The sequence below is a fragment of the Pan paniscus genome, chromosome 15 (genome assembly GCF_029289425.2).
Source record: "Pan paniscus chromosome 15, NHGRI_mPanPan1-v2.0_pri, whole genome shotgun sequence".
In the NCBI taxonomy this organism is placed as follows: Eukaryota; Metazoa; Chordata; class Mammalia; order Primates; family Hominidae; genus Pan; species Pan paniscus.
In genome coordinates, this window is record NC_073264.2 from 92671158 (window position 1) to 92893148 (window position 221991).

General features: G+C 40.2%; 1 protein-coding gene, 1 non-coding gene and 2 pseudogenes across 3 annotated transcripts; all 4 read right to left on the minus strand.

Annotated features, from left to right (window-relative positions):
* Positions 1-55754: 55754 nt before the first annotated feature.
* On the minus strand, positions 55755-210129 carry CATSPERB (cation channel sperm associated auxiliary subunit beta). 2 transcript variants are annotated; one of them, XM_003832770.5, is made up of 27 exons: positions 209493-210129; positions 206968-207046; positions 202648-202736; positions 200614-200754; positions 196990-197050; positions 185756-185851; positions 182175-182324; positions 171030-171125; positions 170772-170890; positions 169172-169204; positions 161527-161593; positions 151845-151891; positions 150510-150659; positions 147470-147628; positions 137510-137654; positions 121367-121521; positions 118692-118846; positions 102208-102395; positions 98981-99310; positions 94966-95105; positions 87893-88090; positions 85710-85820; positions 69204-69314; positions 66832-66967; positions 65275-65375; positions 64489-64563; positions 55755-58452 (listed from the first exon to the last, which is right to left on the minus strand). In XM_003832770.5, exons 2-27 carry the CDS (start codon positions 207044-207046, stop codon positions 58234-58236), a joined length of 3351 nt encoding a protein of 1116 aa, XP_003832818.2. In that variant the 5' UTR covers positions 209493-210129; the 3' UTR covers positions 55755-58233. The 2 variants fall into 2 exon arrangements, with proteins under 2 accessions (XP_003832818.2, XP_054953926.1); XM_055097951.1 differs by lacking the exon at positions 169172-169204 and having other exon boundaries at positions 209493-209764.
* Positions 79613-80833, minus strand: LOC103784036 (DNA-directed RNA polymerase III subunit RPC7-like; annotated as a pseudogene).
* LOC100974891 (homeobox protein NANOG-like) lies at positions 81802-82722 on the minus strand (annotated as a pseudogene).
* On the minus strand, positions 192519-192734 carry LOC112437130 (small nucleolar RNA U3). Its single transcript, XR_003025786.1, has one exon. It is a non-coding gene; the product is annotated as a small nucleolar RNA U3 (small nucleolar RNA).
* Positions 210130-221991: the final 11862 nt, after the last annotated feature.

The window sequence follows — 221991 nt, forward strand, 5'->3', positions numbered from 1 at the left end:
CTGAAAAACAAGCACAAAATTAGTTGTGTAAAAAAAAAAGACTACGGCCACTGTTAGAAAAAGACTCAGTCATTGCTATAGACTGAATGTTTTTGTCCCCCAAATTTCATATGTTGCAACCCTGACTCCAAAGCTGCTGGTATTTGGAGATGGGGCCTTGGGAGATCATTAGGTCATAAGGGTGGGGCCCATGTGATGGGATGAGTGACCTTATAAGAAATGTGAGGGTTTTTCCTCTCTCTGTTCTCCGCCATGTGAGGATACAATGAGAAGACCATGCACAAACCAGGAAGTAGCCCTCACCAGACACCAGATCTGCTGCTTGATCTTGGACTTTCCAGCCTCCAGAACTGTGAGCCACTCAGTATATGGAGTTTCGTGACAGCAGCTTGAGCACACTAAGACAGTCATAGTCTGGGTAACTGCTTGGATTCAGCTTTCCTCAGAGTTCATAAATGCCCCTTCTGGAGAATTCAGTGGGCAAAGCTGTGAGTGAGTCCTGGGAAACAAAGACTTCCCCTTCTGGAGCATCTGCAGGTTCCCCTTCTGAAGCATCTTCAGGTTCCCCTTCTGGAGCATCTGCAGGTTCCCCTTCTGGAGCAACTACAGGTTCCCCTTCTGAAGCATCTGCAGGTTCCCATTCTGGAGCATCTGCAGGTTCCCCTTCTGGAGCATCTGCAGGTTCCCCTTCTGGAGCATCTGCAGGGCTGAGCATGGGGAAGGGAGAGGTCAGGGGAGTGACCACTTTCTATTTTCTACTTTCAGGAGATGTTCTCAACTCTTCTTTCCAACTCAACTATTAATGTCTTTTTCTTTTTTTTAGAAACAGAGTCTCACTCTGTTGCCTAGGCTAGGGTTTAGTAGCATGATCATAACTCACTGTAACCTTGAACTCCTGGGCTCCAGTGATCCTCCTGCCTCAGCCTCCAGAGTAGCTAGGACCACAGGCCTGTACCACCACACCTGGCTAATTTTATTTTTTTTTAATTTTTGTAGAAATGAGGTCTTGCTATGTTGCCCAGGCTGGACTCAAACACCTGGTCTCAAGTGATCCTCCCACCTTGGCTTCCCACCTTGTATAGAACCACTACACCAAACTGAATTTTTCATTTTTTAAATTATACTTTTATTTTCCAAGATCCCTCTTTTGTTCTCTGAATCAATCTTTCTTTCTTTCTCTTTCTTTCTTTCGTTTCTTTCTCTTTCTTTCCCTTTCTTCTTTCTTCCTTCCTTTCGTCTTTCTTGTCTTTCTGTCTTTCTTTCTCTTTCTTTTTTTTTGAGACAGAGTTTCACTCTGTCGGCCAGGCTGGAGTGCAGTGGCACAATCTTGGCTCACTGCAACCTCTGCCACCCGAGTTCAAGCACTTCTCCTGCCTCAGCCTCCCAAGTAGCTGGGATTACAGGTGCCTGCCATTGCATCCGACTAATTTTTGTATTTTTAGTAAAGACAGGGTTTCACCATCTTGGCCAGGCTGGTTTTGAACTCCTGATCTTGTGATCCACCTGCCTCAGCCTCCCAAAGTGCTGGGATTACAGGCGTAAGCCACCACGTCCAGCCTGTTTCTTTCTTAAAGTATTTCATTTTTGTTTTATGGATACCACATCTTCTGTCTCTGAGGATATTGGCAGGTTTTTATAAATTTTCTTTTTTTTTTTTTTGAGACAGGATCTTGCTCTGTTGCCCAGGCTGGAGTGTAGTGGTTTGATCATAGTTCACTGCAGTCTCAAACTCCTGGGCTTAAGTGATCCTTCTACCTCAACCTTCTGAGTAGCTAGGACTACAGGCATGCACCACCACACCTTGCTAATTTTTAATTTTTTTTTTTTTTTTGTAGAGACAGGGTCTCACTTTTTTGCCTAGGCTGTTCTCAAACTCCTGGTCTCAAGCAATTCTCCCGCCTTGTCCTCCCAAAGTGCTCGAATTGCAGGTGTGAGCCACTATACCCAACCAAGTTTTTCATTTTTTAAATTATGCCTTTTAATTTCTAAGATCTCTCTTCTGTTCTGTGAACATTTCTTTCTTAAAACATTCCATTTTTGTTTTATGAGTACCACATCATCTGTCCCTGAGGATACTGATTTCTTTTTTAGAAATTTTCTTTTTTCTTTTTTTTTTTTTTTTGAGACAGGGTCCTGCTCTGTTGCCCAGGCTGGAGTGTAGTGGCACAATCATAGCTCACTGCAGCCTTGACCTATGGGCTCAAGTGCTCCTCTCACCTCAGCCTCCTGAGTAGCTAGGACTACAGGTGTGCACCACCACACCCTGCTACTTTTTAAATTTTTTTTTTTTTTTTGAGACAGAGTCTTGCTCTTGTTGTCTAGGCTGGACTGCAATGGTGTGATCTCGGGTCACTGCAACCTCTGCCTCTGGGGTTCAAGTGATTCTCCTGCCTCAGCCTCCCGGGTAGCTGGGATTACAGGCACCTGCCACCACGCTCGGCTAATTTTGTATTTTTAGTAGAGATGGGGTTTCTCCATGTTGATCAGGCTGGTCTCGAACTCCTGACCTCAGGTGATCCGCCTGCCTCGGCCTCCCAAAGTGCTGGGATTACAGGCATGAGCCACCGCACCCAGCCAATTTTTAAATTTTTTTTTATAGAGACAAGGTCTTGCTTTGTTGTCCAGGCTGGTCTTGAACTCCTGGTCTCCAGCACTTCTCCCATCTTGGCCTCCCAAAGTGCTGGGATTACAGGTGGGAGCCACTACACTCAGCCAGAAATTTTTCCTAAGAATAGTCTCTGTTTCCTCCAAGTTACTTTTCTACTTGTTTGTTGTTTGGCATCTGTCTTTCATGTTATGGACTTTTCTCAAATATCTGATGATCCTTGGCTGCCTACTCATGTTTAAGAACAGGGCACTTAGAAGCCATTTGGAAGCTACGTGAATAAGTTAGATTTATCAACTGTGGATGCATTGATCTGGCTGGACAATTTTGCTGGGAAACCCAATGATTTAACATCTTTAAAACATTTTCCTCTATGATCAAATTCTGCAGAGAAGAGTATGCCAACTGCCTGCATAGGAGGGGCAAAAGGCTTCTCATCAGCCCCAAGATTTAATGGGAAAACTTTCACTTAATTACCTTTTAAAAAATTAGTCCTTCTTCATACTCTCAGGCTCACCTTACTCTTATTCTAGGCACCACTGCAGTGACCAGTGCTGTATGGGCACTCATCAGATTCACACAGATGCACCTTGACAGCCTCACCACAGTCCTGTGTCACATGCTTCTCACCTCCCTCCCCAGGGCTCCTCTAATACTGTAGGGGGCAATGCTGTGAGAACCTGCTCTTTGTCCATGAAAGCATAACCCATAAGTGCAGGAGAATTAACACTCCATCAGGTCAACTTTGGATTTAGGAACATTTGAACTAATGGACAGATGCTATCCCTTTCTCTCCACCAGACCAATGCTTCCGAGGGCTCAAGCAATCATCTACCCATGGCAGTGACTGTTTTTGCTAACACCTCCCTCAACTGGCTCCTCCTCCTGGTCTGCGTTGTATTCTTTTTTTTTTTTTTTTTTGAGATGGAGCCTCACTCTGTTACCCAGGGTTGGAGTGCAATGGTGTGATCTTAGTTGACTGCAACCTCCATCTCCCGGGTTCAAGCAATTCTCATGTCTCAGCCTCCCGAGTAGCTGGGATTACAGGCCTGCACCACCACACCCGGCTAATTTTTGTATTTTTAGTGGAGATGGGGTTTCACCATGTTGGCCAGGCTAATCTCGAACTTCTGACCTCAGGTGATCCACCCATCTCAGCCTCCCAAAGTGTTGGGATTACAGGCGTGAGCCACCACGCCCAGCTCTTCCTTGCTTTTCTCCATAGGATCACACTCCCCAACAGAAAACTCATTCTCAAGACTGTCTCAGCCTCTGCTTTCTGGGATCCTTCAGGTAAGACACCCTAACGTCAGCCATACTTGATGTCCTCCAGCCTATGGCTTCCATGTGTGTGCTTCTCAAGCAAACTCATCCAAATGGACTGCATCCAGGTGAAAAAGGCTTTCAGGATCACATCTGAGGCTGAGCCTTACACTAGGCACAGGCCTGTCTGCCAGAACCTCACTCAAATCTTAATGCTCAACAGAGGTTCTGGAAGACACGGACTGTCTCTTGTTCACTGTTGGATGAGTAATGCCTCCTGATTCATTCAGATATCAGCTGAATGAATGAGTGAATCCATTTGCTAGGGAAAATGCTAGAAATGACCAAATGCTAATAATGACCAAACGCATTAGTCATTGTTCCTCCCCTAGTTTATCTTGAGAGTCTGAATATTTCTGCCCAGGTCAATACTCTACTTGTGCCATTATTTTCCTCATGGTAGATCAAAAAGGGCTACTGTGTTAGGCCGTTCTTGCATTGCTGTAAAGGAATACCTGAGACTGGGTAATTTATAAAGAAAAGAGGTTTAATCGGCTCACAGCTTTGCAGGCTGTACAAGCATGGTGCTGGCATTTCTGCTTGACTTCTGGGGAGGCCTCAGGAAGCTTTTACTCACGGTAGATTTTACTCGTGGCAAAAGATGAAGTGGGAAAAAACACATCACATGGCAAGAGCCAGAGCAAGAGAGAGGGTTGGGGAGGTGCCACACACTTTTTTTTTTTTTTTTCCAGGCAGGTTCTCACTCTGTCTTCCAGGCTGGAGTGCAGTGGTGAAATCTCAGCTCACTGCAACCTCCACCTCCTGGGTTCAAGCGATCCTCCAGCCTCAGCCTCCTGAGTAGCTGGGATTATAGGTGCGCAGTACCATGCCCAGCTAATTTTTGTATTTTTTGTAGAGATGGGGTTTCACCATGTTGCCCAGGTTGGTCTCAAACTCCTGAGCTCAAAGCGATCTGCCTGCCTTGGCCTCCCAAAGTGCTGGGATTACAGGTGTGAGCCATCACGCCTGGCTGCCACACAGTTTTAAACAATCAGATCTCATGTGAACTGAGTGAGCACTCAGTCATCACCAAGGGAATGGTGCTGAGCCATTCATGAGGGATTCATCCCCATGATCCAAACACCTCCCACCAGACCCCATCTCTAACACTGGGGATTATATTTCAACAAGAGATTTGGATGGAGCATCCAAACTATATCGCATAGCTCCCCCATGTCTGCTTGGATTTCTGGGGGCCAAAAAGAAGCCTATACTTTTTTCTTTTTTAGCCATGTTGTCCTATGTGTACTAATAGCTGGGAAAACTAAATGCCATTTGGTCTGTACCAAATTCCCATCAATACCAGGAGAGACTATAAAACTGACAGATTGGGAACAAGAGGGTTCACAGCATGGATCCGGGATCCTATATCACACCTGGGATCATCTCATCATGATTAGATGATTAGCTCTCATCATGATTTTTTAACTTCCCACACTACACCAACCTAAAGGGCTACCTTCTTTAAGACATGTTGGGGTAAGAGCTGGAACACTTAATATGTTGCAGTGGGCTCTAGGTGAGAAATGATCAGGCTGAAAGCCTGTTTAGTTTTCCTTTCTCTGGGTTGCCTGGGCTCTTTCCCTGGGCCTCCTCTCCTCGGCTTCTCCTCTTGACTATGACTTTTTGCACTCTCTTGCTCAGCTCTGGTGTTTCTTCATGGCCTCCCAAGATCAGTCTTGGCTGAGAATCTGCCTCTTGGACCATGAATTCTCTCCTTTCCCATGCTAACCGTGTAAGCCTCTGCTCTCAGCTTTAATCGGTCAGGGCCTGGGAAAATAATGCTGACCTTTAACTGCTGCTCAGAGAAAGCACAGTGTTCCCATTTCAGTGGTTGAAGGAGGGTCCTGTTTTCATTCTTTATCATCATCTCTCCCTTCATATTTTTCTTTGATCCAACTTCAAATAGAAATTTTCAACCTGAGAAAGTTGATTGGAAAAGAAAAAGAAATAATATTATAAGCCCAAGTTAAACTAAACTAAACAAAAATTTCAAGGCCACCCATGTTAGGAAAAAAAAATGATACCACTGATTTTTCGTACAACAAAATACATGTGCAGTCCCTGTAAGACTGTGTGGTAAGATCTGATCTATACTTGACAAATCAAATCTTGGAACCAGAGTCAGACATTTAAGATCTAGACTGTGCTCAAAAATCCATTTCAGACCAGGTGTGGTGGCTCATGCCTGTAATCCCAGCACTTTGTGAGGGTGAGGTGGGAGAATCACTTGAGGTCTCGAGTTTGAGACGAGCCTGGACAACAGAAGGAGACCCCATCTCTACAAAAAATAAAAATAAAAATAAAAAAATTAGTTGAGCATAATAGCACAAGCTTGTAGTCCCAGCTACTCAGGAGACTAAGTCAGGTGGATTGCTTGAGCCCAGGAGTTTGAGGCTGCAGTGAGCTATGATCATGTCACTGCACTCTGGCCTGGGTGACAGAGAAAGACCATGTCTCAAAAAATAAAAAATAAATACATTTCATATAGTCATTGTAGCTGTTAAGAAAAGAGTTTTATAATATGTAAGGAGCATATCAGCAGAAGTTTTTTAAAAAACACATAGCATTTAGATCTCATCCATTCCATCCATGGAAAATGTACCACTACTGCCATTACTTTGAGATTGGAATCAATTGCCCAAGCAAAGATACATTCCAGTTACTATTACTCTGTAACAAATTCTCTCTAAACTTAGTGGTTTAAAGTAGGCATTTTATTTTGCTCCCAATTTTGTGAGTCAGGTATTGGGGAAGGGTTTTGCTGGGCAGTTCTCATTTGAGGCCTCTCATGTAGTTGCAATCAGATGTCAGCTGTGCTGCTGTCATCCAAAGGCTCAACTGGGCTGTGAATGTCTACGATGAAACACTGACATGGCTTGCAGGGAATACTGGCTGTTGGCTGGGAGCTCAGCCAGGCCTGTCTGCCAGAACAGGTATGCATGGCCTTTTTGAGAGGGGAGTTAGACTTCTACATGGTGGCTGCTTTCCCTACAGAAAGCATTCCAAGAGAACCAGGCAGAAGTTGCATGGTCTTTTCTGACCTAGCCTCCAATGTCACACAGCATCATTTATGCTTTATTTTATTGGGTACAAACAAGTCACCAAAGCCAGCCCAGATTTAACAGGAGGGAATAGAGACTTCACTTCTGATGGGACAAATGTGAAAGAACTTGATAACAAGTTTAAAAATCACCTTAGATGATGTTAACCCATAGAGTTATAAGGAAAGAGATTGCATTGACAGCCAATAATACAAAATAAATTTCAGAGAGGTTGAGGTAGGGTGTAGATTAAAAGAATCAGTTCATCTCAATTCCTTATTAATTTTTTTTTTAAAGTAGACACACGGTCTTGCTCTGTTGCCCAGGCTGGAGTGCAGTGGCATGATCATAGCTCAGGAGTCTTGAACTCCTGGGCTAAAGTGACCCTCTTGCCTCAGCCTCTCAGCTCAGCCTTCTGAGCAACGGGTACCACAGGCATGCACCACTACACCCAGCTAATTTGTGTGTGTGTGTGTGTGTGTGTGTGTGTGTGTGTGTGTGTGTGTGTATAGAGACAGGGTTTCACCCTGTTGGCCAGGCTGGTCTTGAACTCCTGGATTCAAGCAATCCTCCCACCTCAGCCTCCCAAAGTGTTGGGATTACAGGTGTGAGCCACCATGCCCAGCCCCTTATCTCACTTCCTAACAGACCCCAGAAAGATACTGGTCTGGTTTGGAGGATAACTGGGATCCCCACACAATGTTCTGCTTTCTTCTCTCTGATGCAGACATATTTGCCCACATTGGGAGTGGCAGTCGGGGGTCATGGTTATAGGCAGCCCTATACCTCACCCTTCTAAATTTGATGTTCAGGAGTTAAAAGCATTTCTCACCCTGTGACAATCTGAAAAATCCAGGCAGTGTATTTGAGTGGCCTGGCTTTTCTCTAAGTATTACCCTAACCACTGTGGCTGGGGGTAAGGTATAGAATGTTTGCATCATTTAAGGATAAGCATATTCTTCTCAAACACAGAGTTAGAAAGATTATTTGAAATGACAAAAATTAAGTCACAATCATACATTTGATTTGATTTGATTTGATTTCTTTTTTTTTTTTTTTTTTTTGAGACGCAGTGGAGTCTCGCTCGCTCTGTCGCCCAGGCTGGAGTGCAGTGGTGCGATCTCGGCTCACTGCAAGCTCCGCCTCCCGGGTTCGCACCATTCTCCTGCCTCAGCCTCCTGAGTAGCTGGGACTAGAGGTGCCCGCCACCACACTGGGATAATTTTTTGTATTTTTTAGTAGAGACGGCGTTTCACCATGTTAGCCAGGATGGTCTCAATCTCCTGACCTTGCGATCCACCCGCCTCGGCCTCCCAAAGTGCTGGGATTACAGGCATGAGCCACCGCACCTGGCCCATTTGATTTGATTTTAAAATAGCTAAATAAAAATTTTTAATATTTACATATTAACACCATCATCCTTGGCTTCCTATTCTACCTGTATTGGTTTTCAAAAGGTGGAAAAAGAAATTGAGAGTAATGAATGTATGAATGCGTTTGTACATTCAGAAAATACTTATAAGTTATTTCCTTTTTGCCAAAAGATAGATAGTCTGAAAAGATGATCTATCACAAAGGACACCCTGAAAATAAGAAGCCCTTTGTGATCTGGACGTCAAAGATATTAATCTGGGTACATTTCAGGATTGGGGGGTCTGTAGGGTGCACACATAAAAGAAAATGCAGATTTAACATGACCTAAAAGGGATCTGTTCTATTCAGATGAGAGCAGGGAAGATGCACACGAGCTTTTACTCCTGACAGCCTTCTCAAAACTTAGGCAGATATGAATTTTATTTTATTTTATGATTATTTTTTGAGACAGAGTCTCACTCTGTTGCCCAGGCTGGAGTGCAGTGGTGTGCTCTCGGCTCACTGCAACCTCTGCCTCTCGGGTTCAAGCGATTCTTCTGCCTCAGCCTCCCAAGTAGCTGGGATTACAGGTGCACGTCATCACACCTGGCTAATTTTTGTATTTTTAGTAGAGACAGGGTTTCGCCATGTTGGCCAGGCAGTCTGGTCTCGAACTCCTGACCTCAGGTAATCCACCTGCCTCGGCTTCCCAAAGTGCTGGGATTACAGGTGTGAGCCATCACACCTGGCCTTTATTTTAAAAGAGAAATCTCTATTTGTATTGCAAATTTTGATATTAGACACAACTCAGAATTCTTAAGAAAAAATCTAAGAAAGAACAAAGTCAAAGCTATGTTAGAAATGTTATTTTTCTCATTTTATAGAAGAGTTTCAGCAAACATCCAAATCAAAAGACACTGAGGGGCTGGATGTGGTGGCTCATGCCTATAATCCCAACACTTTGGGAGGCCAAGGTGGGACGATCACTTGAGCCCAGGAGTTTGAGACCAGACTAGGTAACATAGAAATCATCTGTACAAAAAAAATTTTTTTTAAAAGACACCGAGAACATAAATGTCAACTCTCAGTGTCTAATTTGGCAGTCCTTCAGCATAGCTGTAAATGAATTTCAGTTTTCTCTTACTTATGGTTAATTTCTTATGAACTAAATCCTTATATATTTTATATTTAAAAGACTTACTGTGTGTAAGAGCTGAATTTAGCACTGTCTTGTTGGGTTGGACTGGGCCCTCCAAAATGCAGACATCAAGATGGAATTAAACATGCAAGGATTTTATTAAGGGAAATGCTTGTGTGAAAGGAAATAGGGAGAGAGCCAGAATGGCTGGGAGAGGCATCACTTGGTGATGCAAGTGTGACCCTGAGTGAAGGAAAGAGAGAGAGAAGGCTGAGCACAGTCATCCTAGAGAGCATTGCAAGGAAGATTTGGCAAGTTTTTTTTTTTTTTGAGATGGAGTCTTGCTCTGTCACCTATCAGGCACGATCTTGGCTCACTGCAACCTCCGCCTTCTGGGTTCAAGCAATTCTCCTGCCTCAGCCTCTCAGGTAGCTGGGATTACAGGCGCAAGACATCACGCCTGGCTAATTTTTGTATTTTTAGTAGAGACGGGGTTTAGCCATGTTGCCCAGGCTGGTCTTGAACTGGCCTCAAGTGATCTGCCCACCTCGGCCTCCCAAAGTGCTGGGATTACAGGTGTGAGCCACTGCGCTCGGCCTCGGCAAAGTTGATAAGGGAGTCCCTGAGCCAAAGTCAGCCTGCAAAGGAGGCCATGCCTCCCGGGAATGTGTCTGCCTTGGTGTCCTGCTGCATCCAGTCCCTAGCGGGAGCAGCCTATGAGCAGTAGCACCGTACCCAAGCATACTGATGAATTTCAGAGCACAGCAGCTGGGGCCTTTGGTCAATTATGTTCCAAAAAAGAAGTCTATGAGGCATGTTCTCATGGCCACCATGTTTGCCATCACTGGAGTAGTATGCAGCACTACAGTTTTTCAGACACCAAGAAATAGGAAGCAGGAAGCAGGAAGGGGGTGTCCAGTTGCAAGCACTCAGCCCTGAGGGAAATGTAGAAGATCGAAAAGGCATGTGTATGCTGCAATTCCCTGTGGATAATGCCAGTGCCCAATCCATCCTTCTCTTCCCATCCTTTTCACATTGAATCTTGGGGACCCTGAGGAGACTTCCCCTACCTAAGCAGGCAGCTGTCGGAACCTTCTCTGCAGAACTTTTTTTTTTTTTTTTTTTTGAGAAAGAGCCTCACTCTGTGGCCTAGGCTGGAGTGCAGTGGTGGGATCTTGGCTCACTGCAACCTCCACCTCCCGGATTCAAGCAATTCTCACGTCTCAGCCTCCTGAGTAGCTGAAACTCCAAGTGCTCACCATCACACCTGGCTTTTTTTTTTTTTTTTTTTTGGCCTTTTTAGTAGAGCTAGGGGTTCGCCATGTTGGCCAGGCTAGTCTTGAACTCCTGACCTCAGGTGATCCACCTGCCTCGGCCTCCCAAATTGCTGGGATTACAGGTGTGAGCCATGGCACCCGACCCTCTGCAGAATCTGATCACAAAGGAAAAAAAGATTTAAAGACACTAAATCATTGAGTTTCTTAGCAAAATGGTCAAGGCAAATCAATATTCACACAGTTTCCAAATAGCTTTTCAGTGCCCCATTCCTAAACATGAGTAGACAGCTAAGGATCATCAGACATTTGAGAAAAGTCCACGGCATGGAAACAGATGGGAAACACCACATAAGCAGGAAACGGCAACCTAGAGGAAATGGAGACTATCTTTAGAAAAGAAAACTGCTACAAACCTATCAATGTTCTCTGAGACAGAAGATGTGGCACCCATGAAACCAAATGGAGGGTTTTATAAAGAAAGGAACATTCAGAGAACAAAAGAGAGGTCTTGGAAATTAGAAGTATAGTAACAAAAATGAAAAATTCAACAGATGGTATGAAACAGAAGCTGAGAATAGCTCCTGAAAGTAGAGCAAGAGGACGTATATAGGAGGAAAGTGATAAGAAAATCAGAGAAGCTTACAGGTAGAACAAAGCCAGAATATTAGGAGTTACAGGGAGAACAGAGACAATAGAAGGAAGACAATTATTAATCACATGATTCAAAAAGATTTCTCAGAATTGAGGGATGTGAACTTGTACACAGAAAGGTCCACCACAGTGTCCAGAGCCCATGACATGGATATAGAACAAAAACAAAGCCCACCAGGCCAGATGTGGTGGCTCATGCCTGTAATCCCAGCACTTTGGGAGGCCGAGGCGGGTGGATCACTTGAGGTCAGGAGTTTGAGACCAGCCTGGCCAACATGGTGAAACCTCGTCTCTACCAAAAATAGAAAAAAATTAGCGGGCACAGTGGCATATGCCTGTAGTCCCAGCTCCTCTGGAGGCTGAAGCAGGAGAATCACTTGAACTCAGGAGGCAGAGGTTGCACTGAGCCAAGATCGCGCCACTGCACTCCAGCCTGCGTGACTGACTGGAGTGAGACTCCATCTCCAAAAAAAACAAACAAACAAACAATGAAACAAAACACAAAGCCCACCAGTATGAAATGTCATAACACTAGGGACAATGGAAAGATATTTAAATCTTTCCTTACAGAAGAATCAGACAAAATAATGGCACTGGGCTTCTCAATGGTAATACTGCAAGCTAAGGGACAAAGGAGCAATGCTTTTGAAATTTTGAGGAGAAGTGGTTTCAAGTAGAGAATTATATACGCAGCCAAACTATTAATCCAGTGGGAAGTAAATAAAGACATTTGCATACACGAACAATCTCAAAACACTGGCCACCCGTCTACTTTTTCTTTGAAAGTTACTGGAGGAAGTGCTCCACTAAAATAAGGTATTATATTAATAAAGTAGAATATATGAGAGCCGGGAAACAGAAGATCCATTAGAGGGAGACAAAATAGTGAACAGTGCATAGAGAACTAAGTGAAAACAAGGACATGTATTAACACCAAGAACAAGAAAATGTTATCAGGGAAGAAAAAGAAATGTGGCTGTACCGTGAATGTGGCTAACATTTCCATAATAACACCAACAGTGAATCTGACTCAACTATTCTATTTTTTGAGATGGAATCTCACTCTGTCACCCAGGCTGGAGTGCAGTGAGTGGCGTGATCTCGACTCACTGCAACCTCCGCCTCCCGGGTTCAAACAATTCTCTTGCCTCAGTCTCCTGAGTAGCTGGTATTACAGGCAAGTGCCACCACGCCCGGCTAATTGTTTTTGCGTTTTTAGTAGAGACAGGGTTTCACTATGTTGCCCAGGCTGATCTCGAACTCCTGGGCTCAAGTGATCTGCCCGCCTCAGCCTCCCAAAGTGCTGGGATTACAGGGATAAGCCACCACGCCTGGCTTAAGCTATTTTATTTTACTTTATTTTAATTTTTAGAGACCAAGTCTTGCTCTGTCACCCAGGCTGGAGTACAGTGGCATGATCATAGCTCACTATAGTCTTGAACTCTTGGCTCAAGCTATTGCATGAGATCCTCCCACCTCAAGCCTCCCACTGACTAAACTCTTCATAAAACTTTCATGTGGGAGGATGAGAAGAGTCAGTGTTTATGTATGGCGGTGATAGTAGGGCTTAGAAAAGACCTAAATCCTCGTCTTTCATAGTGGAATATTAATAGATTATACTTTTTTTTTTAACCTTTAAGTTCAGGGGACATGTGCAGATTTGTTACACAGGTAAAGCTGGGGGTTTATTGTACAGATTGTTTCGTCACCCAGGTATTAAGCCTGGCACCCATTAGTTATCTTTCCTGATCCCCTCCCTCTTCCCATCCTCCATCCTCTGACAGACCGTTTTTCCCCTCTAGGCGTCCACGTGTTCTCATCATTTGGCTCCCACTTATAAGTGAGACCATGAGGTATTTGGTTTTCTGTTCCTGCTTTAGTTTGCTAAGGATAATGGCCTCCAGCTCCATCCATGTCGCTGCAAAAGACATGATCTCATTCATTTTTATGGCTGCATAGTATTCCATAGTGTATATGTACCACATTTTCTTTATCCAGTGTACCATTGATGGATATTTAGGTCGATTCCATGTCTTTGCTATTGTGAATAGTGCTGCAATGAACATACACATACCTGTGTCTTTATGATAGAACAATTTACTTATAACTTAAAAAAAAATGGCAGTATAAGTCCAGGCATCGTGGCTCATGCCTGTAATCCCAGCACTTTGTGAAGCTGCGGTGGGTAGATCAATTGAGCCCAGGAGTTTGAGACTAGCCTAGGTAATGTGGCAAGACCCGGCTCTAAAAAAAAAAAAAAAAAAAAAATTAGCCAGGCGTGGTGGCATGTGCCTGTAGTCCTAGCTACTTGGGAAGCCCAGGAGATTGAGGCTGCAGTGAGCCAAGATCGCACCACTTCACTCCAGCCTGGGCAAGAGAGTGAGACCCTGTCTCAAAAAAAAAAAAAATAGCAGTGTAAGCAGGTTATTTAGAGATTCCGAGGCAAATGTCCAAATAAACAGTTAAAACAATTTTATGTGGTTGCCTCTGAAGAAAGGGAAATGGAAGAGGGATATGTACAGGGAACTGTTAGATTTTATAATAATTTAGGATTATTTGACTTTCTGAAGTATGTGCAGGGATACATTTAATGAAAATGATAGCAAAATGAGAAACTTAAAAACAGAAAGCTAGGACTAGTTCAGGTTGATGAATGATTTTTAAAAGCTTATAGACATCTGGAATTACCCATAAAGTTATTTACTAAATGTTTATTTGGTTGCTTGGTTATTCAATGGGCATTAGTGTAAGAAATCTTGCTTTCAAGTTTATTGACAGCATAAGTAAGTACTTAATCTTCACTTTTTAATATTTACTTAACAGTATCCAAAGCATATGGTGCAAGTTGCTCAACTTATGGATTCCAGCAGCTATTGTGCAACATATAACTACATCAATGGCAATGATATCTATTTGTTTAAAAACCCGTTGGGTAAGTACAAAAATTAGCTGGGCATAGTGGCATTCACCTGTAGTCCCAGCTACTCGGGAAGCCAAGGTGGGAGGATCACTTGAGCCCGGAAGGTTGAGGCTGCATTGAGCCAAGATCGCGCCACTGCACTCCAGCCTGGGTGACAGAGCAAGGTTCTGTCTTTTGTTTGTTTTTGTTTTTGTTTTTTGAGACAGAGGCTCACTCTGTTATCCAGGCTGGAGTGCAATGGCATGGTCTCAGCTCACTGCAACCTCTGCCTCCCGGGTTAAAGCAATCCTCCTGCCTCAGCCTCCTGAGTAGCTTGGACTACAGGCACGTGCCACCATGCCCAGCGAATTTTTGTATTTTTAGTAGAGATGGGGTTTCACTATGTTGGCCAGGCTGGTCTCGAACTCCTGACCTTGTGATCTTCCTGCCTCAGCCTCCCAAAGTGTTGGGATTACAGGCGTGAGCCACTGTGCCCGGCCAAGTCTCTGTCTTAATAAAACAAACAAACAAACAACCCCCTACCCCACCACCAATAAAAACCACTGGGTAGATTTAAACTACTCTGCTAAAGATAAACTTTCCCCCTGAAAATTATAAAAGAATTCACTATCCTGAAAAAATGGCTACGATAAATGGGATAAAAAGATGTTTTAATCAGTGAGAATAGTGGAGCATATATTTAACCATCTGTATCATACCAACCATATTTTGATTATGGGTATAATTATCTAATTCCTTTTTGAGCTAGGAAGACTTTTGAAACATAGAGAGCAACGTAGTGGTTCTATCCATGAAATGAAAATGGGATTTTATGTAACGCCTTTAATATTATTTGAGCTGAGACCTGGGATGTTTGATGAACTCTGTCAGAACATGTAATAATCTTGGAGGATAAGAATGGCATTTGGGGCCGGGCGCGGTGGCTCACGCCTGTAATCCCAGCACTTTGGGAGGCTGAGGCAGGCGGATCACCTGAGGTCGGGAGTTTGAGACCAGCCTGACCAACATGGTGAAACCCCGTCTCTACTAAAAATACCAAAAATTAGCTGGGCGTAGTGGCGCGTGCCTGTAATCCCAGCTACTCAGGAGGCTGAGACAGGAGAATCACTTGAACCCAGGAGTCAGAGGTTGCAGTGAGCTGAGATTGCGCCATTACCCTCCAGCCTGGGCAACAAGAGTGAAACTCTGTCAAAAAAAAGAATGGCATTTGGCAAGATGAGACTTTGGTTCCTAACTGCTCTAGGACCTAGGCTGGCTTGAGGTTCAGAGTGCCGGTTACTCTCCATTTGACTGTCCCCATTTCCCCTGCAACATCCATTCTTTGCTCTTCTCTGCCCTACTCTGTGACCTGAAGTCTGATCCCCATGGAGTGTTTCATCCAGGCTCTCTTGCTCTCTGGCTTCTCACTTCTGGTTGAGCTCAGCCAGTAAGAGGAATGGCACAAGATGGGAGGGGAATATGGGTGGAGAAAGTAGTTGCAGTACAGTTGTTCTTGGTATCTGTGGGGGATTGGTTCCAGCACCCCCCAACCATGGATGCTCAAGTCCCTTATACAGTTAAGTCCTCCCCTAGCATCATCAATAGGTTCATGGAAACTGTGACTTTAAGTGAAAAGATGAATAAAGGAACTCATTAACCATAGGCTAATTGATAGAAACAAGAGCTAAGTTCCTATGGCATATTTCTGCTTATAAAAATATCACCAAACTTCTAAATAAAGACCCAAAACCTTTCTAATATTAAACACTGAAATAGACCGGGCATAGTGGCTCATGCCTGTAATCCCAGTACTTTGGGAGGCCGAGGTTGGAGGATTACTTGAGGCCAGGAGTTCGAGACCAGCCTGGTCAACACAGTGAGACCTTGTCTCTACCAAATATTCAATAAATAAAATATTGAAATAAATGTGAGTGATACATACATTTAAGAAAGATTAATAAAATCAAGCAAGATAATTATTTACCCAACGATTCCATTTCAGGGTTGCAGGTGGCCAGAGCCTATCCTGGCAGCTCAGGGCACAGGTGGGAACTAACCCTAGGCAGGACAGAGTTCCATTGCAGGGCTCTCTCTGTCTCTCTCTCTCACACACGCACACACACACACACACTCACTCACACTAGGACAATGTATTTATTTGTTGTAGAGATAGGGTCTTGCTCTGTTGCTCAGGCTGGAGTTCAGTGGTGCAATCATGGCTCACTGAATCCTCAAACTCCTGGGTTCAAGCAATCCTCCTACCTCAGCCTCCTGAGTAGCTGGGACTACAGGTGTGTGCCATCATGCCCTGTTAATTTTTAATTTTTTTGTAGAGATGGGGTCTCACTTTGTTGCCCAGACTGGTCTTGAACCCCTGGACTCAAGTGATCCTCCTGCCTGGACCTCCCAAAGTGCTGGGATTACAAGTGTGAGCCACTGCACCTGGCAACACTGGGACAATGTGGACACACCAATTCCCCTAATGTGCACAGCTTTGGAATGTGGAAGAAAACTGGAGTCCCTGAGAAAACCCACGCAGATGTAGGGAGAATGTGCTGACACCACACAGACTGCAGCTCTGGCCAGGAATCGATTTTTTCTCATCAATATTATAACAAAATGATGTCGAATGAAATGATGTTCTTCAAGGATCTGCTGTATAAAATCATTAGTATTTGCATATTACCTACACATATCTGCCCATATACTTTAAGTCATCTCTAAATTACTTGTAATTCCTAATACTACATAACTGCTATGTAAATAGTTATACTGTATTGTTTAGGGAATAATGACAGGAAAAAAAGTCTACATGTTTAGTAAAGATGCAGCCATCCATTTTTTTCTTCATCTTTTAAAAAATATCTTCAATCTGTGGTTAGTTGAATCCATGGATGCAAACCCCATAAATATGGAGGGTTGACTTTATTTTTTGTCTCTCTTTGCTTCCAGGCCTCAGTGCTGTCAGGGACTGTCTTCCAGGACAAGTGCTTTGATATAGCTGATCTACAGGGTTCCCTAGTTGTATTTATCTGTTCTCACATTGCTATAAAAGAATACCTGGGACTGGGTAATTTATAAAGAAAAGAGGTTTAATTGGCTCAGAGTTCCACAGGCTATACAGGAAGCATGATGCTGGCATCTGCTTGGCTTCTGGGCAGGCCTTGAGAAATTTACAATCATGGCAGAAGTAAAGGAGGAGCAGGCACATCTTACATGGCAAAGCAGTAGCAAGACAGAGCGAGAGAGGAGGTGCCACAAAACCAGATCTTGGGAGAACTCACTATTGAGAGAACAGCACCAAGAGGATGGCGCTAAACCATCATGAAGAACCAGCTCCCATGATCAAATTGCCTCCTACCAGGCCCCACTTCCAACATTGGGGATTACAACTGGACATGGGATTTGGGTGGGGACACAGATCTAAACCACACCATTCTGCCCTCAGCCCTTCCCAAATCTCATGTCCTTCTCACATTGCAAAATACAATCATCCCTTCTCAACAGTCCCCCAGTCTTAACTCATTTCAGCATTAACTCAAAAGTCCAAAGTCCAAAGTCTCATCTGAGACAAGGCTAGTCCCACTTATGAGCCTGTAAAATAAAAAAACAAGTTAGTTACTCTTAAGATACAATGGGGGTATTGGCATTGGGTAAATACTCCCATTCCAAAAGGAAGAAATTAGCCAAAAGAAAGAGGCTACAGACCCCACACAAGTTTGAAACCCAGAAGGGCAGTCATTACATCTTAAAGCTCCCAAATAATCTCCTTTGACTCCATGTCCCACATCCAGGCCACACTGATGCCTTTCTGCCTGTGTGACTTTGCAGTGTTCAGCCCCCAGTGACTGCTCTCACAGACTGGTGTTGAATGTCTGCAGCTTTTCCAGGCACACGGTGCAAACTGTTGGTGGATCTACTATTCTGGGGTCTGGAGGAGGGTGGCCCACTTCTCACAGCTCCACTAGGCAGTGCCCCAGTGAGGACTCTGTGTGGGAGCTCCAACCCCACATTTCACCTCTACACTGCCCTAGTAGAGGCTCCCCGTGAGGGCTCTGTCCCTGAAGCAGGCTTCTGCCTGGACATCTAGGCTTTTCCATACATCCTCTGAAATCTAGGCAGAGACTCCCAAGCCTCAACTCTTTCACTCTGTGCACCTGCAGGCCTAACACCATGTGGAAGCCACCAAGGCTTATGGCTTGCACCATCTGAAGCAGAGGCCTGAGTTCTGGGCCCCTTTGAGCCATGGCTGGAGCTGGAGTGGCCAGGATGCAGGGAGCAGTGTTCAGAGGCTGTGCAGGGCAGTGGAGCCCTGGGCCTGTCCCACAAAACCATTCTTCCCTTCTAGGACTCTGGGCCTATAATAGGAGGGGCTGCTGTGAAGGTCTCTGAAATGCCTTCAAGGGCTTCTCCCCATTGTCTTGTCTATTAGCACTTGGCTCCTTTTTACTTATGCACACTTCTTCAGCCTGCTTGAATTTTTCCCTGGAAAAATGGGCCTTCTTTTCTACCACATGAGCAGGCTGCAAATGGTTCCAAACATTTACGCTTTGCTTCCCTTTTAAATACAAGTTCCAACTATAGGACATTTCTTTGTTCATGTATATGTGATAGGTTGTTAGAAGCAGCCAGGCCACATCTTGAACATTTTGCTGCTTAGAAATTTCTTCTGCCAGATACCCTAAATCATCACTCTCATGTTCAAAGTTCCACAGATCCCTAGGGCAGGAGCACAAGGCAGCCAAGTTCTTTGCTAAGGCATAGCAAAAGTGATCTTTGCTCCAATTCCCAATAAGTTCCTCATTTCCATCTGAGATCTCCTCAGCCTGGACTTCACTGTCCATATCACTATCAGTATTTTGGTCACAACCATTTAACCAGTCTGTAGGAAGTTCCACACTTTCTCTCATCTTCCTATCTTCTTCTGAGCCCTCCAAACTATTCCAGTCTCTGCCCATTACCCAGTTCCCCAGTCACTTTCACATTTTTAGGTATCAGTATAGCAATGCCCCACTCCTAGTACCAATTTGCTGTATTAGGCTGTTCTCACATTGCCATAAATAAATACCTCAGGCAGGGCACTGTGGTTCATGCCTGTAATCCCAGCACTTTGGGAGGCTGAGGCGGGCAGATCATTTGAGGTCAGGAATTTGAGATCAGCTTGGCCAACATGGTGAAGACCTGTCTCTACTAAAAATACAAAAATAAAAATTAGCTGGGTGTGGGTATATGCATCTGTAATTCAAGCTACTCAGGAGGCTGAGGCACAAGAATCACTGAACCCAGGAGGCGGAGGTTGCAGTGAGCAACATTGCACCACTGCACTCCAGTCTGGGTGACAGAGTGAGACTCTTGTCTCCAAAAAAAAAAAAAAAAAAAAAGAAATACCTCAGGCTGGGTAATTTATAAAGAAAAGAGGTTTAATTGGCTCATGATTCTGCAGGCTGTACAAGAAGCATGACACTGGCATCTGCTTGGCTTCTGGGGATGCCTCAGGAAACTTACAATCATGGCAGAAGGTGAAGAGGGAGCAGGCATGTCTTACATGGAAGAGCAGAAGAGAGAAGAAGCGAGGAGGTGCCACACGTTTTCAAACAGCCAGCTCTCAGGAGAATTCACTCAGTATCATGAGAATAGCACCAAGTGGATGGCGCTAAGCCATCAGGAGTAACCCACCTCCATGATCCAATCACCTCCCACCAGGCCCCACCTCCAGCAATGCGGATTACAACTGAACATGAGATTTGGGTGGGGACGCAGATCCAAACCATATCATTAGTGGAGTGAGATGTTGCTGGAAAAGTTGGCAGGGACCAAGTCCTGAAGGACTCTCTTTGTTTTGGATTTTATTCTGGAGAGTGTAGGGATTCATGAAAGGATTTTAAGTAAGGGGATGTGATGACCGGGTTTATGTTTTGTAAAGATCACTCTGCAAGCATTGTGGAGGAAGGATGGGAGGAAGAAAATGTCAAAGTTGGGGAGTCCATTTACAAATTAACTGTCCCAGACCAGGCATGAAATGACAAATATTGAGTTAAATAAATTCCAGTGTATACAGAGAGAAAGGAATGGATTTCAAGCACCACTGCCCTTCTCATACTGAAAGGTATCAGTGGAGGCCTAATGAGGTGCAGGAACTCTCACCCCAACACAGTAGAGACATGGAGCACCCCAGCTTGGTGTCAAAGGAGGCTGAGTGGGAATCTGGACCTTTATCCACATTTGGCAGTAACAAGGCAGCAGTGCTCCCTTCTCCTGCTGGAGTAGTGTCACACACCCATAAGAAAACCAGCCAAAAAAAGGTTAAGATATAGAGTCTCATAACACAATACTCAAATATCTCAGATTCCATTGAAAATGAGTGCCATGTCAAGAGCTAGTAAATCTCAAACTGAATGAAAAAAAAAATACAATCAACAGATGCAAACACCAAGATGACAGAGATGTTAGAACTATTTGAAAAAGATAAAAATGCTTCAGTGAAAAATTATGAACATGCTTGAAGTAAGTGAAAAAATTGAAAGTCTCAGCAAAGAAATAGAAGAATGAAATATAAATTTTTAGAAATTAAAAATACAATAAGTAAAATAAAATATCCAGCAGATGAGCTTAATTTGCTGAGGTGACAGAGGAATGAATCAGATAATTTGAAGATAGAACAATAGAAATTGAGCAATAGAGAAAAATAGACTTAAAAGGAATGAACAGAGCTTCAGGGACCTGTGGGTCTATAATGAAAGGTCTAACATTCATGTAATTGAAGATCCAAAGAAAAAGAGAAAGAAGGGACTTCCTTGTAAAAGTACTCAAATAATAATACCAGAAAAATTCCCAAATATGGTAAAATACATAAACCTACAGATTTAAGATGCTGAGTGTATTCCAAACAGGATAAACCCAGAGAAATCTACAACATTAACATAGTCAATCTTCTGAAAACAAAAGACAAAGAAAAAATATTAAAAGCAGAGCAAGAGAAACAACACCTTAAGTATAAGGGAAAAAAGTATAAATGTCAGTTAATTTCTCCTCAGAAATCACAAAGGCCAGAAGGAAATGGCGAAACAGTTTTCATGTGCTAGAAGACTATCAACCCAGAATTTTATACCCAGAGAAAATATCCTTCATGAATAAAGAAGCCACAGCATTCTCAGATGAAGAAAACTATGAGAATTTGTTGGCAGACCACCCTAAGAGAATGACTAAGTGAAGTCCTCTAAGCAGAAAGGAAACAATAAAAGAAGGAATCTTGGAATATCAGAAAAGGAAAACATGGAAGTCAAAATACAGGTGAATACAGAACACTTTCCAAAACTCCTACTGAGTTTTCTAGATTATATTTAGTAGTTGAAGCAAAAATTATAACACTGTCTGGTATTGTTCTAAATGTATAAGGAGAAAGTAGTTAACATAAATAAATCTGGGAGGATAAAGGGAGGTAAAGAAAGGTAAAGCTTCTATACTTGAACTGGTAAAATGACACTTGTAACTATGATAAAATTTTGTATATATGTGTGCTTGTATATACACATATAATTTCATATTATATATAACTATATTCTATAAATTCATATTTTATAAAATTATACAATAAAATATGTTATATTAGAAAACATTTATTATGTATCTAAATTATAACACATTATTTAAATAATAAAATATGTTATATTTTATATTTCTGTAAAATGTAAAATTATATAAATATAAATTTATAATTATATAAAGTATATTTATATAATATACTATAGATTAAATATTTATAATTCAATATTTATAATTTAATTATAGACTAAATATTTTATATACTATAGATTAAATATTTATAATTCAATATTTATAATTTAACTATAGACTATATATTTTATAATATATTATAGATTAAATATTTTATGTTTCTAAAATAGTTTTTTTTTGAGACAAGGTCTCATTCTGTTGCCCAGGCTGGAGTGCAGTGGTGCGATCTTGGCTCACTGCAACCTCCACCTCCCAGACTCAAGCGATTTTCCTATCTTAGCCTCCCAAATAACTGATATAGTTTACCACAAGGTAAACTATAAGGTATTACCACAAGGATCCCTCCTCTTGCTCCTTTATGGCCACACCCATTTCCCTCCAGCTGCACACCTCCCACCTCCTTAACCTGTGGTAACCACTAATCTGTTCTCCATTTTTAAACCTTCTTTTTGGCTGCTTTGTGTGTGTGTATGTGTGTGTGTGTGACACTACCCCAGCAGTAGAAGGGGGCACTGCCTTGTGACTAACAGATGGGGTAAAGGTCAGCCTCCTCTGACACCAAGGTAGGGTGCTCTGTATCTCTACTGTGTAGGGGTGAGAGTTCCAGCACCCCACTAGGCCTCCACTGACACCACCACGCTCAGCTAAATTTTGAATTTTTTATAGAAATGGGGTTTTGTCATGTTACCCAGGCTGGTCTCAAACTCCAGGGCTCAAGTGATCCTTGAGCCTTGGCATCCCATAGTGCTGGGACTATAGGCATGAGCCACAGTATCAATATCCTGACTGTGATATTGTACTATATATAGTTTTACAATACAATATTGTATTATTATGTTATATTGCATTATATTATAAAATGGTATTGTAATAATATAATATAATATAATATAATATTTCATGCCCAGCCGAGAACCCAGAAATATTTTTTTAACTTCATTTACATATATGTACATTTTTTATAGAGACAAGGTCTCACTATGTTGCCCAGACTGGTCATGAACTCATGGGCTCAAGGTATCTTCTCGTCTCAGCCTGCCAAAGTGCTAGGATTACAAGTGTGAGCCACCACGTCTTGCTGAGAACCCAAAAATAGAGCCACACAAATATCCCCAACACATATTTTACAAAAGTGCAAAAACAATTCAATGAAGGAAAGCTAGCCTTTTGAACAAATGGTCCTGGAATATTTGGACACCCATAGGCACAAACACTAACAATAATGAACTTGGACCTAAATCTCACACCTTATAAAGAATTAACCCGGCCTGGTGCAGTGGCTCACGCCTGTAATCCCAACACTTTGGGAGGCCGAGGCGGGTGGATCACTTGAGGTCAGGAGTTCAAGACCAGCCTGACCAATATGATGTAACTCCGTCTCTACTAAAAATGCAAACATTAGCCAGGCGTGGTGGCAGGTGCCTGTAATCCCAGCTACTCGGGAGGCTGAGACAGGAGAATCACTTGAACCCGGGAGGTGGAGGTTGCAGTGTGCCAAGATCGCATCATTGCTCTCCAGCCTGGGCAACAAGAGTGAAACTCCATCTCAAAAAAAAAGAAAGAAAGAAAGAAAAAAAAGAAAGAAGGAAGGAAGGAGGGGAAGGAAGGGGAAAAAAAAGAAAGAAAAAATAAAGATTAATCCAAATGGATAATGGATGTAAATGTAACACGTAAAACTATAAAATTTTAGCAAGAATTCTAGCAGAAATTCATTCTTCGGGACCTAGGAGTAGGAAAAGAATCATCGGACTTGACATTAAATGCACGATTCATAAAAGGAAAACCTGGCAAATTGGACTTTATCAAAATTAAAAACTTCCTCTGTGATAGATGCTGTTAATAGGATGAAAAGATGAGCTACATACCAGGTGAATATATTTGCAAACCATATACCTGATAAAGAATTTCTTTCTTTCTTTTTTTTTGATGCAGAGTCTCGCTCTGTTGCCCAGGTTGGAGTGCGGTGGCACCATCCAGGCTCCCTGCACCCTCTGCCTCCTGGGTTCAAGCAATTCTCCAGCCTCCGCCTCCCAAGTAGCTGGGATTACTGGCACACACCACCACACCCATCTAATTTTTGTAGTTTTAGTAGAGACGGGGTTCACTGTGTTGGCCAGGCTGGTCTCGAACTCCTGGCCTTAAGCAATCCACCTCCCTTGGCCTCCCAAAGTGCTGGGATTACAGGTATAAGCCACTGTACCTGGCCAGTATTTCTTTTCCATTCCTTGCCTTTTTCTTGCTTCCTTCCTTCCTTCCTTCCTTCCTTTCTCCCTCCCTCCCTCCTTCCCTCCCTTCTTTCTCTCTTTCTTTTCCATCCCTTGCTCTCTCCTTTTTCTTTCTCTTTCTTTTTTCTTTCTTTCCTCTATTCCTTCCTTCCTTCCTCCCTCCCTCCCTTCTTCCCTCCCTTCTTTCTCTCTTTCTTTTCCATCCCTCACTCTCATTTTTCTTTTTTTTCTTTTCTCCTTTCCTTTTCTTTCTTTTTCTCTTTCCTTCCTTCCTTCCCTCTTTCTTTCCTTCTTTCTTTCTTTCTTTCTTTTTCTTTCTTTCCTCTATTCCTTCCTTCCTTCCTTTCCTCCTCTCTCTTTCTTTCTTTCAACAGAGTTTTACTCTGTTACCCAGGCTGGAGTGCAGTGGTGCCATCACAGCTCACTGCAGCCTTGACATCCTGGGCTCAGGTGATTCTCCCACCTCAGCTTCTGAGGTAGCTAGGACTACAGGCAAGCATCACCACACCCAGCTAATTAAAAAAATTTTTTTTCTTTTTTTTTTGGTAGCAACAGGGTCTCCCTATGTTGCCCAGGCTGGTCTCCAACTCTTGGGCTCAAGTGATCCTCACACCTTGGTTCCCCAAAGTGCTGGAATTAGAGGCATGAGCCACTGCTCCCAGCCCCAGATTTTTTTCTTAAATATATGAAGCAGGCTCAAAAATCTATAGTAAGAAACCCACACACAATCCAATTAGAAAATGGCCAAAGACATGAACAGACATTTCACCAAAGAGGATATACAGATGGCAAATGCACACATGAAAAGATATTCAGCATCATTAGCCATTAAGGAAATGCAAATTCAGTTCACAATGACATATCACTACGCACCTAACAGTGGCTAAAATAAAAAACCTTGACAACACCACATACTGTGGAGGATGCAGAGAAACAGGTTTACTCATATATCACTGGGAGAAAACAGCTTGTCAGTTTCTTAAAAAAACTGAATCTGGATATGACCCAGCAATTTTACTCCTGGGCATTTATCCCAGATAAATAAAAAGTTACATTCACAAAAAAACCTGTACATAGATGTTTATAACAGTTTCTTAGTAATAGCCAAAACCTGCAAACAACCCTGATGTTCTGTTATGGATGAATGGTTAAACAATGTATGTCCACACCATGGAATACGATCTGCTATGGCTTAAATGTTTGTCCCTCTCCAAAATTCATGTTGAAGCTTAATCCCCAATGCAATCGCTTTAAGAGGTGAAGCCTTTAGGAGGTGATTAGTCAAGAGGGCTTTGCCCTCATGAATAGGATTAGTGCCTTTATAAAAGGGATTGAGGGAGTCTGATCCTTTTTGGCTTTTGCCCTTCTGTCATGTGAGGACCCAAGCATTCAACCCTTCTGCCATGTGAAAATACAGCAGTGAGAAGGAGCCATGTTGGAAGCAGAGAGAAGCCCTTACCAGACCCAAATCTGCTAGTGCCTTAATTTTGGACTTCCCAGTCTCGAGAACTGTGAGCAATACATTTCTATTATTTATAAATTACCTAGGCTAAGGTATTTTGTTATAGCAGCAGGAATGGATGGAGACAGTATTTAACAATCAAAAGGAATAAACTGCTGATGAACACAGCAACCTGGATGGATATCCAGAAATTTATGCTGAGTGAAAAAAAGCCAATCCCAAAAGGTTGCATATTTTGTGATTCTATATAAAACGTTCTTGAAATAATAAAATTATAAAAAGGAGCCCGGCTTGGTGGCTCACACCTATAATCCCAGCACTTTGGGAGGGCGAGGCGGGCAGATTGCTTGAGCCTAGGAGTTCAAGACCAGCCTGGGCAACATGGCAAAACCCCGTCTCCACAAAATATACGGGTGGCATGCCTGTAGTCCTAGTTACTTGGGGGGCTGAGGTGGGAGGATGGTGTGAGCCTGAGAGGTCAAGGCTGCAGTGAGCCGAGATTGCGCCACTGCAGTCCAGCCTGGATGATAAAGACCCTCTCTCAAAAAAAAAAAATTATAGAAATGGAGAACAGATTACTGGTTACCAGAGGTTAAGGAGGTGAGAGTTATGGAGTGGCAGGGAAGTGGGTATGGCCATAAAGCAGCAAGAGGAGGGTAGTGGAAATGCTCTGTATCTTGACTGTATCAGTGTCAATATCCTGACTGTGATATAGAACTATATATAGTTTTACAATATAATACTGTATTATGATATAATACAGTATTATATTGTGTCATTATATTATATTGCATTATATTATAAAATTGTATTGTAATATAATGTTCCTTCCTTGGAGGAAACTGGATAAAAAGTACATGGGATCTCTTTATATTATTTCTTACAACTGCATGTACATCTATAATTATCTCAAAATAAAATTTTGGCCATGTGTGGTGGCTCATGTCTGTGGGAGGATCAGTTGAAGCCAGGAGTTCGAGACCAGCCTGGGCAATGTAGCAAGACCCCATCTCTAGAAAAATAAATGAATAAACAAAACAATTTTAATGAAAATATTATAAAGCAAACAACCGTGTAAACACCTGCCAATTAAGAAAAAAGAACTTGCCCAGGGCTGGTCGTGGTGGCTTATTCCTGTAATCCCAGCACTTTGGGAGGCTGAGGCAGGAGAATTGCTTAAGCCTGGGAGTTTCAGACCAGCTTGGGCAACAGAGTAAGACCCTGTCTCTACATAAAATAAAATAAACGTAAAACAAAATAAAGTAAAATAGATAAATAAAGTAAAATAAAAATAAAATAAAATAAAATAATAGCTAGGCTAGGTTTATGCCTGTGGTCCCAGCTTCTCAGGAGGCTGAGGTGGGAGGACAGCTTGAGCCCAGGAAGTCAAGGCTGCAGTGAGCTGTGATCACACCACTGCACCCCAGCTTGGGTGACAAAGCAAGACCCTGCCTCAAAAACAAAAACAAAACAAAACTTGGCCAGCACTTCAGAAAAACAAAAAACAAAAAAAACTTGGCCAGCACTTCAGAAGCTGCTACATGTCTCTTCCTATTCAAAATTACTTCCCCTAAATGTAACCACTATTTTGACTTTTTTTGTTTGCTTGTTTGAAACAGGGTTTTACTCTGTCACCCAGGCTGGAGCCCAGTGGTGCAGTGGCGATTATGGCTTACTGCAGCCTCAACTTTCTGGGCTCAAGCAATCCTCCCACCTCAGCCTCCTGAGTAGCTGGGACTACAGGCATGCACCACCACGCCTGGCTAATTTTATTGTTTTTTAGAGATGCGGTCTCACCCTGTTACCCAGGCTGGTCTGGAACCCCTGGACTCCAGCAATCCACCTGCCTCAGACTCCCAAAGTGCTGGGATTATAGGCATGAACCGCTGTGCCTGGCCCTTTTCTGAATTTTCATGGCAATAACTTTCTTGCTTTTGTTTATAGTCTTACCACTATCTCAAAAAAAAAAAAAAAGAACCTCTGTTCTATACACTCTTTTTTTTGTTTGTTTTTGAGATGGAGTCTCGCTCTGCCACCCAGGCTGGAGTGCAGTGGTGTGATCTCAGCTTACTGCAAGCTCCACCTCCTGGGTTCATGCCATTCTCCTGCCTCAGCCTCCCGAGTAACTGGGACTACAGGCACACGCCATAGTCCCTGGCTAATTTTTTGTATTTTTAGTAGAGACGGGGTTTCACCGTGTTAGCCAGGATGGTCTCGATCTCCTGACCTTGTGATCCGCCCGCCTTGGCCTCCCAAAGTGCTGGGATTACAGGCATGAGCCACCGTGCCTGGCCTGTTCTATACACTTTGAAGATGAAATGTTTTCCTCTAAAACTGCTTCAGTTACATCCCCAACCAGGTTTGATATGAAGTATTTTCCTTATCATTCTGTTAACAATGTTCTATAAGATCACTATGATTTCATTTTTGACTCCCACACGTAGGGAGTAGCTTTTATGTTGTTGTTTGGTTATTGATTTCTAGTTTAACTGCAGTGCGGTGAGGGAACAAATCTAAATCATTACCATCCTTTGAAATTTGCTGAGACTACTTCACAGGCAGTATATGGTCAATTTTTAAGGAGTTGTCAGAGTGAAAACTCAGTGGCAGTGTTTGTCATATTAAAAATATAGAAGCTACAGTTGTTCAGATGACTAAATTGGAACTTTTCTCCTGCATGTGTCTATATGTCAAATTGTCAGCATGACAAAAGTGACTGATGTGGCCGGGTGCCGGTGGCTCACGCCTGTAATCCCAGCACTTTGGGAGGCCGAGGTGGGTGGATCACTTGAGGTCAGGAGATCAAGACCAGCCTGTCAACATGGCGAAACCCCGTTTGTACTAAAAATACAAAAATTAGCCAGTCATGGTAGTGCAAGCCTGTAATCCTGGCTACTTGGGATGCTGAGGCAGCAGAATCGCTTGAACCCAAGAGGTGGAGGTTACAGTGAGCTGAGATCATGCCACTGTACTCCAGCCTGGGCAACAGAGCAAGACTCCATCTCAAAAAAAAAAAAAAAAAAGACCGATGTTATTTTTGTATTTTTAAAAACCAATTTGTTGTATATAAAATTTCACAGATTGTGCAGATCACTTTTAAACTCACATAGGTCGGTGTCTTTACAGTGGTAAACTATGAAATGTCAGCGTTCAGCCAGATGGTATGATGGAGCAGCAGAAGTCAGAATTCAGTGAGGGGACACTGAAGGAACAGATAATGCTCCTGCTTTGCCTTGAAGTGTCATCAATTTGTAATTTCAGGGTTAACTGCAGAAGTGTCTGTAAGTACATTTTATATTAAGGACAGACCAAAAACCAACACATCAAAGCTTCAAAAACTTTGGGAAAGGGTGAGATTAAGAACAAGCACATTTGGCTTATAGTAAATGAACTGATTTTTACTAACTGCTTTTGTCCATATAAAATGCTGATATTTACTGGAAACCTAGCCACCTTCATAATTATGATAAAAGTGCCAGGTTATAATCCAGAAGATAATATGCAGGCAATAGCAGATATCTCTGACAAAGTATGTCTCAAAAGTGATTATACACACACACACACACACACACACACACACACACACACGTATATATTTTTATTTATTTTTTGAGACAGGGTCTTGCTGTGTTGCCCAGGCTGGAGAGCAGTGCCATAATCTCAGCTCACTGCAACCTCCACCTCCTGAGTTTAAGTGATTCTCGTGCCTCAGCCTCCTGAGTAGCCGGGATTACAGGCATGCGCCACCACGCCCAGCTGACTTGTGTTTTTAGTAGAGATGGGGCTTCACCATGTTGTCCAGGCTGGTCTGGAACTCCCGACCTCAAGTGATCCACCTACCTCGGCCTCCCAAAGTGCTGACATTACAGGCATGCGCCACCGTGCCTGAGTGCATTTATTTTTTAAACATTAGAGGCAGGGTCTTGCTATGTTGCCCAGGCTGATTTTGAACTCCTGGGCTCAAGTGATCCTCCTTTCTCAGCCTTCCAGGTAGCTGGGACTACAGTACAAATTTAATTAATTAATTAATTAATTATTTGTATAGAGTCGAGGTCTCTCTATGTTGCCCAGGCTGCTCTTGAACTCCTGGGCTCAAGGGACCCTCCTACCTTGGTCTCCAAAAGTGCTGGGATTGCAGGTGTGAGCCACTGTGCCCTGCCTACAGTACAAATTTTAAATGGTTGTATCTTCCTGGTTAATTGACCTTTTATTATTATAAAGTGACTATCATTATCTCTGGTATTGGTTTTTGCCCTAAAGTCAATTTTATCTGATATCATTATGGTCAAACCAACTATCCTATTGCTAATATTTGCTTAGTACTGTATATCTACTTAGAACTCTACAGGACATTCTTTTTCTTGTTTAATACATTTGGAGTTACCCACTTATTGTTACCTATTTTACCTTTATTTTTTTTCTCCCAACTCAGACCCTTCATATGGGATCATTTTCCTTTTGCCAGAAATGCTTCTTTTATAATTTCCTATAGTGGATTTTGATCCTGGCAAACTCTCTTAGCTTTTATTTGTCTAAAAATATTTCTATTTTTCTCTCATTCTTAATAGACATTTTTTTAATTGACATAGAATTCTAGGTTGATGGTTATTTTTAAAAAAATACATTAACAATATTTTTCCATTGTCTTCTGCCTTACATTGTTCTACTGAAGAAATCGATGTCAATGTAATGGTTGCTACTTTGAGGATAATATATTTTATTTAATCTGGCTTTTTAAAAACTGTTTTTATTTATATTTGTTTTTCTTTAGCTTCACTATTTCACTTTTTATTTATATTTCTTAGGTTTTCTTCTTTTTCTTTTCTTTCTTTCTTTCTTTTTTTTGTTTGTTTAGAGACAAGGTCTCACTCTGTTGCTTAGGCTGGAGTGCAGTGGCTCAATCATAGCTCATTGCAGTCTTGAATTTCTGGGCTCAGGCAATTCTCCTGCCTTAGCCTCCTGGGTAGCTAGGATGGCAGGTGTGTGTCATCATGCCTGGCTAATATTTAAAAATATTTTATGTAGAGATGGGGTCTCACTATGTTGCCCAGGCTGGTCTTGAACTTTTGTCCTCAACAGATCATCTTGCCTCAGCCTCCCAAAGTGTGATTACAGGCATGAGCCATCACACCCAGCCTACATAACTAATACACATTATTTACTTGAATCTTATTTCTTCCTAGTAGTGTTTTGATTATACTAAACCCATTAGAATCTTGGTGCACCCCTGCTATCCCTACAACTTAAGTTAATAGAACATCTGGGAATGAAATGCAAGGTTTTAATTTTACTACAACTGCTTTTCATGTTTAAAACAATTGTGATACAAAGCATTCAGGTGATGACATCCATGTAACCAAGGTGAGTGAAGCTGAACCCTGGGAAAGAGTCATAATTGAACTACATGTAATGGCAACTAAAGAGAAAGTTCAATACAAAAAAACGGACTCTAGGGATATCTTTAGGTCTACTTATAATGAAAAAGATAAGGTCCTTCTGTTTTTAGGAAAGAGGGTTGCTTAACATTGGAGTGCTAAACTACTATGAGAACAAATAGAATACTGATTAAATAGAATTTGAGTACTAATTATTGATTAACTTCTAAGATACAAAAGAATCCTGCTTTTATAAATATCATTTTATAAATACCATTTGTTAAACAATATCAACATGTCATTTAGCAGTCTAAATTTTATGGCAATATTATGTAAGCATTAATCCATTGAATGATTTAAATGAGAAACTCAATAAACGTACAGTGAACAAGTATTTTCCGTTGTCATCCTGTCCAGGCACAGTGGCTCACCCCTGTAATCTCAGCACTTTGGGAGGCCACAGCAGGAGGATCTCTTGAGCTCAAGAGTTCAAGACCAGCCTGGGCAACATAGGGAGACTTTGTCTCTACAAAAAAATTTTTAAAAAGTTGTCATCCTTTTAGTAGCCTGTCTATGAATGATAAGAATTTATATTCAGTAACTGTTTCAATATGTGACACAGCAGGAAGGCTGCCATCTGCAAGACAGGAAGAGAGAACTCACCAGAAACCAAATCAGCTGGCATCTTGATTTGGACTTCCCTGCCTCCAGAACTGTTAGCAATAAATGTTGATTGTTTAAGCTACCCAGTGTATGGTATTTAGTTATGGCAGCCCAAGGAGACCAATATGTGTGAAAATTTTCATATTTAACTGAAGATTTAACTGTTAACTTGAGAATATTTTACTTAAGGAAAAGAAAAAAGAAAAACAAAGAACAAAAAACAAACAACTCCCCAGAGAGACTCTATGGAAATGTTGCAGCTTCTAAAAAGGAGTTTAATTCACATATACAGTATATGGGATTCTTTATAAGATTATCATATTTCAATTTATCTGTGGATATGATGGCTCATAGGTTAGTCTGTGTTTAAAGGGTTTTCCATAATAAAACATATTTTCATTTTTATACCAACAAGAATAATTTCACATCCTGTAGGTCTCCAGTTAAAAAATGATTGTTATTTTCTTATATTACAATTTTTATCAATGAGTCTAACAATATGTAGGAAGCACTCTAAGAATAAAAATAAACACAATCATAGATGGTTAGAGTGGAAGCAAACCCCAGAAGTCATGAAACCCAGGCCTCTAACTTTACTGATGAGGAAAATGAAGTTCAGAGAGGCTTAGGGCTTGCTTATGGTTCTCATAGCTGGCAAGAAAAAAGATGAAGCTTAAAAGTGGGGCTCTGGGCCCCTAGTTCAATGTCTTTTCTACCACACTAAGCTGCCTCATCAACAAGGTTTACAGCTTTTCCTCTTCAAATGACCAAGACAATACTTTAAAAGAAGCCATTTCATTAAGAGTACATTATAGTATATACATATTATAATACCTTTAGGAGGGTTAAATATATTTTGTTAAGTTTTTAAAAGCCATACTTTGTTACTGATTGTTAATATAGTAAATTAATAGAGCAGATGTCAAATCTTTATTTTAAAAGTTTAAAAAAACACTTTTGTATCATCCACATGCAGTTTAGCAACAGATATACATTTTTAAGCAAATTTTAGATACAATATGACAATTTTACCATCGACCAAATGTTTGACATTGGGATTCTACTTGTACTAGATAAGTTAGAAACTTCAGAAATATCCCAGGATATACAATATGTAATTGAAAATAAACTTACAGGACTCCAAGCATGGAATAGTACTTGGGTAGCCTTTACTTTATCTTCTGTCTTTATAACAGAGATTGACAACTAATGGAATACATGCTTAAAAGACTCACAAGCCAGGTGCGGTGGCTCACGTCTGTAATCCCAGCACTTTGGGAGGCTGAGGCGGGCAGATCATGAGGTCAGGAGATTGAGACCATCCTGGCTAACACGGTGAAACCCCATCTTTACTAAAAATACAAAAAAATTAGCCAGGCGTGGTGGCGTGCGCCTGTTGCCCCAGCTACTCAGGAGGCTGAGGCAGGAGAATGGAGTGAACCTGGGAGGCGGAGCTTGCAGTGAGCCCAGATCGTGCCACTGCACTCCAGCCTGGGCGACAGAGCGAGACTCCGTCTCAAAAAAAACAAACAACAACAACAACAACAACAACAACAAAAGACTCACAAGCTAACAATCTACATGGCATGGCCAGTGCTGTTGCAGGCCAAATTGTCAAGTGTCCAAGTTATTCTTCATCCCTTTCAAAATTTCTCCATCTTGTTTCTCAGTCTCTTTCTTAAATCTTGTCATATATATCCTTCGGTCACATCCAATTACCAAACAAAGAGAGATTACATGTGCACTATGTCTCCCACATAAAAATAAGTAAGACTGCATGAAAATTGGGCATGTTATCTCTGAAATGTCAGCAACAATTTCTGTAGAGAGAATTGGGTAAACCATTCAGAATACATTGAGGACCCTTCTGTATTATAGATTGCCAGCTCAATGGAAATATCTCTGCCTATCCTCCCAATTTTTTAAGTGGGCAGTTAGTCAAAATGCATACCTGCTTTTGTCTCTCACTCCATCCAGAGCTCAGGGTTAGGTCTTCACTGCCCTGTGTCCTCTACTCCAGGAGGTCTAGGTGATTCTGCCACAGCCTCAGCCTCCACCGCTCTGCAAACTGCTGGTTTTGGAAGATTCATAGCTAAGACTCCAGGGCACCCCTGAAGCCAAGAAATGGTGTCACTATCTCCAAGCCAGACCTGATCACCTGTCTGTAGTAAGAGAAAGAGCCCTGCAATGTGAAGAGACATGAGACAGTAGCCAAATACTCAGCCAAGGACCAAGATGGCCGACTCGAAGCAGCTGCGGTTGGAGGCTCCCACTGAGATGAACGAAAACAGTGAATGAATCCTACACTGGCAACTAAGGTATCCAGAATCTCTCATTGGGAATGACTAGGTGGTTGGCATGATCCACAGAAAGCGAGGAAAGGTAGGGTTGAGTGACAGCCCACCCGGGAGCCACATGGAGCAAGAGCAGCTCCCACCCCCAGCCAGGGGAGGCGGTGAGTGATTGTGCTACCTTGCCTGGGAAACCATGCTTTTCCCACAGATCTGTGCAACCCACAGATCAGGAGATCCCCTTGTGAGCCCACACCACCAGAGCCTTGGGTTGCAAGTACAGAGCTGCGTAGGTTCTTGTCAGCCGCTAAGATTACCAAGTTCCCAGGGGAAGGGGCAGCTGGCATTACTGCAGCTCCAGTCTGCTGTTTTCCCCTGCTGGTGCCGGGGAGACTGGGCGGTTTGGACCCAGGGGCAATTCCCCACAGCGCAGCACAGTGGCTGTGGAAGATCGTGGCCAGACTGCCTCTTTAGGCCAGACCTGGACCCATATCTTCTCACTGGGCAGGGCCTCCCTGTGGGAGCTTCAGCAATTCCAGCCAGGGTTTTATGGACAGAACTTTGATCTCCCTGGGATGGAACCCCTGGGGGGAGGGGCAGCCACAGTCTCTGCAGATCAGCAGACTTAGTCTTTCCCCCTGCTGGCTCTGTGGAATCTGGGCAGTCTGGGAGTGGGATAACCCCCAGCACTGTGCACCCTCTCTGCTAAGTGGCAGCTAGAGTGCTTGGTTAAGCAAGTCCCTGATCTCTTGCTTTCTGACTAGGTGAGACCTGCCCCCCATCCCAGCAGGGGTCATCAGACATTATACAGGAGCGTTTCTGCTAGCATCAGGTGAGTGCCCCTCTGGGACAGAGATCCCAGAGGAAGGAACAGGCATCCATCTTTGCTGTTCTGCAGCCTCCACTGGTGACACATCCAGGGGTGGGAAGAACCCAGAGGAATAAGGTCTAGAGTGGACCCCCAGCAAACTGCAGCAGCCCTGTGGAAGAGGGACCTGACTGTTAAAATAAAAATGAACAAAGCAACAACAACAGCATCAACAAAAATGTCCCCACAAAAACTCCATCCAAAGGTCAGCAGCGTCAAAGACCAAAGCCAGATAAAATCAGGAAGATGAGAAAGAATCAATACAAAAATGCTGAAAACTCAAAAAGCCAGAAAGCCTCTTCTCCTCCAAATGATTGCAACACCTCTCCAGCAATGGCACAGAGCTGGCCTGAGGCTGAGATGGATGAACTGACAGAAGTAGCCTTCAGAAGGTAGGTAATAACAAACTTTGCTGAGCTAAAGAAGCATGTTCTAACCCAATGCAAAGAAGCTAAGAACTATGAGAAAACATTACAGTAGCTGTTAACCAGAAGAACCAGTTTAGAGAGGAACATAAATGACCAGATGGAGCTGAAAAACACAATACAAGAACTTCACAATGCAACCGCAAGTATCAATAGCCAAAGAGACCAAGCAGAAGAAAGAATTTCAGAGCTTGAAGACTGTGTTGCTGAAATAAGACAAGCAGACAAGATTAGAGGGGGAAAAAAATGAAAAGGAATGACCAAAACCTCTGAGAACTATGAGATTATGTAGAAAGACTGAACCTACGACTGATTGGGGCACCTGAAAGAGATGGGGAGAACAGAACCAAGTTGGAAAACATACTTCAGGATATTATCCAGGAGCACTTCCCCAACCTAACAAGGCAGGCCAACATTGAAATTCAGGAAATCCAGAGAACCCCAGTAAGATACTCCATGAGAAGATCAACCCAAGACACATAATTATCAGATTCTCCAAGGTCAAAATGAAAGAAGAAAGGTCAGGTCTCCTACAAAGGGAACTCCATGAGAATAACAGTGGACTTCTCAGCAGAAACCCTACAAGCCAGAAGAAATTGGGGGCCAATATTCAACACTCTTAAATAAAAAAATTTCCAATCCAGAATCTCATATCTGGCGAAACTAAACTTCATTAGTGAAGGAGAAATAAAATCCTTTTCAGACAAGCAAATGCTGAGGAAATTTGTCACTGCCAAGACTGCCTTGCAAGAGCTCCTGAAGGAAGCACTAAATATGGAAAGGGAAAAAATGTTACCAGCCACTACAAAAACACACTGAAGTACACAGACCAGTGACACTAAGAAGCAACTACCTCAACAAGTCTGGAACATAACCAGCTAGCATCATGATGACAGGATCAAATTCACACATAACAATGTTAACCTTAAGTGGAAATTGGCTAAATGCCCCAATTAAAAGACACAGAATGGCAAGCTGGATAAAGTAAAGAGTCAAGCCACATCAGTGTGCTATATTCAAGAGACCCATCTTATGTGCAAAGACACACATAGGTTCAAAATAAAGTGATGGCGGAAAATCTACCAAGCACATGGACAGCAGAAAAAAGCAGGGGTTACAATCCTAGTTTCTGACAAAACCAACTTTAAACCAACAAAGATCAAAAAAGACAAAGAAGGGCATTACATAATGGTAAAGGGTTCAATTCAACAAGAAGACCTAACTATTCTAAATATATATGCACCCAGTACAAGAGCACCCAGATTCATAAAACAAGTTCTTAGAGACCTACAAAGAGACTTAGACTCCCAAACAATAATAGTGGGAGAGTTTAACACCCAACTGTCAATATTAGACAGATCATCAAGACAGAAAATTAACAAGGATATTCAGGACTTGAACTCAGCTCTGGCTTAAGTGGACCTGATAGATATCTACAAAACTCTCCACCCCCAAACAATCGAATATAAATTCTTCTTGATGTCACATGGCATAATTCCAATCACATAATTGGAAGTAAAACACTCCTCAGCAAATGCAAAATAACTGAAATCATAACAAAAAGTCTCTTAGACCGCAGTGCCATCAAATTAGAACTCAAGACTAAGAAACTCACTCAGAACCACACAAATACACGGAAATTGAACAACCTGCTCCTGAACGACTCCCAGGTAAATTATGAAATTAAAGCAGAAATCAAGACGTTATTTGAAACCAATGAGAATGAAGAGACAATGTACCAAAATTTCTGAGATGTAGCTAAAGCAGTGTTAGGAGGGAAATTTATAGCACTAAAGGCCCACATAAAGAAGCTGGAAAGATCTGAAATCAACATCTTAATGTCACAACTAAAAGAACTAGAGAACCAAGATCAAACAAACCCCAAATCTAGCAGAAGACAAGCAATAACCAAGATCAGAGCAGAACTGAAGGAGACAGAAACAGAAAGAACCCTTTAAAAAAATCAACAACTCCAGGAGCTGGTTTTTTGAAAAAATTAATAAAATAGACTGCTAGCTAGACTTATAAAGAATAAAAGAGAGAAGAATCAAATAGACACAATAAAAAATGACAAAGGGGATATCACCACTGACCCCACAGAAATACAAACAATACTATACGAATACAAAAATACTATAAACACCTCTATGCAAATAAACTAGAAAATCTAGAAGAAAAGGATAGATTCCTGAACACATACACCCTCCCAAGACTAAGCCAGGAAGAAGTTGAATCCCTGAATAGACCAATAACAAGTTCTGAAATTGAGGCAGTAATAAATAGCCTACAGACCAAAAAAAGCCCAGGATCAGACAGATTTATAGCTGAATTCTACCAGAGATATAGAGAGGAGCTGGGACCCTTCTGAAAATATTTCAAACAATTGAAAAGAAGGAACTCCTCCCTAACTCATTTTATTAGGCCAGCATCATCCTGATACCAAAACCTGGCAGAGATACAATAAAAAAAAGAAAACTTCAGGCCAATATCCATGATGAACATCGATGCAAAAACTCTCAATAAAATACTGGCAAACTGAATCCAGCAGCACATCAAAAAGCTTATCCACCACAATCAAGTTGGCTTCATCCTTGGGATGCAAGGCTGGTTCAACATATGCAAATCAATAAACATAATTCATCACATAAATAGAACTAAAGACAAAAACCACATGACCATCTCATTAGATGAAAAAAGGCCTTTGATAAAATTCAACATCCCTTCATGTTAAAAAGTCTCAATAAACTAGGTAGTGATGGAACACACATAAAAATAATGAGAGCCATTTATGAAAAACCCATAGCCAATATCATACTGAACGGGCAAAAGCTGGTAGTATTCCGCTTGAAAACTGGCACAAGACAAGGATGCCCCATCTTACCACTCTTATTCAAGATAGTATTGGAAGCTCTGGCCAGGGCAATCCGGCAAGAGAAAGAAATAAAGGATATTAGAATAGGAAGAAAGGAAGTCAAACTGTCTCTGTTTGCAGATTTTATATCTAGAAAACCCCATTGTCTCAGCCCAAAAGCTTTTTTTTTTTTTTTGGAGGCAGAGTCTTGCCCTGTCACCCAGGCTGGAGTACAATGGCATGATCTTGGCTCACTGCAACCTCTGCCTCCTGGGTTCAAGCGATTCTTGTTCCTCAGTCTCCCAAGTAGCTGGGACTACAGGTGTGTGCCACCACACCCAGCTAATTTTTGTATTTTTAGTAGAGACAGGGTTTCGCCATGTTGGCCAGGCTGGTCTTGAACCCCTAACCTCAGGTGATCCACCTGCCTCAGCCTCCCCAAATGCTGGGATTACTGGCATGGGCCACTACACCTGGCCACAAGCTTCTTAAGCAACTTCAGCAAAGTCTCAGAATACAAAATCAATGTGCAAAATTCACAAGCATTCCTATACACCAACAACAGATAAGCAGAGAGCCAAATCATGAATGAACTCCCATTTACAACTGGTACAAAGAGAATAAAATACCTAGGAATACAGCTAACAAGAGAAGTGAAGGACCTCTTCAAGGAGAGTTACAAAACACTGCTCAAGGAAATCAGAGAGGACACAAACAAATGGAAAAACATTCCATGCTCAAGGATAGGAAGAATCAATATCATGAAAATGGCCTTACTGTCCAAAGTAATTTATAGATTCAATGCTAGTCCCATTAAGCTACCATTGACATTCTTCACAGAATTAGAAAAAACTACTTTAAAATTCATATGGAGCCAAATAAGAGCCCGTATAGCTAAGACAATCCTAAGCAAAAAGAACGAAGCTGGAAGCATCACACTAACAGACATCTAACCACACTACAAGGCTACAGTAACCAAAACAGCATGGTGCTGGTACAAAAACAGACACATAGACCAATGGAACAGAATAGAGAACTCAGAAATAAGACTGCACATCTGCAACCATCTGATCATTGACAAACCTGACCAAAAAAAGCAATGGGAAAAGGATTCTCTATTTAATAAATGGTGCTGGGAGAACTGGCTAGCCATATGCAGAAAATTGAAACCAGACCCCTTCCTTACACCTTATACAAAAATTAACTCAAGATGGATTGAAGACTTAAATGTAAAGCCCAAAACTGTAAAAACCCTAGAAGAAAATCTTGACAATACCATTCAGGACATAGGCCTGGTCAAAGATTTCATGATGAAAATGTCAAAAGCAATTGCAACAAAAGCAGAAATTGACAAATAGGATCTAATTAAACTAAAGAGCTTCTGCACAGCAAAAGAAACTATCATCAGAGTGAACAGACAGCACACAGAATGGGAGAAAGTTTTTGCAATCTATCCATCTGAAGAAAGTCTAATATCCAGAATCTACAAGGAACTTAAACAAATATACAAGAACCAGAACAAACAACCCTATTAAAAAGTGGGCAAAGGATACGAACAGACACTTTTCAAAAGAAGACATTTACGTGGCCAACAAACATATGAAAAAAGCTCAACATCACTGATCATTAGAGAAATGCAAATCAAAACTACAATGAATATCATCTCATGCCAGTTAGAATAGCAATTATTAAAAACTCAAGAAACAACAGATGCTGGTGAGGCTGTGGAGAAATAGGACTGCTTTTACACTGCTGGTGGGAATGTAAGTTAGTTCAACCATTGTGGAAGACAGTGTGGTGATTCCTCAAAGATCTAGAACCACAAATACCAGTTGACCTAGCAATCCCATTACTGGGTATGTACCCAAAGGAATATAAATTATTCTATTATAAAGATACATATACACATATGTTTATTGCAGCACTATTCACAATAGCAAAGACACGGAATCAACCTAAATGCCCATCAGTGATAGACTGGATAAAGAAAATGTGGTACATATACACCATGAAATGCTACACAGCCATAAAAAGGAACGAGATGTGATCACATCCTTCGCAGGGACACAGATGGAGCTGGAAGCCATTATCCTCAGCAAACTAATGCAGGAACAGAAAACCAAACACCACATGTTCTCCCTTATAAGTGGGAGCTGAACAATGTTGCCATTGCTTTTGGTGTTTTAGTCATGAAGTCCTTGCCCATGTCTGTGTCCTGAATGGTATTGCCTAGGTTTTCTTCTACAGTTTTTATGGTTTTAGGTCTAACATTTAAGTCTTTAATCCATCTTGAATTAATTTTTGTATAAGGTGTAAGAAAGGGATCCAGTTTCAGCTTTCTACATATGGCTAGCCAGTTTTCCCAACACCATTTATTAAATAGGGAATCCTTTCCCCATTTCTTGTTTTTGTCAGGTTTGTCAAAGATCAGATGGTTGCCTATGTGTGGTGTTATTTCTGAGACCTCTGTTCTGTTCCATTGGTCTATATATCTGTTTTGGTACCAGTACCTTGCTGTTTTGGTTACTATAGCTTTGTAGTATAGTTTGAAGGCAGGTAGCATTATGCCTCCAGCTTTGTTCTTTTTGCTTAGGATTGTCTTGGCAATGTGGGCTCTTTTTTGGTTCCATAAGAACTTTAAAGTAGTTTTTTCCAATTCTGTGAAGAAAGTCATTGGTAGCTTGATGGGGATGGCATTGAATCTATAAATTACCTTGGGCAGTATGGCCATTTTCACAATATTGATTCTTCCTATCCATCAGCATGGAATGTTCTTCCATTTGTTTATGTCCTCTTTTATTTCCTTGAGCAGTGGTTTGTAGTTCTCCTTGAAGAGGTCCTTCACATCCCTTGTAAGTTGGATTCCTAGGTATTTTTTTCTCTTTGTAGCAATTGTGAATGGGAGTTCACTCATGATTTGGCTCTCTATTTGTCTGTTATTGCTGTATATGAATGCTTGTGATATTTTCCACATTGATTTTGTATCCTGAAATGACTGAAGTTGCTTATCAGCTTAAGGAGATTTTTTTTTTTTTTTTTTTTTTTTTTTTGAGACAGAGTCTCACTCTGTCGCCCAGGCTGGAGTGCAGTGGCGCAATCTCAGCTCACTGCAAGCTCCGCCTCCCAGGTTCACGCCATTCTCCTGCCTCAGCCTCCCAAATAGCTGGGACTACAGGCGCCTGCCACCATGCCCAGCTAGTTTTTTGTACTTTTAGTGGAGACAGTGTTTCACCATGTTAGCTAGGATGGTCTCGATCTCCTGACCTCATGATCCACCTCGGCCTTCCAAAGTGCTGGGATTACAGGCGTAAGCCACCGCGCCCAGCCAGCTTAAGGAGATTTTGGCCTGAGATGATTGGGTTTTCTAAATATACAATCATGTCATCTGCAAACAGGGACAATTTGACTTCCTCTTTTCCTAATTGAATACGCTTTATTTCTTTCTCTTGCCTGATTGCTCTGGCCAGAACTTCCAACACTATGTTGAATAGGAGTGGTGAGAGAGGGCATCTTTGTCTTGAGCCGGTTTTCAAAGGGAATGCTTCCAGTTTTTGCCCATTCGGTATGATATTGGCTGTGGGTTTGTCATAAATAGCTCTTACTATTTTGAGATACGTTCCATCAATACCTAGTTTATTGAAAGTTTTTAGCATGAGGGCTGTTGAATTTTGTTGAAGGCCTTTTCTTCATCTATTGAGATAATCGTGGTTTTTGTTGTTGGTTCTGTTTATGTAATGGATTACATTGATTGATTTGTGTATGTTGAACCAGCCTTGCATCCCAGGGATGAAGCCAACTTGATCGTGGTGGATAAGCTTTTTGATATGCTGCTGGATTCAGTTTGCCAGTATTTTATTGAGGATTTTTGCATCAATTTTCATCAGGGATATTGGCCTGAAATTTTCTTTTTTTTTTTTTTTTTTTTTTTGAGATGGAGTCTTGCTCTGTTGCCCAGGCTGGAGTGCAGTGGCACCATCTCCGCTCACTGCAAGCTCTGCCTCCCGGGTTCACCCCATTGTCCTGCCTCGGCCTCCTGAGTAGCTGGGACTACAGGCGCCCGCCACCATGCCTGGCTAATTTTTTTTTTGTATTTTTAGTAGAGACAGGTTTTCACCATGTTAGCCAGGATGGTCTCGATTTCCTGACCTCATGATCCACCTGCCTCAGCCTCCCAGAGTACTGGGATTACAGGCGTGAGCCACTGCACCCGGCTGAAATTTTTTTTGTTGTGTCTGCCAGGTTTTGGTATCAGGATGCTGCTGGCCTCATAAAATGTGTTAGGGAGGATTCCCTCTTTTTCTATTGTTTCAACTGAGGGGCGGTTGCAGTGAACCGAGATCACACCATTGCACTCCAGCCCGGATGACAGAGTGAGACTCTGTCTCAAAAAAACAAAACAAAACAAAAAACAAAACATGACTACCATGCATAATGAGAATTGACTGCATTTAGTGTACATTTTTTAAAAGATGAAATGAAGGGGAAATTATCTTCTGTTTTCCGTGTTGAAATACTTGAGTGCATCATTAGGAGCTATATGTTTATCTTATTCACAATAATCTTATGAATCTTAGTTTTCTTTTTATTTTTCTCCAGCTTTATTGAGTTGTAATTGACAAATAAAGTTGTGTCAGTTTAAGGTGTACAATATGTTGTGAAATGATGACCACAATCAAGTAAGTTAACATGTCTATCACTTCACCTAGTTATGGGTATTCTGAGTTTTGGTTTTCGTGGCGAGAACATTTAGCTACTAAGATTTTAATTATGCCTTAATATATTATCAATACTTTCAAAATAATAGGAAAAAAGGGGCCTCTTTGTAATATTTCTGAACTAAAAACAATGCCTCGGGAGTGCAAGTTACAAACTCAAATGCCTGCAGGGCCAAGCAGTAATTTAGCACTGTCAGTCAGGTGTTTTGGAATCACCCCTTTGTGAAAGTTTCATTACCGGGCACTGCAATTTTCAGTGTTTGCAACTAAATTGGAATGATTTGTTAGAGTGTTTGGGCCGGATAGAGTAGTAGGCCTATCAGTTTATGGCCTCTACTCTAGAATTTTGCCACTGCATATAACGTTGGCTTTTTTCTTTTTTTTTGAGACGGAGTCTCACTCTGTTGCCCAAGCTGGAGTGCAATGGTGCGATCTTGGCTCACTACAACCTCCGCCTCCTGGGTTCAAGCAATTCTTGTGCCTCAGCCTCCCAAGTAGCTGGGAATACAGGCACATGCCACCACACCCAGCTAATTTTTGTATATTTTGTAGAGACGGGGTTTCGTCATGTTGCCCAGGCTGGTCTCGAACTCCTGGGCTCAAGTGATCCTCCAGCCTCTGCCTCCTAATGTGCTAGGATTACAGGTGTGAGCCACCACGCCCAACCTCATGCTGACTTTTTAACATAGTTTTCTTCTCATTATCTTTTTTTTTTTTTTTTTTTTGAGACAGTGTCTCAATCTGTCACCCAGGCTGGAGTACAGTGGCGTGATCTCGGCTCAGTGCATCCCCCGCCTCCCGGGCTCAAGCAATTCTCCCGCCTCAGCCTCCTGAGTAGCTGGGATTACAGGCATGTGCCACCACGACGCCTGGCAAATTTTTGTATTTTTAGTTGAGACGGGGTTTCACCATGTTGGCCAGGCTGGTCTCGAACTCCTGACCTCAGGTGATCCACCCATCTCGGCCTCCCAAAGTGCTGGGATTACAGGTGTGAGTCATAGCACCTGGCCAGTAGTCGTGTTTCATAAGGTCACTGCGACCACTGAATTTGCTCACAGGAGAAATACAGGGTTAGAATCCTGAGAGCCTCTGTCCCAATATTTTTGTAAACTGATCAATACGTAGCCTTGTTTTATATGTGGTTCTGTTTAAAGACACTTATTTAATACATGTTTTTCATTCATTAACTCTTGTTTTACATGTAGTTCTGTTTAAAGACATCTTGGTTAATATATATTGTTCATTCATGAACTCCTGGCCAACAGCACTCTCACACCCAAATGAAGCTTATCTCACACACATATTTTCTCTGTAAGGCACATTGCAACTTTCTTGTACTTGAAACACTAGATCGCCTTTCAAGCACCATGCTTGGGGGCCATTTCACAGGCAAAATCACCACCCAAACGCACAAAATAGGAACAATGTGGCACTAAATAGATTTTGTAAAGAACATTTGTTTGCAGTGGGAGAGTTGAAACAAGAAGGCAGCGTTGTCACCTTGTTTCAACTCAGCTGGGAATGTGCCAGGGGGGCAACTCAAATTTTTGCCACTCTTGAGCATATGTTTGTCCATGAATGACCAGGAAAGTGACCCAAGTTTTGTTTTTGAGATAGGATCCTGCTGTGTTGCCCAGACTGGAGTGCTGCAGTGAGAGCATGGCTCAAGATAAAACTTGAATGGGTAAGGAATTGCTTCCTACAGATGAGCAAAGAAAGTGGTTACTTTTTTCTTTTTTTGAGACAGGGTCTTACTCTGTCACCCAGACCGGAGTGCAGTGGAGCCATCATGGCTTACTGCAGCCCTGACCTCATGAGCTCAAGTGATCCTCCTGTGTCCTGAATTTATTCCTTCCAGTGGGTTCTTGGTCTGGCTCATTTCAAGAATGAAGCTGCGGACCCTTGCCGTGAGTGTTACAGCTCTTAAAGATGGTGTGTTGGCTGGGCGCGGTGGCTTACGCTTGTAATCCCAGCACTTTGGGAGGCCAAGGCAGGCAGATCATGAGATCAGGAGATTGAGACCATCCTGGCTAACATGGTGAAACCCCGTCTCTACTAAAAATACAAAAAATTAGCCAGGTGTGCTGGCGGGCTCCTGTAGTCCCAGCTACTCGGGAGGCTGAGGCAGGAGAATGGCGTGAACCTGGAAGGCAGAGCTTGCAGTGAGCTGAGATCGTGCCAGTACACTCCAGTCTGGGTGACAGAGCAAGACTCCATCTCAAAAAAAAAAAAAAAAAAAAAAAAAAAAATGCTGTATCCAGAGTTTGTTCCTCCAGATGTTCAAATGTATCCAGAGTTTCTTCCTTCCAGCAGGTTCTTGGTCTCACTGACTTCAGGAGTGAAGCCACGGACCTTTGTGGAGAGTGTTATAGCTCTTAATGATCATGCAGACCCAAAGAGTGGGCAGCAGCAAGATTTGTTGTGAAGAGCAAAAGAACAAAGCTTCCACAGCATGGAAAGGTACCCAAGCGGGTTGCCGCCGCCACTGCTGGCTCAAGTGGCCACCCTTTATTCCCTTATTTGGCTGGGCCCACATCCTGCTGATTGGTCCATTTTACAGAGCTCTGATTGGTCCATTTTACAGAGTGCTGATTGGTGCGTTTACAAACCTTTAGCTAGACACAGAGTGCTGATTGGTGCATTTTTACAGAGTGCTGATTGGTGCGATTACATACCTTTAGCTAGACACAGACTGCTGATTGGTGCATTTACAATCCTCTAGCTAGACAGAAAAGTTCTCCAAGTCCCCACCTGACCCAGGAAGTCCAGCTGGCTTCACCCCTCACTCCTACCTCAGCCTCTGGAGAAGCTGGGATTACAGGTGTGCAGTACCATGCCTGGCTAATTTTTGTAGAGTTGGGGTTTTACAACATTGGTGATATTACAGTTATGCTTTGATGTATTCACACAATAGAATGTGAAGGATAGTTTTCTTTAAGTCAACAGAATAATAAATTTTCTCATTCTGTCTGCTCAGCCATACATAGGCACAGCTTAGTCTTTACATAGACAAGACCCCCGTATATGAAAAACTTAAAGACAGTGCCTTCCTCTGCTTGCTTTCTGAGGATGCCCTACTCTGTAAAGAAGTAGCTTTCAATAAAATATCTCCTTCTCACCCTTCCAGTGCGAGATCCAAGAACCCTCTCTGGGGGTCTGGATGGAGACCGCCTTTTCCAGTAACATTTTCACCTTCTCTTTAATAGAGCGACTGAACACAGGTGTTCTTCTAGGTAGAATCACCTTTCCAGGATGTCTTGGGCCCTTTACGGGTAACTCAACATAAAATCAGATCTACGGGTGCTCGGGGATCTGGAGCCATGGAGGTGGCTCCTCACAGCTCCACTAACAGAGCCTGCAGGAGACCTGGGGTTGGCTGATGGCCACCCTCTGCACCCTGCAGCATTCATTGGAGACAATGCCCTCTGCAGGCCATTCCCAACCAAGGACTGAACCCTGCAAGGGACTTAGACCCTGGCCATTCCTGCTGGACACGAGACTCCTCTCATGTCTACTCGTTGACCAAGACTTTATTAGGAGTTTTTTAGGGTTCCTCTGCTGCTCTTGCTCCCTTTTGCCTCTATCCTCCCTCTTGTACATCTAATTCCATCTTGGCAGCTGCTTCTCAGATGACCCAGGCTACAACAGGACCCTAAATTCAGCTTTTAGATTTACAAGAAAATCTATAAATTCCTACAGTTAATTCCCTGGACCCCAGAACTTCAGGGCGATTAGCATAGAGGAGTGCATGAGCAGATAGGCTTGGATCGTCTGCTAACTGTGGGCTGTATGATTCAAGACTCATCAGAAGTTACCAACTGTCTAAACAGAACTTCTTCACTGATAATAATTCCTATATTAATAACATTTTCTCCTTTTGGTGTCTTCCTAAATCATTACCACAGAACCACTTACTTGTTTTTACAGTGGTCTACGGATCAAACATTTTCCCTTACAGGAATTTACAAAAAAGTTCAACCTGTTCCTTCCTTCCTTCCTTTCTTCCTTCCTCTTCTTCCTCCTCCTTTTCTTTCTCTTTCTTTTTCTTTTTTCTTTCTTTCTTGCTCGCTTTCTTTCCTTCTTTTCCTCTTTTTTTCTTCTTTCTCTCTCCCTTCTCTTTTTCTTTTTCCTTCTTTCTTTTCACCTTCCTTCCTTTCTTTTTCTTTCTTTCTTTCCCATAATACTTGCTGTCATTTAGAATCCCCAACCTGGCATTTTTAATTTCATGGTTGCATTAAAAAAAATTTTTTTTAAATATTTTCATCTTTCTTTGGCTCCCTGGTCAGAGGAAAGAATGAACAAGGTTGAATTTTGGACATCAAATTCTGTTTTTTTCTTGGTTGACTCTGTTGCAGATAAATAGATTTGAGATATCTGTTCCTCATTCATGCAACAGTTGCTTGATAACTACTATATGTAGGGAACTAGTTGCTGAAAGAAAGGACCAGATGAAAAAGAAATATATAGGAATTTCTGAGAAGGAAAGGGAGGATTACATTAAATACAATAGCTGTTAGTCTGTTCAAAATGCTCAAAATATCTTAGACTGGGTGGCTTATAAACAACAGGAACTTATTTCTCACAGTTCTGGAGGCTGGGAAGTCCAAGATCAAGTTGCCAGCAGGTTTGGAATCTTGTGAGGGCCACTTCCTTCATTAAATGGATGTCTTGTCTTTGTAGCCTCATTTGGTGGAATGGGCAAACAAGAGGTTAGTGACTTTCCTCAGGCCCCCTTTACAAGAGCACTAATCCCATTCTGGAGGGTGGGGCCCTGTGACCTAATCACCTCCCAAAGGCTCCACCTCTTAATCCTATCACAGGGGATTAGGTTTTAACATATGAATGGTGCGGGGGGTGGGGGTGAGGGACACAGACATTCAGACCATAGCACTAACGTGCCTTGGTTATATTTCAACTCCATATAAAAAACCAGACACTTCCAAAATTGAGGCTGTGGCATATAAAGGTGACAATTCCATCTTTGTAAACAAAAACAACTAATTTCTGAACCTGCTACTCATTTTAGATAGATCAATCTGTGTCAGTAGGGTAATATTTTTCTTTTAAATCCCAAAAGAAAAAACATGCCCTTTATTGTAATATAATATAATTAAAGCAGAACAGAATTCACCAGAAGGAATCAGTATCATTAGATACTTCATTGTAACAGTAGCTTCTGAGATTTATGAATGGCATGATGATAAATCAGAAAGTGAGCGCTGGCTCCCTCTCTTTTTTAAAGTTCATTATTTTTATTTTTATTTCTTTTTGAGACAGGATCTCACTCTGTCATGCAGGCTGGAGTGCAGTGGTGAGATTGTGGCTCACTGCAGTCTTGACCTCCCAGGCTCATGCAATCCTCCTGCCCTCGTCTCCCAAGTAGCTGGGACTGCAGGTGCACATCACCATACCTGGCTAATTTTTTAATTTTTTTGTAGAGATGGGATCTGGCTTTGTTGCCCAGGCTGTTCTTGAACTCCTGGCCTCAAATGCTCCTCTTGCCTGGGCCTCGCAAAGTACTGGGATTACAGACTTGAGCCACTGCTAACTCTGGCTCTCTTTTATTCAATCCTAGGAAACTTTCATGAGATATAGCTAATTACAATCACTTACGCAGAGACAGAATCTATCATAATAGATGCTTCTATAAATAGTTCTAAATTGAGGACCAAAGAGGGGAAAGAGCATTAAAGAGAGAAGGACCAACCACAGTCTGACCCAAAAATATTTTTCCAAGAGAAGAACCTAAGCCATGGTCAGATAAGTTATCTGATTATTTTTCTCCATTGTGATACTTATAATATCATTTAAAATTATTATCAGTTTCTTTGCTACAAGCCTAACTGCAAAATTATTTAGAATAGTTAAGTGATAAGCACATAGTATAGGAAGGGCTCATTAAATGTTTGTGGTATCTTCTTTACCTTTAAAGATAAATGCTTGAATTAAAAGGATAAGCATGAATTTGACCTTCTTTATTTTTGCTGTAAATTTACAACATAGGAAAAGCATGTGAGTATGAATGATACTAAAGTATTTATAATAAAGCTTAATAATTTTCTGTTCTTTAATCTACATATGATCATGCATAATAATGAATTTCTTTAGGTGTGGAGGGCAGAGAATAGAGAAGCAACCTAGGAAATTTATAGAGGCTGTTAAAGAAGACATCAACACAATCAATGCGTAGATAATATTATTCAAATACATCATCAAAGGAAACTTGTCTGAGTTTCAAAAAAAAAATCTAAAGATACACAAAGTGCTCCCTGGATTCTAAGTGACACCTGCTAAAAATAATTTTAATTACAAGGGTAAAGGGAAAAAAAAACTATCAGTATCTGGCAAAAACATGAGTTATTCTCAAAGGAAAGAAATCATTTCTTTCTCATTTTTTCTAGGACAAGAAAAATATCTTTTTAAACCCATATTCTTAACAAAGCAGTTCATATGAAATATCTTTTTGTTTTTGGTGACCACTATGAAAACAAGCAAATGAAGAGAAAACCTGAACTTGCTAATGGTGTAAACCTTTAACATGTAGGGACTCTGTGCAAAGATTATTTTAACTAAACAAATCAACATAAAGGCCATTATTGCCAGCTAACGTGTTCAGTAATTGCAAGCATCTTTAAGAAAATTCACATTGAACAAAACCAGGAGGGTTTTCTTTTGATTTTTGCTTTTTAAAAAAAATTTTTTTTTTCTGAGACGGAGTCTCACTGTGTCACCCAGGCTGGAGTGCAGTGGCGTGATCTTGGCTCACTGCAAGCTCCGCCTCCCAGGCTCATGCCATTCTCCTGCTTCAGCCTCCCGAGTAGCTGGGACTACAGGCACCTGCCACCACGCCTGGCTAATTTTTTGTATTTTTAGCAGAGACGGGGTTTGACCATGTTAGCCAGGATGGTCTCGATCTCCTGACCTCGTGATCCGCCCACCTTGGCCTCCCAAAGTGCTGGGATTACAGGCGTGAGCCACCATGCCGAGCCTTTTTTTTTTTTTTTTTTTTAATTAGAAAAGACCCACATATGGCCAGACATGGTGACTCGTACCTATAATCCCAGCACTTTGGGAGGCCAAGGTGGGCAGATCACCTGAGGTCAGGAGTTCAAGACCAGCATAACCAACATGGTGAAACCCTGTCTCTACAAAAATACAAAAATTAGCTTGGCATGATGGTGGGTGCCTGTAATCCCAGCTATTTGGGAGGCTGAGGTGGGAGAATCCCTTGAACCTGGGAGGTGGAGGTTGCAGTGAGCCGAGATCGTGTCATTCCACTCCAATCTGGGCCACAGAGTGAGACTCCGTCTCAAAAAACAAAACAAAACAAAACAAACAACCTATATTCAAATGCAAAGGAAAGAGGGAAAGACTTTTAAAAAGAAAAAAAAAGACCTACATATAATAAATTACGAATGTCATATGGCAGCAAGCTCTTCATGTTACTTTCCTTTCCATTTAGACCCAGTTAATGTATCTATATTACGTATGTTTAATGTGTATGGACACACACACACACACACACACACACCATAAAAGATTAAGAAATATGCCTAAATTTTAAGTGGTATGATTTAAATTTTTTTCATACTTTTATTTTCTAAATTTTCCAGTTATTACTCTTAGAAAGTTAGAAAGTTAGAGACCAAAAAAACCAATTCCCTTATAATTATATATATATATATATATAATGATTCCCCAAAGCCTCTTATTTTGAGTTCTTTCTTTGTATTCATTTTCAAGCAATATTTATTGAGTGTCTAGTCTGTGCCTGAAATGTATTTTATATGAACTTCTCTTATAACAAGATGTTCTTATGTCTTATTTATATTCTCATAGTCTCCCCTGAACCTGATTATAAACAGCATTTTTCTTTTTCTTGTTTTTTCTTTTTCAATCATTTGTTGAATATCAACCATGTGTTGGTCACTCTTTTAGGAAGGCATTAAAAAGAAATGTGACAGAAAATTAGCACTGTCCCTATTGCAGGGGAGAGATAAGCATGTAAATACCAAAACCGGGCCAAGAAGCTTGATATAGAAATGTGCACCATGCTACCCCACTCAAAGGAGAGAAAGAACTAACTATCAGAGAGAGCTGGGGAGAAACTTTTCTACGGAGGTGACATTTCAACTAGGCCTTGAATGACAGGTCAAATGATCTTAGATGAAAAGGGAGGAGGGGGCTGGTGAGGAGGAAGAGGCTGGCAGGGGAGGAGGAGGCTGGCAGAAGAGGGGGAGACTGGCAGGGAAGAGGGGGTTGGCAGGACAGAAGGTTGGCAGGGAGGAGGAAGCTGACAGGAGAGGAGGAGGTTGGCAGGGAGAAAGAGGCTGGCAGGAAGGAGGAGGTTGGCAGGAGAGGAGGAGGCTGGCAGGAAGGAGGAGGCTTGCAGGGAGGAGGAGGCTGGCAGGAGAGGAGGCGGCCGATGGGGGAGGAGGAGGCTGGCAGAGAGAAAGAGGCTGGGCAGGGAGGAGGAGGTTGGCAGGGAGGAGGAGGCTTGCAGGTGAGGAGGCTGGCAGGCAAGCGCTTCGGGCGACCGTGGGTGGTGGGCGGGTTTTCCCCTCAGGCAGGTGCAGGTCCTAAGGGGGCGGGCCCCGTTGGGTGCTCATGACGCAAAGGTCCCTAGGATTTGCTCCTCACAGCGGGAGCGCCCTCGAGAGGAACCGCGTCTGCGCCTCCCGAGACGGACCACTCGGGCGCCTCCGCCCCGCGCCCTGCCTGGGGGGCCGCCCCGCGCGGTGAGCTCAGCGTGGAGGCGGCAGCGCGCTCGCCCTTCCGCGCCCTCCCAGCGCGGTCTCTCCTCGTCCGCGCGCCCCGCTCCCCAGGCGTTTCTGGGATGCTGGTTAGCCGGTCACTTACGTGTTTCAAAGCGGGTGACAGCCGCCGCTCGGGTGTACTGTTCGCTCTCTCCCGCCAGGATCCGAGTTCTTCCCCGACAACTCGTGGGAGTGCCCGCTCCAGCGTGGTTTCTCCTTCTCCAGGAACGGCCCCAGTGAGCAGAAGAGCTGGGTCTGGATTGCATGGCTCTGTCTCCCAGCCGTGGTTGACTAATTTAGGGACACCCATGACTCTGGACTCCTGCAGCCAGCCAGACGCCTGTCTTTGGATTTTTGACTTGGATGAGAGTCCTGTAGCTGGAGGTTGTGGTTGAGAGGGGAGTTTAGTCACATGATGGCAGTGCCTAGAGAGATCTGGGCAGGAGGTTCTGCTGCTGTGGCCCTGGAGGGCCTCGGTGATGCTGTGCTTAGAGGCCCCTGAGGGTGATGTGAGATGGGGAGGGGGCTGAGGGATGTAGGTAGTCAGTGACTGCTGAAAGAAGAGGAATGTTAGCATTTCTGGGTTAGGTGGTTGCTTCTGATGGCACTGAGACAGGCAAATCCCCAAATTACTGATCTAGACAAAATGGTCTGGGTCAGAACGATTTTGTGACTCTTCTGAATGAAGCTCTCATTGCCCGTGGCCAAACGCTGAGATGAAAATGCAGTTCAGAACCGATTTTGTGGATTTCTTAAGTCGAATACCAGTTGAGCTCACAGCTCAAGCAGATTTCTTTGATGAACATCAAAGTTGCAGATTGTGTTTCCAAAGATGACTACAACAATCCCCCCCAAACGACAGGATTTTTTGCAATGTCCCCTTGCCAGTCAAAAGAGGGGGAGTCTACTTCTCCTTCCTTTCAACCTGGGCTGTCCCTGCAACCACCTTGATAGTAGAATGAGGCAGAGGTGACATTCCGGGGGCAGCCAAGACCAGGCATTAAGGAGACTCCAGCAGCTCCCGTTTTTGTGTTCTGGTGGAAGCACATCGCCATGGAAGTCTCCTTACCGCTGAGGCAGGAGAATAGGGTCTGGAGGCAGGGAACTTAAGCCCAATTCATGCCGACTTCCTAAAGCTGAATCAAGGGAAAACACCAAGGTCTGGGGGCAGGACTCTGAGGCCAATTCACGATAATTTCCCAAAGCTGGACCAAAAGGGGAGCACCTGTGTCTGGGGCAGGGAACCAAAGGACAATTAACGCCAACTTCCTAAAGCTAAACCAAAAGAGAAAACCCCAGCTCCCCATGCCCAGTAACAAAGGATCAAAGGCCACTCTCCCTACAGCCCTCCCGCTTCCACCACGGCTCACATGGAAAGGGAGAGTGCCCTGGATTGGCCGCGGGCCGAGCAGGGGCCATGCCTTCATCTGCCTAGGGCGCTAATTCACCCCAGCCTGTAATTAGCCACGGACCAAATCCTTCATCCAGATCAGGGGTAACCGATAGGAATCTCCAAAGGAGGGCTTAAAACCCAGAAAACTTTGTAACTGGGCCCTTAAGCTGTGTGCTTGGGCCCACTCCCACCCTGTGGAGTGCTTTCTTGCTTTAATAAATATCTGCTTTCATTGCTTCCTTCCTGTATTTCATTCCTTTGTTACTTTGTGCATTTCGTTCAAGCAATGACTCACTCTGTCACCCAGGCTGGAGTGCAGGGGCATGATCACGGCTTACTGCAGCCTCAACTTCCTGGGCTCCAGTGATCCTCCCACCCCAGCCTCCCGATTAGCTGGAACTATGGGTGTACACCACCACGCCTGGCTAATTTTTTTTTTTTTTTGTGGCTTATTATTTTTTTTTTGGTAGTTTATTTATTTTTTATTTTTTTGGTGGTGGTGGCGGGGGGCAGGTCTCACTATGTTGCCCAGGCTGGTCTCGAATGCCTGGCCTCAAGTGATCCTCCTGCCTTGGCCTCCCAAAGTTTTGGGATTACAGGTGTTTGCCACCAAGCCTGGCTGGCCACATGATTTGATTTGGGTCATAAACTACAAGCAGATGTGTTGTACAGCTGCCCAAGTGGCCCCTGCTCTTTGGCCTGTGTCCTAGAATGAGAGACATATGGAGCCACCACAGCTGATCGGCTGAACAGTGGGCAAGAAATGTTTATTGTTATAAGCAAATGAGAGTGAGATCTGAGGGTTGTTACTGCTATAAAAACTGAGTAATAAGCCTGGCCAACCAAGTATCACCTGAATTCTTCCTACAGTGAAATCTTTGCCATTTCCTAATGTGCTTCCCTTGCAGCTGAAACCTCAAAATCCTTCCTGTGTTCCACTGTTTGTCAAGTGGTAGATTCTAAATCAAAATAAACTGAAAGGTGTTAGGCATCAGAATAGAAAAGAGCTACATTGTAGAATTGCAGTTTATAGAAATGTGTTCACTGTATTGCCTAAAGTCTGGGGAAATTTTTACAGGCCAAGTTTGTAAGAATTCCTGGAGCCCAGGAAGTTGAGGCTGCAGTAAGCTGTGATCATGCCCCTGCACTCCAGTCTGGGCGACAGAGTGAGACATTGCATTGAACAAAATGCACAAAGTAACAAAGAAATGAAATACGGGAAGGAAGCAATGAAAGCAGATATTTATTAAAGCAAGAAAGCACTCCACAGGGTGGGAGTGGGCCCAAGCACACAGTTTGTAACTGGCCCAAGCCCGGTTACAAAGTTTTCTGAGTTTTACACAGAAACTCTCTGCACTGTCTTCACAACTTTTCTGTAAATCTTAAACTATTCTAACATTTTAAAAAGTTTATTAAGAGAAAAAACCCAGGCTTTAGATTCTGGAGCCTATACTTTTAACCACTGTGCTATACTCTTATCTCTAGACCCCCGGTCCAAGGGAAGCTCGGAGGAGTTGACAAACACTCATTTCCTAGGTCCCCAGAATGGCCCTCATTCCTGCCCATGACAAAAACTGATTGTTTAGACTTTGCTTTGTTTATCTGACATTCTGTAGTGTTTGTTCAATGCATCTCCCTTGTTATTTTAATTAGACAAAAATCTATTACTTACGACCTAAAAACATCAGCAGGGGCAGCAGCATCAATTACAGCCAACACTAAACACACTCACTGTAAATGGGTCCTGTTCTAAACATTTTACACGTATTCATTCATTTGATCCTCCTGAGAACGCTGTTAGTGATAGGGATAGGAGGCAGAGAAGTTCTAGGCAGAAAAGGGCAGAGTCCCTGGAGAAGCCCCACCCTCAAGCTTGGAACCACGGCCCAAAGTGAGATTCCTGTTTTCCCGCTCAAATATTGCCTTTTCCAAAACCACACATGGCCTGCCACACCCCCAATCCTGTACCCATTAAAAACCCCTTACCCTACTGGCAGAGAGCAGAGAAGGGGAGAAGAGGAGAAGCAGCTGGACGTTGGAGACTGTGGTCTGATGTCAGAGACAAGCAGCTTGACTTCAGAGGGAGCGTTTTGAGAGGTGACAATGTGCTGGTGGCCCCCACTCGCTCTCAGCACCTCCTCGGCCTTGGCATCCGCTCTGGCCACGCTTGAGGAGCCCTTCAGCCCGCTGCTACACTGTGGGAGCCCCTCTCTGGGCTGGCCAAGGCTGGAGCCGGCTCCCTCTGCTTGAGGGGAAGTGTGGAGGGAGAAGCGCGGGTGGGAACCGGGGTTGGGCGGGAACCAGGGCTGTGCAAGGTGCTCACGGGCCAGCGCGAGTTCCAGGTAGGCATGGGCTTAGCGGGTCCCGCACTCGGAGCGGCTGGCCTGGGGCAGTGAGAGGCTTAGCACCCGGGCCAGCAGCTGCGGAGGGGGTGCCGGGTCCTCCAGCACTGCCAGCCCACCCGCGCCACGCTTGAATTCTCGCAGGGCCTCAGCCGCCTCCTGGCAGGGCAGGGCTCAGGACCTGCATCCTGCCATGACCAAGCCCCGCACCCCCACCCCCATGGTGGGCTCCGGCACAGCCCGAGCCTCCCTGAGGGGCACCATTCTGTGCTCCATGGCGCCCGGTCCCATGGACCACCCAAGGGCTGAGGAGTGCAGGCCAGCAGTGCAGGACTGGCGGGCAGCTCCGCCCACGGCCCTGGCGTGGGATCCACTAGGCGAAGCCAGCTGGGCTCCTGAGTCGGGTGGGGACTTGGAGAACTTTTATGTCTAGCCACAGGATTGTATATGCACCAATCAGCACTCTGTGTCTAGTTCGGGGTTCCTGCATGCACCAATCACCACTCTGTATCTAGCTAATCTGGTGGGGACTTGGAGAACCTTTATGTCTAGCTAAAGGATTGTAAATACACCAATCAGCACTCTGTGTCTAGCTCAAGGTTTGTAAACGCACCAATCAGCACCCTGTGTCTAGCTCAAGGTTTGTAAACACACCAATCAGTGCTCTGTGTCTAGTTAATCTAGTGGGGACTTGGAGAACTTTTACGTCTAGCTAGAGGATTGTAAATACGCAAATCAGCACTCTGTGTCTAGCTCCAGGATTGTAAACGCACCAATCAGCACCCTGTAAAAACGGACCAATCAGCTCTCTGTAAAATGGACCAATCAGCTCTCTGTAAAATGGGCCAATCAGCAAGATGTGGGTGGGGTGAGCTAAGGAAATAAAAGCAGGGTGTCCAAGCCAACAGTGGCAAGCCATTCTGGTATCCTTCCGTGGTGTGTAAGCTTTGTTCTTTTGGGGTTCACAAAAAATCTTGCTGCTGCTCACTCTTTGGGTCCAACACTGCCTTTGTGAACTGTAACACTCACGGTGAAGGTCTGCAGCTTCACTCCTGAAACCAGTGAGACTGTAACCCAGCGAGAGGGACGAACAACTCCAGATGGAAGGAACAAACAACTCCCGACGCGCTGCCTTTAAGAGCTGTAACACTGACTGCAAAGGTCTGCAGCTTCACTTCTGAAGCCAGTGAGACCATGAACCCACCAGAAGGAAGAAATTCTGGACACGTCCGAACATCAGAATGAAAAAACTGTGGACACACCATCTTTAAGAACTGTAACACGGCGAGGGTCCGCGGTTTCATTCTTGAAGTCAGCGAGACCAAGAACCCACCATTTCTGGACACAGTTTGACGGTGTTGCTTCAGAGAGGAGTCTGGCCAGGGATGACCAGACTCCAGGGGAAGATCACCTTTGTGCTCCAGCCCCCTTCCAACTCCCCTTCCTGCCGAGAGCCACTTCCATCAGCAATAAAATCCTCCACATTCACCACCCTTCAATTTGTTCATGCAAACTGATTTTTCCTGGAAACTGAACAAGAGCTTGTGTACCAGGGGTATGGACACTAAAGGCTGTCACACTGACCCTCTGCCCTCGCTGGCAAAGAGCAACTGCCTCCCACAAAAAGGCAGAGAGCCCACTGAGCTGTTTAACACCTAAGCCATCCGGGGACAGCAGAGTTAAAAGAGCACTGTACCACATGCCCTCTGGGGCTTTGGGGATCGTGGATACTCCTCCCTACACGCTGCCTTGGGGCCTACATGGAGTTTTGCTCCTGCTGCCACCCAAAAGTGCTCACTCTGGCTCCTACACCCGCTCACCTGCATGCTCCCCCTCTCATGAGGGGTTGAGAGCTGCAGGTTGAATAAGCGAGGCATCCCTGTCACGAGGCCTGTTAAGGGGTCAAGGAAAATTTCCTGTTTCATTAGGTAGGTGTTACTGTCTTCCCATTTTACAGGTGAAGCAACTCATGCACGAATAAATTAACTTCCCAAGGTTACTTATCTAGTAAATGGCAAACCCAGGAGATCTGGCTCTGGAGTCTGATTCTCTTGCCCACCTGCTGCACTGCCCTCTCTAAGGAATTTCAATGATAGATCTCAGACCTGGATTGGATGCCTTCATTTCCTTATGTTGTCAAAACTGTGCTCCCCTTCTGAGCTTTTCCAGGGAGCATGAGGCTCTGATCTCTGAATGTTATGGTCATCTTCTGACTATCTGGGGACATTTACTTTGAGAGCACACAGAGATATAGCTTTTGGAATTCTCCATGCTGCATGTAGGTTTATAAACCAATACCCTGCTCAGACACCGCGTTCTTCTAACACTCTAATGATGGGGTCACATTTCCCTCTTTAGGTACTACAATCTGGTTTTGAAGTTGCCCAAAGAAACTTGAATGGCTTCCTCTTTCATTCCCACAAGGCTCTGAAAACACTTCTGCTGATCCGCTGTCTTCACTCCTATCTCACCCTGGCATAACTGCACTCTACTCAAACTCTATCTGGAAGGAGCAGAGCTCAGGGGTTCTGACCCCACAGAATGGGCTCCAGGCACTAAGAGCTGAACAACACAGAACACCTGTTCCATGTCGAGTTGGTTATCATTTTATACTTTTCTAAAAACCTCAAGGAAGATCTTCAACATAAGCCCTGGCATAAGACATTCTCTATGTATTCAAAATAAGAAAAGGAAATGGTGAATATATTGACAAGTAGCAATTTGAATTATAATGACAATTCTGTAGGATTTTATGTAGCTTGCATATTTAACATTTAAGTATATTGTTCTAGGAATTGTCTGATAAAACTAGAAAATAAAGAGAAATTATGATCACCATGTGTTCACTCTTCAGACTTTGATCTATGAATCAGCTCACTGAGAGAGATACTTGAAAACTTCTCTTGGTTTCTTCTAATCCATCTTTGGAATGTCCTCCACGGATGGATGCCTTGCAGTTGAAACATAAATGCTATAAAAATTAATCCCCCTAGCACTACCGCTGTTGCCACGGCAATAAGCGTGTGTCCTGGGAATGGCAATGGTGCCTCATCAACATAAATCTGCAACAGAAAAAGCAAAGTCTTTAAGCTTTCTGAATTTAGCAATGCAAAACACTGAAAATTTAATGTTCCCCACAATTAATCGGAGAGCAAAACGCTGCCCAGAGTTACAAAGACATTCAGCATCCACAAAGCTTGGAAACAGTCTCTTGACAATTGAACAAGTAACAATTTGCCTACAATAAATAGGGGCTAAGAAGTCCATGTATTATCCTATGCCTTTACCCTGTCTTTAATGGTGGAAGGAGGCAGATAAAATGCTTATACAGCAGAACATTCTCTGTTCAGTCACAGAGGAATGGGCAAAGAGCTCTGGGAATGTGGAGGAGGGAATGCCTACCTGCCTAGGGCAGTCAGGGAATGCGCTTTCTGAGCTGGATCATGACGAATAAGTAGGTTCACAGAAGAGAACGAGATAAAGGAACATTCCAGGTAGAGGCATATGTCTGTGCTCTTTCAAGTTACCACCTCTTTAGAAAATCCTCTTTGTAGGTGCTACCAGTATAGGTAACTTTTTATGTATTCAAAATGTTTTCTCTGCGTGAATAGCTAATTAACAGAAGCAAGTAAATTCCTGGAGGACAGATAGGATTATTGACAGAGAAGGGACAGTGATGTCTTTTTCTCTGAGATGTGAGGCAAGGGTGGGGTCGTTGTATGTTAAATATAGAAGTGGGGCATAAAGAGAGTAGGGGGTTCAAGCCCAGGCTTATGTTTCCTTTGTGAAGCAGGAAGCCAGATCGTCTTTTGTGGGAGAAGAACGTGCTGATGAATGGAACTAGGACAGTAGGGAATGTGGGAAAGTGCAAAGGACAAGAAAAAGGATGACGGGCTGCTTTAAGGTCTAGCTCAAATTAAAGGTACCACCATCCTCCCAGTGACCCAAGGAGGTAGCTGATTTCTTAGAAACAGTCCCTCCATGCTATACATTCTCTAAAATTCCCCTCACATTCATTCTTTCCATTCTTTCAGTACTGCTACTGTAGTAGCCTCCTTCCCAGCCCACCAGTCCGTGTTGACATCCTAACATTGCCAGATTTATCTTTGTATAAAACACCAGTCTGTGTATAAACACCCTTTTCCAAAAATGTTCAATAGCTTTTCATTGTTGACAGGAATGTTGACAGGAATGTTGACAGGAGTGTTCTAAAGCTTTCACTCTGACATTCAAAGCCTTCCGCAATTGGACCCTAACCTACCTGGCTTTCTTCTAAATAACCTTATATTCCAGCCAAATGGATTTGAGCCATTCAAAAAGCAAACTTTATGCTTTTGATAGTGACAGGAGGCAGTCAAATGCCTAGGCAGATAGGGGTGGGTCGCCGGTGAAACCTGACCTTCAAGCTGAAGGCAGTCCCAGGTAAATCCACATACCGAATTCAGAACCTGTCTTCCTGTTTGGCGTGCTTTCCTCTGACTGATCCCACCCTTCAACTGTTTTACATATACCTACCCTTCCTAATTGGTTTTCTACACTGCTGTGCCCACCTTTGAGTGGTACCTTTGCTTTAGCCTTTCTTTGCTTACTCGTAAGCCAGTCAGCACACTCTCCCCTATTCTGAGCCCATAAAGGCCCCACTCAGCCACACTGGCAAAGAAACCACCTGACTGCAGGGGTGAGGGACCACACCCTACGTCCCCTGTCTGCTGAGAGCTGTTCCATCACTCAATAAAATTATTCTCTGCCCTCCTCACTCTTCAATTGTTAGTGTTTCCTCATTATACTTGGATGCAGGACAAGAACATGGGTACACACTACAACACAGGTGGGACAAGTGGGCAGGGTGCCTCCAGTGGCAGGCTCAGGGCTGAGCAAGGCCCAGGTGGAGGATGTCACCAGCTGTGGAGGTCCCCGGTTGGCAAAGTGGCCAAGAAAAGTCCTGCATCACTTTCCCTTATCTGTACCAGGTCTCTCCATCCAGAATGCCTTCCTTATTCATTTCTGCCTAATGAAATTTCAGTCACTCCACCAGATGATGTAAAAATTTCACTTGTGGCTGGGCACGGTGGCTCATGCCTGTAATCCCAGCACTTTGGGAGGCCAAGGCGGACAGATCACGAGGTCAGGAGATTGAGACCATCCTGGCTAACATGGTGAAACCCCGTCTCTACCTAAAATACAAAAAATTTAGCCAGGCATGGTGGCGGGTGCCTGTAGTCCCAGCTACTTGGGAGGCTGAGGCAGGAGAATGGCATGAACCCGGGAGGCGAAACTTGCAGTGAGCCGAGATCGTGCCACGGCACTCCAGCCTGGGCAACAGAGCGTGACTCCATCTCAAAAAAAAAAAAATTTCACTTGCTTATTTAAACCATTTATTGTATTTCTAAGATTAGAAACGTCTATCACCTCTGAATTCTGTATTCTCCACCTAAATTGCTACCTCTAAAGTTCTGAAAAACACTTTTTCTTCAAATGTTTCCCTTCTAGTCTTCTTCAACCATCCAAATATTCCACACCATTTCTAAAAAACGTTAGACCTCAGAATTATGAGTCTGTTTTAGATACAATGTCTATTTACTCCTAAAATACTTTGTGTTTTTAAGCACAAAAATTCACTTAAATAACCAGAGTGCAATGATCAAAGTCAAGAAATTAACATTAAGACAATACTATTCTGTAATTACAGATCTTACTCCTTTTTTTTTTTCTTCAGTTATCCCCATAATATATTTTGAGTGAAAGAAAATCCAAGCTTATGGGTTGTGTTTCATTGTTTCAGGATTCTCCTTTCTCCTCCCCTTTCTTTTCTTGACGGAGCTTCACTATGTTACCAGGCTGGAGTGCAGTGGTTATTCACTGGCATGTTAATACTGGACTGAGGCCTCAAACCCCTGGCCTCAGAGGATCCTCCCTCGGCCTCCCAAATAGCTGGAGTTACAGTCATGTGTCACCAGGTCTGGCTATTTCAGGGTACTTTCTTTTTTTTCCTTTTTTTTTGAGACAGAGTCTCACTCTGTCACCCAGGCTGGATGAAGTGCAGTGGTGCGGTCTTGGCTCACTGCAATCTCTGCCTCCTGGGTTCAAGCAATTCTCTTGCCTCAGCCTCCTGAGTAACTAGGATTACAGGCATGCACTACCACACCTGGCTAATTTTTGTATGTTTAGTAGAGATGATGTTTCACTGTGTTGGCCAGGCTGGTCTCGAACTCCTGACCTCAAGTGATCCACCCATGTCGGCCTCCCAAAGTGCTGGGATTACAGGCATGAGCCACCATGCCCAGCCTATTTCAGGGTACTTTCAAAAGCAGGTTCCAACAGTCCCAAGAACCTTTATACACTTTCTCTATATTTTCTTAACAATTCTTTTCCTTTATTAATGGTGCAGTTATGCCTATCTTTTATCCATTTTTGTTCTTCCTCCATTCCCGAAGCTTCAAGGTTCCTGCTGTTATCACTTTTCTTCTGTTTGAATAACTTCTTTAAGCATTTTCAAAAGAGAAGTTCTCCTGACAATGGATTCTCTTAGTTTTCTCTCATTTGAGAAAGTCTTGATTTTTTATTCCTGAAAGATATTTTCAGTGGATAGAGAATTCTGGATTGACAATCCTTCCTCCCCACTCAACCCTCACCCCTAACACTTTAAAGATGTTGTATAACTTTCTTTTGCCTCTGTGGTTTCTGTTGAGAAATCAGCAGTCATTCAAACTGTACCCTTGTATATACAGTGTTGTTTTTCTCTGACCACTTTTAATATTTTATCATCTTGATTTTTGGTAGTTTGATTATGATGTGTTCAGGCATGGTTTTCTCTATCTTTATCTTGTTTAGGGCTCATTAAGCTTCTTGAATATGTAAACTTATGTCTTCACCAAACTTGAGGCTTTTCAGTCTTTATTTCTTTCCTTTCTTCTTCTTCTTTTTATTTTTATTTTTTTTTGAGACAGGGTCTCATTCTGTCACCCAGACTGGAGTGCAGTGGCATGATCTCAGCTCACTGCAGCCTCGACCTCCCAGGCTGAAGCAACCCTCCCACCTTGGCCTCCAGAGTAGCTGGAACTACAGGTGCGTGCCTCCATGCCTGGCTAATTTTTTTGTATTTATAGAGACAGGGCCTTGCCATGTTGCTCAGTTGGTCTTAAATTCCTGAGCTCAAGCGATCCACCCACCTTGGTCTCCCAAAGTGCTGGGATTTTTTCCCCCATACCAGTCTTTTTCTCCTCTCCTTCATGGACACTGATAACATAAATGTTAGACCTTCTGATACTGTCACACAGATCCCTGAGGCAAGATCTTCTTCTTCTTAAAATACTTTTTCTTCAGGTTGGGTTTCCACTGATTTGCTTTCAAGTTCACTGATTTTTTCCCTGTTCCATATCCATTCAGCAATTGAGTCCTTTTGGTAGTTTTAAAACTTAAATATTATAGTTTTTAGCTCTAAAATTTCCATTTTGTCCTTTTTAAGTAGCTTCTAGATCTCTGCTTATAATTGATCATTTTCTACTTATTTCAAAAGTGTTTACCTGTACTGCATGGAGCATGGTTATAATAGCTAGTTTAGAATATTTGATAATTGCATTTGTGGTCCTTTGTTGATGTCTTTTCTCTTCAGAATTGATTATATTGTCTTGGTTGTTGATATGGTGAATAATATCAGATTGTATCCTGGTGAATAATGGTGAGTAATATCAGATTGTATCCTGGTAAATATGGTGAATAATATTGGATTGCATCCTGGACATTTTTGATGTTATGTTGGGAGATTCTGGTTCTTGTTTAAAAGTCATCTGGAAAATGCTGATTATTTATTTGTTTGTTTTTAGCAGTCAATCACACTGGTTGAGTTCAGGTCACAAGTTATGCCTCACCTTCTGTGGGTGGTGGTTTCAATGTCAGTTCAGTTTTCCAAGCTGTTGCTATGCTATTTGTGTCTTCCTGGTTGGTACTTGTGCCACTCAGGAGCTGCTCTGAAACTAGAGGATGTTTACTTTGTAGTTTCATTTCAAAGGCTTTGCTATCTTCTTTAGGTGTGCCCTGGTCATATGCAGCTTCTTCCTGGTGCTAGTTTATATAAAGAATCAGGACTCCCTTTCTCCAGCCCTCTTCTCATAGAGATGTCCCCCCATGCTTTCCACTCTTAGAGGTCCTTTCCCTTGTTCTCTGGAAAGAAAGTGGAGCTTCTGTGAGAATTTTAGACCTCTGTGCTATTGTGCTGTTCCCCACAACCAGGGCTGCTCTTGGGCCAAAGAGATGAGAAAAGAGAGAAAAAAATAACAAGGATTTTCCTTCACACTCCTCATGTGACAGATGCTTCTTTTCCTAGTTTCTTTATCTAGTGGGTTGAATTTTTCTCTCAGGGTTTTAGATGTTTGCACTGCTGCAATGGCCACCCACCACTGTAGTAGTGCAGAGCCATTATTGGAGCTGGCCTTAGAGCTGGGTCGGAACAGGAGAGAGAGAGAGAGAGAGGGGAGAGAGAGAGAGAGAGAGAGAGAATGTTAATGTAACATCAGCATTTGACAATGACTCATTAATTGATTTTTATCAAATCCTTATTTCTTCCCATGCCTCACAGGCAGCACATGTCATTATATGAGTAAGCAAAAATGAGTTGTTGCTTTCATGGGATGATTTGGGAAAGACTGATTCTGGTTTTCAATTCCTTTGGATCTTGAAAGCCTTTGAAATATTTAAGACAATGATTACAGTTCAAACAGCCAAAAGGAGGATAATCAGACTAGAAACTAAAAAGTTACAGAAATGTGTTCTTTGGAGAAGTAGAGGTGAGAGGAAGAGCATTAAAAGTCAGAAAACTGGGCTCAACAAGGAAGGTGGAGAAGGAACAAAAACAAAGACAGCCACATATTATTATATGTATTATTAAAATTCTGGCAGCATCAATCAGTCCTGGCACCCATCATGCACCCTGGCTTTGTCACTACTGACAGTGTCAATGCTACCCTTCAGGATCCCCTGTCTTTAAGCCTTGTCCGTCACACAAATTCTGCCAATTTTTTCTCTTCGGTGTCTCTTGAATTGGTTTTGTCATGTTTTTTCCCCAGCCATCACCCCTCTGATGCCGAGTGCATCCATTTTACCTGAAATTCTTCAATTAAGTTACAAAAAGTTACTCCTGAAATGACGGTCACTCTAAAGTGGAAAAGTTCAGAGCCCTGTGGAAAAAAGCACACCCAGTCGTTAGCAGCATCAACATGTACATTCCTTTAAGTATTAATAAAAATATACCCTGGGGCCACTGTCCCTATAGATGCTGCATGAAAAGATTCCCATCCTCTTCCTAAGGCTCTCGGACATACACATCATGCATCAAAATAAAAAGATGGATTGAAGTGGAGGGATTCAATAGCTGATCCTTTTTTTTTTTTTTTTTTTTTTTTTTTTTTTTTTTTTTAGAATGAGGAGACAAAAACTAAAAACTAAACCTGGCCTTGATAAGTACTTTGGGCTAATCCTCGTATTTGTGGCTTCAATATGTTCCCTAATTCTGATTGGTTTTCACAATTATCTGTATTATACCAACTTCATGTATTTTTATGGGCAGCTGGAACCAGAAGATGTGCTCGTCCATATCCAGGTGAATAATACTGAGCCCATTTCTTCCCTTTCACTTTCGGAAACACTCTTTCTTCTCCACTTTGCTAGATAATATGGCTTGCCTATCTGCTCAAAACTTTGGAAATAATAACACCAAGGGAAATGGAGAAAAAAATAAACCCTCTTCATATACTTTAAAGGTATATACTTTAAAGATGTTATTCCCACCATTCCTGGTTACCTATACTTTAGAATTAAAACCAATCTTAGTTTAGACATACATGTTTTATCTAAACTCAACACAGTAAAAACAACAATGCCATCATTACCTTTATGCTTAAGTTGAGACCTGAAGGATTATACACTGCAGCACCAAGAATTGGTTCTAGTAATTGTTTCATTCTTTTAATATTTTCTGGCACAGTGTGTTCTAAAAATACATAAAACATATTTTAAGCACACTTATTTTCTCATTTTGTATTAGGTTGGTGCAAAAGTAATTGCTGTTTTTGCCATTACTTTTAATTTACTATTACTATTTCATTTACAATTACTAATATAAAATTTGTCATGCACATTAAGGTACAATGAAAGATTTCACTCCATAACATGACCAAGTTATCCCATACTTTTAGTTCTGCTTGACTTTGTAGACGATGTATTTAGGGGAGTTAGGCCCAATATCTCACATTGCTTTCAAGGGCATCCTCAAGAAGTTCAAGACTTCTGATCAGCTTCACGCTGACCTTTTCCTTCCAGCCCCATGCTCAGGATCAGTCCTGACCTGCACGTGCTTCGTGTTTTTGGCAGTAAGGTCATCTCAGGACCTCCTTAGTGATAGGTAAACGATTTATAATAAGGTGGCAGTAAAGTTTTACAATGGGATTACTTGACTATTTTCCTGCCTTTCTTGTCATCCTTTCTAAAACTAGATAGGTAGTGTAGGGGTTAGACGTTGCCGTGGTATAAAGGTACACAGAATCTAAAGGAAAAGAAACAGCTGTGATTGTAATTTCCAATTTCCATAGTGTAAATACTCTCACCCTGACTAATTTCAAGCTACAAATGGTTTAACATCTAGCTTGTAAAATGTTTAAATATTTAATGATCAGGACTCTAAAACTGGTAAGAACAGTTTCCAGCACACCACAGAAAATGGGGATGTCAGTTAATGCAAAATATTTAGTAGCTTTATTTTGCTCGATTTTTCATTTCAAAAATGCATATATGTTGGCCAGAGTAAGACTCACTGAATACCAAATGCCTGGATATTTAGTAACATATTAATGGCCGACCAAAATTTCTGTTTAGTTAATTATTTCTATCTACCTACGTATCTCCTTAGAGTATTCATATGTGAACACAAAATGTGCAACAAAAAGTTACATATTTGAGGTAAAGTGAATAGGGGTAAACATCTTATTTAAACTATTTCTGCATCTTTTCAATTATTTTACCATAAAACCTTTAAGAAACCTTTAAGAAACTCGTATAATTAGAAGACAGATCCTAAAGATTATCTGGCCACACCTTTTACAACCTCCTCTGTCACACTGAATGGGCAGAGAAAGGAGATGCCAGACCACCATGCAGCACAAATTCAGTCAGTCATTGTTGTTATTGATCCACAAAATGACCTTCAATTTTTTTTTGCAGTGTAAATTATTCAAAAATGCTTTTACCCTAGAATCCAGGCCACTGGGAGTGATGATGAAATAAGTAGGAAACAATAGAAGTAAACAGCAATATGCCAACTGATCCAAATCCATTTGCAAGAACTCCTGGCTCTCTTTTGTGTGAACAGGCTTTGAAAACCATTGATCTTTGTAAACCAGTAACAATATTACTTATCAGATAAAATAATTACAGATGAAAGCAAACCCTACTCAGTTTCCAGTTGTGCCTCATGTTCACTTCAGTCACAGTAACCAGATATGGAGATTGCAATGGGACACGTCCATCCTCGTTGATAATTTCCAAAGAAACTGGATATTGTGTAATTGGAAACTTAAAGCGAGGAACCTAAAATACAAATTCCAAGAATGAATGTGAACTTGGAAAAGTCAATAGTCACTTCATTTCCTGGTAAAAAACGAAAAGATATATTGCCAATAGTTTGGCTGTTCAATGAAATGGGCTCCTGAGGGGTTTCTGCCTTTTCAGTCATGAAAATGTCTTAGAGCAGAATCAATGTGAACTCCAAAGGCAGTATATACATTGTGGTAACAAAACCCATCACTTCTATAGGCCCTTTTCACAGGAATTTACTATGATGTCACTCAAACTTTTTTTGGCTAAATCATATCCCAGGAGGCCGTGCATAGATCGCTCACCCTCCTTTTGCCACTCTTTCAGCCAGTCAGTCTTGCAGGCACAATCTGTAAACTTGGGCTCTGGCGTCAGAGCTCAAAGCCAGCCCCAATGCATGTTAATAATGCGATCTTTGACAAATTGCCTGACTTCTCTGTGGCTCGAATTAAATGAGATAAATCACGGAGAAGGCTTAGAGTAGCATTTAGTAGATAGTAAGTGCTCATGAAACATTATTTTGGTTCAGCAAGGGGGTATATAAAAACAGCCCTCATAATTTACAGAATGCTGGCTAGACACAATGGCTCATGCTTATAATCCCAGCACTTTGGGAGGCCGAGGCAGGCGGATCACTTGAAGTCAGGAGTTTGAGACCAGTCTGGCCAACATGGTGAAACCCCATCTCTACTGAAAATACAAAAATTAGCTGGGCATAGTGGTGGGCGCCTATAGTCCCAGCTACTTGAGAGGCTGAGGCAGGAGAATCACTTAAATCCAGGAGGCGGAGGTTGTGGTGAGCTGAGATGATGCCATTACACTCCGACCTGGGTGACAGAGCGAGACTTGGTCTCAAAAAAAGTAAAAACGAAAATAAAATAATTATAATTTACAGAATGCTGACTCTACACCAACATATTGTGTATATATATATATATATATAATATATATCATATATAGTCTCTAGATGTCTTTTTTGTTGTTTTTTGTTTGTTTGTTTTGTTTTTTTGAGATAGAGTCTTGCTCTGTCACCCAGGCTGGAGTGCAGTGACTATCTCAGCTCACTGCAGGCTCCACCTCCCGGGTTCACGCCATTCTCCTGCCTCAGCCTTCCCAGTAGCTGGGACTACAGGCGCCCACCACCACACCCGGCTAATTTTTTTGTATTTTTAGTAGAGACAGGGTTTCACCGTGTTAGCCAGGATGGTCTCGATCTCCTGACCTCATGATCCGCCCGCCTCGGCCTCCCAAAGTGCTGGAATTACAGGCATGAGCCACCGAGCCCGGCCTCTAGATGTCTTACATATGTATAGTCTGTGTAATAACAGTTTCTCAATATACAGTGTCACAAGGACTTTGAAATTGATCTGTTTGAAAGACATACCAACTGCATATTTGTTTTTTTCTTTTTTTTGAGACGGAATCTTGCTCTGTCATCCAGGCTGGAGTGCAGTGGTGCGATCTCTGCTTACTGCAACCTCTGCCTCCCAGGTTTAAGCAATGCTGTCTCAGCCTCCTGAGTAGCTGGGACTACAGGTGCAAGCCACCATGCCCGGCTGATTTTTGTATTTTTAGTAGAGATTGGGTTTCACCATATTGGTCAGACTGGTTTCGAACTCCTGACCTCAGGTGATCCACCAGCGTTGGCCTCCCAAAGTGCTGGGATTACAGGTGTGAGCCACCGCACCCGGCCCCAACTGCGTATTTGACTCTTCTAATGCAAATTTTGATACTAACAGAATAAAATATTATTTGACACAGAAGCCTTCTCTTAACCAACATATTACACCGTCTTTCATTTGTGACTGTCAGCAGGCTGAGCTTGATTACAATGACTTTGCCTTCTACATTCCAAGAACCTGATACTAGATACTCAAAGTTATTTTAAATGAATTAATATTTACCATAACCTGGTATATGTTTTACAGACTACAAGTTGCTTTTGTATACATAGGGGTGTGTGTGGGTGTGGGTGTGTGTGCATCTTTATACAAATGCTGTGGAATGGACAAGGTAGTGCAGGTATTATTGTTTTATTTTACCGATGAGGTTCATTAACTTGCAAGGTACATTTAAATCCGGATCTTTCTAGCTCGGTGTCATATTTAGCTCTGCATCATAATAAGACATTATTTCTATGTCTTAGTTTTCATGTTTAACCTAAAGGCACATTTCAAAATCTTGTTTATAAGAAAGTATCCTGTATTCAGGTAATTAGAAATGATCTTACTTTTTCCCTGCAATCCGAGAAAGCAACAGCATGTGAAAACTTCTGATCCTTTGTGCAGTTACACTCCTCCCGAGTGGAAACATTAGCACACTGTTTGAATTTACCGGTTTTCTGCAAATAGAAGTAACAGATGTTGACTTGTCTTTCTGCGTTGTGGGATTTCTACAAACTGATAAATATCTAATAAATATTTATTCCCTGAAGAAGTGAAATTCCTGAGAAGTTAAAAGGGGAAAGCAATTCATTAATAATAAAGTAAGAATAGAAGTACAGTATTTCTGAATTTTAGTTGCCCCCTTGCTTGGTAATTTGAACCCAAGTATTACTCAGCTGCTTGCCGTTCACCTCGTGCAGTTGCATGGGACCTAGAAAGCCTGTGTCATTCTGAATTCTGCATCCCAGGACTACCAAACTAACTGCTCTTGGCCCCTGCCATTGCAGGGATCCAGACGGAAACATAAAATGAGTGGCCTTGATAACGTGGGGCTGCACACTCTCCAAACCTACTATTTCATACTTGTCTTTCTTCATAGCATATGTTGATATTTTAAATCTCCACTATATCTGCCCATTTGTCATTCATTTATACTTGATCTCTCTTGCCATTCACTTATTTTATTATTATTATTATTATTATTATTATTATTTTTAGAGATAGTGTCTTGCTGTGTTGCCCAGGCTTTAGTGCAGGGGCTCAATCATAGCTCACTGCAATCTTGAACTCCTGGACTCAAGCAATCCTCCCATCTCATCCTCCCTAGTATTATAGTTGGGACTACAGGCACACACCACCACACTTGGCTGATTGAAAAAAAAATTTTTTGGTAGAGAGTCTATCCTGACTATGCAGTAGAAAAGAAAAACCCATTTTCTGGGGAGAAATTCAAGCCAGTTGCAGAAATTTGCAAGTAGCAAGGAGCCTACTGTTAATCCTCAAGACTATGGTGAAAATGTCTCCAGACCATGTCAGAGACCTTCATGGCAGCCCCTCCCATCAAAGGCCCAGAGGCCCAGGAGGAAAAAGTGGTTTTGTTGGCCGGGCACAGGGTCCCCATGCTGTGTGTAGCCTAGGGACTTGGTGCCCTGTGTCCCAGCTGCTCCAGCTGTGCCTGAAAGGGGCCAATGCACAGCTCAGGCTGTGGCTTCAGAGGGTGGAGTTCCCAAGCCTTGACAGCTTCCACGTGGTGTTGAGCCTGTGGGTGCACAAAAGTCAAGAACTGAGGTTTGGGAACCTCTGCCTAGATTTCAGATGTATGGAAACACCTGGATGCCCAGGCAAAAGTTTTCTGCAGGGGTGGGGCCTTTATGGAGAACCTCTGCTAGGGCAGTGCAGAAGGGAAATGTGGGGTGGGAGCTCCCACACAGAGTCCCTACTGGGGCACTGCCTAGTGGAGCTATGAGAAGAGGGCCACTGTCCTCCAGATCCCAGAATGGTAAATCCACTGACAGCTTGCACCTGGTGCCTGGAAAAGCTGCAGACACTCAACATCAGCCCAGGAAAGCAGCCAGGAGGGAGGCTGTACCCTGCAAAGCCACAGGGGTGGAGCTGCCCAAAACCATGGGAACCCACCTCTTGCATCAGCATGACCTGGAGTCAAAGGAGATCATTTTAGAGTTTTAAAATTTGACTGCCCTGCTGGATTTTGGACCTGCATGGATCCTATAACCCCTTGGTTTTGGCAAATGTCTCCCGTTTGGAATGGCTGTATTTACCCAATACCTGTAACCCTATTGTATCTAGAAAGTAACTAGTTTCTTTTTGATTTTACAGGCTCATAGGTGGAAGGGACTTGCCTTGTCTCACATGAGACTTTGTAATGTGGACTTTTGGGTTAATGCTGAAATGAGTTAAGACTTTAGGGAAGTGTTGGGAAGGGATGATTGGTTTTAAAATGTGAGGACATGAGATCTGGAGGGGCCAGGGGCAGAATGATATGGTTTGGCTGTGTTCCCATTCAAATCTCAACTTGAATTGCATCTTCCAGAATTCCCGCATGTTGTGGAAGGGACCCAGGGGGAAGTCATTGAATCACGGGGGCTGGTCTTTCCCATGCTATTCTCGTGATAGTGAATAAGTCTCACAAGATCTGATGGGTTTATCAGGAGTTTCCACTTTTGCTTTCTCCTCATTTTCTCTTGCTGCTGCCATGTAAGAAGTGCCTTTTGCATTATTCACAATAGCAAAGGCTTGGAACCAACCTAAATGTTCAACAGCAATAGACTGGATTAAGAAAATGTGGCACATATACACCATGGAATACTATGCAGCCATAAAAAATGATGAGTTCATGTCCTTTGCAGGGACATGGATGAAACTGGAAACCATCATTCTCAGCAAACTATCACAAGGACAAAAAACCAAACACCTCATGTTCTCACTCAAATGTGGGAATTGAACAATGAGAACACATGGACACAGGAAGGGGAACATCACACACCAGGGACTGTTGTGGGGTGGGGGGATGGGGGAGGGATAGCATTAGGAGATATACCTAATGCTAAATGATGAGTTAATGGGTGCAGCACACCAACATGGCACATGTATACATATGTGACAAACCTGCATGTTGTGCACATGTACCCTAAAACTTAAAGTATAATAATAATAAAAAAAAAAAAAGAAGTGCCTTTTGAACTCTGCCATGATTCTGAGGCCTCCCCAGCCATGTGGAACTGTAAGTCCAATTAAACCTCTTTCTTTTGTAAATTGTAAACTCTTTTGTAAATTGCCCAGTCTCAGGTATGTCTTTATCAGCAGTGTGAAAATGGACTAATACAATGGGGAGGTCCCAAAAGCTCATTTTTAGCAGGTTGTGAAACCTCATGTCTTGTGAAGAGAAAATAGAGGGGAGGAAGGGAGAAAAAATAAAAAATAAAAAAAAGAACAGTCCTGGAAAAATCAATATAGGCCACATTACTCTGAAGTCCATACATTAGTAGGCAGGTATGAAAGTGGCTTATGTATGTAAATAGGTTGTAGTTATTTTCTCCTGAAGTTTAAGTTGTCTGGCTTCAGTTTGCAGGGTTTTAAGAAAGCACAGCTTAGTTTTCAGTGACTCCAAATAAAGACAAAAGGGGGTAAAAAAGAAGGAAAAAAATTGAAAAAATTATTTTGAAGACTTGTAGTCAAGAAAAATTAGAATTCAGTCCAAACTATAGAAAAACATAAAAATTGAAAAAAATATTAGGCAAGACTAGGATCTATCAACAGGTCTACTGTAGCTTTGAAACATAATTTTTCTCTCTCCAGTTTCCCATTTTTACTAAAGACAAATCACAGTATGACTGGTATGCTTTATTATACTTGGCCTAATATTCATATACAGTGTAGAAGAATAATTATTTTTTACATAGGCTTTTAAATTGACTTTGATAGAACTTTGTTCTATAGGAGGAATCTCAGATAAGGTTTATTTATTTATTTATTTTTAATTAATTTATTTTTATTTTAATTTTTTTAGTAGAGATGGGGTTTTACCATGTTAGCCAGGATGGTCTCAATCTCCTGACCTCGTGGTCTGCCCATCTCGGCCTCCCAAGGTGCTGGGATTACAGGCGTGAGCCACCGCACCCAGCCCAGATAATACTTTTTTAAAGCCGAGCCCAACCATGGATTTGTGCCGTCAAATATCTATGAGTTGTGTGAATTTCCTCTCCTCTTGAGGATCCAAGATAAACCTGGGGCTTCTGTGCCTGTCAGAAAATGACATTCTTTACTAAGCACAGGTCAGAAACCCTGTACAGGGACTGTGTACACAAAATACGAGGCCAGTTTCCCAAGGGCTTTATTGGCTCCATAAGTCAAGTTTGCTTCCTTAAAGAAAAGCACATCATTCCAGTCAAAGCCTTGGTAAAATAACCAATTCCTCCAATTGTGTCCTATTGCAAAAGAAAACAGATTCTTACTGCACTTATGCAAATAACTATATTGCTATAAATTAAGAATAGTCACAAATAGTTTCCAAATTCTAGAGAAATCAGGTAGAGGGAAACAAATACGTTCCAAATTTTGTTCACAGGGGTATACTTTACTCAATTATTAAAAGCTGTAAATAGCTTAAAAGAATTGTTTTCTTAACTCTGAAAAACAAAACAAAGTATCAGCAACATTTTAAGCAAAAAGTCAAAAAGATTACTTCCGTTTTCTATTGGTTCAGTTAATTCAGTTAACTCCTATTCTGTTTGATAGTCATGAACATTTCAGCTCTCCATGAGAGTTCTGAAAGTTCCTTTATTCCAATGTCACAATTTCCAAAGTTATCAGAAAACCTGCATTTAAGTGCACCTGTTAGAGTCCGATAGCTAATTATAAATCCACCCCCTCTTTGTTTTTGAGACAGAGTCTTACTCTGTCACCCAGGCTGGAGTGCAGTGGCATGATCTCGGCTCACTACAAGCTCCGCCTCCCGGGTTCATGCCATTCTCCTTCCTCAGCCTCCTGAGTAGCTGGGACTACAGGCGCCTGCCACCACGCCCGGCTAATTTTTTGTATTTTTAGTAGAGGTGGGGTTTCACCTTGTTAGCCAGGATGGTCTCAATCTCCTGACCTTGTGATCCGCCCACCTTGGCCTCCCAAAGTGCTGGGATTACAGGCGTGAACCACCATGCCTGGCCTATAAATCCACCTTTTAAAGAGCATTTAAAACAAGGCAAAACAAGACAATTGTCTGTGGATGAAAAAAAGTTTTAAGGCAGCCATAGTTAAAAGACACAATTGACAAGGAAATTTGTTACCTCTGTGGCACAGGATAATTTTAACATAACAATTATGATTATTACTGATAATGTACACTAAGTTATATCAGAATTACAGGAGTTTCCTATACATTTGGAAGAAAGATATGTACACAAATATAGCCCAAAGAAAACCAAACACCATTTCATATTTGACAATGCTTCCTGTATAATTTTTATACCAAAATAAGCCAAGTTATGTCATTTTTGGACTTAAGGAATCTAATGTCTTAAAGGACTAATTAGGTTAGAAAAAGACATAATTTTTTTTTTTTTTTGAGACAGAGTCTCACACTGTCGCCCAGGCTGGAGTGTAGTGACACCATCTCGGCTCACTGCAAGCTCCACCTCCTGGGTTCATGCCATTCTCCTGCCTCAGCCTCCTGAGTAGCTGGGACTACAGGCACCCACCACCACGCCCAGCTAATTTTTTTTTTTTTTTTTTGTATTTTTAGTAGAGACAGGGTTTCACCATGTCAGCCAGGATGGTCTCGATCTGACCTCGTGATCTGCCTGCCTCAGCCTCCCAAAGTGCTGGGATTACAGGCGTGAACCATAGCACCTGGCCAAAAAGATATAATTTATAATTTGATTTTGGAAAGTTTGTCAAATATAAAAGCTTTAAAACACTTGATATTACAAAATAGGATTACAGGTCATTGTAAAGTCATTTATTTAACCAAAGTGATAATTCCAGCATTCCAAAAAAAGTGAAAACCTTCATTATTTGAGTTGAGACTTAATTTTCTAAACAAGAAACCCTAAGAAAAACAGCCCGAAGCCAATTACATTTGTTTTTCAAAATTTTGTAAACAATCTATAAAATTTAATCTTGATTATAAAATATAACTTCCATAAGCCTTTTATAACCTTTATTAAGAAGTTCTTTAATGCTTCAAGAAAACCTTGTTAATCTGACATAGGGATCCATATACTGGTTTTGCATCAGTGTGCCTTTGACATTAATAATTAATTTATAGAGAAACTGAACTTATTTTATCTTTCAGAATTGGCCCTCACAATCTCATGTGCCCACCTCTTCCGCAATAGTCCCCGGGCCTTGAGGAGTTGGATGGCTTTAATTTCTTGCCCTGTGTCTCAGGAATTCAGTTTGTTTTAATTGGCATCTTCTATGGGGCCTGAAGATGAGGCTTTAATTGCTGTCAGTGTTTAAGATTTAGCAGGACTTGGTGTCCTTTTTAGACCCAGGAGTTAAAGCCCTGTAACTCAATGTTACAAGCACTTTAAAAGCACATACAGGAAGATAAATGGATGCAATAACATTAAAAAATTTTTTATCTCAGTTTTTTTTCCCTAAGCAAACCAAAATTTAATAATAATATGACAACTTGATTATATAAAAGTTTTTGTTTTTTTTAAAATATATAAATCCTCTTATTGTGACTTACACTGACTATTCATGACATGGCCAGACTTTCTGATTTGTTCTGAAATTCCCTCCTTTTTAAACAACCAGTTATTTTATTTTAGGACTAAATTTACCACAGAAGATTCTTTCTTATATAAAATTATTTCTTTTTAAGCTTTTTTACCTAAAAAAAAACCTCTTTATTTTTATAACTTTTTTTACATCTTTTTTTATTCCTGGCTCCTTTTACCTTGTTTTATATATAACCTTTAAATAAGCTTTGAATTAGACAAAACTTGTTCACTTTTTTTTTTAAAAGGACACATTTTTCTTTCTTTAGCAAGAATGTTTTTCTACAATATATATTTATTGCAAAATACTCAATGAGATATCTATTATTTAATTTAATATAACTTTATATCCTAAATTATGACCAGTTTGTCTACAAGTATTTATCCCATTACATTTACCTAATTGTTTTAATTATTTACCTAGATTATTTATGAAAACTGTGATAGTCATGATTTAAAGTTATGAAACTGCCATTGCAACATTATAACTGAGACAGTCAGGAAAGATTTGACTGGCCGGGCGTGGTGGCTCACACCTGTAATCCCAGCACTTTGGGAGGCCAAGGCAGGTGGATCACAAGGTCAGGAGATCGAGACCATCCTGGCTAACATGGTGAAACCCCATCTCTACTAAAAATACAAAAAATTAGCCAGGCGTGGTGGCGGGCACTTGTAGTCCCAGCTACTTGGGAGGCTGAGGCAGGAGAATGGCGTGAACCTGGGAGGTGGAGCTTGCAGTAAGCCGAGATCGCACCACTGCACTCCAGCCTGGGCAATAGAGCAAGACTCCGTCTCAAAAAAAAAAAAAAAAAAAAAGGAAAAAGATTTGACCTAACTGATTCCATACTGCTCTTAACCTGTAAGCTGTCCTTGTTCATTCCTGGGCATAGGATGAACTAACTCTGGAAGGAACTTGGTTTATAGTTTAGCTTTTAAACAAAGATAACAATCCTTTCCCAAAACAAACCTCCTTATTGTCTGTGGATCAGACTGACCAAATTTTGGGATATCAGGGATTCATTGGAGGGGTGCTCTCAGACCTCAGCAAATTGTCATATTGGTTTGATCCATAAAGTTAGCTCATGCTGGTACCAGGCACTGATAAGAGATTTGTCAAAGGTCAGGGGCATCTCCACTCAGAATCCCTTCGTGGTTACCAAAATGTGAACCTAGAAAATCTGAGACAGGTCTCAGTTAATTTAGAAAGTTTATTTTGCCGGCCGGGCGCGGTGGCTCACGCTGTAATCCCAGCACTTTGGGAGGCCGAGGCGGGCGGATCACGAAGTCAGGAGATTGAGACCATCTTGGCTAACACGGTGAAACCCCGTCTCTACTAAAAATACAAAAAATTAGCTGGGTGTGGTGGCGGGCGCCTGTAGTCCCAGCTACTTGGGAGGCTGAGGCAGGAGAATGGCATGAACCTGGGAAGTGGAGCTTGCAGTGAGCTGAGATCGTGCCACTGCACTCCAGCCTGGGCGACAGAGCAAAAAAAAAAAAAAAAGAAAGTTTATTTTTATTTTGCCAAGGTTGAGGATGCACCCGTGACACAGCCGCAGGAAGTCCTCACAACATCGGCCCAAGGTGGTCAGGGCAAAGCTTGGTTTTATACGTTTAGGAGACATGAGACGTCAATCAATATATGTAAGAAGTACATTGGTTCAGTCTGGAAGGGGAGGACAACTTGAAGCAAAGGCACCAAGACTCAAGTGGGGAGGGAGCTTCCAGGTCACAGAAAGGTGATACACAAATGGTTACATTCTTTTGAGTTTCTGATTAGCCTTTCCAAAGGAGGCAAACCAGATATGAATCTATCTCAGTGAGCAAAGGAGTGACTTTGAATAGAAAAGGAGGCAGGTTTGCCCTAAGCAGTTCCCAGCTTGAGTTTTCCTTAGTGATATTGGGGGCCCAAGATATTTTCCTTTGACACCACTGAATGGATACAGCACATTTTGTTTATCCATTCATCAGTTAATGCGCATCTGATTGTTTCCACTTTCTGGCTCTTATGAATAATGATGCTGCTATGAAGTTTTTGTCTGAACATATGTTTTCAATTCTTTTGGATATATCTAGGAGTGAAATGGCTGGCTCATACAGTAATTCTATGTTTAACTTTTTGAAGAAGCACCAAACTGATACCCATAACAGCTGCACCATTTTGCATTCCTGCCAGCAATGCATGAAAGTTCCAGATTCTCCACATTCTCGCTAACAATTATTTTCATTAAAAAAGCAATTATTATATAGCTATTCTAATGACTGTGAAGGGATATCTCAAGTGATTTTGATTTGTATATCTCTAATGACTAAGACATTGAGTATCTTTTCACGGGCTTGTTGGCTGTTTATATATCTTCTGTATTAGTCCATTCTCATACTGCTATAAAGAAATACCTGAGACTGGGTAATTTATAAAGAAAAGAGTTTGGGTTTGTTTGTTTTTGTTCTGTAAGAATTTAATGTGTAAACATACAGAAAAGTAAGCATTATAGCAACCAAACAGTTTTGCTCACGATAGCAATTTTAAAGACACTTCAACACATACTTTTATGTAAGAGGCTAATTCTGCAAAATAACATTCACTTTCCTATGGAATAATTTCACAGTCTCAGATTTTAAGCCAGAAAAATGAGATTCACGCTGGTAAAGCAACCTGCAAATCCTGCATGTTCTCACAAATAGTATACTTTAACATGGTAAAAAGATCTTCCAAAGAGAGGAAAGAAGGCTCTTAAAGGGGATGGCTGGTGCCTCCCAGAGTAAATCCTTGCCCCAAGGGGCTGCCCTGCTATCTGCAAGACTAAAATGGTCATCACAAATTCAAAGCTAAAAAAAAGAAATAACTTTACCTTCGGTGTATTTGCCTGTTTCAAGTGGTTATCTGCAGATTTATGATAAGTCGGTAAACAGAACAATATTGATAAGATTTCTGAGAACTAAATGGTATTTGTCTCTGGTACTAAGGAGTTGAGAGAATACAACACCTATGTTTATTATCAGCTGCAAATGACAACTTTATGTGAGGTTTCTACTCTAAGGCTTACTTTATTCATGTATTCCATTTAGAATCTTAAAATTTTTTGATACTTCCTTTAAACAAGAAGTAATTCACAAATGATTAACATAGCACTAAACTAATAAAATAGGTCCTCACACCCATCTTGAATTACTAAAGAAAGTATTGCCATTGAAAGTGATCTTTTTCCTGAGAAAGTTATGTTGCAAAATGGCACAAGACAATACACATTTTCTCTAATTTTCCACAGGAATACAAGATAGGAAAATCAGATTACAATATATTTTGTGAGGAAAACATGTTTCTTAAAATTGTGTTTTCAGCTACTCCCCAAACCACACATTTTTAGAGGGTGAGAGCCAAATGTAAATTAAGAAGTGATCTTTATGGCAAGAGAATGAATATGTATGGTAAATTTTGGTTGGTGTTTACACAATTTTTGTAGGAAATTGTTAACGAGTGGAGAAACTAAGGCACAGAAACAACCAAGCTCAGGTTCAAGGTTGAGTTTAATAGTACAGGTAGAAATAGAATCTAGGGATCTGATTCTTACATTAGAGGATAATAATATCCTCCTAAAGGGGAAAAATAAAATTTTTTTGGTAGATCACATTGATAAATCATTTTTGAAATACATAATATGAATTTCCTTGAAGATCTTTGGCATTTGTGAGAGTATTTGTAGGTTGAGGTTTTTAGGTACTTTTTCCCCCAAAATATATAAAGTTAGGGGAGCTGGCTTTAAACAACAAAAAAATTAATTTCAAAATGACCTGAGTTCATTTTGCATTTTTATATAAATCAATAGTACAGCTTGCATAAATAAAAGGCCACCACACTTCACTTCATAGAGTTCACACACATGCATTCTACAGTGATATTTATATGACCAGAACTTATTTCACACTTACATAAAGTATAAAATTAAATGTGTTAGTCAAATTTTTCATAAGCCCAACTACTTGAAGATGTCAAAGTTATTACAGTGGGATGATTAATTCATATATCATACAGTATTAGGTTAGTCCCAAATTCAAGTATTTATAATATTCACCTCATGTGAAAGTTTCTTTGTACTGGCTAAGCTGTGAGCTGTGAAATTTATATTGCTTAGCTTGGTATTTTTCCCTGTGTGTATGTTTTCCATCACAAAACCTCTACCTCACAATTCTGTACTTGTAAGAGGTCAGGTAGGTTTATGTAGTCATAATGCAGTAGTCTAGAACATACCATGTAAAAATAAAAAATAAAATTATTTTCAAGTTTCTTTGTTTTTAAAGTGCTCCATGTGCTGTATTATATCAACTTTCAAATTCTAGAAATCCATTATGAGTAGCAATAGTCTTAGAAAAGATCAGCAGTTAAGCAAGAATGTATGTATACATAGATTAAGAGAGCAAAAATTATTTAGGCACATTCATATTCAAATAATACAAAAAAATCCACGAGAGTACATAAGAGAGATGGCAGAAGGGTTTAGAAGGAATGTCAGAGTGTCAGGGACTAATTTGTAAGGTAACTAGAATGTAAACTCAAAGTGGTTTTGAATATTTTGGTAACAAATATTTGTACAAAAAAAAAAACAAAAATAAAAATACTTATTCCTTATCAGAAATAAAATATAAAACAAATCTGTCCAAATGTTCAGAAGCTGCATCATAAAAACATTTTTTGAAAAATTTCATGCCTACTAGGTTGCTTCATCCATGTTGTCATCACTGTCTGCACCAAAATCATCTCCATCTTCAAAGTATGAATTAATGTAGTCATTTCCCTCTTCTTGCTCTTCTTCATCATATCCCTCCTGTTCCGCAGCATCATTGTCATCATCATCATCACCTTCTCTACTTTTCTCTTTGCTTCCTTCTTTCTCTTCTTTTCTCATCTGATTTTTCATCATCACCTTCTCTACTTTTCTCTTTGCTTCCTTCTTTCTCTTCTTTTCTCATCTGATTTTTCATCATCACCTCTCTTTTCCAATTCCTCAATTTTTTTAAACACATCTGCAGTATTAGTGAGTGATGTGCCTTTGCCTGTGTCTTTTGCCTTTTTGGGTTTTGGGCCTGCTTTTTTACATTTATTTCTTGGCATCATCTCTCTTGGAAGTCTTCTCCAATCTGGTATCCACTCTTCCTTGTATACCTTCACGTATCTTTTACTATACCTTTCGATATCTTGTCTTTCTTCATGAGGGTGTTTCAATAAAATAGGGCATTCTTTTCATTGTTTCTCTCAACTCCTGTTTCAAAGCCAGCATATATTATTCACCTTCTCCTGTCTTCAGTGGCACTGGTTTATAATCTGTATCAGGAAATAGTGGGGGTGGTTTCAACACTACATCAGGTAACTTTTTACCTTTGCTAAATCCAACAGCCTCAATATTAAAGGTATAAGCAGCACATCCTCATCCTTTATTCCCAGCCATCAGAACTAGTTATACCAGATGAGTGGGCAAATTCTGCTCCCTAAGTCTCAAAGTGTGGGCAAAACTCTGCAGCTGAAATGCCGGCCAGCAAGGAAGGGGTGCAGGCAGAGGACCCCACCACTCTAGAGCCTGAGAAGCACGCACTGCCCTCAGAAGAGAGGTTTAATTGGCTCACAGTTCCACAGGCTGCACAGGAAGCATGGCAGCATCAGCTTCTGGGGATGCCTCAAGGAACTTACAATCATGGCAGAAGGTAAAAGGGAGTGAGGCAGGAAGAGAGGGAGGAGGAGCAGGAGGTGGAGAGAGAAGGGGGAGTTGCTACAGACTTTTAAACACCAGATCTCATGAGAACTCTATCACGAGAACAGCACTAGCGGGATGGTGCTAAACCATTCGTGAGAGACTGCCCCCATCATACATGAGGCCTCACCTCCAACACTAGGGATTACAATTCGACATGAGATTTGGTGGGGACACAGATCCAAACCATATCACCTTGTCTGGAGAAATGTCTATTCAAGAACTTCATCTATTTTTTTTTTTTTTTTTGTCTCTCTCTCTCCTCTCTCTCTCCCTCCCTCCCTCCCTCTCTGTCTGTCTCTCTCTCTCTCTCTCTTCTTTCTTTCTTTCTTTTATGGAGTCTCACTCTGTCACCCAGGCTGGACTGTAATGGTGCAATCTCAGCTCACTGCAATCTCCACTTCCTGAGCTCCAGTGATTCTCCAGCCTCAGCCTCCAGAGTAGCTGGGACTACAGGCACACGCCTGTCTTTTCTCCAGGAAGATCCAACAGGAAAAAAGAAAGTAATCTCTCTGATTAGACTCCAACCATACCCCACCCTCCATCAAATTGACTGGATAGGCATAATGGAAACCAGAACATGTGGTTTCCAAACAAGAAAAATCCTATGAGGGATGGGAGGAGGGGAGAGGAAGGATTCAGCCAGTGCCCAGACTGAAATTGATTAATGTCAATTGCACTCTTCTTCACACATCTTCAGGTTGCATGTTCGTGGAGTAGTTTAGGAATAAATCTACAGCTTGTGGAGTACTAAAATACCTAGTGGTCTGCTGTATTACATTATGGCCTTCCCCAGCAGCTTCCAAGGCAGCCTCCAAGTCACTGGCAGGAGAATTTGGCTGGAACTGCATGCAGGACTGCAGAGATTCCTCTCCATAGTTATAGAAGGGACTGTTCCAGGCCTGATTGTTCCAGGACTGGGTGCACAAGGTCTGAGTGTTCCAGGAGTGGTTGCTCCAGGGCTGGATGTTCTGGGTCTGGTTGCTCCAGGTTGAATTGTTCCAGGTCTGGTTGCTCCACACTGGAAAGTTCCCAGTCGGGTTCACCAGGCATCCCCAGTGGTAGGAAGAGTAGAGGCTGGGGTAGGTAGGTGCTGAGGCCTTCTGAGTCACACCATTGCTGTTCTTTGGCCAGTTGTTTTCCTGCCACCTCTTAGATTTCATTCTCTGGTTCTGGAACCACGTCTTAACCTGTTTGTAGCTGAGGTTCAGGATGTTGGAAAGTTCTTGCATCTGCTGGAGGCTGAAGTATTTCTGTCCCTGAAATCTATCATTGAGTACAAACAGCTGTGTGGAAGAGAACACAGTTCTGGTCTTCTGTTTCTTGAATGGGACCTTGTCTTCCTTTTTTCTGGCACTCTTCTCTGCAGAAGTGGGTTGTTTGCCTTTGGGAGGGGTGGAAGAATCAGGGCTGTCCTAAATAAGCAGATCCACGGAGGAAGGAAGAGGAGAGACAGTCTCCATGTGAGGCATCTCAGCAGAAGACATTTGCAAGGATGGATAGTTTTCTTCAGGCCCACAGATCACAGGTGTAAGTGAAGAGTCTTTACAGATGGATGCTTTGGAGCAAGGCAGGCTTTGTGAACAAGCTGGAGCCACACTCATGTTATTATTGGGGAAGAGGAGGAAAAAATTTAAGAGCTGGACTGGAAAAAAGGTTAAGGTGGCTTTAAGACTTTTTTCTGGAAGATCTTAGAGAAATATGACCTCCAGAAGCGAAAGTATCAAGAAGTTGGGATGAAGTGAGTCGCCGCCACAGTAACCATCATGTTACTTTCTTGCTTAAAACCCTAGATGGCTCTTGATTTCTCTTAGGATAAAATTTGAAATCATTTCCACGGCCGAGGAGATCCTGTAGCATTAGGGCCTGCTGTCTCCAAACTCTCTCGCTGGCTCATTATGTTCCAGGCTGAATGGTCTTTAAGTTTGTCAGAGACACTGAGCCTTTCCCCATCGCCACTCTTTGTATCTGGTGTTGCCACAGCCTGGAATGCTGTTTGACTCCCTTTCCCCTCCTCTCTGTTACCACTCTCTCCTCCTTTGTTTGGTTAACCCCTATCCATCTTTCAGTCTTGACTCAGAAGCATTTCCTCTGGGATGTCTCTCCTGACTCACTCATACTCTGTTTTGTGTCTGATCTACTACTGGCCTATCTTAAACTCTTTAAAATGCAGATTTCAGCTGGGCGCTGTGGCTCACGCCTGTAATCCCAGCACTTTGGGAGGCCGAGGTGGGCGGATCCCTTGAGGTCAGGAGTTCGAGACCAGCCTGGCCAACATGGTGAAACCCCGTCTCTACTAAAAATACAAAAATTAGCTGGGTGTGGTGGTGGGTGCCTGTAATCCCAGCTGCTTGGGAGGCTGAGGCAGGAGAATCACTTGAACCCAGGATGTGGAGGTTGCAGTGAGCCAAGATCGCGCCACTGTACTCCAGCCTGGGTGACAGAGCAAGACTCCGTCTCAAACAAACAAACAAACAAATAAAATGCAGATTTCAGGATGGTACCTCATAGTTTCTGATGCAGTAGCTATGAGATTCAGAAAGATGCATCGTAGAAATATTTTTGGGGTGGGTGCAGTGGCTCATGCCTATAATCTCAGCACTTTGAGAAGCCGAGGTGAATGGACCACATGAGGTCAGGAGTTTGAGACCAGCCTGGTCAACATGGCAAAACCCCGTCTCTACTAAAAATGCAAACATTGGCTGTGCGTGGTGGCGCACGCCTGTAATCCCAGCTACTCAGGGGCCTGAGGCAGGAGAATCGCTTGAACCCCTGAGGCGGAGGTTGCAGTGAGCTGAGATCACGCCACTGCACTCCAGCCTGCATGACAGAGCGAGACTCTGTCTCAAAACTAAACAAAACAAAAAATATTTTCGAATAATTCTGGTTCAGGATATGCAGGGCCGTACTGTTCAGAAGCCCTGCACTCGATGACGCTATTTAATTTGTATGTCTTTTTGCTTAAGATATACAAATTCTCACCTATTAGAGTCCATGAAGCTATCATGCTTATCTTGTGCATTGCTCTATCTTCAGAAAATGTCTGGATAGTGCCTGATAACACTGGAAATGCTGAAATTAACACTTGTTGGATGCATAAAAGATGGGGTAGTAATCATTAGGTGTACATACATTCCCTATTTAACTCACAAGAAAATCCTGGTGAAAAAACCTGGGAAATCAAGGATTTCCATGTAAACGTAGTAAAGTCATATTTCAGTAGAGGAGGTGGTTCTAGTGACACATCAAGGTTTGTGTTTGGGAGAAACTGGACGTGGAGAAGAACTCAGTATCATAGTTAATCATTGCCTGGAGCAGAGCTTCTTAACCTGAAACCCAAGATTTCACAAGAAGTCTGTTCACTTCCTAATTGTGTGTGTGTGGGCGGGGGGGGGGGGGTGAATGTGTATTAATATGTTTCACAGTTTTAAAGCATTCTCTAAGTCTGTCACTGTTCTGGGCACTGGGGATATAGTAGAGAAGAAATAGATAAAAACCTCTACCTTATGAGCTTACCTTCTCATGGGGTCAGAAAGACGAGAAATAAAATAAGTGAGTAAAATAGGTAAAACCGTAGTAAGCGATATGGAGAAAAATAAGGCAGGGAAGGAGGGGAGACAGTGGAGATGGGGGTTATGATTCTAAATACAGTGGTCAGAGAAGGGCTTACTGTGATGGTGACTTGAGGAAAAGCACCTGAAGAGTCAGCCATGTGGTATCAGGCAGAAAAGCATTCCACACAGATGGATTTTCTGCAACTGTGAAGGCCACGGGGTGGAAATATGCCCAGCATATTGGGGAAACAGCAAAGAGGCCAGCATGGCTAGAGCAGATCAAGCTGGGAAAATCAGGTCAGACATAATGTCAAATCCAAAGTCCAAGGAGGACTTTATAAACCATTGCAAGAATTTGGTTTTCACTCTGAATGAGATTGGAAGACAGTGGAGAGTTTTGAGCTAAAGAAACACCAATTTTATGTATTCGGGTATGTGCACATGGGTATGAATGAATATGACTGTCTGTGCCTGTGTATGGGCAGGTGGGTGCATTTTTCTGGAGAGATTCCACAGGTGTCCATGTGGTCTCCTTGAGAAGCTGCCCCACGCTGCACTTTTCCTCTGAACCTAACGGTGCCTCCCTTGTCTCCCTCCCTCCCTCCCTCCACCTTTAGAGAGGCAGGGTGCTGCTGGGAGTTGGTTATTTTCTAGGCAGAATCTTAGCAGGAGTTTAAATGTGCCTGCATTGGAGCAGGCAGTTTTCTTCCCTCTTGGACATCATTCCGTTCACAGAGCTGAAGAGCTGGGGGCTCCTTTCATTCGAGAAAAGATGCTCTCACCCCATCAATGAAATCCAAATGGGAACCAGGGAGAGTCAAGGGGGAAAGAGTCCATTTGGACTTCTTGGCTCCAAAACTGTATTCAGGAATAACTGTAAGAGGAGGGGCTAAAGTAGAAGGAGGAGGAACAGAGTAGTAATCATGATAATAACAGCTTCACCTTCTCATTTAACACTTACAGCTATATATATAATTTTACTGAATGATTTCCTGAATTCAAATAAGTGCTAGATTATTTGTAAAAAAGTTATTTACCTTTGACATGTGAAACAGGTTTCTTGGTATGGGTTTGCTAGGATCTGCATGATAAAAATTATCTGTGAGTGGAATAGCAATTCCCATATTAGATGGAGGCCTGTAGTTTATCTGCAAGTGATTAAACAAAGAAAATGTACAATTCATTATTATGAAGTCTTTAATTTATAGATCTTGACTTTCTAGAAAACCAATCAAGGCAAAAATTCAATTTTTAGCTACAGGTATTAAAGTAAATTTATCTCCCCCAACTTTTCTACCCCTCATTTTCTGGAATTTCAACAATTTTAACCAATGGTAATATAACTTGTAAATAAGTGAAAAAACTGCCATAAAGTCAATGCAATAAAGTTTAAACACTTTATCAAAGAGTCTTAGTGATGTATCATAGTTAGTAAATAATTTTTCAAGTTTGGTTATTTGCTTTTTGTCACAAAGAAAATTATAAGTAATAAGTTAGTTGACAAAGAGCAACATTTTATATTTAAAAAGAGTCACAAATTCTGACAAGGCAAAAGTTAAAATTATTACATTGAAATGGGTAGATATATAGTTGACCCCTGAACAACACAGGGGTTAGGGGTGCAGACCTCCTGCACAGTCAAAAATTCACATATAACTTTTGACTACCCCAAAACTTAACCATTAATAGCCTACTGTTGACTGGAAGCCTTACTGGTAATATAAAATCGATTAATATATATTTTGTATGTAATATGTATTATATGCTGTATTCTTACAATAAAGTGAGCTAGAGAAAAAATGAAAATGGATTTATAGTACTATTCTGTATTTATGGATACTGTAACTTTACATCATCTGTTTACAAGGTGAATTGTCTGTCTGAAATCCAGGGAAACTGCAGCTGAAGAACCTCAATCTACAGTGTGCTTCAAGAAATTCACCTTTTTTTTTTTGTAATGTCATGACTTTTCTCTGCCTCTTGGGAGTACTTCCAGCACCACTTCATATGGAACCCATGGTGTTATTTAAGGTTTACAGTATTACACTATGAAAAGTACATTAGAGCCACAAGAGGTCACTTTTTATTGTGATTTGCAATTTACTGGCTAGGTGAACTGCTCACATGCAGATGAATAGCCTCTCAGGGCATTTTAAAGGAATACTGGCAACATTTGAGTTCACCCAAGTAGCACCAGAAGGTGGCTACAAAATTATTACAGCAGTACAGTGTGTACTACAGCTGATTTTATGCAGTTATGATTTAATACTGTATCTTTACATTTGCTTACATTTCTCTGGCTCTATGTACTATCTGTGTTTGTGTGTGTAAGTTTTGATAAATTTTAACTTTTTATAATGGATTTGTGTATAGTTTATGATAGCAAATGATAAAATAGACTAGTATCTATATATATTTTATGCATTCATGACATATCCAACTTTTTATTAATTTTTTAGATATTTCTTTTTAAAATTTATGTATTTATTTTTGAGACAGAATCATGCTCTGTGCTCTGTTGCTCAGGCTGGAGTGCAGTGGCACCATCTCCGCTCACTGCAACCCCTGCCTCCCAGGCTCAGCCTCCCGAGTAGCTGGGATTACAGGCGCGTGCCACTGTGCCGGGCTAATTTTTGTATTTTTTGTAGAGATGGGGTTTCTCCATGTTGGTCAGGTTGGTCTTGATACTCTGACCTCAAGTGATCTGCCCGCCTTGGCCTCCCAAAGTGCTGGGATTACAGGCGTGAGCCACCATGCCTGGCTGATTTTTTCTGCATTTCTAAGCTATGAGGTTTGTCTGTGAATTTTTTCAATTGTCACAAAATTCCAAAAGAAGTCCAATATATTTCTTGAAAAAAATCCGCATGTAAGTGGACCTATGCAGTTCAAACCTATTGTTCAAAGGCTAATTGTATCAGCTTAGGATAAGACAATGTAAGGGAAAATAGTTGAATATATCACAAAAGCCAAAGATCACACCAACATATAAAGCGTAAAATGATAATAATAATGACACTAAGTTACCAGGAAAAATAATTATTTCAGAAAGCTTTTACAGCTTAGAAATCATCACATCCTCAAAATGACATGAGGATTAAAAAATAACTGTGAAGTGTTTTGAGCCACTCACAAAAGAAATGCTGAAACTGAATGGGTAGGCAACCACACAAAAGTCACATAGCATTGCTTCTTAAACCAATATACTTAGTTTTTTTTTTACCGGCAAAGTTTTGATGAGGTTAAAACCCTGACTGTCTTTATGAACTCCACTAATCCAGTCTTCAAATGGGATAAATTTGCTAGGAATGTGATGCATAGATCTGAGATAACTACAGCTGCTTTTCAGTGTTGGCACCATTGTCGTAACAAAGCACTCAGTAGAGGCTGTCCACATAATAAATGCCAGTGAAGTTGAACCCTGGAAATAACCAAATAAATGAAGGTTATTTAAAGTAACTGTTATGGACTGAACTGTGTCCAACCAAAAATCACATGTTGAAACCCCAACCTCCAGTATCTCAAAATGTGGCTGTATTTGGAGATAGGGCCTTTAAGGAGGTAATTAAGGTAAAATGAGGTCATTTGGGTGGGCCCCAATCCAATGTCACTGGTGTCATCTTATAAGAAGAGGAGATTAGGATATAGACAACACAGAAACTGAGGGGCAACCATATGAGGACACAGCAAGAAGATGGCCATATACAAGCCAAGTAGAGGGGCTGCAGAGGAAACCAACCCTGCTGATATCTTGCTCTTGAACTTGTAGCCACTAGAACTGTAAGAAAATAAATTTCCATTGTTTGAGTCACCAAGCCACCAAGTCAGTGGTATTTTGTTGTGGCATCCATAGCAAACTAATATAGTGAAGAATATAGAAAACTAAAAAATATAGAAAAAGAAAAGAAATAGAAAAAGACATGACAGAAGTAGAAAAATATTTGACCGTAAAGATCTGTTTGAGAATAAATCATAATAGAAAACATATTCTTTTCCAGGAAGAAATATATTCCAATCTAATTGGTTTGGGGAAGCATTTGGAAATAAGCTAGGATCAAGAACCTGAGGACTGGCTGGGCACGGTGGCTCACGCCTGTAATCCCAGCACTTTGGGAGGCTGAGGTGGGTGGATCACCTGAGGTCAGGAGTCCAGCCTGGCCAACATGGTGAAACCCCACCTCTACTAAAAGTACAAAAATCAGCCAGATGTGGTGGCATATGCCTGTAGTCCCAGCTGCTTGGGAGGCTGAGGCAGGAGAATTGCTTGAGCCCGGGAGGTGAAGGTTGCAGTGAGCCAAGATACCACCACTGCACTCCAGACTGGGTGACAGAGCTAGCCGTCTCAAAAAACAAACAAACAAACAAAAAAACCAAAACCAAAACCAAAAACAAAAACAAAAAAAGAAACATGAGGACTATAGTTAATAATACTGTATTATATTCAGTACTTGAGTATTTTTGCTGAATTAGCAGATTATAGCTGCTTTTACCACATTAGGGGAAAGTGGATGCCTATGTGAGGTATTTATTCCACAATGGTAATCATTTTACTACATATATGTATCTTACAACAACACATTGTATTCCTTAAATATACACAACAAAATTTATTTTAAAATATTTTTTAAAGACTTATTAAATAAATACCACAGTTACATCCAACTCATATCATTGAGGCTTCCCCATTCACTGATGAGCACCTGAATATTTGGTTTGATGATATAAATAAAATAACTTTGATTGTTTACTGTTTACTCTTTCTTTCTTTCTTTTTTTAAGAGATGAGATCACGCTCTGTCACCCAGGCTGGAGTACAGTGGCACTATTATAGCTTACTTCAGGCTTGAACTCCTGGGCTCAAGCGATCCTCTCACCTCAGCTTCCTGAGTAGCTAGGACTACAGATGTGTGCCACCACACCTAGCTTTTGAAATCTGAAATTTACTCTTAGCAATTTTGAAATGTACAATACTCTATTATTAACTATATTCACCATGCTGTGCAAATAACTAAAAATTTTTTTTTTAATTTTTATAGAGATGGGGTCTCGCTGTGTTGACTAGGCTGGTCTCGAACTCCTGGCCTCAAGTGATCCATCTGCTTTGGCCTCCCAAAGTGTTGGGAACAGAGGTATGAGCCACCATACTTAGCCTGATTGGTGTACATTTTGAAAATAAAATTCACTTAGTAATCACTGTATTTCATAAAGATAGATTTTTATCTAGATTTTTGCTAGATTTTAAAAATATATGCACAGTAAATGTACTTGATCTTTGAACAATATTAAACAGCAGTACAATTCAATAAATTCTATTTACAATTCTGAAGTATTTTTGGAACTTTAAAAATGTAGAAATACTAATAACCGTAGTGATATAGTAGGTTCTGGTAGTGGTCATTTTGTCCTGTCCCCATACTCTGTAGCCATTAAGAATAACGTATTTTTATTACTTTTGTCAAACACATTGACACTGAATTTAAGCAGAGTTCCACTATTAAAGGAAATACAGAGGTCTAATGGCAAAAGTTAAGATACAAGGAAGCAAACAGAAAAATCTGGAATGTTGGAAATTCTATAGTACAACTGACCCAATTTCTACAATTCAATGGCAGGGGAAGAAAATGGAGTAGTAGCTGCCTTCAAATAAAAGACTTAAAAGATAAACAACCATATACTGTGTGAATCTTGTTTTATCTCAGTTCAAACAAACTGACTATAATATTTTTTAGAAAATTAGGGAAATTTGATTATGAACTACATTTTATACAATATTAAAAAGTATTTTAAAAAATTTTAGGGATGATAATGGCTGTTGTCATTATGTGGGAGATAATATACATTTTTTTAGAGATGTATATTGAAGTATGTAGGCATGAAATCACATGCCTGATGTTTGTTTTAAAATACCTCAGAATACAAACAAGACAAATTAAATAGGGATGATAAAACAAAAGTAGCACAATCTTGACTATTGTTTAATTTAGGTAATGGATATATGGAAGTTCTACTTTTGTCTATATCTTAAAGTTTTCATGATAAAAACATTTTAGAATATGTAAGAAAAATATTGACTTGAAAGGATTAGAACATACAGTTAAATGGAATGAGCACGTCTAAAAGTGTATATACCATGTGTCCTAATTTTAGGGAAAAAAAGAAAATATTGTAAGTTAATAGTTATTGAGCATTTTCTGGGTGCCAGGCATTGTTTTAGATATGCTATTTGTAGTATTGTTAGAGTAGGCAGAAGTGAGCAGGAAGAAGAGCCTCTGGGAAAGGAATCCTTGGAGATGCTGCCCACTGATTGCAGGCGCTGCCCACTGATTGTCAGCACTGCCAACTGACAGCAAAGAAAAAAAAACAACGGCTACAATGGCAACTTCTGGCCTCATGGACTGGGCTTATCAGGCTTATCAGGCCCTAGCTGGAGATGACTGTGGTAGGGACTCTATCTGATCACAAGCACCACACTCCTCCAAAATCTCACCCTAGAGTAGCCTTTTGCTCATTATAATACTAAAAAGCACACCCTGGGTGGAGAATTTAAATGCTAATGAGAAATGTGATGTGTGTACTAGCATGTGCAACTACAGCGCATGCACCCAAGGGACCACTTGAAACATGCTTGCAAGTAACACCCCCTCATGGTCCTTCATGAATAATCATGTAAGATTCTCATGAAGAAGGTTTCACCAACGTTAGTTGGAGCTGCATCATTCTCTTGAGCAGCCAGCTCTGAGCGTATTGTTGCTTTAAATAAACTCTCTTGCCGCACGTCTCTTGGCTGAATTTTTTCCTCCAAGAAGACAAGAACTGAGGACCCCGCACCCCTCCTGGTAACACTATCACATTTAATTCTCAAAACAACCATGTGAAGTAGGTATATTGTCACCTCCATTTTACAGATGAGGGATCTTAGCCACAATAAAGTAACTTTCCCAAGGTCACACAATACCAGAAGTGAGAGCCAATCCAGGTAGTCTTCTCTAGGGCTCACACTTTTATCCTCTGTTCTGAACCTCTACACTGCCTTTTTAAATACCCAAAATGTTAAAAGTGCTTAGTCATCCTTAAAAGATACGGCTAGGTGCAGTGACTCAGGCTTGTAATCCTAGCACTTTGGGAGGCCTAGGTGGGTGGATCGCTTGAGCCCAGGGCTTTGAGACCAGCCTGGGCAACATGGTAAAACCCCATCTCTACTAAAAACACAAAAATTAGCCAGGAATGGTGGGCCTGTAGTCCCAGCTACCAGGGAGACTGAGGTGGGAGGACTGCTTGAGCCCAGGAGCCCAGTACCTTGAGACCAGCCTGGGCAACATGGTAAAACTCCATCTTTACTAAAAACACAAAAATTAGCCAGGCATGGTGGGCCTGTAGTCCCAGCTACTAGGGAGACTGAGGTGGGAGGACTGCTTGAGCACAGGAGGTCAAGGCTGCAGTGAGCTGTGATCACACCACTGCACTTCAGCCTGGGCATCAGAGAGAGACCCTGTCTCAAAAATAACCAAAACAAAACAAAAGATAGATAGAATTAAGCATATTTTTTCCTTCTCTTTCATAACTTACATTATAAATTTGCTATAATTATGAATATAATGTGGAATAATTAAATCAATCTAGTTAACATAGCCATCACCTTGAATACTTAATCATTTTGTGGTGAGAACATTTAGAATTTACTCTCTTAGCAATTCTGAAACATACAATACTATATTATTAACTATATTCACCATACTGTGCAATAGAACTAACAAAAACCCATATTCTTCCTGTCTGAGATCTTGTACCCCAGGGGTCCCCAACCCCCGGGCTGAGGACCAGTACCAGTCTGTGGACTGTTAGGAACCTGGCCTTACGGCAGGACAGCAGGAGGTGAGTGGCAGACAAGCATGTATTACTGCCTGAGCTCCACCTCCTGTCACATCAGCGGCAGCATTAGATTCTCATAGGAGCTCGACCCCTATTGTGAACTGCACATGCGAGGGATCCAGGTTGCACATTCCTTATGAGAATCTAATGCCTGATGATCTGAAGTGGAACAGTTTCATCCTGAAACCATGCCCCCGCATCCCATTCCATGGAAAAACTGTCCTCCATGAAACTGGTTCCTGGTGCCAAAAAGGTTGGAGACCACTGTTGTACCCCTTGACCATCCTTCTTACCTCCACCTCGGTAACCACCATTTTGTTCTCTGCTTCTATGAGTTCAATTTTTTAGATTTCACATACAAGTGAGGATGTGTGGTATTTATCTTTCTGTGCGCCTGGCTTATTTCACTTAGCATAATGTTCCAATTCCATCATTTTGTTGCAAATCACAGACTTTCCTTCTTTTAAAAGGCTGAGTAGTATTACATTGTGTATATATTCCTGTACCATATTTCTTTATCCGTTCATCTCTTAATGAACTTTTAGGTTGACCCGGTAACTTGGCTATCCTGAATAGTGCTGCAGTAAACACTGGTACACAGACATCTTTTTGACAAACGGATTTGAAATATTTTGGGTAAATACCTAGATGTGAAATTGCTAGATCATACCATAATTCTATTTTTAGTTTTTTGAGGATCATACATAACGTTTTCCTTTTTTTTTTTTTTTTGAGATGGAATCTCTCTCTGTTGCCCAGGCTGGAGTGCAGTGGTGTGATCTCGGCTCACTGCAACCTCCACCTCCCGTGGTCAAGCGATTCTCCTGCCTCAGCCTCCCGAGTAGCTGGGATTACAGGTGCATGCCACCATGCCTGGCTAATCTTTTGTATTTTTAGTAGAGATGGGGTTTCACTGTGTTAGCCAGGATGGTCTTGATCTCCCAACCTCAGGTGATCCGCCCGCCTTGGCCTCCCAAAGTGCTGGGATTGCAGGCGTGAGCCACCGCGCCTGGCTGTATACCATTTTCCATAATGACTCTACTAATTTACATTCCCAGCAACCGTGTACAAGTGTTCCCTTTTCTCCACATTCTCACCAAAACTTATCTTTCATCTTTCATCACTTTGTACCTCATAAATTTATACAATTATACACTGTTGATTTACAATAATAAAAAAAGGAAAAATGCTGAAGAGCACATTTATTCCGTATCTGTCTCTAGTCCTTTCCAGTGATTTTTTGTGGTTCTCATTTACTGAATAAAGTAATGCTAACAAAGGGTTCATGCCCTGGTAATTGTACACTGCTAAAAAAAAAATGACTTGTAAATTTATAATTTGAAAAATGTTTGTTTTTCCTGAAGAATTGAGATATTTCTTCCTCTTAGATGCTAGGAGTTTAGTAAGCTACATGTGTTTTATTTTTCACCATTTAGTTTTCATTTAGTAGCTCATCTTTATTCTATCACAATTTCAATAAGTCTATCATACTAAGTACATATTAAGAACATGGTATAAATAATAAGCCTTTATTTCAACTAATGAATTTCTTATTATTTAAAGTATTCCTTTTTTTTTTTTTTTTTTTTTTGAGACAGAGTTTCACTCTTGTTGCCCAGGCTGGAGTGCAATGGCACGATCTCGGTTCACTGCAACCTCTGCCTCCCAGGTTCAAGTGATTCTCCTGCCTCAGCCTCTCGAGTAGCTGGGATTACAGGCAAGGGCCACCATGCCTGGCTAATTTTTTTGTATTTTTAGTAGAGACGGTGTTTCTCCATGTTTGTCAGGCTGGTCTTGAACTGCCGACCTCAGGTGATCCACCCGCCTTGGCCTCCCAAAGTACTGGGATTACAGGCGTGAGCCACCACACCCAGCCCATATTCCCTATGTTTAAGCAGTTGAAGAAATGTAATTAACCGTATACACATATAAAGCGATAAAAAGGAGTCCAAGTTAAACAACAACAAAAAAAGAAATGGCCTCAATTGCTACTGTTTCTTGTTACCTTTTTCTTTAATTTTTAATGTGATATTTGCAAAAATTATAAATTGAACATATTAAATTGCCAAGATTTCACTGTGTTTTGGTCTGCAAAAGGGTAATTTCATACAGCTCAACTTAATATTTTTGTGGTAAAAAAATATGATTCTGAAATGTGCAGTTACCTTTAGTTGCATCTCAATTTTTCTTTTGTTAAGTTTGATAAATAAATAAGTAATTACTAAAAATATTATGTAGGACATAGATCTATTTTTATAAAATTATTACAACGCTTTCTTCAATGTATTTATCCTTGTATCCCTATACTCTTATGTGTATATTTATAAACAGAGATGTTTAAAATGATGCTCATTAAATATTAATAATAGTCGTTTTAGAAAATTTTTTCATCAGTAAGAAATGTTTTGTAAATGAAGAAAATCCTACCTGATGTAAAAGTTTGCTAGCTGCAGAAATTGTTACTACATAACTGTCAGTATCATCAAAAGTGACTTCAGCTGTAACTTCCAACAAATTAGGGTTTCCAACAAACACAGTCAGTAGTGGTATTTCAAGCATTCGAAAACCTATGGAAACAAGGTTAACAGTTAATATTAGATAATGAAAACTGTAAACTCAATTGAATAATGATTGGCTAATCAGATTTTAGAACATCAACTGAATCTATTCTGAAGGTTGTACAATGACTGCACATACAGTTAGCAATTTATATAGAGTCAACTTTAATAGTTCTGTTACAGGAAATGGGTCCTGATCCAGACCCCAAGAGAGGGTTCTTGAATCTCACACAAGAAAGAATTCAGGGTGAGTCCATAGAGTAAAGAGAAAGCAAGTTTATTAAGAAAGTAGAGGAATAAAAGAATGGCTACTCCATAGATAGAGCTGGTGGTTGCCCATTTTTATGGTTATTTCATGATAATATGCTAAATAAGGGGTGGATTATTCACGCCTCCCCTTTTTAGACCATATAGGGTAACTTCCTGATGTTGCCATGGCATTTGTAAACTGTCATGGTGCTGGTGGGAGTGCAGCATTGAGGACAACCAGAGGTCACTCTGATTGCTATCTTGGTTTTGGTGGGTTTTGCCCAGCTTCTTTACTGCAACCAGTTTTATCAGCAAGGTCTCTATCACCTGTATCTTGTGCTAACCTCGTATCTCATCCTGTGGCTTAGAATGCCTTAACCATCTGGGAATGCAACCCAGTAGGTCTCAGCTTCATTTTACCCAGCTCCTATTCAAGATGAAGTTGCTCTGGTTCAAACGCCTCTGACAGTTCTCAGAAAAATTTAACTTTACAAATATTTTCTCAGAGAAATGTTTCCCTCATTCCTCAGCCTGCTTCTCAAATGCTAATCAAGGTCTCCGATAATACTGGCTACACTGAGTTGGTTGGCTGAGTAGAAAAACTGAAGGGTACATGCCCAGTTGAAAGGGCTGCCAGTTAATTGTTGCCAAGAGAAAACTCTTATGCATTTCAAACAAAATATTTTGCCAGACCAATTTCTGCCTGCAGGCCACCTGTTTGCAACTTTGCCATACTGAGCACTTCAGTGGAAAAACAGATTTGAAATACTATGTAGTCTAACTGGCATCTTTACCAATCAATAAACCAGAGTTTATAAACACCTGCAGCTGTTTCCCTTAAACCAAAGTGACCTGGCCAGTGCTTCCTAGCCTTTACCCGGAGATTTTGTTGAAATACAGATTGAGCAGGTCTGGAGTGAGGCCTGAGATTCTGCATTTCTAACAAGTGCCCTGGTGATGCTAACACAGGTTCAGGGACCACACCTTCAGTAGATTGGACTAGATTTTTCCGCAGAAACAGGCAACTTAGTTGATTTGTTGATTATTATTTGCTTCCATCAAACTGAACACATATAACTGATTGAGCCCTTTAATAAGCAATTCAGTATATTTTAAAGGGAAAATAATTAGAACATTGTGGTGTTGGTGACAGAATATAGAGAGATTACAATGGAACAGATCTTAAAAATTCAGAAATGGTCAGAATAATAGGTAAATTGTATACTAAGATAAAGTTATATTTTGAAATCAGCAGAGAAAGGATGCACTAGTGAAAAAATAATATTGGAACAACTAGCTAACCATACATAATATACCAAAATAAAATAGAGGTAACCTAAAAATTAAATAGAAAGTTAAAACCGTAAAATTAAAACTTCTAAAATTACTTGAAGGAAATAGGGACAATTAGTCATATAATCAACAAGAAAGGATTTCCAAGGGTTTCAGATAGAAGGAAGGTTTTCAGGACATTTAATCCATGATATTGAGGGAAATAGATGTTCTCAATTTTTTTCAAAACTTCTAATTTTCACTTATACAAATTACTTGGTTCTGTTTTTTCAAATAAGCCTTTTTTTTTTTTAAAGCATTTTGTCCTTTCATTATGGTTCCTATATCTTCTTTTACTCTGAGAGTTTTATGCATACTTATTTGATAGTGTCTTTCTAATTTTTCTGTTATCTCAAGTTCCTGGAGTCTAAAATTTTCCTATGCCTGTTGACTCTCTGTTATGGTGGGTCATTTCCTTACATAGTTTTAAGTTCTTTTCCTCAATTTGTGATCAATGGAGACTGATTTTTCCCTGAAAGTCCATATTACCTGGGTCATAAAAGTATTCCTACAGAGAGTAAATTTAAAATATATTTTTAATGTAATAAAATTGTGTGTGTGTGTGTGTGTGTGTGTGTGTGTGTGTGTGTGTGTTTTAATAGAGACAGGCTCTTGCTATATTGCCCAGGCTGGTCTCAGACTCCTGGGCTCAAGCTATCCTCCTGCCTCGGCCTCCCAAAGTGCTGGGATTAGAGGCATGAGCCACCATGCCTGACCCCTACAGAGAGTTTTGTGCTTCCTTGTGTTGGGGCCCAGGTGTTATTATTTCTCAGCTTGGAATTCTGCATGTGAATGCAGAATTCAGTCTCTGAATGTGATACAGTCTTGAAGTTTTGATTTTTTATGGGAAATTCCTTCTCCCCATTCTAAGCCCATGCTGCTGCTTTAGGAAAACTCTGGTGGACAGAGTTTTCCTAATTCTGTCTTCATGATTTGATGGTCCCAGCTTTCTTTAATGGTCTCCATTCCAACTTCCTTCCACAAAGTAGTAAGGCCCAAAGTCAAACTTTCTGTCAACAATTGGTCATTAAAAGCCATCTCACTGCCTTATGATCAGTATCTGGGCCTCACATCCTTCAGGGAGTCATATATTAGCTAATTTCTTTGGTTTTAAGTTCCCTTTTCATTTCTGGTGGCACAATTTTCTTCTTTTTCTTGCCCTTTCTCCCCTACTGCCTCCCTTCCATCTTTCCTTCCTCTCTTCCTATCTCAGTTATTTACTAAAATTTTTTGTTTTATTTTTTCCATTGTGCTATTTCGCTAGCATCTTTAACAATTTTTGTATTACTTTTGTAATAAATAAATAGCTGGAAAAATGGGGGAAGTATAGAATTCTATTTCAAGGTCTTTTTTTGGCTTAAAATAAATAGTCATTCTGTGGTATATACAAAGGGTTGGTTCAAGGAGCCCTGTATATACCAAAATCCACATATACTCAAGTCCCTAAATTAGGCCTGTGGAACTCACATATAGGAAAAGTCAGTGCCTGTGTATATGTGGGTTTCACATCCTGCAAAAACTGTGTTTTCTGTCCGTGTTTGGCTGAACAATATCTGCACATAAGAGGACCTGCAGAGTTCAAACTGGTGTTGCTCAAGGGTCAACTGTAGCTGAAATAAATATAACAATACCAAAGTAATTAAAAAGTTTTCCTTTCAGAGGGCAACAGAAATCTACACTAAAATTCTGTGTCAACTTGGGCTGGTAGCAATCTCATTTTCCTCATTTGTAAAATGAGGATTATAATCTATATTTTTAGGGTTGTTATATACATTAAATAAAATAATGTATAGAAATATGGCCGAGCGAGGTGGCTCATGCCTGTAATCCCAGCATTTTGGGAGGCTGAGGCAGGTGAATCACTTGAGGTCAAGAGTTTGAGAGCAGCCTGGCCAACATGGCAAAACCCCGTCTCTACTAAAAATACAAAAAACTAGCCGGGAGTGGTGTACACTTGTAATCCCAGCTACTTGGGAGGCTGAGGCAGGAGAATCGCTTGAACCCAGGAGGCAGAGGCTGCAGTGATCCAAGATTGTGCCACTGTACTCCAGCCTGGGCGATGGAGGGGGAGTCTGTCTCATAAATAAATAAATAAATAAATAAATAAATAAATAAATAATGGTTTAATATAGAGCCCAGTACATAGTAAGTACTCAATAATTAGGCACTAAAACTGTTAGTAGTAGAATGCCAACAAGTATGGGAACCAAGGATAAAGTCAGTCAGTATCAAAGAGTATATTTCACATTCAAGAAAAGAAATAACATTTCCTTTTTTATATTTTCCGATCAAAACAAACTTACCTTTTGCATTCCGTATGACCTTAGCTTTTAAAACATAAGAGTTTCCCAGATCAATGTATTTCACGATGTTGAGGGATGGTGAATCATCATGTTGAAACCAATAATTACATGGTTTTGAATATATTTTCCATGTTCGTCCATTCCTTTGCCCAAAGTTGTATAAGAACCATGTGCTCTTTAGAAAGGTCATATTGTTGGGTGCACTTTCAGGCATGGTAGCAATGGCTAATGCATTCTTATTATCTAAAATGCTTGTGATGAGGAAGCTGCTGTACCCAGGAAGCACTACAGTCTTCTCTATATCTGTATCTTCAAACAAGGCCTGAACAACTGGAGATTAAACAGAAGAGACTTGGTATTAAATCAAACATCCGATGTTTGCCAAACAAACTGATGTACATAGCTAACAAATACACTGTTTGAGTTTTTAAACTATCTCTTAACCAGAGAACAAAGTTGCCAAATTTCAGTCATAATTCAAATTATTTTACAGAAAGTTTATCATAAATAGACCATGCACCTATGCTTTAATGTTTACTGTGAAACTATTGTATAAAATTTTTGGCAGTAAAAAACCATGTAGAGCAAAGTAAAGAAAGCTGATTTTTTTTTTTACTACGGAAATACTAAAAGCCTTAAAAACCTAAAATCTTTATTGTGATTCTACAAGGGAAGGATAATGTAGCCAGTTTCCCCAGTACCTAAAGATGTGCTTATTACACAGAAGATGCTCAATAAATATTTGTTGAATGGATGAGTGATTGAGTATTTAAGGAGAATATGAAGATTTAGAAGAAAAGAGGTTCTTGGGCAGGACCTTAAGGAACATCATCATTTAAGGAATGGGAAGGGAAAAAGATCCTCTCACGGAGACGAAGAAGAAATGATTGGAGAAAATCAGAGAAGACATCAATGAAGCCAAGGAAGGCTGTTGAAATGAGAGGGAAGTAATCATTATCAAAATATTTTTGATAGGTCATGAAACATGTCATCAATACTCTCTTACTGTAAAAAAAAATAGAAACAGTCAGAAGAGGGCCTCATCTTTCCCTTAATTATGCACACATGCTCCAATTTCTCCCAGTTCAAACCGACCAATGAAAATCCTTTCCAATATTCCCTCCAACCACCATGTAATTTCTCTCTTTCCCTTTATAGTAAAACTTCCTGAAAGAGTTACCTTTATTCACTGTCTCCACTCTCCTCTCATAATTTTTCGAACCCATTCCAATCAGACTTTTGTCTACATGACTCCAGCCAACAGCTTTTTGTCAAAGTTCTCAATGACTTTTTTTTTTTTTTTTTTTTTTTTTTGATATGGAGTTTCGCTCTTGTCACCCAGGCTGGAGTGCAATGGTGCAATCTTGGCTCACTGCAACCTCCACCTCCTGGGTTCAAACAATTCTCCTGCCTCAGCCTCCCAAGTAGCTGGAATTACAGGCACCTGCCACCAGGCCTGGCTAATTTTTGTATTTTTAGTAGAGACGGGGTTTCACCATGTTGGCCAGACTGGTCTCAAACTCCTGACCTCAGGTGATCCACCTGCCTCAGCCTCCCAAAGTGCTGGGATTACAGGCATGAGCCACCATACCCAGCCAGGGTTCCCAAGGACTTTCACACAGATCCACTGGCCAGTTTTCATTCCTTATCTTACCAGACCTATTGGCGTTATGCAACACCAGAGAGGGGCCTCTCCTTCTTGAAACACCTTCCTCACCTGGTTTGACACACTCTCTCTTAGTTCTACTCTGACCAGGCCACCCAATATCCTTTAATGATTCTCCTCCATCTCCCTGAACACTAGATATTGCCCTGGATTAGACCTCAAGCCTCTTCCCTTCTATAACTCCACTCATTTTCCAGGTGTTCTCATTTGGTCTTATAGCATTAACTATCATACATATGCTGAAAGTCCTCAAATCTGTGTCTCTAGCCCAGCCATCTTCACTGAACTCCAGACTTGTATTTCTAAATGCCCATCTTATTTCTCCACTTGGATGAGTAACAGGCATCTTTAAGTTTAATATGATCTCTCACTTGATTATTGTAATGGCCTCCTAGCTGACTTCTCTGCTTTCCTCCTTGCTTTCTCTCCATCACCTGCCCAGTCTGTTCTCATCACAGCAGCCAAAGTGATCTTGTTGAGAGCTAAGTCAGATCATATCACTTTCTGCTTAAACCCTCCAGTGGCTTCCCATTTAGTCAGAGTAAAACCTAAACCCTTAGAATAAACTGTACTAACTTTTGCTGTGAATCAATAATCCTTTGAGAAAGAAACATCCTATAGAACATTGATTCAAAATTATTTTGTTAAAGTGAGGCAAAATCTGCAGGAACTTCCCATTTTCTTTCATTTCTTCTGATCACTCTTTAAGACAAAATAACCTCATAGGAATAAATAATAGGCACTACTATTGATGAAATATCAATGAAGTTATAGCTATATTTTATTATATTAGAAAAAAAAATCTTGGGCAGCGTGTGGTGGCTAATGCCTATAATCCCAGCACTTTGGGAAGCTGAGGCAGGCAGATCACTCGAGGTCAGGAGTTTGAGACCAGCCTGGCCAACAAGGTGAAACCCCCGTCTCCTAAAAATACAAAAATTAGGCCGGGTGCAGTGGCTCATGCCTGTAATCCTAGCACTTTGAGAGGCTGAGGTGGGCGGATTGCCTGAGCTCAGGAGTTCGAGAGCAGCCTGGGCAACACGGTGAAACCCCATCTCTACTAAAATACAAAAGAGATTAGCTGGGCGTGGCGGCATGCACCTGCAATCCCAGCTACTCGGGAGGCTGAGGCAGGAGAATTGCTTGAAGCCAGGAGGTGGAGGTTGCAGTGAGCTGAGATTGCACCACTGCGCTCCAGGCTGGGTGACAGTGCGAGACTCCAAAAAAGCAAAAATTAGCTGGGTGTGGTGGCACATTCCTGTAATCCCAGCTACTCGGGAGGCTGAAGCAGGAGAATCGCTTGAACCTGGGAGGCAGAGGTTGCGGTGAGTCGAGATCGCGTCACTACACTCCAGCCTGGGCGATAGAGCGAGACTCCATTGCCAAAAAAAAAAAAAAAACAAACTTTCAGGAACCCAAATATATGTAAACTTTGGTAGGTTGCCAGTTGGACTAAAATTTGAAATCTATTGCTCTATAAATAAGCATTAAAATGCCTTCACAAAAGATAATTTTTCATTTTTTTCTAGCCATCAGAGATGTATGATATTATTATACCTACCTTGTGAATCAAGAGTGAGTTTATAGACATTTCCAGCTTTATTAATCAAAAGGGAACTAGACAAACAAGAGCTCTCATTCACTTCTTCTAATCCAAAGGGCTCTTTCATTTCTGCAATAACTGAGGACAAAAATCCTTTAGGAGTCGTATGTTGCAATACCTTTCTTATGTAAGCTCTTCCAGTTTTCCTAAAAACAAATAAAACCATTAAGCAATTTGGATAAAACAGTGGATTAAATGAACCAATTTATGAACAAATAATTTACAAAGAAAGTATACCACAAATAACTAACAAATATTTGATTAACATTTGTTCAACCCCATTAGTAATCAATGAAATGGCAATTATAACAATGGGATACAATTTTTAACCTCTAAAATTAGCGAAGATCTTTAAATGACAGGGTTCAGTAGTGGTGGGAATTGAGTGAAGATAGGCATTCATCCACTACTGATGGGATTGTAAATTAGAACTAGCTTCCTGGAAAGCAATTTGACATTATGCATTAGGAGCGTGCTAACCTTTTCCCTGCTCTGATTCCATGTCTATTATTATGGCTCTATCCTAAGGAAAGAACTTGAAACAGAGGGGTGGGGGAGAAAGCTTTCTACACAAATATATTCATTAGGGTAAAATTTAGAAATGAGAAATGTCAATAAAAAAACTAAGTGAATGATATTACATGATTTACTTAGAGAAAATGCAATGATTAAAAGGGTGTTTAGAAAGAGTTTTTAACAGTGTAGGGAAAATGATCATATTATAATGTCCAAATGAAGAAAGCAAGTTGAAAAATGTTAAAATGCATATAAAAAGGACTAATTGGCAGTTCATCAAAGTGTTAACAGTCATAATTTCAATCTTAATTTTTCTGTCTTTTAGGAAATTTCTATACTGAGCATGTATTAACTTTATAACCAGGAAAACAATCTGTTTCTAAAATGTTAGCCTTGCATATCCACACGCAAAAAATTCAATCTAGACACAGATCTTACAATCATCACAAAAATTAACTCTAGGCCGGGTGCAGTGGCTCACACCGGTAATCCCAGCACTTTGGGAGCTGAGGCAGGCAGATTGGTTGAGCCTAGGAGTTCAAGACCAGCCTAGGCAACATGGTGAAACCCTATCTTTACTAAAAATACAAAAATTAACCAGGTATGGTGGCATGTGCCTGTAATCCCAGCTACTCAGGAGGCTGAGGCAGTGGGATCACTTGAGCCTGTGAGGTGGAGGTTGCAGTGAGCTGAGATAGTGCCACTGCACTCCAGCGTGGGTGACAGAGCCAGACCCTGTCTCAAAAAAGAAAATAAAGAACTCTAAATGGGCCACAGACTTAAATATAAAATGTAAAACTATAAAACTCCTAAGAAGATAACATAGGAGAAAATCTAGATGACCTTGGGTATGGCAATTACTTTTTTCCCTCAATTAAAAAAATTATGTTAAAATATATGCTATGGTTTTAATGTATTCCTCAAAGTTCATGTGTTGAAAACACAATTTCCAATGCAAGAGTGTTGAGAGGTGGGACTTTTTTTTTTTTTTTTTTTTTTTTTGAGACAGAGTCTTGCTCTGCCACCAGCCTGGAGGGCAGTGGCGCCATCTCAGCTCACTGCAACCTGAGAGGTGGGACTTTTAAGGGGTGATTAGATCATGAGGCTTTGCCCTCACGAATGGATGAATGCCATTATTGCAGGAGTGGGTTAATTATTGTGGGAGTGGGTTCCTGATAAAAGAATGAATTCAGTCCCTTCCCTCCCCCTGTCTTTCTCTCTCTCTTTTGCACATGAGTGCTTCATATGTGTGCTCACATGTGCTCACCCTTCTGCCTTCCACCATGGGATGACGGAGCATGAGGCCCTCACCAGATGCGGGCCCCCCAGTCTTGGATTTCCCACCCTCCAGAACTGTAAGAAATAAATTTCTTTTCTTTATACATTACCCAGTCTGTGATATTCTATTATAGCAGCATGAAACAGACTAAGAAGATACACCTAACAAAATTTACCATCTTCATGCAATGACTGTTGAATACAACACCAAAGTCACAATCCATGAAAGAGAAAATTGATAAATTTCTTTCCAGTTTTCCTAAACACAAGTAAAACCATTAAGTAATTTGGATAAAACAGTGGATTACATGAACCAATTTATGAACAAATAGTTTACAAACAAAATATACCACAAATAGCTAACAAACATTTGATTAACATTTGGTCGACCTCATTTGTAATAGAAGAAATTGCAATTACAACAATGGGATACAATTTTTAACCAATTAGTAAAGATTTTTAAATGACAGTGTTAAGCAGTGAACACTGAATTTGTGTTAAAAATACATGCTGTGGTTTGCATGTATCTCTCATTAGTAATTGGTACCTTACTAAAATTACAAACTTATGCTCTGAAATATCCTGTCAAGAGAATTAGAAGACAAGCCACATACTAGGAGAAAATATTTTCAAAAGACATTTAAAGGACTGTTATCCAAAATAAACTGTAGGGGAAGGGAGAAGAAACCTCTTTTTCCTCTATTCTCCTTGGTTCTGTAACTGAGACCTTGACAATTATACTGACAAATACAGATTAACAAGAGAAAAACAGGTGGAATTTATTAACATGTGCATTGTGCTTACATGCAGGAAAAACAGCAGTGATGAGTAACTAAAAAGGGCAGTTAGAACATGGGGCTTCATAACAAATTTTTAGAGAAGTGACAAGACAAAGAAAAATGGGCTTAGGTTTTTAGGGTCAGCAAACTGTGGAAGGTAAATAAATGGAGGGAACTAATGGAAGATAAGGGTTGTTTTGACAAGGTTTCTTCTGTAAATTCTTTGTGTCTCTGGGTTTATTAATAGTCTAGAGTTGCTTGTGCCTGTAATCCCAGCTACTCTGGAGGAAAGCCTGAGGCAGGAGGGTTGCTTGAGGCCAGGAGTTGGAGACCAGCCTGGGTGCAACATAGTGAGATCTTGCCTCTAAAAAAATTTAAAAATAAAATAAAAAAAACTAGCTGGGTGTGGTGGCACGTGCCTGTAGTCCCAGCTACATGGGAGGCTGAGGCAGGAGGATTGCTTGAGCCCAGGAGTTCGAGGCTGCAGTGAGCTATGATTGCACCACTGCACTCCAGCCTGGGTAACAGAGTGAGAATCTGTCTCTAAAAAGAAAAAAATATATATTTATATAGTCTAGAGTTATCTTCAGTGATTAAGAATCATTCTGCCCTTTCTGGTGGGAGGGGGCAAAGAGTTTTTCTTGTGCTTGTTTTTCCTTAATTTCCTTCAGCTCAAATAATCTTTATGCCAAAGTGGCATATTCTTTGTTTTTTTGTTTTGTTTTGTTTGGAAATTGGAGGTCTCACTATTTTGTCCAGACTAGGCTTGAACTTGAGATCCTCCTGCCTCAGACTCTGTAGTAGCTGCACCTATAGGCACACACCACTGCATGGTTCTGGGGTGGCATAATCTGATCTCCTACAATACAAAAATCTCTAATAATACAACAATAAGAAAGCATACAACCTGATTTTAAAAATGGGCCAAAGACCTTAACAGATACCTCACCAAAGAAGATATGCAGATGGCAGGTAAGCATATCAAAAAATGTTCTACATCATATACTGATATGGTTTGGCTCAATGTCCCCACCCAAATCTCATCTTGAATTGTAATCCCCAAGTGTCAAGGGAGGGACCTGGTGGGAGGTGGTTGGATCATGGGGGCGGTTTTCCCCATGCTGTTCTCATAACAGTGAGGGAGTTCTCATGAGATCTGATGGTTTTAAAAATGGCAGTTTCCCCTGCACTGTCTCTTTCTCCTGCCGCCATGTAAGACGTGCCTTGCTTCCCCTTCATCCTCCACCATGGCCTCCCCAGCCATGCAGAACTGTGAGTCAATTAAACCTCTTTCCTTTATAAATTACCCAGTTTCAGGTATTTCTTTATAGCAGTGTGAAAACAGACTACTGCATATGTCATCAGGGAAATGCAAATTAACAATGAGATACCACCACATGACTATTAGAATGGCAGAAATCCAAAACACTGACAACCCAAATACTGGTGAGTATGTGAATAATAGGAACTCTCATTCATTGTTGATAGAAATGAAAATGATACAGCCAGTCTGGAGGACAGTTCAGTCATTTTTTACAAAACTAAACATACTCTTAGCATATGATCAAGCAAAATGCCTTGGTATTTACCCAAATGAGTCGAAAAGTTATATCTATACAAAACCTGCAAATAGGTGTTTACAGACGCTTTATTTATAATTGCTAAAACTTGGAAGCAACCAAGATGTTCTTCAGTAGGTAAATGAATAAATAAAGTGCGGGATACTCAGATGATGGAATATTATATGATTCAGCACTAAAAAAGAAATGAGCTATCAAGCCATGAAAAGACATGGAGGAAATTTAGATGCATATTACTAAGTAAAAGAAGCCTCTGAAAAGGCTATATACTATATGATTCAAACTGTATGACATTCTGGAAAAGGCAAAATTATGGAGACAGCAAAAAGATCGGTGGTTGCCAGGGGTGAGGGGAAGAGAGGGTTGAACAGGCAAAGCATAGAGAATTTTTAGGGCAGTGAAACTCTTGTGTATGATATTGTGATGATGAATACTTATCATTATACATTTGTTCAAACCCATTGAATTTGCAACACTAAGAGTAAGTCCTAATGTAGATACGTACTCTGGGTGATAAATGATGTGTCAATGTAGGTTCATGAGCTGTAACAAATGTACCACTTTGGTGTGGGATGTGGATAGTGGGGAAGGTTTTGTGTGTGTATGGGACAGAGGTATATAGGAACTCTATTTTCTGCTCAATTTTGCTGTAAAACTGTAATTAATTTAAAAAGTTTATTAATTAATTTAAAAAAGTTAACCTCTTTGTATCTGAAGTCAATGGCCAATGGTCAGGCAGCTACCTTAATTATGAAAGCTGTATCCCCACTTCTTCCTACTATTGCACATGGGGGGTGATTAAGGACTGCTGTTCCAGAAGAGGAGAGAAATCAGCCTTTAAAAGAGAAGGAAAGGGGATTTGTGCAATGGAGAATGAATCAGTGAATTTTAGAGGTGGAGAGGAACAACTGTTGAGTGGAGAAAACACTGCAAAAAGACAAATATCATCAAACTAAGCTACCTATGCATTCTAAGCTCCCATTCCAATGCCTGTGCCATTTCCCCAGCCCAGCTGATCCCTTCCACTCCATGCCAATGAAACTGTTTTCATCAAGGTTACTACAGCCTAGAATGGTGCCAAATTCAAAGGTCACATCTTTATTCTTATTTTACTCAAGTCTCTGCAGCATGCATCACAGTTGATCACTCCATACTTTCTAAACACCCTCTTCTCTTGGTTTATATGGCTCCACATTTTCCTGTGTTTTTTCTACCTCACTGGCTGCTCCTTCTCATCCTTCTTTGCTAGGGCCTTCTTCTTAGCGCAGGCTCTCTTCCTGGAGCACCCCAGGGCTTTTCTTCTCTACATACATCCTCCTCTGCAGGTAGAATCACCCATCTGTATCTGAACAATTGCCAAATGCCAAGTTTCTGCTCTGACTTTTCTGAGCTATGAATTCATACGTCTAACTGCCAACTTCACATCTTCACTTAGACACCTAATACACATTTCAAACTGAACATTTCCAATGTGGAACTCTGAATTACCCTGCCTGATACCTGCACTTTTCGTCTCGGAAAATGGCAGTATCGTCCTTCTAGCTACAAACCACAAACCTAGACAATTTTTGATCACTTTCTTGCTCATATCCCTAACAGGCAAATGCATCATCAGATCCTGTCTTCACTCAACTGCACCTGCTCCAGCACCATAATCCGTCACCTGTATTACTTTAATAACTTTCTAAGGGGCTTGGCAGCTTCTACTCACACCCTGTCCCACACTTTTCACAGCAATCAGAGTGATCCTTTCAAAAATATAAATTGGATTATTTAAAAATAATCCAATAACATTCTCCAGTGGTTTCTGCTGACACCAAGAAGAAAATTTACACTCTTTCTGCATCCTATAATACCGCCTATGATCTGGCACTAGCTGACCTCCTTGCTGGCCTTTCCACCACACCATCACTGTGCATCATCTATACTGGCTTTCTTCATGTTTATTAAACACATCCCAATTTTTCTTGCCTCACTGTATGCAACTTCTTTAGCCCGGAAAGCTCTTTCATTGGCTCTTTGCTCTTCATTCTTGGGTCTTTGCTTACTCTTCTCACTCCCTCTGTCACCATATTTACTTTCTTCAAAGCACATGTTAGATATGAATTTGTTTTGGTTTACCTGTTTATCACCTGTATCTGTTTATTAGAATGTCATCTCCATGCAGGGAAGAGTCTTGTCTATCTTGTTTACCACTATATTCCCAGTGCCTAGCACAAGACCTGATATGTAATAGGCACTCAAATATTCATTGAATGAATGAAGAACTTTACTGAAACCTTTGTGTGTTGATGATACATTCTTTCTGAGCAATTTAGTAAAAACATGGACATTAAGTTATCACTATTAAGATTTTATGAAGATTCAGGGCCGGGTGCAATGGCTCATGCCTGTAATCCCAGCACTTTGGGAGGCCGAGGCAGGTGGATCACCCGAGGTCAGAAGTTCGAGACCAGCCTGGTCAACATGGTGAAACCCCGTCTCTACTAAATATACAAAAAATTAGTCAGGCGTGGTGGTGGGCATCTGTAATCCCAGCTACTTGGGAAGCTGAGGCAGGAGAATCGCTTGAACCCAGGAGGCGGAGGTTGCAGTGAGCTGAGATCGCGCCATTGGACTCCAGCCTGGGCAACAAGAGTGAAACTTCGTCTCGAAAAAAAAAAAAAGATTTTGTGAAGATTCTTAAGAACAACTGACCTTGTTACAAGATGACAGAAGTTCCTTCTCAAATATTTCACCATTTGTGCAATAACTATACTTCCCTTGTTATCAATCAGATAGTGTCTTTTATCTGTGTATATTTAATCAATTCCTACTGTGAAAGGATTTTGATTCAGTACCTAACATCTCATTGTAGGTGGTAGCCTATACCTTTGTTGAGATTTTGCAAGCCTTTTGGCCTCCATGATCCAGATTCATTGATAATGTTCAGAATCCCTTCTTTTCCCTCATCTAACTTTAGTTCTTGATTCTTATTCTTCAAACTCTCTTCTGAATTCCAAGTCTACCATTTGACATTCCCATACTGCCTTATTCCTCATCCATAGTCTGCCTACCTCAGGTACCTGTCCTCTTAAGCACAGTGTAAGAATCTCAGACAGCATCACCACAATAAGATCACGTATAGCTGGATGCAGTAAATAGAAGGCAAGCACAGATGTGTTTTTTAAGGCACAGAAACAGACAGTGAAGTAAAGTAATGAAAATTGCTCTGCTCCATTGTCCTGGTGAGTCTGTTCCCATGTATCTCTCAGTCCATTCATTCACCTCAATTTCTACCATCAATATCTTAGACTAAAACATCAAAAATTTTAGCCTAGGCTACTGCAAAAGCCTTCTAAATGACCTAAGTGCATCCATAATTGTTACCCTCCAATTCATTCTCTATATCACAGCCAGAGTGACATTCTAAATGAAAGCTAGATTATTTAAGATAAATGAAAGTTGAAGAATTTAAAGAAGGAAGTAGTAATGGTGTGTTGTGCATCTCACCTGTCATCTCCATGCCACCCTACATGGAGAAAGAGAAGTGCCTCTCTCACAAAAAAGCCAAGAGGCAGCCGGGTGCGGTGGCTCACGCCTGTAATCCCAGCACTTTGGGAGGCCTAGGCAGGCAGATCACCTGAGGTCGGGAGTTTGAGACCAGCCTGACCAACATGGAGAAATCCCATCTCTACTAAAAATACAAAATTAGCCAGGCATGCTGGCACATGCCTGTGATCCCAGCTACTCGGGAGGCTGAGGCAGGAGAATCGCTTGAACCCGGGAGGTAGAGGTTGCTGAGCCGAGATTGCACTATTGCACTCCAGCCTGGGCAACAAGAGCAAAACTCCATCTCAAAAAACAAACAATAATAATAATAATAATAAAAAGGCCAAGAGGGATTTCTTCAAGGGGACCACTTCAGAAACTGTAATATTTCTTCTGAGGTTTGAGGAACCAAGGGACCAGAATTGGACTCATTCTTGAGAAATATAAAGGGTAGATACTGACTAGACACCCAGAGTTTAATGATTACATATGGAGTGGGAAAGAGATAAAGTTATTGAGTAACTTTAGACTTTTTAAGTTAACACACATGTAAAAATCTTGGATAACATGAAAAAGCAAAATAAAACGGGTGTAAAAGTCCCAATCAAGTAGAAGAAGAAAAGAATGGAAAGAGGAGAAAAAAGAACCTTAAAATAAGGTAAGCAAGAAGAGAAGACAAAAATGAAACACAGAAAAGGTGGGACAAATAGAAAGTACAAAAGAAGATGGTAGGAATGAAGACAAATATATTAGTAAAAATAATAAATGTAGTTGAACTAAACTCTCCAACTAAAGGACAGAAATTGTTAAATTGGCTAAAACCACAAAATTCATTTATGTCTTTTATGACAGATACACAAAGCAGGTGAAAGTTAAAGGATTGAAATAGTATACCATGAAAATATTATCCAAAGAAGGCTGATGCCATGTATCAATAACAAAAAAAGCTACAAACAAAAACAAAACATTGAAACTCATAACAAAAAACCCCTGATTTAAAAATGGGCAAAGGATTTGAATGAATTTAATGCTACAGAATGGTACATCTTAAAATGGTTAAAAAAAGCATAATAAAAAAGCCACAGTCATGCAAAAAAGCATTATAATGATAAAAATAGTCACTAAATACCAACAAAATGTTCAACTGATCATGAAGATGTAACAATTCTAAACTTATATGTACCTAATAACAATCTCAAAATATACAAGGCAAAATCGACACAACTATAATTTAAAAATGGACAAATCCAGTATACACAGTAGGAAAGTTTAATACAGCTTTCTCAATAATTGATAGATCAAGCAGAAACAAATCATTAAGGATACAGAAAATTGCAATATCACAAGGAACAGGATTAATCTAACAAATAAATATTAATACTGCATTAAATAGGAAAGCATTCAGAACACAACACCCCAAAATATCTGCTCTAGCCCACTAATTGAGTTAAAGTCACTTAAAACACACACACACACCAGCAAATGCAGAAAGGACACTGTGACCTACCTAAAGGCAGGAGATAAAACTCCCATGTGGAAGGTGTCCTCCTTGCACCTGGAGAAGGACATTGTTTTTATTACTAGAGATGGGGAGCCAAAGCCAAGAGAAATTTGTACAAACAGACCTTGTTAAACTAACCCTTATCTTCCTAGCCACTTCTCCACAGTTAACTACCCTAGCCCAAGCCCCCTTGCCTTGTCACATTTTCACAACTTACTGCTTTTTGTTCAACCCAGTATATACATGTTCAACTCCAACTGCTTCTTCAGGGGTCTTCATTTCTTTAGGAGGACTCCTATGTTACACAAAACTTACATTAAATAAATGTGCATGCTTTTCTTCTGTTAATCTGTCTTATGTCAGTTTAATTCTCAGGCCCAGCCAAAACACCCTAAGAGGATAAATGTAAAATTTTGCCTCCCATACAAAATATTTACTGAAATTGACCATAATGAATGGCCTAGTCCTAGGCCATAAAGTAAGTTTCAAACAATTTCAAAAAACAAATTTTCAAGGAACAAAATATTCCAGTCTTAAACTCTTCCAGAAAATTAAAAAAAAAAAGAAAACAATTGTCTATGAGGCTAGTACAATCTTGTTAACAGAACCACAGAAGGACAATATGAGAAAGAAAAATTACAGGTACACTTCCCACATGAACATAGATGTTTAAATCCTAAATATTAGCAAACCGAGTCCAGAAATGTATGAAAACAGATAATATACAATGTCAAAGATAGGTATATTCCAGGACTTTAAGGTTAGTTCAACATTAAATCCACAATATAATTTACAACGTTAAATAAAAAGTTAAAGGAAAAAATTCTATAGATAAGCTCAATAGATACACGAGAAATATTAATTTAAAACCCAAACTCTAAATCTCTTAAACTAGAAAAATAGATAAATTTATTTAAATGATAAAGGGTTTAAGAAAACTATGAAATGCTTAAATATATATATATATTATGTATATATATATATAGAGAGAGAGAGTGTCAGGAACAACAATAATTCCATTATCTTCTATTTAACAAAGTATTGGAGGTCCTAGACACTATAACAGGAAAAAGCTATAATATGCTAAGAAACGTTAAGGAAAAAACAAAAAAAAATTATAGTTGACCCTTGAACAATGCAGAGGTTAGGGATGCCAACCTCCTGTGCAGATGAAAATTCACATATTACTTTTGATTCCCCCCAAATTTAACTACAAGTAGGCTATTGTTGACTGGAAGTCTTACCAATAACATAAACAGTTGATTAACACATATTTTATATGTTATATGTCTTACATGCTGTATTCTTACAATAAAGTAAGCTACGGGAAAAAATGTTATTAAGAAAACCGTAAGAAAGGGAAAATACATTTATTATTTCTTAAGTGGAATGGATCATCATAAAGATCTTCATCCTAGTCAGCTTCTTGATTAGGCTGAGGAGGCCTTACTGACTCAGGGGTGGCAGAGGCAGAAAAATTTCCATGTATAAGTGGACCTGCACAGTTCAAACCCATGTTGTTCAAGGATCAATTGTACTGGCAGGTAATAAGATTATCTACTTAAAAATATTTATACAGTATGGAAATTTCTCAAAGAACTAAAATGAGATTTACCATTCGATCCAGCAATCCCACTACTGGTTATCTACCCAAAGGAAAAGAAGTCATTATATAAAACAAGACATCTGAATACATATGCTTATTGCAGCATAATTCACATTTGCAAAGATATGGAATCAACCCAAGTGCCATAAACTGATGAGTGGATTTAAAAAATGTGATATATATATACACACACACACACCATGGAATACTACTCAGCCATACAAAACAATGAAATAATATCTTTTGCAGCAACTTGGATGGAACTGAAGGCCATTAACCTCAGTGAAGTAACTTAGGAACAGAAAAACCAAACACTGCATGTTCTCACTTAAAAGTAGGAGCTAAGCTATGGGTATGCAAAGGCATACAGAGTGGCCTGTATGATATTGGAGGCTCAGAAGAAGGGAAGGTGGGAGGGGTGAGAGAGGAGAGGAAAAACTACCTATTGGGTACAATGTACACTACTTGGGTGATAGGTACACCAAAAATCCAGACTTCACCACTACACAATTCACCCATGTAACCAAAATTCACTTGTACCCTTAAAGCTACTGAAACTTAAAAAAAAATTAAAAATTTACCTCTACTCCAAAACCCAAGATAATATGTAGAGAAAGTACTAGAATTATTAAAAGAATTTAGCAAATTTGAAAAATATAAGATTACTCTACAAAAGGCAATCATAAGACTTCTGCTTTTGCTTTAAATGCAGAAAGACGCACTCAAACAAGAAAACAAAACAAAAAGTAGATAAAGTACAAAGTCATGACTTTTCTCTAGTTTGTCAGAGAACTAAGGTCACTAGATAACCAACTAAGCTGAAATCCAGAGCAATAAGCCATTCCAAGGAGAGATTGAACACTAGGACAGTGTCACCTATGGAAGAACATGGGAAGGAGAAACAGTGCTGACCACAACACAAGCAAGTAAGAGTTAGCTGAAGTTGTTAAAAAGGGCCAAAGGCCAGGTATGTGCTAGCATGTGAGTCTGGAAGTACTTGGGCGCCTGACAAATGGGAGTCTGCACTCACTTGCAAACTCCACTGGTTTCCATGGAAGGCTCGTGGCAAAGACTGAGGAAGGGCCATAGACCAGAGACAGCCACCATTGGTGATGCAGGTAGTTTGGGGGATCAGAGGTTGGGAGGAAACAGGCCTGAAGCATCACCTACTTCCCTGAACCTTCTCTCATAGGAAGTAAAAGCCTTAAACCACAGGAGGTTGGGCATTAGATGCTTTTGCACACAGGCCTCAAAAGAGCTGATCAGTGGCTGAGGGTTAGGGGGCATCAGGAGGGTGCTGGCATGGAAGTCCTGCCTCCCTCCCTCACCCTTTTCCCTTATAAAGCAAACACTTTTACCTACTGTCAGAGAAGAAGTAAAGGTACACTCACCCACAGGGCCCAGGGAAAGACATGTAACAGAGGAGGGAAGGATGAAATAATAACTTCTATCCCTTAAGAGGAATCAGGAAGCTGTCTTGGTCCTAAAATTCTAAAAGAACTAATAATTATTAGTTCTTTTCTGCTAATAATTATTAGCAGAAAGATAATTATCTTACTGATACGGGAAGAGCACGAAATTCCCACCCAAGATCTATCTAACAGTGATATAAGGCAGAGTTTGGTTGCAAGAGGTAATTTCTATTACCAGGTTTTGGGGTTTTTATTTTCCTTAATGGAACTTGACAAGCTGAGTCTAACATATAAATGGAAGACCAAATGCCAAGAAAGGGCACGGGGAGGGGGTTATTCACATGTGTTTCATAATTAGAGTCATTTAGTCAGTGTGTCACGGAGAAGACAAATACACCAGTGAAATAGGAGAGAGGACAGGAGCGGACAAATGCATATACGGGACCAGGATATATCACAGGGCAGTGCTGCAGATCAGTTGGGGAAAGGAGGGGCTTGTATGGACAATAGATTACCCACATTAAAAAAAAAAAAAAGAAAAACTGGATTCCCACTTCACACTAGGCACATCAATTCTACATAGGTAAAATTGAAAAGCCAAGTGGGGTCGCTCACACCTGTAATCCTAGCACTTTGGACAGCCAAGGTGGGCAGATGACTTGAGCCCAGGAGTTCAAGGCCAGCCTGGGCAACATGGCAAAAACCCATCTCTACAAAAAAAGCAAAAAAGCAACCTCCCCCCACCAAAAAAAAAAAACTAGCTGGGCATGGCGGCACGTGTGTGCCTGTAGTCCCAGATACTCAGGAGGCTGAGGTGGGAGGACCACTTGAGCCAGGGAGGTCAAAGCCGCAGTGAGTCATTATTGCACCACTGCACTCCAGCATGGGTGACAGAGGAAGACCCTGTCGAAAGAAGGAAAGAGAAAGAAAGAAAGGAAGGAAGGAAGGAAGGAGGGAGGGAGGGAGGGAGGGAGGGAGGGCGGGAGGGAAGGAAGGAAGGAAGGAAGGAAGGAAGGAAGGAAGGAAGGAAGGAAGGAAGGAAGGAAGGAAAAGTTTGACATGATTCCAAAACAATATAGGAGAATAGCTACATAACTTGTAGCATATTCATGTGAGTGAATTACAGACTATATATCAATATGGAGTAATTTCAAAAGTATAATGTTATATGAAAAAGGCAAGTCATACATTTCATAAAACTAGTGTTAAAGCTCTAAAGCAAAACTTTAAAATATGTTAACATAAAATCCAAGACAGTGCTTATCTCTAGGGGACAAGGGTCATGGCGGGGGGTGGAGGGGAGGCAGGAAAGAAAAAATATGCTGCCCAGAAGGACTGCTGAAAGGGTGAAGGGACCCCAGCACAGTGATAGAATTCCAGGGGCCGGCAGGGCAGGGGTAGTTGTCACTAGTGGCAAGGGTAGCATTGCCCATAACCAAAGACTCTGGAAGTCTCCAACAGGAGGACTTCTTGTCCCTTTACCTCATCTCTCTTCTTTCACCCAAACTCTGAGGCTTGAGAAAAGACCAGAAGAACAAGCATGAAGGAAGAGAGTGGTGGTTGGGGGAAGGTTCCAGGCTGAGAGGAACAGCATGCTCAAAGGCCTCCAGGCCAAAAGGAGCAGGATGTGTTACAGAAACCAAAGGAAAACCAGAGTGACTTCACCACAGTGAACAAAGCAAAGAGGTCACTCAAGAGAGTGGAGCCAGGTCAGTGGGGCTTTTTGAGTTCCAGTAAGGAACTTGGGTGTTATTCCAGGAGAATCTAGGATTCTCCAAACAAGGGCTCAAGCCCCAGGAAAATACTCTTTCGATGCTGTATACTCCCCTTTTATAGACTTAGTCAACTGTAATTACATACTTGTCTGCTTCTGGGGCTAGAATATAAGCTCACGGAATGAGGTGCTTGAATGTCATGCTCACCACTCTGTTGCAGCACCCGCCACAGTGCCTTGCTGGTAGTCAGTGTTAAATGATGATTGGTGGAGTAAGTGAATGGCTCTCTCTGCCTTATGCCCTGACTACCTGGATAACTGCCTTTGGCCTCCTGCCGACCTGAGAACACTGGGATCCCAAATTCCTCACCTGCCCAGTTGAAGTACCACTTGCTCTCCAGGTCTCTGACCCTGGCTTTGCTCCTATTTCCTGCCTTGAAGCTACCCATTCCCTAGTTTCTGTGCAAACAGAGCAAAGTTATTGAATCTTATCACAGATTGTGCTGTTCTGGTTTTTAAATATTCTAATCCTTAAGAGAATGACCATATGCTTTTAAAAATAATTAGAATATAAGAAATTAAGATAAACACTGGTATAATATTACTCATATTAATATTAAAAGATTAAAAAGTGATTCTGTAGGTTTTCTATAGAAAAACACCTACATAAACACAAACTAGCTGATCTGGAACATCACACATAAAAGATCCACCTAGAGCAAAAAATAATTCTAGAGATTACTGACACTTTTATCTGAGACAAAATTTATACAATCCTCATGAGAAAAAATATTGCTGATGTTTGTTATATTAGGTCTGATTCCCATGTTCACCTCTGCTTCTGAGTGAGCTGCCTCACGGTGCAAAGTATTGTTAGCTGTGGGACAAGATATGTATTGACAGCCCCAAACACATATAATATACAGATTCCAACCTGGTATAAGAATAGAGTCCACCACTTGGAGACAAGGTTAATATCTTAGTCTATCTGGGCTGCCATAACAAAATACCATAAACCAGGTAGCCTATAAATAGCAGAAATTTATTTCTCACAGCTCTAGAGGCTGGAAAGTCTGAGATCAAGGTGCCAGCAGATTTGGTATCTGGTGAGGGTCCACTTTCTGGTTTATAGATGGTGTCTTCTATGTATGTCCTTCCATGGTGGAAGGGCCTAGCTGGCTCTGTCCTTCAGTCCTTCGTGGTGGAAGGGCCTAGCTAGCTCTCTGGGGTCTCTTTCATAAGGACACTAATTCCATTCATGAGGGCAGAGTCCTCATGACCTAGTCACCTACCAAGGGCCCCACCTCCTAATACTACCACCTTGAGGGTTAGGATTTCCACATATGAATTTTTGGGGAAAACAGATATTTAGACCACAGCAGTGAGTTTCTGGTAATCTGAAATTGTTGAAATTGTTTCTTTTTTAGTTGGTAGATTTGGGGGTTATATAATTCATATTCTTTTTTTTTGAGACAGAGTCTCACTCTCTCACTCAGGCTGGAGTGCAATGGCAATGGCGCAATCTTGGCTCGCTGCAACCTCGGCCTCCTGGGTTCACGCAACTATTGTGCCTCAGTCTTCCCAGTAGCTGGGATTACAGATGTGAGCCACCACACCTGGCTAATTTTTTTAATTTTTAGTAGAGATGGAGTTTCACCATGTTGGTCAGACTGGTCTCCAACTCCTGGTCTCAACTGATCTGCTGGCCTTGGCCTCCCAAAGTTCTGGGATTACAGGTGTGAGCCATGGCACCCAGCCAGAATTCATATTCTGAATAAGAGTTATTAGGCCTTAAAGGTAGCTTTAAGGGTTATTGACTCTTACTGTAAGCATTTCTGAGAATTCTGTATATTGTTCAATGCAATATTTCATAAAAGATAGCCTCCACTACATTAAATGTGTTGGTCTCTAGGATATACAAGAATTGTCATTTGAGTAAACTCAGTGGATAGGAAGTATCCAGTGTTGTCCAGAATATTTTTGATACTCACAAAACACATTTCTATAGCTTGGCCTGATGGCACTGATATAAATGGTCCTAGGTTTCTAAAATTGGGGCAGCATGCAAAACATCTAGGAGTCTATAAATGTATTTGGCCTTGTGGGGTGTCAAAAAAAGACTTACTCTATTTGACCAAGAAAATTATTCAAAAAAGTAGGCCCAAAAATTTAGATTCTATTGGCCAGGTGCAGTGGCTCACACTTGTAACCTCAGCAGTTTGGGAAGCTGAGGTGGGTGAATCCCTTGAGCTCAGGGGTTTGAGACCAGCCTGGGCAACATGGTGAAACCCCATCTCTACAAAAAATACAAAACTTAGCCGGGCTTGGTGGTGTGTGCCTGCAGTCCCAGCTATTCTGGAGGCTGGGGCCAGAGCATTGCTTGAGCCTGGGAGGTTGAGGCTGCAGTGAGCTGTCATCGCACTACTGCACTCCAGCCGGGATGACAGAGCAAGACCCTATCTCAAAAAATTTAAAAAGTAGATTCTAGAAACCAATATGCCATCTAAATAAATGCATATCACTACCCAGAGTGTATCACTTTTCCATAGTGTATATTGCTGAACTTCTTGCTGTAGATCGTTTCCTGGGGTTCGTTCTCAGGTACATATGCAAAAAAGATAATTTCATCTAAGGAGGTGTGCTGTGGGGCAAGCGCAGTCTCAAAGCCCATATCTGGAGGCTGGAAACAGAGAAAAGAAAATATTATATTTAAGCTACTTTATACTTCAATTATGACAAAATTGAAGTCACAGATTTATTTCCAGTTCACATTAAAACAATACTGGTTTACTTATCAATTGGAGAAATACGTCAACATGTTCTGTTGGAACATCCATGTGTGTGCAAGGGAAGATGTATTTTCCTGTTAAGGAGGAATGGAAGTTCTGATGACTAAGATGTGGTGTAAGATTCCTATGCCCTTCGTGGATGGTTGGAGTGAAAGGGTACATGGAAACTTGACTCACATTGTGGGTGTGTGAGGAGCCTGGAGATGCAGATTTTAGAACTGGGTTCTTATTTGAAGTTTTATTTAGGAAAGGGCCCGTGAAATCCCTGTCCTCACTTGCTGCTCCTGATCTCGTGCTAGAGACTCTGGACAGCTGCTGTCTGAGTCTCCCAACTGGCAGCATAAGCTGTTCTCCTTTCCTGACTCACAGACCTCCCCTTGCAGTCTACCCAGGCACTTCTGGCCTAGATTTCTGATCTATAGGTCTTTCTTTTCAACACACCTTTCTCTAATCCTGACCCTGTCCTGCTTGGGGAACTTTTAGGGGAGAGAAGAGAGGTAGGGACCATCCCCAAAGGGGCTGCTGGAGTTGACTTTGTTGCTATGAGACAAGGTGTGGGTGGTAGATCGTGCAGACTGGTTGGGGACACATCCGTCCCATAGTGCCTCCAAGACTCATCTTCTGTCATGCTTTTTTTCCTAGTTACTGAATTTTGGGAGTGCACTGAGGAGAAATGGGAAATAGATGCCAGGAAAATCAATGTGGGATTGAGCCAAATGGCTTGAGGACTCTTGAAAATCACTGAAATGGCTAAACATCTTTAGAATTCTGTATGACACTGTAGCCTGGGAGTGGCAAGTGTATCCTAGGGAAAGTGTATGCAAGTCCAGTGAAAGGCAGCAGGTGGCTAAGAGCACAGGCCCCGGAGCCAGTTGCCTGGGATAGATGTCTAATCCCAATAACTAACCAGCCTGTCTGTGCCTCGCTTTCTTCATAAGTGAAATAGGAATAAATCGTCATTATAAAGATTGAGAGCTCCAACACTGTAATAAGAGCCAGCGATTATTTTTATCCAGAGAGAACGCATGCATAGTTTGTGGAGAGGGAAGTGATATTGCTGAGTATGGCTTCGTCAAACTTGTCCTAAGTATACAAATACCTGTAGGGTTTTTTTTTTCTTTTAATAATTTAAACTTTCACATAAGGGAACTAAGACACTTTCTACAAATTGTGAAGTTGGTGAAAAATGAGGTAAATGCTTTTTTAAAGTTAGTTCTACCCTCCTGCTCACATCATTCGCTTTGTATAAATGCGGAATTCACACCCCAGACTTGGGCAAAGACACAGGGAGTCACATGTGGCATCTTAACTCTCCCATGGAAGTTCCTGCCCTCATTCTCTATGCATGTCTCAGAGAGGGGAAGATAAACACCATCCTCTCAACTGCAGCTTTGGCCTGGTAATTGGAATGATCTTTTAAAACCAGATTCATCTTTTGTTCCTTTTCCTTTAAGTCAAAGGGCAGGTTTTACTAACCCCAGTCAAAAATGTTTGATAATTTGCTGATGGTTTGAGAGTGTCCAGTTTTGTAACTGGTGCCCAAGGATGAGCTACCTTCACAAGCAGCATATTATACATTAAACTATTATAAAAACCGGTATCAAGTGTCATCTGTAAAGAAGATAACTCCTTTTTTTGTTGTCACTAGAAAAAGAAGAAACCAGGGAGAAGGGTTAATAGGAAAGAAGAAAGGTAGACCACAGCTCATGTTCCTTTTTTTTTTTTTTTTTGAGTCAGGGTCTTGCTCTGTTGCCCAAACTGGAGTTCAGTGGCACGATCACAGCTCACTTCAGCAGCGTGATCGCAGTTCACTTCAGCCTCAACTTCCCAGGTTCAAGTGATCCTCCTGCCTCAGCCTCCCAAGAAGTTGGAACTACAGATGTATGCCACCACACCAGGCTAATTTTTTAATTCTTTGGTAGAGATGGGGTTTCACCTTGTTGCCCAGGCTAGTCTCCAACTCCTGGGCTGAAGCGATCAACCCACCTCAGCCTCCCACAATGCTAGGATTACAGGCATGAGCCATGGCGCCTGGCCTCACAACCCATGTTTCTTCAGGGACAACCTTAAGAGGTAGAGAATCAATCCTACCTTGGCCTGGGTTGGGAGTAATGGTTCTAGCTTAGAAGTAATGGTTCTAGCTTAGAATGTTTAGTGGTGTTCTGTTGTGAAGATATTTGCATGAAGATATTCTAGGTGGAATTGAAGCTATATAACTCCATATGGGACTTGGAAGAAGATTTGGAGATGTTTGTGGCACATGGAGGTTCTTCCTTTAGTTAAATAGAGCAAACTGCATTAATGAGTTTGTCCCAAGGAAAATACTTTCCCATTTTCCCATTATTCTATGTATTGAATGTGGCATCTATTCTTAAAATAAGGCAAACTGTTTCAATGCATTATATACTGACCTGTCCAAAAAGATTTCTAGAATTTCCAAAGGCTGTGGGTGGTCCACTAGCTTCAAAGCGACCCAGAGTCAGCTTATGTAGGAATCCCAAGTGATCATAGTATAATGTGAAAATTCTCTCAGTAACACTTCCGACTGCACTGTATCTTCCCATTCCTATTAGGAAATATAGAGAAGTGTCTTGATACTGATGTAACAGAAGTCGAAAAACTTTAATATCATACCTTGTAAAGACACCTTCATTTAAACTAAGAGGTGGAAGTAGGGCCCTGAGACTCCTGAATTAGGAAAATGCATGTTAGCTTTTGTTAAGTCCCTGGAAAGCCTTTTCCAGACTCCACGTCACTACAGAATCTGTTCACTGAAGTAGGGGAAGAAACAAACAGAGGGGATGTTTAATTAAGAGATCTAGAGGAAAAGCGGTTAGGTCTCTCTAGTAGTGGTTTCTCTTCCTATTACCAGCAAATCAGATTCCTGAAGAGGTAAAAGTCAGCAAGAAAACAATCCTTAGGAAGGCAAGGGGAATCATCAGTAGACATTGGTCATTACATTATACTAGGATTAATATGTTGAACCAAACTGGGCATCCTGTGGTTCTCTCATCCTTAGGGCGCCACGTTGAGAGGCACTGTCAGTAATCAGATGGTGCCGCAGCATTCACTTAGCCAAACAGACAGTGGTCCTGAGACAGGGTCCCCTCCCTTGGAAGGAGCTAGAGTGAAAGATCATGGCTCAGGATGAAAAAGACTAATTTCTGCACACTGCATCCCACCCAAACCCACCCAGTTAGCTCAGGCTCTCCTAGCTCATTCTACACATTGGAGTGTCCAGGACTCAGTTTTTAGATTACTTCTCTCACTATCTTTGGAGATCTCATTCAGTTTTAGGATTTTAAATCCATCTTTAGATGGATAATTCCCAAATTTAAGTCTACCATCTAGTGCTCTTCCCTGAAGTCTAGGCTTATGTAGCTAACTGCCTTCCAACAGCTTCATTCGATGTTGGTTAGGCCTCTCAAAGTGAACTCATTCCAGACTGAGCTCCTGATCCTCACGCAAACCTCCTCCAGCCCCAGCCTTCCTCACCTTCATTAATGGCAGCTGCATTATTGCTGTTGCTTAGCCCAAAAACCTCAATGTCATTCTTAATTCCTCTCTCTCATACCCTGCATCGAATCCATCAGAAATCCTATTGACTCTAGCCTCATAATATATGTAGACTCCATCCACTTCTCACCTCTGTCACCACTATCACCCTGTACAAGCCACTGTCATCTCTCTTGTGCCTCCGAATTGGTCTCCGTGATTCTGCCCATAGCTCCCTTCAGCCTGTTCTCAAAAAAGCATCCAAAGTAACACTTTCAAAATGCTAAGTCACTTCATCCACTCCCCTCATCAAAACTCTCCATGGCTTCAACCTCTCTCTCAGTAAGAGTCAAAATCCTTGCAATGCCCTCCAAGGGCCACCGTGGTATGAATTCCAGTCCCTCTCTGACCTTATCTCCTATGACTTTCTGCAATGCTTACTCTGCTTCAGCTACACGAGCCTGAGGTTGTCTATCTCCACAATTAGATAATCTGTTACAGGAATAGCTGGGCTCCTTCCTCTCCAATCTCACACTTTTTAATATATTGTTCTTGCCTGTCTAGACTAATTCAGCCCTCCAATACAATGATGAATAGAGGCAATGGTAGATGACATAGCAAAAGCTTTTGGTGTGTTATTAGAAAATATGATTGGATATTTGCTATAGCTTCTTTCCCCCCTAGATACTCTTAATCAAGAAGTTACATTCTATTCATGCTTTAATAAATGTTTGTTTAAAAAATCATGAATGGCTGGGAGCAGTGGCTCATGCCTGCAATCCCAACACTTTGGGAGGCTGAGGCGGGCAGATCACCTAAGGTCAGGAGGTGGACACCAGCCTGGCCAACATGGTGAAACCTCATCTCTACTAAAAATACAAAAATTAGCTGGGTGTGGTGGTGGGCACCTGTAATCCCAGACAATGCAAATCAGGGCTGCAAATCTCACAGGGGCCTTCCAATGGCCATAACCTCTCAGACAGGTTTTTTTCTCTCTTTTTCTTTTCCTACCCACTTAACAAGACAACTTTGTTGTATTCCTTGGGGATATGTGTGAGTGTGTATGGATTTACCTCTGATTAATCTTTACTGTAAGGGTAGAGCCCTCAGGGGTTCTGGTGTATGGTGGGGCACACCATCTATATTCTCACTACCTGGGTAGACTCAGGGCCATAACTCTTCATTAGTCCACCAAATTCAAAGTCTAAGTTTGCGGAATTTGTAAATCTCTTCAGGTCAAAAGGACTTTGTACTGTGTGCCCTCTTTACCTCTCCAAGTATATTAGCCTGTTTTCATGCTGCTAATAAAGACATACCCGAGACTGGGTAATTTATAAAGGAAAGAGATTTAATTGACTCACAGTTCCACATGGCTGGGGGAGGCCTTACAATCATGGCTGAAAGCAAATGAGGAGCAAAGTCACATCTTACACGGTAGCAGGCAAGAGAGCTTATGCAGGGGAACTCCTTTTATAAAACCATCAGATCTTGTGAGACTTATTCACTATCACCAGAACAGCACGGGAAAGGCCTGCCCCCATGATTAAATTACCTCCTACCAGGTACCTCCCACAACACGTGGGGATTATGGGAGCTACAATTCAAGGTGAGATTTAGTTGGGGACACAGCCAAACCATATCACCAAGGTTTTGTTTTCCCTTAGAGTTTGGCCTGGTTGTTTCTATTAGCTTTTCAGGTTATCAATTTAAAAAATAATTTATCTAAGTATTTTGTTAAATTATTCTCAGCAGCAAACTGATGCCACAATTGGAAATGGAAGTCCCTTGGGTACCGTGTTCTACGGATGATGTTCATCGTATCATTACTCATCCAGTTGCCCTATGTGTAACTCTTGACTATACACACTTCCTCCTATTTCACAGCCAATCCTTCACAAACTCCCACTGGTTTCATTCATAATTTGCCACTGTTTTCTTCATACTTGTGGCCACTTTTCTAATCCAGACCCTCATCATCACATTTCAGCTTTTAAAATAGCCTCTTATCAACATATCACTTGGCCAAAAATCTTACATTTTCCAGTATATTCCCCATATGATCTTTCTAAAATACAAATATGATTATGTTAATAATCTTTTGATGGCATGATGAAATTCTTTAGCTTGACTCAAATGGAAAACTGGGTTCAGTTTACCTGCTTGGTCTTATCATCAATAAGTCATCCCTAGGAAATTTAGCTATAGTATACTACATGTGCCCTATATTTCAACACAACATCTTAATTCCTCTACATGGAATGTTCCCTTATAGTCTTATCTTGATCTTCATGTATTAAAGATTTAACACTGTCAATTTCAAATGTATTCTACTTTGGCACTTCAGTTGATTCCTTCTCATGTTCCTTATAGTTCATTTTTGTATATTTACATATCTTGTATTCTTTTAGAGCATTGACTCAATATGATATATTTGTACTATTTATATTTTATCACAGAAAGAACTTTTTTTATTGAATACTTTCAGCCTAAAATTCCTGCTCTGTGTGAATATGAACATTACTGCCTCTGCTTTCTCTCCCAGTGTGTTTCACATACTTGTTCAAATCTTTATTTATATTTTTTTCTCTCCACTTTAGCTTTAAGTTTTTCACTCCTGGCAATATATTTCAAGATTTTAAAATCCAAAATAAGACTCTGTCTTTAATGGAGAAATGTAGATTACCTCGGATATCTGCTCATTCCCTCATCTGCTTCAAGGCCGCTCACCCAGACCACAATACATGCTACACCACACAACGCAACACACGCTTCACCTGGCACTTCCCATTCACCTATCTTGCTTTTTTTTTTTTTTTCCTGTGTAGCATTTATCTTACATACAGCCTATTTTGGTTTATTTGTTAATTATCAGTGTCTTCTGACAAGTGTGTAAGTTCCACAGGAAAAGAGACTGCTGTACCCTTAGTGATTGGAACAGTACCTGGCATATACGAGGTACTCAATAAATGCTGCTGAATAAATAAACATTTATGGTGATAACTGTAGACCAGCTCTACTTTTGGTTATTCTATTTTATGCTTTGTACATTTTCTGCTATGTCTTTTCTCTCTTTCATGTCTATTTTTATGGGTTATTCTGTTTCCTTTGCTTTAATACATATACACAAACTTAAATGTATACATATATGTGTGTGTGTGTGTGTGTGTGTGTGTGTAGAGATTGTTGCCCCGGCTGGTCTTGAACTCCTGTGCTCAAGTGATGCTCCCACCTTGGCCTCCCAAAGTTCTGGAATTACAAGCATGAGCCACCACATCTAGCGTTCTTTTGCTTTTTAAGACTTGTATTGTACACACTTTTTTTTTTTTTTTGAGACAGAGTTTTGCCTGTCACCCAGGCTAGAGTGCAGTGGCATGAACTTGGCTCACTGTAACCTCCACCTCCTGGGTTCAAGCGATTCTCCTGCCTCAGCCTCCCAAGTAGCTGGGATTACAGACGCCCACCAGCATGCACATTTAAAAAAATTCCATGAATGATCACAATAAAGGATTCCAAAAAAATTCCTAACTCCATGTAAAGTTATACTCAGATAAAGAGATAGTATTTTGGATTGCCTTTTAGGGATGGCAAAACCTTGGCTTTTTAGTTTTAACTTTTTGTTATTCCTCTTGTCTTTTAAATTCTTGATTATTTTATCATGTGGTTCTGAGAGACTCTCACTGTGTTTTTATTTTTTGTGTCAATAATATTTATAATTATTTCCTCTGAATCACATGTAGTCAGGCTTTTTCTTAGGCTCCCGTGAGCTTTTCAGTAGCAAAACTTTGCTGTTGTAATTGCTAAGGTTCAATATGCCATATTTTGTGGATAAATATGGCAAGAAATGCATGTTTCACATGTTAACAGCTTGGGAATTGAGACACGTCTTATAATTGATGTGTCTTACAATCATTGTCAGCCAGAGGGCACTCAAACCATAGTGGTCAATTGCCTACCCATGCATGTACTTTGTCTCAGTTATTTATAACTTTATAAATATTTATAAATCAGTTATTTATAACTTTTATAAAGTGTCATCACTTTAACTGAACTTCCTAGATCATTGGTGCAATAGATGTTGAGTTTTATTGCTGCTTAAAATGCTTTCAAACAAAGTTATTGTGTGTGCAGAGAAGAAAATAAAGCAATAGGACATATGTTTATCAGTAAAACCAGTGTCATGGAAGGAATCACCATAATTTGTTGTAGAAGAATTCTATGTTTTTCTTTTAGAAAATGAATATGAATATGAATAATGAGTTGGTTCCAAATTCTTAGGTGAAACTAATTTTTTTGGAGGTTCTATATTAGAATATGCAACAGGCATTGTTGCAGCAGAAGAATCCAAGGCTGGCTTGATTTTTGTTTCTTTAAAATTGACTTACATTTCCCATTTCGAAGAGTGTTTCTGCTTTTAGTGTTGGTTTGTTTTGCTTTTAGTTAAAAAAATGAATGTCATTATTGATTTTGGTTTCCTCTGTTCTTTCTGTTTTTTGTATTTATCCATCCATCCATCCATCCACCCACCCATTTCTATCAGAGGGCTATACTATGCCAGAAACTGTAGATAAAAGAGAGAAACATACAGCCACAATTTTTGTTCATCACTAGAAATTCCTACAATTTTGCAGTTCCTGAATCTTTAGCATCTATATTTATTATTTTAGATTTTCTCCACTTATTTGTTCATTTTACATCTGGGTATGTTTCTATAGTTTATAATTTTTAATATTCTATAATTTTTATTGACAATTTAGTTTCTTAGGTGTTATTTTTACTGTTTCCAACATTATCTTGCTAGGTCTATTTTGGTTTTTATTTCACAATATGTGCTGTTTATTCTCTATTTGGCCATTCCTCCAGATCCACTCTCAGACTTTCTCTTTCCTGTTTGGTGCAATGGAAGACTGATTTCTATGAATTGCAATCTTTGTGCTGTTTCCAGTTGACTCCTGATTGGGCTTGGCAAATGAAATGCAGCAGCAGGAGTTAAGTAAGGAGAAGGAGACAGAAGTTAAGGTAGTTTTCATCCTCTATCTTCTTGCTTTGGTGGTGTGGTTCTGTGGTGGCTGTGAGCTTCCTAGATTACACCTCTTAAAGGGTGGTCCCTACTCCATTCCAGCTTTGACTGGGCTTTAGTAATGCCATCTATCTATCTTATCCCCCCTCTAAGCAAAGAGACTGTAACATCTTTCTTCCATTGCTAGTCTCTGGATATTTTACGATCACTGTTGCTCCCTTTAACTATGTCTGCCCTCTGCAAATAGTCCCCTTGTAAAGCTTCTTCAGGTAAAACACCTGAGAGGAATTATGTTTCCTGCATGGTCCAAAACTGATATAGTGTTTTTACCTACAGTGTCCCTAGGGCATAGAATATAATGGTGGGATTCTGGGACTGAGTTGCTTACATACTTAATGAGTGAACAGATGACCACTTATGCCTGGCAAACCATAGCAAGCAAGGGCTTCACAATTACTCAAATTATCTCTGTGGCGAGTGTGGGATGCAGTGTCTGTGGAGGGCAAGACTTGAGGCGGTCCATTGGAGTAGCTGCAGTTAATTACAATGACAACCATAATTTTTACAAAGATTGTGGGGTGGCATGACTTCTATGGATATACTGGAGAGCTTACAAAAGCAGAAAGAAAAGCTTAGGATGAATATTCAATTCAAGGCCAGAGTAGAGGCTCTGGTCGTCATACAGGGAAAAAAATGAACCTCACTTCATGACATATACAAAATTAGAGATTTTACTTTGATCTGTATATAAAATCTAAAACAACCAATTTCCAGAAAACAGGAGAATATCTTCATAGCTTTGGGATAGGCAAAGAATTCTTAAATAGAATACAAGAAGTAAAAAGTGCTAACCATAAAAGGAAAGATTGATCAATTGAGCTTTCAAAAATTAATCATTTTTGTTCAAAAGATACCATGAAGAAGGTAAATAAGACAAGCCACTAATTACAAGATATTTCCAAGACATATTTCTAACAAAAAATCATATCCGTAATATATTAAAATCTTATAGAAATCAGTAAGAAAAGTAACTCAAATCAAAACTTCATTCAAAAAAGACTTGAAAAGAATTTGCAAAAAAGGATATAAAAATGAACACATGAAAATATACTTAACATTATTACTCATGCAAACTAAATCTTCAGTGAAATACCATTAGGCTGGGCACAGTGGCTCATGCCTGTAATCCCAACATTTTGGGAGGCCTACATGGGCAGATCATTTGAGGTCAGGAGTTTGAGACCAGCCTGGCCAACAAGGTGAAACCCTGTCTCTACTAACAATACAAAAAAAAAAAACATTAGCTGGGCATGGTGGCGGGTATCTGTAATCCCAGCTACTCGGGAGGCTGAGGCAGGAGAATCGCTTGAACCCAGGAGGCGGAGGTTGCAGTGAGCTGAGATCATACCACTGCACCCCAGTCTGAGCAACAGAGCAAGACTCTGTCTCAAAAAAAAAAAAAAAAAAAAAAAAAAAAGAAATGCAGCAAGAGGCAAGAGGGAGCTTTCTGGAATACTGGAAATGTTCAACATTGTGCTCCTAACAATATTCACAATTACTTTCATTTATTTCACAATCATATAAAGTCTGATCACCAGAATCTTAGGTTGACACAGCTGCTGTCTCAACACATGATTCAGACATACAAACCACATGGATTAATCTTGATACTGACATAAGTTAAACAAAAGCTTTATTGACAGAATAGAGAATAAATAAACTGAGTGGTGAAGATCTGGAGAAATAGCATCAGGATTTTGTGGTCTGTCCTTATTCTCAAACAAGGAAGGACCAATAGAGGAGATTGTATAACTGTAAAACTGCTTTTGCTGGTGAACATCAAGGACAAAATATTGAGGCCTACAAAACCATGCTTTTTGAAGTTATATCAGAAACTTTGTCATTTAAAATCATATCAGAGACTGAAGATCAGAAGAAACTGGAGATCAGAAGAAATTTTAAACTATACAATAAAAAATGCTGTGTGTTAAAAACAACAAACAAAAAAACACAGCCTCTGTCTTGTCTTGGTGACAGTGTTTTTCTAATTTCTGTTAGACCTAATAAGATATCTCCAAGTCTACCTCAATCTCAAAAGTTACCCAATAATCTATAATAGTTCATTGTTGAGGCAATATTGAGAGAAGGAAGGTAAATCAACAAAATCCTGAAGGCTCTCGGTTATACCCTTCTAACAAGTAAGAAGGTGTATTGGTCCCTTTTCATGCTGCTGATCAAGACATGCCCGAGACTGGGCAATTTACAAAAGAAAGACATTTAATTAGACTTACAGTTCCACATGGCTGGGGAAGATCTCACAATCATGGCAGAGGGTGAAAGGCACTTCTTACATGGTTGCAGCAAGAGAGAAATGAGGAGGAAGCAAAAGCGGAAACCCCTTATAAACCCGTAAGATCTTGTGAGACTTATTCACTATCATGAGAATAGCACAGGAAAAACCAGTCCCCATGATTTGATTACCTCCCCCTGGGTCCCTCCCACATGTGGGAATTCTGGGAGATACAACTCAAGTTGAGATTTGGGTTGGGACACAGCCAAACCATATAAGAAGGTGACAGTGGATGAGAAGATATCAAAAGGAAAAGTAAAGGGAAAAATCAAGCCCTCATAAGTGAAGCCAGGTTTACCACTTTCCAAGGCACTTTACTGAGTTGAGAAAATGGGTCCAAGTCCTATCTAAATGAGGTGAAGCAGATGGGTCTCAAGAATAATTCACCTACACTATGTTAGAGCAAATAGAAGATCTGACCAGTGCTGCACCTTTAATGATGAACTTGATGGAAACAGGAAGAGTGGGAAGAACAGAAGAAGAAGGAAGGAAAAGGGATAAAGAAGGAGGTGGGTGAGCAGAGGAGGGGAGTAGGGAAGATTAGAAAAGGAGGGATTATAGAGAGGAGGCAGAGCAAGATGGCTGAATAGAGCCTCCAGTGATTATCCACCCCTGCAGGAACATCAAATTGAACAACGATCCACACAAGAAAGCACCTTTATAAGAACCAGAAATCAGCTTGGGTACCAGCTTGGCCACAGTGGACAATTCACGAAGTGGGCTCCTGGGGTCTCTGATTCCAGGCCTTGGCTCTTGTGTGGCATTTCTAAACCTGCCCTGGGCCAGAGTGGGGCCACTGCCCTGAAAGGACAAATCCAGGACTGGCAGCATTCACCAGAAGCTGACTGAAGAGCCCTTGGACCTTGAGTGAATAGTGGCGGTAGCCAGGGGGTAATTGCCATGGGCTTGGGGTGGTGGTGGCCATGGAGAGAGACTGCTCTGCTTCAGGATAAAGGAGGGAAGAGTAAGAAAGACTTTGTCTTGCAGCTTGGGTGCCAGCTTAGCCACAGTAGAATAGAATACCACATAGACTCTAAGGGTCTCAACTTCCTTGGCTTCCAGACGGCATCTCTGGACCTAGCTGGGGCTGGGGGCAACTCACTGCCCTGAAGGGAAGATCATAACCCTGGCTGGACTCATCACCTGCTGATTATAGAGCTCTTGGGCCTAGAGTGAACATAGGTAGTAGCCAGGCAGTGGAAACTGTGGGCCTTGGGCAAGACCTGGTGTTGTGCTGGCTCTGGGTTTGACCCAGTGCAGTCCTAGTGGTGGTGGCTACAAGGGTGCTTGCATCACCCTTCCCCTAGCTCCAGGCAGCTTAGCACAGAGAAAGAGACACTATTTGTTTGGTGGAAAGTAAGGTAAGAGAACAAAAGTCTCTTCCTGGTAATACAGTCTCTTCCTGTAATACCTGGTAATACAGTCTCTTCCTGTAATACCTGGTAATACAGGTAATACAAGTTCTCCTGGATCTTACATAAGACCACCAAGGCAGTACTTCTACAAGTTGGCAATAGCCAAAGCATTACTGGGCTTGAGGTACCTCCTAATGCAGATTCAGCTGCAGTGAGCAAAGACTTAGATCACAACACTCAAGTTCCTTTGAATACTTGGAAAGCTTTCCCAAGAAAGACAGGTACGAACAAGCCCAGACTGTGAAAACTACAATAAATACCAAACTCTTTAATCCCCAGACACCAATCAATGTCCAGAAGCATCAAGACCATCCAGGAGAACATGACCTCACCAAAGGAACAAAATAAGGCACCAGAGACCGATCTTGGAGAGACAGAGATATGTGACCTTTCAGACAGAGAATTCAGAATAGCTGTTGTGAGAAAACTCAAGGAAATTCAAGATAATATAGAGAAGGAATCCAGAATCCTGTCAGATAAATTTAGCAAAGAGATTGAAACAATTAAAAAGAATCAAGCAGAATTCTGGAGCTGAAAAATACAATTGACATACTGAAGAATTATCAGAGTCTCTTAATAGCAGAATTGATAAAGCAGAATAAAGAATTAGTGAGCTTGAAGAAAACCCACTTAAAAATACACAATTAGGGGGGTCAGCCCCCCGCCCGGCCAGCTGCCCCGTCCGGGAGGGAGGTGGGGGGATCAGCCCCCCGCCTGGCCAGCCGCCCCGTCCGGGAGGGAGGTGGGGGGATCAGCCCCCTGCCCGGCCAGCCGCCCTGTCCAGGAGGTGGGGGGGGGGCGCCTCTGCCCGGCCGCCCCTACTGGGAAGTGAGGAGCCACTCTGCCCGGCCAGCCGCTCTGTCTGGGAGGGAGGTGTGGGGGTCAGCCCCCGGCCCGGCCAGCCGCCCCGTCCGGGAGGGAGGTGGGGGGGTCAGCCCCCCGCCCGGCCAGCCGCCCCGTCCGGGAGGGAGGTGGGGGGGTCAGCCCCCCGCCCGGCCAGCCGCCCCGTCCGGGAGGGAGGTGGGGGGGTCAGCCCCCCGCCCGGCCAGCCGCCCCGTCCGGGAGGGAGGTGGGGGGTCAGCCCCCCGCCCGGCCAGCCGCCCTGTCCGGGAGGTGAGGGGCGCCTCTGCCCGGCCGCCCCTACCGGGAAGTGAGGAGCCCCTCTGCCCGGCCAGCCGCCCCCTCCGGGAGGGAGGTGGGGGGGTCAGCCCCCCGCCGGGCCAGCCGCCCCGTCGGGGAAGTGAGGGGCGCCTCTGCCCGGCCGCCCCTACTGGGAAGTGAGGAGCCCCTCTGCCCGGCCAGCCGCCCTGTCCAGGAGGGAGGTGGGGGTCAGCCCCCCGCCCGGCCAGCCGCCCCGTCCGGGAGGGAGGTGGGGGGGGTCAGCCCCCCGCCCGGCCAGCCGCCCCGTCTGGGAGGTGAGGGGCGCTTCTGCCCGGCCGCCCCTACTGGGAAGTGAGGAGCTCCTCTGCCCGGCCACCACCCCATCTGGGAGGTGTACTCAACAGCTCATTGAGAACGGGCCATGAAGACAATGGCGGTTTTGTGGAATAGAAAGGGGGGAAAGGTGGGGAAAAGATTGAGAAATCGGATGGTTGCTGTGTCTGTGTAGAAAGAGGTAGACATGGGAGACTTTTCATTTTGTTCTGTACTAAGAAAAATTCTTCTGCCTTGGGATCCTGTTGATCTGTGACCTTACCCCCAACCCTGTGCTCTCTGAAACATGTGCTGTATCCACTCAGGGTTGAATGGATTAAGGGCGGTGCAAGATGTGCTTTGTTAAACAGATGCTTGAAGGCAGCATGTTCGTTAAGAGTCATCACCACTCCTTAATCTCAAGTACCCAGGGACACAAACACTGCGGAAGGCCGCAGGGTCCTCTGCCTAGGAAAACCAGAGAACTTTGTTCACTTGTTTATCTGCTGACCTTCCCTCCACTATTGTCCTGTGACCCTGCCAAATCCCCCTCTGCGAGAAACACCCAAGAATGATCAATAAAAAAGAAAAAAAAAAAAAAAAAGACTACTTTAAAAAAAAAAAAAAAAAGATTATTTTCCTCTTTCAAAAAAAAAAAAATACACAATTAGAGTAGATGAAAGAAAAAAGAATAAAAAGGAATGAAGCATGCTTGTAAAATCTAGAAATTGGCCTCAAAAGGGCAAATCTAAGAGTTATTGGCCTTAAAGAGGAAGTAGAGAAAGAGATAGGGATTGAACATTTATTCAAAGGAGTAATAACAGAGAACTTCCCAAACTTGGAGAAATATATCAATATTCAAGCACAAGAAGGTAACAGAACACCAAACAGATTTCAGCCAAAGAAGATGACCTCAAGGCATTTAATAATGAAACTCCCAAAGGTCAAGGATAAAGAAAGGATCCTAAAAGCAGCAAGAGAAAAGAATCAATAACATACAAAGGAGCCCCAATATATCTGGCACAGGCTTTTCAGTGTAAACCTTACAGGCCAGGAAAAAGTGGCATGACATATATTTTTTAAAACTTTTATCCCAGAATGGTATATCTGGCAAAAATATCCTTTAAACATGAAAAAGAAATATTTTCTGAGATAAAAAAAGAAACCTGAGGGATTTCATCAACACCAGACCTGCCATATAAGAAATGCTAAAGGGAATACTTCAAGCATAAATAAAAAGATATTAATGAGCAATAAGAAATCATCTGAAGGTACAAAACTCACTGGTCATAGTAAGTACACAGAAACACACAGAATATTATAACATGTTAATTATGGTATGTAAACTACTCATGTTGAGTAGAAAAACTAAAAGACAAACTGATCAAATATAATAACTACAACAACTTTTCAAGACATGTCAGTTTAAAATAATGGGTTATAAGATATTATGGTAACCTAGAATTTAAAAAACATACAACAGATATGCAAAAAATAAAAGCAAGAAATTAATAGAAGAATTGATCAAGCGGAATAAAGAATCAGTGAGCTTGAAGACAGAAATTAAAACATGCTACCAGAGAAAATTGCCTTCACTAAAAGGAAGATAGGAAGGAAAAAGAGAAGGAAGAGAAGACCACAAAACAATCAGAAAAAAATGAAATGTCAGGAGTAAGTTCTGACTTATCAATAACAATATTTAATGTAAATGGACTAAACTCTCCAATCAAAAGACATAGAGTGCCTGAATGGATTTTTTTTAAAAAAGTCCCAGTGATCTGTTGCCTGCAAGAAACACACTTCACCTAAAAAGACACACATAGACTGAAAATAAAGAGATGGAAAAATATATTCCAGGCAAGTGGAAACCAAAAGAGAGCAGAAGTCACTATACTTATATCAGACAAAATAGATTTCAAGACAAAAACTACAGAAAGAGACAAAGAGGGTCATTATATAATGATAAAGGGGTCAATTCAGCAAGAGGATATAAAAATTATAACTATATATACACCCAATGCTGGAGCACTCAGATAGAGAAAGCAAATATTATCAGAGCTAAGGAGAGAGATAGATCCCAATACAATAACTGTTGGAGAATTCAACAACCCATGTTCACCTTTGGACATGATTTTCTGTCTGGACAGGTCATCCAGACAGAAAATCAAAAAAGAAACATTGGACTTAATCTGCACTGTAGACCAAATGGACCTAATAGATATTTGCAGAACATGTCAACCAATGGCTGCAGAATGCACGCTCTTCTCCTCAGCACATAGATCATTCTGAAATAAATAGAACATATGTTAGGCCATCCATATCCATATGCAGAAGATATCCATGTGCAGAAGAATGAAACTAGACCTCTTTCTCCACACACAAAAATCAAAACAAAATGGATTAAAGGCTTAAATCTAAAAACTATAAAAAAACTATAAAACGACTAAAAGAAAACTTTGAGGAAACTATCCACGACATTAATCTAGGCAAAGATTTCTTAAGTAATATCCCACAAACACAGGGAACCAAAGCAAAAACGGACAAATGGAATCACATCAAGTTAGAGAGCTTCTGCACAACAAAAGAAACAATTAACAAAGTGAACAGACAATCCACAGAACAGAAGAAAATATTTGCAAACTACCCATCTGACAAGGAATTAATAACTAGAATATATAAAAAGTTCAAACAACTCAATAGGAAAAAACTAACAATCTGATTTTAAAATGGGCAAAAATCTGAATAGACATTTCTCAAAAGATGACATACAAATGGCAGACAGGCGTATGAAAAGGTACTCAACATCACTGACCATCAGTGAAATACAAATCAAAACTACAATGAGATTATCATCTCATCCCAGTTAAAATAGCTTTTATCGAAAAGACAGGCAATAATGAATGCTGGTGAGGATGTGGAGAAAAGGGAACCCTTGTACACTGTTGGTGGGAATATAAATTAGTACAATGGAGAGTACATTAGTACTATGAAGAATAGTTTGGAGGTTCCTCAGAAAACTAACAATAGAGCTACCATATGATCCAGCAATCCCACTGCTAGGATATACCCCCCAAAAAAGAGATCAGTATATTGAAGAGATATCTACACTCCCATGTTTATTGTAGTACTATTCACAACAGTGAAGCTTTGGAAGCAGCCTAAGTGTCCATCAACAGATGAATGAATAAAGAAAATATGGTACATATACACAATGGAGTACTATTCAGCCATAAAAAGAATGAGATCCTGTCATTTGCAACAACATGATTGGAACTGGAGGACATGATGTTAAGTGAAATATGCCAGGGACAGAAGGACAGAGTTTGCATGTTCTCACTTATTTGAGGGAACTAAATATTTTAAAAATGGAACTCACAGACATAGAGAGTAGAATAATGGTTACCAGAGGCTGGGAAGGGTAGTGGGGCATTATGTAGGGGGAAAATGGCGATGGTTAATGGGTACAAAAATATCATTACATAGAATGAATAAGATCTAGTATTTGACAGCACAACAGAGTGACTACAGTCAATAATAATTTATTATATATTTTAAAATAACTGGAAGAATATAATTTGAATGTTTGTAACATAAAGGATAAATTCTTGATGTGATGGATACCCCATTTACCCCGATATGATTATTACACAGTGTATGCCTGTATCAAAATATCTCATGTATCCCATAAATTTATACACCTACTATGTACCCACAAAAATTAAGAATAAAATATTTTTAAAAAAAGGAAGGGAAGAGAAGGAAGAAACTAACAGCTTGTAAAAGATAAAAAGAATCAAGTTGAGACAAAGCACATCCCAAGATAGGAGGTAAATTTACTTCCATATTCTGCCTCAAAAAATCTTAATAAATTAAATTCAACAAAACAAGATCTCAAAGACTCAATAATAGAAAGACAAAATAAAATGAAAGTGCAGGTCGCAAACATACAGAAATAAATTGAGAATCATGTCCCTTTATCACTCTAGGGTCCTAGGTTGGTTAGCAAAATTCAACTGAGTTGGAAAGGAGTAGGCAACTATCATTAAGGTCAATCAATATTAACTGTTTTGAGATTTGCTAAAGGGTTCAAAATTACAGCCAGATAGGAAGAATAAATTTTAGTGTTCTATACCACTGGAGGATGGCATAGTTAACACTAATATGTTATATAGTTTAAAATAGCTAGGAGGAGGATATTGAACATTCCCAACATAAAGAAATGATAAATGTTTGAGATGACAGATATGCTAATTACCCTGATCTGATCACTCTACATTATATGTGTCAAAATAGTACTTTGTACCCCATGAATATGTAAAATCAATATTTGTTAGTTAAGAAATAAAATTATACTTAAAAATTAACTACTTCTTTTGCTATGCAAACACTGATAGGAGATATATAAACTTGATCAATGAAAGCACAAGATTACCAAATGAAAGAGATGAGAGCAGTGTATCATTCACACAACTCCACCATTACTGGTTGTGTGTCAGTTGTATCAGTGTAATCAGCAGAAGTAAGCTAACATTACCTACTTCAGCAAGGTTGTTCTGAATATCAGATGAGACGATATTTGTAACATGCTGAGCACAATTGTAGCTTGACAAGTGGCAGCTGTTATTATTTGGCTTTTGGGACAGTAAAATATCTCTGAAATGGTAAATGAGAACATAGCATGGTGACCTAGTGTTGCCTTTCTTTAGGACTATCCATAGGATCCTACTTCTGTAGATCCTACAAATCCATCACCCCTAATAGTTTTGAGGTCTTAGGATTAATTGATTAATACAGCAGGTTTTTCATATATCTTCTAATCCTGGGCCACATGTAATGCTTACACCAGTGAAAGCAAATTTCTTACCTGCCTTTGTCGAGTAAACCTTTCCACGTTGAGAAACAAAAGTAATAGCTGATGTATAAAAACTATGAAAAGTCTTCTTTATGATATCATCATGAAAGTTCGCTATTAATTGAAAGGTGTTGCCGCCATCAACTGAAAGCCATATCTAAAGGAATAAAGAGATAATACCTTACTAAAGGGCTACCATGCAACAGTTGGCAGTTACCTATCAGCCTACATGAGAATAACCATGTGGCATGATCTTTTCCATATGCCTACATTCATCTCACACACACACACACACACACACACTCGTATACAGACTCCTTATCTACTTTGTCTACCTTCTATTTCCATCCTAGAGTGTGTATGAAGGTGTCTGTGGCAGAGTACCAGGTCTACACAATATGCATAGTGATTGTATAAAACAACAAAGTTATTCCTATGATCTCCCAAATAATTCTGTGTTCATAAAAGAATGGAGTGCTGGGTGCATTTGGATCCGGGGGAGGGGTTTACCCCATATTGACATAATACTTCATGTTCTAGGTGTCTGGCAAATATATATGCACACATATTTTGCATGGAAGAGCCCATTGTCATTTGCAAGGGATGTGTCCTGGGACCTTTGTAGATCCTCAAATCACTTATCTCACTGTATAGTTATATTAGTTTATTACTATAGCATCTTAGTTTCTCTGTTTCCTCATCTTTAGGTAAGAGTTGTTTGAGGATAAAACAGATCGATTCTGTATTATGATTCCCAGTTGCTACCGCTTTTAATAGCCTGAGACTCATTCACATGAAGATTTCTGTTGTTTGGATTTTTAAAAAATTAATTTTAATAACAAGTTATACAAGAAAATAGGCTTTTCTTACATTTCCAACTTTATAAATATGGCTGAAGAATCTGAGACCACCATCCAAATAATTCTCCTTTTATGCCTCATCTAATATAATCAATCCTAGTCTCCTCTATCCCTTCCCATAGATAACCAGTTAATCGGTTTGAAAATTCGAAGCATTTACATTCATATGTATGCAGATACCAATAGAATACGTATAGTACTGATTTCATTTTTATGGTAGGGAGGACAGAAAGGCTTTTAGACTTGGACAGGAAGTAACTTTGCCCTGGACTGCTTGCTTACTGGGCCTGAATATTACAAACACACACAGGAAACGTACTGAATACACATAGGTACTTCTGTTACTCAGGATGCAGCACTCATTGCTGGCATAACACAATCCATGATCCAAAGCATATGGTATGTGGACCTCAATTTTCACTCTTGCTTTGGGCCCTGCAAACATTACTGGTGAGCAGGGAGGTAGTTAGGGTGTCTAAGGAAGGGCACCTTGAACAATAGGCTCGAACTTGTATCATATTGTACCTCTTTTTCTGTAAGTTACATTTGTCACGCAACAATATATCTCAGACCATTTTATGTTAGCTCATGTGGATCAGCACATTCTTCTACACTGTCCTATAATCTCCAACTTATGGATATACCACACTTGAGATAGTCTACTTTTCTACTGTACTACTGAACATTTAAAAGTTGTACCCAAATTTTCACTGTTGTGAATAATACTGCAGTGAACATTCATTTATCTGCCTATTTGTACTAATGTTACAGTGTTATCTTTAAAGAAAATACTGAAAAATTAAGCTGCTGAGTCAGATGCTATCATATATATATATATATATATATATATATATATATATATATATATTTAAGACAGGGTCTCACTCTGTCACCCAGGCTGCAGTGCAGTGGCACAATCTTGGCTCACTGCCACCTCTGCCTTCTCAGCTCAAGCCATCTTTTCACCTCAGCCTCCCAAGTAGCTGGGACTACAGGCATATGCCACCATGCCTGGCTAATTTTTGTAGAGATGGGTTTTTGCCATGTTGCCCAGGCTGGTCTGAAACTCCCAGGCTCAAGCGATTCTCCTGCCTTGGCCTCCCGAAGTGCTGGTATCACAGGCATGAGCCACTGCATCTAGCCACATTTCTACAACTTTAATAGAGACTACCCAAGTGCTCTTCAGTTTTGCTGAACCACATTACAGTCCCACCAGTAGTGTATGAGAGTATCTGTTTCCCGAAACCTCACCAATACTTGATATGACCAAAAATTTATTTTTAATTTTTACTCATGATCAGAATGAAAAATGACATCTCATTGTGTTTTTCCCTAAATATTTTAAATTATTTATCTATACATGGCTCATTTGTATTTTTCCTTATATTATTTAATAATATAATGAACTGTGTGAACTGAAAACCTATGAATCGGCATATTGCTAGTAATTTACATCTTCCTGTTTCTCCCTATTCCTATCCCTCTGCCTTTCCTGTTACATATCCAATATCCTGAATTTTGTGTTTTTTCATTCCCTTGGTATTTAAAATAATTTAAGCACATATGTTTAAATAACATAATGCTTAATTTTACTTATTTTTGCTCCTTGTAAAAAGGGCTATCCATACCATATATTGTCTTCTATAACTTACTTTACCTCAACATTATTTACTTAAATTCATACATGCTGCATACAGCTCAGTTCATTTGCTTTTTCATTTCCATATAATAGTTCATTAGGTGAATAAGATGTAATTTACTTATTCATTTTCCTATTCATAGACATCTGGATTACTTTTAGTAATTTGATGTTATTACTAGCAGTACCCATGACAAACATTTTAAAATGTCTCCGGATATATGTGTTTCCCTTGCTGAAAAGTGAAATTGGTGGGACATAGGATATGCAAATATTCACATTTACAAGATAATAATAACAATGGCAGATTGCTTTCCAGAATAGTTGTAATAATTTACTCTCCCAGCAGCAATATATAAGAAATCGTGTTGACCTACACTTTCAACATTTTGTATTGTCAGAATTTATTTTGCCAGTTAAGTAGCTGAAAATGATATCGTCGTTCATTCCTGATTTGTATTTCCCTGATTGCTTGTGAACTCCATCATCTCTTCACATATTCATTCCACTTGTTTCCTTTTCTGTGATATGCTTATTTGTGTGTTTTCTCCTTTTTGCTATTAGGTTGTCTTTTTCATATTGCTTTGCAGAAATTCTTTATATATTCTTACTTCTATAATTCTTTCTTAGTTAAATGTATTGTAAATATCATCTCCCAGTTTGCAGATTGTTGTTGTTTTTCACTTCTTAGGATATCCTTCATGAAAAAGTCTCTTCCTCTTTCTCTCCTTCTTTCTTTCTCCTTCCTCCTCCCTCCTCCACCTCCTTCTCCTCTTCTGCTTTCCCCTCCTCCTTTTTTTAAAAAGGGGATGCAGAGAACTTTCTTTAGGTAAAAAGTGAAGTTAAGAGACTCTGTGATCTGATTCGGGGACCTAACCAAATAAGAAAACTGACCGCTAAATGGCTGACTTACAGGTGAGCTTTTGGCCCATATCACCAGTGTAACTTAAGATCGGTCTTCATTTCTTTTTTTATTTTTCATTTTGAATGTTTAACTTGATCCAAATTATAAGTCATTGCCAAATTACTTTGGAAATATCCTTTGTCTTGATTGTGTTATTGCATATGGATGGTGCTCAAAGGGAGGCCGAGGCAGGCGGATCACGAGGTCAGGAGATCGAGACCATCCTGGCTAACGTGGTGAAACCCTGTCTCTACTAAAAATACAAAAAATTAGCTGGGCATAGTGGTGGGCGCCTGTAGTCCCAGCTACTCGGGAGGCTGAGACAGAAGAATGGCGTGAACCCGGGAGGCGGAGCTTGCAGTGAGCCGAGATCGCGCCACTGCACTCCAGCCTGGGAGAAAAAGCGAGACTCTGTCTCAAAAAAAAAAAAAAAAAATTAATTCAGATGTTTTCAATTTTGTGAAGAGATGGCAGATATTTTCTAGGTCATAATACAAAAGTGATTTGTGATCTAACTATTGGTTATTTTATATTTTTTCTTTTTTATTGAGGTAAAAAACACATATCGTAAACTTTATCATGTTATCCATTATTAAGCATACAGTTCAGTAGTGTTACGTATATTTACATTGTAGTGGAAGAGTTCCCCTGCACATGCATAGTCTCCCCCATTACTAGCATTCCCCAACAACTGATGAACCTACACTGATACATCATTATCACTCAGAGTCCATAGTTTACATTAGGGACCATTCTTAGTCTTATACATCCTATGGACTTAGACAAATGTGTAATGGCATGTATCCACCATTATAGTATCAGACAGAAGAGTTTCACTGCCCTAAAAGTCCTCTGTTCTCGGCCTATTCAACCTCTCTGCCCTCTAATCCCTGGCAACCACGGATCTTCTTGCTGTCTCCATAGTTTTGCCTTTTCCAGAATGTCATATATTGGAATCATAAAGTTTGTAGCCTTTTCAGATTAGTTTCTTTCCCTTAGTAATATGCATTTAAGCTTCTTCCATGTCTTTTTTTTTTTTTTGAGACAGAGTCTCACTCAATCACCCAGGCTGGAGTGCAGTGGTGCAATCTCGGCTCACTGCAACCTCTGCCTCCCCAGTTCAAGCGATTCTCCTGTCTCAGCCTCCTGAGTAGCTGGGATTACAGGCGCCCGCCACCACACCCAGCTAATATTTGTATTTTTAGTAGAGACAGGGTTTCACCATGTTAGCCAGGCTGATCTCGAACTCCTGACCTCAGGTGATCCACCCGCCTCGGCCTCCCAAAGTGCTGGGATTACAGTCTTCCATGTCTTTTGCATGGCTTGATAACTCATTTCTGCTTAGCACTGAATAATAATCCATCATCTGGATATACCAAGTTTATTTGTCCATTCTCCTAGTGAAGGACATCTTGGTTGCTGTACAACCCTCACATCCAACTGGACCATTTTGTAAGCTCTATTAGATTTACATCTGTTTTAGCTATTGTTAATCTGTTTCCACAAGAGTTGTTTCAATTCCTTGGTCTTTCTAAATTTTTGTTCAACTTTTAGTTCTGTTTCTTAGCTTCATTTCAGAGGACATCATATAAACCCTTTTTCTTTAATTCTGACTATTTATTGTCCACAATCAAAACACACATAAATTGATTTTTTTGTGTGTGTGAGATCAGGTCTTACTCTGTCACCCAGGTTGGAGTGCAATGGCACAATCTTGGCTAACTGCAACCTCTACCTCCCAGGCTCAAGAATCCTCCCACCTCAGCCTCCTGAGTAGCTGGGACCACAGGAACGTGCCACCACACCTGGATAATTTTTTTTTATTTTTTTAGTGGAGACAGGGTTTTGCCATGTTGCCCAAGCTGGTCTCGAACTCCTGAGCTCAGGCAATCCACCCACCTCGGCATCCCAAAGTGCTGGGATTACAGGTGTGAGCCACTGCACCCAGCCTGAATTTTTGAGATGTATAAAATACTGGCAAAATTTTTGATCTACATACTTTTAAACCATTAAGTTCAAGTATAATAACTCCTTACATCACTGTTAGTTTCCAATCCATGCGCCCTAGGAATTCTAGAACAAAAGACAATGAAGCAACCACTTTTTCAAAAAATGACAGAAAATGAGTAAATAAAGTCATAGGATTCTACTCAGTTGGAGAAATACAGAGAAAAAAACACAAGATGGAGACTGGGGGAAATGCATGCCCAAGAACTCTATTTAGATGATCGCCTGTTATATATGTGGAGAAACCTGGACACCGCCGAATGCAAATTGTGTTCCTCTTATAAGGGGAACAAACATTCAAGGGTCAAAGAAGAAATTAGAGGTTTTAAACTGATATTGGCTGGGTGCGGTGGCTCATGCCTGTAATCCCAGCACTTTGGGAGGCGAAAGCGGCCAGATCACTTGAGGTCAGGAGATAGAGACCAGCCTGGCTAACATGGTGAAACCCCCTCTTTACTAAAAATACAAAAATTAGCTGGGTGTGGTGACAGGTGCCTGTAATCCCAGCTACTTGGGAGGCTGAGGCAGGAGAATCACTTGAACCCGGGAGGTGGTGGTCGCAGTGAGCCTGGGTGACAGAACAAGCCTCCGTCTCAAAAACAAACTAACAAAAAAACCCACAAAAACCCCAAAACGGATATGGTTAGGCTTTGTGTCCCTACCCAGATCTCATCTTGAATTATAATCCCCATAATCCCCAGGTGTTGAGGAAGGAACCAGGTGGAAGTGATTGGATCATGGGGGCGGTTCCCCATGCTGTTCTCGTGATAGTGAGTTCTCACGAGATCTAATGGTTTTTTAAGAGGCTGTTGCCCCTTCACTCTGCCACTCTTCTGTCAGCAGGCTACTCTAGATCTCTTGAACTTTCTAGCTAATCAAGGGTACAAGGCATCTAGGTCGAAGGCCCAGCTTTGCCTACAGCAGGTCAAATATCTAGGCCTAATCTTAGCCAGAGGAACCAGGGCCCTCAGCAAGGAACAAATACAGCCTATACTGGCTTATCCTTGCCCTAAGACATTAAAACGGCTGCGGGGGTTCCTTGGAATCACCGGCTTTTGCCAACTATGGATCCCTGGATAGAGCGAGATAGCCAGGCCCCCCTATACTCTAATCAAGGAGACCCAGAGGGCAAATACTCATCTAGTAGAATGGGAACCAGAGGCAGAAACAGCCTTCAAAACCTTAAAGCAGGCCCTAGTACAACCTCCAGCTTTAAGCCTTCCCACAGGACAAAACTTCTCTTTATACATCACAGAGAGAGCAGGGATAGCTCTTGGAGTCCTTACTCAGACTTGTGAGACAACCCCACAACCAGTGGCATACCTAAGTAAAGAAGTTGATGTAGTAGCAAAAGTCTGGCTTCACTGTTTAAGGGTAGTTGTGGTGGTGGCCGTCTTAGTGTCAAAGGCTATCAAAATAATACAAGGAAAGGATCCCACTGTCTGGACTACTCATGATGTAAATGACATACTAGGTGCCAAAGGAAGTTTATGGCTATCAGACAACTGCCTACTTAGATACCAGGCGCTACTCCTTGAGGGGCTGGTGCTTCAAATACGTATGCGTGTGGCCCTCAACCCTGCTACTTTTCTCCCAGAGGATGGGGAACCAATCAAGCATGACTGCCAACAAATTATAGTCCAGATTTATGCCACCCGAGATGATCTCTTAGAAGTCCCCTTAGCTAATCCTGACCTTAACCTATATATTGATGGAAGTTCATTTGTGGAGAATGGGATACGAAGGGCAGGTTATGCCATAGTTAGTGATGTAACTGTACTTGAAAGTAAGCCTCTTCCCCCAGGGGCCAGCGCCCAGTTAGCAGAACTAGTGGCACTTACCTGAGCCTTAGAACTGGGAAAGGGAAAAAGTATAAATGTGTATACAGACAGCAAGTATGCTTATCTAATCCTACATGCCCATGCTGCAATATGGAAAGAAAGGGAGTTCCTAACCTCTGGGGGAACCCCATTAAATACCACAAGGAAATTATGGAGTTATTGCACGCAGTGCAAAAACCCAAGGAGGTGGCAGTCTTACACTGCCGAAGCCATCAAAAAGGGGAAGGAGAGATGAGAACAGCATAAGTGTCTGGCAGAGGCAGGGAAATACCAGCAGAAAGGAAAGAGATAAAGAGACAGAAAGTCAGAGAGAAAGAAAGAGAAAGAGAGAGACAAAGTCAAAGACAGAAGGAAAGAGAGAGATAGAAGTAGTCAAGAAAAAACAGCGTACCCTATTCCTTTAAAAGGCAGGGTAAATTTCTGTCTACCCAGCAAAGGCATATTCTTCTTATGTGGAACTTCAACCTATATCTGCCTCTCAGACAGTCTGCAAGAAATAATGAAATCTATCTTTACTCTACAATCCTAAATAGACTCTTTGGCAGCAGTGACTCTCCAAAACCGCCAAGGCCTAGACCTCCTCACTGCTGAGAAAGGAGGACTCTGCACCTTCTCAGGGAAAGAGTGTTGTTTTTACACTAACCAGTCAGGGATAATAAGAGATGCTGCCCAGCGTTTACAGGAAAAGGCTTCTGAAATTAGACAACGCCTTTCAAACTCTTATACCAACCTCTGGAGTTGGGCAACATGACTTCTCCCCTTTCTAGGTCCTGTGACAGCCATCTTGCTATTACTCACCTTTGGGCCCTGTATTTTTAACCTCCTTGTCAAATTTGTTTCCTCTAGGACCAAGGCCATCAAACTATAGATGGTCTTACAAATGGAACCCAAATGAGCTCAACTAACAACTTCTACCGAGGACACCTGGACTGACCCACTGGCCCTTTCGCTGGCCTAAAGAGTTCCCCTCTGGAGGACACTACAACTGCAGGGCCCTTTCTTCACCCCATCCAGCAGGAAGTAGCTAGAGCTATCATCGGCCAATTCCCAACAGCATTTGGGGTGTCCTGTTTAGAGAGGAGATTGAGAGGTGAAGCCAGCTGGACTTCCTGGGTCGAGTGGGGACTTGGAGAACTTTTCTGTCTAGCTAGAGGATTGTAAACACACCAATCCGCGCTCTGTGTCTAGCTAAAGGTTTGTAAACGCACCAATCAGAACTCTGTAAAAACACACCAATCAGTGCTCTGTGTCTAGCTAAAGGTTTGTAAACGCACCAGTCAGCACTCTGTGTCTAGCTAAAGGATTGTAAACGCACCAATCAGCACTCTGTAAAATGGACCAATCAGCACTCTGTAAAATGGACCAATCAGTGCTCTGTAAAATGGACCAATCAGCAAGATGTGGGTGGGGCCAAATAAGGGAATAAAAGCTGGCCACCCGAGCCAGCAACAGCAAGCTACTCGGGTCCCCTTCCATGCTGTGGAAGCTTTGTTCTTTCGCTTTTCACAATAAGTCTTGCTGCTGCTCACTCATGGTCCACACTATCTTTATGAGCTGTAACACTCACCGTGAGGGTCTGCGGCTTCATTCCTGAAATCAGCAAGACCACAAACCCACCGGGAGGAACAAACAACTCTGGATGTGCCACCTTTAAGAGCTGTAACACTCACTGCGAAGGTCTGCGGCTTCACTCCTGAAGTCAGCGAGACCACGCACCCACCAGAAGGAAGAAACTCTGGACACATCTGAACATCTAAAGGGACAAACTCTGGACACACCATCTTTAAGAGCTGTAACACTCACCGCGAGGGTCTGCAGCTTCATTCTTGAAGTCAGCGAGACCAAGAACCCACCGGAAGGAACCAATTCCAGACACGATGATTGTAAGTTTTCCGAGGCCTTCCCAGCCAGGCACAACTGTGAGTCAATTAAACCTCTTTTCTTTATAAATTACCCCATCTCGGACAGTTCTTTATAGCAGTGTGAGAATGGATTAATACATAAACATTTAGTGTGAAAAACTAAAATATGGAAGAGAGTTTTAAGAAGACCTAGAAACAGGGTATCATCTTTAAAATCTCTAAATTTTGCACATAATATAGATATTTGAGAAACTGAATTAGTTCCTTCTTTGGAAGTCATTGCAGTACTTTCTTTGTTCCAAAGTTTGCTTAATGTTTCATAATCTGTGGCCCTTACTTTTTTAAACTGTCAGATGCTCCGTAGATGGTATAACTACTCCTTTACCAAGCTTTCAGTGTACTGATACAGAACTGACTGAAGGAGCAGCCAGACGGTGGAAAATGCTACCAGGAGGAACTTAAAGAACAACAGAGCCAGAAAGTCAAGCTCAGACAAAGTCAAACAGAAAAAGGCAAACATTAAATGCTGGAAACACCAGTTAGAAATACACTTTTGATGGGATTAGTGGCAAAATCTAATTAATTCAGAGCTAGAAAGACATGTATAGTAATTGGCAACATTCAAGCTAACTCTGATGTACCCATGGCTCATGTTCATCAGCCAATGAACTACCTGAAAGGTAAAAACTGATAATGGACACCAAGCTTAGTATACAATAAATAGTCAATAAATATTGTCTTCCCTCCCACTGCCATCTCTAGGTCATCAGAGAAGCTCTGTTCTTAATGTACAGCCATGCAGCATACAGTAGGTGGATGATTTAACTCTAACACAGACTGAAGTTCCATGTGTACGCACCTGATTGCCATAAGCATACAAAAAGTGGCTTCGGGGATGAAATACCATTCCAACGGGAGAAGAGAATGATGAAGGAAACCGAAAAATTGGAAATTTTGATTGTGAATTTGGTTCATTATTTCTCAGGGTGCTCACAGAGGCAATGGCAGTTTTCCTGACCTAGGTAAACAAAGAATGAGCAAGTCATAAGACTAGTCTGTGTTACAAATTTTAGAATTTCCTGTTACTTGCATTTTGATTAAGAGAGAGATACACTCACTAACACAACATAGAACTAGAAGGATTAGCAGTAATTGTTATCTCTTTACTCCACCACTCTGGCCCCTGCCACACCCATCTTATAGTTGTTGAAAATGAAGTTTAGGAGATTAAATAACTTGTTGAAAGCTCTATAATTAACAGCAAAGAGAGGTTTATTACAGAATCACTGCTGAACTTGCCAGACAGACTCCAAAGCCCATGCTTATGACCATCATGCCAAAAGTGTGGATGCCTGAGCAACACCCCAGTTCTATTCAACCATTATTTTAAATGGGATCAGAATATGACACCTCAGGCCAGGCGCAGTCTTCAGCTTAAAATTATCTTTATATAAAAGTGGCTTGTAATCTCAGCACTTTGGGAGGCCTATGTGAGAGGATTGCTTGAGCCTAGGCATTTGAGAACAGCCTGGTCAACAAAGTGAGACCCAGCTGCATTAAAAAAAAAATTAAAAATTAGCCAGGCATGGTGGCATGAACCTGTAGTCCCAGCTACTAAGCAGGCTGAGGCAGAGGATCGCTTGAGCCAGGAGTTAGAGTCTGTGGTGAACTATGATCACACCACTGCACTCCAGCCTGAGTGAGAGTGAGACCATCTCAAAAGAAAAAAAAAAAGAGATATGAGACCTCAAAATATGCCACTTTTGGCCAGGTGCAGTGGCTTACACCTGTAATCCCAGCACTTTGAGAGGCCGAGCTGGGTGGATCACTTGAGGCCAGGAGTTCGAGGCCAGCCTGGACAACATGGCAAAACCCTGTCTCTACTAAAAATACAAAAATTAGCTGGCGTGGTGGCACACACCTGTAATTTCTGTTACTTGGGAGGCTGAGGTGGGAGAATCTCTTGAAACCGGGAGGCAGAGGTTGCAGTGAACCAAGATCGCTCCACTGCACTCCAGCCTGGGTGACAGGGATCCTGTCTCAAAACAAAAAAATGCCACTTTTATATAAGGATAATTTTAAGCTGAAGACTGTTGAGATTCAACAGATGCAGAGAAAAAACTTTGGAGCCTTTTGTGTCTGACTAAAAGCAGGAACTGCTGGGAAATGAGGCTGACAGAAATTCCTCCTTGGGGCAGATCTACTCCTAGAAGGAAGAATGTAAATAAAACCTGTCTCAAATCCCTTCTCCAGAGGAGTTTTATAGCCCTGAAGGAGAAGGAAAGACCATTCATACCTAGATTTACAAACATTATCAAAAACTTTCATATCTCCTGGCCAGGCGCTGTGGCTCATGCCTGCAATTCCAGCACTTTGGGACGCCAACGTGGGTGGATTACTTGAGGTCAGGAGTTCAAGACCAGCCTGGCCAACATGACAAAACCCCATCTCTACTAAAAAATACAAAAATTGGCCAGGTGTGGTGGCGGGCACCTGTAATCCCAGCTCCTTGGGAGGCTATGGCAGGAGAATCGCTTGAGCCTGGGAGGCAGAGGTTGCAGTGCGCTGAGGTTGCAGTGAGCCAAGATTGCACCATTGCACTCCAGCCTGGGCAGCAGAGCGAGACCCCATCTCAAAAAAACCCCAAAAAACCAACCAACAACAAAAAAAATCGTATCTCCTGTTTGCTGTCCTGAAAACCCATTTATCTTTTTTTCTTTTTTTTAAAAGCAATTTGTTTTTCCATAAATGGTTTTCTCCCTCTCCCCTTCACCTATTAAAATGGTACCTAACCGTCCAGGCGCGGTGGCTCACGCTTGTAATCCCAGCACTTTGGGAGGCCGAGGCAGGCAGATCACGAGGTCAGGAGATCAAGACCACGGTGAAACCCTGTCTCTACTAAAAATACAAAAAATTAGCCAGGCATGGTGGCGGGTGCCTATAGTCCCAGCTACTCGGAGAGGCTGAGGCAGGAGAATGGCGTGAACCCGGGAGGCGGAGCTTGCAGTGAGCCGAGATTGCACCACTGCACTCCAGCCTGGGCAACAGAGCGAGACTCTGTCTCAAAAACAACAACAACAACAACAACAAAAAGATGGTACCTAACTTCCAAATTTTAACCTCATCACTGAGTTTCCCATGTGTGCACACTGCACATGTAAATAAACTGTTTTCTCCTATTAATATTTTTTTTTCAGTTTAATTTGCAAGGCTCCACTCATTGAACATAAGAAGATGGAGGAAAGAGCTTTTTCCTTCCCTACAATCTTGATGATAGGGGCTGAACTTATGGTTTTATTTGTTTGTTTGTTTTTTTGTTTGCTTGCTTGTTTGTTTTCTCAGACTGGGTTTTGCTCTGTCACCTTACCTGGTGTGCTGGAGTGCAGTAGTGCCTCACTGTGGTTTTGAAATCCTGGCCTCAAGCCTCCTGCCTCAGCCTCCCGAGTTGCTGGGATTACAGGCATGAGCCATCACAACTGTCAGTTTATGTGTTTTTTAATGGCTCTAAGAAGAATTCTAATTCACAGGTAGGGTTAAGGACGTTTGGAAGAAAAAATATAGATCTGTGGCAATTACTTCCATTTTTTTCTGTTTAATTAACCATTTTATGGAATCTTAAATTTGTATAGAAAAATCCCAGCTTATATTCTTTAGAGAATTAGCAAGGGAGAATCACTATGCATACAGCATCACGTTTTCCATTTTCATCAAAATGAATGACGACCAGGCGAGAAATCTCTAAAGTGTCAAGCTATATTATTGATTTTAAATAATTTTGCTGTAGCCAATTTTATAGGTTCTATTGCCAGACATAACAAGAACTTGAAAATAACTTTTGCTAAGGTAAATTTTTATTGTTGTCATGTCAAGATAAATTCCCTCTGGGATATAAGGCCTACCTTGTTATAGAAGAGGTAAACTCCAGTACCATGCTCTTGGTCAACAAGAAATGTTAGCACAGTTGGAAACATTTTTATTCCTTTAAAAATGTGAGGTAAGCAGGGTACCCATTCAAGAAATGGTTCCTGACTATAAAAACAAGAGCTTGACTATAAAAAAAAAGAAGGGAAAAATTAATGCTGTTTTTGAAATATAAGTTCTAATTCTCTTAGTGAAACTAGCCCAATTGTTCATAGAAGTAATATTTACAGTTTTTTGAACAAACATAGAAATTAACCCTCCCTCCCTGGTCTTAAAACCCACTGGTCTTTAAACTCTCTGGTCTTAAAACCTACATTTGTCTCATCTGAATTCCTTCTTTAGGAAATCGACGCTTGGGCAAGAAACTTGACCCTTAGGCAAGGAACTGAAACTCAACGGATCACTGCATCCAGATAATGAGAAGTCAGACTCCTCATCTATCATGATTGCCTCTTTACCCATCTCTAATTCCTGTTTTCCTACCTTCCTTTCTGTGTAAATCCCCCAATTTTACTCAGAGAGACAGGTTTGAGATTTTTATCTACCATTCTCCTTGGCTGCAGCACCCGATTAAAGCCTTCCCCCTGGCAATACTTGTTGACTCAGTGACTGGCAGTCTATACAGCAAGCAGCAGGACCTAGACTGAATCCCTGGTGTTTTAGTAACAGTAGGAAAATAAATTAACAACCATTGTGTTGCTCTGACTGATCACAATTGTTTTTTAAAAAATCCTTAATGTGGCTGGGTTTGGTGGCTCACGCCTGTAACCCCAGCACTTTGGGAGGCCAAGGGGGGTGGGTCACGAGGTCAAGAGATCAAGACCATCCTGGCCAACATGGTGAAACCCTGTCTCTACTAAAAATACAAAAATTAGCTGGACGTGGTGGAGCATGCCTGTAGTCCCAGCTACTTGGTATGCTGAGGCAGGAGAATTGCTTGAACCTGGGAGGCAGAGGTTGCAGTGAGCCAAGATCATGCCACTGCGCTCCAGCCTGGAGACAGAGCGAGACTCTGTCTCAAAAAAAAAAAAAATCCTTAATGTCTGTGCATCTCTTCTGAGGGATATGAGCCCAGAAAACATTGCAATGCATGTCTTTCTGGTACGAATTGTTTTTCTAGAATCATTGCTTAGGTCCTGATTAACATAATTAGGTAAGTACTAATAAACCCAAGTAGAAACACCACTGGGAGCAAAGAGTGATTGTGAAGCCCTTCAGTCTGTAGAATTGCCATTTTTTAGATTAATCCCAATCCATGAAGTCCCCAATCCCACAACAAAATTTCTTAACTTATAAAATATTCAATATCATACCTCACTTAGGGTTCTGTTTCTCTCAAAGGTAACTGTAACATAATCAACTGTGAAATAAATACAAGGGTACAGGAATTATGAGCATATCTGTATTTCTAAAACTGGAAGGGTTAGTCTTAATAGTCTTCATGAAAATCATAGAAATTATTTTTGCAAGTAAACTTATGGTAAATGAAAATAATAATAATAAAAGTTATGTATCATCAAGTAATGTATACTCAAATCTAATTTTCTTATCCCTATTTCAAGTGTACCTATTGTCTCAGATTTAAATTAGAATTTTTTTTGTTTTAGGCCATTAACTTATATAAAGCAAACTTATCTTTATATTTTGTTCTAGTTTTATTTTATGTCATTTTATTTAATCTAGTTGTAACTGAGTAGCTTAGATTCAAAATGCATTTTAAAACTTTTTTTATTCCTTTCTTGATTTTTGCCTTGAAAACATACTTTGGAACTTTGTTTCCCTCCCTTCCCACTCGACACTCCATGCACTGCTAGCTTATCTAATTATGTTCTTGCTTAGAAGTTCCAGGGGCTAATTTTGAGACAAATCAGACATGGAGACTCAGTTGTAAAATTCCAGAGATTACCTCAAGGAGGTTAGTCTACAACCTGGCCATCGTGAAGATGACACCAGCCTATGTTCCAGGTGGAGCATGACTCAAGATAGCCACTGGGACAGGGCACACAGACCTTGCACCCAGCATCACTCCTGAATGCCTCCCACCCCAAGTTCCCCCTTCTAAACTCCTCTCCCCAGCCTAAAGTTTGGAATGGTCTTTTAAAGGCATGAGCCTGGCCACTCTCCCAACTGCTGGCTTTTGGAATAAAAGTCACTTTCCTTTCACTGCATCTCATCCTTGTTCATTTGGCTTTATATGTGGCAAGCAGCCAAGCTTGCATTCATTACAAATTTGGTAGTCCCTTTAGGGAGTCTGCATTTTGAGTGGTCTAGTCTGTCAACCTGGTTTGCAACGAGTGGGGCAATTGGCCGCAGCAGTGTGCCAGGGCTTTCCTATTCATGCTACTGGATGGGACAAGAGTTGCTCATGAATATTAGCTGCTGATGGCTAGCTGACCCTGCAGCTGGGGCTCTGGGCATTTTCCTGGCAGCTGCTGAGATACTTTAGTCTCAGGAAATCTCCCTTCTCTCCCTGTCATGGCGTTAGCTGCCTACTACACTTTGCTGGTGCAGGGAAAGTGACAAGTGAAGAGGCTAACAGACTTCAGAACTGGATAAGTCAACTGGAATGCATCCAGGTCTCCTCTGTCTCTTATGTGGTAACACTTGAGCTCTGCTCCATTTGGATGTAGCTGCTTGTGACATTGTCTGGGCAGGTACACCATCTTTATCTGTGGCACCACTTGAGCTTTGTTCTGTTTTGACCTAGCTGCTCATGGGGCCATCTGAAGTTGAGACAAGGTTTCAGGACTTTTATCTAGTCCCCTTGATGGGGAATCAGCCTGGGAGTGCACCATCTGAATCTGTGTATGTATGTGATCTACATTTGGGCCCTTATCTACTTGCAACTTTCTTTCCTTCTTTCTCTACCCTTTAAGGTAGCCTGTCTAAGCCCCCCACTCAATCTAGGGATCCAACCCTGAAGTAGAACAACTTTTGTCACCCTGGTTCTTGGCTGGGTTGCTCTTTCTCGGACCCCAAAGTACTTCCCAGAGCTGTGCCAAATCTTATGGGGGAAAGAAGCATGTGAATTCTTCTGTGGGTTATCTAAATGGGCCTGTATCCCACTTATGGTTTTCAATGTTATTTGTCGGAAATACCTGGGATAAATGTTTAAACAGTCCCAACTCTAATTCTTTTGCCCTTTCTGTCCACTTGTTTTGCCATCTCATTTGTTGCCCTTCCATTACTGCTTACTGGGATTGCAGCAGGACCTGAACTTAGATTAAGGTTGATGTGTTAAAAAAAGGCTATACTGGTCATTGCCAGTCATTAGACTGTTGGGGAAATTAATTCTTTTACATGTTTGGCTCTCCTGTGTGGCAAAATTTACACAGGCATGCCTATTGGGACCATGAATGGTACCATCAACACTGGTTGTGTAAAAGAAGGAGGATTCACCCAACTCCTGGCAATCTAGTTGCAGGGAATTATTGATACAGAGGCAAAAGCAAGGCATCAATATAGGCTGCTCCTCTGCTCACTAAAGGCCCCTGATTTTGTCATCCTCTTTGGGACTCCAGCTGGTTACATATTATGGTCCATTTCTGTGCACATTTTAAACTGATGGGCAAGTTATAGCAAAAAAAAGTCAGAGCTCACATGGTTAATTTGCAACTATAAAGTTAATCACAGTTCTAAAGTTCTCTATCTTCTTTTTTTTTCTGCCTGCCTTGAATCTGCTTTTACTAAGCTGTGGTGCTAAGACTCATTATTTATGTTCTAACTGAAATGTAAACATTGGAAGCTCATTTGGAATGGAAGAAAAAATGGATAAAAGAGACTTTTAAAAACTGAACTGCCACATGAAATTTAAATTAGTTTTTTCTAATTCTGTAAGGAATGTCAATGGTATGGAACCAAAAAAGAGCCCGTATAGCCAAGACAATCCTAAGCAAAAAGAACAAAGCTGGAAGCATCATGCTACCTGACTTCAAACTATACTACAAGTCTACAGTAACCAATACAGCATGGTACTGGTACCAGAACAGACATCTAGACCAATGGAACATAACAGAGACTTCAGAAATAACACCACACATCTACAACCATCTCATCTTCGAAAAACCTGAGAAAAACAAGCAATGGGGAAAGAATTCCCTATTTAATAAATGGTGCTGGGAAAACTGGCTAGCCATATGCAGAAAACTGAAACTGAACCCCTTCCTCACACCTTATAGAAAAATTAATTCAAGATGGATTAAACACTTAAATGTAAAACCCAAAGCCATAAAAATCCTGGAAGAAAACCTAGGCAATACCATTCAGGACATAGGCATGGGCAAAGACTTCATGATGAAAACACCAAAAGCAATTGTAAGAAAAGCCAAAATTGACAAACAGGATCTAATTAAACTAAAGAGCTTCTGCACAGCAAAAGAAACTATCATTAGAGGGAACAGGCAACCTACAGAATGGGAGAATATTTTTGTAATCTACCCAAGAATCTACAAAGAATCTACAAGGAACTTAAACAAATTTACAAGAAAAAAAAATCCCATCAAAAAGTGGGCAAAGGATATGAACAGACACTTCTCAAAATAAGACATTTATGCGGCCAAGAAACATATGAAAAAAAAGTGCAACATCACTAATCATTAAAGAAATGCAAATCAAAACCACAATGAGATACCATCTTATACCTGTCAGAATGGTGATTATTAAAAAGCCAAGAAACAATAGATGCTGGCAAGGCTGTGGAGAAATAGGAACGCTTTTACACTGTTGGTGGGAATGTAAATTAGTTCAGCCATTGTGGAGACAGTGTGGCAATTCCTCAAGGATCTAGAACCAGAAATGTCATTTGACCTAGCAATCCCATTACTGGGTATATACTCTAAGGAAAATAAATCATTCTACTATAAAGGCACATGCGCATTTGGGCCCTTATCTACTTGCTACTGTATTGCAGCACTAGTTACAATAGCAAAGACATGCAACCAACCCAAATACCCATCAATGATAGACGAGATAAAGAAAACGGGTACATGTACACCATGGAATACTATGCAGCCCTAAAAAGGAATGAGATCATGTCCTTTGCAGGGACATGGATGAAGCTGGAAGCCATAATCCTCAGCAAACTAACACAGGAACAGAAGAAAACCAAACACCACATGTTCTTACTCATAAGTGGGAGTTGAACAGTGAGAACACATGGACACAGGGAAGGGAACAACACACACCAGGGCCAGTTGGCAGGTGGGGGGCAAGGGGGGAGAGAGCATTAGGACAAATAGCTAATGCATGTGGGGCTTAAAACCTAGATGACAGTTGATAGATGCAGCAAACCACCATGGCACATATATACCTATGTAACGAGCCTACACGTTCTGCACTTGTATCCTGGAACTTAAAGTAAAATAAAAAACAAAACTGAACTGCCATAAAGACTGCTTTAGCCAAATTTTGGTCCATTGCCTTTCTTGGATTACCTACTAAGGCAAACAAAGTTCAGTCATGTGAACAGATTCCAATTTTGTCACAAAAATAATTCAGATCCAGCTATCTTTTATAAAATGATGAGATTATATTGCTATCTTGTGGCTAGAATTCTAAGGTAAAAGCTATTGGATATTTGTGTGTGCATATATATGTTTAGATATATTTATGTGATGTTGATGTATTATGTGATGTGTCATATCTGGCACACTACCAAGCTGGCTTATAAGTAAATGAGTACTCATAAATGAAATCCAAAAGCTCTTCAAGTGCACATGCATCTTTGATAAATAAAACTGGTTTTAAATATGATTAATAAAATTAACATAGAAATGTCTTCAGAAGTGTCAGCATACATTTTTGTCTGAGTTTACTGATTAGATATGTTTTGTATTTGCCTCTGCTAGATATATTAAGCTGTCTGGATTTGGCATAAAAGTTATAAGGCTATAAACCCAGCCAAAAGCAGAATGATCTTTGTATGATTTTTTTTGATAAATAAGACTAATGTAATATTGGTGGTTCAATAAAAACAGCTGAATCTTCTAAGTTGTCAGCAAAATGCCCATGTGTTTAACTTTAAGGTTCTTAGGTGAATCCCTGATGTTTACAAGCTTTAAAAATGGTTAACAGGAAAATAACTTTAAATGATGACTAGTGCTGTCTAATATCTCCGTTTTCAAAAGTAATCTAGATAAATGATTAAAAATGAAAAAATCAAGTTACATGTAAATGGGGTAAATGCTTGCAGGTAAACTTTAAATGAAATTAAAATCTTAAAATTATTTTGGATGCTTATTTAGATGTCTGGGTCATTTCCAACTAAAAACGGGTTATGATGTGGGAAAACATGTTTATAAAACTTGTAGAATTATTTCATCTATAAAATGTTAACATCTGATAAACAGTTCAGGATTTCTTGCTCCCTAAGCTTTCACTAAAGTTTAAAGTTATTAAAAATAAAAATACTAGGTAATATATAATTCTGTAAGTTGTGTTCTTATTAAAATAATTTTGTATGAGGAAATATCTTATATGGTAAATTTCTGTCCTAAAGTAAAATGGTTGTTTAGGAAAGAGATAATATAGGACAAGATAGAAAGTCTAAGCATGCCATAGATGGCCTATGTCATATGCCATATCCATGGATGGCCTATATCAGATGTAAGATTTTACATCTTATCAAGATAATTTCTATGTTGTCTTTATTAGATTTTTGATAGCTTAAAAAACCTCAGATTTAAAAGGGTTAAGGTTTTTACAGCCACATAACCTTCTATGTTGCCCTTAAAGCCTTTTGATTATCACTTTGGTTAGATGAATATTGTTTTACAATGACCTATCATTCTATTTTGACCAAATGTTTTGAGCCTTTTAACATCTTTCACAAACGTCCTTGAAATCAAATCCTAAATTAAATCTCTGACTTATTTCTTGGGCTCATCAAAGCTATAAAAATTAATCAATGCAAGTCTGTAAATCTTTTTATGGCTTCCAGTCAGGTCATAGACTCCAGTATCACCATCTCCAGCCTCTTGAAAATGTCCTTAACAGGTGCCATTAACTAATCCATGTGCTGTTAAGTTACAGGGCTTTGACTCCTAGATGGACATACCTCATCTAAAGAAGACGCTGACTCTGCCAGTATCTGATACCAATCTCAAGTCAACCAAAACCTCATCTTTAGACCCAGACAAAGGCAACAATCAAAGTATACTGCCTTAATAGGACACAGGACAAGCCTGTATTAAAAAACATTAAGATTCATTTACTAATTTTGCCCCATCTGAATTAATATAATTTATTCTGTGCCTTAATTCTAAATAATTTAAATGTTTAGCTACCTGTGAGCTTCCTTTCCTGTCATTCTCAGAATGAGGCAAGGCTTATGACCATTTTGTTTGAAATGTTGCCAATTATGTTTTACTTTACCTCCAAAATTGAAACTATCCAATCCTTCTAGGCCCAGGGACTATTGCAGAAGTGGTGGTCATGTGATATTATAAGGGCTGGTTTTGAGGCATAAACTTAGTTCAGAACCTCCAAATCAAGGACAGGCACACAGATGCCTAAACAGCTAAACAAAATGCTTGTGTTTTGTATAACTATTTGCTACAAGCTAAGACTATAGCAGCCCAATGCATAAAATATATACATAAGTCAGTTTTATAACTTTGTTTTTGGCTTTTGGTTTTCAGCTCTTATGCTGTTTAAAAGGAATTTTAAGGGTTAATGAGTGCCTGCCCACCTCCATTCTAATCTGGACTGAAATGTTTAATTGGCTATAAGTCTTTTGACTCTAAGTTCCTTGGCCATAGGTGTCCCACTGGAGGGCATGACGGACCTGGGACAGGTAGTCATACCACCCCAGCATTAGTATGGGACAAAGTAAAACTTGGCCATTGATGATACTGCTTCTGGCATATCTTTACCAAAAAAGAGGAAATATAAACCAAAAAATAAAATACTGAGTCCCCTACCAACTGAACAAACCCTCCCCCTTGGCCAAGGGAACCCCAAGAAAAACCCTTAAAAACTTAATCCCCAGCCATGATGGGATGGAAAGTCAGGCATGCCTCATTATATTCCCTCCATTTTATGATTTAGACACTACTATTGACCACTATTAATTATCATAAGACTGACAGAACAGGTTCTTTATGGCAATAAGCTATCAAATTATAAACAGGACCTAAGCCCATGCCAGAAAACGATTAAGTCTCCCCACAAGGTAAACGGAGTCATATGTTATATGCATGTTCGTTCAATATGCATGTGTCAGGACCACTTTCATAAATATTCATAGGTCCTCCTATAACTTGTTCAATTCGTACGTTTAGCCAGCGTTTCATCATGTCCCCACAGGACCCCTGAGCATAATGGACAATGGAGAACAAACTTACTTTCTTATTGATATGGGGGGCTATATATTCTATAGTTAACATCTGCCTATCCTCTGATTCAAAAAAGACTGTGATGGTTGCAGGAATGTCAGGGCAAACTGTGACTCACCCCTTCCTACAACTTGTAGATTGTCATCTGAAAGACCACAATGACAGGAAAAACTAAAGAGAGAAGCCACACTCTAAAAAAATTGCATTGCCAAAATATGTCAAGAAAGTAATTTGACTTGGGATGAATTTTTCCCATTGCCTTACTCTGAGTCAAGGTAACATCCCGAAGTGGGAGCAGGTTGAACCCTTTTGAGATTGTTTATGGAAGACCCTCCCTGGGAGTCCCGCCTTTAGACCTAATAAATGAATTAAGAATTAAACAATACATACACCAGTTAGGACAGACATTACTAACCATGCATCAGTTTTCTGCTTCCAGGTCCTCATACCCTAGGGGCAAGCCCCTTCACCCTTTCCACCAAGAGTTAAGGTACTGCTAAAAAGTCTTGGAAAAAAACAAGGACCTGACCGGCAGCTAGTCAAAAATGGATGGGACTTATGATGCACTGCTGACCATGCATTCATCTGTCAAATTGGCTGGAATTAAACCCTGGATACATCACACTCAGGTGAAGGCTCATCCTCAACCTGATACCTCAGACAACCAGCCTGCCTGTTCATGTGTGCCAAGAAAAGACCTAAAGCTGTATTAAAGAAAAAACACACAGATAAGTACTATCCTTTTCTTAACATGAACTTCTTAACAAGTTTTGTAGTCATGAATACATTATTTATCTCTGCTGAAACTAACCTTTTTGCTGAATGGGCACAAATGGTGGCTTCCCTCCAGAATAGAACAGACTGCTGGGTCTGTGGGGAATTGCCCTTTCTTCCACTGCAGGCTTGCCATGGTGCGTGCAAGCCACCAACCTAAGTACTTGGAGTCATTTCTATACCTGGTATGGGGCAAGTCACCCATTTCCCTTTCATGGCCATAACTCATCTCATCATAAGCCTCATGAATTTCCTATTTGCCAGGAAATCAGGAAACATGTTTTTCAACTAAGTTGCAAGCAGGTCAATGTCATCTCCACCTTGGGATATGCTGTACACAGTGGTGTCAGATGGCTGACAGAGGTACAAATACAGGTAATAGGTCAAGCACCACTGTGCACTGAACACCACAACCGCAGCACACCTCAAGCTAACACCTGTAACATGGGATGGTTACCTCCCCAGCAATGTAATCAAACTCTCCAACTGACTAGCAATTATATGGTTGGGGTAGCAAAACAGCTCCTTCTCACATGGAGCCAACCCTTCCCCCTGGGGCTGCTTATGGGCCTGTGGCACTCACAGTTGGCCCCTCCTATCCTTTGATTGGACTGGCAGATGCATCTGGGAGCGCCCTTACCTACCAGGATGAATCGTGTTCCATCTAGACTCTGCCTGCCAACTGGGAAAGCACAAACGCCAGACACCACTGTCAAAAATGGGCATCCTGGTGGTTTTACCCACTAGCCATCTTTTTCCCCCAGGCAGTGACCATAGATGTAGAATTACAAGTAGAGGCCCTGGCTAAGCATATGGCTGCTACCTTTAATAACACCCACCATGCCATCACTCTTCTTACTGAAGAAACTTCCAGATTAGGCAAGTGGCCTTACAAAACTATATGGCTGTAGATATCCTGACTGCAGCCTAAAGTGGCACTAGTGCATTAAGACTGTTGTCTATATATACTAGATTATTCTCACAATATAACCTAACCTATGCATGCATTGGATACTCATATTCTGCTATAGATACCTTCTCCCAATAACGGATTGGTTTAGTCAGCCCCTTAGTGCATGGAAGACTTTCATATATAGCACGATTGGTATTTTGCTCATTGTCCTCTTCGGCTGCTGTGGATTTTATTGCTATTGTATACTCTGCACAAGGATGCAGGAAAGATGTTCTCAGAAACTCCTATGTCCCTGCACCATAATGCTCCCGCAAATTCCTACTGCAAGTCTAGGAACTCGAGAATATTTCCAACTCCAGGTGGACAAATTCCATTCTGGTACCTCCTAACTATGGCCCTTCTCAGCAGGAAGTAGCCAGATCGACTATGCCACCCATTTTCCATAGAAATGGAATGGAATTTCACAATGGAAAGTTGCAACTGAGTGGCTTAGGTTAAAAATGCATTTTTGAAACTGCTTTTTCTTTTCTTGCTTTTAGCCTTGAAAACATGCTTTGAAATTCTTGGTTTCCCTCCCTTCCCACCCGACACTCCCTTGTACTGCTGGCTTATCTAATTATGCGATTGCTTAGAAGTTCCAGGGGCTAATTTTGAGACAAATCAGACATGGAGACTCAGCTGTGAAATTCCAGAGATTACCTCAAGGAGGTTAGTCTACAACCTGGCCATCGTGAAGATGACACTAGCCTATGTTCCAGGTGGAGCATGACTCAAGATAGCCACTGGGACAGGACACACAGACCTTGCACCCAGCATCACTCCTGAATGCCTCCCACCCCAAGTGCCCCTTTTTAAACCCTCCCCAGCCTAAAGTTTGGAATGGACTTAAAAGACCATTCCAAAGGCTGAGCTTGCATTCAGTTACACATATATGTAAAAGTCTCTTAATACAGTATATCTTTAATCAAAATTTACCTTCAAAGTGCTCTCTGTTAGCAAAACATCTTTCATTATACCACAGTTTTCCTTTCACATAGTCAACCTACATAAATAAATAAAATATCACTTAGCCAATATGTAGACTTAAGATATCTTAAGATATAAGATAGAAAAAACTAAAAAATTTCAAAGTTTGATAGTTCAGGAATGTGAAGCAAAGAGACAAAAATTGTATGCAAATAAAAGACTGTAGAATGAGGACAAGAAACAGGAATATACATTTTGAACAATGCACAAAAAAGGCATAAAGAGAAAAGAAATCACACATGAATTAGCATATGTTAATGAAGGATGCCCTTGTCTATGAACTGTCTTTCAGAAGCTACCAGAAGCCATTAGTCTTTCAGCACAGTTACAATGGGTCACATATTTATCTTTTATTCCTCATTAGTGGCAGCTGGGTTTAAGGAGCATTCCCAGAAGCCTGACAGCAGCAAGAAGAAACAGGAAAAAGGTTTTGAAAATTGGTCATGAGAGACAAGCTTCAATATATTGAATGTGTTGGATATAAATGTTGGATATTAATTAAATGCAACAGTTTGAGATTATTTTATTATAGGAAGATTCTGACCTTCAAATTTCTGTTGGGATGTAAGAAAGACTTTTTTACATTTTTATAGACTAATAATAAAATCTGTATGATCTGTGTGCAAAAGCCTTTGCTGATATCTAATGACAAAACTTGAACACATGAGGAGACACTTCTTCTTTTTTTTTTTTTTTTTAAATTGAGAAGGAGTCTTACTCTGTTGCCCAGGCTGGAGTGCAGTAGCACAATTTCGGCTCACTACAAACTCCACCTCTCAGGTTCAAGTGATTCTCCTGCCTCAGCCTCCTGAGTAGCTGGGATTATAGTCACACGCCACCACGCCTGGCTAATTTTTTTTGTATTTTAGTAGAGACAAGGTTTCACCATGTTGGCCAGGCTGGTCTCGAACTCCTGACCTCAAGTGATCCACCCACCTCGGCCTCCCAAAGTGCTGGCATTATAGGTGTGAGCCACTGCGCTGACCGAGGAGTCACTTTATTTATTGATTGATTGATATGGGGTCCTGGCTCTGTCACCCAGGCTAGAGTGCAGTGGCATGATCGTAGCTCACTCCAGCCTCAAACTCTTCAGCTTAATAAATCCTCACGCCTCAGCCTCCCAAATAGCTGGGACTACAGGTGTGCACCACCATGCCTGGGTAATTTTTTAATTTTTTGAGGGAAAGGAGTCTCACTATATTGCCCAGGCTAGTCTAGAGCTCCTGAACTTAAGCAATTCTCCTGCTTTGGCTTTGTAAAGCACTGGGACTATAGGCATGAGCCACTATGCCTGGCCGCCAACGAATTTTTTTAAGTATCTACATTGTGCCATGTACTGTACTGAGATTTTTCATATGTAATGTTACTTAATCACCTCATTTCTAAGAGGTAGATATTGTTATGCTCATTTTAAAATGAAGAAATTGAGGTCCAGAGAGTTATACAACTTGTTCAAAATTTTATGTTACATGGCTGATAAGTTAGTCCAAAATTTGAATCCAGTCTGTCTTCATTTATTCACTCATTGACTCAATAAATATTCATTGAGACTGCCTATGTGCAAGGCCGTGTGGTAATTTATCGGCATACAATAGTAAATAAGATAGATCTTGACCAGAACCTAAAATCTTGTGAGGCTAGTCTGGGGGCTCAGCAGACAAAATAGGGTGATAATGATAGGAATTTGTGCTGAGAACTTGGAGCATGCACAGGAGGAGCACCTTGGTGGTCAGGGAGGGATTTCTGAAGAATGAGTTGAAATTCTCTAAGTGAAATAGGAGGAAGCAGTGCATGCTAAGAAGACAAAACATGTTATGCAAAGGAGTCGAGGTGTGAGAAATGTTAGCACATTCAGGGAGGGTGAGTGGTTTAGCATGGCCAGGCAGGATGGCTGCAGTAGGGGCAGGATGGCTGCAGGTAGAGGCAGGCACACTCAGGCTGAAGCAGTAAGCATTTTGTGTGTCACAAGAATTTTAATTTTATCCTTAAAGAAGTGATCCATATTCCTTGCTGTTGCCACTAAACAGATTTTGGTGGATAACTAACAGATTTTATCTCATGCCAAATCCCTAATTTAGGGATCTTATACTTCCTATTACCTTTGACTGGAAATGCTGTGTCAAAATAATTATTCCAAGTTACTCAAGTTTCTGCTTAAATTTCATCTCTTTGAAAAGGCCTGCTTTAATCACCCTATTTAAAACAGAATATTATCTTCCCCTCACTCTTTCTCTTACTCTGCTTTAATTTCAACGAGCACTTATTACTATCTAAAATCACATTATGTATTTGTTTGTGTATTTTTTAATGATCTAGCCCCCTCAGTAGAATGTTAAGCTACATGAAAGTAGGGACTTTGTCTCGTTCACTATGGAATCATTCTTGTCTGAATAAGCATGGAATATAGGAAGTGCTCAACAAATATTTGTTGAATGGATGAGACTTACTGAATGAATAAATCATTAAGTATTCACTTGTTCAACTACCTGTCTAAACACCCACATATATCTCATTCTGAACACCTTTGCTTCAATCCTTAGTAAAAGAGGTCTTATTTAAAGATAGATCCTTAAACTCTTAAAAATAATTTCACTTTTTCCCTTCCCTCCACTCCCCAATCCCAGCACCTTTCTACCTTTGGAACACTGTATTTCCCCTCTCCCTCATCACTATCAACCATCCCTGAGTTTTACTAAGATATTTTAGTTTAATAGGACTTATTATAATATCCTTGCTAATTATAAAAACTTCCATGAAGGACAATTCATGATTATTTTTTAAAAGTGCATAAGTATTTATCCCTTGATCTCCCAATCAAGTTCTAGGATGTATTGTATCTATATGTCTGGACGCATAAAATTTCTAGGTACAAAATTATGCATGGGAGCATTGTTTGTAATAGCAAAATATTGGGAAATTACCCAAGCATCCAGCAATGGATGATAATTTAAATAAACTCTGGCTAGTTCATACAATGGAATACTTGTAGCTGTAAAAAAGAAACAAAAAACAAAAGAAAAAGAGGCTATTCTCCATTTACTAATATGGATTTTTTCCTATGATAATTATTGATAAGTGAAGAAAATAATTTAGCATACTTTGTATATAGTATAATAAAAGGAAGAAAAGTATATATATTCATTATATTCATAATTATTTGAATTTCCATTAGAAAATGCTGAAAAGATATAAAATAAAAAAAGATTACCTGTAAGGGACAGGGAAAAATCAGGGTGAATATACAGAGAGGTGGGATAGAGACTTCTCAGTCTATATCTTTTTGTAACTTTTTTAGTTTTTAACTATGTGAATGTATTACCTATTTGAACATCATAATTTTTAGGTGTTGAAAATGCTCATTTCCCTTGCAACATGTCCTTTCTTTCTATAGGCTGTATGGGAGGGAGGTGGGGCCTTTGGGAGGTGATAAGGTGAATGGAATTAGTACCCTTATTTGATGTGGGGGTGATTCAGTGAATTGAATTAGTCCTCTTATAAAAGAGAACCCAGGGAGATCCCTTGCCCCTCTGCCACGTGAGGGCACAGTGAACAGATGGCTGTCTATGAACCAGGAAGGTAGCCCTCACCAGACACTGAATTTGCCTGTGCCTTTATCTTGGACTGTCCAGGCTCCAGAACTGTGAGAAATAAATTTCTGTTCTGTATAAGCCACCCAGTCTATGGTAATTTTGTTATAGCAGCCCACATTGGCTAAGATGTCTCTGTTCAAAAATCCTTATCTAAGCTGGGCGCGGTGACTCACGCCTGTAATCCCAGCACTCTGGGAGGCCAAGGTGGGTAGATCACTTGAGGTCAGGAGTTTGAGACCAGCCTGGCTAACATGGTGAAACCCTATCTCTACCAAAAATACAAAAATTAGCTGAGCATGGTAGAACACACCTGTAATTCCAGCTACTCAAGAGACTGAGGCAGGAGAATTGCTTGAACCCAGGAGGTGGAAGTAGCACTGAGCCGAGATCACCACTGCACTCCAGCCTGGGTGACAGAGGGAGAGTGTCTCAAAAAAAAAAAAAAAATCCTTATCTAGTACTCCATTTTGATTTATATGGATAGACAGAAAACACACGAATAAATATGAGATAAAATGAGAGAAACAGCCAAGCATTTCTTATCACTAGTCCTCTCCTCATTTTCTTCCCCTTTATTGAAATGTCTGTTCTTTTTCATTTGTTTTATTGAAGTTCTTTCTTGAGTATTTTCCTTAGTTGGGATAACCAGGTCATAAACTTTTTTAATCTGAAAGATGAATAATCTCTTGTCTGGAAATAGAAATTCTGGACTTTGGTTCTTTTGTCTTAAATAGACGGTAGATGTTGATTTCACGGTCTTCAAGCTTCTACTGCTGTATAAACAAAATCTAATACCAGTGAGGTGTATTTTGCTTTTGCTCTTTCTGTTTGGATACTTGTAATATTTCCCCCTTAACCTTAAAACTGAGGAATATATTCCTTGGATATGCCTACATTTTTTCAGTGCTCCCTGGAATTTAGTGGATTGTAATATATAGCCTTGGAATTTTCTTAATCTCAGTTAATGTTCTTTCATTTTTTTTTTATTATTGCCTGTCTTATATCTGTTCCTTTTTAAATCCATCTGAAAACTCTTTTGCTCACCTGTTAGCCCTTCTGGATCTCTCCTCAAAGGCTCACTTTTGCCCTTGTGATTTCTAGCGATGTTCCTTAGATGGTTTGAGAAGTTTCTTCATCTTGATTTTCCATGCCACTACTCTGCATTTAAACAGTGGCCATTCTATCTTTCAATTTTTTCCATTTTTAATGGAAATTTTGGTATTCAGTCCCAGGAAGTATTTTTATGCTGCACTTGAAGCTCTTTATTGATATTGACTGTGTTCTTGCTAATACCTCAGTGCCAATGATGGTAATCACAGAGTAGGTGCTCATTGGGTATCTGTGAAATGATTTTATTTAAAAATGTTGTTCTCGTTCAATTGTTGCCTTATCCACCAGCGACTCTAGTTTTATTCTAATGATCTTTGCTCTCAGAATGCCAGGCTACCTTAAGTGTGCTTTGAAGAGAGGACTCAGGTATGGTTTGTGGAGCACCTCGAATTTTGACAATTGGAATGATAGATGGCAAAGTGGTCTCTAGCCCTCTGGGCTGCCATGCCACCACCTTGGAAACAGAAGGGGTTCCCCTCTTTCCAGGTCTCCTTCAACCTGCCTACCTCAGGCACAGGGAGAATGCAGCTCTCCCGGTAGGCCCATCTCTAGCCTTACTCTCAGCCACACTCCCAAAACTGAGAAAACCCTTCCCTAGGATTTCGTGGAGCTCTGCCAGCCAAACTCCCTCCAGAATCCTTCCCCTTCCCAGTCCTCTACTCCCCGCTCTGTGTTGCCAGCACTTTGTTCTCAGGTAAACCATGAGTGAGGTAACGACATGCCAGATCTCCTCAGTGAGATTCCTCAAAGCAGGCTCCCAGTGAGCCCAGCTGTCCAGTGGCCCCAGCAGCCTTTTTTGACTTAGCAGGGCAGGTAGGCTGAAGATGAAAGCTAAAGGGAGTTAAAGGTCACAGTCTCCTCCATCCATTTATGTTACTTTTTGTGTGATTCTTCTTTAGGTGTAACTTTTTAAAATATATATTATCTCTTCTTCAGTTTCCTATAATGTTCCTTTCCACTTATTGTAATTGCTGAGATATTTGGATTTATTTCTACTGTTTTGCCTCATAGTTTTTCTATTCTTTTACCTTTATCTCTCCTCTCCTTTCTTCCTTTTTGTAGAATAGATGGATTATTCTTTAATCTTGTTTTCCTTCGTCTGGTGGTTTAGAAGTTTTAGGTTATATTCTTTTTGTCTTATTTTAGTTTTTTGGTAATTATCCTTCAATTCTTAACATATATGCTGAATTGCACATTTTTCTAACAAATTCTTAACTTATTCCCCATATTGGTTCTCCTTACAAAGATCTTAAATACTTTATTATCCACTGAAAACTACTGCCATTTCTCCTTGTTATATTGTCTAGAGTTTTGGTTCCATCCAATTATTAAACACAAAATGTACAACTTATTTTTTATTTAATTTATTTTAATTTTTATTTTGAGACAGAGTCTAGCTCGGTCACCCAGATTGGAGTGCAGTGGCACGATCTCGACTCACTGCAACCTCCGCCTCCTGGGTTCAAGCAATTCTCATGCCTCAGCCTCCCGAGTAGCTGGGATTACAGGCATGTACCAACACATCTGGCTAATTTTTGTATTTTCTGTAGAGACAGGATTTCGTCATATTGGCCAGGCTAGTCTATAACTCCTGACTTCAGGTGATCCACCCGCCTCAGCCTCCCAAAGTGCTGGGGTTACAGGCGTGGGCTACCGCGCCTGGCCATAACTTATTTTTTATACCAATTCCATTCTTTGAACACATATTTACTAAGTGCATACCTTGTGTCAGGTGCCATTCTAGACACTGGGATCTAGTAGCAAACAGCATAGACAGGGTTCCTGCTCTCCCAGGTCTTAGAACTTACATTCCAGTTTTCCTCATTGTTTCTGGCATCCTACTCCTTCATGGGAATTTCTGGATGGTAAACCCTCCCAATGTCTTTGGGTGTGAACGTTCTCTTTTCACTCTCATTCTTGAGATACATAGTTTAGCTAGGTATGGAATTCTATTTTGACAGTTATTTCCCTCTATTCTTTATAATGCAAATCATTTTTGCCCATCTGGCTCTCTCAGTTATCTGCTCTACTTGTCCTCTGATTAGTATGACAATTAGTCAGTTCTATTTGCTTCCTGAGAAATAAATGCTCCTTTCTCATAGACAGTGTGAATGTGGGTATATGTGCACATGCACATGTGCACACAGACTGGAGCCTGCACAGTCCAAGATAAAGGTGCAGGCAGATTCAGTGCCTGGCGAGGGCCACCTTTCTGGTCCATAGCCATCTGCTCACTCTATGAGGACAGAATAGGGAGGGCATATGGCAAATGGCTAGGAACACTCATGATTTCATTTGTGGTTTTCCAACCGAAGCATGCTTATATGCTGATGGGAATGACCTAGTTCATTAATCACAAAACTTGACTTTTTAACATATAAGGGAGATAACTGATGGAACAAAATCCCCCAAAAGGCCAGAAGCAGACCAGTGACTAGATTATATGACATTTTTTGTAAATTAGAAAAGGTACCCCTTTCTCGAAGTAGAACAGACTTACACTGGGGTAGATGGATTGAGGAGTAAAGTGTTAGCCAGACCCCAGCACCTTACTCTCTTCAGTCAAGTGCCCTTGTGCAGAATCCGAACTGAACAACCATAGCTAGCCTGGACATAGCATAAGAAACGGGGTGGGGGTGACCTCTGAAACAGGGAGGAGCACTTCTTCCCTTGAAGCAGAAGAGGTGAGCACTGCTTAATGGTTGCTACGAATATATGTATAAATAATATATGCTACAAATTCATATATATAAAAAATATATATTTTGTTTAAACTATAAATAATATAGTAACTGGAATAACTTATATTGTGAATTATTGTCTTGCATCTCATCTCAAGTTACCAAGTAAACACATATCTTCTAACCAGCCCTGGGAAATATAAAGCTTCTTACCCTTTCAAAACCACAAAAGTCTGCCCTGGAAAACTAGAAGAAAAGAAGAAACTTTAATTTTTGCTTGCATATCAGAAGGCCTAACAAAACATAGCAATTTAAATTATACTAAAGGAAATAAACCATATAAATTCGTTGAAACAAAATTATAACTAAATTATATGTTTTTTCTATCCTAGCAGTTAGGATAGCCAAACACTAAAAGCAAACTCTGATATAGTTTATACAATATCCAGGGAATTTCCCCATTAGTCTTTGCCTCATTTCATTATTTTATTAATTTACTTATACCTTAGTGTGATTCCAGAAAGGATTTGAGAAGAAAACCATGCCTTTTAATGATTTAAATGGAGGAATTAAGAAGTGTGCAGGTGGGCCCGGCACGGTGGCTCACACCTGTAATCCTAGCACTTTGGGAGGCCGAGATAGGCGGATCACGAGGTCAGGAGTTTGAGACCAGCCTGGCCAACATGGTGAAACTCCATTTCTCCTAAAAATACAAAAATTAACTGGGCGTGGTGGTGCATGCCTGTAATCCCAGCTACTTGGGAGGCGGAGGCAGGAGAATTGTTTGAACCTAGGAGGCGGAGATTGCAGGGAGCTGAGATCATGCCACTGCACTCCAGCCTGGTAACAGAGCGAGACTCAGTCTCAAAAAAAAAAAAAAAAGAAGAAGAAGAAGTGTGCTGGCATATGCAAGTCTGCCGCCCATTTGGGTTTAGGAAGGCACACCCTCAACCTATTATTTTCTCCTTTGCCACTCTGTTCCTTCTGCCCAGGCCAGAGCAGTCCAGAGGTCAGGACTTACAATATACAATCCCTGTCTACTTCTCTGCACTTTGAATTTAAGCCATTGTAGCGTTCCTGGTTTCAACTCTCTGTTTTAGCAATTATATAATAAGCATTTTAAAAACCCCAGATCCCCTAGTCATCTGAGCAACAAATGGTACTTTCTCAGAGATGGTGAGGAAGGCTCAGGTATATGTGAATATTCTTATACCTGAAGAAAGATAATAATTACCATGTATAAGAAATATCTGTGTCTCAATCAATACCATTTCCCCTTCTTTACTTCCCTCTATCTTTTCTCCTACCGATCCCAAGTCTTTATTGCTTGTCTCATCTCTGTTGTGGTAATTTTTGAGAGGTACTTGTTAACATGTTTAAGAATTTTATGGTATGCATATTAACAATCTTCACCTAAACGTGTATTTCCCTTCGCTCAATCCCAATACTTACTTTTCACTTATGTTACTTTGTAATACTATATGTGGCTTTATAAATTACCTTAAAGCATTTGGGTAACATATATAGCTATAAATAAATGGATCAATCAATAGGTAGACAGATCTTTTCTGCATGTATACATTTAAAACTTACTATAAATTTGTAGAGCAATACAACTAGCACCATTTCCAAATTATATATTCAATACTACGAGGTAAAGGAAAAAGTTACTGTATTATGCCTTTATGTTTTTCGAAAGAAAGAAGCATTTCAATTTTAAGATACACCACACATAACTCAAGTATTAAATATTTCTTTTTGTGTCACAGAAGATATTTAAGATTAGCTGTTAGTTACAAAGCAATTTACATACCGATAAGCTGTAGTATGATGGATAACGAAGATCTTCACTTACAAAAAGGCCCAAAGAGGTGAGGATAACTAAAAAATGATTCGTTAAAACCATATCCACCAATGAAAGGTCTTCATGTTCTAAACGAAGAAATCATACCATGGATTAAAAAGTAAGAAAAAAGTGAGTTCCTTACTGAAGCAAAGACATTTTATAGATATTAATCAAATATTGATGTAAGTAAAATGCTTAAGATGAAGGCAATGTTAGAGGAGTTACCTTCTTGAAGTTGGGAATAGATAGTCTGTGTCATGTTAAACCATGTGGTATCATAATCATGCCAGAATCCACCAAAGGTTATGCCTATGTAAACACCTACCATGAAACAAAAGGAAAATTAAAGCCAGGCAACTTTACAAGGTGAGTCACCTTCAGGGGCAAGAGCCCAGAGTCCATTCCAACTCCCTCTCAGCACTTTGACTCTCACTTCCCAAAGCATTGGAAAGATGAAGTAACTTCAAGTTACACCACATAATATTAGCCAACCATCTGATTGACTCCTAGAATGATTACTGCTGGGAATAATATGCCCTTAAAATCAACCCTCTTAAGGTATTGGTTCATTCTCTTAAAATATCTTCCAAATTGTACTGTATCTTTTTTTACGTAGAAGGGCATCAGAATATGCCAAATATGCCACTTTAGTTTAAGGATTTTTTTTTGACCTGAAGGCAATTGAGAATCAACAAGTGCAGTCTCTGCCCTCCCTTTATCTGCTTAAAAGCAAAGCATAAATTGCTCCTTTTACCAGAAAAAGAAGAGCATTTTTATCACTGGAGATAGGGAGCCCTTATCTGCCATTAGTTCCCCTATATATTTTCTAGTCACAACTTCCTTACAGCTAATTGTTCCTTGATTCCTAAATCCACTTCCTTTGTGAAAATGGTATATAATTTCCTGATTTAACCACTTGATCTTCACTTCTATTTGTGAACTGCCATGCACATAAATAATAAAAAAAAAATTGTGTGCTTTTTATCCTGTTACTCTGTTATTTGGGCTGGGCATGGTGGCTTACGCGTATAATCCCAGCACTTTGAGAGGCCAAGGCAGGAGGATCACTTGAGCCCAGGAGTTTGAGACCAGCCTGGGCAACATGGTATAACCCTGTCTCTACAAAAAATACAAAATTAGCTGGGCATGGTGGTGCATGCCTGTAGTCCCAGCTACTCAGAAGGCTGAGGTGAGAGGATTGGTTGAGCTTGGGAGGTCAAGGCTGTAGTGAACTATGATCATGCGACTCCAGGCTGGGAGACAAAGAGAGACCCTATCTCAAAAAAAAAAAAAAAAAAAGAAATCTGTTGTGTCGATTTAATTCATAGAGCCCTATTCACTAAGCATAAGAGAACAGAGGAAAAATTTTCCTCCCTAACAGTACCCTTCTAAACATAAAGATGCTCCTATTTCAGGAGTACAATTTTAGTTAATAATAAGTTTTTAAAACTCCAAAGAAGAAAATTAAAATGTAAACTCCAAGACAGGAGAAACTATGATTTACTTTTTTATTTGTGATTTTAAAAACAGAGAAAACTTTTGCTAAAGTTTCACTAAAACCTTGTAAATGAAGAAGATTGAACACATCACAAATCCTAAAGTACTTTGTTCCCCAACCCCACCTTTTCTTGGTCATAGGTAGGAATGTCTAGAGTCTTTTGTGTTTTAAATGTGAGGTACTGATCCGAAGTTTTGTCAAAGGACATAACTACTGGGCTGGGGAGGAGGGGAGGCTAAGGAACCTTAGCAATCTAACGCATATACTTTATTTCCAAAAGAGGACATTTGTAGAACGAGTCATATTTTGAAGTGTGAGTTTTAACTCTCAGCTCTTTTCTGTTTAAGGAAAGCTGTAGAAGGAAGTGTTATTTATTATTGTATACTTTTTCCAGGAAGAGGAAAACTAAAGACAAACTTTGCCTTTCTGAGAATTAAGTTTAGTTTTACAGATAATGGTGGGAATTTTTTTTTTTTTTTTTTGACAGAGTCTCACTCCGTCACCCAGGCTGGGGTGCAGTGGCGCAATCTCCACTCACTGCAACCTTCGCCTCCCAGGTTCGAGCAATTCTCGTGCCTCATCCTCCTGAGTAGCTGGGATTACAGGTGTGCACCACCATGTCTGGCTAAATTTTAGTATTTTTGGTAGGGACAGGGTTTTGCCATGTTGGCTAGGCTGGTCTTGAACTCCTGATCTCAAGTGATTCGCCCACCTCAGCCTCCAAAAGTTCTGAAATTACAGGTGTGAGCCACCACCCAGCCTAACGGTGGGGTATTTTAAGTGGGAATAATTATAGATGTCCAGCATGCTATCACATGACCAGATTCTTGCAAAAAACCACTATTTAATGGAGACATAATAAAATAAACACTTTATGCTGGTTAATATTTACAGACTAAAATTAAGTTACAGGCTACTCTCTGTGACAAACTATCCCAGGGCTTACAGAAGCTGATGCAGACCATTGTGAAAAGTTTAGCTTTTATTCTATTGGTAAAGGGAAGCCACAGGAGTGTTGGAAGCAGGGAAGTGATGTGATCTGGTTTATACTTGAGAACATCACTCTGGTGGGTGTATGGAGGCTGATTTGTATTGGCACAAGAATGGAAATAGAGAGACCACTTAAGAGGCTAATTAGCCTAATAAAAAATGTTGACTTGACCTAAGATTTTAGCAGAGAAGTGAGGTGGTCACATTGGCGATGGACCCTGGAGACAGCACAATCGGGGAATGTTGTGAGGGTAAGAGCAGTCAAGAATGTGTCCTAGATTTCAGTTCTGACCAATTTAATACTAATTGGGATGAGAAATACTGGAGAGAAACAGATTTTTTGAGGGAGATGGATCAAGAGTTCTGGATCAGACTTGCTGTATTTGAGATGCTTATTAGCCATCAAGAAGAAATGCATAATAGACAACTGAAGAGAGGAGTGGTTTTGTTTCAAAGGAGGGGTCAGCAGCAGCAATATAGATTTGGGAATCATCAGCCTGAAGATGGCATTACTGCCATCAGACTGGATTAAGTCTTCCAGAGGGAGAATGTGGTAACTTAAGGAAGGACAGTCAAAAACAAAGCCCTAGGTTTGCATTTAGGGGTCACACCAAAAAGGAGCCCTCCTAGAAAACTGAAGAGTGACCAATGAGAAAATATAAAGAACTTGAAAGTGGTATCAAGAAAGCTAAAAGAAGAAAGTGTTTTGAGCAGAGACTGGTCGACCCTGTTAAATGCTGCTGGAAAGGAAAGTAGAATGGGCATAAAAGACTGGCTGTTGGAATTGGCAATATGGAAACTGTGAGTGGCCTTGAGAAGAAATGTTTTAGTACGGTGATGGAAACCAGAGTCTGATTTGTAGTGGAAAGAAGATAAAATGGGAGGTGGAAAAACAGCATCATCTGCATTAAATTCTGACCTTAAATATTTTTTTTGAAAGGGAACAGAGAAGTGGAGATGGAAGTAAAGTGAGATAAACGAAGGTTTTGTTTAAGATGGGGGATATTAGGGTATGTCTCTATCCTAACGGATACAATCCAGTGAGGAGGAAGAGTATGATGATGTTGGAGAGAAAGATGAGAATTGCACAACAGATGTAAGAGCAAGGTTGTTCAGATGGCTGCAAGGAATGGGATCCAGAACACAAGGGCTGAGGGGTAGCCTTTGATTGCAGCAGAGACATTTCTTACAGTGCAACAGGCAGTAAAGGCAAAGCATACAAATGCAGGTATGATGGCAGATTTCCAGTTGCAACAGTGGAGTTTCTATAATCAATCTTTATTTTCTCTGAAGTATTATATAAAGGCACAGCCAAGAGTAAGAGGGGAAGAGTATTTGAGGAGTGGAAAGAAGTGTGATAAATTTTGCAGAGTGGGAAAACAAATATACAAGGGAAGGGTGATAGGATTTATAGGCAGTACTCTTTATAGGGAGTACTGAGTGCCCACTTAAGATTCATGATCATGAATTTAGAGTGAGACTGGTCAGTGAAATGTCAAAATGAGACTAGCATGCAATTTTTCCCCAGCAATATTCTGCTCTTGCAGGGCAGGAGCAGAGATGGTTTTAGAGTTGGGGTTGGGCAGGCAAGGAGGAAAAAGAAGGGCAAGGGAGTTACAGAAGTATTTAAAAAGATGGGCTCTGAGAATTATGGTGAGAACAGAGGAAAATAAGGATGTTGGGTAGTGAAAAAAAGTGATAGTGAAAATGGATTAAGGTCTCAATGAGATCAAAGAAATGTTGGAGTGTGAGTACTAGAACAGACAAAGAATAAGAGGCAGTGGACAGAGTGTACGATGCAGATACTACGGATTGCAGAGCTAATGACATTAGAGATGACAAGGTCAAGAGTTTCATCATTTACATCTTTACTCCATCTTGAGTTAACTTTTGTATATGGAGAAAGGCAAGGATCCAGTTTCATTTTTCTTTTGTGTATGGCTAGCCAGCTACCCCAGCACCATTTATTGAATAGGGTCTTTTCCCTAATGCTTATTTTTGTTAACTTTGTTGAAGATCAGATGGTAGTAGGGGTGTGGCTTTATTTCTGGATCCTCTATTCTGTTCCATTGGTCTATGTGTCTGGTTTTGTACCAGTGCCATGCTGTTTTGGTTACTGCAGTCTTGTAGTATAGTTTGAAGTTGGGTAATGTGATACCTCAGGCTTTGTTCTTTTTGCTTAGGATTGCTTTGGTTATTTGGGCTCTTTTTTGTTCCATATGAATTTTAGACTAGTTTTTTCTAATTCTGTGAAAAATAACATTGGTAGCTTGATAGGAATAGTATTGAATCTGTAGATTGCTTGGGCAGTATGGCCATTTAGATGGTAATGATTCTTCCAATCCATGAGCATGGACTGTTTTTCCATTCGTTTGTATCATCTATGATTTATTTGAGCAGTGTTTTGTACTCCTCCTTGTAGAGATCTTTCACCTCCTTGGTTAGATGTATTCCTAGGGGTGTGTGTGTGGTGGGGGGTATTGTAAATGGGATTGTGCTCTCGATTTGGCTCTCAGCTTGAATGATTTTGGTGTATAGGAATGCTACTGATTTTTCTACATTGATTTTTGTATCTTGAAACTTTACTGAAATTGTTTACCAGTTCTAGGAGCTTTTTGTTAGAGTCTTTAGGGGTTTCTAGGTATAAAATCATATTGTCGGCAAAGAGAGAGAGTTTGACTTCTTCTGTTGGATGCCTCCTTCTCCTATTTGGATGCATTTTGTTTCTTCCTGTTGCCTGATTGCTCTGGCTAGGACTTCCAGTACTGTGTTGAATAGAAGAGGTGAGAGTGAGCATCCTTGTCTTGTTCTGGTTCCCAAGGGAAATGCTTCCAGCTTTGGCCAGTTCAGTATAATGTTATCTGTGTGTTTGTCATAGATGTCTCCTATTATTTTGAGGTATGTTCCTTCAATGTCTTGTTGGTTGAGAGTTTTTAACATGAAGGGAAGTTAGGTTTTATCAAAGTTTTTTCCACATCTATTGAGATCATTATATAGCTTTTGCTTTTAGTTCTATTTATATGGTAAATCACATTTTTATGTTATTTAAAAAATATCAATAGCTTTTGGGGTACAAGTAGTTTTTTGTTACATGGATGAATTATGTAGCTGTGAATTCTGAGATTTTAGTGCAGCCATCACCCAAGTAGTGTACATTGTACCTAATGTGTGGTTTTTTTTTATCCCTAGCTCCCTCCCAACCTCCTCCTTCTGAGTCTCCAAAGTCCATTACATCACTCTGTATGCCTTTGCTTGCTCATAGCTTAGCTCCCACTTATAAGTGAGAACATATGGTTTTTGGTTTTCCAATCCTGTGTTACTTCACTTAGAATAATGGCCTCCAGCTCCATCTAAGTTGCTGCAAAAGACATTGTTTCATTCCTTTTTATGGCTTAGTAGTATTCCATGGTATATGTATGCCACACTTTCTTTATCTGTTCATTAGTTGATGGGCACTTAGGTTTGTTCCACATCTTTGCAATTGTGAATTGTGCTGCTATAAACATATGTGTGCAAGTGTCTTTTTCATATAATGACTTCTTTTCCTTGGGTAGATACCCAGCAGTGGGATTGCTGGATCAAATGGTAGATCTACTTGTAGTTCTTTAAGGAATCTCCACACTGTTTTTCATAGAGGCTGTACTAATTTACATTCCCACCAGCAGTGTATAAGCATTCCCTTTCCTCCACATCCATACTGCCCAAAACAATCTATAGATTCAATGCAATTCCCATCAAAATAACATCATTTTTCACAGAATTAGAAAAAAAATCCTAAAATTCATATGAAACCAAAAAAGAGTCCAAATAGCTAAAGTATTCCTAAGCAGAAAGAATAACATTTCTTGATTTGCATATGTTGAACCAATTTTGCATCCCAGGAATGAAGCCTACTTGATCGTGATGAATTAACTTTTTTTTTTTTTTTTAGATGGAGTTTTGCTCTTGTCACCCAGGCTGGAATGCAATGGCATGGTCTCGGCTCACTGCAACCTCTGCCTCCTGGGTTCAAGAGATTCTCCTGCCTCAGCCTCCCGAGTAGCTGGGATTACAGGCACCCACTACCACGCCCTACTAATTTTTGTATTTTAGTAGAGACAGGATTTCACCATGTTGGCCAGGCTGCTCTTGAACTCCTGACCTCAGGTGATTTGCCCACCTCAGCCTCCCAAAGTCCTGGGATTACAGGCGTGAGTCACCGTGCCCAGCCTTGAATTAACTTTTTATTTTTACTTTTTAATTTTATTTATTTATTTATTTATTTTAATAATATTCATTTATTTATTTTATTATACTTTAAGTTCTGGTATACATGTGCAGAACATGCAGGTTTGTTGCATAGGTGTACATGTGCCATGGTGGTTTGCTGCACCCATCAACCCATCATTTACATTAGATATTTCTCCTAATGCTATCCCTCCTCTTGTCCCCCACCCCTCGACAGGCCCAGTGTGTGATGTTCCCCTCCCTGTGTCCATATGTTCTCATTGTTCAACTCCCACTTATGACTGAGAACATGCGGTGTTTGGTTTTCTGTTCCTGTGTTAGTTTGCTGAGAATGATGGTTTCCAGCTTCATCCATGTACCTGCAAAAGACATGAACCCATTCTTTTTTTTATGACTGCACAGTAATACGCTGCTGGATTCTTTTTGCTAATATTTTGCCAAGAATTTTTCTGTCTATGTTCATCAAAATATTGGCTTCCAGTTTTCTTTTTTTTGTTGTGTCTTTGCCGATTTTGGTATCAGGGTGATGCTGGCTTCACAGAATGAGTTAGGGAGGAGATCCTGCTCCTCAATTTTTTGGGAATAGTTTCAGTAGGATTGGTGCCAGCTCTTCTTTGCATGTCTAGTAGAATTTGGCTGTGAATTCATCTGGTCCAGGGCTTTTTTTTGTTCATAGGTTGTAAAGACATGGAATCGACCTAAGTACCCATCAATGGTGGACTGGATAAAGACAATGTGGCACACCATGGAATACAATGCAGCTATAAAAAGAATGAAATAATGTCCTTTCCAGCAACATAGATGCAGCTGGAGGCCATTATCCTAAGCGAATTAACACAGGCAACAGAAAACCAAATACCATATGTTCTCACTTGTAGGTGGGAGCTACTCACAGACCTGAAGATGGCGACAATAGACACTGGGGAGTACTAGCTGGGGGAGGGAAGGGAGCAATGGTTGAAAAACTAACTATTGGGTGCTATGCTCACTATCTGGGTGGTGGGCTCATTCATATTCCAAACCTCAGCCTCACACAATATACCCATGTAACAAACCTGCACATGTACCTCCCCTCAAATCTAAAATAAAAGTTGAAATTATTAAATAAAAAATTTTAAGAAGAATATTGCCATAGGAGTAAGATAGGGGAAAGATCATTGGAGGACAGGAAGCCTTGAAGCTAGGTACTGCATGGATCATCCATATGGATGGTGAAGTCACCAAAAATAGTGACAAAAGTCAAGTGGAGAGGAAGGCAGGGACCCAGAGATTAAACTTGTAAATGAATGAATGTGAGCGGTAAGGAGGTCACCAAATGCTGGCAACCAAGAAAAGTTAGAGGGAGGTAAAGTCTGAGTTCAAAAAAGCTCCATGTTTCAAACAAGAGGACAGGAGTAGTGATTAAGCGGTAATCCTAAGGAGCAAAGACAACAACCCTCACCCTGGGTTTTGAAATATGTGATATGTGGGAGGGCTGAGGGGAAAGAATGTCATCTGCAGATGACGCGGTACTCTTTATGGAAAGAAAGTTAAGGGACCATTCAGAGAAAAAGTGAGTGATATGGGGGAATTTGTTAATGACAGGCCACAAATTCTAATGAAAGGATTTGGGTGGATAGAGCGGGATAAAAGTTTGAATCAAATTAGAGGACATTCAGAACAGTATGTGGGATAGGATAACCAGAAATGATCTGGGGAAGCTTATGTTCTGGTAACTGATGGGAGGCCTGATGGTTTATGTCTTAAGAATATCCTAGAGGAGGAAAGGGGGTAATAAGTCCAAACTGGAGTACGTGGGGCTGCTGCATAGCTGTTCCCACCATTAACTCCATGTGGTATGAAGGCCAGGAGGACAAACAAGGCCTCGCAAAGGAACTGCTAGTTGGGTGTGGTGGCGTGTACCTATAGTCCCAGCTATGTGGGAGGCTAAGGTAGGAGGATTGCTTGAGCCTAGGAGTTTGAGGCTGTAGTGAGCCATGATTGTGCCTCTGCATTCCAGCCTGGGCAACAGAGAGAGACCCTGTCTCAAAAAAAAAAAAAAAATTGCTGATTTAGGCAGTTGCAGCTTGATACTGTGAGAACTTCCTTTATTGCTTCAGCACAGTGGTGACCAGTTGGGGAAAAGGTGGTTTCACCTAAAGACCCTGTTGCTGAAGTTGTTTGTTTTCTTGAGAGGTTGAGGTGGCCTCATGAGTGTGATCCCAAGGAATTAAGACTGGTGCTTCTCTCCCATGACTTTCATTTGTAAGGCAGAATCAAGCATGAGGAGTTGAGAATGACCGCTCTCCTATGGCTCACAGAAGGAAGGTAGGTATTGGTGTTTGGATAAAGACCAGGAGGAGGAGGTCCTGGCTAGGACCTATTCACAGAACAACATAAGAAAAGGAGCCAAGTTTCTATCTGGATTGACATAGTGTAGCATATGACAGCAGAGAGTGGAAAAAGACACAATTATTAGGTTGGTGCAAAAATAATCGCGGTTTTTGCCATTAAAAGTAATTGCAAAAACCGCGATTACTTTTGCACCAACCTAGTAAAACTAAAGGAATTCAGCAGAAGCAGACTATAAGCCATTAGGAAGTCAAAGAGATTTGGGCAAGGTTATTTGTCTATCCCTATACTGATGCATACTGTTTTAATCTATTGCTTTATAATAAGTCATGCTAGGACAAATTTTTGTTTTGTTTTTTTTCTCTAAAATTATGTTTGTTATTCATGGTGTATCATTCTCCCATATGAATTTTGTGTTTGGCTTGCCAATTTCTACACCCTCCCTGACACAAAAAAGAAAACACACACACACACACACACAAACCAAAAACATTGTTATAATTTTTCTTGGAATCATATTGAATTGATAAATTTGTAATACATTTTATTTGTAATAAATTTATTTATAAAATAAATCTTTATAATACCAGAACTTCCTGCTTATAAACATGAAATCTCTTATTTATTTTGGTCTTTTTTTATGACCTTCATTAGTTTTATAATTTCTACACAATAGGCCTTGCAACTCCTTTTTTTATTCCTGGGTACTTTTTGGGATTTCTTACCTTAATAGTATTTTTTAAATTATAATCTTTAATTAGTCCTTGGTGGAGTGATTTTTATACATTGTTATTCTATCTCACAGCCTTCTAGCATACCCATATTTGTTCTGAGTTTTTCTACAGATCTTTTTGGATTTTTTTGTAGGTATACATATTATCTACGAGTAATAAAATTTTGTTTCTTATTTTTTAAGTTTTAAATTTATTTTCCTTTATATTCACTGAATTTGGGGTCTAGGAGGTCATCAATTAGCTAGGAACAATAATTAAAATAATACTATTAGTAGTTGAAATGTGTAATGACATTGTGATATTGTGATATAACGAGAAATACGTATTTGGTTTTCATCCCTGGCTCCTGATAGAGAACTCCTAAAACCTCCAGAATTTCCTGCATGATGGAGTGCTAGGAACATCCTTTGTTATAACATTCGGTCTTTGGCCCCAGTTCCTGATACAGAACCCCTAAACTCCTTGGAATTTCCTGGGTGATGGGATTGTCTTTTGTTCTAATGAAGCAACTCTTGACAGACTCCCAGATACCTTTAAGATGTGGGGTGGTCACCAGAAAAAGCAAGCCACGATTAGAAGCTTAGAGCCTTCAGCCCCACAGTGCATCTCCCAGGAAGTGGGGAGGGTGTGGAGACTGAATAAATAATTGATCATGCCTATGTGATAAAGCTTCTCCTTACAGTGCAGGTTTTGGAATGCTAAAACACATCTACATACCAGGGGTGTGGCGTGTCACAACTCCACGGGGACAGAAGCTCCTTTTCTTGGGAATCTTCTGGACCTTGCCCAACTGTTTACTGTATCCTTTGTTTTGACCTTTATAATAAACTGGCAAACCTAAATAAACATTCCCCTGAGTTCTGTGAGTTGTGCTAGCAAATTATTGAACTCAAGGAAGGATTTGTGGGACCTCCCCAAATTATAATTAGTTGATTAGAACTACAACCTGGGACTTGTGACCGGCATCCGAATTGGGGGACAGTCTTGTGGGACTGAGCCCTTAATCTGTTGTTGGCTGGAGGGGGGGTCTGTGCTAACTCCAGATAGCTAGTGCCAGAATTGTATTAAATCATAGGACACCTACTCGGTCATCCACAGAGAACTGGAGAATCACTCGGTGTGGAAAATCCATACATTTGGTATTACAGTGTTATGAAATGGATATAGAGAGAAACAGTTGTTTCTTTCCCTATATAGATGCTCTCAGATATTACAGTAGTAATGAAAAAAATGCAAACATAAACTAAGTAATGTGGTATTTCAAGAACAAAAATACCTATTTATACATGGCAGGAATAGCAGATAATCTCTGGGAGAAAGTAACATATTAATGGAGGGCATGGGATAAATGAAATTAGGAGACACACTAAAGTCACAATTAACATGGCAAAAAGTCACAGCAAGAAAACATACTTAGTATATCATACTTGCAAGTAGACAAGATACAGTATTGAAGAATAAATTTTTAGGTATTTTTAGGAAACAATTTTCCTTCCCTATGTCTATGCATTTATTTCTGCTGCCAGTTAAACATTACTGTTACAAAATATAAAAGGCCAACATCAACATTTAATGAAGCTGTAAACCTACCATCAACTATTGTATCCACAATGAAGCCTAGTAATGCCACATCATTGGCACAGGGGCATTTTGTCACTTTGAGATCTACCACATGTGGATATAATTTACTGATCTCGCTTTCTGGAATCACATCCCCAGGAGTCCACTGAAGAATCGGTTCTGTGGAAATCAAATTTGGGTGTTTAAGTTATGGGAGCACCCTTGAAAATGGATGCTACTTTCCTTTAAAGGTTTTAAAAGAACTATGTAAAGAAACTATTCTATAGTTCAAAAAAGGTGCATTACCTCACTCTGCATTGGTTAAAAATCAGTCAGTGACTATTTTCCAGGATATAAGGAGTAAAGTCTAATTCCCCTTGGTGGGGGGCTGGCAAGGTTACATTGCAGAAGAGCATGTGGAATGAGAGAGATTGCTTTGGCCACATTTGAAAAATACCATTTGCCACAGGATCTATCCCTAGAAATGGAATTGCTGGATCACAGAATACGCACATTTATAACTTCTGAGCCCACTCATTTACTTTTTGTTCTCTTCTCAATCCCACTGAAATAGCAGTAGATATATAAAAATGAGAATAAATCCAGAGTAGCAGTGGAGAACAGGGCAGTTATCATTAGTGGCCAAGAGACTTAGAGGGATTTCTGGAAGGTAGTTGAAAAATACTATTTGCCACAGGATCTATCTGTATAAATGGAATTGCTGGATCACAGAATAAATTTATAACTTCTGCTTCAAGAGCCCACTCATTTACTTTTTGTTCTCTTCCCAATCTCATTGAAACAACAGTAGGTAGATGAAAATGAGAATAAATCCAGAGTAGCAGTGGTGAACAGGGACAGTTATCATTAGGGGCCAAGAGACTTAGAAGGATTTCTGCAAGACAGAAGTTGGGAATGAGATGCAGAAGAAAAAGCAATCAGAGGTGAAGCATCTCCAATGCAGCACAGGCAGAATAGCAGCACTAGTGGTGAATAAGGTCTTTCACGTGGCAAACCAGGCCTTCCAGAATCTGACGAACTCTTGGTTCCTCAGCTTTACTTCTTGCCAGAACTGGCCTCCCATTACAGGCTCTAGTTTGTGGGGCTTTGAATATCTGTTTTTCTCACAACCCTATTTTTCAGTCCTCGATGTGAATGTCTCCCTCTTTGGGAAGCCTTCCATGACGCCCTAGAATGAGTGAGGCTCTCCTCCCAGGTGCTCCAATAGGACTCTGCACTCACTGTAACTAGAATAATCAGGGTACACTCTTCCTCACCAGACCAGGGTAGACAATGAGCCTTTTGAAAGAACGTCATCAGACAAGGCATCACAAATTTTAAAACTTAAAATATTACTTTTGGATATGCAAAGGATTGGAGCTAAAGTCGAATTTTCATGCATTAATAAAAGGGAGGGGTTTTTTTTCTTTTGGAAAAAAATGAGGAAAAAAAAAGAGTACAAAAAGTAAGCCAGGGCAATTTGAAAGACAACTGCTGTCTGAATTTCAAAAATAGTCAAAGGACTTTTAAAAGCAGAGATAACTAATAACCAGTTATTTAGCTATTTACATTCTCCTCTGTCTCCCCAACTTTCAATAAAATCTGCTACAAACCCAAAGACTTTATGTGATATTTTTTTCACTTTGTGCAAAGCAAGAAAACAAGCTAACTTTTCATCTGGGTTGACGTAGTGCAGAACAGGGACAGCCAAGAAGGGAAAGAGACGCAATCTCTGACTACACTAATTCACCAGGAAGTCACTCCAGAATTCAAAGAAATGTGGGGCAAAGCAGCTGACGTTGCAGGGTATAGTATGTGTTTGCAGACCATTCACACCCAGGTCAGGGAGATTTCAGCTTACCACTGGACATCACTGAGCTGACAATGCCCCCCTACTTATATACAAGTTCCTGAAGTCAGGTAGTATATCTTAAGCATTTTAAGAACAAGGAAGTAATTAAAAGTTTTGACTGCTACTAAGACGCTAAAAAGGGGACAGAAAAGTGACCAATATGATGGTCGCTGGTGACTGTGATTAGCAACGGTTTGAGTAGCGTGGAGGAGATGGAAACAAATGAGTGGTTTGGGGTGTGGATTGGATATGAGGAAATAGAGACAAGGTTTTACACTCTCTTTTGAGTTCAGTAGTGAATAAAGATTTCTAACTCTAGCTTTAACTCTTGATTCCTATTTCCCAGTGTCTGCTCCTCCTGTCTTCAGCATTTTGGTGAATGATAACATCCTCTACTTGAGTGCTTGAGTAAGAAATTCAGGCATCATCCTTGTTAATTCTGTTTTCCCCCATCTTAGTCCACCAAGAAGCCATAGCAGCTCTACTTTCAAAATGTATTCTGAAGGCTCTGCTCACCACCTCCACTGCTAATGCTACTGTCCATCTACTCCAGACCTTCTCAAGGGGACTATTGCAACAACTGCTACCAATTTCCTTTATTCCATTCTTGCTATCCTTCCTCAAGAGTTATTCTCTACATAGCAGCCAAAATGGTCTTTTCATTATAAAAGATAAATCAGAATTTATTAGTTCTCTGCTTAAAATACCCCAATGGCTTTAAGTTATAATTACAATAAAGTCCACACTTTTTACCAAGATTCCTGCCAGCTTCTCCAAACTCATGATCCACCACTCTGTCATTTACTATGCTTCAGCAACACTAGTCTCCTTTTAGTTCCTCAAACAGATCAATCTCATCTCCACATCTGGAGCTTTCAAAGATCTACCAATTTGTGAAGCTTTTTGCTGCAATTATACCTCAGTACATTCTAAACAAATTAAGTTAGCATTTCAGATCTTTTAAAAATTGATATAACAATTTTATATTGATATTTCAGTACTTAAAAAGTAGCATAGGATATCAAACTATCAGAGTCCCAAAGACAGTATTGCAATTACTATTGAATAATTAGTAACACTTGTTTGTTTGTTTTTTTTAATTTGGAAGCTACCTAAAAAACTACTTACTTTTTTGGAATAAGTAAATATAATCAACTTTATAAGCCATTGTTTATAATGACCCTCAATGTGGCCACAGTAAAATATGCACTTCCGTTTTTTTTTTTTTTTTTTTTTTTTTTTGAGACACAGTCTCACTCTGTTGCCCAGGCTGGAATACAATGGTGCAATCCTGACTCACTGCAACCTCTGCCTCCTGGGTTTAAGCGATTCTCCTGCCTCAGTCTCCCAAGTAGCTGGGACTACAGATGTGCATCACCACGCCTGGTTAACTTTTGTATTTTTTTTTAATTTAAGTAGAGATGGAGTTTCACCATGTTGGCCAGGCTGGTCTCAAACTCCTGGCCTCAAGTGACCTGCCCACCTCAGCCTCCCAAAGTGCTGAGATTACAGGCATGAGCCACCACACCCAGCCTGTATTTCCACATTTCTATAGCACTCTTTGCAGATCTTTGTTAATAATTTATCCACATGTATTTAATTCTTTATCCTATCAGATTGTGAGTGCCTCAAGGGTCATGATTATCTCATTTTGTTTTTAATCTCTAGGACCTTAGCACAGAATCTGGCATATAGCAGATGTCAAAGTTTGTTGAAAGAATATATGAATTCCATTTTACTTCTGTCTGTTGGCATTTACCTCGAATAACATCCAATAGAGTTCCTTCAGTAGCATAAATATTTAGTCCATGATGTAAAGTGATCCTTACTAACCATTCTTCTACAGCTGCAATATCTGTTTGAAAACAAAAGGCAAATAATCAACTATTTTTTCATATGTTGTGTTTGGTGAAATTTAAGGATATGTGAACATTACCAACAATGATAGCCTTTCCTTTTCCAACCATTTTGTTGGCATTTATATGTCAAATTTCATATGTTTTCCCTATAAACATTTTGCTCATAAAATAATGGAAAAAGAATTATGAAGTGATCTTAACACCATAGCAATGAATCTAGATACTAATATTTATGTCATAATTTTTCTCCTAGAGCTGTAGGGGCTTGATAAAAAGCAAATTGTGACTCTTCTTGTGAAGCAGACCATGATTAATTAAAATGTATCATATAAACCCTAAGGTGAACAACAAAAAAAGCTTTTAAGGTATAACTAATAAGCCAATAGTGGAGATAAAATGGAATCATAGAAAAGAATTAATATGAATGAAGACAGAAAAAGGGGAGAAAAGCAAAACAGAGAAGATTGAACAAATAGAAACAACCTGCAAGGTGGTAGATTTTAATATAACTATCCGTATCAACAATTACATTAAATGTAAGTGGTCTAAAATATCATCTAAAAGACTAGATTTGACAGATTAGGTGTAAAAATCAAGATTAAACTATATGTTATTTATAACAAACTTATTTTAAATGTAAAAGCATAAATAAGTTAAAAGTAAAAGAATGGATAGGGCCTGTGGAAGCCAAAAGCAGTAGCTTTAGCCTGGGAGCTGCTGAAGTGACTGTACCCACAGGCCAAGGCTGAGGTTGAAACTGAAACGGGGGTTCACTCAGGAAGAACACACCTGGTCCAAATGGTCTGGCTGCATAGGCCCTCATGTCCACCCAGGCATCTAGGCAGGTCTGTGCGCTGTCATGGCAAGGCTATGGCTACACTAGTGGCTACTAAATCAGCCAGTGCCCAAGTACATCAATTGCTATCTGTGCCTCTTGCTGTCACCACTCTCCATCAAGAAGTTCCTGGACTTTGGGAGAGATAATGGCTACAGAGAACATCATATATGATTTCACAAAAGGAGATTCCCATGCTACTGGCTAACACAGTGAATGAAGCCAATTTTCTGCTGGGTAAGTGGTTTAACAGGCCTTCAGTGGGATTGGTTCAAAGTTGGTATATGCAGAACTTTCTTGAAGTTTTAGAATATAAAAATAAGGGCTAGTCACGGTGGCTCATGCCTGTAATCCCAGCACTTTGGGAGGCCGAGGTGGGCGGATCATGAGGTCAGGAGATCGAGACCATCCTGGCTATCATGGTGAAGCCCCGTCTCTACTAAAAATACCAAAAAAAAAAAAAAAAAAAAAATTAGCCAGGCGTGGTGGCAGGCATCTGTAGTCCCAGCTACTTGGGAGGCTGAGGCAGGAGAATGGCGTGAACCCGGGAGGTGGAGCTTTCAGTGAGCCGAGTGAGCCACTGCACTCCAGCCTGGGCAACAGAGTGAGACTCCGTCTCAAAAAAAAAAAAAAAAAAGAATATAAAAATAAGAGCCCTGAAGATCCACAGGTCTTAGATAACTTTCAATAAGTACTGATGAAAGCCAGAAAAATGTGGTTTCTATAGTGGTACATGGAGTGATTGAACATAAGAAAAATTATGTGTTTGAGTCTTTTATTCGCAGTACAGCCAGTATCTTCCAGAATGGTTTTATCCCAACTCCATTTCTTCCCACATGCTTATTAACTAGCATGCACTTCTGTTTGATGGTGACACTATCCCTGCTCATTCTAAACACAGAAGAAATATTGATCTCACCTGTAATGTGGCTGATATAGTGAACAATGTATATGAAATAGCCAAGAGGCTGTGTGAATAGTATTAGCTGGTAGCTCCAGAGGTGGAATTTGAAGAGTTCAATGCCAAAGCTCCAGACAAACCTATTCGAGTAGTTTATGTGCCGATATATCTGTTATACATGCAATTCAAGAACTCAACGAGAACAACAGTAGCACTCCATGAAGACAGAAAATAGAGATACTTGGCTGTTAAAACCTTTGTTATTTGGGTTAAAAAAAAAGATTTCTTCATTAAGTGACTGAGGTGGTGGTGTCTCACTTTGAAAATTTATCTTTTTTAAACTATATGTATTCAAATTCTAATAGACATAGCTGTAGCCTATAAGAGTTGTCCCTTTGGCTGGATTCAGTTAAAATTCACCATTTTTTTTCATCTGCATGCCATATATTTTTAAGGAGATCTAACACTATGTGATGGAATAAATGGGTATTGGTGCTGTCACTTATTTAAAGGCTGTTTTAAGTGAATCATTTGAGAGACTTCCAGTTTTTAAGACCTCTACTTGGCACTATTACAAAACTACACCTGATGATTGATGTGATACTAGCAGTAAACCCAGAGATGCTTCAAAATATAAGACTAAACAGGAAAAGGTCAGTACTGATAGAACTTTCTAGTCCTCTATGTGAAGAAAGATTGTCTTTTGTAAGTCAATCAGAGAGAACGCCTTTCTTCTACCAACTCTTGAGCATGGCACCATAACTACTCCAGTGGCTGAATGTTTATTTCCTCCATGCCAGCTGGATATTTTCATGGAGCCTTTCCTGTAGCCACTCTGGCTCTTCCATTAAACTAGTAACTTGAATAATTTTTTTACCATATCTTGCTATGGTGTGGTTAGTGACACAAAGAAAGAGCTTCTCTAGAGCTCTAGCATCCTCATAACCTCCACCTCATTATTGTAGAGTTGAGTGTCTACAGTCTCCACAGGATTCTGAACTTTCTTCCCATTCTGGACGTAGCATATACCCACTGTGACCAAATATAATGCTTGTCTCAAACCACTGATTAGGGGCTCAGGGTATGTGAAACTTAAAGACATCAGCTGAGTCCATCTGATAATTCAGTCCCAGGATCCTTCCTTCCTCATATGCATATCTCCTCCACTGTCTTAGACTTTTGTCTTCCTCCACCTGATTATATTTTCATCATGAGTTATGGGTACTTTTGTGTTAGAGCTTACTCACTGATGCACTGGTTTTATTTTATTTATTTATTTTTTGAGACAGAGTCTCTGTCTCCCAGGCTGGAGTGCAGTGGCGCCATCTCAGCTCACTGCAACCCCCACTTCCTGGGTTCAAGTGATCCTCCTGCCTCAGCCTCCCAAGTAGCTGGGATTACAGGCATGTGCCACCACACCCAGCTAATTTTTGTATTTTTAGTAGAGACAGGTTTTCACCATATTGGCCAGGCTGGTCTTGAACTCCTGACTTCAAGTGATCTGCCTGCCTTGACTTCCCAAAGTATTGGGATTACAGGCATGAGCCACTGCACCTGGCTGGTTTTAAGATTCATTTGTGTACTTCCATTCTGTTGATGAAAGTGTTCCAAAAGTTGTTTTGAATAAAAGGTGAAAGGATGAAAAAATATGACACTAATCAAAAGAAAGCTGTAGCAGCCATATCAATATCTGACAAAGGAGAGTTCAGATCAATGCAATATCAGAAATAAAGGGGGACAATACATATGACAAAGGCATGATAACCCTAAGTGTAGACATGCTTAACAACACAGCTTCAAAATACGTAAATCAAAAGTTATGTCAAGAGTACATGGGGCATTTACTAAATAAGCCATAAAACACATTTTAATAAATTAAATTGCTATCACATGAAATATGCCCTCTAAACATAATGGAATAAGCTAGAAAAATCAATAACAGAAAGACATCTGAAAAATTCCCCAATATTTGAACATTTTACAACACACTTCTAAAAAACCATGTTATCAAAGAGAAAGTGCTGTGGGGAATTAGAAAATATTTTTAATTGAAAGAAAAGGAAAACACAACATCACAATTTATTGGATGCAGATAAAGCAATGCTTAGAGAGAAATATATAGCAGTAAAATACTTGCATTAGAAAAAAGAAATCTCAAATCAATTACAGTAAGTTCTCACTTATAATCATCAATATGTTCTTGGAAACTAGGACTTTAGGCAAAACAATGTATAATAGAAACCAATTTCACCATAGGCAAATTGATATAAACAAGAGTTAAGTTTCTATGGCATATATCTGGTCACAAAAACATCACCAAACTTCTAAATAAAGACCCCAAATTCTTCTAATATTAAATATTAAAATAAATGTGAGCTATGCATAGATTTTAAAAAGATTAATAAAAACAAGTAAGATAATTACTTACCCAATTTTTGGTGAATCAGTAAGTAATGGTAGTCATAGCGGTGGTGGATTAAATAAAGGAATAAATGTTTGCAAAGCAAAAACTGTAAGGAGCATCCTCTACCACATGCAGTTATAAAACAATAACAAACATGGCAGGCTAACTGAGGGCTTTTGTATTGCATTGTTTACTGTCATGCATTTGTTTGTATGATTATCGTATACTTAATAAATTTTTACTTTATAATAATTTGTAAGTATTCATTCATTCATTTTGTAGCCTGCTTATTTCAGTTCAGAATCAGGGGAGCCTACTCCAGCAGCTCAGGAACAAGGCGGGAACCAACCCAAGATTGAACGCCATTTCTTCACAAGGTGCACTTACACACACACCCAAGCTCAGTCATACGGGGACAATTTAGACACACCAATTAACCCAACATGCACATCTTTGGCTGTGCTAGGAAACTAGAGTACTCAGAGAAAACCTACGCAGACATGGGGAGAACACGAGCACTCCACACAGACAGTGGCCCTGGCCAGGAATTGACTTTTCTTCCTTATCAATATTATAATGAAATGATGTTGAATGAAATGATGTTGAATGAAATGAGGTTATTCGAGGATCTGCTGTATATGAAGCAGGCTTTGGAAGATAGTAAAGAGTTTGTAAAGGGTCAGATAGTAAATATTTGGGACTTTGTATGTTATATGATATCTGTTACACCACTTCAACTATACCACTGTAGCATAAAAGCAGCCATAGAAGACACATAAATAAATGAGCATGATTGTGTTCCAATAAAATTTTATTTACAAAAATAGGCAGTAGGCAGGATCAGGGGTCAGTACTTTGCTGACCCCTGATCTAAAGATTCCCAACTTAACAAACTAGGAAAAAAAAAAAGAAGCAAATTAAACCCAGTGCAAGTAGAAGGATAAGATAAAGAGTGACAACTGATGAAATTAGGAACAGAAAAACAATATACACAATTAATGAAATCAAAAGATGTCTCTTTGAAACATAAAAACCGATGAACCCCTGCAAGACTAATAATTTAAAAAATACAAATAACTCATGTTAGAGATAAAATAGGGAACACCACTACAGACACTATAGATATTCTAAGGATAAGAAGGGAATATCACAAACAACTCCGTGTCCGTAGATTCAACAACTTAGATGAAATGGACGCTTTCTTTGAAAGACAAACTGTCAAAGCTCACTTAAAGAGAAACAGAAAACTTGAATATTCGTAAATCTATTAAGGGATAATGAATGTGTATTTAAAATCCTTTCACAAAGAAAACTCCAAGCCCAGATACCTTCACTGGTTAATCTCACAAAACATTTAATGAAAGGGTGACACCAATTCTATAAAAACTCATCCACAATATAGAAAAGCAGGGAACTCATCCCAACTCATTTTATAATGACAACCTTACTCAGATACTAGAATGAAATAAAGACATTCCAAGAAAAGAAAATAAATCTCCATACTGATAACCTAGGAAACCTACTAGCCAAATGAATTCAGGAATATATAAATAAGATAATACATCATGACCAAGTGTTGTTTGTCCTAGGATTCCAAGACTGGTTCAAAATTCAAAAAGGAATCAATGTAATTTATCATATCAACAGATAATTGTAAGCAAATCCTTATAATCATCTCAATAGATGCAAAAAATCATTTAACAAGATTTGACACCAATAATAAAAACTTGGCAAACTTGTAATGAAGGAAATTTCTTCAACCTGATGAAGGGCGCCTATGTAAAACATGAATGTTTTTTCCCTAAAACTGGAAACAAGGCAAGGATGTCCTCTCTTACTATTCCTTTCATACTGGAATCATACTAGAGGTCCTACCAGTACAATAAGGCAAAAACAAAAAAAAAGAAAGAAAGAAAAAAAGAAAGAAAATGAATACATACTGGAAGAGAAGAAATAAAATTATCTCCATTCCTAAATGAGTGATTATCCATGTAGAAAATCCTAAAGAATATATTAAAAGCTATTAGAACCAATAAGTGAATTTAACAAGATTGCAGGATACAAGATCAATAAACAGAACTCAATCATTCTTCTACATATGAACAACGAACAATTGGAAATCAAAATATTAAAAAGTACCACTTACAATAACACTCCAAACCATAAACTACTTTTTTTTTTTTTTTGAGATAGAGTCTTGCTCTGTCACCTAGTCTGGAGTGCAATGGTGTAATCCTGACTCACTGCAACCTCTGCCTCCTGGGTTCAAGCAATTCTCCTGCCTCAGCCTCTCGAGTAGTTGAGATTACAGGTGCCCTCCAATGCGCCCGGCTAATTTTTGTATTTTTAGTAGAGATGGGGTTTTGCCACGTTGGCCAGGCTGGTTTCAAACTCCTGACCTCAGGTGATCTACCCGCCTCGGCCTCCCAAAGTGCTGGGATTACAGGCCTGAGCCACTGTGCCTGGCCCAAAACCATGAACTACTTAGGTATAACTTAAAAAACAAAAACCAACAAAATAGAAACCACTCAAACTGCATTCTCTCCCTCTTCCTCTACCACAGGAAGAGAAGAATGATCATCAATGGCAAATGGCAGTTGCGGCCAACCAACACCAGGAGCCAGCTTCGCGCTTAGGAGAGAATACTGAGCCTTTTCCTTGTGGTTTCCAGTGCTCTACACATTCACAGAAGCTTCTCTAGTAACAAACTATAGAGATGATCGCTGAAAGTATAATTTTGGTATACTTTTTTGTTTTTATGTGCAAGTTCTCTAAGCTGAAAGCCACAAAACCTGGATGAAATAAATTTTTAAAAAGATGTAAACAAATGGAGAGATATAGTGTCTTCATGGTTTGGAAGACTCATTATTTTTAAGATATTGACTCTCCCAGCAAGGCATGGTGGTTCATGCCTGTAATCCCAGCACTTTGGGAGGCCGAGGTGGGTGGATCACCTGAGGTTAGGACTTTGAGACCAGCCTGGCCAACATGGCAAAACCCCGTCTCTACTGAAAATACAAAAAAATTAGCCAGGCGCCTGTAATCCCAGCTACTGGGGAGCCTGAGGCAGGAGAATCACTTGAACTCGGGAGGCGGAGGTTGCGGTGAGCCAAAATCATGCCAATGCACTCCAGCCTGGGCAATAAGAGTGAGACTCCATCTCAAAAAAAAAAAAAAAAAAAAAAAAGATATTATTGACTTTCCCTAAACTGATCTATAGATTCAATGCAATACAAAATTAAAAATCACTGCAGGATTTTTGTAGAAGTAAACAAGTTGATTCTAAAATTTACATAGAAAGGCAAAAGAACTATAATAACCAAAACAATTTTGAAAAAGAAGATCAACATTGAAGGACTAACATTGCTTACAAGACCTATTATAAAGCTAAAATAATCAAGACAGTATAGTATTGGTGAAAGGATACAGTCCAGAAATAGCAATTCAATGGAGATAAAAAGTTTTTACAATGGTACTGGAATAATTGGGTATCCATATTCCAAAAAATTAACATTGGCCCATATAACTTACAAAAATCAACTCAAAATAAATCATAAACCTAAATACACAAGCTAGAAGTGTAAACTTCTAGAAGAAAATATAGGAGAATATCTTTGTGAACTTAGGCAAAGATTTCTTAGCTGTGATATCAAAAGTACCATCCGTAAAATAAAAAGCTGATAAATTAGCCTTCAGCAAAATTGAAAACTCTGATCTTCAAGAGATACTCTTAAGAGATGAAAAGACAACCCCAGACTGGGAGAAAATATCCGCAAATCATATGTGGTAACACCCATATCCAGAATATATAATAAACTTGTAAAACATTCGAACAGATACTAAGCCAAATGGCAAATAAGCACAAAAAAAGATGCTCAATGTCATTAGTTGTTAGAAAAATGCAAATTAAAACCACAATTAGTCTGGGCACGGTGGCTCACACCTGTAATCCCAGCACTTTGGGAGGCTGAGGCCAGTGGATCACCTGAGACCAGACTGCTCAACATGGCGAAACCCTGTTTCTACTAAAAATACAAAAAATTAGCCAGGCCTGGTGGTGCATATCTGTAATCCTGGCTATTCAGGAGGCTGAGGCAGGAGAATCACTTGAACCCAGGAGGCAGAGGTTGCAGTGAGCTGAGATTGCGCCACTGCACTCCAGCCTGGGCAACAGAGCAGATTTCGTCTCAAAAAAACCCAAACAAACAAACAAACAAACAAAAAACCACACAATTAAATGCCACTACACTTTTTTTTAGAATGGCTAAAAATTTAAAAAATATGTCTATACATACTTATATGCATACATATTTACAAGCATACACACACACACACACACACATACACTAAGTTCTGGCCTGGATGCAGATCACCTGGTGGTCAGAATGCAAAATGATAAAGCCACTTTGGGAAATCGTTTGACAGTTTTTCTTATAAAGTTAAGCTTACACTTGCCATACAACACAGTAATCCTACTACTTGGTATTAGCTAAATGCAACAAAAATTTATGTTCACACAAAAACCTGTATGAGATTGCTTGCAGTAACTTTATTCATAATTGTCAAAAACTAGAAAAACCCAAATGCCCTTCAACAAAATTAACTATCCACACCAAAAAACACTACCCAACAAGAACACTAGAGAGACTATAACATAGACAAATCTCCAATGAATTAGCTAAGTGAAAGAAGCCAGACTCAAAGGCTGTATATGTTATGATTCCATTTATATGACCCTGGAATAGACAAAACAACAGGAACAGAGAACAGAACAGTGGTTGCCAGGGACTGGGAGATGGAGAGGGGTTGATTATGGGCGGAGTGATTTTATTGCCTGATGGAACTGTTCTATGTCTTGACTGCAGTGCTCACGGTTGTATACATTTGTCAAAACCCATAGAACTGGACACCAAAAAGGATGTTTCATAGAATGCAAATTATACCTTATTTTAAAATGAAAAAAAGGGGCAAATTATGTAGTGTAAATCAAGGAGGGGCTGTTTACTTTCAACAATTATATGTAATTCACACTTCAAACTGCTTTCACCACCTAGTCATCTCTAAATTTCCATACAACTCCATAGGCCTCAGTTAAATCATCTGAAAATGAAGATAGTAATAGTATCTACCACATAGTTAGGAATAAATGAAATAACATAGATAGAGTGTTTAGAGCAGTGCTGACATATAATAAGAATTCAATAAATGCTGCCTGCTATTTCTACTGCCACTACAATGACTATTTTACTACCTTTGTTGTTGATGCTGCCTAACCTACTTTTCCCAAGATTTTACATACACTCAAATATATTCCCAAGATTTTACATATACTCATAATACTCATATTCATGCCATAGCAGTAAATAAAGTATGATTAAAGAGGAAAAAGTGAATGAATAAATATGATCTCCTTACCTCTGAACATTTTTCCCCTGATTTTTAGCATATTACTATCTACATAAACCATCCCCTCCTATTACAGTACTAGCACAAAGATATTTCTTTTTACTCAGTCCAGGGAGTTGTATCAGGAGAGGAAGAGCTAATTCGGTCTTTTTCTAAAATCCTTAAGTTCTCATATCATCTTTGTTCCTGTCTGGGTGACTTTAGAATCAATGCTTTTCTAAAATTAAAGTTTGTAAATAAAGAGTAGAAGTAAAAATAACATGTGATCTTCACTTCTTCAATGGTCAAATGAATGTCAATATTATGCAAAGCTTCTGGAATAACATTCCATCATTATATTAATAAGAGGCTACATCGAAAATAACTACAGTTTTCAAGATAAATTCCTTTAAAAATCACAGATAGCTCCAATAAGAAAATTAATTTGAAAAAAGTTGAATAAAGGGTAAAGAGAGTGACACAATCTATGCCAGATGTTATGGCACTGGTGCATCTATTGCAGACTTTTATCTTTGACACTTTTTTTATCTATAGAATCTTCTCCATCATCTCTAACTTACCCTCACCTTGCCTTGCCTTCATTCTATAAGACACAGTTTGGAATGTCCTTTACTCCAATACTAAGAGGGGTTGGCCTGTATGATTCCCCCATCCCACTCTCCCAATCCATATTTGCTTGGTGCACAGGTGGATGCTGGATCAACAATGGGTCAACTGAAGATACTGTCCTGGGAATTTGGAATTGGGCTGACCCATAAGAAAGATATATAAAATTCAACTGTAATGAGGCAACTTTAGAAAGCCTGTCTACAAAAAAAGAAAAATAAATATAGATTTACAGAAAATACAGATAAGACAGACAAACAGGGTGAAAGTATTCCCTCAGTTCTTGATGGTTTTCCATTTCTTATTTCTAATTCCTTCCTATAAGATGGCGCATTTTTGTCTTTGGGTTCCATGACTAAAATAAATTTCTTCTTTTTCCTTAAGTGAAGTCAAGTTGGTTTTGTTTAACACAGCTATCATATTATAACAACAAATCTTCCACCATTTTTAACCTCTGGGAATGTGTCTCATGCCTACAGATCTACTAGGTCAGTTCACTAGATCAATACTCACAGTTCCTGGAATTTGACTTTTCTCCTCTTTTCATCTAGGTATATACAGTAGCATATGATGCTACACTGCCACAAAATACTTAATAGATTCCATAATAAAATAACACATATTTATAGCTTATAACATATTAAAATTAATGATTCATCTTCAGTAAAATAAATTAGTACCCATATTAATACTACAATTTCCAAGTTCTAAGAAATGAGTTTATTTTAAATAAAGGATAACATAAATGTTGTATATGTCAAAACAATCTACCTATAATATGACTGTCAGGTAAAATACAGTATCCCAGTTAAATTTAAAATTCAGATAAACCACAGATAATTTTTAGTAAGTATGCCCCAAATACCACATGGGGGATTTACATGACATAACAAATCACTTTTAAGATAATAAATTCTTTTTGTTCTTTTTATTTGATAAATCCAGACCCAGAGGTAAAAGAATTAATTCAGATCACTCTTACCTGTGCTTTGTGTGATGTTTTCTCTAGGAATATCAACCAACCACAAAATCCGATCACTGAACTTGAATAAAGAAGACATCAGAAAACAATGTTTTACAACATGAATAACAACACATCACATTCTACGCTATATTTTTAAAAGAGAATTAAACAAAAACATCCAATGCATATACCTTTTACCTAGAAATTTCACTGTTAGGAATTTTTCCTACATTATGCTCACATATGTGTGAAATAAAATGTGTTCAAGAATAATTTTGCATCACTGTAATGGCTGAACATTGGAAATAATGAAAATATTCATCAGTTATGTATAATATAGCCACATAGTGGAACTCTGTACAGCCAAGCTTATGTAGCACAAAGTTGAAGTATTTACTCATGACATGTCAGAGACAGAGCTTGAGGTTGACAGAGCATTTGGGATATTAAGAGGAAAATTCCAGGAATAAGGAAACTGCAAGAATGGTAATCTCTGAGATTTAAATATAAACTGTGACCAAATTCTTGGGCAATAAAGGTGCAAAGGACACCCCCAGAAGACCAGTTTGTAAAAACTAGCAGTGCAAGCTAAAAGAATTGAGTAGCGATTTCAGCTGCCAAAACCACAGGTAAGATCTTAGACACGTGTGGCACAATTCTTCTTTTGAAGAAATAATGGCTGGAAACATTCCAAATTTGCTAAACTTAAATTCAAGAAGCCCAGGGAACCTTACTTGGGTAAATCCAAAGAGAAAAATCTTAAAAGCATCCAGAGAAAAATAACATATTACATACAGGAGACAATCGTAAAATTAACAGCTGACTTCTTATTCAGAAGCAAAGGTGTCAGATGACATTAGCATAAAATATTCAAAATGCTGAAATAAAGTGAAGTCAACCAGAAATTTTATATTTGACAAAACTATGCTTCAAAATTTCAGTTGACCACTAAAAACCTGTTAGATCTTACAAAGAAGTTTAGCAAGGCTGCAGGATACTAGATCAACATATAAAAATCAATTATTATATTTCTATGTACTTGCAGTGAACAATCTGAAAATGATATTAAGAAAGCAATTCCCTTTACAACATAAAAAAGAATAAAATATTAGAAATAAATTTAACAAAAGAAGTATAAAACTTATACTCTGAAAACATAAAACATTGTTGAAAGAAATTAAAGATCTAAATAAATGGAGAGACATCCACCCTGTTCATAGATTGGAAGACTTAATATTAGTAAAATGGCAATACTACCCAAATGTATCTACAGATTCAATACAGTCCTTATCAGAATCCCAGATGGCTACTTTGTAGAAATTGGCAAGCTTATCCTAAAATTCATATTATTTTATGTAACTCAGACTAGCAAAAATAATCTTGAAAAAGAACAAAGTTAGAAGATTCATGCTTCCTGATTTCAAACTGTAGTACAAAGCAACAATATCAAGACAATATGATATTAGCATAAAGATAGACATGTGGATCAATGCAATAAAATTGAGAATCCAGAAATAAACTGTCCCATTTATGGTAAACTTATTTTCAACAAAAGTGCCAAAACAATTCAATAGAAGAATAATAGTCTTTTCTACAAGTCATGCTAGGATGGCTGGATATCCACATGCAAAAGAATGAGTAAGGACCCTTATCTCACATCAGATACAAAAATGAACTCAAAATGGATCCAAGATCTAAATGTAGAAGGTAAATTATCAACCTCCTAGAAGAAAACATGTGGGATAAAATTTCATAACCTTGAGTCAGGCAATGGTTTTCTACACATGACACCAAAAGCACAAGCAACAAGAGAAAAAATAGATACAGCCGACTTCATTAAGAAAAACTTTTGTGTATCAAAGGACACTATAAAGAAAGTGAAAAGACAACGCATAGAATGAGAGAAAATATTTGCAAATCATATGTCTGATAAGAGACTTGTATCTAGAATCTATACAGAGCTTTTACAAATCAAAAAGACAAATACCCAAACTAAAAATGGGCAAATAATTTGAATAGATATTTCTCCAAAGAATGTATTCAAGGGACTAATAAGTACATGAAAAGATACTCAACATCATTAGTCATTTGGGAAATTAAAATCAAAATGATAATGAGATAGCACTTTATACCTACTAGGATGGTTATTTTAAAAAAGATAAATAAAGGCCAGGCATGATGGCTCATGCCTGTAATCCCAGCACTTTGGGAGGCCGAGGCTGGCGGATCACAAGGTCAGGAGATCAAGACCATCCTGGCTAACACGGTGAAACCCTGTTCTCTACTAAAAATACAAAAAATTAGCCAGGTTTGGTGGCGGATGCCTGTAGTCCCAGCTACTCTGGAGGCTGAGGCAGGAGAATGGCGTGAACCCGGGAGGCGGAGCTTGCAGTGAGCCGAGATCGCACCACTGCACTCCAGCCTGGGTGACAGAGCGAGACTCTGTCTAAAAAAAAAAAAAAAAGACAAATAAAACCAAGCCTTGGTAAGGATGTGGAGAGACGGGAACCCTAACCCAGGTGTGCTGGTGTGCACTTGTAGTCCTGGCTACTCAGGAGGCTGAGGCAGAACTTCTGGGCACTTTAGCCCAGGAGTTCAAATCCTGCCTGGGCAACACAGCAAGACCCTGTCTCTAAACAAAAAAGAAAGAAAGAAAAGAAATTGGAATTCTAACAAGCTGCTAGTGAGAATGTAAAATAGTACAACCACTTTAGAAAACAGTCTGGCATTTCCTCAAAAGGTCAAACATGGAGTTATCATATGATCCATCAATTCCATCCCTGGCCATGTAGCTAAGAAAAATGAAAATATATTTCCACACAAAAATTTTCACACAAATGTTCACAGCAGCATTATTCATAAGAGCCAAAAAGTGGGAATAGCCCAAAGGTTCATCAACTGATAAATGGATAGCAAAATGTGGCATTTATACAATGCGATATTATTTGACCATATTATGCTAACTGAAACATATGCTAACTGAAAGAAGACAGTCATGAACACTACATATATATGTTTCATTTACATAAAATGTTCAGAGTTAGAAAATCTATAGAAACAGAAAGATTAGTGGTTGTCTAGGGCTGGGGAGTGGAGGGGAGATTGGGAGTGACTGCTAATAGTTATAGATTGTCACTTTCATCACTTTTGGAGTGACTAAAGTATTCTGGAATTAGTAGTGATGGTTGCACAACTCTATGAATATACTAAAAACCATTTAAGTGCACACTTTAAATGAGTGAACTGTATGGAATTATATCTTAATAAAGTTGTTGCCAAAAAAGAGGTGAAATAAAGACATTTTTAGAAGGAAAAAACCCCAGAGAATTATTTGCCAGCAGTTCTGCACTGTAAGAAATGCTAAAAGAAATTGACATCAGATGGCAACTTACATCTACAGGAAAGAATGAAGGACAGTATAAATAATAAATATGTAGGTAAAGGGTACAAATAAGTATTTCTTCTTTAATTTATTTAAAAATATATGACTGTTTAAAGCAAAAAGTGTAACACTATCATTGGGCTTAAAACATACATAGATGTAATATTACTCAGCTACCTATTTTTAAAAAAATACATCCTATAAGGAAGAGTATGCTTCTTGTTAATAACATATCACAGAGTAAGATAAAATGTAATTACCAACGTTAAATTAAAGTGGAAGATGCCATTATATGTACTATTCATGATTCCCAAGCTGGGAGCAAGTCCTCCTGATGTGAACACACTTAGCATTGCTTTTGATGCAATTTCATTTTCAGTTTGGAAGAAACACTGGATTTTCTTTAGGAAAGAGCAAGAAAAAAAAACAACTAATAACCACTTGATGCAGACACACAAGTTAGTTAATCTAAAAGTGATTAGTAATTCCAGTCTCTAGTTAGGAAAAAATATATATATTTATACAAGTATACTTTCAGAACTCAGTAACCTATTATGCTAGCATCATAAAGGTTTCATCTTAATAATAATCTTTTCTATCATAGAAATGGTCATTATTATTACATGTAGTAAACATAGACTCAAAGCAATATGTTATCACAAATAGAAATTCCAGTTTTATTAAAATTGTTATTTTGTGTCTAAATAAAAAAGGAAGCAACTATATAAAGCAAAGCCCATTTTACTGCATTTTTACTGGATATTTCCTAGTTTTGAGAAGGCATATGAAAATGTAGCGATCAGAAATGGTGGATTTTCCTGAAAACTAACATGAGACAGACACCAAGAGCTTTATTTCAATTAATTCTCCTAGTACTTAAGATCGCTTTGGGCAAGTTCCCTATCTGAGTTTTAGTTTCCCTAATCTAAAAAATGGGGAAATACATTCATTCCAAAAATATCTACTGAGCCCTTCCTATGAATGGTGCTAGGAATGTAGATGTGAATAAAACAGACAGAACTCTCTGCCCCTGTGGAATTAACATTCTAATGGAGATTGGCAAGTAGACAAACTGGATGGAGAGATTGGTGGATGGATTGGTAGAGAATGAAGGAAAAGATAGAAAAAATGAAATAAATATAGAATACATTATAAGAACGAGGCAGAGAAGGGAGGTTGAGAGTGCAGGAGTTTGGGAAGGCAGTACAATTTTTCACAGGGTTATTAGTGAATAAAAAACAATAATACTTTCCTCACAGAAGATTAAATGTATAGATTAAATGTCATAATGAACATTAAACATTTTTTAAAAATGCCTGATACACATAAACACTTTATAAATGTTAGCTATCACTTCTAATACTACTGCTGCTAGAACTACTATACTACAACTATCCGAAAAGTAGGTTATAATTCCCTTTTTAGAAGAAGAACTGAGGGTTAGAGAGTTTAGGTAACCTGCCCCAGTACACACAGACCATAAATGGCAGAACCAAGACTGGACCCCAGCTCTGTAAGTCCGTCTTCTTCCAAAGCCCATTCTTTTTCTATAACATATAACAACAAATCAGAAATGCATTTTTGGCTCAGAGAGCATACACTTCTCAATAGTTGTATATACAAAGCTTAAATATATATTTAAGCATATCAAGAGGGAATTGTGGCCTAAGTCAAAGCAGGCTTAGGAATAAATGCATTTGTTCTCATGGAGTCTTTTTCTTTGTTTTTATTATATATATTTATCATAGATTTTTAGACAATCTGTGCATTTTTTATTAATGTATATTTTTGTTAGTATTTGCTGCATGATCTTGATAGCATGCTTTATTTTACCCTGTTGTGTGTGTTTTTAAAAAGTCTCCCATTATTTGAATCAAAGGATCATATCATTCCTTACCCAAAATGACAACTTCAATGTGGTACTTGTTATACAAAGGCAAGACAGATTTTCAAGGTCATGTGAGGTAGCTTTCCTTCTCTAATAGGCTACATCTGTCAGACTTCAAAAGGACAAATCAACTCCACTAAAAAGGGGAGGGAGGAGGCATCATTTTAAAAAAGAAAGAATAAAAGCAAAAACACCCAGGATGCTCTATGGCTAAGTGAAGTATTTTACCTGCTCCAAGTAGACATACACTAGCAAAGACAGAAAAAATTATTATTTATATAGAATTTTCCCTCCCCAAGACTGAACATAGTAGAGGGTATTTGGAAAGAATACAATGCTATTGGTTTTACACATGGACTTTAAAGGAACGTGAAGGGTTATAACACATGCTATTAGTGGACCTTACCAAGTTTTCTAAGAAAAGATACAACTTGATTATTTCATTCTCTTGAGGGAACCCTTTGTTAGAACATGCAAAGCGTTTCTCTGTATCATCTAAATAATAAAAAAAATACATATATTAGATCACTGATAGAAGACTGTCCATAAAAAGTACTATGTTTCTAAAACTGACAAAATATTTTTAAGGAATAAGAATTATAATTGCACATTTTAAATTCACTTTAGGTAAAATTCAAATTTTCCACCTTGTTTTTCTTTTTACACATATGCTATAAGGCATGTTTAAAAATGGAAGGTTTGGCTGAAGCACTAATATAACTCATGCTAGACCATGACACAAAATTTTTAGAGGTAGACAAAAACCAGTTCTTGACACTTCAATGCCTCACCTTGAGGGTATAGAAGGATCCAGAATCGGCAACTGCAGAGAGAATTTGTGTTTTGATAGAGAGGTACTGAATGAAGATGTTAGGAGACCGACCCCTTCTACTTACTTACCTTGTGTCTAAGGCAAGAGGGTCTGTTGGGCACACTAAAAAAAGTAACATGTATCCCTGCAGTTTGGGGCGCAAACTCAGACTCCTGCTTAGAAAATCTAGAAGGCAAGAGATGATTTGGTGGAGAGAACAGGATATGGTTTGTTGAGAAAGAGATGGGTATGTTAATGATACAGACAGGAGACAGAAATACTGGGTAGAAGAGGCAAAGGTCCCATCCTCAAGCCTGGAAACCCACAGCCCTAATGAAAACAGGCGTTTCTGTTTTCGTGCCCAGAAGTTGCCTTTTGGCCCACCATGGCCCCTATCCTATACCCATATAAACCCCAGACCCCAGGCCTCAGAGCTGACTAGTAGGTAAGCAAGGATATGAACAGAAGAGCAAAAGAACAGCAGAGAGAAGAGAAGGAGCATCTAAATGCCAAGAGGAGCTCCGCTGGGGATGGTCGGAGAGGCCAAAATCCAGGGGAAGATCATCTTCCCACACCATCCCCCTTCTAACTCGCCATCTGTCCTGCTGAGAGCCACCTCAGGCCATTCAGTAAAACCCCTGCATTCATCCTTCAAGTCCATGTGCAAACTGATTATTCCTGGATGCGGGACAAGAACCTGGGTACCAAGAAGGCACTGAGCTGGTAAACACTTAAACCGTCCGTGGACAGCAAGGCTAAGAGGGTGCACTGTAACACACACCCACTTGGGCTTCAGGAGTCACAGGCTCCCACCCGTGGATGCTGCCATGGAGCCAGAGCCCAGGCGTGCTCGTCCGGCTCCTGCACCTGCCCATCTGCATGCTCCCCATCCCGTAAGGGGTTCAAGTGCCAGAACAGCCACACCTCTGTATCTCCTGCAAGAGGGGCCGGGGAACTCTCCCGTTTCATTAAGAGTCCTGCACAACCAAAATTTACTGGGGCAAAAGATGGATGAATGCTTCCTGTGGTCCAGATATAGGTCACTGGTGAAAAATAACTAGCTTAGGGTCATCTAGGTTCCTGTCCTCAAAGGTCTCTCTGAGCGGCAAATGGCTCTCAGCAAAAAGAATTTGAAGGCATAGACAAAGAAATAAGTGACCAGTGGGAATGAAGAAGTTTTTGCCTTTGTTAGAAGAACTGTAGATGAGAGACTCCCGGTAATGTGAGGGAGGGGAAGGGGCTATGAAGGACTCATTCAAGTGCCCAGAGATCAAGGGTCAGCTTTACACATCTGCTGGAACTTGAAAGTGCAAATGTCAGATGGTCCCCTCAGAACGAGCTAGGGCAGAACTGTGCTTTCCCTCCCACTTCTCCCTCCCTTTCTACAACGCTGGAGCAGGAAGGGTCAAAACCTAAAGTTGATGAGACAATGAAAAGGAATCTAAACACTAAGTGGAGAGAAGGAAAAGTTGACCTTAGCCTTTCTTCCTCACCTATAGGCTTCCCACCAGCACAGGCCCAGACAGGAAACAGGGAAGAAGCTTCAATTATAAAATAAGAGTTAAATTTGACTTGTACATGGGCTTGGATATTTTAATTACAACAATTACAATGCAAAAGTGTTTTAAAATTTCAAATGCTCAGAGAACTGATTTTTGGCTCAAGGGGAACATGTGCAGGTTTGTTACAAAAGTATATTTTGTATGCTAAGTTTTGGAGTACAAATGAATCTGTCTCCCAGGTAGTGAGCACAGCGCCCTCCCTGATCCATTTCTCCTGTCCCTCCTATTCCCCAGAGTTTATTGTTCTAGGAGAACTGTGTGAATCATCCAATTGTAACCAAAAAAATCTTGGTTCTGGCCCAAATATTCATCCAGTGACAGAGGAAGAACCATGCCAAAGATTGGATTTAAATAGGAGGCAAAAATAAATTTAATTTATAATTGAACGTTACTCATTCTGTTTGTATAATGTAATGATTTCAGTGCTATTCTTGAAATTCTATAAGTAAACATATCTTTACAAATATCACAAATATGCAAAATATACAAATATTTCTGGAGGTTATAATGTTAAACAGTTTTCAAAGTACTTTCAACTTATACAGTCACTTTGCCCATACTTGACAATGCTATCAGACCCATTTTTTAAAGCTATAATTTGATTGTGAAGTCCAAATCACTTCTCTGTTTAAAAATCTTCACTGACACACCCTTACCTCATGAATTAAACTCCTTAAATGGTGAGACACTAAACAGAAGGAAACTAACTCCTTTGAATAACATACTCTGAGCCATTAAAGCTCAAATGGGTTGAGCTGGATTTAGATGTTATTTTATGAAATTCCCACAATACCTTGTGCCACATATATTACTGTCTCCTCTTTAAAGAAGAGGAAATCAAGCTCAAACGTCATATAACTAACAACAGTGGGCCAGACTGGAACCGAGTTGTTTCTCTAAGGGACATCCTCTCTTTATCCCGCTAGACACTCTTTCAATAGTTAAGCCCATTTTTTCAGTCTCCCCTGCAGACAACCTTGTCCATCACCTCTGAAATGCATGGGCTTCTCTCTACTTCATTTTCTGCCTCAAATTTTAATACATTTTAAGATCCAGTTCAAATAGAAATTGTTTTTGTTTGTTTGATATAGGGTGTTGCTCTGTCACCCAGGCTGGAGTGTAGTGGAGTGATCTTGGCTCACTGCAACTTCTGCCTCCTGGGGCTCAAGTGATCCTCCCACCTCAGCCTCCTGAGTAGCTGGGACTGCAGGTGAACACCATCACACCTGGCTAAATTTTGTATTTTTTATAGAGAAGAGGTTTTGCCATGTTGCCCAGGCTGGTCTCCAACTCCTGGGCTCAAGGTATCCTCCTGCCTCAGCCTCCCAAAGTGCTGGGATTACAGGTGTGAGCCACTGCACCTGGCCAAAGAGTTTTTTCTAACACTTGTCTCATTGCAACTAATTGATTTGTCCTCTGCACTTTGGTATCATTTTGTGAATTATGTACTCATATCAACAGGATCTTCTGGGCTTGGGTGGTAAAAACAGAGGCAGAGATACTGTGAGGAGAGACAGAGAAACAATTTCCAACTTTTCTAACTTTCCCTCCACGGACCACTTTGCCTAGAAATTCTCAGATTGTAGAGTTTGCTAGATTCTGTTATAATAATAAAACACAGAAAATTACTCTTTCGCAAGCTTCTAAAGGAAAGATGTGCCAGAGAAGTTATACTTTCAACAGCATGTGACTTCTTCAACAAGAATCATGATATAAAGGGAAACCACACAAGTGTAACCACCAATGGAATGCCTGCTCTGACTATAATAAAAATCCTCTGTGGGACAAACGTACAGAAAAAAATGCCATTTATGAAATTCATTCATTGCCCTATTCACAGTTATACAACCACAACAGTCCCCCTTTTTCTGTGATCTCACTTTCCACAGTTTCAGTTACCTGTAGCCAACCATAGTCTAAAAACATAAAGTGGAAACTTTCAGAAATAAGCAATTTATAAGTTTTACATTGTGCACTGTTCTGAGTAGTGTGATAAAATCTCATGCCATCGGCCAGGTGTGGTGGCTCATGCCTGTAATCTCAGCACTTTGGGAGGCCGAGGCAGGTGAATCACGAGGTCAGGAGTTCAAGACCAGCCTGGCCAAGATGGGTGAAACCCCATCTCTACTAAAAATACAAAAATTAGCCAGGCGTGGTGGTGGGCACCTGTAATCCCAGGTACTCGGGATATTAGAAGCCTCTAGACCAGAGTATAATTGACAATATTGGGAAACAATTGGAAGATAAGATAAAGAAGACATACTAAAAGAAAAATTTTTTACTGTAAATAAGGAAGAGACACAAATAAGAACTCCTGAGAAGGAAATAGAGAGTAAGACGGTCTGAAACTTACCTTTATTATATACTATTCCTGATGAAAATTCAAATACGTTCAAAAGCAAAACTGAAACATATATAAGTGGCGATTCCATCTGTTGGAATAAATAAGAATTATTTTCACTCAATTTCTGAACATATTTTTGAATTCCTTTTGCTATAAACAACTACAAAGTAGTAAAGAAATAATCTCAATATTCTTAATATTTCACACTGTGTGACAAAAGCAGACAACACAACAGTTGCCTAAACTCTAAATTTACTCCCTACTTGGTATTAAAGGTAAACTTATAGGTATAATTATTACAAACTAGAAAAAGAGATGTGGCTCAGGTTTTCCTTCAGTAGGTAACTTTTAGAGAGGTGAGATCAGTTACACAGCTATGTAAAACAGAGCCTGAATTGATGAAGACTCTGAGGATGATACAGCTGTAACTTAATCTAATATTTTGATGACGTTGCTTTTGGGGAAGACAATTCACATGGTCCTGAGTTTCCCTGCACATTCTCGTTAAGTGTGCCAAGAATGCAAGGCCCTGGATGGTGTTCATCTCAGGCTTGTGTTTTGTAGCCACCAGCCTTGAGGGATGAGGTAAGGCACCCCGGACAACAGCAGGCTTGTTTCCATGGTGAATTGCCTAATCTCACTGTACCTCTCCTGTAATGCACTCCACTATGTGTATAAGCATCCATTATGGGCTCAATTTTCTACCCTCAAAATTCTGAAGTTGAAGTCCTAACCACCCTTACCTCAGAAGGCAATCATAGTTGGAGATAGGATTTTTAAAGAGGTGATGAAGTGAAAATGAAGTCATTAGGGTGGGCCCTCATCCAATAGGACTGGTGTCCTCAGAGAAGAGGAAATTTGGACATAGGGAGGGTAAAGTGAAGACACAGAGGGAAGACATTCAGAGGGAAGATGAAGGGAAGACACAGGAAGAAGACAGCCACCTATAAACTCAGGAGAGACGCATGAACAGTTCCTTCCTCAAGGCCCTCAGAAGGAATTAACCCTACAGACACCTTGATCTCAGATTTCTAGCCTCCAGAACTGTGAGAAAACAAATTTCTGTTGTTTAAGCCACCCAGTGTATGGCCCTTTGTTATGGCAGCCCTAGAAAACTAACACAGCATCCATGATGAATTTCACCTCTAAGGAACTTGGGGGACAGGGGGTACTGGAGTGAGCAACCTGTGGACACTCTGGCTACTGCTTTTGCTATTAGTAATAAAGTCCTTCGTCTCTGACCTAGGAGTCTTGTGTCTTTTGCCAGCATCCAAGAAAACAGGAACATACTAATTTTCCAACTCTAAGTGAAATAAAATCTCAGAACTTTGTGCAGTTGCTGACAACTGCTGAGTAAATTAAATGTAATTGGTGTTTTTCCTTCATCAAAACTGACTTGCTTATTAAATACATTTAATTGACAATAGAAAGCTCAAACAGTTTGATTTTTTTGAATTCATTCTTATCACATTAACAGGGGAGAACTGAAGGTTTTTAGTGCATTTTTAAAAATCATCTGAGAAAACAACTTGTTTTCACAAGGTAAGAGGAAACAAATGGTAGATTAAAATTCTGTCGGCATGGTGCAATGCTCAAGTATATTTTTGGTGTAAGAACGAATTTAACATTAAGTGGAGACATTATCACAGTTAAACTCTGAAAATAGTCCCTTTACCAGAAAAATCTTATATCACTTTGCTAAACATTCAAATTAAATGACACAACACCATTATTAGAATCTTTATGCCTCTTCATGGGTCACCTGTGCAAACTCGAGAGAGTTAGTATGAAGCACGTGGTGGAAATTCTGGTTTTAATGTCAGCGAGCTTGTTCTGCAAGCTTTCTTATCTGCCATCCTGCAAGCTCAAGAATTTCTGCTACCTACTGGTTTCTTTAATTCTTTGGGGCATAGTTCCAGTCTCATTCTTCTTATTTTCCCTTCAATATTACAACTTTTCCTTATTTGATACTATCTTCTTTCAACTTTCAGCTCATGGTTAGAGTAAAAACATAGACTTTAGCCTAAGATGAAGTCTGTCCATCGAAATATTTGATTTTTAGCAAGCTATTTAACTTCTTGGAGTTCATATTCTATTCAGTAAAATGGGGATAACAGGCACTTCACAGTGTTGTTGTGAGAATTAAATGAAAAATACCTTAAAACATCTAACATATTCTATACAGAATAAGCACTTGACAAGTATTACCTCTGAATTCCATATCTCCATACACTGCAGCAACTTCTTTTTCCTCATCACACTCCCCTACTGACCTACTTAGCAGTTAAATTACCCCCAGTTATCATTCCTTTGTAACTATTATAAGTTTTACATAATTACTGGATACAAGTCATGTATCTGGGCATTTTCTCTTCTCTGGCACTAAATAAACATTGGGAATTGCCCCATTGAAGGAAGCTATCTCCTCCCCCAGTTGGCTCATTTATAGTTACTCCATTATTATGGAATAGTGATCACATTATAAATTCATACTCCAGCAGGGTCCTTATTTTAATATTTTTTACTGTAATTACCTCTTTAGGAGATGCGCAACTAGTTGTGTTTTTCTTTTTTATATTTTTTCTAAGTTTTCTTCCATATAGACTGAGAAGAAAGACCCAAAGTCAGGAGCCGAGTTTTCCCTGTTGACTGGCTTAGCACTCTAGTCACCTTTGGTAACAGCCAATCAGCAGCTACCAAGTACAGAAGCATGCTTAGAAAATCTAAAGGACTGGCAGTTGGAATTTCCAACTAACTGCCTCTTTCAGAGCACCACAGGCCATTTTCTTTAAAAACCGATGAGAGGTGGAGGTTCTCCAAACCTTCCATCTTTAATATAGCATTCATCTAGGAAGGATCAGAAACCTACATATGATTATCTATAAAACACTTCAATGATCATACGATCATTGAATGCCTGGGGAAAAACATAAATGCTAAAAGCTCATGCTAACTGCATATAATAAGGTTTAAAAGGAGGCAATCTCTCAAAGGGGAGGAGCTTCATAACTGGGTCTTTAAGGAAGACTGGGACTTAAAAAAATAGAGAAGGCCTTATTGACAGGTAAACAAGACAAGCAAATACACAAAGCACAAAGTTAGAAATGAGCTGTGGACGCATGGAAACAGTGAGACCGAATGGCATGCCAGTTTGTCCTCCGTATTCATGTTGTGTGACTGTCCTTGATGTGGTTGTATGTGCTCACTAAGGCTGCCTTTGACTGAGTACCGAGTGAGCTGAGCTTGAACCTTTCTGTCTTACCCAGCGCCCTGACTAGTCATGAATGGTCACAGAGGCTGACACATACTTTTTGATAATCATGATAATAAAACGTGTTTTATACTCAGGTTGTCCTTCAGAAGTCCCTTCACATGGCCATGTAAAACCTGCTTTACCCTCATATCCTGAAATATGTCTGGTATCTGGGTTTAATCTATTCCTGGAAGAGCCCGCATCAGAAATATATTTCTCTCACCCTTTCTGGTGACCTTGACCTAAAGAAGAACCTGAAACAGTGTGCAAAACACAACAAAATATATTTCCTTATAAAGACTCAGTTCCCAGAAACTTGGAGCTCTCTTTTTTTGTTGCCTGTTTCCCACTAGGGAAGGCAATAAAGCTTTTATGGAAGAAGATGTAGCTTTCAGTTACCATAGCAACACTGCTACACATTAAAAAAAAGTCTGAGCAATACTGAAGGTACACATTGAGAGCTCTAAAAAGAATGATGAAGCAGGTGACATTTGCCTTCTTTCTCCCCAGCAACCTCTTAGTTTTCTTTTCCTCATTTGCCCCCACATTTTGTTTCCTAACTTACGAAAGAGTAAAGGATCTGTTTTCAATCACAGTCACTGATGAATTACACTTTGATGTGAGTACCAAGACTACTCCCACAGTAGGTGATTCATCTGTAACAGTGGAATGAAAGGGGTTCTTCTGCCTGAAAAACAAATTATGCACTGGGCTTCCGTCTAGTCAGGAGGATAGGGGGCAAGGCAATGGGCTGATTGAAAGAAGGATGACTTTGACTTTTTTTCTAATTTTTTGCTGGCTATAACAGGGCTTATTATGTGTGAAAAATGAAAACAAGTATAGAGAAATCAATTACGCATAAATCAACAACCAGATATAACCACTGTGGACATTTTGACATTTCTCGAGTCTGTTTCTTCTGCATTTATATGTCCTTCTTTCAGTCATTGTTAGTCTGACCATTTTCTCGTGTAACTCAAGTGTTTTATTTAAGTCTTCGCAGTTGTAGATCTAAAAATAACGGTACCTAATTTACTTAAACTTAAAATATTTTTCTATTTCCAGTGTTTTCCTTTTTGAGAAATGTGGTAATGAATAATCCTGAACAAAATTATTTTCCTACATTTAAAAATATTTCCTTAGGATATGAACATGTTTAAGACTCTTGAATGTATATTGACAAATTGCTTCCCAGAAATCCAGCAGTGAAAATTAGATATAATCTGAAATAATTTGATACATTAAAAAATCTTGTTTTACTTTTTTCAATATTGGTGCAACTGAACACTTATAAATATGCTTGTTTGACATTTTTTTCTTCTATAAATTATCTGGGCATGTTGTTAAACATTTTCTACTGGAAATTTAGTGTTTTGCTTGTGAAATGGTAAAATAACCCCTTGCAATATTTAATGTAAATATTTAACTCAATTTGTCATGTAACAATTTTATTTATAATTTTTTCTTGTCTTTGTTTTATTTATTAATTTATTTATTTGAGAGGGAGTCTCATCTCTGTCATCCAGGCTGGAGTGCAGTGGTGCAATCTTGGCTCACTGCAACCTCCGCCTCCCGGGTGCAAGTGATTCTCATGCCTCAGCCTTCTGAGTAGCTGGGATTACAGGCGTGCGCCACCACGCCCAGATAATTTTTGTATTTTCAGTAGAGACAGGGTTTCACCATGTTGGCCAGGCTGGTCTTGAACTCCTGACCTCAGGTGATCTGCCTGCCTCGGCCTCCCAAAATGCTGAGATTATAGGCATGAGCCACCGTGCCCAGCCTTCTTATCCTTTTTATGTGAGAAATTTTAAAGACTCAAAAAGTTCAAAGACTAAGATAACGAGGATGTTTCAGTCATCCAAGATTAAAATCACCCTCAGTTTTTAATAACTTTTTATTATGGGATGTGCCAAACATTGGGGGAAAAGTAGAGAGAACTATACATTATATATATGTATATAATACATATATTATAACATATATATTCTATTTTGTGTAATTGCCTACCTTCAGTCTTGTTTCATCTATACTCTCTTTCACTCACTTCCTCCTCTAGTATTATTTTGTTGTTTTTTGGTGGTGTTTGTTGTTTTTTCTGAGGCACAGTCTCACTCTGTCACCCAGGCTGGAATGCAGTGGTCTGATCCCGGCTCACTGAAACCATCCACCTCCTGAATTCAAGAGATTCTCTTGCCTCAGCCTCCCAAGTAACTGGGATTACAGATGTGCGCCACCACGCCCAGCTAATTTTTAGTAAAGATGGAGTTTCTCCATGTTGGTCAGGCTGGTCTCAAACTCCTGGCCTCAAGTGATCCGTCTGCCTTGGCCTATCAAAGTGCTGGGATTATAGGCATGAGCCACTGCATCCAGCCTGCAGGATTACTTTGAAGATATCCTAGACAACTGTATATATTTCAGTATGTATTTCTAAGAGAAAATGACTTTTTTTAAAGAAAAGAAAACTACAATACAATTTAAAACCTAAAAATAATAGTAAGTCCCAGATATCTACCCAGTGACTGTTTATATTTCCTCAGTTACCTCATTCACAAAATTTTTTATAGTTGTATGAATCAGGATTCAATAAGGTTCAAACTTTGCCACTGGTTGATGTATCTCTGAGGTGTCAAAATCTACAAGTAATTTTCCTTTCACCTCTCCCTTCACCCCAACATTTTTTTTCTCTCGCTTTTTCCTTGAAATTCATTAAAGAAGAAGTTAGTTGTAATGTGTTTCCCATGGTTTGGATTTTGCTGAGTGCATCATTATGGTATCTTTTTACATCATAAGTTTATCATATTGTTCGGTAAATTGTTAAGTAGATTTAGAGGCTTGATCAGATGCAGGTTTAATTTTTTTGTCAAGAACACTTCATAGGTGGTGTTGGGTACTTCCATCAGGAGGCACCTAAGTTGTGGTTAGCTCTTTTTCTGATGTAGCATCTATCATTTATTGCCTAAATCTGTTAAATTCATTAGAGGCTGCAGAGTGGTGATGTATTATCATTTCTTCTTTGCTTATTAGCTGGAATACTTTTATAAAGATAACTTTTCATGCATCAACTATTTGTTTACTCAGAGGTACAATTCCTAAGAGAAGACAAATGCTTCATTCTTTTCCTTCATTTACCATTTTGAAAATAATGAATTGATTCCCTAGCATCCTCATAGAGGCAACCAATAAAGTTCATTTTTGCTATCATTATGAACTCACAGGTTTCCATTTAAATATATTTAATGTATTTCTATCATTATGGTTATTATCCTTATTGATGCTCAAGGTGTCTAATTTTAACAGGTATGGTCCTTCCAAAGTTCGCTTCTGTCTTTTTGACATGACTCTAGTCATTTTTGACAGTTTCCTTCCTTCCTTATAAGACAAGATACTCTAGGCTCACCTTCTACATTTCCTGCCCCAGACATGGACTCAGTCATTTCCCTATATAATTCTGATTCCTTTTACTGGAAAATCGTATTCAGAAGCCATAGTTTTGGGAGTTTGGCCAGTCTTTTTTTTTTTTTTTCTTTAATAAATATAGAAAACCTGGCCAGGTGCAGTGGCTCACACTTGTAATCCCAGCACTTTGGGAGGCCAAGGCAGGCAGGTAACTTGAGGCCAGGAGTTCAAGACCACCCTGGCCAACATGGTGAAACTCTTCTCTACTAAAAATACAAAAATTAGCTGGACGTGGTGGCACACACCTGTAGTCCCAGCTACTCAGTAGGCTAAGGGCAGGAGAATCACTTGAACCCAGTAGGCGGAGGTTGCAGTTTAGGCAACAGAACAAGATCTGTCTCAAAAAGAAAGAAAGAAAGAAAAAGAAAGGAAGGAAGGAAGGAAGGCAGGCAGGCAGGCAGGCTTATGTAGGCAGGCTTATGTAAGATAGATGGTGGCCACCTAAAACTTAATTTCTCCACATATTCTTTTAAAAGTCCTATAATAAGAGGAGAATTAATAAAACAACTCATAGCACAACTGGGAGGCGGAGATTACTAACAACTTTAACTTACATATAAGTAGGAAAAGAAGCATATGAAACCAGAGGGATCAACTCCAGAGTCCACACCAAAGTGAAGTCAGGTAGAGGTTGTGTGGAAAAGAACAGAGGACAGCAGCAGTGGAGCAGCGGTGGAATCCGGATTAAATCTTCTCTAACGGAGTTCTGCCTAAAAGAGGAAATATACTGACAATGGGGTTGAGAACTGGTGGACTAGAACACTGCCTTGAAAATCTTCATGCAGTTTAGGAAACCATCATTCTAAAGGAGAGGTAGATGTTTTGGAAGGGGGAGAAATTTTTGGATGTTTGATGGTGAAGAAAAAAGCAAGCAAGCAATAAAAATTAAAGGTCATACAGAAAGAAAAGAGAACCAGACGCTGGGAAAACACACCTACTCCACCCACAAAACTTCCATGTATAAAAATTGAACTTTACTGTAACAACAGAAAAGGATGCCTTTGAATTAAGAAGCCTAGGTACACACTCAAATTCTACCCCTTCAGGCTTCTCCAAAACAAGAGAAAAAAAAAGTGGCATTCCAAAATGGACACAAAATAACAGGCAATATCATACAAAGCTATTAGAGGGTAGAAAATGAGGCTGGGCACAGTGGTTCATGCCTGCAAATCTCAGCACTTTGGGAGGTCTAGGTGGGAGGATCACTTGAGCCCAGGAGTTCAAGATCAGTCCTGGCAACATAGCGAGAGTCCATCTCTACAAAACAGTTGAAAAACTTAGCTAGCCGGGTGCGGTGGCTCACGCCTGCAATCCCAGCACTTTGGGAGGCTGAGGTGGGTGGATCACAAGGTCAGGAGATCGAGACCATCCTGGCTAACATGGTGAAACTCCGTCTCTACTAAAAATACAAAAAATTAGCCAGGCGTGGTGGTGCACAACTGTAGTCCCAGCTACTCAGGAGGCTGAGGCCGGAGAATCACTTGAACTTAGAAGATGGAGGTTGCAGTGAGCCTAGATTGCACCACTGCACCTCAGCCTGGGCAATAGAGCGGGACCCCGTCTGAAAAAAAAAAACAAACTTAGCCAGGCATGATGGTACATGCCTATAGTCCTGGCTGCTTGGGAGGCTGAGGCAGGAAGATAGCTTGAGCCCAGGAGCTTGAAGCTGCAGTGAGTCATGATCACACCACTGCACTTCAGCCTGAGTGACAGAGCAAGACCCAGCTAGAGAAAACTGACACAACACTTCAACCTGAATTAAGTACGTTAAAATAATAATATTCATATTTTTTAAATCACCTTGAATAATTAGTTCAAAATAACTCAGACTAGAACATAGAACAAATAGGAAGATATGGAATGAGAGTTGACCAAACTCAGGAAATGGAAGAAAAAGACAAAATAATCTTATTAAATAAGATAAAGATTAAATATCAAGGTGCCCAAAAGAAAATAGTTTTGACCACAAACATAATAAAGATCATGAAGGAGAAGAATGGCAACCATCAAGAGAACACAATTAAATAAGGAAAAAGATAAAAGTATCAGAGGAAAAAGTAGTACGTACAGACAACAGGAAAAGAAAATCCAACATCTTCCCCAAACTAAAGAAAGCACAAGTATACAGACTGAAAATATTTAAAGAATGCCAACATGAAGAATAGAAAAAGTTCATACCGGGTCACACCTTATGAAATTTCAGAACAAGGATAAAGGTTCTCAAAAACTTCTAGAGAGAAGTTCCTACTAAAGGAACAGAATCAGACCGACATGAGTCCTTATCCGCAATATTGAATGAAGGAAGAAAATGGGAGCAATGCTTTCAGAGTCCTAAAGGAAAAATAAATGATTTCAATCTATAATTCTATAATCAATCAAAGAAAGTATGAGAACGAAATAAAGACATTTTACCCATGCAAAGTATAATGACCATATGTTGTATTTTGGCTGATCAGCATCCATTCCACCAGTCTTTGACAGTAAGTTTTTTATTTTGGGGGACTTGCCCTCCCTCTGTAGTCTCGTGGGGCTGTTAATCAAGGTACCCTGCCTTTCCATAGCCAAGTAGCAAGCATATGATCCAAGCCAGACAATAGGGTCCCCTCTCCTGGAGCGGGAATCCTGAGCATGGTGATCAAAAGACTGATGATAGTGAGAGTTGATTCTTGTGGCAGATTCCAAACAAGATTAATAAGCACTTTTTGCTATATCCCCCTCTGGAGCTGCCTAACCTTTATCTTTTCTGAACAGGGTTCGTCCATAATTTCTGAGTCTGTGAGCACCCCATTATCTTTCAAATAAATTCCTTTTTAAAGTCTACTTTTACTGCATTATCTAATTGATACTACTAGGACTTAGAAATTTATATCCAATGAATTATTTTTGGGAAGTTATCTGAGGAATTCCAGCAAAACAAAAGACATGGAACCCAGAGAGAATTGGAGACAACCCAGAAGATAGTTAAATTCTGGGAAGACAAGAGGGTAGCAAAACTAGAGAGTAACCAATCTAGATTGGAACAGGATGACAGAAAGCTCCTGTTGAAAAAATAAACAGAAAAAGAAAAAAAAATGCAGTATAAAGTATGACTGAAAAAAACAGAAAAACTTGAAGATATAAAAACACATAATTTTTACAAAATTCAACATTCCTTCATTATCAAAAATAACTATCAACAAATTAGGTATAGAAGAAATGTTTCTGCATGGTACTGGTACCAAAACAGAGATACAGACCAATGGAACAGAACAGAGCCCTCAGAAATAATGCTGCATATCTACAACCATCTGATCTTTGACAAACCTGACAAAAACAAGAAATGGGGAAACGATTCCCTATTTAATAAATGATGCTGGGAAAACTGGCTAGCCATATGTAGAAGCTGAAACTGGATCCCTTCCTTACACCTTATAAAAAAATTAATTCAAGATGGATTAAAGACTTAAACGTTAGACCTGAAACCATAAAAACCCTAGAAGAAAACCTAGGCAATACCATTCAGGACATAGGCATGGGCAAGGACTTCATGTCTAAAACACCAAAAGCAATGGCAACAAAAGCCAAAATTGACAAATGGGATCTAATTAAACTAAAGAGCTTCTGCACAGCAAAAGAAACTACCATCAGAGTGAACAGGCAACCTACAGAATGGGAGAAAATTTTTGCAATCTACTCATCTGACAAAGGGCTAATATCCAGAATCTAAAATGAACTCCAACAAATTTACAAGAAAAAAAACCAAAACCCCATCAAAAAGTGGGCGAAGGATATGAACAGACACTTCTCAAAAGAAGACATTTATGCAGCCAAAAGACACATGAAAAAATGTTCATCATCATTGGCCATCAGAGAAATGCAAATCAAAACCACAATGAGATACCATCTCACACCAGTTAGAATGGCGATCATTAAAAAGTCAGGAAACAACAGGTGCTGGAGAGGATGTGGAGAAACAGGAACACCTTTACACTGTTGGTAGAAATGTTTCTCAATACAGTAAAGGTAATACGAGCCACACCCACAGCTAACATCATACAAAATGGTGAAAAGTTGAAAGTTTTTCCTCTAAGATCAGGAAGAAAACAAGGATGTCCACTCTCATCAGTTTTATTCAACATAGCACTAAAAGTCCTAGCTAGAGCAATCAGGCAAGAGAAAGAAACAGAAGGCATCCAAACTGGAAAGGAAGAAGTTAAAATGTCTCTGTTTGCAGATGACATAATCTTATATTTGAAAACCTTAAAAATTCCATAAAAAAACTGTTAGAACTAATGAACAGATTAAATAAAGTTGTAGGATAAAAAATTAATAACAAAAATCAGTAGCACCATACACTAACAAAGAAGTATCAAAAAATTAAGAAAATCCCATTTATAATAGCATAAAAATACTTAGGAGTAATTTAACCAATGAGGTGAAAGATCTGCACACTGAAAAGTATAAAACATTGATGAAAAAAGTTCAAGAAGACACAAATGAATGTGAAGAGATCCCATGTTCATGGATTGAAAGAATTAATATTGTTAAAATGTCCATACTACCAAAAGTGATCTACAGATTCGGTACAATCAATGTCAAAATTCCAATCACATTTTTACATAAATAGAAAAAAAATCCTAAAATTTCTATGGAACCACAAAAGATCCCCAATAGCCAAAGCAATCTTGAACAAAAAGAACAAAGCTAGAGGTATCACATTACCTGATTTCAAAATATATTTAATAGTAATCAAAACAGCATGGTACAGCATAAAAACAGACACATTGACCAATGGAATAGGATAGAGATCCCAGAAATAAACTTACACATTCATGGTCAATTTCTTTTCAACAAAGATGCCAAAAACACGCAATGGGGAAAGAACAGTTTCTTCAATAAATATTATTTGAGAAACTGACTATCCACATGCAGAAGAATAGAATTAGACCCTTCTCTCATCCCATATATAAAAATCATCTCAAAATGATTAAAGAATTAAACATAAGACCTGAAACTGTAAAACTACTAAAAGAAAACATGGGGGAAAACACTACATTTATCTGGGCAATGATTTCTTGGATATGACCCCACAAGCACAGGCAAAAAAGCAAAAGTAGACAAATGGGATTACAACAAAAAATCTTCTGCACAGCAAAAAAACAATTAACAGAGTGAAGAGACAACCTTCAGATACGAAAATGATATTTGCAAACTATACATCTGATAAGGGGTTAATATCCAAAATATATAAGGCACTCAAACAACTCAATGACAAGAAAACAAATAACCTGATTTAAAAATGGTCCTGGGTACAGTGGTGCAAACCTGTCATCCCAGTTACTCAGGAGAATGAGGCAGGATTGCATGAGCCCCGGCGTTTGAGTTCAATCTGGGCAATATAGCGATATTCCGTGTTAAGAAGAAATTTCTTTTTAAAGGGGAAAGGGCCTGAATAGACATTTTTCAAAAGAAGACATACAAAATGGCCAACAGGTATATTTAAAAATGCCCAATATCACTAATCATCAGAGAAATGCAAATTAAAACTGCAATGAAATATCACTTCATACCTATTAGAATGGCTATTGTTGGTGGGAATGTAAATTAGTACAGATACATACATTTTGTATTAGTATGCATACATTTTGGTAAGTGGTATTAAGGTTCCTTTAAAAACTAAAAATATAATTACCATATAATGCAACAATTCCACTTTTGGGTATATATATATATATATATATATATATATCCAAACAAAATGAAATCAGTATGTAGAAGAGATATCTGCATGCCCATGTTCACTGCAGCACCATTCATAATAACCAAGATATGGAAACAACCTAAGTGTTCGTCAATGGATGAATGGATAAAGAAAATGTGGTGTATATACTGTTTAGCTTTAAAAAGAAGAAAATTCTGGCAGGGCGTGGTGGCTCATGCCCGTAATCTGAGGACTTTGGGAGGCCGAGGCAGGCATATCACTAGAGGTTAGGTGTTCAAGACCAGCCTGGCTAACATGGTGAAACCCTGTCTCTACTAAAATATAAAAATTATCCAGGAATTAGCAGAGGTTGCAGTGAGCTATGATCGCACCACTGCACTCCAGCCTGGAGACAGAGCAAGACTTTGTCTCAAAGAAAAAAAAAAAGAAGGAAATTCTGTCATTTGCAACAACATTGATGAATCCAAAGGACAGTATGCTAAGTGAAATAAGTCAGGCACAGAAAGACAAATACCTCATGATCTCATTTATATGTGGGATCTAAAAAAGTCAAACTCATGTAAGTACACCATAGATTGATAGTTACCAGAGGCTTGTAGGGGGTGGTGGCAGCATGGACAGAGAAAGGAGAGATGTTAATAAAAGGGTATAAGGGTACAATATTCCTTTGTCCTTATTTTCCAATAAGTCTTTTATTTTCAGAATGTGCCTTTTTATAGATTCTATTTTTATTTCATGTATGTAGTAACATTCTTTTCTGAGACTTAATGGTAGGGTTTTTGTTTTTGTTTTACTCTTCTTGCATAGTTTGATTCTGTAAGTTATTTTTCCTTTTTATTTTTTCTGGTTTCAATCTTTCAATTTTGAGGCTTCTTAAACATTTATCATAATCCTTGGTTTTCTATTCAGATTTAAAAGCAAGTTCTAAGAAGCTTATCTGAGGCGCTGGATCAAAGAGAGGCCTATCTACTGTGAGTTTCACTGTAACACATTCTAGAGTTGTTTTACTGGGGAAGAATCTCAAGTAGGTCTTTTCTCTTTGGCTTCTCAAATTCCCTGGGTCTTCCATCTCTTTCCCAAAGAGTACAGTCTTGGCTGCTAGTATTCTGAGATGTCAATATGCAGTATTTCATCTTGTTCTCCTGTTTTCAATAGGCACCCACATTCTCAAATGTTCTTGATATCTACCAGGCCACAGACCCTCTGTTTTACCCTCTCCCAAGAAGAAACTTCCAACTTCTCCCTGAAAGGGGGAAGTGCAGCTGGTAGACTGTAGAGTACTAGGGAGATAATCTAAATACTTCTTACATGAGTATTCAAACAATCCTACTTTTGACCCCACTTTCATCTCCACTTCAAAATCTACTTAGTGCTGTGAAGTCCTGAGCCCTTTGGGGGGTTCTAGAATACAAATCACATTGCTTTTAGTCTTTTCCAAAAGCCAGTTTAGGATTCTGGCTTTCCTACATCTGCTAATTTAGTTATCACTTATCCATTTGCTTTTTAGCTGTCTAAATTTCATTCCTACTGTCAAGTCTCCAGTTCTCTCTGTCCTTATGTGTTTACGCCACTTCAAAAATTCCTTTAGTGTGTAGTTCAGGAGTGAGAATACCTGTGTTCAAAGCCAAGAAACAGAAATTCTAAATGTGTCATGAATTTAAACAATTGATGGAGAGGGCTATGGTTTGAGTGTGTCCCCTCCAAAATTCAGGTGTTGAAACTTAATGGCCATTGTGATAATGTTAAGAGGTCTTTATGAGGTCATTAGACCATGAGGGCTTTGCCTCAAAATGGGATTAAGACCCTTATAAAAGAGGCTTCATGCAGCGTTCTGCTCCTTGCCCTTCTGCCTTCTGCATGGGAGGACACGGCACTCTTCCCCGCTGGAGGATGCAACAACACAGGGCCATCTTGGAAGCAGAGAGCAGCCCTCAAATCAGTGGGAGACTTGACCTACAACTACCCAGTCTCCAGAACTATGGGAAATAAATTTCTGCTTTGTATAGATTACTCAGTCTCATGTATTTTGTTAAAGCAGCACAGACTAAGACAGACGATAATTAAAAAGAGATCCATTTGATTTTGATGCTGGGAACATTCTCTTTTTGATGGCCTAGAGGTCATGACATTGGACCTCTAAGAAGGAGGAAATATGTTTCCTCCATTGGACCTCTAGGACCTCCACTGGTCCTCCACTGGAACCCCAGGAAGGAAGAAGATCAAATCCAGGCCAGATAGTGTGCCAGGATTATATTTCCTCCTCTAGAGGAGGAAATAAACAGTATTTACACAGTCATTGTGGCAAACATAACCCAAGGTGACCCACAATGATTCATGTCCTTGTATAATCCCCACCCCTTGAGTGTGCGTGGGACCTGTGACTTGCTTCTAACCAATAGGATATGGTAAAGATTATGAGATGTCACTCATTTAATTAGGTTATATTACATGACAGAGGTGTGGGATGTCACTCCTGTAATTATGTTTCATTACTTAAGAAGTCTTATCAGACTGCAGGGAGCCTCCTGCTGGTTTTGAAGATGGAAACAGCCATGTTGTGAGCTGCCTGTGAAGAGGGCAGGGAATTGCAGGCAGCTTCTAGGAGCTAAGGGTGGCCTCCAGT

What these genes read in the sequence shown, in the direction of transcription:
- CATSPERB (XM_003832770.5), bottom strand. Translation starts at nt 207,046, where the DNA reads ATGGAATCGCCACTTATATATGTTTCAGTTTTGCTTTTGAACGTATTT. An exon ending in TCTATTGGATGTTATTCGAG is followed by an intron (nt 182,325 to 185,755) that starts GTAAATGCCAAC and finishes TGATTTCCACAG; the next exon opens with AACCGATTCTTCAGTGGACT. An exon ending in TGTATGCTTATGGCAATCAG is followed by an intron (nt 137,655 to 147,469) that starts GTGCGTACACAT and finishes TTATTCCTTTAG; the next exon opens with ATATGGCTTTCAGTTGATGG.